General features: G+C 39.0%; 4 protein-coding genes and 3 long non-coding RNA genes across 15 annotated transcripts; 4 read left to right on the forward strand and 3 right to left on the reverse strand.

The window, feature by feature from the left end:
• Nucleotides 1-5,788: 5,788 nt before the first annotated feature.
• UBR2 (ubiquitin protein ligase E3 component n-recognin 2) lies at nucleotides 5,789-57,844 on the forward strand. 3 transcript variants are annotated; one of them, XM_085219323.1, is made up of 48 exons: nucleotides 5,789-5,948; nucleotides 9,922-10,181; nucleotides 11,814-11,892; nucleotides 12,965-13,078; nucleotides 16,070-16,197; nucleotides 16,856-16,994; nucleotides 18,141-18,203; nucleotides 19,344-19,464; nucleotides 21,579-21,686; nucleotides 22,498-22,586; nucleotides 23,267-23,365; nucleotides 23,440-23,538; nucleotides 25,825-25,988; nucleotides 26,078-26,177; nucleotides 27,240-27,368; nucleotides 28,090-28,273; nucleotides 29,321-29,382; nucleotides 30,147-30,257; nucleotides 31,318-31,383; nucleotides 32,463-32,585; nucleotides 32,949-33,012; nucleotides 33,294-33,418; nucleotides 34,501-34,553; nucleotides 35,065-35,167; nucleotides 35,715-35,763; nucleotides 36,103-36,257; nucleotides 36,899-37,001; nucleotides 38,022-38,131; nucleotides 38,357-38,437; nucleotides 39,205-39,386; nucleotides 40,102-40,301; nucleotides 41,143-41,236; nucleotides 42,597-42,758; nucleotides 43,483-43,580; nucleotides 43,796-43,868; nucleotides 44,641-44,789; nucleotides 44,888-44,943; nucleotides 45,382-45,478; nucleotides 48,091-48,158; nucleotides 48,536-48,671; nucleotides 49,276-49,366; nucleotides 49,615-49,745; nucleotides 51,454-51,562; nucleotides 51,777-51,833; nucleotides 53,320-53,397; nucleotides 53,617-53,787; nucleotides 54,457-54,558; nucleotides 56,168-57,844. In XM_085219323.1, the coding sequence occupies exons 1-48, from the start codon at nucleotides 5,871-5,873 to the stop codon at nucleotides 56,307-56,309; spliced, it is 5,355 nt and encodes a 1,784-aa protein (XP_085075449.1). In that variant the 5' UTR covers nucleotides 5,789-5,870; the 3' UTR covers nucleotides 56,310-57,844. The 3 variants fall into 3 exon arrangements, with proteins under 3 accessions (XP_085075449.1, XP_085075451.1, XP_085075450.1); XM_085219325.1 differs by lacking the exon at nucleotides 23,440-23,538; XM_085219324.1 differs by lacking the exon at nucleotides 23,267-23,365.
• A 5,600-nt stretch (nucleotides 57,845-63,444) lies between these two features.
• On the reverse strand, nucleotides 63,445-75,195 carry PRPH2 (peripherin 2). The gene is made up of 3 exons (XM_003203872.5): nucleotides 73,901-75,195; nucleotides 70,984-71,230; nucleotides 63,445-66,352 (listed from the first exon to the last, which is right to left on the reverse strand). The coding sequence occupies exons 1-3, from the start codon at nucleotides 74,479-74,481 to the stop codon at nucleotides 66,116-66,118; spliced, it is 1,065 nt and encodes a 354-aa protein (XP_003203920.1). The 5' UTR covers nucleotides 74,482-75,195; the 3' UTR covers nucleotides 63,445-66,115.
• Nucleotides 75,196-82,420: 7,225 nt separating this feature from the next.
• On the reverse strand, nucleotides 82,421-84,851 carry TBCC (tubulin folding cofactor C). Its single transcript, XM_010706814.4, has one exon. The coding sequence runs from the start codon at nucleotides 84,849-84,851 to the stop codon at nucleotides 83,823-83,825; it is 1,029 nt and encodes a 342-aa protein (XP_010705116.2). The 3' UTR covers nucleotides 82,421-83,822.
• Nucleotides 84,852-84,905: 54 nt separating this feature from the next.
• BICRAL (BICRA like chromatin remodeling complex associated protein) lies at nucleotides 84,906-126,459 on the forward strand. 7 transcript variants are annotated; one of them, XM_085219326.1, is made up of 12 exons: nucleotides 84,906-84,942; nucleotides 107,918-107,966; nucleotides 110,663-110,711; nucleotides 110,790-110,858; nucleotides 114,021-115,721; nucleotides 117,275-117,374; nucleotides 118,110-118,198; nucleotides 119,785-119,846; nucleotides 119,977-120,122; nucleotides 120,282-120,376; nucleotides 122,093-122,195; nucleotides 122,631-126,459. In XM_085219326.1, the coding sequence occupies exons 2-12, from the start codon at nucleotides 107,923-107,925 to the stop codon at nucleotides 123,422-123,424; spliced, it is 3,252 nt and encodes a 1,083-aa protein (XP_085075452.1). In that variant the 5' UTR covers nucleotides 84,906-84,942; nucleotides 107,918-107,922; the 3' UTR covers nucleotides 123,425-126,459. The 7 variants fall into 7 exon arrangements, with proteins under 7 accessions (XP_085075452.1, XP_085075454.1, XP_031408237.2 ...); XM_085219328.1 differs by lacking the exon at nucleotides 84,906-84,942 and adding an exon at nucleotides 94,887-94,983; XM_031552377.2 differs by lacking the exon at nucleotides 84,906-84,942 and adding an exon at nucleotides 95,513-97,615.
• LOC146544898 (uncharacterized) lies at nucleotides 94,096-94,758 on the reverse strand. Its single transcript, XR_014881968.1, has 2 exons — nucleotides 94,621-94,758; nucleotides 94,096-94,384 (listed from the first exon to the last, which is right to left on the reverse strand). It is a non-coding gene; the product is annotated as an uncharacterized LOC146544898 (long non-coding RNA).
• Nucleotides 109,138-109,863, forward strand: LOC146544899 (uncharacterized). Its single transcript, XR_014881969.1, has 2 exons — nucleotides 109,138-109,320; nucleotides 109,738-109,863. It is a non-coding gene; the product is annotated as an uncharacterized LOC146544899 (long non-coding RNA).
• A 24,086-nt stretch (nucleotides 126,460-150,545) lies between the features above and the next one.
• Nucleotides 150,546-157,077, forward strand: LOC146544900 (uncharacterized). The gene is made up of 3 exons (XR_014881751.1): nucleotides 150,546-150,599; nucleotides 151,855-151,933; nucleotides 157,006-157,077. It is a non-coding gene; the product is annotated as an uncharacterized LOC146544900 (long non-coding RNA).
• The last annotated feature ends 131,281 nt before the right edge of the window (nucleotides 157,078-288,358 follow it).

The following is a 288,358-nucleotide window of genomic DNA, read 5'->3' on the forward strand; positions in this document are numbered from 1 at the left end:
CACAGAGAAACAAGAGCGTAGTTCAGCCTGAGCCAAGGACTCTTCCCCCAGCAGCTGGGTATCAGTTAATCTACATCTGTTGAGAACAAGCAATGTCATCGCATGCCAGTGTCCCAGTGTCCAGCTCTTCCTGACACCCAGCAGCTCCACCAAAGTGCTGGGGTTTGGGGCCTTGTGAGAGGAGGAGAAAAATGCCCTAGTTTCTTCTCCCGGAGGACCTCTGCTTCTTGTCCACACCTTGGCCAGGCCTGCTTCTCTACCTTGTCATCCTCTCCCCATGCCCTGTCTGCTGCTTCCGGGAATTTCACGGCACGTTTCTCACCTCCTAATACTTGTCTCGTTCCAAAAATACCTTGAATTTTCCGAGGAGCAGTCACTAAGCGGTTAAAGACTGATTTGAGAAGAAAAAAAAAAGTGAAGTCGGACTGCTCCTCCATCCCCACCGCCCACACCCTTCCGGTTGCAGGCTGGAGCGAGTGGGAGCTGGCAGGGCTTGGAGTGGGAGCTGCAGAAGAGGACTTCTGCACTGCCTGTGCAGTGCATTGCCACCTAGTGCTGCAGTGAGGAAAAGCAAGATCTTGCTTCAGCTCAAGGCTGAGTGTCTTGCCAGGAGGCCACCGAAGTGGTCACGACGCTCCTCTGCTGGTGAGGAAGCGGGCAGCACTTGGGCTCTTACAGCCTGCTCTTAATCCTCATCTCCTCCCTGCTGGCCCACCTACCTCACTGTATCCTGTACCTATTACTACAGATTTAAGTCTCAACTTCATAATGCACTTCCTTACCTGGCAGTTGGTACTAAAATCATGACTACCCTCTTTAATATACAGGTTTTAAGTCTGCTCCCAAGGCAGCACAGCACACAATTATGCTCCATACAGGTTATTACAGCCTCCTTCCTGCAACTTAGTCACTCGCTGCAACATGGGCGGTAAAAATCTCAAGAATAATTGAATCTGTTCAAGACAGAAAAATAGTCAGCCCTTTGAAGGAAGGGCTGTCTATGGAGGAGGTCACAACATAAGACTGCATGTTCACAGGCATCAGAGAATAAGCTTGGGAAAGGGTGTTAGCTACAGCAAAAATTTCAAGTGGTACTTACATCTTCCAATGTGTCAAAGTTGACCACCAATGAGCCACAAACACAGGCTCTTAGCATGAGCTCACAGTCTGTTTGTGTTACTGATGTGTCTAAATATACACTAGCAGCATTCTGAATTCACAGTGAAAACAAGTGAGATGAGGCACATTCTGGTGTGTGTGTGTGTGTGTGTGTATTTCTTCCTTAATTCTTGTGTTAATTTTTCCTCCCTGTATAACTCATTAATTATCATTGATCTTCACTCCCCTGAAACCTCTCTCCTTCAGAGGCTGGCATTTTAACTCACCAGCTTGAGTTCTATACAGTTGACACATTACACTGCAGAAAGCAGCAAAATTATCATGGATTGAATTTGCAGTGTATTTTTTCTAAGAGAGTGCGTGATGAGAATAAATCATGTTGTCATTCTGACATGATACATTAATGAAGATGCACACCCTCTTGCACTACTCTCTTACTGGATGTTAAGTGAGAACCCTTTCGCTGTCTTTTTTCTTTATTTTCACTGTGGAAGAAGCTTTCTCATTCTGCACATCATTTTGCCTAGCAATATTGCTGTTGCCTAATGCAATAAAAATCAGTTATGTAACTGCCTTTACTAGACTTGCACAGAGCATTCACAGGAGGAAAATGGTCACAATATCTTTATATTTCCTCTATGTCTTCTTTTCACTGCTACTATGCTATATATTCTTGTTTTGATATTTTTTACATTTTTTTTTTTCATGTGTAAACTATATACCTGTAATTCTAAGATCATGCAAAGACAAAGAAGGGAAAATAAATAAGCTTATTCTGCTTCGTGACTAAAAGGGCTGATATTATAGCATTATTACTGCAAAAGAACAAAGCATTGCCTGCAGTTTGTCAGATAGTATTTTTAATACTCTAATTCCGAACCAAATTCTTAAAATAACCTGTGTTTGCAGATTACCATGTGCTCTTTTGTTCTGAATAATGTCTTGCTTAGTGAACTATGTCTTATCAATCTACCAAGTACTGGGTGTCATTGTTCACCTCATTCAGAATTCATCTTTTAATTAACGTTATCACAGGCAAAATTCTATTCTGGTCAGCATAATTTGTCATTGAAATCGACAGCACAGAAATAAAAGAATTACTATCTGAATTTATCTGAAGACATTGTAGGAGACAGTGACTACGAATCTACCTCATCCAGCACTGAAGAGGAAGGGATGGAACGATAATGATAATGGCTTTAAAAACCACATTTTTAGTGTAAAAATTACTACTTTGGTTGTCTAGGAAGTAAACTATCCTATCAAAATTACTTTTATTGGAAGTAAACTATCTTATCAACATACTTTTATTGCAAATATCTGAATCTTAGATACATGCTTTATCTGGTAAAAGGGATTGCTGACTTAGGAAAGGTTAAAGAGAAAAATGCTTTTGCGAGGTTGTGTGGTATTAGACACAGGTATGTGATATCAACCCGATTTAGAAAAATGCTGATCATCTGTTTTAATAAGTAAACATTGTGCAGACAGACATAAATGCTTTTAGATTGTCTTGTTTTTTGAAAAAGAATTGTACCAGGAGATGGACTTTTCACAGTGAACAGAACACGTTTTGGAGTTCTTTCAGGACTTACCTTTCCTAATAATTGCCAGAAGACCCCTTTGATGTGGGGAAAAATAAATAGCATTTTGTTTAAGTCTGTACAAAGACATCTGTCCCTGCAGATAGATATGAAATAGTTTTCTATTAACATTCAAATTAATACAGCTATGCTAAACCAACTGCTTTTAAGTGAACATGCCAGCAAGCCAGATACTTTTAATTCTTCCAGCATCCCTTTATCTTATGATTTCATCCATTCCTATGCTCAAATGTTGCAAAGGGCCTTGCAACAGATCCTAAAGATGATCACGTATCATCGGTATTCAGCCAAGAAGCCCATTTCTGTAACCAGAGCTCTCTGGAGCATGCTTCACTGAAGGCTCTTCAAAATAGCTAGACATCAGCTTGGCTGCTGCTGGTAGTTTCTCTTGAGTCTGTGGCAAGAGATGATCTTCTGTGGAAGATCCTGTTTCATAGGTAGATAGCAACCACTAGTCTCCACTGCCATGATTAATACTTACCCAATTATACCTATTTACATTGTTTTTAATGGATACAGCATTTATTAAAAATAATGGAGCTTAATCAAAGTAATTGACCCCCGTCAAAGTGACATTCAAATTCTGTTTTGTGAATTATTTTCCTTTGGTTGATTAGTTTGGTTTGGCTTGGTTTGTTGTATTTATTTTTCCTTTTATTTATTTATTTGTTTGTTTATTTATTCATTTATTTTTGTGGTAAAGACAAACAGATGCTTAAACAGGCAGGTCAAAAGGTAAAAAAGAGAGATGATACCCGCATCTTTCACAACCACCTACTGCATTGCATGAAGTATGTTATGTTGGGAGGAGAAGCACAGAGACATACCAGTTAGAGCAGGGAGATGCTTTGAAGATTTAATATTAGCCTGGCTGAAAAATTACATTCTATAGATTTATTTCCCTCAATTTCTATCTCATAATAGACCTGAGATGAGTTAGGCTTTTTGGCAGAAGATAGAGGTGGTATGTGTCCTCAGCTTTAAGTATCATTCCTGAATTTGAATAATATCTTCTATTAGGAAGTTAATGACAGAGACAAAAAGTTATGAAATGTTCTATCTAGAGGAAGCTGTTACACTCATATTGAAATAATGTCTTTACAGTCTGCTTTCTGTTTGGGCCTCACACATTTCTAGGCAAAATAAGATGCCTTTCACATTATTAAACCCCAGGATTTTCCTGGCATTTTCTACACAACTTGTAGGAGAAACCATTAAATCACAGCTTACTTTCACCTTCTGCCTCCTTGCAAAGATGTGTCATCTTCTGTATTTCTTAGGCATCAACATTACATGAATAAGAAGCAGTGTGGGCTTTGCCGATCTTCTGAGGAATAGATAATTATTTTCTGCATTCTAAGAACAATCATTCAAGAAGTGTCAAACAATTTAAAAAGAAACACAGTAGAAAAATGTACTTTGCACATAGTAAGAGTACAATAGACAAAAGGAAATTAAGCTTATTCCTAGAATGTTAGGAGGTTAAATTAATATTCTAAATCCTTCTATAATTTTCTCATGGCACTGGCTACAAGCCAGTTCTCAGTTCTTGCCATCAGTTTTTTCAACTGTGCATGTTCTCTGCATCTTAAAAGTCACCAGAATTCCCAGAGTACATCAGTAAATGTGATGATTTATAAACCTCTGAGATTTCAGAAATAAGCTCTTACATGGTCTGAATAATGTGTGAGCATGCACTGCTGCCCCTTGATGCAAAGAGCATTAAATATGTTCACGAGGAACCAGACAATGGCATGCAGCCCACCTTCTTTCTTTTATTAATGTATAGCTGTGGATGCATTTGTCACTGTTTGGACAGATAAGAAGATAATGTGCCTCTATTGAGTAACTCAATATTTAAATTATTAGCTGAGAGGAGCGTGAGGAGAAGGAATAAGAATGAAGTGAGATGTAAAAGTGAAAAATCAACTCCTCACATGCATTATGAGAATGTTTAAAAATTGTTAAGGAGTATCAGCTGCTAACCAGAACTCAATTTTAATGCATAGTTTTGTTGTAAATTAGTCCCATTGCCAATGCCGACACGTATGGCCATCTCCAGCTAGTACTTCAGGCAATTATAACTCTGTCTTTCCCTCTCCTGTCTGTTTATTCACCTCCAGTGCATGGTGTACATTCAGGAGCATAAACTGTGGGAAGCAGAGATAAGGGTGATGAGGTATGTAAACAGGTTGCCCAGAGAGGAGATGATGTCCCATTCTTGGAGACACTCAAGGACTCTGGGCAACCTTGATTTGCTGTAGGTGCCCCTGTTCATTGCAGGGGAGTTGGACTGGATGACCTTTCAATGTCCCATCCAACTCCAATGATTCTATTTGTTGGTGTACGTTCCTGTACAGCAGGGCCTCTCTCTGCCTAGGTTTATGGCAAATGTTGGATGGAAGTAATGCCTAGCTTGCAAACGACGCTAAGATCCACGCAGAAATTTGTGGCGTGCAAACAGAAGCTTTGCTCCTGCATTTTGTGCTCAGTGTCAGGCATGTCTGCGGGCTGTGGTGGTCCGGCTGTAGTTACAGCCAGCACACAGACAGGCCTGTGGGTACAAGAGTGGTACAACAGGTTTGTAAGAAGCAGGGAGACTGATGAACTAAAATGAAATAGTCTTGTGCAGGATGTTTGTTGTTTTTGTGACTTTCTGCTAAGATGCAAATGAGAAGCTCTAATGTGAAGCTTCCAAATGTGAAACAGCACTGCTGCTTGGGTGGTGTGCTACGGCCTCAGAGATGGCCCGGAGTGTGGGCTGCAGCCTCAGAGATGGCCCGGAGTGTGGGCTGAAGAACAGGACGTATGGCTTTTGCGGGTTTGAACCCAGTCACATCGCCCTTAAGGCCGTAGCCATCACGTTCACGGCACTTAAGAGACTGGTATTTATTTTCTTGGACAGCTCCGCCCCCCCCCGCCCAACAGAGCCCGGGCCTTGAGCGCCGTCTCCTAGGAGACGAGCAGGCAGGCAGCACGCGGCGGGAAAAGACTACAGCTCCCAGAAGTCCCCGCGGCGCGGCGTGGCGGCGCACGGCGCTGTGACGCTCGGGGCGGAAGCGGGTTCCCTGGCGGAGCGGCCGCCGGGTCCGGTTCCGGGCGTCGCTTCCGTGGCGGCGGCGCGGGGCGGGGCGGGGCGGGGAGAAGATGGCGACGGAGCTCGAGACGGAGGTGCAGGCTATTGACAAGAGCTTGTTGGAGTGCTCGGCCGAAGAGATCGCCGCGGTGAGAAGGGCGAGAAGCGCTCGGGGCGGGGAGGCGGCGCGGCTCTCGGGGTCACGGAGGGGCCGTGCGGGCCGTGCGTGCTCCGGGCGGGGGGCAGCGGGGAAGAGCGGGGCCTTGGCGAGGCGGCGGCGCTCTTGCCCGGCCGCGGCGCGCTGCCGGAGCGCACTACGGGGAGCGGCCGGCTCCGCCCGTTGTCGCGTTTGTTTGGGTGGTCCCCAGCGCCCCGCACCCACCGGGACCGGCGGAAGGAGGCCGGGCTACCTTACCGCGCTGCTCCCGGCCTTCCGAGCGGCCGACGGGCGTTCCGCTGCCTGGCGGCTCCCTGCCGCGTCCCCGGCAGCCGCGTTTACCCGGAGAGCTGCGGTAGGGGGCGGGGGGCCGCTTGGAGCGGGTGCGTTGTGGTACTGAAGCTCTGTCACGGTGTTCTACCCCTGCCCTCCCCGTGACTAAGAGGTAATTGGGGTGAGAGCTTGTGCCAGCCTTCAGGTTCGTAGGATGAGAACCTTGTGGAGCAAATATTAGTAAAATGCAGGCGCTAGATTTTAGGTGCTTGTGTGTTTGAGGAGTTGGATGTATGTGTCAAACGCGTGTCCGTAGGATAAGTCTTGAAAGACCTGAGTTACTTCAGCTGTCGTCCAAAAGGCAAGGTTATAATTCAGATTATTATCGTGGTGAAATTACTTCGCAGGCAAAAGCTATGATTAAGGGGGCGAATGTGCATAGTTAGCTATATTCTAGCCGGTTTAGGTCGAGGGCGAGCCTTTCTTCCCCTCAGTCCCAGAAATACCATCAAACGCTTCATAAAATAGCACAAATCAAGTCCTTGCTGCCTTGCCTGTGTGATCAGCAACTGCTTTTCTGGGTCACATGGGATAAACCCGAGACAAAGGTTCACTAAGTGGATCATTTTTACAAATTCACTGTGAGAACAAGTGCCATCTTAACCGTAGTCAACTCTTTCTCGTTTCTATTCTCCATTACAATCTACAATTCAGAGTTCTAGCAGTGTCAGATTTACTATGTGCTAGCAATTAAATGCTTCTGGTGCTAATTGTGTAAATAAACACTGCGCTTGATTTTTTTAGCTCTGTTTTTCTCCCACCTTTCTTAATGGTGTTACTTTGCTGATAGCGCAATTGTAACAAAAGGAAGACCTTTCCGAAGTAACAGTTATTACACTTTGCAATTCAAACTCTTGTTGAAACATCATGACTATAAACTTTGGAAGAACAACGATCAAAAAAAAATACTGTTATCTGCAGCATTACATTAATCTAAAACACAGGTATTTGTTTAGATATTATTTAGCTATTATACAACTAACGAAATGAAAATAATGAAATCATCCTTTCAAAAGCTAAAAGGTATAAATTGTTTCACAACTTGTATTACAAGTTTTCTTCTCCAGTATCTCTTGCTTAACTATGGACTTAAGAGGAATTCTGGGTGGACCACTAGATATTTGTTTACGTGGTTAGTGCTTCTTGGGTTAGTTGTTAGGACTGTCAAAAGTTGCTGTCCCTCTCTGAGGGGAGAGGAAGTGAGAAATACGCATCACTTCTTAATAACAACTTCTCTTGGAAGAATAGACCGTTCTCTTTACTTATGTGCAACTTCAGGATAGAAGATTGGCAAAGAAAACTTTGATAAATATGAATTGTATTTAATAAAGAATGCTTTCCAAAGTTTTGAGTAATTTTACAGCACTTCAGTGCAGGTAGTGATTTAGAATAGTAGCATAACCTAGATATGCATACGTGTATATTGCATAATAGCATTTTGCATTGCCTTCCTGGAGCTCTTGGAGTGGCACTTGTCTCCATGTGCTAGTAGTCCATACCATCTTCCTTCTGCTACTCTTTTGGCTGGGATCTGATATTCAAAAATGTCCGTGCAGTTATGTCTATAGATCTGGATCCACAGAGTGGAAAATGTGTGATGATATTTAGAATTGCCACACCTAACTTGCAGGCAACTACTCTCAGAATTTTGGGGATGGGAAAGCCGTTTACTCAGGGAACAAGATATTTTTCTGGGCAGGTATTTGTCTGAGCTTGCTTGTGTGTAACTAACTTGCATCATATAGTTTTCTAGTACTACTAAAAGGCGGTAATTAAGCATACTGTGCTGAGAAAAACGCAAGTGTAATTACTAATATATGCTATGGAAAATCATCAAAAATGATCTTGTTGAATAGGAGTCATGGAAGAGGCTAAGTCAGTTGCAGCATGATTGTGTCATTTCCTAACAGTAGTAGATATTTGGCACAAATGATGAAAGAAGAGGATAATAGTCACGAAGGAGGGAAAAAAATCAAATCCTTGGCAATTAAACCTTTTTCTTTTCTCTTTTCTTTTTTTTTTTTCAGTATTGTCTGTACCTTTGTGGTAATGCTGAATCATAGAATCGCTCAGGTTGGAAAAGATCTTAAAGATCATCAAGTCCAACCGCAACCTAGCCATACCTAACTAACAACCCTCCACTAAATCATTGACATTACATGTAAAAAGATGGCTAGAGCTTGTTAGCAATCTTTTCCCATGGACTGGCTTGGAAAAAATCCTGGAAAAAAAATCCTGGCTTTGACCATTAAAGCAAGATCAATACAGACAGATTTAATAGATTGGTTGTGATTTTAAGGACTCAAATTGAAGAAAAGGGAACTGAGAAAAGTATACTAAGAGCTGTATTGACATATGAGTTATTTATTTGAAGTTCTGCATCAGAAAAAAAAGCAGTTTAGTAAATGAAAACATTGCGATATGTTAAAACCAAGGAAGGACATGCAAAACCAGAAAAGAACAACACAACCACCTTAAATGGCCCAGATGCTCTGCTGACTCTTCATATTGTGAACTTTCCACTGTGTTGTCTCAAACGTAACTTCTTAAGAGTGCATCTAAGTAATTCAGAGTTAATCAAGCTATAGCATTTGATTGAGCAAACCATTTATTTTGATATAATTAATTCTTGCTTTTCATGTGCTGTTTCAGGTTGATTCTGAATTCTTTATCTGAAATCGCCTAGGGATATCTGATTGTCGTATTTACAATGAGAAATGGCATGCTAAGGCTGTTTAGATCATGCAAGATTTAATAAGAGCACACTTGCAGGATATATTCTTCCCATTTATTTATTTCAAAAGTCGTGCAGCCTTCATTTCCAATTTAGACCTTCATAAAAATATAATCCACAAGGAGTAATACAAATGATGTCTTTGAGGAATATTTTTTTATTCTTTGTGCATGTGTATGTTCAGGGGGAGAAAAAAGCCAAGAAAGAGCTGTGATGCATAGAGGGACAAAACTAGAGAAAATCATGAATTTCTCAGTGGGTTACAGCACATACAGCAGTGTGGCTTTTAAAATCTGTCAGCACAGATTATTTTTTTTAACTGATTGACTACGAAGAGTCATAGATCATTATGCTAGAAATAGTAATTCACGTGAGTTATTTTGGTCATGGGAGAAACCCAAACTCCTTTATTTTCTTAGTTGCTCTGTTGTTATTAAATGAGAGCTGGACAGTTACCCAGTGCTGCGCTTGCCAGTCTCTTTGGGCTTTTTGTCTCTGCCTGCCTCTTTCCATCTCCAGGCTTCTGCTGTGCCTCTGTGTCCCCAGCTGGCAGCGTCCATCTCAACTCCATGTAAATACAGCCAGCGTGCTCTAAAAGTCACTGCTAACGTGGGATCTTTTCATCGATCATGAAAACGATTAAAAATTTGGTCTCTTAAATCTTATGCTTTTGAAAAGAACACAATATGTCAAAAGGATAAAATATGTGAACTAGTAAACAGATGATGCCTTTCATAATGTCTTTCTCGTGTAATCTTCTAGATTTAACACTTGGGGTTTTGTAATGCCACTTTAGTTTTATAAGTTAGAAATAGAAAAAAGCTTTCTGATGGGTAGAACTGTGGTTTGTATTTTTACTAATGTGTGTATTGTTTACTGTTTCTTTTTATTTTAAAAGAAATGGCTGCAAGCAAATGAGCTTCAGAAGGAAGTATACCAGCATCTGGCCTACTATGTACCAAAAATTTACTGCAGGGGTCCTAACCCTGCCCCACAGAGAGAAGACATGCTGGCACAACACGTGTTGCTGGGACCAATGGAATGGTATCTTTGTGGCGAAGATCCTGCATTTGGTTTTCCAAAGCTGGAGCAAGCAAACAAACCTTCCCATCTCTGTGGTCGCGTTTTTAAAGTGGGAGAACCTACGTATTCTTGCAGGTAGTTCAAATTAGCATTTGGAGCATTTCTGATCTATGAAGAACAGAACAAGGTGATAGAAATTTATTGTCCTAGTGAAAACTTACTACCTTCAGTGTATTTTTAAAGTAAACTTGCAGTTGTTTCTCATGAGAGGTGGGACCAGGCAAAAATAACATACTACAGGTTTGTAAATGGAAAAATAGTATATGTTGTAGACTGTTTTATATACAAAAGAAATGCAAGAATAAAAAAGTAGTTCAGGTGAACTGTCAGTGTGACTTCAGAGCATTAATCAGAAATAAGTGGGCAGGTGCACGTCATGTAATTCAAGAGTATGATGTCAGAAGCGTTTTAAGACCTCTCAACATGAGGTAGATGAGATTTAACGGGGGGTATGTTAGATCTCTTCGATCACAGGGAAAACTCCTTTTTTCTTAGATGTTCTTAGGTGCTTTCTTCACATCCTCAAAAAAGAGTGAAGAAATCTAAGTGGTGAAGTAGAGAGGGGGACTAATATCTATTAGTACTTCTAAAGGAATTTCTATGGTTTCTTTAGAACTTTTTTGTGAAGTGTAATCCCAAAGAATTTAAAAAACAAACAAAAAGACCTCTTAGGTAGCCTTTTAATTCAAGTTAAATTGCACTGAAGTCTAGGAAGTTAGATGTTAATGATTAAATGCTCTTATGGGCTGATGAAAACTACGGGAGTTCTGTTAAGTTGGGGTCAGGAGTAAATACAGAATATTTTTATGTTGCTGCTGTCAAGATGGAGCCTCATCTTTCAATCAAGTACTGGACAAATGTGTAAAACTGGTACTGTTTTCTGTTGTATTTTAGCAATTTTCTTTGATTTACAGCTGATAATGAGCAATAATGAGAATTATACTTTTCTGAGTTTGTGAACATAAGTTATTTCGTGGAATTCTTGTTTTTAAAGTAACTGTCATAATATTCATTCTCTTGGTGGTTGTTTTTACACTGCAAAATCTGAGTCCCTTAATGTTGAGGTGCCTTGAAATCAATTACCTTACATAAATTCATGTATTTTCAGTGCTTCTTAGGGGGAGACTTAAATGTAATGCGTAATTGTATCCTTCATTGTTTTAGCCCCTTGCTTCTATCTAATACAACAGTGCTTGTAGACAGGACTTTATTATGCTCTTCAATTCTCTGATTAAGGAAATTGCATTTTTGGACCTTCTTAGTAAGCTTGTAGGACTAAGCTTAGAAGCAGATCTAGTCTGTTGAGTGCTATCTTTCTTTCCAGCGTTCAGAAAAATAGTGTCTTCTCTGATAGCTGAAGATTCTTAGTGCTCGCGCTCTGTACTTGAGAAAATTTGTTTGGGTTTGAGTTGTGTACCTGTCTGTACTGCATTTGGTAATTCATCTTTTCCCTTGCTTATATACTTGTCTCATTTCTTGAAAAAACAGTGGCTATGTTACTCAAACAACATTTTTGTAACCTCTCCTTTTTGAGAACAGGCACTTTCACTTAGTTTCTTCCCCCACCCTGGAACCTATCCCTTTTGTCTTTGAGTAACATAGATGTAGTCAAAAGGCTCATACTGGTGATACTTAAAAATTACTTGTTGTACAAAATTAAAGGCTAAAAATTTAATGCTGTTTTTTTTTTTCTCCTGCTGTTTTCAGAGACTGTGCAGTTGACCCAACTTGTGTGTTGTGCATGGAGTGCTTTCTTGGAAGTATTCATAGAGAGCACCGATACAGGGTAAGTAATACTGGTGGGATATGTGATATAGTCATTAGTATTTCTGTATGTGTGAGAAACTCTTTATTTATTGCTTAAGAATGTGTGTGTAATTTCAAAAAGTTGGATACACAGAAGTTTTGAATTAAGTCTGTGCAATAATCTTAAAGGAACTTGAGTGTTTTTGTTTGAGTGTAAATTCTGAAGTTATCATTCTAAAATGTTGAGCGATTAAATTTTATGCGTAACAGTTAACTTTACAAATAGGAGTGTGTTATTTTTAATGTGTGCTCTTCAGAGAGTTCTACAGCATTAGTCTTCATTTTCACTTGCTTTGAACTTGATGTTTGACTATTTTTATTTTTAGAAATATTGAAAAACCTCTATATCCAAAGTGTAAGCACATGCTATTTCAGATATGTCTAATTTAGTTGAGACTGTAGGATGTGCCTGTATGTGTAGAATATACTTTTTTGATACACGTAGGTGAATGAAGGATTCTTGCATGGATCATTTATTTGTTGTTATTTAGAGAGCATTAAATTTATTTATTTGAGCTGATACCTGCTTTAAAATCAAACCTTATTAAAACTATGTATGTATAACCATTGCAGTATTCATGTACTGTTTACTATACTCATGAAGGTTTACAACATGAACAACTTAAGAGGTTTTTCTGAGAACTCCTGTTATTATAACTAGCACATCTGCACCTTGCTCTGTAATTGTGCTGTTTGGAACAATAAAGCTTCACTCAGATTAAAAACATGAGAATCCAAAATAGGAAAGGTAGCATTACAGCTAATGAATTCAGAAAAACTACAGGTTGCAACTGTGTTGTCATAAACTGCACATTAATTCTGCACAGCCTTAGAGAATAGAGATCTTTGAACTTTTCAGCGTAGGCAAGTTGATGAAGTTTTCAGTCATCATAGAAACGAGCTTGATTTCAGTGCTTTTTAATGAGGTACTGGAAAAAGCTATCGGATATTGTGATCTTGATTTTGTAGTTTAGCTGTGATCACTTGTGTTAATGCTCCTGTATGTTTATATGCATATTCACATAAACTGTGTTGTTTTTGAATAATTATAGATGACAACATCAGGTGGAGGAGGTTTCTGTGACTGTGGTGATACTGAAGCTTGGAAAGAAGGTCCTTATTGTCAAAAGCATGAACTTAACACTTCAGAGACTGCAGAAGAAGAGGTTGAGATTCTGTGTTTTGAAATACTGTTAACTGTGTGTGTGTGTGTGTGTGTGTGTGTGTGTATGCATGTAGATATAGGAAATCATTCAAATGAGCAGCATGAACTTAGAGATGCTTAGAGTGACATTTTCTACTTGAGGACTTTATTTGTTATATTTTTAGGCTCCTGTGCAGCTTAGGTTCTGTCTTCTTTGTTTTTCTGTCTTATTCTGAAAGGTGAAGGAAATCTTCAATGTGAAAAAATCTGTATGCAATCACATGCTTGAATAAGCCAAATTAAGCTATCTGTGCAACATATGTTCTGATTCTTACGAAGTAAAGTAGAGAGATTTAGTTTTTTTTTTAATCAAAATAACTGACCATTGTGGAAATGCCATAATTGGAACAATAAAGCTTTGCTCAGATTAAAAACGTGAGAATCCAAAATGCCATAAAGGAGTTATTTGATAGAATCTCTAAAAGCTAAAAGTTTAGTATAGAGAAGGTAAATAGGAAGATTGCTATTTCTTATAGCTTAACAAGTTGAACATATTAAATAAAGCTAGCAAAAATAATGTGATATGAATTCCAGTTGTTGAACTTAATGCTTCAAAACACTGGTCTTGCTAAAAATTTGGATTTGTTCAGAAGGCTATTTAGCGTGTTTGAGGAGGAGGAAACGATTGGTAGCTATGTAGAATTACAGACACCATCTTTAGCTTGAGAAATCTTCGTGTCTTAAGTTACTGAAGACCAAAGGAGTATTCTGCCCTTATACTCTTTCCTACCTATCTCTTATTACATCTCAGGAATGATGGCAGCTAGTTGGACTTCTCTTCTGGCCACTTAGAGCTGTTTTTATGTAATATAATTTGTGAAATCTCTTTTGAAGAGTATATAGAAGAGGACTTTCTGTACTAATTTTGCTGATCTCTTGGTTTAAGTGAAACAACTCTAACTGTATTGCAGTGACAACAGCTGTAAAATCTGTACTCACTGTCTCAGTGCTTAGAAATTGCCCTATGGCCTTGCTGCTTGGTCTACACGCAGCTTACATTACAGGATAGCATTAGAAGACTGATGTTCTGAAATCTTGGGTGAACTGCTAGTGCTATGTTTAAAGATACTTACGGTAGTTAAAGAAAGGTGGCAGTATTGTGAATGGTGGAAGAGCTAAGGTACTGAGCAGATTGTGTGTTTCTTCTTGGTAAATAATGGGGTTGAGGTTGCTTATTTAACATCATATGTAGGGGGACAACATTTGTGAGCAGTGTTGTAGCCTGTTTTCTTTTTGCTGGGATATGTGTCTTTTTGAAAGTGCTGGGAATGGAGGCAGTGCAACTGTATAAGGTTTGCCTTTGCTTTTGGTGATTGATTACTCTGCATGCCCTAATAAATTTTAAATGAATCAAAACCCAGAAATGGTAGATATTAACATTTCTGCAAAACTTCCAGCAGTGGAACAGTTTGTCCAGAGAGGAGGTGGATGACCTGTCCCTGGAGACATTCAAGATTAGGTTGGACCAGGCTCTGAGAAACCTGATCTAGCCGTAGGTGTCCCTGTTCATTGCAGGGGAGTTGGACTGGATGACCTTTAAAGGTCTCTTCCAATTCAAATGATGATATGATTTTGTGGTTGCAAGTATTCAAAAAGAATGTTGGATTGTGTGGATGGCTGAAAAAAAACTTTAAAGGTTTGCAGTATAAATACTTTTTTTTTTTTTTTTACAGTATGAATACAATTCACAGTATAGGTAGAATATACAATTCACAGTGCAGGTGAATTCCTGACTATCAAGATAAGTAAGTAATGCAGACTTGTTCAGAAAAGATTATTGTGTATAGTTTGATAAACTTTATGAAGCACAGAATTTGCTTTTATGTATTCCTAGAATGCAAGTTGTGCTACTCTCATAGTGTTAGCAGAATAGAATATTTTAGTGTTCCTTTTCCACATCTGTAAAGAAACAATAGCTGTTTATAGAATCTGAACTTTGAGAGCTGATGGTTGTGTCTTGGTCTGCTTTTATTTATCAGAGAAGAGGTTGTTAATGTCTGTTTATAAGCAAATCCCCTGAAATGGTTTAGAAGGGAATGGTGGTGTTGCTTGTACTAGTTGACTGAGGATTGAAGTTACTACAGCTGTCACGGGGCAGGAAACTATGAGTGACTTCATAGTTCTTCTCTTTTTCTGCTCCAGAAAGAAGTTACTTGGCATTTGTCAGCTGAGGTGGCACTCCCTCCTCTTCATTTCAGTTTCCTTAGCATGTATCTCTCAGTATGCATACAGATTTTGGGATGAGCAGCCCTGCTGGAAGGGATTTGGGGGTTCTGGTTAACAGCAAGTTGAATTGTGAATCAGCAGTGTGTGTGCCCTGGTAGCAAGAGAAGGGCACCCTTGAGAGTGCAGAATGGACACAAATGGATGTGTGTTTTCCATGCAAAAGATGAATAGATGTCTGTGAATAAGACTGACATGTGAGCAGATCCTACTGTAGCTTGTAAGAGACTCATCATAACTCATGATCCTTGCACGTGCTGTTTGTAGAATCTTGGTACGTAGGACTTCTGCCTCTAAAGGCATACTGCATATGAAAGAAAGCAATAAATGCATATTTATTTGTATTTTGCATTTAATTAAGTGGAACAAAGCAGTTATTTCAAATTATGGTTTTTGAATACACTGTGGAAAAAGCAGATTCTAATTCAACTGGTGTTGAAAGAGGGAACGATTAAAGTGAAAATATAGAAGTGTGAAAATTTAATTGAGTGAGCAGAGGCAAGTTAATGTTTGGGCATTGAATATTAGATTATCACTTTGCTGATTTTTCTGTGAAGAGCAGGGAAAAGAAAACAAGCTGACTATTAACTGTTCCTTTCAAGCGGGAAGTTATTTTAGGGAAGACACCATTAAGGATGCTTGCATCATCTTTGGTGCAAAGGCATGCAGATTTTTTAAAATACCTGTTCTGAATACCACTCAATTTCTCAATTCCTGTTTATTTTTTCAGGATCCTCTTGTGCACTTACCAGAAGATATGGTAGCAAGAGCTTATAATATTTTTGCTATCACCTTTAAATATGCGGTAGACATATTAACATGGGAAAAAGAAAATGAATTACCTGGCCTAGAAATGACGTAAGTATAGTGTTTGTCCTTTTCCTTCTAAAGACATGCACATATTTACAATAGAAATATAGATTATTACTTTAATCCTGTTATCTCTTTTCTAAAATTATGTCAGGGATATTTTGTAGACAGTAGACTAAAATAATTGCCTGTGTCTTTAATTAGTGTGATTATACATCCCATTTCTTTCTGTAAAGATGGTGAAATAATTTTTGTGATACGTTTGTTTTCCTCACATTGAAAATAAATATTACTACAGTGAAATTCCTTAGAACAAATGGTAAAATAATTCCAAGCCATTGAAACTTCTAAGATACTATGTGAGAATGTATTGAGCAGGGCTGTACTCTAAGGAAATGTGTTCTCCTTGTAGGAAACTATCAATTCAGAATCAATGAATGTTCAAAAGTGATACTCAGACCTAAGTTTTGTCTTATGATTTTGCTCCTTTTGGACTTAACTTCCACAGGAACATGAAACTTTCCAGCAGAATTGAGATGTTCGGTCCTTGTTAAGTAAAACTGTGTAACAAAGGAAGCCCAGGTTTGAATTGTCAGCTTGGTGAAAAACTTAATTGTTAAACCGGGAGTTGATCTTTTAAATTTGAATTATATAACTTTTATAGTTTTTAACTTTGAGTTATATATATTCACTGCTTGCTTTGAAGTGAGAAGAGTGACACTTACTACTGCATGCTCTTTAATGATGAAGTCCACACCTATGAACAAGTCATTTATACTCTTCAGAAAGCTGTCAACTGCACGCAGAAGGAAGCTATTGGTTTTGCAACAACAGTAGATAGAGATGTAAGTAAATTCCTTTCTAGAACTTATACTTACATTAACATTTATTTTATGACTACACATACTTTGGTTTGTTTCCTCAACGTGTATAGTTAATGTGATTAACATCTGTCAGGCCCTAACTAACTGACCAAGCCAAATTACGTTTGAAATTGAATATATTTTTCAGCATAATTCTAGTAAGTCTCATGAGCATAGATATCAGGGTGTTTGTTAGCCCTTTCTGTCTAGGGCAGGCAGCAGCTTTAACTCATTGCTTACTATACACCAGGGAGTTTACACTGGAAGATCCCCTGTGCTTGCTTCAAACAAGGGAAGGAAGTAACAGCTGTCAACTGAGAGAAAAAAAATCTTTAATTGGTTGCTTTTGTTCCTGTGCTCATGGAACTGTTTGTGGTTTTTAAATTTAATTTTCTTTTTTCATAATTGTTAGATGATAATGGCAGGAAGAAGTAAAGCATTTTATGCAGCACTTAAAAAGAACAATGAGTTCAGAGAAATTACGTGCTGAGTATAATTTTAACTAGTATGTTGATCTCAAGAACACTCTCCCAGCTGCATTTGTCTTCTGGCTCATATGATTATAATTTTTTTTTTTTTTTTAAGAAAGAGCATCTTTTCTTCTGGGTAACTTTCTAGGGACAGCTGCATCTTGTTACTTGTGACATAAGTCTGTTGCTGTGAAAATGTGTCCTTTTATATTGTTTTGATTCCTTATGCCTCTTTTTTGGAGGGAGTGTAACAAGGAGCATCTCTTCCAAAATGGCAGTGGGAGCACTGCTTTTTAAAAAGCATTGGAATATCTAAAATATTTAAACTTTAAGAAAAATACTATGATTGAGTATTTGATATTTCAAGTAAAAAATAATAGCTGTGCCTTAAAATTGCTAATTAATATACACAGAAAATTTTGTTTACATGTAATTGCATATATGGCATAGCTTAATTTTTTTAAAGTACAGTGTGCATTTTGGAAACTCAAATATCTAACTTTATGTAGTACTTTCAGAAAATGAAAATGAGGTGAAAACGAGAGTGGTTATCTTGCACCTGAAACTTTTCCTATGTCTTTTATACTAATGTAAAGCACTGCATTTGAACTTCTTGCTTAGAAACTGGTGGTAATGTTACTTTCTCACAAATTTAAAGGGCCGTAGGTCTGTCCGATATGGAGACTTTCAGTACTGTGATCAGGCAAAATCAGTAATTGTGGTAAGTAGTATCTGCCTATTTTCCTCATCTAGCTGAAAGATGGGTTTTGTACAGAGTTCTGTGGTATTGTTACTATCATGACTCTTTATATAATACAAAATACTGGAAACACTACAATACACATGGGATAGGTTACAAAATGTAGTTTTATGCTATGTTCTTGCTTTTCTGCTGTAGTCTAGCTTGCACCTAAAATCATTTCCCAGTAAGTTACTAGGCAACTTTTGCCTCAGAAAACAATAAGGAACTTAAAATGTAGTTTTGTAGGGTAATATATTAGTTCAGACCAGTGAAGTTAAACTACTTCTCTCCTATAATATCAAATTGTTTGTCTTTTTATGATAGCCCCAACCACTGAAATTGTAACCAAGGGATTGAGTCCAAGTGCAAAACTGCATTTACATTTTTGCATGTATTGGGGAATGTGTGTATATTCATAATACGTATCATAAGATCCTTCCACGTAAGAACAAGGGTTTAAGCAGTGGGGTTCTTCATTATGTGCAACAACTTGCATATAATGCTCCTATTGCTGACAAAGTAATACTGCAACTAGAGTTACTAGACTTAAACTATTTTGAAGATATTTTGGAAACATTAATGTCTCTTTAAAGATTGTTAAGCAATTTATTTAACTTGCCACCTGTGCAGTTAAAGAAAAAATGACTTCTGTGTGTAATGTCTAACTTAAGGTTACTACCACAGATGAGGAGATATTCTTTCTTGTTTCTAATTCTACTTGTTTTTCGTTTTTGAAAACGGTCTGTGGATGATAAGTTTCTTTTTTGGTGGGCTGCTGTGTGAGTTGCGTGTCATGTTGTGAGGAATGAATGTGTGCAGTTGTTCTAGACTGAGACTGTTTATCAGTAAAATGCAGTAGGTCCGTGTGCGTATTGATAAGAGGAAGAAAGTGGAAAATGAACTGGCCTAAATATGTTGCTATTGCATAATATTGTCATTCAAATACTAATAGGATAAACAAAGTTGAGATTTTTTACTTCTTCATTTAGTTGTTAGTCATTGCAATGTGTATTAATATTATAAGTTATTGAAATTAATCATGGGAATGCTGTGTTTCTGTACAATAATGTGTGCTAGCCCTCATTAAAAAAATCTTTTTTTTTTTTTTCTTTTTTTAAGAGAAATACCAGTCGTCAGACAAAGCCATTGAAAGTACAGGTTATGCATTCATCCATTGTTGCCCATCAGAGCTTTGGTCTGAAGCTCCTAACCTGGCTTGGCAGCGTTATTGGATATTCAGGTGGGCAAACTTGAACTTTTTTGAAAAGCTAGAGAATATTTGCTTCAGGAATTCAGCTTTCTTCATAATGTCGCCTTCTTATTTAGATATGCAGTGTGTAAGATAAAGCAATTAATATCTTGTCAGGCTCTATCCACGTACTGTTTTCTGTTTAGTTGTTGTTGAACAGAAGCTGGGAATCATTGTCAAATGCTGCAAGCCGACTAGCTATTTTTCAGTCCCTGGTTCTTTTCAAATGAATGCAGTAAGCTGAAAATAACCCCTCTACTTAGACAGTACAAAATTAATCAGAAATCATTTGATGGTGATGAAAGTGGTTGCCTCAGGTTTGTTGCTGTGTAAGTAGAACAACAGAGAAAGTGTGGGGGACTGCTTTAGGATAAGTATAGAAACCAATGAAGTATTAATCAGCTATTTAGGAAGAGGTTTCTTCAAAGAAACAGTATGCACAGTAAAAAAAGATGCACTTCAGCACTTTTTTGGGGGGACTGTGTTTTTTTTCTGGTGTGTTTCTTCTGTTGTCTTGACGAATTAAAGTTGTGAGGATGCAGAGCATGAGAGGAAATAAATGGAAAATGCATCAAACTACCACAAACTCCCAATGGATATAAATGTAGGCATAGTCCCCAGCCCACCATGTTTTATGAATCTGTGAATGTTAACAAGAACTAACAGCAGAGCACTGTCAACTGTAATGTGATGTGTAAATTCTTCTGTGTAGGTTCACAGATTATGTATTAAACTGATACTTGGAAAACAAAAGGTGAAATTCAAGCATGGGATCTCTCTATCATGCTATTTTTGATAGATAAGTAGTTTGTTTGTATAAGCTTATTTTTAAGATACATAAATCAAACTTCTGAAAAATTATTGTAGAAGTTTGTTCGAGTACTTGGTAGTGTTGATGGCAAATAATATATTTACTGGTGAATAATTCATATAAATAGAGAGACTAAGAGGTATTTAACTTGACAATATTTTTTTCCTTCTGATTTAACCTGTTGACTAGCATTGTATTTCTCATTTTCATTGAGCCCAGTTCTGTGCCATATTTTTTGTGCCAAGTACCAAGGTCACTAATTTTAGTACCGAGTTGCAACAGCAAAAAAGTGACATGATTGCATTAATGAAAGTAAGATACCAAACTGCACATAAAAGCATAGAATTTTTAGTTTGAGTGTGTATGAAGGGAACTCTGCAGAATTTCAGAGTCATTGAATCCACTGTATTTTATTTTTGCCCTTCTGAAACATAATGTTATTCAGTGTATATATTTTGTCTGTGATCTCTGTGTTCACAGCTGCTCAAATTGCCTTTGGATCTTGGCATGCAGTCATAATATAGGTCAAACAGAACTATATTGTGCACGGAGACACAACCTTGCTATAGGGCTTCACAAACTGTATGGAATGTACTATGTAGTGCTTGGTATGGTATGCATGGCACCGAGCCATTGCCAGCTCTACCTGAGAAGCTGAGGTGTCTCAGCAGGGTGCAGAGATGGTGGCTTAATACTTAGAAGCCATACTCTTTTGTTAGTGAGTAAGATTCTTGCAGTCAGCAGCTGGGTTGAGCATATGAGGGTCTGTGTTAAGTTTTGTTGAAGATTCAGTATATGTTGTTTGTTCATATGACAGCAATTATTATTACTTTCCATTTGAAAAAAAAAAAAGCAAACAAAACAATAGAGAAGCTTTACTATAATAGCGGGTAGTAAGTATACAGAAAAAACTGTCATGTCATATATGAACTTTTATTTTTGCTAAGACTCTAAATGAGAAAAATGTGACCCTAAAATTAGCCTGATGTATGAGTATTTATATTCGTAAGCTAGAAGCATTTTTAAGGAGTACACTTTTATTTGATAACTTTGAAACAAATCACTCTGTTTGGTAGCTTTCATAAAGTTCATTTATGTTCCATAAGGCTGGTACTAGACGTGCAAGGTATCAAATATTTGTGTTTCTATCAGCAAAATAGGAACCGTTATCTGGTTGTTGAGGAAATAGGGCCAGGTGTCTTCTGCTGTGTCTTACGAAAACTCTGGTGTATCAAAATAACGACAAGTTTTGTGTTGAAGCTATTACTAACTTCCATCATTTCTCTTCATTAAGATGGCCTTCGTCGAGTACTGTGTCAGGTTGGTTTACAGGAGGGACCGGATGGGGAAAATTCTTCTCTTGTGGATAAGCTGATGTTGTATGATTCTAAACTGTGGAAGGGTGAGATTTATTTTTCAAGTTTTTGGAGAATGCTGAGGAATGTTATGCATGATGTTTTTCCCTTAGCGCATGTGTGATCGTTTTTACTGTAATATGTTAGTGATGTGATTTCCTAGTTTGTTAGGATAACTTCTTTCATGTAAAGAAGATGTAATTTTCACCTTTTACATTTTTACTTCAAGATTAATATTTCTCTACTTCTTGTTTTTCGTAGTTACTCTGTATTGAGAAAATAATTGAATGACTTTTGACTTAAATGACCTAAAGAAAGAAATATAAACATGCTTATGTGTTTCTAAGCTACATGCTGTTAATTCTTAGTGGTATTGATAGTACTTTCTTGAGTGCTGCTCAGACACACATTGAAATTCAGAGCTAGATAAGTTGATTGATTTTTATTTTTATTTTTTTTATTTTTATTTTTTAGTGGAGCTGTTTCAGCTGACAAAATTTATTGTGTTTCCCAGGACTTTACATGTAACTGCTTCCCCTTTGCTCCCCTCAGGCCATCCAAATCCTATTTGTTCTGAAGAGTATTTTCATTCTTGTTTGCCTGACTTGAAGGTTTATGTTCTCATTTAGCAGCTGAGTATTATTTGATAGTATTATTTGAGGCGTAATAAATAATGCCACTTGAAGCATTTCATTTTCTGTGTTCTTCATTTTTTTGCTACCATCTGAGAGACTTGGTCAAAGCAGCTTTTGCTCTGAACTGCAGATATGCTTCATTTTGTAAAAGTTTATATTTCTAATGATTCTGTAGTATGTTGTTAGAAAATAGTGACATATATCATTCGTTTGTTCTTGACAGGAGCTAGAAATGTATATCACCAATTATTCATGAGCAGTCTACTTATGGACTTGAAATACAAGAAGCTTTTCGCTATCCGTTTTGCAAGAGTAAGTATCTTTATTAAGAGTTATTAAATGCCTAAATATTTCAGTGAAGAGTTTAGTTAGCATGTAGAACTTCAAATGAACTGTTGCAAGAATTATTTTTTTGAATGTGGAAAATTGAAATGAAGTGCCAACGTTGTATTTCTGTCTTCAAAATATTAGTTGAAATGGCATCTCATCTGGTGAGAAGATAAACTTTCCAAGTTCCCCAGATCTAAAGTAGTTCACGTGTTCTGTCTTTACCATCAGCTATGCAGGCTCTTCTTGAGAGCTAATTGCATCTCATTGCTGAGGCATAAGCTCTTACAGCACTCCAAAAAAAAATTGTGCTGGAATTCAGTTATGCTGATTGGTATTTCTGCAGTAAGTAGTACTTGAAATGCTTTTAAATCACCAATGCAAAATTCAGCTCACTCTGCTGAAGACAAGTGTGTGTGTGTGTGTGTGTGTGTGTGTGTGTGTGTGTGTGTGTAAGAAATAAAATATTAGCCTTTATTGTGAAAACGAGTGAGTAGTTCTCACTTGTGAGCTGATAAATTATGTTTTTTGTACGAGGTATTAATATAACAATCTGTAAGAGCTACTCTTCCCTTTATCGTGGAATTAAAATTTCCCAGAGCAGACATTTAAATTAAAAAATCAGGTCAGTGTGGATTAGAGGTGAATTTCCCCTTGTTGTTTAGAATTACCGGCAGTTGCAGAGAGATTATATGGAGGATGATCACGAACGAGCAGTGTCGGTGGCTGCTCTGTCTGTCCAACTCTTCACTGTACCTACTCTGGTGAGTAGTGCCTGTCTTTCTTTTAAAAACTGATAGTTGGCACTCCTTGCCTCTTTTTGCCTCCTTCTTAATAGAACTATGAGCGATTGCAGAGTGATTTTATGAAAGATGACCACGACAGAGAGTTCTCAATTGCTGACCTCTCGATACAGATATTCACAGTGCCTTCTCTTGTAAGTACTAAAAGACCAAAAAAGGAAATCTTTGTTTGTTGAAAACCACTTGAGGTTCTTGAATCCAGACCACAGATTTCTGTCGAAATGTGGGGCACTGCTACTGCACGTGAGTCAGTCTGTTTACATACATTACTTTGGGTTTAGAAGTTAAAGAAGTTTAGCGCTGCAGAGATTGAATCTGACTTCCCAGAGTGGGCTGGGTATTTTTTTATTTTATTTTACCTTTTTATTTTAGGATTGTGTTTTGTGTATTCAGTGCTTATTCAGAGACGCACAACATTTGCATTTCTCTTCATAACAATTAGTGGTTTCTGTTTGTAGAAATCTACGTTGTGATTTGCTTATTGCAGTTTCAGAGCGTACCTTTTGGGCACAGTTTTCTAAGTGATCCACTGTGTTTATCTTAATTTTCTAGTCAATCTAACTGCAGGCAATAATTGTCTCATGACATTCTGCACTTCCTTTGATGCTTTTTTCTCAGTCTGTGTCTTCTTTCAGGTTTCCAGTTAATTTTTATTACAGCGCTTCAAGTTATGTTTCACTCTGTTCACTAATACCGCCCATCATTCTTGAGCTGATGCTTCTTTTTTTGGTCCTTTGCTCCAGTCACCAAAAATGTCTTTATTTGCTTGCAGTACACACTAATGTTTGGAGCTGTACTGAAAATAAAAGTTTGATTTTCATAGCCACTTTTTTTAATGTTTCAAAAGTGAATGCTTCTCAATCCTCCCAAATTTTATTGAGCTCCAAAATTCAATATTACAATAGCATTTTATGATACTGTGTGAAGTTGGTTTTTAATCTCATAGAGATGGATGTTATTAATGGGAATCTGAAACCTCAGGATTTTGTTTCCATGGGTCAGGGCAACATTGTGTAACTCTTTTAATTTTGATGCTGGCAGTAAGAATATTGCCACTATTCAGTCTTGCATTTATCCAACTAATTTTATTCAATTTTTTTTTTCATTTGACGGGTGAGGTGATAGAATATGCTTGTGTAAATATTTTATAGGAATTTCAAATGCTTCCTTAGAGGAAGAGAATTGTTGTTTCACTTCTACGTGTTTTTTTTATTTCTAAAGCATGCAAAACAAGGGTAAAGCAAATTGTTATTGACTAATTTTATAGAAAATAGAATAGAGCGATGACCTGAAAGTAAAATAAGAGGGAAGAATTCTTTTTTTCTAGGTTTTGACCCATTTTGCATTCATTCTTAGTTGAATAAATAAGTTGAGGAATGTTAAAACCACCCCCAGTAACATTTTCAAACTTATGTTAAGAATTGGATTTTGAGCTCTCGAGTCACTGAGGTTGCTGGGTTTGAAGGATGATTAGTTGTGTGGACAGTAATTTATTTTTAACGTTAACCACTAGATTTTTCCCTCACAATAGCATTTTAAAATCTATTTGGAGTATCATTAGCAACCATAGAACATGGAAGCTCTAGTCAACAACTGCAGTGTCACTGTGGTAGATCAGAGGAGCCAATCTTCTTGAATATGTAAGGCACCCAGATAACATCGTCATGGGTCCTGAAAACTGCAAGGCTGGTACAATCTACCTTGGAGAGCCAGCAGGATGAGGGAGTTCTGGAAGAGTTTGCAAGTAGGAGGTGGCAGTCACTTCTTAGCACCCCCTACGCTGTTGTTGGGTTGGGTTAAGTTAGGCTGGGTGTGGCAGATTGTCATCTGGCAATGCTGGACTTTGTGATGGGTTTTGATTTGTTTCCTGCAACGCATGGAAATACACAGAGGCCACTGATGGGAATTAAAGGTCATCTCACATAATTTCTATGTGGAAATTGCTCTTTATAGCTCCTTAGAAGTTCAGAAAACTCACTATGTGCCATAGTGCTTGGCCTTTTGTAAACAGAAAAACAAAACAACTGTCACTACCCCAAAGGGCTCATACTTAAATTACATAAGAGACAACAGCTAATTAAAGGGAGGCACAAGTTAATTAAGTTAATTGTAAGAAAGATAATAATATGTTTTTTCATAATTATATGCGTAAGTTAACAGGAGCCTAGTCATAGTCAAATTTCTGTACAGAAGGGGACTGAAGAGAGATCTGAGTTATGATAATTTCTGATTAGGATACATTTTTCTTTTGTGAATATTTGGAAGATTGACTTTTAGTATATTCTTCTGTTTTAATTATCAATGTAACTATTTTGAATAAAATGTCATGGTTTTTTTTTTTTTAAACTTGATGGTGCAATGTGAATTTCTTGTTTAGTTGCCTGTTAATCACAGCAAATTTCTATGTACTTTTGGTATAGGCTCGAATGCTAATAACAGAGGAAAACCTCATGACCACTATCATCAAAACTTTTATGGACCATTTAAGACACCGTGACATCCAAGGCAGGTTTCAGTTTGAACGTTACACTGCTCTGCAGGCTTTCAAATTCAGGCGTGTTCAAAGTCTTATTCTGGATCTCAAGTAAGTACATTAGCTACGTGCTGATTTGATCAATTGAAAGAGAATACAGGATTAAAAGTAACACTTGTATCTGTTTCTAATGTACTCAGGTATGTGTTGATAAGTAAGCCAACTGAGTGGTCAGAAGACTTGAGACACAAGTTTCTAGAGGGTTTTGATGCCTTCTTAGAGTTACTCAAATGTATGCAGGTATGTAAATCTGTGAGTTACAAAACGTGCTATAATCTTAACACAGTGCAAAAAGTTAGCTATCATAATATAGAAACTGAGGGGATTCATTGTACCCTCTGTTTTATAATTTTAGAACAATATAGCTTCTGGAATTGTTTTTTTCCTGAAACGTGTCTGACCCATCTTTTATTTTTTTTTGATTGTTGTTTAGGAGGCAGTAAAAAAAGACGAGTGATTCAAAAGGAAAAATGTAGTTTGGGGCTTATTTTGCAGCTTTATGGGCAAACAAGACATATTCAATTGTATGAGCAAAATCTGCCCCATTTTAACTAATTTTCCATCTTTTTGAAAGATGCAGATACTACTTCAGTGTTAGCAGAGTTGATCCTTGTATTAAAGCATATATCTTCTGAGCCATAGCAGTAGGTGTCTTTGCTGAGATTTTTTTTTAGTCTTTTCACGTACTGTGTTGTCTTAAGAGGAGTATTTTAAAAGCAGCACAGCTTTTGCAAAAGCAGATTTACAGTATGATCAGTAAGGCGTGAATCAGAATTACTCACATTTTTTTCAATACTTCACTAGTACACCCATCTCAGTGTTTTAACTTTGTTAGCCCGTTGACGACAGTCTCTTGAATATACTTTCTCCTATATCATGCTGTTGATTTTCTTATTTCTTATACCAAGATCTGATTAGGTGTGGTGGGTACTCAGTCTTTACTTAGCATTCACCTGCATTTCTCAGTATGTCCTTAAAAAATGCATTTAAAAAGCAAAATAAGTGTTGTAATTAAGATGATTAATGTATGTATGTAAACATCCTTTGAAAAGAAACTTTAAGGTGTTAATAACAGAGCTAATACCTGAAAAATGCCCTGACCCATGTTCTTATTTCCTGCGCTTCCTGTTTCTTTTTCTTGTTGTTTTGATATGTGTAATTCATTTCCAGATGGCCCCAAGTATTTCTTGTTATAGCAGCAATATGTTTGTAAGAATAGGTAACCACTGTACCACAATTAGGCTAACGTGAAGCTATTTAAGTGATAATGTTGTTGAAATGTGCAATGCTTTTTTTTTTAAGGGTATGGATCCAATAACCCGTCAAGTAGGACAACACATCGAAATGGAACCAGAATGGGAAGCAGCATTTACATTGCAAATGAAATTAACACTTGTTATTTCAATGATGCAGGACTGGTGTGCTTTAGATGTAAGTTCCTTCTGAAGTGTTTTCTCTGTGTGAATGTTTAGTAATGGAGGTGGTGGTCATGAGAAGGTAAAAGAAACATCAATGTGTGTAACAAGTTGAACAAAACACGTAATGGCATCGTAAGTCAAAATCTTCTGTGTGTAAGTATGCCTTCTCTACATCAAAAAATTGTGATCATCACAACACTGTTAGGTTATAATTAACAATTATTGAAGAACAGGATGTAGAGAAACATGCCCTGGATCTACCTAATGCTGCAGGACTGTGAGTCAGGTTTCTACTGCGTGTATGTTTCAAGTTCTAGCATTTCAGAACTTCAGCATGGTGAAATGTTGTTGTGGAACAAGTGATCCTAGAATATCTAAATATTCAATCTGGCCTTAATCTGTCACTGTCAGTTAATGTACAAGTTGACTAAACTAGCACGATCATGAAAACCTTCAGGAAGTTCCCATAGTTACAAGAACAAAAGCCTTGCAACTGTTTTTTGCTTGGTGGTTTTTTTTTTTTCTGGTCAGACATCTAAATGTATTTTGTGGTCTATGTCTGCCTCAGTAATTCAGATTAGTATTGAGTTCCTTACCTTGGTTTTGTAGGACAGTTAATACAGATAAAAACCCAAAAGCCTATTTGCACCTGTCAGATGTCTTGTTGTTTACTGTGCTGTTAGTCAGAGCTCCGCTTTTTTCATAATCTTTGTGAACTGCGCTCTTTCTTTTAGGAAAAAGTGTTAATTGAAGCTTACAAGAAATGCCTGGCTGTGCTGATGCAGTGTCATAGTGGCTTTACTGATGGAGAGCAGCCTATTGTTCTCAGTATGTGTGGACATTCAGTTGAGACCATCAGATACTGCGTTTCCCAGGAAAAAGTCAGCATTCATCTCCCAGTTTCACGTTTACTTGCAGGTATAAACTTGCTTAAAAATATTTCAGGAAATTGAAAATGTTGCATAAATATAATTTGCTTTTGTGTGGATATAATGAACCACACAGCAGCTGTTGAGAGCCTAAGTTTCGGTGTATTTTAGCCACTATTTAGCAGTTTGATGGCCTACAGCAAAATGTTCCCAACCATTTGAGAAGTTAGTCTCAGACCTGGAGGAGGTAGTCTCCTGTCTCTGTGTTTGTCACTGGTGGGTGTAGGAAGTTACAGCTGCTTTTGTAGCTTGCGTGGTGCAAAAGAAATGCAACAAAACATGGGCTGCAGTTGTCTGATTGTTTTCAAGTATGTTTAGCTGTCAGATTGAATAGACAAATCAACGGTCTGTTAGTGAACAGATTTATCAGGGATGTGTCACCAGAAAATTAAGCAGTGTATTTTTTCAACTTGTATTAGGGCTAACTTGCTGAACAGTTGTGTTTTGAGGGGAATATTATTTTAATCTGAACATATAGTCATATGATAATAAAATAAATTTACAGATAATTAAGTGAAAAGGTAGTTCTTAAATGACATTTCTATGTAAAATATTATGCAGACCAGAGTCTAATAACTTTTGATTTTTGAATCTATAAGCAAACTCCTTGTAGTCTTAAAGCAAAGCAAACCAGAAAATCCTTATGTATTTTGTAGGAGCTTCATTGTAGCTTCTGGAGTATTTTATAAACCTCTTATGACAGACAGCAAAGATGATATATCTGTCCCTGATAACTTGCCCTGATCAACCAAGGATACTTGGCTGTCACTGAGAGGATGTGACATGGACAAAAGAAAGGCAAAACTCAGTTGTTTTACAAGTTTTATACAGATACACCTTTCCATAAAGTGTAGGGTTTTTAAAGTATTTTTCTTTAGGAAGAAAAATACTTTAGCTCCAGAATAATGATTTTACAGATCTGTAATTATTTCCAGAAAATGGTCTGACAGTATATTAGGTGATCCTTTCTGGCCTTTTGGAATTGCGTTAGATGCTGTATGTGATATGTATGTTTTTGTTTCATTTATTCATGTAGGCTTGCATGTTTTGCTGAGTAAAACTGAAGTGGCATATAAGTTTCCAGAGCTGCTACCCCTGGTATGTAATTAAACATAGCATACTCATTAAATGTAATTAGTGCTGAAGATGAAATTGCTTAAATAAGTGTAGGATATTATTAAATAAAAGAAAGGGCTGTTTGGCCATGCATACTGTTCTCAAAGACTATCCTTGATAGATAAAATTACCTCTTAAGAGATTAATATTTGGATGGAGCATGAGCAATCAGCATTGCTCTCTTAAATAATTCAAGACCCCAATGGAAAGTTTGTATTTTGTTCTTCATTCACTACTTTCTTTTTGTGGTAGAAATTATTTATAGAAACCACTGGCAGGACCTGATTTCCTTCTCCTTGGTGTGGATTCTAATTTTGTTCCTCATTTGTTTTCCTTCCTGCATGTTCTCACTGATCCCTTTCTTTAAATGGAAGGTTAAAAAGAACAAAATAAATTTAAAAAGGAGAAATTGTAACTAGCAAAGGAAGGCTCTTGTCTTTAAGCAGAGGATACAGTTAGTGTTATTGAATTGACCAACTGATGTTTTAAAATACAAAACTTACTGTTTTGAAGGATAAATCTTGTGGGGTACTTCTGTGGGGCAAAGTCTGTGTGAGGCTGGTTAATGTTGATGAGATAGATTGTAAAAAGGCTCATCAAGCCTTTGTAATATGTACTTTGGATTTACTTCTCTTTTGTATTCTCCAAATGTTTAATTATTACAAATATCCTTCTTCCTTCTTTCAGTTCCATTTCCTCTTATATTCTCTTAATATACCAAAATACTGTGTTTTATTTTAACTCAGAGTGAACTTAGCCCACCTATGTTAATAGAACATCCTCTACGATGCTTAGTTCTATGTGCTCAAGTGCATGCAGGGATGTGGAGAAGAAATGGCTTCTCTCTTGTTAATCAGGTAAGTACATAGCAGCTGTGTAATCACTGTTTTCTGATTACTCCCCCAAGATTGATTTCCAAGATTGATTTCAGACCCCCAAATCTCTCATTTGTGTCCATTTTAAATTTCACTTGCATTAGCTTCCATAAGGTTTGTGTGAGGTAGGCACTTAAATCAGTACTTGTATTATTTTAAAAATTGTTTTTAAGCCAATCTTTGATATCTTAGTCAGAAATTGCTTTTTTTTGTTGTTGTTTTAAGTCTGCTATGGTGCTCAGTGAACTTAGTGCTTTGTGTGTAAAGAAGCTACGAAGTATAATGCAGCTAATGCCCCTTTTCCTTTTTCCTGTATGCTGCCCAATGATAGCAACAATTAGACCCATGATCTTTGATAATGCATTCATTACTTTTATATAAAAGTGCCTTGAATATTAAAATATACCCCATTCAGATTATTACCCTTTCTAAGGCAACTAAAATCCTAAGGGCACGTAGAAGCATTAGAACCAACTCTGTGTGTCTTGTGTGTCTTTTGGCCCATAAACCCCCCATCTTCAATAGATAACTGCAGCGTATGCATACTGGGAGATTGAAATTAAGCTGCTCTTTTTGCTGATGCTTCTTGCCTCTTAGTCTTAAAAAAAAAAAAAAGTCTATTATTGTAAGGCGACGTCTTTGTCATTATCTAAAGTAAAGGCAACTCTAGTTGCATACAATTATAACATCTCTCAAGTGTCCGTAGTAACTTACCAGATCTGAAATGTCAGTTTTTGATAGAGGAACGAATCTGTGTTAAATTGCACTGGCTGCCAACATCATGAGGTAAGATGAGTTTAGTTTAGGTACTGAGGCTCCCACGGTCTGGAATTTCATTCTTTTCTGACTATGGCTCACGTTCGGCCGACTGCTTTTGGGTGTTTTATGATATGAAAGGGCATCTGTGTGTGGGTTAGTAGTTTGAGAAAATAGAAGAAGGCATGCCTAACTAACTACTCCGTGTAATTTTCTAGAATAAAAAAGATGTATATGAAATGTGACGTTTGTTAATTATTTTGCTGGTTGTTATTTTTTTTTCCAGATTTATTACTATCATAATGTGAAGTGCAGAAGAGAGATGTTTGACAAGGACATAGTAATGCTTCAGGTAACCATGTGCGCTGGTTTGCATTTTGTGAAGCATCTTCAGGATTCAAGTGCATTTGTTTGTAGCTCTATGAAAAACTTTTGAAATCCTCTTCAGTGATGTAACGAATGTATACATTGCCTCTTCTCTCTTCTTTCTTGCTGTGTTGAAAAATCTCTTCTTGAAGTTCAAATCTGGCAGTCAGCTTAACTCTGACACAGACATCTGTGTTTCTTCTGTGCTGAGTGGGACAAAAGTTAAAATTTGCTGCTTGCTGCCTTCACCTAGAAGGAAAATATTTTCACAAGGCCCTTAGATCTTACCTAGGTGTGGCAATACCCAATACAGTGCATGTATTCTGATTTACTTCTGGGTCCCAACATGCTTCCCTAAGGCTTGACCTATCCCTGATTCTTCATTATCTTCAGCATCTTCTTACTTGAGTTGATACCCTGTGGTTACATCAAAATGATTCTGTCTAAGAGAAGATCTCACTAGCATTAGTAAACTAAGAACAAATAATTGGCTAAATTAGATATGTTGTTTAATGAACAAGTAATGTTTTGGAATGTAGTATTCAGAAATGGAAGTAGGTGTGTGTTTAGCTGGATTAAGACACTTGTATTCTTTCACAGAAAATTTGGGAAGTCTATTTAAGGTCTTTTAGCTCTTGTTTTGAGAACGGGATTTCAAAATCTTTTTGTTTTATAAAATGATGTACTATATAATAAGTGATAATAGATGGTACTTATTATGCCTTCTAAAAGTTGGATCAACAGAAATAGAATAGTAGAGACAAAAACAAATGAAAGTCTTTCTCTGTTTTTTATTTAGATTAGAGATGGAAGGAATAATCCTGAATATTTTGCACTTAAGTGCTATCAAAAATTATTAATAAATCGTAGCACCCTACATACTCAAACCTGTGCTGTTGCACTGTTGGAGTCCTAAAAGAGTAAGTCTAATTAAATCTCCATGCCAAGGATAGAGAGAGATGAATTTAATAAATAATCTTCTGTCAACCTTGCATATGAATATAAAAACATTCGATAGTAACACTGAATCTGTTTTCTGTTTATAATCATTTTCTTCTTTAATAGACAGGTGTGTCTATGATGGATCCAAATCACTTCCTGATGATAATGCTGAGCCGCTTTGAACTTTATCAGATATTTAGTACTCCAGATTATGGCAAAAGATTTAGCACAGAAAATACTAACAAGGTAACTTATATATAGATTGTATAGGAAAATCTGTGAATTTCTTTTCAAGAATATATTGAATGCTGTTGTGCTACATCTGTGCTGTTTCTTGATTAAAAAACAAAGTAATTATTTTGATTTAATTTGGCCAGTTTAAAATATGCATAAACATGATACATGTCAAAATGATAAATGTCAGAAGCTGCTGCATGATTTTCATGTTGTTGAGGAAGTTTAAGGCAGTTGTGACTGCATTACAGCAGAACTTAAATTGGGGAATACTAAGGGTGAAAAAAAGTTTTGAAGCACAGAAAAATATTTTCAGCATATGATTTTTTTTTTAACCTTTAAATGAAACATGTAAATTCTTTTTCTTTAATTCAGGATGTTGTTCAACAAAATAATACTCTTATAGAGGAGATGCTGTACCTTATCATAATGATTGTTGGTAAGCTCAGAATATGTTTAATTCATTTTTTAAGATTCTGTTTAATGGTCTGGAATGTCAAATTCAGTTCTACTTTGAATGCTTTGTAGTTCTTGAAACTAGCTTAGTTTAGCATCGTGAATTTTTCATTAACATAATGAATTTTCGGGTGGGCTAACACAAGATTTCACAGCAGAAACTTATTTTCCAGTCTTTTCCTTTAAATGACAAAAGAAGAACAAATAATGTTTAAAAATACTCTAAAATAAAAAAAAAAAAATACTGTTCTGTTCTGTTTGTAGGAGAAAGATTCAGTCCTGGAATAGGACAGGTAAATGCAACAGATGAAATCAAACGAGAGATCATCCATCAGCTGAGCATCAGGCCAATGGCTCACAGTGAATTAGTAAAGGCATTACCTGAAGATGTGAGTAACTTGAAAAACAAAGCCTTCAGTTTTATAAGGTTAACTGGTGAAAATTAACTTTCTTTCATGAGTTAATGCTGCTTAATGGAAGCAGCGTGATTATGCAGAGTAAAGTTAACGTGAGAACAGATTAACAGTTGTCATAGAGAAGGTAGGAAAACATTGTAGAAGGAGAAACAGTGTATGAAATAGGCAGGAGCCTGAGAGCTTCTTCAGCTTGTCTCTTTAATGCACTTTCTTATCAGGCCATCTGGTCAGCAGTCTCTGCAGTCTGCTTGTAAATCCTAAATAGATGTATGCAGGTGGGTTGTCAGAGCTACCCAGAAATATAAACTTATATTTTAAAGCTTAATAGTAACTCAAAATATATGAAACTAGGCACAGTATAATGACTTGTGAAACCTAAACACTTCATTTACATGGATAGAAGCATTTGAGTTCCTGTATGAGTACTTTTGTAAGGATGGAAAAGTATGATTTTTTTTTTTAGACGATTTTTTGAGTAATCTTTAAATGTGGTTTCAGAGGGAAGTCAATATTAAAACATAATTCTTTTAGAGCGTTAGTACTACTAAAGCTAGAAAGCTAGTAGTTAGTTATGTATTCAGTCTTAAATACATTTTCCCTGTTAACAGCTGTACAGGGAAAGGGAAAGGACTATTAGAAAGAACTTAAAGATGATTTGAACTGATTTTTTTTTTTTAATCTCCTTTTATGATTATCATTTTTCAATGCCTTATCCTTCTATCTTCTTTATCATTTTTAAATGTCTAGAGACTGGAAATAGTGGCTATATATTAAGATACATTGAGTAAGCTAGCTCAGTTTTCTTCTGTTATGTTCTAAGTTTATTTTGACAGGGCAAGAAGAGTACAAATGCAGTATTCTTAAAAGTGCTTTTCACAGACATGGTATTCCTGACCGTGTGTTCTTATTTTGTATTTTAGCATTCTTGGGAGTGTCATGAAAATTACTTCATTCTACATCTATTTTACTCATTCATCTAGTGCTGTATGTTATTTGAATGTATTTAAATCCAGGAACTGCAGTAACACTCTGTTTTGCATTTTGACTCATTATAGGAGAACAGAGAGACGGGAATGGAAAGCGTGATTGAAGAAGTGGCTTGTTTCAAGTACGTTTCCCTTTATTCTAATATTTTAGCTTTTAAAATTAAATATTTAAATTGTTGAGAATGAGAGGGCAGAAGAAACAGGTACTGGTGAGTAATGAAAGCAAAAAAAAGACATTCTCCTGTGAAATTTAACTCGAAAGGAATATTTATCTGTGACAATATAGCAGTCCAGCATGGAAGTCGTATGAGAGATTTCCATGTTCACTGCTGAGAATTAGGCTTGAGTGTCAGTGGAAACTCGGTGCCCAGCTGCGATTTGTCTCATAACAGTCTGTTTTCATGGGAACACAGGTTGATTACTATCAATAATCTTACTTTACTTACTACGAGTAATAAGTGAATCTCTTCCCTGTCCTCCACCTTGGGCTTTCCCAATGGCTTTCCTGAAGTGCATCATTTTTAATGCTCATTTTAGAGTGCTCACTGAGCAATGTTTTTAGCTCTTTTAGTTGACCATTCGTACTCACATGTTAATAACTGGTAAACATAAATTTTACAAATTTCTTGATAGGAAACCTGGATTAACTGGCAGAGGACTGTATGAATTAAAACCAGAATGTACCAAGAACTTCAATCTGTATTTCTATCACTTCTCAAGGGCAGAGCAATCAAAGGTAATTAATTTCAAGCTTCTGTTTTTCATTTTTCTTTTTAATTTTCTTTTTTCCACAAATATTTACTCTATGAGGAAATATTATCAACTGTTACTTTTAAAAAGTTGAATCATTTGAGACTGTTGACAGAATTTGTCTCAGATTTTGCAGTGATTTCTTTATCATTAGATGCTTTATCTTATACAGAGATGCTGAAATCAGTGGGGCTTCAGGAGTTTTGTCTGTGAGTTCCCTTATGACTTGTTAGACTGAAAGTGCTTTAACATCTTTATGGACATTACCATTTTATAATTTGTTTTATGGTTTTTACTACTAAAGAATCCAGACTGGCTTAAGATGAAAGATTAATTTCAAAAATGGAGGCCTTATAAGAGGTTGACATGTAGGATATAATATGTACAAAAAGGACATGGAAGCTTCCTCCTTTTATTTAAGGCAGGGTTAAGGTGGAGAGAAACAGCAACAATATAACTAAGAAAATAGGAGTGCTTTTCTAAGTTTTATATTTCTGAAGGTTTTGAGTAATATTGGCATCATTCTATTTCAGGCTGAAGAAGCACAAAGAAAGCTGAAAAGACAGAACAGAGAAGATACAGGTATTTTTCTTAGAAGAGGGGAGGAAAGAGAAGCATCTGTCAAACTGTGTATTGCCCTGAATAACACGTCTTGGATTAGCCAGATATTGGTGGGGCTGTAGCAGTTTCTCTTCTATCTTTCTGACTGTAGTCAGGAATCTGATCTATGCTAGTTTATTCTTTCAGCTTTCCTTACACACAAGCAGTATTGAATGTTACAGCCTACTATCTGTGTTACTTTTTATCCAGCAGCTGTATACTGTGCATGGTTAAAATGTTAAGCTGTTTGAAAGTCAGATGTTTGATATGGGTGTTGTAAATTTAATATGCTGAAATGTGAAACTCTCATTTCTTTTTCAGCACTTCCACCACCAGTGTTGCCTCCTTTCTGCCCACTTTTTGCAAGTCTGGTTAATATTCTGCAGTCTGATGTCATGCTGTGCATTATGGGAACAATACTACAGTGGGCAGTAGAGCACAATGGCTACGCCTGGTCAGAGTCCATGCTGCAAAGGGTATGCTCCCTTATTTAACACTGTGTGTATGGTAAAGAATGAGTGTGTATTTTAGTCATTTAAATTGGTTTGTTTGTAGATTTAGAAGGCTTACTGGCATATCTGGAGTACTAGAGCATTCTGGCAATTTGTATGTGATGGAAAAAGTGTTTGACTCAGGATTGACTCCACTGAGATTTAAATGTATTCACTTTAAAATGCCATTGAGGCTACTTTCGTGCCAAACACAGTAACTTTATTTTTTTTTTTATTTCAAGGAGGTTGCAGCTTTTCACTGACCTGAAAGTAAAGTTAGTGTTATTTTAAAGTTTTATCATTGAACCGTTAAGGTTGGAAAAGACCTCTGAGTTCATCTCATCCAACCATCAATATATAGAAAGTTGGAATTTGGTTTAATAATTTCAACTTTTGGATGGTTAAATTTTGCATGTGTTTAGAGAGGATTGAAAATGTGCATAAACTTCTGATGAGAGCAGCCAATTTTTAAGACTAAAGCTAAGAAATATGAAAATATGAAAATATTTATGTATTTTTTAATTGTATTGACTTCTTTGACTTTTAATGAACTACCTGAACTATGTAAAGAGATTATGCATGCTTTAAAAGAAAAAAAAGAACTAAACCTGATAATTTTTATCTAGGTTTTGCATTTGATTGGAATGGCACTACAAGAAGAAAAACAGCATCTGGAGAATCTCAGTGAGGAGAATGTTGTAACATTTACCTTCACTCAGAAAATATCAAGTATGCCTTTCTCTTCATAAGTAGAGCGAATTTTAAGTAAATGAAAATGCCAGTCCATCATATTTTTTTCTTCTGTAACAATACTTATTGAAAGAGTATATTTGTTGATCCATAGAAAATCGTTTTCAATATTATAAATACATAAGGATCAGAGGGAATAGTTTCAAGCTACGGCAGGGGATATTCAAGCTGGACATTAGGAAGTATTACTTTTCAGAAAGGGTGGTCAGGCACTGGAATGGACTGCCCAGGGAGGTGGTGGAGTCGCTGACCCTGGGGGTGTTCAAGGAAAGACTGGATGTTGTGTTGAGGGACATGGTTTAGTGGGAGCTACTGGTAATAGGTGAACGGTTGGACTGGATGATCTTTTAGGTGTTTTCCAACCTTGGTGATTCTATGATTCTATAAAAATTCTTAGATTTTGCAGGAAAAGTTGACCAGATTATATATACTTCAAATATGTGTAGCAATGGTAGTACCTTTGGTAGCAGTGATACTTAATCCCTTGTGCAGAAAAATCCAGAATTAGAATAATTCCCGTGAGATCTAATTTTCAGTATCATTGTAGCACTTTTAACAAAGATTGCTGTACATGATCAGACACACTTGCAAAAGTTGTTGCTTTGTTCTTAATAAATTGGAATATATTTGATGCTTCTTTGCATCTTCTGACTAGTGCCTGTAGTTCTATTAAGACATGAAACTGCTAGAATTCTTCAATTGAAAATAGGTGGGAAATACAACGTTGCAAGTTTGACACAGCAGCTTCCAGGGTAATAGACATTGGAGATGTATGTACAATGCATTTGGTCTTGTAAGTAAAGCTTAGTGAATGAGAGTTCTAGGACAATTTCCTCTAACCTTTCAGGATTTAGAGATTAATAATGAAAATGCTTGGGGGAGTGAAAGTTACGTATTAGTTGAAGGAATTCTTTAGTTGTTGAATATATATGCAGGTGTTGGTTTTTTGTTTTCTTTGGTAGCAGCTAGCGTTGAGTTTGTCATTCTGGTTTTTCTCAGGACCAGGAGAGGCACCCAATAACTCCCCTAGTATACTCGCTATGCTAGAAACACTGCAAAATGCGCCTCATCTGGAAGTGCACAAGGACATGATCAGGTGGATTTTGAAGGTACATCTGTTTCATACAATTTATGAAAACCGTGAAATGAAGATTGTTGAAACTTCCTTAATTCTACTGCAATGATTTCCATGTTGTTTTATTGTCTACCTTATATTTTTCTTTTTCTTGGAATCCTAGACAACACGTTATCTGGTCAGCGTTGCAGTTTGCACAATTATGTTCATGTCACAAACTGAGAGATTTTGTTTTGTTGTTGTTTTTGTTTTTGTACAGACTTTTAATACCATTAAGAAACTAAGAGAAAGCTCTTCTACAAGTCCTGTGGCTGAGACCGAAGGAACTGTTATGGAGGAGGTAAAACAAAGCTGTGGCAGATAGCTGATCTGAAACAGGTCCACATTGTGACTAGCAACAGACTGTTTCTGATCACAGTTCTGAATCAAAGGTGGAAAACATCAGTGATTTCAACTTTACTTCTGTCTCACAGCTTGTAGATCAAACAAACCTGTCTGCAAGACCTATTAGGAGAATCTCAGGTCTATTTTTACCTTGCTTTACATACTGTAGCCTGCAAGTCTTAGGCGAGTTTACCAGAACTTCTTATAGCACTGATCACAGCAGTTAGGGGATCCAACTCTTCCTTATTATTTCGGTTTCATTGAAAATTGTTAAAAATGCACTCATTTATTTTACTGTGCAAATCATTCCAGATGAGCTGTGCTGTTTAATTTATCTGGACAGAATGTCTCAGAAACACAGGCCTTAGAGCACTGTAGTGCATTTAAGAATACAACTAGTGCAGAGGGAGAGCAGCACGAGATGCCTGTCACTTCCCTTTTTGTCTTGTGAGTGCTCAAAGGGAAGAGAAATACAAAATGTGGTGAAGGGTTGAGGTGGGGGAGAAGTACTCTTCTGGATCTGCAGTTCTCTCTGGCATTGAATGTGAGCCAAAGCCAAGAGGGCCCTAGAATTTTTTGATAGACTATTTTATCTTTTTATGGGACTCTAATTGCTTAGGGGTTAATATAAGTTCCATGTGGCAGCAGCTAACGTAAGTTGTCCTTTTTAACATTGTTTTTAAATGGCTGATTATTAATACTAATTGAATGATAAAATTTCAGAGTTCACGTGATAAAGACAAAGCTGAGAGGAAGCGAAAAGCTGAGATTGCTAGGCTGCGCAGGGAGAAGATAATGGCCCAGATGTCTGAGATGCAGCGGCACTTCATTAATGAGAACAAAGAACTCTTTCAACAGACTTTGGAGGAGCTGGATACTTCAACTTCTGGAGTGCGTGATAATAGGTAATGAAATCTCATTGGAGTTTTTTTCTTTTTCATTTGTCCTATTGTTACTGTTTTAAAAAGTGCTTTTTTTAAAAAAAGTGTTTTTGGAAAAGTATTTAAAAGGGTTTTTTAAATACCAAGAAAGGAGCAGTAAATTGAGCCCTTTCCTCCTACTTGCTGGCAAGATGATGGATACGTATTTATTCCTGCCATCCTCGCAGTGCTTAACATCAACATGCAAATAATTTTGTTTTGTATTAAGTCATCCAGTAGCTCGTTGATAATGCTGAAAAGACTGACACAGTAAATAGGAAATTGCTGATTATATGCATGTGAGGATCTGAAAGAAAATTTGCTTGTAGCTGGAAATACAAATTGAAGCATGTTAATGATTTTGTGGGGAAGTGGAGTGTTTTCCAGGCAATTAAGTTACAGCGATATTGGAGGGTCACTAATACAGTTTGTGTTGAATTGGAGCAGTTCTCTTACTAATGAGGGGGTGTACTTTTTTTTTTTTTCCTGGAAAAATGTTTTTGCATAACTTTTTCTAGAGACATTAGTGTATATATATATATATATATGTGTGTGTGTGTGTGCCAAAACTATGTTTTGTCAGAGAGCATTTATCATAAACCTAGAATGCCTAGAATGCATGTTAATTGCATTTGAAGCATGGTTGAACTGTGTTTATCTTCCAAATAATGTGCTCACTAATATTCTTTGTGTATTCTAGCCCTGTAATTTCAGATGCAAAACTCACAGCCCTGGGACCAGAGCAAACTAGGGTAGCTGAACGCAGACAGATTGTTATGTGTATATTGTGTCAGGAGGAGCAAGAAGTTAAAGTGGACAGTAGAGCTATGGTGTTGGCAGCATTCATTCAGAGATCAACTGTGTTGTCTAAAAATAGAAACAGAATTATTCCAGACCCTGGTAAGTAGTATTCATAATGATGAATGAATGTCAGATCTCTGTAATGACCACATTTTCTTTTAAAGCAGCCTTCCTAATTGTGTAATTGTGAATGACTTCATTATAAGAAATGGCAAAACTCCTGAGTTTTAAGTGAGGTGGTTACGTGTCCTAAGTAATAACATGAAATAACTGTGAAACATTATCAAAAAGAGTTCTGTCAGCTATTTTTGACAAATTATTTGTAAATATTAAAAACAATAAGCCAAGCTCAGAAATGTTTGTTTTTAAACTGACTCATAATATTATAGGGAAAGAAGTGCTGGTATATCTTTGTGCTTTTGCAGGAGTATGCCTTCTTCTCAGTTAAATCATCTGTAATGCTTCGTAGTGGTGTTGATTTAAAAGAAAAAGGAAAAAGAAAAAGCCTTTGTGAAGCAGCTTACTTTTTTTTTTGATTAATGGCATTATTACAAAGATGCCTGGATTCTGTATATGCAAACACAAAAAAAAATTTCATACTGAATCATGTTGCACTCTGACCCTGAAGATTAACGGTCTTAGTCTCATTATTTAATAAAACTAAACCACCAAAACTGCAGACAAATCTTTGGACTTTGGCCCAGAATCTCTGATATCCAGGTTTGAAGTCTAAGCACAGTACATACACTCAAAACAAAAATTCAAAATGAGCTAAACAGTTTCTGTTGTGGATTAGTAGTGTGCTTCATGCTTCATCAAACGAATTGTTCTTTTGTAATAAAGTTTAGTTATAATGCAAATGCAGTTAAATCTTTTATCTGCGGTGAACTCTTGAGATAAATGTTAATTTCGATGTTCTTTTGTTTCATTTTGAATGCAGAAAAGCATGACCCATTGTTCATGCATCCAGATCTGTCATGTGGAACACACACGGGTAGCTGTGGCCATATTATGCATGCTCATTGTTGGCAAAGGTAAAAAGCTATGTTTCAGTTAAGTCCAAATAGCACAGCACGTACAACATTTAGTTGCAAAACTAATACCCTGTAGTAAATTTAAAAAGCAGTGCCATAAAGCAATGAAAGCAGCTTACTGCTTTAAAAAATATGTATGTTGTTATAAACATTGTAAGCATGTTTAAAATAATTTTCATTTGCTTTCTCATCTCAGTGAAGAAGAATCTGAAGCTGCACATGACAGCTTTCATTCCTTTTGAATATTTATCCATATACATCATGCCCTGTGGCACACACATACCTGAACACTGAAGCTCAGGTTCTTTTTTTTTTTTTACTGCACAGCATTCGACATGTTCCTGCTGCTGCTTGTGCTCTTTATTGAAGTTTTAAATGACAGTGCACCCCTTGCACTTCTAATTCTTCCATAATGTTTCATTTGAACTAGAAGCATACGTCCTAATTTGAGCTTATCTTTGACAAACTGAGCTTTATCCCTTGTTCCTTGTTAAACCTTTTCAGTTATTCTTTTTTTGTGGGAGAGTGTAAGGACAAATGTGCTTTGTATCACCAATTCTATGTGGCAAATATGATCTGGTAAGCCTCTGAATTCTGTTAGGCCCGTGCTTTGGTCCATGGCGTGGCTTCTCAGGTGCCTCATTGCAAATTCTGCCTTACTTGTAAAGGCTGTTAGGGGCTCCTGGAGATTGTGTCCACAGCTGTGTGGTGATTCCCATGCAAGTTTCATTTGTAGTCTTTCATATGTGCTCACTGAAGATGTCTTCAGTTCTTTCTTCAGTTCTTAGTGTGTAGCTGATGTACAGTCCTATGTAGTTTCCATTAACTCCTGAAATGTCCTTTGCTTGTGTTCAGAGACCAATTTTGTGATATTGTAGGGCATACTCTAAACTATCCTAGAGACTTCAGGCAGCAGTTACATGCAGCAAAGAGGTGGATTTGGTTCCTTTCTGTGTAGGGTTCAGAGGTCAAACACCAGTTTTTCTATTTGCCCATGGGTAATGCTCGTGGCATCGTCTGTAATTTTATGGGAAAATGAAGACTTTTTTTTCTTAATCCTTCAACATTTTTTCTAACTTTCTCTCCCACCCTTCTTATAAATGGATATTGGTAAAGTTCAAGCTTAAATGTGATTGTGATTGTCTAACAAACTTCAGAATTTTGTGACTGCCAAAAACTGGGATAGCCTGCAATTAGACTGATCAAATACTTGATTAGTGAAAGGGTGGAGATTTTTCCTTCAAATAATTCTTTCACATGTCTGGGAAAAGGAAAACAAGTGTCTTCATAAGTATTCATGAATTTCTGTATTAAGGAAATTTTTTAATAGCATCTCAAATGTATCTTGCTGTTTTCATAGGTATTTTGATGCTGTCCAAGCAAAAGAGCAACGAAGGCAACAAAGATTACGAGTACACACAAGTTATGATGTAGAAAATGGTGAATTCCTTTGCCCACTTTGTGAATGTTTAAGCAACACTGTTATTCCTCTGCTTCCACCACCAAGAGTTTTGTTTAACAGGTCTGTTTGCTTGTTTATATACACCTTTGCAAGTATAAAAAACAGGAACAAACAACCTCCCAAAAATCACAATCCTCAAAGCCACTTAAGAGTTTCAACGTTCCAGGCAATCCTTAACTCAATTCAGTGCTTTGACTTTAAAATCACCTTCAAAATTAGTTCTCGTTTGTTCTAGATCTGATTTTTGTTTATTTTTTGTTATTAATGAGCCGCAATTTTTTTTTTTTAATGTTGTGGAATCAGCTTGTATGTATGAGATATGAGTATTTGTTAATTTTAAGCAATTTGTGCTACTCAGACTGTTATAAAAGCCAGATACTGGAAGTTGCAGATTTGGTCTCTCACTGCTGTCACTGAGAGCAATTTCTGGGATCTATTAAAAAAAAAATTAAAAACTCCCCAAACCTCCACCTGAACCAAAGGCTATTAATGATCTCAGAAAAAAACAAATTCTCTCTGGGTTACTTTTTTGCCTTTGGAAATGCTTACTGTTCTCTCTTTTGATAATCTCAAGTTGCTTGCTTCTTTGTTTGGTTTGTGGACCTTTCTCAGTTTTTATGTGGTTTGGAATGGTGTGAAAGGCCCATAATGTGTAGGACTTGCAGGAAAAAAAATGTGGATGACTCTCTTGAGGAAACAGAAGATCAGAGATGCCTATGAAATATTAATTTTGAATATAGTTTGTCTTCAAATAACATGTCTTCTTATAATTATTTTTGGACAGGTTAGACTTCTCAGGCCAACCAAACCTCACTCAATGGATCAAAACAATATCTCAGCAAATAAAAGCACTATGTTTACTTCGAGATGAAGACCGTTCAAGTAAGTCTGAAAAACTCTGTATATTTGTATGTGAAAATGTTATGTTGTGCATGCGGAAGGCCTGACGTTGTGGTTCTACCACTGTGGAGCTCAAAGAGTGTGTAGAACAGGCAAGAATAGCTTAGTATTTCAGTTTCTGGTGATGTGTTCCTGCACCTTTTTATAATGTAAAAACTATGTGTAGGTGAATAATATTTTATTACTTCTTGTTATAGATAATTCTGTCAATTCAGAAAAAATGGATCAACTACAACTACCTGAAGGATTTAGACCAGATTACAAACCGAAGTATGTATTTACATCTTAAATCTTTCAAATCTTCTCATGAGATAGTAATATGGAAATAGAATGTGACTTCTCTGCTATTTCAATAATATAGGTGAAAACTATGAATTTTGCTTTATTTGAAAAGTCGATCCTATTATTATGATGATATTGGAATCCAAACCACAAGCAGTAAAAACTGTTGATAGAATTTCGGAAGAAGATGTGATTCGTGAGCATGCAGAGAGGACCTGCAGTTGTATAAATTTCAGTGTGAGGATTGTGGTTTTTTTCCCCCTTTATTACTATTAAATGAATTAAGGATTCATTATTATAGATAGTTCAGCACAACATGTAAAGCATGAAGAAAGTCTGGGAAATTGAGGGTAATTTCAGCTGTTACTGTGTTTGTATTTGACTCTATCACTTCTTCATCTGGGGAGAGAAGGTAATTATTTACATGCTATGGACATGTCTGCAGACTGCACACAAAAATGCAAGACACCCATGTTGTTGCTGATGAATTTTGTCATCACTAACCCACAATTCTTTTAATTTACTCTTAATTATTAGCTTTGAAGACTATGTATTTTTAAGGCAAAGGAATGAGACTGGTTCAAATAAAAAAGTAACGAGGAATGTAGCTAACACAGAAAAGAGGTTTAAAGAATCCAAAGATCCAGAGAGAGATACTGGAGTTCTCACTTTAAAATTTATATAGGATGAATGCTCAACATTAAAAGTATTATGCTGTCAGTAGGGGAAATAATTAATTAGTAATATTATTTTGTTTCAGGAATCCATATTCTGAAAGTATTAAGGAGATGCTGACAACGTTTGGTACAGCAACATACAAAGTGGGCTTGAAGGTTCATCCAAATGAAGAAGATCCACGTGTACCTATAATGTGCTGGGGAAGCTGTGCTTACACAATACAGACCATAGGTACTAATATATTCATTTTGTTCCTTTACAACATGGATTTCAGAATTTAGTTAAATTTACAACATTAAAATGTTCTTGTATTTTCTTGTCTTCCTCAGAACGAATTCTAGCTGATGAAGATAAGCCATTATTTGGCCATTTACCTTGTCGACAGGTAAGGATTAAATAGCAATTTCTTTCTCTATCAGGAGAAAAAGAATTGTGCTTCTTTAATGCAGAATGTCTAAATTTTAAGCTGTAGTTCTTTGATAATTTTCTTTTTCAGGATGTTACTATCTAGTCAATCTATCTAATTATTAAAAAATCTATTTTAGATTTATTTTTAAATATACTGACGAAAATAATGTTTTATTCATTAATGCACAGCAGTTCAGTAAGGCCAAGGTTTCTCTTTGTAGCAGTCAAAATAAGAATACCAAGGAAACTTGCATAATTGTATGAACATCAATGTCTCTGTTGTGTTCTTAAACACTCAGACTGCTCCCTCAAACTTCAGCTGAGGAGCCCAAAAGATTGCTGTAAATCAGAAAGTATTTTTCATATTGAAGAATTTAGTTAACTGTGAAAATATCTCTTTTTTTTGTGTTTAAAGGATGACTGCCTTACATCATTAACAAGATTTGCAGCAGCTCACTGGACAGTCTCATCTCTTTCAGCTGTACAGGGTCACTTTTGTACTCTCTTAGCATGTAAGTTCACCACCTTGTTCTTCTCCTCCTTCCCCCCCGCTAAAGATAGATGCTTACAGACCACGAATCAGTATTTCCACCTGTGTACCTACATATTTCATTGTACTGAGAAAAAAATATCATATCTCTTAGTTTGCAGTTCCAGCATGAATTTCAAGCAAATCATGTGAAGTTGTGTTGATTTTTTTTTCCCAGGATTTCAGTTGCTGCTTCTGGAAGGTTTCAAGAGTGAAAGAGAAAAAAGTGTGGTCTTTCACAGTAGAAAAGTTATATATTGGAATTAAGAAAAATAGGAAGTTAAGTTAAATAATTGTGCTTATTGTAGTATTGAAAAGAAATACAATATTACCTGAGGTCTGTAATGTATCTGTGAGCTTTCCTGTCTTTAAAAAGTAGGTTTTGTGATAAGGCAGGATGTAATACACAATGTCATATATTAGTTGAGAATTTTGATGAAAGCATCCAACATGTTCCAGGCTTGAATCATTTACAAATACAGCTGAAAAGTCTGGAATTCAGCCTACTGTTAAAGTCAGATGAATATGATGCTTTTTTTTTTTTTTGAAGGTTATGGGTGACTGACACTTCTGAAGTTAAACTTCTTTAGATAGTCTAGGAATTTTTTACTGATAAATAACAGTACTAAGAATGAAATAATTAGTTTGAACATCAGTCAGATTCCAGAGTAAAATTTTAGGTTCCATAGTGGAATGTATCTTTTCTAAGGGGTAGAACTCTAGTAAAGCTGAAGGATGAGGAACAATAATTACATGAGAGGACTGCTCTGAAAGGGTATTAAAAGCTGGGATACTTTGAATGTTGGTAGAGCAGAGAGATTTTTTACACGCATGCCCACACTGAAATTACTAGTGAAATCATTGCCACCTACTTCAGCAAATGATGGACAGTTTTGTGAGACAGAGCTTATTTCACATCAGCTTATAATAGCAATGATTGAGCACTTTTCTGTGGGAAGCAGAACAGAATGTTGCCAGCTATTTGACTGGAACTTTGTAGCAAGCAGTTCCACATGGCTTGGTTGTTGTTTTATTTAAATCTGAGATTATATTTCTTTAAAGCTCTATTTCCCTCCAGCAGTCCCTCTGTACAGTTAGATAAGCAACTGTACTACTTGTTTTTATGAAAAACAGTACTTGATATTTTATTTTCCAAGGCAAAGAATAAGGAGGACTGTTCTTTGATCTGTCAGTGTTCTATGAATTAATTGTAAATAAAGATAGCCTATTGAAAAAAAATGTTTTTTGAAAGACCCTTATCTGGTCAGATTTTTCTCAAAGAAGCCTATTCAGAAGTGTGGGTTAGAGTTCCACGGTGTTATGCTTATGAAAGTAAGAACATCCAAAATCTGAGCAGTGCTGAAATATTTGATGGTAGAAATAGTTGTAAAATGTCACAAATATTGATCTGTTAATATTCTGGCCATCAGGGCAACAGTCTTCAACTAAGATATTCTTCAATATCTTCAATATTCTTCAATATTCTTCTATTATTCATAATATATAATATATTTTTTTACTGTAGCAGTGCTTTTATACTTTGCAACTTAATGCTTAAAGCTGCACTGTAGAACTGTTCACTCAGCTGCAGTTTCAGCTCTTACTATACTGTTTTTTATTGATCAGAGTAAGGATGTTTGTGGTTATTCCCAAGTTTTAAATATGTTTTAACATTTTCAAGAAATTTTATTTATGCTTGTTTTTAAATGGAGGTACTTGGAATCTATTAAGTGTGTGGACTTTTGTTATCTGGAGTGCTTTAGCTCACATTTCATGGTTACTGTGAATGGTACTGAGACAGAAGAACTAATTCTTAGCTCTTTCCTAATTAGAGATTAAAAAAAAAAAAAAAAAGAATTAAAGACTTAGCAGTGTTTTTGAGTCTATAAGGCAAATGATTTACATGAAGTGAGTCCAGGGAGTCTTGTAAAGTTAAGCAAACTTCAGAAGCTTCCATTTGAACAGCTGTCTGATGGACAAGGATTAGTGTTTTGATTGAGTCTATCTGTGATCAGAACACGAAATGGCTGTGGCATTTTCTATCCCACTGGGAACACTAGCAGTAAAGAGAGGCACTATCAAGAGTAGTAATGGCAGCATTTAGTTGCAGTTGTTTTGCTTTTGTATCATTTTAATACAGTAGTCAAGTAGGCAAAAGTTTGCAATGAATGACACTATGTCATAGAAGGACTTAAGTTGGAAGGGACCTCAATGATCATAAATCTTCAACCCCCCTGCCACATGCAGAGCCACCAACTTCCACATTCAATACTAGACCAGGCTACCCAGGCCCCATCCAGCCTGGCCTTGAGCACCTCCAGGGACGGGGCATCCACAACCTCTCTGGGCCATTATGTTGTAAACAGTACTAAGGATAGGAGGCAATGTTGTACTGCTTGCTTACAATCTTGTACAATAGTATTGAACAACTCTTGAAATCTCATGCTTCTGGTTAAAAATTACATATTTGTATGTTAAATTCTTTAAGCATGTTAACCAAGGAGATTGATCTCATTTCATAACTGAAATAAGCTGAAATGTTTTTTGTATTTAAGTATTGAATTGGTAAATATATTTTTTCTTTAAAATACTTAGCACTGGTGCCTAATGAAAAAAATGGAAACCTTCCATGCATACTTGATATCGACATGTTTCATTTATTGGTAAGTATTCCTTAATATATATTAACAATGTTGTGTTCCAGTAAGTACTGTGTAAAAACTTCCTTGGAAACTTGAACTCTGGGTGAGAAATCTTTCAAAAAGTTCAGCATTTTCTGCATATTCATCATTACAACATTTATTTATTTATCATTGATTAAGACCATTAAGACATTTTTTCTTGCAATTTACTTCTGTAAATGCAAGTGAGTTAAATGAAGAGAAATGTAAACTTTGGATGTTTTTAATAAGAAAAAAGACAGTCATCGTTCTGTTAAGTAATGGCTGGTTAATGAGCTTCAAAATTAGCCTACTTGCAGCATAAATAGAGAAAATTGGAAGATTTAAAAAGAAAATAATACACCTGCTTTCTTTTCCAGGTCAGCTTGGTGCTCTCTTTCCCTGCCATACATTGTCAGGATTTTTCAGGGATTAGTCTTGGCACTGGAGATCTTCACCTGTTTCATCTTGTCACAATGGCACACATAATACAAATTTTACTTACCTCATCGACAGGTAATGCCACTTTTGTTCAGTTTTTACTGAAATGATGGCTCAAATCTGCACTTAGAAAACACATCAGTTGCTATTGGTAAATGTATGCAGTTTGCTGTGGCAAAATAAAATTGCTGATGCTTTTTTTCCTTCCATTGAAAATACTGGTAACACATGAAAATTCACTCTCCTGTCTTTATTACTTACATTGGAGACTTCTTTGCGGCCTAACTCGTTGTGAATCCTGCTCTCCAGCTAATGTAGTTGTGTCTGGAAGTGTTTATTGCAGAAACTTGGCTTAAATTTTGTCTGATGAATAAGTTGCAGTTAGTGTGTAAGGAATCGGTGCCTCTTCTAGCAAGAGGAACTGGTGTACCAAAAGCAAAAAAACTCCAAGCAATTACCATAAAAACAAAAACGTCAAGCAAGGAAACCAGCACCTCACTGGAATTAACAGCAGCATAGAGTTACAGTATGAGATATGCTGCAGAAAACACGACCATTGTATGATATTCTGGTGAAGAGTTGTCCATTGGAATATTTCACTTAGTTTTAATCTTCTCAAAATTTGCGTTCTTGCTATACAAGCTATAGAGAAAACTTCTTTTATTTCTTTGTTCCTCAGAAGAGAATGGCATGGAGCAAGAGAACACTAGCAGTGAAGAAGAAGTAGCTGTGCTTACGCTGTATAAATCTCTTTGCCAGTGTACAGGAAGGTATGGCAGTCTTTCAGTGTCTGAGTGAACTTGTTAGAATCTGAAATACCTATGCAAAGTTTCCCTTAAGTAAGTGTCCAAGTTATCTTTTTTGAATCTATTGTAGTGTTGATCTTAGTGTTGAAATAAACATTATATTTACTGACTTTAGTTCAAACAAGCATTATTTAATAGGAAATATGACTGAAGACTTGCTCAATATAGCATTGAAACTGCAAAGACATTTTTTTTGTTGTTGTTCTCTTAAGTGCCTTGAAAGAAATTTCCTCAGGATGGCACCTATGGAGGAATCTAAAAGCTGGAATCATGCCTTTTCTGAGATGTTCTGCTTTGTTCTTTCATTACTTAAATGGAGTCCCAGCACCCTCAGAACTTCAAGGTACCTTGTGCTTAACATATTGTATTAAGTCAGCTTTCCAAAAGACACAAATATGTATTGGTAAAGCAAAGTACATATAGGCTCTTTTCTGAAGGGAAAAAAAAAAAAAAAAAACAGCACAAAAAACCTGATGGAATGAATTGCAGGCTTGATACCAGTGCAAAATTATATTTCTATAACTAAAACAAAAAAAACCCAGAACAAGCACTCCAACATTTCAGATTCAGTTTTTAATTTTTTTTTTAATGTGGAGACCAATACTGTTTTGGATTATTTAAAGCAGATATTCATGTTCTTCTGTTAAAGTAAGTGAAATCTTTTCTATTTCAGATTTCTTATTTGTTACTGTTGCCCAGTAGGACCTGCTTTTGTTTGCATTGATATCAACATTTTGAGTTAATAACTTAAGCCTCCAAATAAAAACTGATGATGTATGTCACAACTGATTATAAAACTGAAGGTATTAATCATAGTAATCATAAATAGGGTCACACTTCTTTGGGATTCCCATGTTTAAAACAATGTGTGGTTACTTGGTGCAGAGCTGGTGTCAGAACAGTCATTGTCCTGATGATTTTCATGATTTGTTGCATGTTGTGGATTGTTTCCTTGATGTGAAGCTTCTTGACAAGCTGTAGTAAAATGTAAATTTTCATTTGACAGTTGACATGCTTATGCATTTGGGATTAAAAAAGAAACCTTTATTTCCAAATTTCACTTTCCGGTAAAAAGATTTCTCAGATTCAGTGTGGATCAGAAATGAGCAGTAGTGTTGAGTCTGTTGTAAAGATATTAAGATGAGATACAAAGTACAGCTCTACTTACAGACAGAGGTCCATGATGTTTTATAGAACGGGTTCTAAGAAAGAGGAAGGCTGCACCCCTTTGTCACAGTCCTTGGGTCCAGGTTAGATTAAGTTGCCTTGCAGTTCACTCCCTAAGGGATGTCCTGCCGGTGACTGCAACACCAGGTTATGCTGGTGGCTTTGCTTTCCCTTCTCTTTTCCTCCCACCCTTAGCGCTGCTGCTCCTGCAACTGGCCTGTAATGCTCTTCTCTAGCATTTTGCTTGGCCATGAGAAGGAAGTGAGGGAACAGCATACATCCTCATTTTCTTCACTGCTTTGGAAGTAAGAGAGGCTGTGACGTAAAGAGTACTGGTACTGCTTATCATGCAAGTGGACAGAGCAAAGGTCCAGGGAGTCAAACCAGTAGCATGACGTGCAGTGGATGTGTCCTAAATAATACTGTTTGCAGAATTTGGCATTGCAGTCATTTGAAATGACTAGTTTTGGGATTGTTAGGCACTGATCACATATGACTCGTTTGTGTCATGATCTAGAAAGGGCATAAAGTTACCATTTAACTGACAACGTTAAAAAAAAGACATGCTCACTTGTGGAGACCATTGAGCTCTCTATTGTGGTTCTTGAATGAGCAGGCTTGAAGCCTGCTTTGAGAGGAAATCTGGAAATTTGCTTGTCATTACTGGCAGATTTCTGACATTACTGTCTGCTGCAGTTACCAGTATTCTTTCATACTTCATACCACACCTTGGTTTGGAGGAATACAGATTTTTTTTAGTTTTATTTTTTTCTTTTTTCTAAGATAGCTGTCTCATTTCAAGCTGTATTTCATTTATCGTAGATGTAATTATAAAAGGACTATTATGAGAATTATACTTTTTTCTTTTTTTTTTTTTTTTACAGTGAATGGGACAAACCAGTTTGAACACTTATGTAGCTATCTTTCCTTGCCAAACAACCTCACCTGCCTTTTTCAAGAAAATAGTGAGATTCTGAATGCCTTGGTAGAAAGGTACGCTTCATTTTTATGCTTACATTAATATAGACTTCTACACACAGTTCTATAACTATTCTCCAAGGGGTCCATATATAAAAGTGGAAGTTAATCAGATTTTTAAAAGCATTTATGAAAGAAATGTTTTTGAAAAATCCTTTTGTTTGTTGATTATCGATAAATGTACTATGAAATATCTATGGAAGTCAAAATCTTTTCTGTTTTCTTGCAGTTGGTGTAATAACAGTGAAGTAAAAAGGTATCTGGAAGGCAAGAGGCATGCTATCAGGTAATCGTGGAGAAATTTTAAGCGTACACGACAAACTTTGATGTTGCAGTTTCCTTAGTGTTGTTTTTTCTCCTAAGAGGTGTTTCTAAGAACATAAAAGCAGTCTTGTATTATTTAATGGCAAAGAAATTTTAGAATTTTGAAAGTGAAATAGTCCTTATATTAATAGATTTTGAAGTGAAAATGAAATTTTACAGTTCTATTCAGGCTGATCTGCAGTAGAGAGAGCCCATGGTTTTTCTTCAGTTTTCTGAAGTTTTGTACTTTTGCAATTTAAAAAAGTATGTTGCAAATACATGCATGTAACTTTTATTGAAAAATGCAAAATCTTTAATTATATCTTTAAATAATACACATTTCTCAGTTAAATTAACAACAGGTCACTTAGTAAAAACAATCAATCAAAGACTTCACACACATCTCTGTTTGCTAAGCAATTTAATACTTTCTGAATTCAGAGTATAGTGGGCTTAGGTTGGACTGTTTACTTTATGAAGAATGAGTAAAAATAAAGATCTATTTCACTTAAGTGGTCATCAATTATAATTATAAATCAATATTAGGTTCTCAGTGCTGTCAACATATCCCTGTATTTCATTTGTCTTTGCTCATTGCAAAAACTCACTTTCAGTATTGTGTGTGCAATAAAACTAAGTGACAAAGAATTACAGCTTTATTTATTAAAAACCAAGCTACTAACAGATTCGTAAACAGTAAGAATACTTTTGTTTAATGTGTTTCCTGTTGCATATGATCATTGAGGTTGGGTTATTTTACTCTTGTTCCTTTTGATGATTCTTAACTGCTCTTTCTCAGTTTGTGTCTATCTTGGTGGGTTTTTTTCCCCCTCATCTCATTCAGAAACATTGCTTGTCTCTAATCTGTATTTACATTTCAGGCTCTCGTATGTGTTTTTTGTAGAAGCAAAAAAATGATTAGAATGTACGGTGTCAGCCAGAAAAGCAAATCCAAAAAAAATTGGCCTTGAAAACTTATTTTTGAGGATACAAATATTAGGTATTAAATACATGTCCATGCAGAAAAAAAACATCTAATTATCTTCAGAATGCGGGTCAGGTTATCTAAGCTAGAGAGTCAGACTTTTTTCCATTCTATGTTAGTGATAGCAGAGAAATGCAAAACAAACTGATAAGGGATCAAGGCAAATGTTTTTACACCTGTCATGACCTTATGAGGTGTCACTAAAAGCATATATGATGTGGTTTTCTGACTTTCTGTACGTGTTTATTCTCAGATCTGTTACAAGAATACATCTAAGAAAGCTGGAGGTGGTCTAACTGATATTGTGGGTTCCTTTTTTTATGAGCTGCTACTTAGTGTTTGAATAGCAGAGAGGAGGAAAACTTTAAAAAATTAATTATTAGCAGATGCTATTTAGATTATTTGGGAAAAATATGAATTAGCTTGAAATCACTGTGTATTGCCTCTTAAACCTCCAGTGGCTAATTTGATTGTTTCATTCCAGCTATGCAAGAGAATCCAATAAGTTAATAGACCTTCCGGATGACTACAGCTGCCTCATTAACCAAGCTTCTAATTTCTCGTAAGTTGTATGCAGTTATAGTGAGAACCCCTAAAGTCTTCTGCTGCTTTTGATGAACTGGAAAACATCTAATCTAAAAGTCTCACATAAACTGTTCATGGAATCATGAAGTTAATAGCAGTTACTGATTGTTATCTTTTCCAGAAAAAACCCTTTTGAATATTATGACATAGCGAGCATAAACACAGGATAATTTTATTTCTTTTTGCTTAACAAAAGGTGTCCAAAATCAGGTGGTGACAAAAGCAGAGCTCCGACATTGTGCCTTGTGTGTGGGACCATGCTGTGTTCTCAGAGTTACTGTTGTCAAACTGAGTTAGAAGGAGAAGATGTTGGAGCCTGTACTGCACATACGTACAGCTGTGGTTCTGGAGTGGGCATATTCCTTAGGTAAGGAACTGAGTGCTTCTGCTTATCCTGCTAGGTTAGGCAGTGTGTGTGGACATGAAATGAATGGTTCTATAAATGTGCTTGTAGGGAGAATAGGCTGGATTGTACTCATCTCTGTGTTTGGAGGTCACTTCTTTGAAAAACAGGAAATAGGAATTTCATCTTGAAATAGATTTCTCTGTTTATTTCCACTCAAGTATTAAGAAACAAGGCGAATTCCTTGACTACTACTTTTGTTGTTGCTGAAAACATTAAAATTTGTTTTAGTTGGCTTCCTGCGGAGTTAATTTACAATTCTCTTGGCAGTTGGATAATAATATTGCAGTAATTATCTCTCATGTTGTTACATGCATACAAGGAAAGGTTAGATAATATCTATTTTCACTTCAGCAAAGATTAGTGAGATGTGATATTGCTTTATTTTCTTGTGGTCGTGTGGAGTACTTTACAGATTGTAAATGATATGATATGACTTACCAAGGAATTATAGCAAGAAGAGAATAAGATTGCAATTCTTCTGGAAAAAAAAATGAGTGCCTTTAAAAGTCTACATATGCAGGTTACGTGGAATGAAAGTAGTTGAGAATTGGAAAAATAGCATCTGTGAAAGTATGAGGAATTATATGTCTGAAAATCAACACCTAAAATCTTCTTTGCTTTTCTCTCTAGAGTACGAGAATGTCAGGTGCTCTTTTTAGCTGGAAAAACAAAGGGCTGCTTTTATCCTCCCCCTTACCTTGATGACTATGGAGAGACAGACCAGGGACTTCGGTAAATATTTCTGTAAATAACTTTTAAAGCCAGGAATTCTGAAGTTATGAACAGTTTTGAGGTCTAAAAACTTAAATAATTCTTAGCATCCCTGCAGTTGCCTAGAAAATAGGGCTGCTCTGAAAGTAGTGCTTTCTATTTTATTATGTTGGCCCTCACATCAGAAGAGGCTACTAGTGGTATGGCAGTAGAGGTTGAACCCTCCCAGGAATAATCTATTATATTTTGTTGCCATGCAACAAATGGCAGCAGAGAGGCAGTCTGACAAAATGGCATCTGACATAGAAGAGTGTATGGAGCAAAGGAGTGTCACTCAATTCCTTCACGTGGAAAAAGTGGCATCCACTGACAGTCATCAATGCTTGTTGAATGTTTGTGGAGACCAAACAGTGGATGTGAGCGCAGTGAGGCAGAGGGTGGTGCTTTTCATCAGTGGCAACAGCAATGTGAAAGACAAGCTGCGTTCTGGACAAGGCTGAAGGTGACAGTGTCCTGGACTGCATCATAACAAGTGGTGTCACCATTATGAGCTGGAGTCAAGCTGGGGTGGCAACGTGATTTCTCCATCTTAGAAAAATTTCAAGATGCAGCCTTCAGCAGATAAAGTGATGTGCACTATCTTTTAGGATAGGATGGGGGCAAACCTTCTAGATTTCCTTGAAACCAGACAAATATCAACTCTGACTGCTACACTGCAACACTGACTAAGCTAAAGGCTGGAACTGCTAGAGTCTGGCCAGAGAAGATGACAACCTTTCTCTTGCAGCACAATAACACCAGTCCTCATACCAGTTTGAAGAATGTGGAATTCATCACCAGTCTTGACTGGACTGTCGTACCACACCCACAATGTAATCTTGGTTTGGCGCCTTCTATCTCCCATCTGTTTGGGCTGAGGAAAGATGGACTGTGTGGGCAACAATTTCCTAGCAATGACACCATCATAGCAGCTGTAGAACTGCAGATCACCTTCGCTGGTGCAGATTTTTACAAGTTTACATGCAGGCTCTTGTTCATCGCTGGCAAAAATTGCATAGCTAGTGGTGGTGACTATGTTGAAAAATAATGTTTTGTAGCAGAGAATTTGCTCTATCAAACAGTGTTATTGTGCTCTTTGTAAGTGTTGTTTCCATAGAAACTAATAGGAGGCATTACTTTTGGAGCAACCAAGGTATGTGGATAGACTTTTTTTTTATCTGTGTTATTTTAATCCTAAGTGAAGTTGTTATGAGATGATTTTATTTAATGTGGTAATTTTGTCTTCTGTCTCTGTTTCCTATGAGAATAGTTTGAGGCCTTGATGTTGTTAACATTGCTACTTCTGAAATTTCTCAAGATCACAGAATATGAGCTGGGTCAGCATGGAAAGACTGCTGAAAAAATCTGTATTCAGAGCACTGTTAACTGCACTGATTGCCAAAATCTGGAGGGAAGCCTTGGCTGGGAGAACAGACCAGATAGCTCTGGTTTACTGATTAAAGTACCTGTTGGTTTGTTCTGATGAGGGAATAATGTTAAAGGGTTATCTCAACATTCTGCATTGCACTTGGAGTGTTTGTGCTTGGCTGCTGTGGTTTATCATATCCAATAAGCATTCTCTCTTTTTCAGGCGTGGGAATCCCTTACATCTGTGCAAAGAACGATTTAAAAAGATTCAAAAGCTCTGGCAGCAGCACAGTATCACAGAGGAAATTGGACATGCACAAGAAGCAAATCAGACACTAGTTGGCATCGACTGGCAGCATTTATAATGGTTATCTGCTGAAGACTGGAACTTTATTAAGACTTTTGTAATTCAATAAGCTTTTTCAAAGGAGGGATTAGGAAGAAAAAAAAAAAAGGTCTGAGAAAATGAAATAAACCCAGTCCTTTTATTTAATCTTTGTTTTACATTGTATTTCATAAAGATACCAGTTAACAATAACCAAGTAAACTTTGTATGTAAGCAAGTTTTATTAGTCATATAATTTGCACTGTGCTTCCTTCACAGAAACCTCTTGGGTTATAAACCTGGGCAAACGAACTTGAGTTTCTGATTGAAAAGAATGACTCTTTTTGGAAGTCTATGATATTTCTTACAAACTACCAGAGGAAATAGACTGCTGAAATGGAAACTAGATAGAGCACAATTACAGATTGTGTCTTGCCCCTTGCTAGTAATCTGAGCCGTTTTATTTATTATTCTGCATTTTAATACCTAAGCTGTGTGTACATGCAATGGAATGAAGTAAGGAAGCAAATAATGTAGCAAATGGATGTTTCTGTCTGCATTGGTGGATAATTCATTCTTACACTTGGCATATCTGAAATGATTTTGTCATTTGTACTCTTGCAGCTTTCTTGCTTCCAGTTGTTTTTAACTAAAAGAAAAAAAGAGAAAAAAAAGAACAACAAACCCTAACACTAGCTTTATGAGTAAAATAATTTAATTTAAAGCTTTTTTCCAGAGCATTGCACTCCTTAGAATTATGTAGTTTGTAATTTGAATTTAGCTGGGAAACCCTTTCACGTCAGTTATGTGATTGGTTATTGGTATTCAAGGGTTGACATTTGTGCTTTAGAAGATATTTTAAGATAATAACAATGTGTAAAAATGTCATGAAAGCTGATTTTGTTAATTTGCAAAAGCACAGAGGATATTTTCTTCATTTTTGTTAAGAGTCAACTTTTAAGGTGCAGATCCTACCTACGTTTTGTTGCGGATGAGCTGAATGATTTCTTCTGACTTTGAATGGCCACAATCACACTGCCCACATTTTTGCCTCTGTTCATTTTCTCTGTTGTACCATCAAGTATATTTACTTTTGGCTTGATTTAAAGCTCTGTAAAGATGTTTGCATATAGTATATTTTATAAATATATTCTATAACTGCGCAGATTTGCACTTAATACAAGGGTGCCTGAAGGCAGTGAGTTTTCTAGTTGTATGTAATTAGACCGCCAAGGTGTCTCTAAAAAGTGACATTATACTTTATTGATTTAAAATAAAATCCATTACCCTTATCTCTCCTATCTTTTGACAAATAGTCATAACTTACGTAGTTCCGTTCCTTAATAACCTTACTTTCCTTAATAAATCTTACTTTCTGACTGTATCTTCAGCCCAGACAAGCAGTCCCCTTACTGTCTGCTGTATCTTCAGTTACACTTGGCCTGACTTCGGATTGTTTCTATTTTTACAGATTTAATGCTTCAGATAAATTTTGTATATTCATGGTGTACAGGGCAATTTTCACATTCAAGTAACAGTGTTGAGTGAAGATGCAAAATAAACAAACTTGGCCAATGTTGATTCCCTTTTCTTGAAAACAGCACAGACTGCTCTCAACCCTACTACCTGTCTAATGTCACCCTATACCTGTCCTTGTCACTTCTTGTGCAGAGCCATACGGAAGTATCACATAGAAAAGGGCGTTAATGCTTCATCTCTACTGTCCCCTACATAGGAGAGTTACTATATCAACAGTTTTCTTAGCACGGTACTTAAAGAATGGCATCTTTTTTGGTGACGTTACTGCTTCTTTGCAGAATCTGGCTGCTTCAGCTATTGCCACATCTAAAGATGATATGTAACTGCACTGAAAGATTCCTTTTCCCTGAAAGCGTGTTAAAAAGATAACTGATGACACTGATGGATTTCTCTGTGCAAAGCAAAACACTGATAGCAAGAAGGATTTGCTCTTGGAATCATCAAAGTCTATGAGATTGAATAGGTTGGTAAATTTTTTTACTGTAGAGTACTCCAGTTAGCTTTTTTAAAAAAGTAAGTTTAGGTGTTCTTCACCTGAGACTTCTGCTCTCTTATTTGTTTGCATGTATTAATATTTTTGGTATAATGTTTCAGTATCAGGGGAATAATTCTGTAATAAATTAGGTATAACTTTAATATTTGTAGATTACACAAACAATCTGGGATGTATTGTGTGTCTGAGGGGAAAAAAAAAAAACGCAACAAGAAAAAAATCCCCAAAATCCCCAATCCCCCAAATCATCACAACAGAAAACAAAAGAAAGCTGAAAGCATCAAATGTTTTTGGCATTGTCGTTATATAAATAATATTCAAACTGCTGTTAGAATTTTGCTGAGCTTGTTCCTTCATGCGTGTCACCTTGTTAATCACGAGCTAACAAATGACTGGATGTGCAACATCTGCAATTCCCCAGCTCAAAATGTAAGATGATTATATTATTAGTGTCATATGCTTCAGTCAGCTAAACCTTTCCTGACCTCCACCAAAAAGTCTAATAATCTTTTTAAAGGATTGTAAGTTATATTTTATACAGGGGAGAGTTTGGGTTCACAGCAGTGATGTTTGTTGATTTTTTTTTTTTTTTTTTTTACTCTCATACTTCATAGTAGCACTCTGTACTCTCCCTGTCTGCTGTTGCAGGCTCACACTTTCTTGATGGCAGTACCTGACCAGGATAATGCCTGCTGCCTTCTGACTGTGCCAGCCACTGCTCCCTCCTGCTCCCACTGCTTCATCTGTGATGCTAAAGGAGTTGACTGGCTGAGCCATGGTTCTTATGGATGCTCAGCCTATTTCCAGCTTCAGCTCTTCCCCAGACCCCTACTGCTTCCATCTATATTCATCAAACCAGTCTTCATTCTGGTGCCTGCACAAGTCAGATTTGGGCCTTATTTTCTACTCTAGCATTGGGAATTGACCCATACACCATTGCTATGCTCTTACATACTTAGGACAGTGAATGTCAGTGGCCTGGGTGCACAGGTGTTCAGTTCTGAGCTTGTGCTGCTGTTCTGAAGCCGTGCTGGCTCGTAGGTTCTAGCCTGGCACCTCACTTCACTGCATTTTATTGTGTGCTATCTTTCTTGGTGGTTGTTTAGAAGCTGGATGCTCTGTCTACTGTGAAAGTATCGTCAGCACAAAATCTATTTTTCTTTATGGTGAATTAAAATACCGAAGGAGAGAGCCATCTCAAAACAGATTATACTGTTTTCAAGTTTCCTAGGGCTAGAATATGACACAGGAACAGGCATGGAACATACAGCACCTCTTTTTTTTTTTTTTTTTTTCCTCTTGTGACCGAAGTGCAGATCAATCTCTGATAGCCTGATAGAGCATGGCCTTTTTGGAGCTCAGGCTTCCTGGTCTGGATCTAAGCAAGGCATCGGTATCTGCTGTGCTGTTTCACTGCAGTCAGTCACCTCCCTGCATATCGATACAGGCTATTCTCTTAACTCTTGCTTGCCTACTTTACCTGCCCTTTTGTGCAAGTATCTCTGTATTCATGCTTAACTCATAGTGATTTTAACGTTTATTCTACAAATCTCTGTGCCAAGTATTAAAACTGCTGTGTGCATTAATACTCTGTTTTTCTGCTCTTTTGCCACCCTCTCCTGGCCTGCAAACGTTAAATGCCCAAATCTTTGTGTCTAAGAGAGAGGTTTATCAAATCTCTACCCTTGGAGGAGAAAAAGAGGGAGAGTTTCCGCAGTGCGCCAGGTGTAGGAGCTGAGAAATGACAAGTTCTGATCTTCGTCTCCATGACAGCAGTGATTAAATGTTATTTTCATCAGTTGTGAATGTATGTTCCCACAGTTTCTTGCCAGATAGCATGAGACTGGGGGTGCCAACTTTTCCAGCTTGTCCTCTGCATCAGATCCCTGAATGAAAACTGGTTGTGTGATGAGCGGCAGGCAGGGTGGGATGGCCGAGCTTGGGCTGGGGGTGGCATCTGCACAACCCTTTGTGGGATGCTTTACTGATTTTACAAAATAAGGTCATTTTTTTAATATGTGGAACATATTTCCGTACTTGCAGTACTCTGAACATGAGGGATGCTAAAGAATATTAATAAATCAGAGAAAAGGTTATTTAAAAATAAGGAAGGCAAGGAGGCTGGCAGCTGACATGATGCACTGGTGCCCTCGAGTTAGGGAGAGGCCTGTGTGAGGGTGTGAGGTGTGCTTATAAAGCGCAGTGGGAGCTGGAAGCTCAGACCACTGCCTCAGCTCTGAAACAACGTGCATTGCGTCGGATTTTATTTCTGTAGGGTTTTTTCCTTATTGGGAGGTGAATGCTGTAGCAGTCCACATGCTGCTGGGAGCAAGCAGCAGCGCACCATGTCTGGCTGAAAGGTGAGGGGATCACTGTTCTTTGTGTGTGGGAGATATTTCTAAGAGCAAACATTTTGGCATGGTTAGCATTTCACCTGGTTGGGCAGATGTAGGATAGTAGTTATGTGGATGCTGGAAGGCGTCCCATCCACCTGAGACAGCAAAACCAAGGATGTGGTTGCTCCATAGCAGCAGACGTGCTCAGGGCTCCCAGTGCTGTAGCAGCAGTGGAAGGAAGGAGGGTTGTTTCCTGCCCACAGCCCCAACACACGCCTGTAGGCCTCACAGGTGACACATCTATAACTGCTTGAGCAGTTGAGGGCTGGAGATGGCCAGGAAGGAGGGGACAGAGCCAGTCCATCTCATGGGGCCAGGGCTGTGCTGCAGTAAGGAATGGCAGAAACCTTTGCCTGAGATCCAGGCATGCTTGCAAAACGCTTCCTGGAATGGATTTAATCCATTTTTAACATCACCTAATCACAAGAATAATCTGAAGCACTTAAATAAATTAAATTTTACGTACTTGTTAATTTTAGATTCTGAGGTGAAAACAAAAAATTCTGTTGTAATTTATTTAGAATATGCCTACAGCAACATTACAGAATTTTATTTCTGCTCTGAAGTTTTACAATTAATGACAGATTCATACATGTGAACTTGTTTGTGCTTTGCACCTGTGGTTTTTTATCATCTTCAGTTTGGTTATTTGTGCCAGACAGAGCATGGGCATCAATGGGAAAATTCATCTCATTTGCAAAAGCATTTGCCTGAGGCAGAGCTGCGCTCTTCTCTTTGAAAACGGCTTGACCTGGGCAGGCTGAAAGCAGTTTGTAGCAAGGAAGCTTTGCATTTGGGGGCTGCTTGCTAGGGACAGGTTGGCAGGTGAATGAGTTACCCTGGCTGCACACAGCTGTGTTATGCCTGTGAGGGAGTTTGTGATCTCTCCAGCTCAGTTCGCTGGGAGGGAGAGCAGTTTGAAGGCCTTGGGTTCTCTATTATTGCACATTTCAAAGTGATTTCAGAAAGATTTGAAGTCTTTCAAGAAGAGAAAAACTTCATTTTCATCCTAACAAGGCAGCCTGGCCTAGCTTGCTGTTGGGAAGTAGTGCTTCCTGGTGCTGTACCTCATAGGCCTGTCCCTCCTCTCTGAACCTCAGCACTGTGCCCTGGGAGTGCGATGTCAGATGCCAGGCGAAGAGGTGCGAGTGTAACCAGATGCTGGCTTGTAGACCTGCTGTTTGATCCCTGAATTGCTGAGTTTTCCTGGGCCTTTGATCCTCAAGCTTGCCTTTGCTGTGAAAAAAATGGCCCTGAGAACAAAGAGTGCGCCAGGGTTTGGAAATGAACCTCGTAATGAGCTTAGTTGGTGACTGGTGGCAGGAACATGCTGTTGGTGAGGTGGGGCTGGTTCTGCACCATGTGGTGCCAAAGGCTTCATAGGGCCTGCCAGGCCTGGTGCTCTGGCACCGTGTGCAGCCTGGGGCTGCGAAATGGCTGTCATATTTGAGTCAGTCACCCAGCAGCATAGATCTCATATCATCACACAAACAAAGAATTTTAACGTGTGCAAAGCTTCAGATTTCATAGAGATAGCTGCATTCATGTTCCCATAAATAAATGCATTTGCCTAAGCCTTCGTCTCCCGCAGAGGGTTGTTACCACATGACACCATTCTATTTTTCTGTCCTTATCTCTTAATTAACTAATCTCTAATAATGCTCTTTACTTTTTTTTTTTTTTTCTTGAATAAGCATTTGTGATCCGTCCCCATTTTTCACTGATCATGGGACAAGTAGTACTTTTTCCTTTTTAACCTGAACATACATACGTACCAGGTGAAAATAAATAGTTTTGCTGGAATTCCCATTTTTTTATATCAGCCTTCCTTGCCTACTGGTGAGGGATACCCAGAGCCCAGTGCAGCAGCCTCATGCTCCCCGCTAAGCCACGTGCATGTCTTTGGCTGGTATTACAAAATGTCCAAGCTCATGTAATGCATGGAGGCTAATCTCATCAGTTGTATTAAGGCTACTTAGGAATTAATAGCTTTAAGGAAGCTGTTTATATTTTCTCCTTTAAAGCGTTTAATGAATGTTCTGTATTGGTTCAAACAAATGTTTTTCATGTGCAGGCATATATTTTAAATTAAGGATATTTCTTAACAATTTGCACTTCAAGGCCTTGGGCTGGCTCTCAGATCTGGGAACTGAGATTTAAGCCAGTAATCCATATGGAAGCCCCTAAAAAGAAATGTCCCAGTTTGTATAAATTAAGCACACATCCTTCTGAAGTTTATTTGAGAATCAGGGCAGTGCCCAGGAAGTTCTCAGGTTGCTTCATCTGGCTACATCGGCTTCAGGTGCAAATTTCAAACTGTAGCAGTGCTTACTTCAGAATTTCTGCTGTGAGTTAGCACTGAGGGGGGAAAAAGGGCTTATAAACCCAGCTGAGATGATTGTCAAAGATCCTGAAGATGCTGAGCACTTCTACGTGTGCTGTGAAGATGATATAATTCTGGCACACTGGAAAAGGGGACGCTGAACTGGTCTGGCAAATTCTCCTTCTAGTAAAAGGAAAGCAAATTAGCAATCTGTACATCCTGAGCTTGGCTTGGCACAAGACACAAGGAAGTTTTGCTTTCTCTAAGCCATTTTATAAAGGTGAAAACTTCCCTATAAGAACACATAAAATGGGTCAGAAAATGACCATGGAAGCAAAAAGTCAGCAGTAATGCAAATTAAATAAATCTGTATTAAATTGTATGTATTTTTAAACATTTTCTTTAAAGAGGTTTTTTACTTGCAACAGAACTTTAATACCTAAGCTCACATTTGTGTGCAGCAGAGATATCTTCATCTAGAACAGCATTTGCCATGTCACAATATATTAAAGATTGAATCAATGATATATTACATATAATATTTTACAAAACAACCATATTACAATTCTGTAATAATCATGAGATGTTACAAAGATCTTCATTAAACAGGAGGCTTTATTTTAGACAGCGTGAGCATACATACTATTGGATCTTACTTGCAAGAAACCCCAATTCCAGTATTATTCTTCATAAACCTGCCTCAGATGGTCTCTACCCAACGTATGCAGTGACAGCATTGCTCTTGGAATTGGCTTCTCCAAGGTGGTGTTGAAGTAATAATTTGACAATTTGTCTCCCTAGCAACAAACTGAATAGAATAGAGACCACAAACAACTGCAGAGTCTTGTCTAAAGGAACATCCTACACCAAATTTCTAAGACAGCAGTAGATCTAGATCTCTTTGAAAAACCTGATGTCTGGCCAAGAAACCTGTGTGGATCACAGCACACTGAAGCTTCACAAGGAAAAACTGTAATCCTTGTAATGCAGCCCCTAATCATAATATGTTTCCTCCAAAAAGCTCTTCGGCAAATGGGGCTACGTCACATGCCATTTGAAGCCTTGTTCTTCTCTCACGGGCCAGCTGAGACGAACAGCTGGTTGTATGGATTTCTCACTGAGAAGAAAGCATCTGCTCTGTTCTACCCAATTCTGCTGTGCAGTTTCCCTCAGCAAAGCAATCAACGATAGGCTGTGGTGAATAGCAAGTTGGCTTTTAACTTGTCCCCTCTTTCCGGTTGCTCTTGTTTGTACTTCAGAGTTGGCTTTGCTTTTTTCCTTCTTTATTGTAACTAAAGGTCAAAGCTGTCATCAGCTTTAAAAAAAAAATGAAAGGGTGCCATAAATACCTGTCAAAATCAAGCCTTGTGTGCAGGTGGCCTGAAACAGTTTGGCCACTGGGATATAGACTGGCTTGATGCACGGACACATTCCTACCTGTCCTGTCATGGACTGGTCTGCCCATCTAGGAGGAGCTGCTTATCACTCTGAACAAAAGCCAGAGGAGCTGTGGTTCTGCAGTGCTGCTGGAATGAGAGCACAAGCGACTGAGAATGAAAACCAAGGAGCTGTGCAGTGATCAGGCAGCTATGAACATGGCTCGTTTGGAGAATGGCCACCAGCCAGATGGACAGGACCTGCTGATAAAACTCCATGAGGTGCACCATAGAAGAGTAGAAGTTTTGCACAGCAGAGCAAAACCTAAGTGTGGATCTGTCTCTTAGCTGATGGTGGTATGTGGAACAGGAAGATTAGTGTTTGTTCTCTCTGGTTTCTTTCCCTTTAGCTGAACTTATCTGGCAGCTGTAGGAAGACTCAAGATGATGCTCTGCTCCTTCACTGGAGGATGCATACTACAGCAAGCTTACCATGGTTTATTGCAACTTTATGTATTAAAAAAGGGGTCCTCCAGCCATGACCAATGTTTGGAGATGGGCAGCACATGCAAAATGTGCCTTCTCTTTGACTTGTAAGATACAGTGAAGGGTATTTGGTCACTGATGAAGAAAAATAAGTGTTGCAAAGTTTGCAAGCTGGGGACAGATTTAAACTTATATTTCTCCAGCCTCAAAGTTTGAGGCGTGGTGTACTTACCAATGAATGGAATCCATTTGCTAGGACACTGGAAAACATTCAAAGTGTTTGTTCTAAGTATCCTTTCTTTTTTTTTTTTTCCTTTTTTTCCTTTTTTTCTTTTTTTTTTTCTTTTTAATTTTAAATTTAAAAGTAGTTGGGCTTGAATACCATGGATAAAGCTATGAGATTATGTATTTATAAACATCCAGAATAGCCATGACTGGCACATGCTCATAGCACTGATTCCACCCACTACAAGAGGAATCTTCTAAACTTCTGCTTGTTTGAATACAAGGTGAAGCATAAGTCTACAGTGCGTTCATTCAGGATATACTGACTGAAAAAAAACCCAAGAACAAAACCCATAAATCTTACCTTGGTGTTCTTTTCATGCTTGCTCTGTTCTTTAAGTTACAATTTTTGTTTTGTTCTATTAAGTACATCATAAAAATACAGCAGAAAATACCATTGCTTAGCACATCAACAAAAAAACACATTATATGAGAGGCTTGTCAAAACACTAAGTTATTATATACAGTTCTGGAAATTATTCTTCCTTTAATACGTTACTCTCCAGAAAACCAAGACATTTGTCTTTCTAGGTTAACGTACGTTAAGTATGATGGTAAGCCAACTTGAGAAAAAATACTAACATTTCAGATTCCACTTTTAATTTCAAAATAAGATGGAATGGATCAGTGTGATGCCAACAATTATTATGATTTCTTTTTAATGCTAGCAGTCCCTGGTAAGGGAACGTGTGAGTATTGAAAGTCCTAGTGGAGTCATTTTCCCCCAGAAGTAATGAATATGGTGTACTCACTGAGTGGATAAATGCATTATCCCAAGGTGCACTATGCTGTATCCTTCCATATATATGTATAATAATAATAATAAAAAAAAATAGCATGTGTAGAAATGTGTATTCTGATGGTTGATACATAGCTTTTAAAAAGTAGGTATTCACAATCCTCAGTTTTTTCATTCCTCTTTGATCAGAGTTCACATTGTTTAGAAGCTCAACTGACTGTTGTGATGGCTGGAGTCTTCCCAGCTTCTTCTCCTTCAGCCCCTTCGGCACCTGCTTCCACCTGATTGAACTTACCAATCTTTTTCAAACTCTCCAATGCAGACTTCAGAGTGTCTTTCAGGCTGTTCTCTAGAATCCACCCTTCACTTTCACACTCAGGGTCTTCAGGATTTGTGATGCTTTCCAGAGAGGTGTGCAAAAGACGCAAGCCAACCATCACGGACATCTGCCCCATGCAATGGAAAAGAGAGGGACAGTCAGGAAAAGCTTCCTATCCCTGTTTGTGTCTTTGCTGACCTCTGCTATCAGCAGAACAGTGCTCACCCTGCTAAAGCTGCCAGTTTCCTAACACTGTTGAGAGTAATCTGATACCAGGTATGTGGTGCTTATGAGAAAAAGTGTGAAATATGGCTGTGAAATCTGTGAAATATGGAAAGAAAGTGCCAAAAAGAGCCAGCTTGATGAAATGGCTGAGAAAGTGGTCAGGATGCAGCAACATTCTCTATGTAAAGATGAAGATGGAGAACACTTACAAACTGTGTCAGGTAGCCAGTCTGGGATTCTGACCCATTACATAGCTAATTGTAAAATTCACATCTGGCTTTTGAAAAGGACAGGTCAAGCCTGTGCTTCTGTGGACTATTCCTTAACCTTCTCATCCTGGTTGTGCTGTCTGTGTATGATCAGCATCTCCAAACTCGTGGAAGACAAAAGCAACTATCAGCATTTTCAGATGTTTATGTTTTTCTGCCTTCACTCAGAAGGCCATAAAGGGAAAGACTTCAGCCAAACAAACAAACTTCATCAAGTACTTCAATATCCAAAAGCAATGTCTCATCCTGTCTAACATAGGAATGCAACCTCCTTGATTCCTTGGTCCTCAAAAAAGGTTCTCATAACTCTGAATCTGGAGACAGTCCTACTTTGTTCTGAATCTACTTAATACTACAATGGTGTAAATCAGTTGAAGCACCCTTCTATAAAGAGCACAAGAAGTGATAAATTACATCATACTAGTCGTAGGATTTTAAGTGTCTGGAATCTTCCTTTCACTCTGAGCCCCATTTTTCCTGCTGTCAGTAATGGGATTAATAACTTTCATATCAATGGTTGTTGCAGGTAAAGATTAATATATTAATAGGACTGGACTTCAAAGGTGGTCTCTGTTTTGTTCTCTACCTGTGCTTCCTCACTGTATGTCAGCAGTAGTTTTCTCTTGTGACTGATTTACAAAGTCCCACTACTTGGCAGTGTAATTAATCATACTCTCAGGCTTCCTGGAGAGAAATTAGTCCTAAATATGGTCTTGCTTTAAAAAAGAAACTGCAGCAGACCTGCCTTCAAATGAGATTCTATGACATTTTCTCTCAGTTTAAGACTTCCTTTTCTTAAACGTCATACTCAGAAATATTTTGAGTCCCCAGGCTTAAGAGGCTTGCTAAAAACAGTCCTAAGTGCTTCAACTTGTCACCTCTGATCTGAAACTGCCTTCTCTGCTGGATGAGAAGAGGGTCCAGGAAGTTAGAAACAACTATCTGCTAAACCCTTTTCCCACATTCAGTTTTACTGAAGTAATGTATGTTGTAAATTATTTATTCTGAACCTCCAATGCAGATAGCTTTTCAATAGCCCCATCTCTTTCCATTTTTGAGCCCTGGCCAGGACACTTAGAGCAGCATGCAATGCTCATTCTCAGAGAAATTATGAATGGCAGCTGGACTTCTCTGTTAAATCAGAAATGTATGTTAATGCCTCATCATGCTTCAGCTTTGTAGAGATACTTCGAATTGGCCTAAGTTTATAGAAATACTTCAAGGGATTACGGCAGGCTGAAGAAATGGACGGATGTGAACCTCAGCAAGTTTGAAGTTCAAGTGCAAACTCCTGAACCTGGGAAGGAACAATCCCAGGCATCAGTACAGGCTGGCAATCTGCCCTTTGGAAAGCAGCTCTGCATAAAAAGACCTTGGAGTCCTGCTGGACACTGAGTTGAACATTGGTCAGCAATGTGCCCTTGTGGCAAGGAAGGCTAATGGTATCATGGGCTGCTTTAGGAAAGTGTTGTCAACGTGTCGATGGAAGTGATTTTTTCCCCTCTCCTCAGCACTGGTAAGGCCTTGCCTGGAGTTCTGAGTCCAATTCTGGGCTTCCCCATGCAGGGGAGACATGGACTGGAGAGAGTCCAGTGTAGAGCCATAAAGATGACTGAGGGACTGGAGCACCTCTCCTGTGAGGAAGGGCTGAGAGAACTGGGCCTGCTCAGCCTGAAGTGAAGGTTCAGCAGGATCTTATCCATGTCTATAAATACCTGAAGGGAGGGTGCAAAGATGGAGCCTGGCTCTTTTCACTGGTGCTCAGTGACAGGACAAGTGGCAACGGGCACAAATTGAAACATCAGGAAAAGCTATTTTAACATGAGGGTGACTAAGCATGGGCATAGACAGAGAGGCTGTGGAGTCTCAATCTTTGGAGATTTTCAGAAGCCACCTGGGCAAGGTCACGGTCAACCCGATCTAGGGGGCCCTGCTTGAGTAGGAGGCTTGGAACAGATGACCTTCAGAGGTTCCTGCTAACCCCACTCAGTTTGTGATGCTCTGAGTTGTAGATCTGTGCTTAATCACAATTAAGAAGAGAAGGGCATCGCAAAGCTAGCCCAGTTTTGCAGAGTTTGATGATTTACCCTGGCTAATAGACAAACTGCCTGGAGAACCAGCCTTCCCATCCTTGCTTTTGAAATGCACTCTTCAACCCCCTCGTTTCCTCTTTCTGGCTGAGGAAGTAACTAAGATGGCTGAGCTTGCTCTGCTTGACCTTCTGCAGCCAAGCCCATCTGTTTGCCAGGTTTTAGCTTGAGGCGGCTTAGCCAGGGCACAGTGTGATCTTTTTTTGTCACCCTCATGACTGACTGTCACTCCAGGGAATCCTACAGCTTTGCTAGTAAAAGCAGCATGTGGATAATTATACACTTCCAGAAAATATGACAGGCTGCACTTTTTTTTTTCAAATAGAGGTCTTAATACTTCATAGTAGGTTTGTATAGAAACTTGACGCCCAAGCAGCCTGCCCAGTGGTGCTCTGGCATCTCACCATGCCAGCAACATCCATGAGGATATCTCTCTGGGGCCCTGCCACACTTCCCACCCCCTGGTCCTCCTGGCCCCACTAGCAGGGTCCCTCAGGCCTGTCCCCTCTGTGTCACACCCTCGTGAGGCTGAAGCCCAACCTTTGCCAAGAGCCCTGGGTCTCTGCTGCACTGTAACTCGGCACAAAACCATTTCCTACCCTGATTGCAATTTAAAGAAAGTGATTGTGTTCCATGAGAGGTGTCTGCTTCCTGCTTTGCTTCCTCCCTTCAAAGTTCCCCTAGACAGCAGAGGAAGTTTGAGACCCGGATATGGCTCCGTTATTATGGAATATCAGGCAAGTCATAAATACCCAGGACAATTAATAGAACCCAGGCCGGTGAGTGCAGGCGAGAGTTCCCTAAAGCTTTGCCTGGAGAGTCCTCTGATTACCTGAAAAAAATCTCACCTTTTATTTCAAAAAAGATGAAGGAAAATAGAAGAGAAGATCAAATTCCTCACTATTCCACAGGTTGAAAACACTGCCAGGGTATAATTTGAAAAGTTAGAAATAAAATGCACTATTTTTATTGCTGCTATTAACATTATTACCATCACTGCTCTCCCAGAAAGCAGCAGTTATATTACAGGCTCCTGCTCATGAATTTTTCACAGCATTTTTGTGCAGTTCAACACCTGAGTTTTGGGTCTCTTGATTTTCATGTACAGCAGAGCTGCCCTCTCAAGGACTCAGCCTTAGAGTCTGTGCTGAGACACATACTGCAGCCTTCTCTCTGCTTTCTGACTGGAGTAACGGTGCTACAGGTAGATAGCACATTTCTCAGACACGCAGAGTGCTTGTTCTTACAACAAAACACGAAGTAACTATGTGATGGTTTTCTTATCCCTCACAGGATATTAGGGGAGGTGTTTGCTTGGAAGGCTGTAGACCAACACCTGCATCACAACGCAGTGCTTCTTTGTTCATTTGTGTTCATGTGCATTTTGGAAAAGCCAGCCCAACATTCGAGACAGGCGATGTCATTGGGCAGCAGCTCCCAGCACTCAGTCCCTGCCCCCATGCCCCTTCCAGCTCACACAGCCTTCACATTAGCTCTGATTAAACACCTCAGTGAGAAAATTGTCTGCCTCTGAAGGGCAGATGGATGTGTTTTTCTCACTTCAAATGAACAATATGTTAACAACAAAGCTGCATTTCAGGTGATGTTGTCCATGTCAGCACCAGTTTGCACACACACTGAGGTTTCTGATAGCAGACTAAACCAAAACTGATCTGCCTGCTTTGCCTAAGTTCCATTTTGTGATCAAAAAATTGATAAAGCTGATGGAGAACCTTAAAGCTAACACTGATCTGAAGCTAGACACTGCACATGGCTCCAGGTTTTATTTTTATCATCACATAAAACACCTAATTCTACTTTATACCCCACAACTTTCTGCCATCTCTCTCTGGTACACTGCTCTGAGCACTTTCTATTCCCCATTAGGGTGTGACACAGGTAGAAGTAACGCACCTGGAGAACTGAGCTCTCACACTCTCTACCCAGTGCTTTGCATCAGGCACAAAGCTGGTCTGCTTGTTCCCCTGGTTATGGGGACATTCGAGACCCTGATTGGACTTGCTTTGGAGTGGGGTCTGTCACCTCAGCCCTTCCTGGGCTTTCCATCTCAAGCCTGGAACCTTCTGTGATTTCCTGGCCATAGAATGGTAGTGGATGATTGATATATTTTAAGCAAATTTTTAGGGGTGAGCGTTACCATGCTGACAGATTACCTCAAAAAGCCAGACAAGGAGGACGACGGCACCCATGGAGCTCATCATGCTGCTGTAGTAGTGCAGGAGGGCTTCCCGGCAGCCACGGCCCCAGAGGTTCAGCTCCTCCGTCTGGTAGTCGTAGCTGTAGTGAGCTGAGTTGTTGGTGACCTGGTACTGGATGCAGGGCCTTGGGGAGCTGGGGTTGCAGCAGCTGAAGGGGACACCATCAACCAGGTACCGTCCATCCACGTTGCTTTTGATTCGACTGCATGCAGGCAAGGGCAGAAGGAAGCATCAATACACACTTGTACATGTAAAAATACACTGAAGTGAACTCGAATGAGAAAAGGAAGTAAGGGTAATGAAGATTTTCCACCATGCTTCCTGGATGTGCAATTTCTCCGCATCTCCTGTTTACTCAGCACCATTCCCCTCAAGTGGTTTTGGTCAAGGCTACACTGACTCTATATTTAACTCTTTGGTATAGATACATGCCCTCTCAGGTAGCACCTTCAAAGAATTTAAATTTTTAAGAAAAATAGAGAGAAAATTCATGAAAGGCATTCAGAAAAAGAGTGATTACAGCATAGCTAGGGTGGAAAGACCACTGGAGGTGATCTTGGAAAAGGACCCACAACAACCCACCATGTCCAGCTAGACCACTGGTCCAGCAAATCTTGTCTGTGATGTAGCTCTAGGAAGGGACTATGCATTTATTCCTGGCTACAGAAGATAGCCAGTATTGAAAACATGAAATGTACTTCAGCTACAAGGTGCTGAATTCATGAAGTCTTTGCAAGAGCTTCCCAACTGTAATTCGAGACCGTGGTTGCTCCCAATAAATAGCCTTTAGTCTGGTGCCTTCTTGAGCTGTTTAGATGTGAGATGTTCAGACTGAGAGTAGTTCCACCAAGACTACAGGAGAAAACTATAAGAGCACTGCAACTCTAATAAATATCATTTCACTAAGAAAATGGAACAGAATGAATGGAGAGCCCCAGTGATCTAGAAAGGTGAAAAAGATTTGAGAGTTGCTTGTAGCTTTCAATATGAATTTTTTAAAGTTGTGTTGTAGAGAGAGATGATGACAAAAGGCCAGTAAGGCAAAATACCACTTTGCAGTCATGACCTAAATACATTTAAATGCCAAATGCAGGTTTTATCTCCAGATATAAAGCATGCTTTGAGTTGGGTCTAATTCCCACTGATGTCTGACTGCTCCACCAGTTTCAGAGAGATTGGATCAGGCCTTCACTCTATGAATAATATGAAAATTGCTTTGCAGAGAATAGACTTTCCGGTAATTAAGGGGAACGCTGCTACTGACCTGAAAGGTGCCAGAACACCCCCACCAGGAACGTGAGCAGAGATCGTGCCTCACCGTGTAGTTCAAGCCCTGATTTCCCTCATTAACAACCACTTGTGGATTGATTTTTAATGCTCTATTTCCTTTTTCAGCAGCACAAAGAAATTGCCACTTCTCTCAGTCCCAAATAAGACATAATTTATTAAGGGCAGTATAACCTCGTTTTCCCTCTGTGCTTTGTCCTTCCACTGCTGCTGGATTAAGATACAGCTCTCAAATCTCCGTATAATGCTGGCAAGGTGAACTTATTACACTTTTAAGAAGTTATTTATACCCGTGGGCATACCATCACAACGCAAATACTCCTTTATTAAATAGTGAATGTATCTGTTCTAACCCTGCAGTGCAATAGGTTATCCCTGGGGGAGTTTTCACTATATTGTCCTGGTTGAGAATTGTAAAAATAAGCAGACCACCCAGTTTGGCAAAGCAATATGCAGAGGCACACAAATGAAATCGCATTTACACAGTCAAGCAGGGATCCCATGAGGTATATAAAGCTTTTTTCAAGATTACTTCAGACATTTTTAACATATGCAGGATATCTCAAAAGCAGAAGGTCCCTCTGTGTAACAACAAAGTGCTCACTTAATGAGTGACATTCCCAAAGAATTCATCTCTTCATTTCAAAAGTTCGTTGGCTCTCATGTTTATTTTTTACTTGTGCTTATATACCTAAACTTATTTTGAGATTAATACCTCTTTTTACACTGACATTAGTGCCACTATGGTGTTTCTGCTCAACAATATGTTCTGCTTTGCAAAGAGGAAGATAGCGATATTTTCATATCAGGTTTAAAAAATTAAGCACTAGTATAGATTTTGAATTTGTTTGTATGAGAGAGAGAACATAAAATGCATCTGACTACAGAATGATAGAGTATCTTGAGTTGGAAGGGATAAGGATCATTGAGTCCAACTCCTATAAGAGATAATATGTAAAGCAGGGAACGTTAACAGATGCTGACTGCTCTGAATTGTCTCGGAGCTGAAGCAATCAGCTTCAGTGAAGTGAGTGAATTTTAAAATAAAGTTCTAAATCTAAAGGATATAAAACACATGGGTTATTACAAAAGTGTTAGTGCTTCTGCTTGTTTCCTAAAGATTAATTACCAATATCTAAGGTGGAATTCTAAAAGTGGTGCTGACCGTGTCTATCTAGAAGCCTCTGAACAGGAACGTAGGTCTCACAGAAATCTCCTTTTCATACAATGGGGTTCTGCTACTTCGCTGTTAGTCACACACGATTTTGGGAATAGGCTCAATGTAATGAGCTATAAAGATGTAAAAGATACAGAAGAATATTTTGGAAGTTTGTTCACGTTGCACCATGTAAGAGGAGGAACGTATTTCTCTGCTTTATGTTTTACATTCTGTATAATGTTAGAGGAATTTGGCAGATGAGAAACTAATCTAGTAGAATATTTGACATCCCTAAGCAAGTGCCGATTAAAAAAAGCATTTTATACAAAAAGTATCCAGTCAGCATCTGTTTTGGTGTATGCTTCTCTAACATAGCATTGACCAAATAATGATACTATGCAATACAAACCCTGCTGAATCACTTACTCTTTCACTTCTTTGGAGCTGAAGTCCAGGTATCTGTTGCTGATCCACTGAATTTCAAACCAATCTTTGAAGCCATTGTTCCCACAGCACTTGAACTCGATTTGGAGCATGTCAATTGTCTTCTTCATGAAGCATCTTCCAGGGGTGTCTGTGTCCCGGTAGAACTTCATGCTGTTCTTCAGCCCCTGAGCCAGCGTGCTCTCCAGGGAGCCCCGCATGAGAAAGCAAATCAGAGCGACAAAGAAGAGGAGTATGTTGAAGAGGAAACACAGTGCCAGGTAAGGTTTCAGCAAAGGTTTCCACTTGGCAAATTTAGCGGGATCCAGAGAATCGTAACAAATTTTGCCAGCAAAACCATTGAAGGCGCAGGATAATATACCCATCAATATCAAAGAATTGGGCACAAAATGGCTTTCAGAATTGTCCATCACTTCGCTTCGCTTCCGGAGCTCAATTTTGAGGAACAACCCCATGCTAAAAACAATGATTCCAGCAAACACTGAAAACCAGTTCATGAGCCATAGTCCCTGGGCTAGTTTTACCCGTTTCTTCTGGTTGAATTTGACTTTCAGCAGTGCCATCGTCGCAAGATGTGAGACGCTGAAAGCTTTTGCAGCCTGAACCCCTCTTCTCCGTGTAAGCGATTCGAGAAAGAACCATTCAGGCGTTTAGAAAAGCTCCGGCCGACGCAGCCCAAAGTGAAGTGCTGCACTGTCCTTCCATCTTGAGCTCCCCACGCCTGGGTTCAAGCAAGTAGATATTCAAAGATCCAAATTCACAAATTCACATTAGTAAGAATAATGGGCAATTAGCACCTGCAACTATTTCTGGTGGTTCCTTCCAAGCAAAGGAGAGACAGTCTCAAGGTTTCAAATGATTTGATCTGGATCTGCAAGACGTCATTCTAATACCTTTAATCATTTGATCCAATTTGGAGAAATGTCTGTCAACAGATGAGTGGAAATAATCCCTCATTTTACTGTTTAGTAGATTTGGGCTTTCTTATGATAGGCTGCTTGGCAGAATGTGAAAACTCAGCGACATAAAAAGATCTTTGTTACTGGCAAAATATGGATGCTTTGAGGAAAAGGGAAGAAGGCGTGGAGATAAAAGCAGCTGCATGAATAAGTGCAGTTCCTCTGTGTGACCCCAATTTATTCATACCAACACCTTTGCAGTCCTCAGCCTCCCTTGTTTACCCCAGATGACATCCAGTGGCTTATGCATTCTGAAAGCAGCTAAGCATGTCGTTTATAGTGACCTAAAAAACCCACACCTGGCATTTTCTATTTACTTTCAGGCTCTGTACAAATTCCAGGCTTTAATGAGAGGGAAGGTGAAAGGAAAAGTTAAGAGAAACACAATAAATAACCCTATACCCTGCTCGGAGAAGCTTTGCAGCAGGGAAAAATGGACTCAAGCAAGGAAAAACCTGACCCTGTTAGGCTGGAAGCAGGAGAGGTGGGCGAGGGTGCAGATGCTGGGGCAGAGAGGGTGAAGGGGCAGCTCCAGGGCTTGGTGAGGGCACCTACTACCAGCACAGGGTCTGCCTGGGAGGAAGGGGAGCAGAAGAGTGCAGTGCTCCAAAAAAAGTATTTTTTGTAGCCTGCTGCTACATGGGACCATGTGCATTACTTGGTTGCTGCCTTAGATCCTGGGAGGTTGCTCAAGTGGTGATGAAGAACATAAAGCTGCAGATTTTTCTGATGTTCCTCCCCATCTAGGTGGGAGAGCAGATGGTAATAGTGGTTTTCTTAGAGCAGGCTGTTTGCATTGCCACTGCCCTTGCAGGCGAGGGGTGAGTGTGCCAGGGGGGTGGAGGAAGGAAAATGCCCATCGGGGCCATTCTCTACTTGCTGTATGGCTTTTTCTTGGGAGGGCCTGTTAAGCACTTCTGTGCAGTAAGCTGTAGCTCTGAAATAACATCTCTCCTGGCTTTTTGGCATTGGCCTCTTCTCCTGAGTGGCCAGCTATAGGACAAGAGGGAATGGCTTTAAGTTGTTCCAGGGAATGTTCAGGTTGAATATTAGGAAAAGTTTCTTCTCCAAAAGAGTAGTCAGACACTGGCTCAGGCTGCCCAGGAGGTGGGTGGAGTCACTGTCCCTGGAGGCATTCAAGAAATGTGGAGATGTAATACTTAGGGACATGGTTTAATGGGCAATACTGGTGGTAGGTGGATGGTAGGACTAGATGATCTTAGAAATCTTTTCCATCCAAAGTAATTCTATCCCATACCTATGCAGTGCACGCTGCTACATTTCACTAGGTTCTTTAGGGCTCAGGACAAGGTACCGTGGAGGCTGCATTTATCTGACAGCCTGAAGTCAATCCTACGTACATGAAACTAATTTTTTTTTTTCCTTTCCTGTCAGTGCTGACAAAGTAAAACTGTGATAAGTGAAAAATAATTTTTTATCAGGTCTGTGAATCACAGGGATATATGGTGAAATACATTCTGCAGTGCAATTGATAAGACGAGAAATAGTAAACTTGCCCACGGCAGCTGTAAGCCTGGTGTCACTGCGGCTACCGAGAAGTTCTCAGCATTCAGGAGCATAGATAAAGCTGAACAACTACTACCTTACATTTCACTACATTCAGGTGCCCTCAATAAATCTGAGGTAATTCAATTTTATACACTGTGCTGTTTGCTATTAATTCAGGAGTGGTAAAATAGAACATGTAGTGTATGTGCTACAGTTGGAAAGATTAGTGCAGTGGAAAGGTGATACAGGAGTGAAATGGCAAAAGGGACAAAAGGGAAAGAATGCTCACTAATCTCTGAAGATCTAGGCTCGAGGGGAAAAACTCCACAAGGGAGGGATCTCCAACCAGAGAACCTTCCCCAATGGCAGTCAGCCCTTAAATGAGGTCTAAGAGAGGTGCAGCCAGGTTCCACCCTTTCCAGTCACATACCTGAACTGCCTTCAGTAGTTCAGGCCATGACTCAACAGTTCCCATACAATATGCTTCAAGGCTCATTGGTACCTTCAGATTTACTCTCTTAGTCCTCTCTTTACATAAAGGCAACAGAAGAAATTGTAATAAGCCACTCCCAAATGGTTAATGCTTTCTGGGAGATGTTCCCCTATTCACCTGATGCTCAGGACCTCAATGACTTCATGTGACTTCTTTACAGTTATCACAGGGAGTTATCAAAACAATAATGATTTGGAAATTTGCTGTTTATTTAAGTAGTGTCAAGATTTCAATACCAGTTAGAGGCTCAGGGTAGTCAAAACTTCCTATTTATCAAATCACCATCCTTGCAAGTTTTAAAAGGGATTGGTACCAGTAAATTTTGTGCTATGCTCCCTTCAAAAAATGAAGCTAACAATTAAGAAGTGGGGAAATTATGTTTCCAGCTCATTCCAGATGGAGGTAACAAACAACATGTGAGCTTCAGCAAAGTGATGAGCTGAGGGCTGGCTCTAGCACAGCAACTTAGAAAAGGGGAAAGTGATGGGGGGGATCATTGAGAAGTGTTTTATGGGGTGGGCATTACAGCAAAGAAAGCTATTTTTACCTGCTCTCTGCTCTTATTGAAAACCTTTATCTTGGTTCAGACTGATCATTAATTGTGTGGATTTCCTGCCTGATAGTTCACCTGGAAAAATCTTGAAAATGATCCAAAGCAGACTAAAGCTAATTGCACAAGGATGTGCAAGCTAATGGTGTCCTCAGAGGCTGCATATCAGACTCAAGTGTGTAATTCATTTGCTGTTCTAGAGGGAAAAAAATGTTAGAATAAAATGTTCAAATGATTATTGATCTGCTAGGAATCTCCACAAAAGTGGTCAAATTCAAAATATTGTTACAAAGTTTTGATTTCTGTAGGTAACAATACAATATTGGTACTTTTGCAAAAAGCTATGCCTGTTAACATAAGCATAACCCAGAAAAATTACCAGTCAGGGAGACTGGAAAACGTACTACAGATCATTAAATCCAGTATCTGCTATATAGATGCTGCCCAGCCCTGTTCCTACCATGCTCCTGACAAAGTCTTTATGAATAAGGTTGTTAAAAAACAAATTCCCTTTATACAGGTGCAATCTGTGTCTAAATTATGGAAGTGCTTTTAGTTGGTTTAAAAATGAAACAAAACAAAAAAAACCTCCTGGCTTAATCTGTTTCTTTCAGTTCTGTGATGCAAAATGGGTGGCTTTCTTGTCTCTTAATTAATTGTTGTCTTTCTTCTTTTTCCATGATGGCATGACCACAGGGGTGAAGGCATCTGTTTTAAATGTCATAGGAGGTCACTGTGTGGAGATAAGAAATATATTTATGTGCTGTAGTTGGTGGTTTTGCTTGAATTTGTAATCGTGCAATGTGTGTGTAAGGCAAATGTTGAGTCACGGCCTGAACCACTGATTGATCACCTCAGGAAAGGACTGGGTCAGTCCTGGGAGCACAGGTGAAGGCAATTCAGCTATGTGACTGGAAAGGGTGGAGCCTGGCTGCATCTCTTAGACCTCGTTTAAGGGCTGACTGCCACTGGGATGGATCTCTGGTTGGAGATTCTTCCCTGTGAAATTTTTCCTGTGAGCCTATATCTTTAGAGACAGGTGAGTGCTTTGCCTTTGTAATGACTTTCTATCTTTGCTAGTCTCTTTGTTATTGTATCTCTTGTATTGACCTTCCACCCTGCTGATCTTTCTGATTGTTGCAGCGTTGAAGGACAGCCCTAAGAAGCAAGGTGCTGCGATGTTGTATCATGTTATATAAATAACAGGCAGAGAAAAAGCCTGGTTTGCTTTTCCTCCTGTGCATACAAGCAAATGGGTAGCCTGCTGTATGCATGCCACACAAAGTGCCCTTGGGTCTTGAGGCTGGGAACGAAGGTATGTGGCTGAATCCAGTGTTGTGGCTGCTGTACGTCTCAAAGGGCAATGTGATGTACCAGGTGTACTGTGGATCTTCAGTACAGATTTACTCTGGATGGTTCCTGGCACTTCACCCATCCTTTATCCCCAGCGTGGGTAGCATGTTGGAAAGCCTGGTCTGTCTTTGAACCATGAGGTGCTCATTATGAGTGTTTACTTGTATTACTGTAATGCTTAAAGCATAGGGTTGACTGCTAAAGAATGAGTCATAAATCAATATTTGTACTTGTAGAAACAGGAGGGAAATATGTTGGAAAGTGGAAGAAGCTTACAAAAGACTCACAGTAGTCACTGCTGGAAAACATCTCAGCAAAACAGATGGAACCTGAAGTCAATCAGACAAATTGGATCAGGTTGTGAATACAAATGTTGAAATTCCACAAGCGGCACAGATTTTTTCCTTGCAGGTGATGAAACTGGCTTTTCAGTACAGTACAGACCATAAGCTTTCTTGTGTGGATCAGAGGGCCCTACCCAGAAAAAGAAAAAATGCCACAGTTGCAAGTGGGGAGGGTCAGATGGGGAGAAGGAAGTAAGAGGGGAGAGCTGAGCAACGAAGTGTTGATAGCCAAGAGAGGGACAGAAATGCAGTGGCTGCATACTCAGGATAGGATGTCCAGATGCACTGCTGGCCTCACTGGAAACAGCAGCAAAGCTCTCAGTCGCTTCCCTAGGGTCAAGCTTTTCCACCATTTGTCTGTGCTATATCCCAAAATGCCAACAAATATGAACACTCATAGATCTGTGCAGTGCTGAAGAACTGTCTTTTAAGCTATTTTATTTAGTTCATGAACACATGAGATTTAAAAAGCTGAGCAAGGTTGCTGTGGTGAACCACAGTAACTCTTGCTTTGCAGATGTCTGAAGGACAAGCCAACCAAATCTCTGCAAGAATGTTTGCTCTTGCAACTCTCTGTGGAAAATTGTTCCGTGCTTCAGTACTTTGTACTGCTCAGAAATTTTATGCTTTTCCACCAGTCAGCCCTCTGTTCAGAGCCAATTTACATCTAGCTTTATTGTGCTGTTTATTATCCTCTTGATGTATTCATAACCACGGCCCCAGCAGGCATTTGTTTTTCAGCCTATGAAGCCTAGCAGAAGTAATTTTGTGCGCGTGTGGTTCTAAAGAAGTGCCTTGTTTATTCTGGTGGCAATAAAACACAAACCAAAACTACAGATCTTGAGAAAATGTTGCTCTGGTCTCACATTATGAACAGTACAGGTGCTAAGATAGAAAGATACAAATGCTGCTGCTGTTTGTCCTGACTGCAGGCAGCAATCAGCTCTTGGTATTCCTGCTCACCTGGTGGGACAACCTCCTCTGAGATCCATCTTCTCCCTTGTATCAGGTCTTAGGCCCCGTGCCTTCCTTCTGGGCAAAGCAGCATGAAATCAGTTTGCTTTCAAAGCAGATGTACTGCTTTTACACTCCCCATAGCAAGATTGTGAGCCTGACTTCATTGCAATCTGCTCAGCCACAAAAACAGCTCTGCTCAACCCAAGGCTGAGCAATATCTCCTTAACACAACTGCTTTTTCCCCCACAGGCCTTGGGAGATTCTTGCAAGCTCTAATAGGTAAGACGTTAAGCAATGCTGGCTCCTGGCCTAGGAGAGGCTGTCAGGCAATTTTCTTTGTGTCAGCATTGCTTACTGTACTGAAGCAAGGAGCAGCGTGCCACTCTCTTTCCCTGCAAGCTGCGATTAGCAGGGACACAAAGCAGCTCTGACCGGCCGGCACTGAGCGTCTCCTTGACCCAGGAGCACACCTGGGTGGCACAGCTCCCGACAGCTGCTGCCCCAGCACTGCCTGGCCCTGCCTCTGGGTACTGCAAGAGCAGGCTTCAAGAGGAAAACACAGCAGCTGAGTCCCTTACCGCTCTCACCCTTGCCCAGACGGCTCCAGATATATTTCCTCACACAGCTTGAATGCGACCATGCACGAGCTGCTTCACCACAGAGACAAGATTGCATAGAATTCCTGACTCGGTAAAACCAGGCACTCTCACTGAGTGCATTTCATCACTAACGTACTGAAGATATCCTCAGTCCTCTGGAGTAAACCACCCCAGGCTTACCTGAAAATTGCAGGAAGTAATTTTTCCGATGACTTTTGGCAGTTGAGGCAAAAGGTAAGCGCAACCAAGCTACAAGCATTGTAGATTCATCTCTTAGTCACTCAGTGTTTAGTATTTGCTCAATAAATAGTTCCAGTGAAAGTCTAGATAACCCCACATTCTAGACCTGCCAAAGTATCCCCCAGATACTATTTCCAAAATGTTAAACTAGAGTCTATCATTGCTAAAAGAAATTGTTTCCAACGTAGAAAGAAGAAATTGATTTACTGACAGACTAAACATTTTAAAGAGGATTACTACACGTGTAACTTTCCTATCAATATTTTTCTGTGTACTACTTCCATGCTTTTAAATACTTCTGTTAAAAAAAAAAAAAAAAAAAAACAACTACATGAACAGAATGAACATATCCATACATCTGAGTTACCCTTCCCACTACATTTGACTGGAAGATGGATTTCTTATCAAATGATGAACTGCACTTTTGGGACCTCAGTTCTACTCTCTCTTGCCTTGTTGAATTTGTCCTCTTTTACCTACAGATGTGATGTCTTTGGAATACTGGCATCCATTATGCTGGTCAGCGAACAGGGGCTCTGCACTGCTGCTGCCAGGATGAAGGCTTTCTTCTGGGACAGCAGTGGTGCCCTGCTGGTGCCTGTGCCATCTGTGACTCCTCTTCCTCAAATATTTTTAATGTTTAAGTCACTCCCTACATAGTGATGCCCAGATATTTGTTTCTTCCATTAAAAAGACTTCCAAAAGTTGCTATTTCATTACTCACGCAGCCTCTGAATATGCCAACAAAACTCTTCTAGCACTTGTGTTCATGTAACGTGTTACTGTTAATGCACTTTGGTTTTCAAAGTTTTTTATATTCCTGTGAAAATTATTCTGTTAAGAATTCTACCTTCTAAAAGGTGCAGAGACGTTTAACTACCTGGGTGCATATTTTATGGTACACAGAACCATGAACACATATTAAAAAACTTGGCTGACCAAATATCCTCATGCCTGAAATTGGATTTGCTCATCTTTTGTCATACCAGAGACCAAGATCCAGTTAGCAAACTTGTATTACTGAAGTAGTGATAAACATTTAAGGGAAAGTAACTGCCAGGAGCAATTTGCTGTAAAGTTACATTGCTGAAGGACATTGAGTAATTTTGATTTGACAGAAGTACTTTGCAAAGAAGTACATGGTACTGTCCAGCAGCACATAGAGCAAATTAATGCTTATAGCCTTTGGCTAGCAGAACAAAAGTGTCTGTGTGGGCTTTTGCTTCATTTATTTTTTTTAACAGGCCAAACATCTTGCTATCATGCCCTGAAAGTGGGTCTGTCACTACCAGCATATTTGGGGAAATAATATTATCTAATCAGGCTGTGTACATCAATGTGTTGAAATTAAGATATGTCGGAGTTGCATCTAATCATCTCCCTTTAACAGGTATTAAAACCAGCATATGTTAAAGCAACAGTATCGGTGTTCTCTCTGAATGATTTTATGATGCTGTCAATGCATGGTGAAGGAACAACTCAACTCAAAACAAGCTACTGAAATGCAAAATCCAGTTTTCATTCAAAAAAAAAGTGTACATCAACAGAAGTAAACAATGGTGAAGTTGTAAAAATAATAAAAAAAAGCACCCTTTTTTTAAATCCCTTTTTAAATTAAATGTGCTGAAAAAACATGTTAAGTTTCTCTGTTGCTCCAAAGCAGTTAAGAACTCAAAATACTCCTCATAACAGTAACGTGGCTTCGGTGGATTAGTCAGTATTAGAGGCACATACAATGATAGGGCAGCATAAATATTAGGCAGAGTTCTTAAATACAACTTTTGAGCTGCTATTTAAGCAAGGTAATATTTCATTATTTCAACATTTCATACTGTTAAGTGGTCATTATAAAAAGAAACCTCCATCATAATGTAGTTTTTTTTCTGGTATTGAACAAGAGTGAATTAACAGGACTTTAGAGGTAACTGTGCACCAAGGGCCTTTATGCAAGATGTTATTCTGGAACCCAAATACTGTGCTCTGTTATCACATTTTATGAAGTCCCTCTGTCAGCACTGCACCTGATAGGCAGTGGCAGTGCTGTGAGCTATGATCACAGCAAAGCTCACTGGCTGCCAGCAGAAAAAACAACCATTGGGACATGCCTGAACACTGCTGCCCTGAAACTTGTGATGTCTGTCAGCAAACAACGTATGGCCCGAGAGGTACACAAGTCTAATCTTATTCAGGTTCTTGCTGTTTACAGAAGCAGCTTCCTTTCGCATATTTTGAGAATGCCGTTGTTCAGTATTTATCTACCTTCTAGAGGCAGATTTCAATCATTAATACAGTAGGAGAACGTTACGTTTTCATTAACCTTTTTTTCCTTGAAATAGAAGTCTGACTAACAGCTGTCACCCACACAGCAGAACCTGGGTCCCAGATGCATTGCGGCCCAGGATTCACCTGACATACAGTACTCATGTACAAACTCCCTCTTTAAACTTCTGTTTGCTGCTTCAGTGAATATCTCCCTCCTCCATATCCGTCACAGCAGTGTGTAATTGCTTCACTGCAGAAACGGGACAGATTTGGCATTCCCTCTTTTCAGTTGACTACAGCTTGCACTAGCAGGGAGCTCGGATTCTGCCTGGCTGAGTGACAGCAGCACAGCAGCTCCAATCAAGGACTGCTGCCACATGAATACCGGTGCCCCCAGCCCCATCTTAATTAAAGAAATTCAGCAATGAGGTACTGTAGCAGTTGGCCAACCCAGCAATACATACAGCAGCAAATTTAGTAATAGTAAACTACATCCGAGTGGTATTTTAAAGGAGAGCAGCCAGCCACAGGCTGTAACTCCCCACTGAAGCACCACCCGCAATCATTTTATGGCCCGTAGAGGTGAAGCCCTCCCGCCCGCGGATCAGCACGTTGCTGGCAGGCTCCATCGCTCGCCGTCAGTCCCAGAAGCTGACACGCTCTCGCTCGGGGATGAGGCTCCAATTGGGCGAGGGCCTGTCGCTCGCCAGCCAGTCAAAGTCATCCACCAGGTTCCAGTTGTTGCTGTTTCTATCCAGCCCGGATGACTCGAAGTCCGCCTCGATGCCCGGATAGCTCCACGCGTAGGGCGCGAAAGACACCTCGCTGCAGTCCTCGATGACGGCCCTGCTGGTCACCTGCACGTAGAAGCGGCTGCCGCGGGTGCGGTGCGTGCGGAGCTGCTGGCAGGCCACCACCAGCTGGCATTCGCTGCAGCCGTCCACCAGCACGGAGGTGGAGACGGGCCCGCACAGCACGATGCAGCCGCGGCACTCGCGCACCCGCAGCGTGTTGGGGTTGCCGCGGAGCCGCACCCGGCAGCCGCGCAGCTCCTCCAGCACCACGTCGCGCTGCAGCAGCTCGGTCGGGCCCAGCTCCAGCTCCCGGCCCTCGATGCGGCCGAAGCCGCACAGCGGAGGCCCGCCCGGCTCTCCCTCGGCGCTGCCCGGGGCCGGCGGCTCGGCGGGCTCCTCGGGCTCGGCGGGGCGCGGCTCGGCGCCCGGGGCCGCTTCTTTCTTCAGGCTGCGGAAGGCGAACTTCTTCTTGGGCCGCAGCTGTTGCCGCCGGGCCGCCAGGTCGGCCTGCAGCCGGGACACGGCCTCCTGGCCCTGCCGCACCTCGTAGGGCGCCAGGAAGCGCACGCTCTCGGTCAGCAGCTTCTGCAGCCCCTGCAGCCGCGCCGCCGCCTCCTCGGGCCGCTCCGCCGCCAGCAGCGCCTCCACCGCCTCCCGCTCCCGCCCGAAGGCGGCGGCGAAGAACTCGCTGCCCTCCTCCCGCACCGTCTGCGCCTCCTTCAGCTCCCGCTGCCGCGCCACGCCGCGCTGCCGCTCCGCCTCCCGCCGCTGCAGCCGCTCGGGCAGCACCGCGGCCGCGGCGCCGCCGGCCTCCGACCCCAGGGCCGCCACGAAGGCGGCCGGCGCCCTTCGCTCCTCACCCGCCGCCTCCATCTTGCGCTCCGTCCCGCCCGCTGCGCGGCGGCCGGCGGGAGGGGCGGAGCCTGCGCGGGTTTAAAGGGGCGGCGCCGCGCGGCGGGATGGGGTGAGTGCCGGCGCCAGGCGCTGCGGGGTGCGGCCTCGGCTTCCCAAACGGGCGGCGGGTGCCGCTGCCCGCTCTCCTCCCGCCGCCGTGCGCGCGGCAGCGCCCGCTCCTCCCCTCTGCCGGCCGCACGCTCGGCCCCTCAGGGCGGCCGAAGCCTTTCCCGCAGGCGGCGGAGCCGCGGGGGAGGGGCGGGCGGAGGGAGGACCGTGGCCGCCTCGAGTGCGCGCTTCGGGCCGGAGCGCCTTCCGGAGGGACTCGGGCTCGGGGCGCGGGCCTGCGCGTCGCTTCGTGCGATGGCTTCGGGACGCCGCGGTCGCGCCGCTTTGTACGCTTCCCCGTGGCCTTCCCTCCCGCAGCGGAGTGGCCGCGGATGCGGTGGCGGTACGGCAGATGCGCTGCCGAGCGGCTGCCGCGCTCTGGCCGTGGTGCGCGCGCTGCGCTTTGTTCCAGGAGGGCGCTCGGGTCTGAGGGACTGTGAGAGCGGCGCCCGTGGGTTGCTGTGTCCTTGCGGTGCAGCTGTGTGAGAGGTACGCAGACGGCTCTACAGGGACGTGGCAGTGGCCAGGAGGGCCGTGTGTGTGTGCGTGTGTGTAAATTCTGTGAGAGCTGCCCTAGGTAGATGTGCAGTGAGGACTGGCATTGCATCTGGCTGCGGAGCGCAACAGTGACCGTGCTCGTTCTGATGTGCTGCTTGAGAGCGGCACCCTGCTTCAGGGAGCGGTGATTTCTACAAAGAAAGTGAACACCAAGCACGTGTACACACATGAATATAAGTGCAACTCCCCTCCAGGACTATAGCTATCACATGCCTTCCTCCTGCGTTCCAAAACTGCCTATAATAAATCAGTATGCAACCTGAACTATCTGCTCATACCAAAGCATAATAAACCCAGAGTAGATATTCCAACTGTGCTGTTAGAAATTACGCCAAAATACATAGTACTCTTTTTTTTTTTTTTTTTTTCTTCTACAATGAGAAATCAAGGGATGCCAAGGATTGAGGGCCCTGGAGCGTGTCCAGAGAAGGGCAACAAAGCTGTGAAGGATCGGGAACACAAGTTTTATGGAGAGTGGATGCAGGAATTAGGTGCGTTCAGTCTGGAGAAGTGGAGCTCAGGGCGGATCTTATTGCTCTCCACAACTGCCTGAAAGCAGGGGGTGATGAGGTGGGAGTCGACCTCTTCTCCCAGGTAACTGTAATAGGACGAGAGGGAACTGTCTCAAGTTGCTCTAGGGAATGTTCACTTTGGGCTTTAGGAAGAATTTCTGCTCAGAAATAACAGTGAGGCACTAGAATGGACTGCCTAAGGAGGTGGTGAAGTCACTGTCCCTGGAGTGCTCAAGAAAAGTGGAGATGTGGCACTGAGAGATGTGGTCAGTGGGCATGGTGGGGATGGGTTGGTGGATGGACCAGATGATCTTAGTGGTCTTTCCCAACCCTAATGGTTCTGTGATTGTCTGGTAGCAGCAGCACTTTGGAACAGGTTGGTGGAGCCTGCAAGGTGATTTGTATTGCTCTGTTGGAATGGATGCACAATGAACCAGAGATGGTCTATTCCATTGAAATATGGGTGGGTAACATAGTGTTTAATGCATTATAGCACCTGACTGTCTCCATGCTGCAAAAATAATGCGTCCAGAATTTTGCTTCTGAAGAATGAGGTTTTAAATCTTAAAAATAAAAAGTTCCTATGTTATAGAAAAGGAGAATGCTCTGTTGTGAAAACGACAAGGATATCTTGAGGCATTCTCACTTGATTTGTTTCTACCGGTGTATTTAGATAATACAGTTATAAAGTCTTCAGCATTTTTGCTAACAGTCAGATCTACTCCTGCAGTACCTGCAGTCATATCAATGTGCGATTGATTCACTGTAAGAAGGAAATAATCCATCTTTCTGTCTTGTTTTGTAAGAAAGGTTTCTAAGTTTCATAACAGGCCTTCTTACTCTCACCAGTGTAGGTAATACCAGTAGGAGCAGTGATGTAATTTCATATCCCATATGTGAGGCTACTCACAGGAATGTGGGCTTCTGTTTTTTTCAGTATGTGCAAACACTACTATTATTCCTAAACAGATGCGACCAGGTGGATGACCTGCAGTGCTTTATATTTGAAAAGATTACAAGCAAATGCTAATATAGGCCCTTCCAAAAGAAAAAACAAACAGTCTATATGCTGTGATACAATGATTAATTATATTCAAGCACCCAAAGTGTGGTAGGGTATGGTAAATTGATTTATTACTTTTTTCTCAAGGTGATTGAAGTTTTACATTAACAAGGCCCAGATACACTTGTGAATAGGAGCTTCTGGGAGAGACTGGAGTCTTTTCACATTGCTAACGCATACAAATAGTTTTTGGGTTACAAGTACAATAACCACAGATACAAAGAGGTGGAGTTTATGACCATAATAAAAAATTAAAAAGAGAGTAATAAAATTCTTCCAACCATCTCATCTTGATACTCCAAAATTACTTTCCACATTTGCAATTTGAGGTTTTGGTATAATTGATATTGGTATGTGTATGTATGTATTTGTGGTAATGCAAAGACTGATAATTTTCTTCCTGACTTTGCTGGAAGTAATGATGTTTTAAAGCTGTTTAATGTGCTCCAATATAATCCATAGAAAACAGAAGACTTAAAATTTCCCAAGCTGTAACCTGCCTTATAGCTGCTGCTTGTTGGTAAGCTGCAGCAAGCAGTTTAGCTGCTAGAGAATTTTGGATAAAAGTTAGGTACGCAGTTCTGCCTACATTATAATTCATTCTTTTAATTTTTTTTTCTTGACATCCTTTAGTTTCTCTTTGCTTTGAAAGTAGATAATACTCATTTCAGTAATATCTTTTCCTGTTGCTTGCTCTATATACTGTTATTTGTCTTAGGTGAAGTTGCAGGTTGCATGTGCTTACATGGATCTAGTGCTGTAGAACTCCAAAAAATGAGCTATAGAACTCATGCTTCTCGGCTTAAATTTGTATCACATGGTTACTGCCCTCCCAGCCTACCTACCTGGAAATACTGTACTGATTAAAACTAATTATTACTGATCTATACTGACTCAACAGAATTAACTCATGGTCTCCTTGAAATGAAGTATACTGCATAGTTAGAGTGAAGATTCAAGATCCTGTCTCAGTTGAGCATTATTTTAATAAGAGAGGTAAATAAACACAAGAGCAACAGGAGCAACTGAGTGTCTGTTAAGAATACATGCAAGGGATTCTTAATCTTGAGGTTCCTGAGCTTGTGAAAGTTAACAATTTCATAGTTGTGGTCTTGAGATGTAGGTTTGCACCTTCTCAGAGGAAGGAAGCAAACACAGCAATTCCTTATCATCATTACATACCTCCAACACTGACACTTTTTATTTCAAAGGGTTTAATACATGTACACTGCACCATAAAACACAGAAAGTGCTGCTTCATCTTTTAGCTGTGTTTTTAAGAAAGGCAGCAGCCTCTGTCTTTTGCAAGGGGTTCTTATCAGATAGATGCGATCTGTGAATGCCTGTTAGATTGAGCTTCTCCAGAAGAGATTAGCAGGTGAATGTAATTACTTCTGGCTGCAGAGTAGGTGCTTCAGTGACTTGCTCAACCATAGTATGCTACTGCCAGTTATAGTAAGATCTTTTCTAACTCTTCTGGCACTGTCATCAGACACTAAAGAAAGATGTAAGCTATATTATGATTCGTTTAAGATACTGTTGACTGTACATTTTTTATGGTGGGCTGGGGCTTCAGTAAAAGGGGCTGTCAAGCTTCTGTACTTCTTTGTGTTCTCTTGAAAAAATTTACAAAGTCCTTAATCATGGCTGGTACACTGATTGCTTTTTAAAAAGCTTTTATTTGGACTAAAATGATATTCTTTAAATATTTGGCCATATGGAAAAGCAAGACAATGTAAAATATTGTGTATTTTTAAAATCACTAATTAGAGAGTTAGAACAACAGCTATAAAACTTGGTGCATCTTAATTGCAGTGAGTAATGTGAAAGCTTTGAAATATAATCCTCGGGAACACGTAAGATACTAATTATATTCTGACCAGTCAAGGTGCACTTGTTTTGAAACAAGTCTGAGCTGGTCACTTCAGAGAACCTGGCATTCCCCGTACCAGAGGTGGAAAAACAAATTCATTTCTACAGAAATGAGTTATCCTCCAAAAGCCAAGATGGACTTCAAAGCATAACACATTATGACGAGAGACACTGGAAGATTAATAAAGCAAGGCCCAAATACTTAAGCAAAAGCTCGAGAAGTGTACTTAGGTTTAGTCTAAGCCTAGTGTCTAATTGGTATTTAGGACCCCAGCTTGCTAACTGACCTAAGTTAAATTCTGAAGACCCGAGTATGTAAATCACAGATCCTGTCTCATTGTGCCCAGAAGAATCAGAATCATAGAAGGATACTGTGAGAAACAGTACTGAAAGCTTTGCTGAAATTCAAAAACATTACATCCACTGGCTTCCCCTGGTCAACAAAGTGGGTAACTTTGTAATTAAGGGAGATTAATTTCATTAAATAGGACCCTCCCTTGTGTACTTGTGTTGACCACGACTGCATTGTCTTTCAGACGTTTTTTAGTAATTCCCGGAATAACCTTTTCGATGATTTTGCCAGGCACTGAAGTGAGACTGATAGGCCTGTAATTATCAAGATCTTCTTTCTTGCTCTTGAAAACTGGGACAGTGTTTGCTAGCTTCCAGTCAACTTGGACCTCTCCAGATTACCAAAACCACTGAAAAACAATTGAGAAAGGTCTTGCAATGACACCAGCCAGTTCTTGGAGTACTATGGGATGAATCCCTTTGTGCCACATATATACACACAGCTAGAGTAGCAAATCCTGCACAAGTTCAGGGCTGGCTGGGAGTTTATCATTACTGCAGTCTCAGTCTTCCAGCTGAGGGCTCTGGGGCTTCCAGATCAGTGTTGAAGACATGCGAAGGCAGCATTAAATGCCTCTGCTTTTTCTGTGCTCCTGTTTGTGAGGTGACCATCCTCATCAAGTAACAGAGCACTATTATCTCTGATCCTCCTTTTTTCTTAATGTATTTGAAATAATAACGTATTTGTATTTTGTCATTCCTCACATTTACTGTGCCATTTTAACTGAGCTCTGGCCACACAAATTTTCTCCATGCAATGATGAACAGCATCTCTGTAGTTCTCCCACATTGCCTGAACTCATTTCCAGGGCCATGCATTTTCTTTTTCTGCCCAAGCTCCAGAAGATCTTTGCTCAGCCAAGCCAACCTTCTGCCCCACTTGCATATCTTCCAACATTTTGAAATTACCTGTTTCTGTGCTCTTAACAGGTTGTGCTGTTTATATAACATATGTATTTATTCTTAAATCACCCACAATACTTCAGTTCTATTAGCAATGGCCTTTTTGCTAGCTTCTTTGCCTTACTGCTATTTTTAATTGGTACTATTTTTTTTTTAATCTTGTGTCAGCTTGTAAATATACTTTCATGTATTTTTGTATCCGTATTCACCTGTCGTTCTCCTATTTGTCTATTCAAAACTAGCTATGAACAGCTCCAAATTTTCTGCCACTGTTTCATAGTCTATATTTCTTCTGTAAATTTTGGCGTTGTTGAAGAATATTTCTCCAGATATTGTTGTAAATCTCTGTCTCTTCAGAGGTGTTTTTCCTCAGTACAATCCAGTAGCTGATTCTCTTAAGGTTATTCTAACTTGGGAGTGAGCGTTATTAATCTTTCAGACTCAATTATCCATTTTACGGTAGTCTAAACTGAAGAATATGAGACTCTATTTAAATAACCTCGAGCATGATAAAGTTATTCTTTATCTGTTTTAGTAGTAATATTCCTGTGCCATTTGTTTAAATGAGTGGTCCAATCGCCACATTTCTGTTTCTATGGATCAATTTTCATGCTATGAATCTGCCTCTCATGAAGGCAGAACTCTCCAGAATCTCATCTGACATCCATTGCAGAACAGCCCTGTTGGCCTTTACACAACCTCTGGTCACATAAACCTAACCTGCTTTTCCTCTGGTATAGGTGTGAATCTCTTGTTCTCAGTTATGTCCTCTTACTACCCACATCCTAACCAATCACCCCTCAAGATAAGTATTGGTTAGATAGTCCCACGTTGATAACTGATACTGGTGTTGTGCAGCTTTTATATGTTACATTATGCAGCTGTGACCCTCATTTTGTAGGTAATGTTTTGTATAAGGCATAATGTCAGCCTGAAATTCAAAATATTTAGGAAAATTTGATTGTTGGGTCACCTGAATGTTGGTGGTAACTATTCAAAATTTGGCAGTTCATATGGTTACTTAAGAACTGTTTTGTTTTTTTTTTAATGTAGCATGTTGCATTTCTATTCTGTTAAGTTCTGTGTTTCCACTGTATTTGAGTGCCCCACTTTTCAAGTGCTGTGACCTCTACTTCTCTATTGCTTGTACCTTTTAACGATGACCTATTTGTTTCTGTGCCATCGAGCTCAGAGTTATTTATGCTTATCTAAATTAGTAATTCTTAAAAGCAGTATGTAGTTGAAGTGTTGTGTTTGGTGATGAACTGACACAACCACCATGTTAAGGGATGGAAGGATAAAGGAGTATGGGAGGAAGGAGTGCCATAAATAGAGCTGAAGTAGTATGGGATCTACAGTCAGAAAAAGGAAGCAAGACTGCACTGTAGTAAATGGCATTCCTTTCCATCCGATATAGCTCAGAGAAGATGCAGTGCGTTGAGGTTACAAAGCAGCTATTCATGCAAGAATCTTAGGATGACTGTGGAATTCATTCATTTAATGCTTAGTCCTTAAATTCTTTCACATGAATCTGCTGCTTCGTGATCTTCTTTTGGGGTAATAACGTAGGATTGCACAAGAATAAGAATGCTTGTGATACATAGCTAGAGAAATGGGCTTTTGACTTTGGAGAAGCCTGAAGGCAGAATGAATGGCAGTGGTTTGTATCCCTTTATTTTCTTCATCTCTGTATCAAAGCCTACTTTTCTCTTCTACACAATCTGTCATTTCAAGGCTCTGTATCTCAGCTCACTCCAAACGTGATTTGGTGTCTTTGCACACCTATGAGAGTTGCAGTTGTTAAATAGCATGGTCACAGTTTGACAGCTGATGTCAAAATATATCCAAGTATTATGTTGTGTGATGGGTGCACATGATGTTCCTGGTAGCGGTACTTAAGAATCACTACGCCAACGTCTGTCTTCCATAGATTTCTCCTATTCCTTTTTGACACTGGTCTTTTTTCTCATGCGTATTTTCCCTTTCTCCTCCTGAAGCTGCTACATGAAAATGAATGAGAAAATGAATGAATGTGATTGAGGAAACTATGGAGAGACAGAATGCGCCGCACATAATTTGGAGAATAGGGCTGGTTGAGAAGGACAGCTCTGGGCAGGTGACCTTGGGGTACAGGAATTTTGACACATTGGGGTCTTCAGTTCTAATGCAGTAAGGCAGTGAGAAGAGGGGGGAGCTCCTGGGGCAATGAGACTCCGTTCAGAAACATCATGTGATCCTCTTAAAAAAAGCATGCGTACCTCATCACAAAAGGCAGTAAGTACTGCTTTACAGATGTGGCTTGGAAAATTCTGTAAGACACCAGCAAGCGAGTACGGTACAGCTGAAGACTGATTGCAAACTCCTTAGTATTGAAGGTAACATTAATTTTGCTTTAAGGGCGTATACTTCATTGTGACCAATAAAGTCACATCCAATGCTTGTCTTTTATCTTTTTTTTTTAGTAACTGTTTCTGAACAGATATAGTAAATATAGAAATACATGCAGATTTGCTTCTGCAGAGAATACAGATGGCTCTCATGGGTTCTGCTTTGGTTTTGTCCACTCAGTTGTAATGTAAAGGGTTTTCACCCTTATGCTGGCTGACTTGTGTAGATCCTGAGAACTTTTACAGCTTCAAGCGTCTCATTGTGTAGATGTTAGCTACACATTTTTGTACTGTCCCTGCTCGGTAAGATTATTGCCAGCACTACTCTGAAATGTCACTCGAGGAAAATAAGTGTAAATTACGTTAGTCTTCAGCAATTTACATAGGCTTCTGTGTGTTCCCTGTGACAAGGCAATCAATTCAAAACCATTTGTCTTCCTTCCTCCTTCTCCTTCTTTGTATTGCTTATTTCCTGTTTGTGGTTTCTGCAGGACTGGGAGGATGGCAGTACACTGATCAGATATTCTGTTTCAGAGTGGTGTCCCTCTGAAGCTAAGTTCTATCCTGTGAACCAGATCAGAAGAACAATTGTGGCACCTCTCCAGTTCAAAGGCTCTTACTTTCACGAAATTCTCTGAAGTCAGTGAGACCGATTGGGTTTTCATTCAGAGCAGTTTTAGCCACTGGAAGATTTGCTGGAGTTAGAGACCTTGAAGTTTGGCCTTTCTGATTATCTAATGCTCGTGTCAGAAGTAAGAGCAGTTAGGGTGCTGAGCTCTTCGACATGTAGTGTCAATTCCCATATTGTGGACCACTCACAATCCTTGCACGTGCAGCTCGTATATTGGCTGATGCACCAGGCAGTGCTATATGCTGCTGCATACTGTCTGGGCTGCATGAAGGACCTGCTGGATGCATGCTAGGCCGAGCCTTCCCATGCAGGCAGCAGTCAGACTTTTTGCTGTGGGCATGCAAGTAAACAAGAAATGTGGATGCACCTTGGCTACAGCTTGTGTTTAGGACCAGGCTTAACCTTTATTTCCTGTATTATAACATGAATTGCTATTGCTTACAAATAATATAACCAGACCTTAATTTAAAAACAATTTTAATATGCTTTTCAACAGAAAAAAAAACAACTGCCCAACCATTTCTTGGAGAAGTTCCGCTCAGTGCACTGCCCACATCCATTTTTGTGCCATTGTGTTTAAAAACTAAAAGCACATTTTTTGAGCTGTAAGGCTATTTAAGAAGAATGTTACTAAATAAAGTCTTCAAATCCTTCCCCTAAGGACTTTTAATGAAGCTCTATTTTTTAGGAAGAAAAAAAAAGGGCCACTTCTCTGTAAGTCCCTGGGAATTAAGATTACCGGTAGGAAGAGGGTCTTGGGAAAGATTTCTTATCATAAGCTTATATATTTCTTCATGCTAAGAATGTTTTTAAATAGAGAAAAAACAAAAACGTAGGCTTGTAAGATCATCTGAATAAAGATTTTTTCATTGCATTTTTAATGAATACAGTGAATATTTAAAGTTGAGCGAGCTTTGTACAATCAAAAATCTTTAAACAAAACGATGTGATTAATGTCTGTAAGTGAAGTAGACTGCAGAGCTGTAGCAGCGGGGGTCAGAGCCGTGAGCTGTAACTCCAAACTCCCATTTGGAAGTTACCCGAAACTTTGTCGAGCTGCCGGAGCCGGCGTCCTTTGTTCCAAGCGTGGGTGGTGACAGAAGGACACACCTGAGTACTGCTGCAGCCTGTAACGGGGGCAGATCCTGGTTTTTCCAAGGTGACCCCGCCTTTTATTTTGGGGTGGTCTCTGCCCCCGGCAGCGCTGCTACAAACTCAGTACAGACATCACCCAAGTTCTCAACATCCACGCTGGGTTCAGGGGGAACTTTTTTTTTTCCCGCCCCCAATTTTCCGTGCCCCCAAAACACCCCCCAACTCGCAACCGAAAGCAAGCAGCCCGGGCTCGTACACACTACCAGACCTACGGGTTTCTTGAGGGGGTGGAGGGGAGAAAGCCGGCGAAAGTTTTTAAAGGGCCTGCCGTGCGGCGGGCCGAGCGGCGGAGCAGTCACCATGCCCGCCCGGCGGCTGCGTGTGCCGCCGCGCCGGTGCGGCATTGTCTGGCGGCGGAGCGGAGCGGCGGCCCGGGCCGGGCGGCGCGGCGCGGTGTGCGCGGCTGTGCTCGGCGCGGCTCCGCTCTCCTCGCGCTCTCTTTCTCTTTCCCCCTCTCTCGCTCCCCCCTCCCTCGCTCGCTCTCTCGCTCTCCCTCTCTCTCTCTTACACTGCCAGCCCCTGATGTGATGGCGAAGAAACCCCGTTGACAAGGCACTGCTTTTTCATGACGGTGAGTTTCCCTTTGAGTGTATTATAATTTTGTGATAAAAATTTCAAGGAAAAAAAAAACACACAACCTCCTTCCTCCCTTCCTTCGGGGAGGGAAAAGAGAGGGGGGAAATCTATCTCCAGACAGACAGAAAAGAAAGAGGAGCAAATTAACAGCCAGGAGTTGCCAAAACCAGGATATTAGGTTTCAGCCCAGAGAGCTATTGGCTCTGGGGCTATGTATATAAATATATATCGGGAGAGAGCGAGCAGAGGGGCCGGGAGGAAGAAGAGGGATGCGTGGTGCGGCTGTTGTTCGGGCAGATGTGGATTCACATGGAAATGAACCATATATCTGTTTTCGGCGAGGCTGGCGGCGGCGGCTGCCGAGGGCACTTAGGAAAAAAAAAAAAAAAAGTTGTTTCTTAAAATAAAGGCGCGGGGGGAGGTTGAGGGAGATAAGGTTTCAGGTCCAGGCTGATAGCTGCGGAGAGGGGAGAGGTTTGGGGTGGGTTTTTTTTTTTTTTCTTGCTGATGCCATGCAAATGCAGGAGAGGAGGGAAGAAAAATCTCTTTTAATGACTCATTGATTGAGCCGGTTTAAAATTAGTTGTTGTTGTTGTCTTTTTTTTTTTTTTTTTTATTTTCCGCCCCCTTGATGGCCATCGAGAGAGGGATGGAAAAGGAGAGGAGGGAGAGTGTGTGTGTGTGTGTGTGAGAGAGAGAGAGTGAGGGAGAGAGGGGATGGAGAGAGTGTGTGAGGGAGAAAGAAAAATAATCTTTTCAAATCTCCTCCCTCTTTTTTTCCCCCCTCGTTTCTTTGCTTTTCTCTAAAGCTCTGTGGTCTGTGAAACACTCGTTCTTCCTCCTGCTCGGGAAAATGGAGACGTGCCGTCTCGCTGCCGGCCGCGGCGCCGAGAAGAATTTTTCTCTCCTTTTTTCCCTTTTTCCCTCCCGGCTCGATGCGTCCCTCTGCCCGGCCGCTCGCCGCCACCCTAATCCCGTCACTTCTCGCAGCTCGTGGCTCAGCTTTGCGCCTTCTGGGGATTTATTTTTCGCTCTTTTCCTCGCTTTCGGTGCCGCCACTAGATTCGATTCGATTCGTTCGGTGCTTGCTTTGCCGTTTCCTCCAAGCCGCTCGGTGCCTGCCGCTGCCAGCCGCGATGGACACGGCGCTTTTTGGGGGTGCGCGGAGCCCCGGGCGGTAGGTCCTGCTGGGGCTGCCCTCCGCGGTGTCGTCTTTTTAAAATTTATTATTATTTTTTATTTTTTATTTTTATTTTTTTTTCAGGGAGAGAATATTGCACTGTGCCTTTTAAAATCTAACAATAAACCGTCTATTTCTGGAGCCAGCCGCTCTTTTTTTTTCCCTTCTGGGCAGATGCGTTTATTTGTGCGATCGGGACTGTTTTCCTTAGGACCAGTAGTGCTTTTGTAAATACTTTGTGCTCGTGGATAAAACAACGTTTGGCGGACGTAGAGGGGAGCGGGGCGATGGGTGCAGCAATGCCTCTGTTCCTCATGCGCTCCTGCTATCAGCTGCAGGGTTCTCTCACGGATAATAAAGCCATAACGCATTAATATAAAAGCGGGGCAGAGCCGTATGGCGAACGTTTAAACGTATTCGGAATTACTATTAAATATTTAACAGCGGGAGAAGGAAGGAGGTGCTGAGGCCTGTTCTGTTTCCCAGCTCCCTGCACAGCTCCGGGCTCCCTAACGCCGAGCTGAAGGGCAGAGGGCTGCCGGAGCTGCGGCCGGGCACCGCTGCCAGCCTGTGCCGAGCGACTGTGCCTGCGAGGGAGAGTAGGGCAGAGCCGGGAAGATGGCGCTGTCTGGCTTCCTGCCAGCGTTTGTTGCGCAGTTTCGCAGTGATTCTCCTCCCCCACGGGCGCCATTTTAAGGCCCTCGCTGCTGTCGCTGAGCCGGTTGGGGCGTTGCCGCCGCGCCTGTGTCGGCCGTCTGTGTAGGAAGCGTTGTCTTCCCGGGCAGACAGAAGTGCCCCTACGTATCCCAGCCGCGAGTTTTCTGCTGTGCTTGAGAAAGCGGTATACGAGGTTCCCTCTGTGCGCTGTGGGAAGAGAGGCGAGGGATTGTTGGCTGTTGTGTGCTCGGGGGGCACAAAGGAGGGCTCCTGCAGGCAGCTCCTTTCTCCTTTGTCACCCGTGTCTCTCATCTCAGAGGTCTCTGCTCCAAAGATACCCCTTAGCTGCCTTTTGTACCTATCAAACGCGTGTTTCTTGGCACGAGGTGTGTTCAGGGCTTACAAGGAAGAAGGATTCGAAAGAACGTTCCCTTCTGTTGAGACAGAAATTATGGGATACAATTAAAGGGGCAACTCACCTTTGTTAGGTACTTAATTGCAGCATGTGAGGCGAAGTAATCATTGGTAAAGCACCTTTAATACTTGTAAAAATGTTTGCAACAATTCAAGTGCAAGTAGCTTTGGTGCGTGGGTAAACAACTCACTTCCTTGATAACAGTGTGTTTCGTTTTTGTCTGGCCTTACACCTAAATCATCCAAAGTTGTTATTATTCCTTTTTTTCAAATGTCCTGACTATGTAATATGGTTGGTGCTCGTGGTTTAACAGCAACATCTGCATACAGGAATAGCAAGGATGCTACCAGACCAACTCATGCTGAGCCCACTAAGGTGGGTGGAATGCTCGATTCTTAAATGCTTTTCTAAACATGATTTTAAAAGGACTCCCCACGGCTCTTGCTCATTTCTGAGGAAGTGGGAGTTTTTTTTTCATTTGAGGTTAAATCCTTCACGTGTTGGTCATGGAGGGTTTTACGTTGCATTTCTAGTGAAATGCACGTTGTTATTGCTTGAAATGCTCTGGAAAAAAGTTACCTGTGTATAAACTCCCTTCTGAAGTCTTGGGGACAGCTTTGTTAATGTCTCAGTTTTTTAGTGATCCACCTGCCAAAACTCTTAATAAATTACTTTAAAATGTAAGTGTGGAGTGTAGTATTCTCTCATTATTTCAGAAATCTTTAATACATGACACTGACCTTTCCTTGAAGCAATTACTTTGTATCTTTGCTAACAACCTTGGGAATAAGACAGAAGTTATTCTATTTTATTTTTTTTTTTAGTGCAAATATATTTTTATGCAGTAAAGCACTAAAGATTTGCTGATTTTTGTCTGGTTTTCATAATTTTTTTTTAAACTAATGAGGAAATCTGATAAAATGAGTATTTTCCCAGTGTGAAAGAGATCTTGTGTACGCATACTGCGCCAACGTGCTTCCATTAAAGTTAAACATATGCTTGAGTTGAAATCTTTGTCAGCTAGAAATTAGATGTATCTAAAATGAATAGGTGAAGTATATTTCTGCATACCTACTATGTTTCTTTGTCCAGATCTGAGATGAAAAGCTTTGTTTTGTTTTAAGTAGTGCTTTGTGTCCTCACCTTGCTGTGTTGATTGAGGAGTGCAGGAGCTCATGGCATTGATAGTCTGGTCCAGTTGTGCACGGTGGCTTGTTCACCAGTATGCTGCCGATACATACTGGATGTGTTTTCACTGTGTGTGGTTGCAGTATGAGTACTTGCACAATATGATATTAGAATGTTCTTGAGTTGAAAATGGAAAAGGAAGCATGTTTGTGGTCTTAGGTGTGGTCACTGCTGTGTAGTTGTACTTTTTACAGAAGCGGTTGTGCTCTATCTTACTAATTACGTGACCTTTACAGAAGTTAGTTTTTCCTGTTCTCCGACCCTGCCAGTGTCTTTTTTTTTTTTTTTTCTTCCCCCCCCCCAGTATAGTTTATATATTTAGTTATATTATGCGGTGGGGGGGAGAGGGAAAAATACAAGCAGAAGAACCAAGCCAGCTCTACTAGTATAAGCTGCATTTCCTTCAAAAACCCTTTTGTGCCCACAAAACTTAGAAATGTAGGTAAGTGCATAGTCCTGAGTTGAAGATCTTGGTAGGTGTGAGCATGTTGTTATTCTGCTTGGGCATTGCCTGCTACATAAGTCTTCAGAGTTTTGCTAGTGTAACTCCATGTCAATTTCAGGAAAAATCCTGCATAACTGCAGTTATGTTTTATGCATGATGTGGTTCTGATGGTCACTGATTGTGTCTTTTCATGCTGTGTTAGACTTACAGTAAGTCTAATGGGTAGTGTTTTTTAATGTAGATGTAGCAGTGGAGAGCAAAACTGACATCCCTCTCTAAGTAATAGATATAGTCCAGGTATAATTGCTTTTCTGATGCTGTAATTCATTCTGTCCAGACAGCTGGGATAATTTATTATAGTAGCTCTGTTTGTTGGAAATGTCCAAATAATTTTGTCAGGACTGTATCTCTGATAAAAGCAGATTTTATTCGCGATTGCAGTGGCGGGCGTCACGCAAGCAGGAGCGTGCCTATGGACACAACATGGCAGTCTTTATACCCTGTTTTCTCCCTCTTGCCTCCCCCATTCCCCTGTTTCCCCACTGGCTGGGTACTCCAAGTTCACAATCTTATCAGAAGGTTTACATTTGTTATTTACTTGTTAATTTATTTGTTATCTGGTGTCAATCCTGTCATCCTGTTATTTCCAAGATGTCTAGGTGCTCTTCTTGTCCTATTGGTACGGTGATTTTCTTCAAAGCCTTTGTTAAACAAAGAGCACTGGGGGGGAGAGGGGGTAGGAATGATGCCAGGCCTTCCGATGTCTCTTCAGGTGCTTCCTTGGGCATGCCATGGCTTGTTCTCTGGTTTGATCTCGTGCAGGATATTCTTGCACTGTGTATGACAAAATAAATATATATACACCTATATACGGAGTGTGCATTCCTGGGAAGGTTCATCTAGACGATAAGTGATGTAAATTATCAGAGATCTTTCCCAAGTTAAGTAGAAGGACTCCTAAAAACTATGAGAGTGGAGATCATGAAATAAAAAAAAAATATTATCCAATTCTAATGCAGAAACAACATTTGATTCCCACATGTTGGAACAGACTCCACTTCTGGTTGCAGAGTTTTTTTTTGTGGTGACATAATCTGCACAGAACAAGCATGGAGATTGTATACAGAAACAAGCATGCTTTGTTTTCTTACAGTAGAGGAAAATCTGCAAAATTCATAAACTGTACTGCAACCTGCAACTGCTTGAATTGGAAAGCTGAAATCAGCAGTGTTGGTAAAGCCCTTGTATAAATTTGGGAGTGTGAACACTGTGACCTTAACTGATATTTTTTTCAAGAAAATCTCATAATTAAATAAAGATTCACAAGTTCATTTTCTAATGTTCTTTTACCTGTTTTTTCATTGTGGAAAAACTATCTGCTGTGTCTCTGTTTTAATGGAGAATGGTTGAAAAATATTTGTTGAGAAAAAAATAAAAAGTAACTATTAACCAGCACATATGGACTGTCAGTTTTATTCTTTTAACTTCTTTACTTGTAGAAGTTTTAAAATATTGCAGAGCTTCTTCTGATCTTCCTTTTGACTGAGGGAGTGTTCACCAAAAGGGAAAGAAAGAACGGGCAAATCTCCGTCAAAACTTGATACAAAAGCATTTCTGTTGTTAGTAGTATTATGGAAGGGTGGAGATGGGTATTCATTAATGCACTCCAAATTAAGTCAACTTCACTGATTGTTGTGGTAGGGGCTGATGTGTTGCCTTCTCTTGGGTGGAACTCAATGTTTCTGTGAATTTCAACTGGGTGTGGAATTTTAAGTCCTGATATTGAAGCTTGAGTTTGTTGAGATATTGTCTACCAGAAAATCTTGTTAGATTGGTAGATAGGTGACAGAATCTCCTTTAGCTTTGACAAGAACGAGACTGGCAATGTGATCAGTGTGGCCTTTGGGACAGTGTTATGAAGTGCTCTGCTAGGTTTGTTACAGGTGTCAATTTATCATATTCAAATTTCAGTTAATTTCCCAAACCTATTAACTGAAAGGAATAGAAAGCTCTGCTCAGCTTTCAATTATGGGCAGTAATGCAATGTCAACTGGTACTATCTTGGTTGTATCACACCTGTGTTAAGATATACCATAGTTTTTTGTTTTTAAAATTAATATGGTCTAGAATGGCATTGGAAAGTATTAATTTGCAGTTAATTAATAAATTGAGGAATGATTGATTCCTGATGTCGTTTCAAAATATTTTAGGAGTGTTGAGATTCCTGAAGAACTGTGCATGATGGAGAGCTTAGAAGATAGAGCCCAGAACAGGCAGTGGTATGGTGATAGGGAGGTCTCTGCAGGGGAAGTGGGTTGAGCTGGGTGTTCAACCCTGTGAATCCAATGGGGTCAGTGAGCATCCTGTGCTCTAGGTTATGAGTTATTTTGGATTTTCTCTGTGGGATTTTGAGAATGAAAGCTCTCAGATTAAAATATTGTCAGGATATGGTGTTGCCATGAAAAGCTTGTAGGAAAATATTGTATTGAATAAATAAAGAATTCAATTCTGAACTTGTGTATCCAAGGGAAACGAGATTTTAGAGATCTGTGCTGAGGATTCACAAATAAAGTGCTTGACTGTGGCTGCATTAACTTTCCCTATCATACGTGCTATTAATAACTGAAGTGAACATTTCTATTTTTTATAAATAAAATATCACTGTAGTGTTTGGAAGCTTCGTACCTTAAGGTGCTTGCCAAACTCAAATTGAGACTAATTTTTTATGGTATGTTTATGGGAAATGAAATTTAAGGGATGAATGAACAGCTTATTGTAGGCTGTCTGAGCTCTAGAGTATGTTTTTTATTTGCCCTTCTTTATATGGAACTGGTGTGTAACTATTATATGTAGCCTACCCATCTTTTCAGGTGTTCATCACCTACCAAATCTCAGAAACTGTGAGGATGTATACTTTTGTACAGGTTACGTATTTCATATGAGGTAGTGTGTGTGCATTGTGATTGCTGCTTTTTATCTAAGTCCAGAGTAGTTCCCATTTTTGTGGTGTAGTTTTGCCACAAAGAGAGGTTTTGCATTGTTCTTCTGAATGTTTGAAATTGCAGATTTCCTCCCATACTGTCACATACAGAAAGCCGTTGAGAGTACTGATACTTTAAATTCAGAATTCCACAGCTAATTTCAAGCATTGTAAGTTCATCTTAAAAGATGAAGATTTTCAATACAGAAAAAGATATTCAGTGCAGAAAATAATTCACACTTGCAAAATGCATTATGTTGTTGGGTTAGGATCCCAAATTTCTTCCTTTGTGAACTCTTTCAAGTATAGCTTTTGGTAGATTTTGCAACTGCGCAATAGTTGCTTTTCATGGATTACTCTGGAAGAGAAAATGTGAGAAATATTTACATCATAGAATACGAGCACAGCTTGGTTTGTAGGAGAGTAGCTGAGCCCTTTTATTTTGCAAAGTACACTTCAAAAGTTCATTTTTCTTTCTTCTTTTTTGTTCTAGAATGACAACTTTTTAATAGTTGTCTTCTGTGTTTTTGCCTGAGTAAAATTAGGGAGTTTTTAATTTGCAATCACTTAAAAAGAAATATTTACACTCTTTTATTGACTGATGTGTCATCGTTCTGGTGCACATAATTTTTACACTGACTGAGGGGAAGTGGAAGTACCTCAGAATACGTGTTGTTTTTCATCTTCTGAGTAGAAGTCAACGTCTTGAAAATGAAGAGACGGATGTGATAAACAGCTTTTAAACTGGTTAATGTGTTTGCTTAGTTAAGAAAATGTGCTAAACAATCTGAAACTATTCAATTTGCAAGGAACAAGGCTGTATTAACTAGCTGAGGGTTTGGTTTGTGTTGTTATACTACTGTGCTGCAGAGAACATAGGTGAGGTTCTGCAGCCCCGGTTTTCTTCAGTGTGCACAGGGGCTGCTCTGTCAGGAGTCTGCATGACAACCAGCAGTAGGTTCGAGGTGGTAGTCTCAGCACCACAGCAAGCTGAAGTGAATACTGAATAGATGGTGCACATTACCTGATACGTGGTGAAATGGCATCGTTTTTGTTTTCCTAGTTTAGAAGCATGCTGAGAAAAAACACTGGCACCATGCTTGGCAGTTGTGGTGAAAGTTTGAGTCAGGGAAGGACTTAAACTCTGGGTGTTTTGTCCCTGCAAATGATGTAGAATCAGTCTTAATGCTGCCGAGATCTTCTTCGTGTGACTTTTTTCCACTGTAATTACTGAAGTCATTGCCTTGTTTAAAACATTGATTTCCAAGTGCTACTGCTGAGTCTCAGATTCATGGGTCCGTGTGCTGCCAGTCAGGAGCTGTTACTGTGTAGTTGCATGGAAGTTGTGAGTTTACATATAAATGCATTTACTTACCAAGCTTTAGTGTTGTTCTTACCACATTTTTGAAAACTACTGCTATACACATTGCCTTTCTGTAGTAGCCACTATTGAGTTTTTATAAGATCCAAAAATAATATTTTACTGATTCATATGTGAAGTTTCGTATGAAGTTTGTAATGAAATTATAAAGGGACACTTGAGAGGTTACCTGGTCCAGTTCCCTGCTCTAGCTTTGAAGTCAGATTCATGTGAGTTTTGAAGATAGGCAAAGACAGTCATTCCACAGCTGTTGTGCTTGAACCTTCTCGTTCATTAACTTTTTTCCTCATTTCCAGTTGAGCTTTCCATGTTGCAGGCATTGGCTCTTGCCAAAGGTAACAGGAAGACTGCAGTTAGTGCCTGCTTTAGCCTCCTGATGTCCAGACTAAGGAAACATGCTCCCCTCAGACTTCGCTAGTGCTGTGCTCTAGGTGCTTCCCAATGTTGTTTGCTCACTGCTGGACTGCTGAGTTTGTCTTAGAGTGAGTTCAAAACTGAACACAGTATTTCAGATTGGGCCTCACAAGTGCTCTTGTTGCTCTGTGGCAAGTCAAAACCAGGCCAAGAAGCTCATTCAAGCTGAAACAGATCAGTGTATTTTATCAGATCAATTTTATGTGCTAGTTGAAAGCTTGGGGCTGATGGGGGGAAGTTGGACCTGAGGGCTCGGTGTTGGTCTGTTCTGCAGTTACCTTGGACTGTTGGAAGGAAGATGGAGGCTTTCAGGCCGCTGAATTACAGTGCCTCAAAGGATTGGCCTGCATAGCTGGTAGTTCCTTGCCACCTTAATGGTTTTTGCTTTCTCTAATAATTTGTTTGGGAGTGTGCAATAAAGGGCAGCCTGGTGATTTTCCAGCAGTTAGTAGGGATTAGCTACAAATAGGCAGGTTGTCTTCTCCAGGCGCCATGAGGCATGTTTCAGGGAGTATCAATTGGGTAGTGACTTAATTAGGTGGGATTTGCACTTGGTAAGTCAGTTGGAAGCACTGGCAGGGCTCAGTTTGAAAAACTGAGTGTTTCAATTAAAATACGCTGTTGAACTGTATTGATGATAATGATCTATGTTAGGGTACTGTGTGGCAGCTGCCTATGAGGCTGTGCAGACGTTTCCCCCAGCTGTCTGTCTGACTGGGGCACCCTGCTAGGCCCTGCCAGGTCTCATGCCCCCGCCCATGGCCTAAGGACCCAGCCAGCTGACCCAAAGCCAGAAATAAGCCTGTGCCAGTGGTCTCCACACGTTTCAATCACTCCCAATATATGTATGTTTATTTATAAATTATATGCATGGACTGCTGAGGTTCTAATGTTTTCCTCTAATGTGTCCCTTGGGTTGCACACATGGAGCTTGGCAGGCTGCTGGTCTGGGCAGCTCTCATCCTCTAGTTCTCACTCACTGTGTTATATTTTCATGCTGTCTTGGTAGTGTGGGTTGTACACATTTCATACATCAGTAATTTTGTCCACTGTGTTAACAAATACTGGTGAGGACTAGTTACACACTAAATTTATGTAGCTTGGGTATAAAAAGACAAAAAGGATAGCTGGAAAGAAAAAGCAGTAAGCTTTTCTACTGTTTACGCTGTAAAAAGCACATTAAGGAAATTTCATAGGATAGGCTGTTACAATTTTACATGATAATTTTTGTCAAGATCGTGTGCGTTGTCCCTTTTCTAAAGAAAGACCAAAGGGATGGCTGTACAATTATTTAACTTGATTGTGCACCTGTTCTGTTGCTGTCCTGAAATTAGCAGAACACAAATGATCATTGAAAATTGGCGTCAGTTAAAAGGAATTAGATGTGCAGTTACGTGGTTCAGGTAGACCTTGGGTACACATCGTGAAATGCAAACAGAATTTATTCTAAATAGGAAGTGAGCTCATGTGGCTTGGTTATGAACTTGACTTTTCCCTCACAGACCACATACCTGTGAGTGGTGTTCCAACTGCATGTTGGTCCTGCGGTATTTCACAGACACGCTACCATCCTGCATCACATCAGTGCGGTGTTACACAACCCTTGCTGGGGGGATGTTGAGGTGGTAGTGATGGTTGGTTTTTTTTTGTTTATTTGTGGTTTTCAAGGTGTTGAGAACGCAGCAAGCTCTTCAACTGAATGCTGCTGTAAGGATTCTGCTGAGTGATGGCAAGAATTTTGTTAGAGCATGATAGGTGTGCTTCTGGGAGGACTGGTAGCTAATCATGGAGTTTACAAAAATGTATCTGTTTCCTTCATTTTTGTCTATATTGTCTTGTAGACTGGTAGGAACTTACTGTAAGTTGGGTAGATTTTTCTTGTGTATTGAGTGAGGAAAAACATAGAAATACACTTTTCTAATCAGGTGAGCTGTATGCTTAGCAGTAGGGCTGAATAGTAGAAAGTATGTATTACTGTTAAGATTTTTTCTCCTTATCATTTTCTTGTAATTTTTTTTTTCCTCTTGCAATTTTTATAAATGTGAGTTTTTAAGAGTTTGGTCAACTTAGCAAATACATCTCATTTGTGCTAGTAGTTATAATACCCATTGGAATAGTGGTTGAACAAAGTTCTGTGTGGTTACTTGGAATTTCCCACAATGGTAAGCCTTTATTGTATGGTTGCATAGAATGTTTGGTTTGGTGAAATGAAGGAGTTTTACTGATTTCAAGTAGCAGTGTTAGTGTTACCATAGTGATATGGAATGGGATTTTTAAAAGTAGGCGTGCAGTGTGGAAAAAAAAAAAATCCTGTTTTTATTTTTTATTTTTTCTCCTTCTCCCTTCGTTTAGCTAGGAGTCTTTGGAACCTGCTTTTGAGAGCTGAATATGCTGCATAAGGAAATAATAGCTTCCTGTAAGAAGTGTTAACAGTGCTATTAAAGCAGAATGCTAATCACTTACTGATTTGTTCTTGCTAATGCACATCTGCATTTAAATTCAGCCACATTATAAAATGTCTTATAGTTTGCTTAGCATTCAGTTGCAAGACCAGCATTTATGCTGCTGGTTTGCAGCAGCAAGCAGATGTGCTACTGAATCATGGGCAAGAGTATTTTTCTTAAAATGCAGAGTCAGCTCATGATTGCTGATTTTTTGTCTAATGTTTCAAGTCGTTGGCTGTAGGCACGGTCTGCTTTCCTGTTCTGTTGGAGCAGAGATAGTGAGGCATCCTTGCAGTAACCAATCCTCTGCTGCATGTTGTCAGTCAATAAGCGTGGGGCTGCACAGCATAAGGGCTGGGGTATTTTCTGTTAGTATGAGCTAGAAGCTAGCTTCAAAATCACTGAGGAATAGAAAGAGATTACAGAATTGGGGCAGTTGAGGTGGAAAGGACTCTGGGAATGCCTTGTCCAATGTCCTGCTGGCAGGAGTGCCAGCCAAGGCAGGCTGCACAGGGCTGCATCATCAGGGTTGTATTTGTTCTGAGACAAATACTCCACAGCCTCATTGGGCAGTCTGCACCACTGTTTGACAGCCTCACAGGAAAATAATTTTTTCTTAAGTTTAAACAGAAACATGTTGTATCCCTTGCCTCTTTTGCTGGATACCACTGACGAAAATTTGGCTGTCTTCCTTATGTCCTTCCATCAGGCATTTCTACCCACTGCTAAGATCGCCCCCGAGCCTTCTGTTCTTTTGATGGAACAGTCCCAGTGCTTTCAGCCTCCTGTGAGACAGGTCCCTTCATTTCAATCACTGTGAACAGTCATGAGAGCCCACAGAATGATGTGTGTAGAGCTGGTCGGGGGTTATGTTTTGACATAAGAGATTGGCTTCAATCTATTTTAATCTAACTAGAATTATAAATTTCAGTGTTAAATATGGTGGCAAAGTTTTAAGGGGAGCTGAGAAAAACACAGGCATGGCAGGAATCAGTTTGATTTGATTATATGATATTGTGTGGATGATGTTGGATAACTGAATGGAATGCCAAGGTATAAAGAGGTATAGGAGATGCTATCATCAGTTGATTAGCTGGGATCTCTGCAGGGAGTAAGGGAAGATAAAGAGATTGTGAGAGTTACCGACAGGAAGTGGAGAAGATGTTACAGTCTTTGAGATTTGGAGAGTTACAGTAAATGGGAGAGCCAGGGTCATGCAGATGGAAGCTTCAAAGGAGCAGCAATCAGGAAAAAATGAGGGAGCGTATCTGTTACAGGTTACTAATCTGATTAATCAGTGAGTACAAGAGTTGGTGACTGGGATGCTGTGAGACTAAAAATGCTCTATGCCACAGTGGATGCCTATGTTCAGTTTGACTCATGCAAATGAATTGCCCACCTGTTTTTAAAGGGATTCTTAGAACTCTGTACTATTAATTGCAAGTTTGTGTAAGTACACTCTTGAGTGCTGTTAAGGAGAAACGGAAATTGGGTGTATTGTGACTAGCAATAGCTGAGCATTATTAAAAAAAAAAAAAGTAACAACTGCAATAAAATGAAAAATCCCAAAATAATGGTATTGCATGGAGTTTTGTAGATCATGACGTGTGACTGAATTTGATTTTGAAAGAAACTTATTGAGTTTGTGTAGATCTCTGTAGAATATGCTTGTCAATACTTAACAACTCTGGCAACAATAAATGTCTGTCAACTCCCATAAACTCTTTGATAAAAACCATTGAGATATTGTAAAATATTTTTGGTGTTGAAAGTAATATGTTCTCTGGTGTGTGCTGAATATCTATCCTCTGCCTTTTCCTTCTAGTTGTCATGGATGATGACGATGATGAATCCTGTCTCCTTGATCTTATTGGGTAAGTTTTGCCTGTGTAATTCTTCAGGAAGGTTGGGTATCATATCAATACTAAGTGACTTGCAAATAAGATGAGTAGCTATGCTATGTTGAAATGAAATGAAGCTGTGCTTCCCTTCATGGAGGTGTATGTATAATATGACCTTCAGTCCCACTTCATGCTAGATGACACTCCACTTGTTGGGGTTATTCTCAAGAGCAGCTAAGGAATGAATGGGCGTGGAAGCTGAAGTCTCTTTTCAGTTAATGGTAATGCAGGGTCATTGCAGAAGCACACTAGTAGGGATGTTGTTACAGACTTCATTGCAGAGAACTGTTTTTTAGGGGTTTTAAAAAAAAAAAAAGCTTTTTGAGTGGTGGAGCTGGAAACTTTCTTGACAGTCTTTGTATTTTAAAGAGAAAAGTAAGATTATGTAATTTTCTTAAAGAAAAACAAACAAAATCCTTAATTTCTACTAGTAACTTGTGTTTGCATAAAAATACTAGAAGTGCTACCTGGTACTGTAATGTATCCACAACAAACAAGGATTTGTTACCGTTTTGCTCAAAAAGTGCTGATTTTAATCAAGTTGGGTATTTTGCTTTTTTTTGAAATATAAATTACAGATTTATTTGCAGTAAGATCTTCCATATAAGTATCTCATAATACAATAGCTAGATTACTGCAATGCAAGATTTTTGTCAGTTGTATAAATGGCAGGTTAACTTTGCTTGGCTGACATTCACATCAAGTATTTGAGAACAGGTAATGTGCTGTAATACATTTAAAACATGAGAGGAAACATCTCATATGTGGTACTTTTGTTCAAACTCTATGAAATATTAGTATGGCATTGGTTATGTAGCAGGTATTAAAATGTGGCATCTATTTCATACAAGTTTTTTTTTTTTTAATACTGTGTTACATGTAGTAGATAAATAGGTTTTCCACATTTCTTATGCATTGAAGACTTCCTGCAAAACCAGTGAGAACTTGAGAAAAAACAAAATGCTATCGCAATGGCTTCTGTAATTTAGGGATTACTCTGTGGATGCTACAACAAAATGTTGGCTGGAGTGGATCACAGTTACGTTCTGTGTCGTGTACTCTGCGAGATTATTGACTGTAGCTGAAATGAAAAATGAAAAGTCATCCTGCTTTAATATGAAGATGGTAATTGGCTGCATTGGATAATTAAGTACTGAGCCGTGAGTGTGAATCATGAGGATCCTGGTACAAATTCACACGTGGTCCAGAAAATGAAGTGCTCTCTGTCTATATGAGCGTTTGAAAAATTACAGCATTTTTCCTGGTGCTCGCAGCAATTACTGTTGTAAGCATCTAGAAGAATGGACAGCAGCATCTTTGGTTTTTGGTAAGTGCCTTCTAAAATTCCTTTGTTATTAAAGCCATTATTGAAGGTGATGAAATATTCTGCCTTTTTAATTGTGTGTTTCATGACTTAAATCCAGTGAGCGAAGTTACTATTAAATGGCTTGATAATGTATCAGTAAAATAAGTGTGACAGACCTTGTGATCTCATACAGTGATCTTTCTCCTGAATTCTTGGAACTTCTACTATGAAAATGATTTTTTTGCTTGCAACGTATGTAGCTACTTGTGTGTTGTAAATGTAATTGTACCACAAAGTCTCTGACAAATGCTGCCTTTTTAACACCTACTTGATAAACACATGAATGCAGTATTTTTTTCCCAAATAAGAGATGTGTTTCTGTGCTTTTAGAAGACTGTTAAGCCTGATATATTAACTTGTTTCCTTTTTATTTTCTAGGATGATGGAGAGAGGAGAGATGGTTTGAATTAACTTCTTTTTTCAACAAGGATCTCCTGTTTCTCAATTTTATTTATTTTTTATTATTATTGTTTTTTAATTAATAAAGATGTTTTGAAGTTAAAAGACTCCATGTCACTTTGCTCTTTAGGCTAATGGACATGTTGGGAAATGATTTGTAATAATTTATAATAAAATAATCACTAGTAGCACATTCTTAATGCTTTTTATGAGGTCTACATGTGCAGTTATATTTAGGTATTTTAAAATTATTTGAATTTCCAACACTTGTTCTGTCAGACCATGTTTTAAATCTGAGTTCTGTTCAGTGGTAGTGCCAGGTTTGTGAAATGCACTGAAATTGTGTTTTGTAACACTTATTCCGTTATCTGTATGGTTGATTTCACTTGGTGCAGCTTTTTACTCTGGCAGAAAAACACAAGCTTTTTCTTAATGTGTCAGAAAACACATTTGAAGATTTGACCTGGTGAAAAAAACCTTGACTTAAACAGTAGCTGAGCAGGTATAATAATTAATCTCAGTAGAGGAGATGGTGGCTGTTTTAGTTCTCATGTTACTTGGTTGCAGTATTTTCTTTAGGTTTTGTAGATTGTGAAATGTTGTGTTTTGAGAGAAGGAAAGTAATGCCCTCATGAAAAGAACGGTGTAACTCAGATTTTGTGATTAACGTGGTCAATTGTTTGAAATGTCTTTGTGCAATGACAGTAAATCTGATCAGTATCTGCAAATCATTCTGATAAAGAAACAAGGAGCCTCAAATGGTATACTTTGAAGTTTACACTGGGGTCAGTGAAACAAACCTGATGTGTGTGAGTTAAGTGTGTCTGACTCAGTTAAATTCACCTCATTAGCAGAAAGAGTTACCTAAGTAGTAACTTTTTGCTTTTTTTTTTTTTTTTTTAAGGGACCCGCAGGCACTGAATTATTTTCTGCATGGACCTAGTAGTAAATCTGTAAGTAGCACTTCCTGTGTGTGAGACATACAAAACCTTTACTGTCTTGTTTCTAAACATGATTTTGTTTTTTACCAGAGCAACGAAGACTTGACAAATGCAGAATATTCTGTAGCCAACTCAAATTCCATTTTCGCCAACTCCAGTGTAAGTAGTCAGGAGAGAAATCTTGCTTTTGAACCTGCATGCTTTTGTTGCAGCTTTATTTTGCTCTTAAAAAAGTGAATTAAGTGAATTTGGGCTTTGACCTTTTTCACGTGAAAATTTTGAATGTTCTCATAGAACCACCTCATGCTGCTCAAGTATTTCTATTGGGTTTTCAGTAGTGACTGAATCAAAAGACATTAGCACTACTGGGCCGTTTTTTTGCAAATTTTCAAAAGCCACTTGCTGAGCAGTGAAAATGTTCTCCACTGTCACTATTCAGTGAATTGGGCATGTAAGTTTATTGATTGTAGATGTGGTAGATCTGTTCTACGTCTGATGTATTATTTCTACATCAAAATGTATTATTTATACATTTTCCGTGAATTGTAGGATATTTTTGTACCTTATTTCTAGGTAAAATCTGAGCTAGCAATTATGAAGTTTAATTCATGTTATTTTTTTGTTCTTTACACTGAGTAGCTAGCTGGAGATGTTTTCTTCCTGTAATTTCAGTGTTAGGGAATTCACTTGAAATTCATTAGGTGTTGTAAGTAGTCATAGAATTATATCTCCTAGAATGGCGTGGATTGGAGATGACCTTAAAGATCACCAAGTTCCAACCCCCCAGTATTCTTTTTCTGCTAGGAGTGCTGCTGCACTGGATCAAGCGATGTTGTGGGCTTCATGTACCTTGAGATACGGCCAAGGCTGATCTGATCTAGTGTTGGCAGTAGACTTCCTTTGAATGGGAGGCTGGACTAGGTGGTTTCCTTCTAACCCATATTTCTTTTATTTCATTAGTTGATTATTGTTGTTGCTGTTTCTTTGTTTTATTATGACTTACTCATCCCCACTTTCAGCTTTTTTAACATACACAGTATGATTTTCTTGTTAATTGCTCTTTCTGTTATGCTGTGGCATCCTAAGAAAGATGAGGCTGTGGGGGAAAAAAGATAATATATGACCTATATGTGCCATAGCGTAGACTTTCTAGTTGTTCTTTGCTGACATTTTTCTGATAGGCACGAAAAGATGGGCAGAAGTTGGGGTAATTCTTGGTGTATTTCAGAAGCTGAGATTTTTGGTAGTAATTATGAGTGGGATTTGTATTCTGGTTACCTCTTGTGCCTTTGCAAGGCACTTTTTCGTCCATCCTCACAATCAAGTCATTTTTCACTCAACTCAGCACATGGTTTCTACCCAAGGAGGGGAGAAAAGATGGTGTTGGTATTCCATACAAATCCCACTGGTGGTTGGCTTCAAAGGCCCTGCATGTAACTTAAGGCACCTGAAAAGTTGAATATTTCTGACTTCCTGTTGTCACTAAAATTCTTGCATATACTGAAGATTCTGGTTTTGTATGCATTCAGAATTGCTACGATGAAGTAGGATTGACTGTGTTGATGCCCATGTAACGCCTTTCAGTTGCAGAATTTACAAATTCGGTGTCAAGGGTTCAGTGCCCCAGCTGGTAAGCATGCACAGCCAGCACCTAACACAAACAAGATGAAATTCATGGTGACTTTATGGAGAGAAGGCAGTGTCTGCATTTTTTTTTTTTTTTTTTTTTTTCCCTCAGAGTGAATGATTGCTTAACTTCTCCACTGATTACGGGTTTGTTTCCTGGCTGTCATCAGTTTCTGTTACATCTCTCATGGGAGAGTTGCACAGTCATTGCCTGGGTTGTATCCAATGACTTCTGTCACTTTCCTGCTAGGTACAGTGGAATAGTTTGAGAGCAGAATATGTGTGGGGCCAGTGAGAGTAAGGCTGTCATTGATACAGATTTATAAAATTGCAGAGGCACTGATTTCTTGTTGAAAACAGCATAATGCTGTGTGTGGCTGTTCAGAATCATGGCAGCAGTGATAGAGATGTTAAGTTGGAAGGTACACGTTTCCAGTTTGCGTAGGTAAAATTGTGTTTGGATGTTAACCAGTCCTGGGAGCAGGGAGTGAATCTCAATTTTCTTCATTTCAGAGGGAAAGTTTCAAGCTCTTTGTCTTGATTGCATACAATATTATTATTTATTATTACAATTACTGTTATTATTATTAGTTGTTGTATTGTTAGTATTAATGGTAACAGTATTAATTGGAGACAATTTACAGATGCTGTAAGGAATTCTGCCCAGGAACATGGGGGTCCTGAGTTCCAGTAGAGCCCTGTATAATGACTACTTTTTGCTCTGCCTGATGGTAGTTAGGTACAGTGGAGACATCAAGACATTTAAGTACTGGTTTAATTCTTTTAATAAACATATATGTTAATAAAATTATGTGTTTATATGTATATAAGGATATATAAATATTTTATTGACTTCTAATACAGTCAATATTTTACAATTGGAAGTTTCATAAAATATACAGGCTGTTTCAGAAGCAGGTTGGGTTAAAATTCTGAATTAAATATGCTTAAATATTTAGGGTGGGGACATGGTTGCATAATTACAGCTTATGGTGTCTTCACTTGTTTATATGAGGTGAAAACAAATGTCTCTGATATTTAAGGAGTGAAAGCTCAGAATACGAATGTAACCGATAGTTTCTCCACCCACATTATGCAGTCCTGATCTAAGAAGAAATTGGATGTTTTTTCAAAAGTTGAGATGTGATTTTGGAATTTAGAAAGGTGTACTCTTATCTAACTTACAAAAATTGCAAGTATTTAATAGCTGTTTAAATTTGTCGTTCCTACCCTCCCTTAAGAACCTGACATTTGTGTTGCTAAGAGATTCTGGGCATATTATGGTGGGTTTTTTTCTTCTTTCTTTTTCTTTTCTTTTTTTTTTTTTTTTTAGGGAATATTTGACAGTAGACCAAAGTAAAGTAGCCTAGTTGGATCTGATTTACAGTATTTACAGATGTACATTAGAAGCATTTTTAATTCAACATGCTAGTTAATGTTTGCTGTAGTTTTAGTGGCAGTACTTCTCTGTAATCTTTTCTGAAGACATAAAACGCAGAGTCTGTAGCATTGTTTTTCTTACTCTTTTATTTCTAAAACTCTTCAAGACAAAGACTTAACTCAGTTCCTTAATGTTGTGAAATGGCTGCTAATTTGCACTGTGTGATCATAGTATGGCAGTTTGGGTGAAAAAGCTTAATGGGGAAACAGTTGAGAATTTCTGAAAAGGATTTATTTTATCATATTTCATTTCAGAACACTGATCCTAAGTCGTCTGTAAAAGGTGTAAGCAGTCAGCTTGGAGAGGGGCCTAGTGATGGACTGCAGCTGTCCAGTAGCCTTCAGTTTCTTGAAGATGAACTTGTGTCTTCTCCTTTACCTGATCTTAGTGAGGATCAACCTTTTGATATTCTTCAGAAGTCCTTGCAGGAGGCCAATATTACTGAACAAACTTTGGCAGAAGAGGCATATTTGGATGCCAGTGTAGGTTCTAGTCAACAGTTTGCACAAGCTCAGCTTCATCCTTCTTCATCAGCATCCTTTACTCAGGCTTCTAATGTTTCTAATTACTCAGGTCAGACGTTGCAACCTGTAGGAGTTACTCAAGTGGTACAGCAACCTGTTGGAGCATCTTTTGCAAGCAATACAGTCGGCGTGCAACATGGCTTTATGCAACATGTCGGAATTAGTGTTCCCAGCCAGCATTTGTCTAATAGCAACCAGATTAGTGGTTCTGGGCAGATACAGCTAATTGGTTCATTTAGTAATCAGCCTTCCATGATGACCATTAATAACCTCGATGGATCTCAGATAATACTGAAGGGTAATGGTCAGCAGACACCTGCGAACATGAGCAGTAGCCTCTTGGTTCATAGACAAACTCCAAATGGTAACTCACTGTTTGGGAACTCAAATACAAGTCCTGTAGCACAACCTGTAACAGTTCCGTTTAACAGCACAAATTTTCAGACATCTGTACCTGTCCATAATATCATAATTCAAAGGGGTTTAGCGCCAAACTCTAACAAAGTACCCATTAATATCCAACCAAAGCCTGTCCAGATGGGTCAGCAGTCTGCTTACAATGTGAATAACTTGGGAATACAGCAACATCACGTACAGCAAGGGATTCCGTTTGCTTCTGCAAGCTCACCTCAGAGTTCAGTAGTTGGTCCTCATATGTCGGTTAACATCGTTAATCAACAAAATACAAGGAAATCAGTCACACCTCAGACAGTTAGTAATGCTGGAGGTAGTATTGTTATCCATTCTCCTATGGGCCAGCCTCATGCACCTCAAAATCAGTTTCTCATACCTACAAGTTTGTCTGTTAATTCAAACTCAGTTCATCACGTCCAGGCCATAAATGGACAGCTTCTTCAGACGCAGCCTTCCCAGTTGGTTCCTAGCCAAGTGTCTGCTGAGCATGTAATGCTCAACAGGAACTCTACAAACATGCTGAGAGCCAACCAGTCGTATTCTGGACAGATGCTGAATAATCAGAACACAGCTGTTCAACTTGTTTCTGGCCAGACCTTCACAGCTCCTGGAAACCAAGTTATAGTAAATCACGGAACTTCACAAATTGTTGGTGGACAGGTGCCACTGCAGCAGGCATCACCGACAGTGTTGCATTTGTCACCCAGTCAAGCTAATGCTTCTCAAGGTAGATCGAGTTTTACGACAATGTCACCTGGCCAGTCTACAGTCTCAAATATGTCAACTTCTAATCGATTCGCTGTTGTAAGTTCTTCTGGTTCAGTACATCCTAGCTTAGGACCTTCAGTTCAGTCTGTTGCATCTGGAGGAAACTTTACCGGAGATCAGCTCACACAGAGCAGGACTCAAGTTCCCGTCAGTTCATCACATCGTCTTCCAGCATCCTCTTCCAAATCCATCAGCACCTTTAGTCACACGTCAGTTGGAGTAACACAGCAACAGTTCGCCTTCAGTCAGGTAAGCAAACTGCTTCGGAATACAGCTGAAGAAATGATTCTTAACTGTGCTAAAATCTTGTTAACAAAGTATTAAAATTGTTAATATGGAGGAAGTAGACTTTGTTAGGCTGTAGTACAACAAATGCTGTGTAACTGCTGAAAATCACTGTAACCCAGATGCGTCATTTCACTCAGTATTTTCTGAAGTTTGTCACTGACTGGCCTGTCGCTTTTGTTAATTCAGAAGTTTTTAGTGGTGATTAATAGTGGTATTTTCTCAACTGCTTACCATTTATGTTTTTGGCATTTTGCGTGCTTATAGTTTTTTTTGATTTGGAGCTGTTAGAAGCCTTCAAATTTGATGCAAAGAAAAGTCCTTAGGAGGAAATACTTTCTAAAGCAGTTTGTAAAAGTTCAGCTTGTAAAAAATATTTCTGAGAAGAGCTCTGTTAAGTAATAATTTTAAAAGTTCTGAAAGAGCCTTTAGGATGAGAAGTGTCCAGTTGATGCAGTTGTAGTTTATATTCAGCTTAAGTTTATCTGCTTTCATAAATGAGTTTCCGAAGCACGTCAGTATTGAACTCATTAGCATCTAATATCATTAGCAACTAACAGTTATCTCAGCTCTGCTTTTTATTGCTTTGTTTTAGTCTAGTTTGTTTTTTTCTCTGTAGTCATTATAAAATACTGATAGCTATCATCTCAGAATGGAATTGCACCAGTTACTGTTGTTTTTTCTCTTTTCCCAAAGGTCTCATGGTTTTTGTTAACCAAGACCAAAACAGACAATGTAATATTGTGGCTTTATTTAGAAAATAAAGGCAAACATGTAGGACCAAATTTTCACTCTTCACCAAAACTGCTAGCACAGATTGTAATGTTTTGTTTGCAGATGAGTAATTTGAAGACTGACTTTCTCTTCATATGTCTCTATTTTTGTATTTGTAGGATGCATGTTGAGACCAGTGAGTTTTCAGCAGTTACAAAAGCATAGAATTCCTTATTGCTGTAAAAGAATATATTTTTCAGGTAAAATTTTGGAAATTTTACCTGAAAAAATTTCCAAAAAAATTTTGGAAACTCAAAAAGTGGCCAGTGTGGTCTTAACTATAGGGAACAGATTCTACTGCTTCCCAGAATCTCCTTAGCTTGTTTGTACTTAAGTCTTAAATGTTGTATAGTATCATAAGGTCAGTATCATTCAGTTGCTGAACGCCGGGGAGTTTGTTCTATTGAGTGTTTTTCTTGAGACTGTTTTGCAGCTTTGAGACTCTCAAAAGCTGAGCTACCTGAAGGCTGCTTTTAGATTGAGTCAGGGTGAATCACAGGGCATCCAGAATGTACCCTCTGTGTATTTGTATTGTTTGTGGAGTTTCCATTCCTTGCTGATTTACTGTACGCAATTCTTGAACTCAGTGGAAGAAGTCAAGGTGAGACTTCACCAGTGATGAGCTTGAGGCTGAAGGAGGATGCATAGGGCTGCATTTACCTATTCTTGCTCTTTTCCTCTTTGTTAAAGCTTTCAGTAAATACTTCGGCTTTTTATTTTTATTTTTAATGCATGTGCCACAGAAGAAAGGTATGACCCAGACATCACCAGTTTCTGCGTCAAAGGCTCAAGATAATTTGAGACAACATCAACTATCAAGTCTTCTGAGCAACACCCTATCAGGTCAACCATGGTCTTTTTAAAATCATTCTGTTGTCAGGTTGTTTTTTTGTTTTTTTTTTTTTTTTCAGCAATAGATTTTTTTTCCACAGTGTCAGACTTGCATTGCTGGCTCCTGTTGATAGAGATGATCGGAATGTTCTTTTTAGGCGACTGCAAACAAAATTTTTCAGTGTTCAGTGTGTGCTTTTTGGAAAGGTGAATCTGGTCTGTAGAGAGCTAGTTTTTCCCTCTGTAAAATCCAATGGGACTGAACTGTCTTTTATTCTTTCTTGCAACTTGGAGAAATACAGATATCAGCTACAGAATTCTCTGAAATGTTTGTATCTTCTCTTGTGATAGTATGAATAAGTTTATATGAAAATGTTAGTTACAGAAAAGTTCAATGAAGTTAGGTAATTGAAGAATATGGAAAAGTTTGATAAAATGTACTGTGTTTTTTTTTCCCAGTAAATTTTTGGGACATTGTACTTACGGTACTTGAAATTCTTGGTGTGTTGCAGTGGTATGATAGGAAATTCTTATATTTAAGGCTTTCTGTAGTTTGCAGCACAGAGTATCAGTCCTGTTCCATTTTTAGATGCCAGTTTGTCCCCAGGGTAGTTTTATCAGTGTTTTTAAACTTGTGAGGCGTCTTTCACCTAAAAGCCAAAAACTCAAGTAGAATGATTGGGATAGGTACATTGAATGGTTCTCTTCTTGCTTAGGATGACAGTCTTTTTAATGTATTTTTTATAGGGCAGGACTCTGGAGGAAAAATCATACAGCAGTCTCTTGGAACATCACAAGAAAAAGGAGTAGGATCATCTTCAGTTCAGTGCATACAGGTAGAGAAGACTTTCACTTATATGTTTCCCTTTAAGTTTCAGTGAAGTTGACATAGCAAACATTGAGTATTTTGCCAGTTGATATTCTGAAAATGCTGTTTTGAGATGTCCTTGCTTAGTGGAGTTTGTTGCTTCCTGAAGATAATTTGATATGACATCACAGTTCTTTCATTTACTTGAAGATGAGTTAGGCAATACTGTTACTTCTTGTAAACTTAGCTATTGTGTACGTGGTTGGGTGGGGATGGTTTATGAGAAAGAGCAGGAAAATTCCATCTAGCCTTTGATTCTTAATGCATTGTCTTCTTTCCTCAGCATATGTTTGTTTCCTACCAAAAGTTTACCTATGTGTGTGAGAATTATGTACAAAAAATTTAACAGTGTTTCCAGGGTTTGGGGCTGGAAGGGGATGCCAGTTTTTATAGAATACAAGTAAGTTGTGAAGGAGGGTACAGTTGTTACATTCCCAGATTGAGCAATTGAGGATAGGAGATAAGGGCTTGAATTAGGCTGGGAGGTGCAAGTTTAGTTGTGGATGGAGCTAAATTACAAAACCACAGGAAAAAAAAAAAAGGGGAAGGACCTGATTTACAATTTCTGTTCACTGCTGTAACTGTGCTGACTAAAGTACATTTGTACAGAGTATGAAGTAGTGCACAGTTATGAGTTCAGCTTGGTTTTTTAAGTATTGGTCAGATTTGCTTTCTCATGTGAAGGTGAATGCTTTCTGTGCAATGAAGGTACCAAGTACTGTTGCAGTGTGCCTGCTTCATGCCATTCCTGCTTTGGCAAGGCGGATGTTCTGTACTTACAAGAGCTTTCACCCAATCTGTTTTTAAATCAAAAGTAGCTTTTTCGTCTATGACTGACTTTGTTAGACCAGTTGGGTAGTGTCTTGGGGAAAAAAAAATAGTTTGTATTAAACAAAAGCCCTTGGATTCACAATAACTTATTCAGGAGAAGATTTGGGTTGAGTAATGCCTCTTGTATAATCAGAATTTGAGTCTCTATCACCTTAGAGAACCACATATTTTAGGACAGCATTCTGCTGCAAAATGATTTCATAAATCATTAGTAAGGTAAGGAATGCAGAAGACACAGATCTGATGGTTATACGTGTATTGTTAACACTGAAAAAATTTCTAGGACAGCTTTCAGCCCACAGCTAAACACCATGGCTTTTGAAAATTTACATATGCAACCTTAGGCTACTTCCCTGGCAAATACTTTAATCCGTCAGTATCAGGCAAGATGACATGGGGAAGACAGTTCCTGAGAGCAGCTTTATTTTCAAAAGAAAAGAAACCTTTTCACCTGCTAAATTTGATAACCAGCCTTTTTCCTGGTGAAGAATGTATAAGCACTGCAGTTGAATTTACCTGTAAACAAGATTGTGATCTAAGAGAACTGACTTCCATATTTCATTGTTAATGTGCCTTATGAAAACATGAGGTGGTTAAATGTGTTCATACTTGCTTGGTGATTGCACTTAGTATTGGTACACGTAGCTGGCAAAAATTAATGCTGAAATGTGAGCTTTGCAAAGGAAGGGATGTGCTATAATTTGTCTCTTACTTTGGACTTAGGTGGATGGTCATTTAGTTGGACAGAAACGACCTGCTGCTAAACAGTTAACTAAAGGAGCTTTGTAAGTCATTGGCTTCTTTTGTAATTTTATTATAGATATTTTCTCCAACTTTCATCTTCCTTTAGTTTTTGATAGTGTATAAACTTTGGTTAGATTATGTGCTAATTATAGATACCAATTTCCATTGCAGTATGCTACAGCAGCTACAGAAGGATCAGATGCAAGCTGTGACACCAGATAAAAGTCAGTTCAGATCATTAAATGATGCAGTTCAGAGACTCCTTTCATATCATGTGTGCCAGGGGTCGCTGCCGACTGAGGAGGACTTAAGAAAAGGTAATTTCCATCTTTTAAATTGGCATTGGGGTTGTAATTAATGTATTGATGTAATGTATTGTATCTTTGTGCTCTTCAGAGTAATTAGAAAGGGAACGTTTTAAAGTTTGTGCAGGTTACTGAAGTACAGTGTTTGAAAGTATGTTTTTGTCTTTCTAGTGGACAGTGAATTTGAATCTGTAGCTACACAGCTGTTGAAGAGGACACAAGCTATGCTGAACAAATACAGATGTTTACTTATAGAAGATGCAATGGTAAGGAGCATAATGCAGATAGAAGAAATGTTTATATGATGTGATTGAGTTTGTAAAAATAATACAGGAAGGTGAGAGGTGGCATTACAGTTAATCCTCTTTAATGATGTATCATTATGTGTATGTATATAAAGAAGTATATATACACACACTTGAAGTTTACTATTGTACCAGCAATCTCAGTGACCAATTGGATTTTTCAGTGTAGACTTGTATCTTAAAATCAGTGATTTACGTTGAGTTCATTTAACATACTGCCTAAGGCTGCTGTTCATATGTAAATTCAGTAGATGCTAAGGGCACATTAACTTCTGCTGTTTGTTTGTACTTTGCACTTGCTCTGAACAGGCTGTGCTTCCAGTGGACAACTATATAAAGAGCCTGGTCCCATCCAATTATCTAATGGGTGGGAGTCATTTATCACCAGTGATAAGGTTCTCTCTGTCTTCCCTTCTCCAGACTGAGCAGTCCCAGGTCTCTCAGCCTTTCCTGATCAGGGAGATGCTCCAGGCCCCTAATTATCTTTGCAGCCCTCTGCTGGGCTGTCACTAGAAGTTCTGCTCAGAACTGGACACAGTACTCCAAATATGGTCTCACCAGAGTAAAGTAAAGGGGGAGGAGAACCTTGCTTGACCTTCTGGCCATGTCAATCAACCCAGGATACCATTGGCCTTCTTGGCCACAAGAGCACACTGGTGGCTCATTTTAATCTAGGAAATAATTACTTCTCCTTAGAAACTGGGTGGAGTTTCCAATTTTTGTCAGAAATGCTACTAATTGAAATGCTTTCACAGTCCCAGGTTTGAGGTAAAAAATCCAATATGCAGAGTTTCTTGAAGAATGTATTTTGGAAGTATGAGGGAATCACTGTGGCTTCAGACACAATAGTTTTCAAGTCTGAAAACATTCAAAATTTGAGTATAAAAGACATTCAAATCATTCTAGTTAGGGACAGGAATGCATAGTAAGACAGGATTGCATAATAGAAGTGTCACAACTAACATGGCTTCAGAATCTGACAGTCCTGTTTAAAAGATAGTTACCATCCGTATATATTTGCAAGTAATTGCAGATGTGGAAGAGAGATAGAGGTGCAAATCTGTTCTTCTAGCACCTGCAATATTGTATGATATATCCTGTTCAGTCATTTTGGAATGAAGTTACCCAGAAGAATGTTTAAGTTTGGAGCTTACCTTTGGAGTTACCTGTGTTGTGACTTAATGGCCAGTGAGCTTTTTTTTCTGTGATGGATGCATCCACTGGCATGAAAGCATGGACTGCAAAATGCAACTCAGCATAAACTGCTTGAAAATACCAGTACTACTGGGAGAGAAGTGCAGAAGAGAAACAAGATCGTGGGGTGGTCCCAATTGCAGGATTTTTGCTGTTTTTTTTTTTTTTCCTTCTGAAAATTACTGCGTGTCATGTTTTCTAAGAAAAGCAGTGGTAAATGTATTCCGTTGTGAAAAGTTGTAATACTTACAACTAATATAGTGATTCCAGTTGTTAAATTTAATAAAATGTGAATAATACTTTTATTGTTGAATTTCAAAAGTTGTGGTCATTGCAAGGATCATTGAAGATGCTATGGAATTATGGATGATTTTCACACATATATGTAAGCCACTGAAAAGAAACTAAACTATAAGAGTTTTAATTTAGTACAGACATGTGAGTGACTTCAGAGGTGGTTTGTTTTTTTTCCTTTTCCTGCAGCGGATAAATCCATCTGCAGAAATGGTTATGATTGATAGGATGTTTAACCAGGAAGAAAGAGCATCCCTGACCCGGGAGAAGCGTCTTGCACTAGTGGATCCTGGTGAGTGATGGTTAACTTCTGAATCTTAAGCATGTTTGCATAGCATCATCACTTAAAAAATATCTCTTATCTACAGTGAGACACTGATTGTTAGCTGTTTTAAAAACTATTCAGAAGAAGTATGATAGTGCAATTTGGAGGATTGAAATAGTAGTCTTTCCAATAGCGTATTAGAATATTTAGAATACTTACAGTGCTTTTAGTATGGTTTTGCTGCACACACTGTCTGCATACTATGCTGCTTAATTTTGGTGATAAGTTCCTACTCTTAAGCATATGCATATTTCTTAAAGATGTGAATTGCTAGACTGCAGATGTTACCCGAATTTGAATACTAAGAAAAACCTGAACAATTTTTTGTAAACATATGCTAAGTAGTTAAACATGATTTTAGTAAACGTAGCTAAGATAAAATGTTGCTGTTTAATTTTTCAGATGGTTATCAGGCTGATTTTTGTTGTTCTGCCAAACAATTTGATAAAACAGCTGATGAAGCACAGACCAGCAAAAGTGACCATCAGTCTAGCAAAACATTACCTTCTCAAAGTCAGACTACCAAAACCCAAGCCAGAGACCGACCAAAATTCAGCTCAGCAGAGTCCACAAATCACAGTAAACTTCCTCTAGTGCCTAACAACGTTTTGACATCACAAGAAGGAACTACTAAGAAATCGGAAAGCCTCACTAAAGCTTTAAAGTTTGAGAAAGCTAATTGTTCTTCTGGGAGCCAATACAAGGCCCTTTCTGAAGAAAAGATGGCTGGTAAAGTTCTTACCAAGTCAGCTGAGAATTCTTTGAGTTCTGAAGACTTGTCAAAGACTGTATCAAGAGGCAGTCATGGAACACACAATAAAATATCAAGGAATACAGTCCAATCTTTCTCAAAGGTAACATGTAATAATTCCTTCAAAGACAAAACTCTGAGGAGCCCTCCAAAGAATGAGGTTTTACATCCTGATAACATGAAAGGCTCCAGTGAACCCCAGCAAGACTTACTGCTGAGTAAGAGTTTAGAAACGACATTTAAGAATATCTTGGAACTTAAAAAAACTGGGAGACCGACACAAAATGAGGCATCGAGTAGTGGCTCTGTTGACTTAGAATTTCCTAATTTTTCACCTCTTGCTTCACAGGAAAACTGCTTGGAAAAATTTATTCCAGACCACAGTGAAGGTGTAGAAACTGACTCTATTTTAGAAGCAGCTGTAAATAGTATCTTAGAGTGTTAATAGTTACAATACCCTGGAAAAGTTATGTTTCTCTTAGCAGAAGCAAATGTGAATGACACCACAAGTACAGCCTGACATACATTTAAGGTTAACCTTTCTAAACTAGATTCTGTTCTGTGTTTGAGAGCAATACTCATTGTGGTTACAGTGAGATAGCCAAGTAAAGTTAATCCTTGTTAGAATGCAGTCTGTTAGGGCCTTACTATTTCAAGTATTATTATGATAGTGCTTTTGATAATTGTGCAGTCCTGCAGCATAACGAGGTTGCAGGTCATTAGGCCCTATGTAATATGGTAATATACTGACAATCACAGTCATTTGAAAGGATATATTTATTAAGAAAACATTTTTTAAAAAGCGATGGAAGCAACAATTCTCCCCTACCCTTTTCCACAAATCATCAGATTTTTAAGTTGTTCTGGAAAACCCACTTTACCTCTATTCAGAAGTGATAATTTGCTTTGTAATGGAATCTGTGTTCTAGGAGTCTTAAGTTGGAAGGATGTCATCACTGTGTTAACAAGGTTTCATAAGTTGAACTTAAAGTGCTTTTCTATTGCTTTTTGAGCAGAAACTAGTTCTTGATATATTTGTAGTGGGTAAGTTTAGTCTGTGAGATGATATTATATGGTCCTAGTCACAGTGGCATGATATGAAGTAATAAATGCTTGACTAAGGAAGGTAGATTGGAAGCCACTAAATGGCTTCTTGTGTACAGGTCGAGGCTATGATAGAGCCATGAATTTATATATATATTACATATATATTAACTCTTCTTCAAGAGCTATTGCATTTTATAATTGGATGTAGTCAGCCTTGAGTCTTTCTGAAGTGGTATAATTTTTTTATTTTTTTCTTTGATTTTTAATTTTTTTTATTTTTAGACCAGGTGTCAAAAGCACTTTTATTTGAAAACTGTTAAGATATTTGTACTTATATTTTAAGAGGACATTAGCCTTACTCAGAAAAAATTTTAAGGCCAGTGTTTATTTTTTATTATGTTTTTTTTTTGCTTTTTGCTATCAGAGAATGTTGAAGCATCCACTGTAGCAGTCATAATTATCAAGATATGTACAAACCAAAGTTGATCAGCAATCCCATTGTTAAAACATATCTAAAAGTTTGTAATTATTAATTCATATTGTAGAGCCAAGTGAAACTATTGCACGGTTTGCATTTGGCTTGCTGTCATGTTGGTAAGATAGAATCTTATTATTTTATTTATTTATTTTAAGCTATGATGTCTTTTTTTTTTTTTTTTTTGCTGCCCATGCTGCTTTTTCATAGTTTACTTTGGTCATGAGTGCTTTTGTGCACATAAATACGCTGACATTAGTGTTGTGCAGGTAGTACATATGTCTGCTCAGGAGGATACAGCTTTTGTGATTTCTAAGGTATGCTTATCTTCTCCCCCAGACCTCCCCTCCAGTTTCTTAGAAATTACCAATCATTTTCCAGACTTAATGATTACAGTCTTCATAACCTCGAGGCTCATTGTGACAAACTGTGGTTGTCAGTTAGATTGCCAGGAAGGAAAACAAAAGGTAGAGTTTTGTTGTCATGTAATTCAGTCCATCTGAATAGCGTAGAAGAAAGCAGAATTATGTCCTTGTGACAGTGAAAGATTACAGTGCAACTCAGTATTGAGCTACAATCCACTGTCTGACCGCTAAAGGAAACCAAATCTCGAAAGCAACATGAGAAAGATGAACTTGTTTAAAATTCATTTTCCCTTTGAAGTGGATGGAAATACTGTTGGTTTTTTTCTTTTTTTTTGTATGTTACTAGTTGCCATTTAAAAAAATTGTGCCAATTTTAAAGTACATGTTTGTTAAACCCAACATTCCCGAGTGTTGTATAAAATATTCAAAGTAATAACAAGCATTGCCAGTTTTAAATTTTTTGCTAAGTGTCCATAGAATAGACTCTCAGGCAGTGATTTGTTCTATTACGGGTGAAACTGATGATACAGTCTTCACCTATTGCCTTTTTAGATTTAACAGTACGCTCATGGCTGTGTATTCTGATGCGTATATACTTGATGATTTTGGAAATTTAACTGTTCTAAACTATTTGAGAAGAAAAACAGTAAGTTACACAGCTGTGTGCTAACTAGTTAATTCTTTTATAGAGGAAAAAAAAAGTTGCACATTTGTTGATACATTTGCTTTTTGTGCCACCTCAAAATGGATCCAGCATCTGTACAGCAAATAGGCAATTGATGTATACCAGGCTGTGTGTGTTCTGTTGGATCTTATTTTGGGATGGAGGATAATGACGTTAAAAATGACAAATTGCAAAAAGTAATGATTGTTGATCTGGTCAGACACATTTCCCTGAACTGCCTATGAGAGGAGCCCATTGAGCGATCCTAGCAAGGTAAATGTTAGATTGATCATGTTCTGTTGTTCACTCCTTGGAATTCAGTTCTAAAGGAATTCTGGTACGTTATGAAGCAAGAAATGAAAGAATTGTACTTTTGTTGCTTTTTTTTTTTTTTAAGAAGAAGTCTAGATTAATCATATGGACTCGAATCCAGCAAAGTATTGTGAATGCGCATGACTTTAAACATGTTTTCATTATTTTGCTGGATCAGCATTGTGTTCTCAATGTTATTTAATACTGCCTAATATTAAAACAAATTTTAAACTGGCAATTAAGAAAAAGATGTTCATTTTGAAGATTTTAGTATAATTTATCTGTTAGATTAGGGAGGCCTTACAGACTGACTTCACTTAAAGAGGATGTGTCACTTATTGTCAGTGTGGTATGGACTTTATTTGCTTAAATACCTTCATTTGTAAAGTATGTCTCACTTGAAATTGCTTTGTATACATTTTGTAAAAATATTTATAAAATGTTTTGTAAAAAAAAAAAAAAAGTATAACAAATTGCAGTTTATTTTGTTATGTTGGATAAATACTGTTAAAAGACACAAGTCAGTAAATATATTGTTAATCCATGGATAGGAAATGTTTAGTTGGAGATTACAAATTGAAACAACCATTGCAATACAGCCAAAGATTTGGGAAAAATGCGTATCTGTGATTGTCTTGATTTAACTAAGTTGAATATTTACATTTCCAAAAGAGGATTGCTCTCAGTTTTTAGTAATATGGTTGCAAAATATTCCTACTTCCGTGCTTTTAACAATTTCTATATTATATAATATTATATAGGCCAATTCTTCATACTCTATGAAACCTTTGAAGATACGGTACTGAGGCTTGGTTCTTCTGGCATAACATAACATACAGCATTACATACAATAATACTCATACCAGAATAACAGGATTGACAGTGATCCTGCTATGTTGTTGTTGTAAATCTTACCATGATGAGGTTGCTGAGAGACGTTCTCCTTCTCCTGTCTGTTTTCACAAAATAGAGGCATCATCTTCCTGATACCTCGGGGAGATAGTAGAAAAAGAGTTTGTGTTTGTCAACCAGCCATCTCATCCATGTTAGCAGTATTTCCCATTTCTTTCTTCTGGCTGTGAGAAGAAGATAGTTTAATTGCTGATGATGTAATGCTTCTTTGTACTTCTAGAGGGGTAATGACTTCTTACTGTGATTGAATTTTTCAGAAAATGTGCTGAGATTCTGATCTAGTAAAGCTCTTATGCTTGGAACTTCAACACTTTATATTTGGAGGCTATGAAAATGAAGGATTGGTGAAGTACACCACCTCTCATCGTGGATTAGGGCCTGCCAGTTGCAAGGTAGAAGTCTTTATGGTTAGTATTCAGTTATTTTGTCAACAAGACAAAATAAACTTGCATTTTGAAAGCTTCTCACATGGATTCAGTCAGTAACAAAATGAATAAAATCAACTATATGTTATTTTAATCTCTATTTGGGTTAGGGTGGCTAAATGTGTTGTATTTTTTTTCTTTCTCTTTGGCATATCCACATAAAATTACGGGGCAAGCCTTTTGGGCTGTGAGACATTGGATGTACAGTTTACTATGAAGCTCACGGTCACTTCAGATTATCTTTTTGTTACAAGAGCATGGGAATGTTTCAGTTGCCTTTTAATAATGGTTTTGGGGTGTGGGGATAAGCGACTTGTGTTTATTCCTTCCTTCAAGGCAGAATTTCTGAAGGTTCTTGAGCACGTGAGATAACGCATATCTTATTTAAGAAGTTTTAATAGAAGTATCCATAATAACTATTTGCAACAGATGAACAAGCAAATTTGAGCAATCTTGCTGTACTAGGGCAGAAAAAGATGAAGGACATACAGTGGGAAGAAAATTATAAAATCATCCTATTGTAATGCCAAGCATATTTCAGAGGGGGCTGGGGTGGCATACAACGTGTTGGGGAGAAATGTTTTACAAACAGAGAAGCTAGTTCAGAATGTAAGGCCCTTCTCTAGTATACTCTTGGTGTAATGTGTAGCCAGCTTTTGTTAAGGTGTGTGCCATCATCTGCAGCTTACCAGGTCTCTGGAATGTTCTCCTCTGCCTTTTGTACTGCACTACTCTATTTTTCCCTTTTTTTTTTTTTTTAACGAATCTGTAGAAAAATGAAATGTTCCCATTTGAGGTAAATTCTAACTATGTTAAATGAATGGAATGACAGCGATTTTGGAATTTGGTGCTTTGAAGGGGAAGCAAAGTTAGTCCATGCACGTGCATCTAAATGGCTTTTAGTACTTCAGCTAACTTTTATGTCTGCAGAGCTTTTCACTGCATGATGCAGTCATGCCGGGGGCCAAATTTTCAGAACTGTGCTGAACTCTTGGCTGTATGAGTTGCTATGCATTTGTCAGTATTACAGCTTGTCCAGATAATGGTCTTTCATTCCAGTTAATTTCCTAAGACAGTTTTGTCCTCACACAACTCAACTGTCTCTGGAGAGATGCAGTGCAGGCCTCTGACATTACCTTTTTAGAAAATCTAGTGCTTAGGACCTTATCCACACTCTGTTGAAATGGGTGGAAGAAAGCTTTTCAGTTAAGGACTATGATGATATTTCTTTTCTTAAACAAATCCACTAAATTTTTTTTTTTTTCCTTCCATGGGAAGTTATGCAAGGACTTCCAGACTCTGCAGTGGTTAACATCTCAGCACCTGGGTAGACACTATCATATAGTTAATGGAGTTAGAGTGGTGATCAAAAGAAATGTTTGTATTAAGTAGATTGCTTTTTTTATCTCTAGATATCACTACTTTTAATAATTACTGCACTGTTCTAAAATAGAAAACCTTACTCTCTCAATCAGTCCAATTTGGCATCAGTGATTGTTTTGAACTGAAGGGGCTAGTATTCTAAATATGGGTATTTTGTTGCTTTCTTAATTTGCAGCTTTGAACTATTGGGTCAGCACTGACAAAACAGATATTTGTATGTGTTATGTTTCTCTCTTGAGTTAAGTTTTGTAGGCCATATAATTAATATTGCCGTTACTGAATTTGAATCATTTATTTTTAATTCAGTTCGAAGCTGACTGCACTTCAGACTAGAACTTCTTCTAAAGTCTAATTTCAAAATGCATTAATACACAGAAGCTAAATGTATGTATTTTAATTATCTAACAGACCTTTTTTTCCCCTCTTTTTTTAAGCCTACTTGGGACAATGCATGTGTTGTGCATATCCTTTATGCCAGGAGCAGAATGATTGGAAAACTGCTGTAGTTCTTTTCAGCTAAATATTGCCAGGTATACCTAATGCTGATAAATGGCAAACAGAATAAAAGTGTGGTTAATATCACAAAGGTTAACAAATGTCACCTTCCTTTCAAGGTGTAATTAATTAGGAAGTAGGGGATTTGGAAAGCTCTATTTAACAGGGGCAAATAATAAGTCTGCATCTGCAAAAGGCTAGATACAGAGTGCTTGGGAATGAGGGACTCTGTGCACAAAAAAACCTGTATGCATAAATTTCAGGTGAAGCTGAAGGAGAGCAGGCTCCAGAGTTTGTGAAACACAGGCAGGTAGGAAAGATGGATTTTGTGGGCAGCTCTGGAATGTAAATGGTTAAATGTGGTGTTTTTTGTTTTGTTTTTTTTGTTTTTTAAACATGGGATGTTTTTTTATCCTCTGGAACTTGCACAGGATTGTATCCACTGCTGTATTGGGTCGTGGAGTTAACACATCATCTAAAATTATTGGTCACAGCATATTTTTCCTCCTTATATTTCTATGAAAATACCTGAATTCCATAGGTAAAAAATGAATTTAATAATGTAATGAGTATTGTACTTGAATGTAGGCTTGCATGTTGTAACTGTTTCAAGTATGGACCCAACATAATCAGAAAGGCAGTTGTGCCTGATCTGCAAGGTCTGGTGTTAAATTCAGCAGGAAGGTTACTAAGAACTGTGAGTAGACTAAAATACTGAGGTGTTTTCATCGTAGTGAGTGGTGATTGTTATTGGCAACATACTTCTTATAAGAGATAAGAAAGATGTGGAAGCTACTTGCTACTGTGCTGTTTTTTATTGGGTTTTAGTTGTTTTGTTTTTTTTTTCCCCCTCTGTGAGGTTGCGTTTTCCTTACTGATGGAAAAGAGGACACCCATACAGTGAAAGGTAAATTGTGGGTTTTCAATGAAGACGTCTACGACCTAGTGACACTTGTAATAACTAGTGTTCAACTTTTCAGAATGTATTATTTTACTCTTCCCTGATTATGGGGGAAATTTGATTCTTTGACAGCCAGTCTGAGAGGTAACTCTTAACTGTTTCCCCAGGGAGTTGAAGAACTGTTCTTGAATTACACTATATTTAATTTGTGGAAGCCTGAAGAGGAGACCCTGATTTGTTGTTTTATCCTTTGGCAGTCAAATCTCAAACTACAAAATAAAAAAGGGTTCTCAAGTACCAGTAGCTTAAAGTTATTTTTACCAGTTCTTGTAGTAGTGTTCTGTCAGAGATTAGGTTTTTTTTGTTTTTTTTTGTTTTTTTCAGAGCCATTGTGATCAAGCATGGTCATACAAACAGTTGTAACTATTTGTCTGTACTCCCATTTTCCTTATGTGTGTTAATGGGAGAATTCATCTGGAATTTGTAGAAAGGCTAGCTCAGAAAGAAGGTGAAGGTGTGTTTAGCATCTACCCCAAATAAGGTCAAGGTATGTTCTTTCTTACCTGTCTAGCTTAGTAGAATAAATATTAACATAGATGTTGGGAATGATTTTTGCAGACAGTGAAAACTTGGGAATTTTGCTTATGTACTTATTTGTCTGCCATGCTTATTTCAGAATGAAAGTTGCTAATTGCAGTTTTATTATGACAGTTCCATCTCTTGTCGTCTTCTGATCTTAGGGTCCAGACACTGCAAGGATGCAAGTCTGAAGGTTGGAATTAACGCTGTCAGAAAAGGGGAGATCAGGTTAAAGGAACCTCAACATGTTATAGGCAAAAGGAAGTTGCATTTGTCTGCAATCCAAAGACAGCTATTGACTTGAAATGCTGGGTTTGTGTGTGTTTGGGGGGGAAGTAAAGAAGCAGTAGACATAAGTGTTTAAAGGTCAGTTGTTGTTCTTAGAGCAGTTGAAGAAGGATTTTTGTTTGCTTCTTGTGGGAAGAAAAAAGATCTAAAAAAGATGGCAGTAACTTTGAGCTGTTGAGTTGACTGAGTCACCTGTGAAAGCTTAAAAAAAGAAAAAAAGGGGGCTGGGAGCCGGAAAGCAGAGAATACTCAGCTGTCTGTGTGTCCATTCAAGGAGTAGTTCAGAAATGTCAGGTTCTGTGCAAATAAACAGTAGGTTTCAATTGTCTGCTGCTAATTATCACCCAAATTTGATTTGCATGCTCTTCAAAGGGACTCATATCTTTCCGTTTAGTTACTCGTTTCTCTGCGATGAATCTTTAATTCAAGCCAAATGTGGGTCAATTTCCAGCTGAAAAAAGTATGCTTGGAATGTGTTTATCCATGGTCATTCCAGTCTCTCTTTTTAGTTCAATATACGTGTTGATTCATGGCCTCGGTGGGGAGGTGAATTTGTGTCAATCTGTGAATTGGCTTTGCTTGTTTGGCAAGTTTGTGAAGGGTTTGGTCAGTTGTAGAGGGGCTTAAATAATTGTATGTAACGGAAATTTTCTGGTGCACTTCAGAATAATGAGATAAGTCTTAAAATTTTATGGGTAATAACAAAATCTCACTGTAGGTACATTTTTTTCCCCAGCTATTGTATCCCTTTATGCAAACATAGGTTAATTGGTCTTTTGCTCACACTTTTTTTTCCAACTTTGATAGCTTTCATATCTTGGTAGGCAGATCATTTGCTACTCTATCTGCAGTGATGCAGTCTTCAGTCCCTGAGGACACAGAAATACTAGTTGCACGCTTGTCCTCCCATCAGAAGTACCTACAGTAACTACAGAACATAGGCCTATAATGAGAAAATGTGGCAATTTAAGAGTGATTGTTTAGCACTATGTTGGACATCTTGCAGTGCTGAATTGTCTGGGAATGGGCCATGGACTCTCTAGGAGTCCCTGTGTGAGCAAGGCTGGGACCAGATGGACCCCGGTGTCTCTTCCATCTTCACCCAGCCTGTAATGCTGTGCCCGTTAATGCTTTAGGAGGATTTGTGAGGACTGATATATTTAATTGTGCAGGGCTAAATATGACTTCAATTTCTCTGGCTGCACTTTTGTATCGAGCTTTTGTTGGTCACACAGGAGTTGGATATGTGAGAACAATGCATTACTTTCTGTCCTTTTTGATCTGGGAAGAGAATGTGTCATAGGGAGGTTAGAAGATTTAAGTTAACATTCATATGCTTAGTATATGCTTAGGAGAAAACAAAGGAAAACAAAACAAATCAACACCACAACAGAATTTCAGAAATCTGTATGACTATCTTGGTAAGGGAGCTTATCTTTCATTCTTACTCCCTCACTGGTTAAATGCAGAGAACAAGTTAGTGCTACACTGTGTGCCCCATGCAGTTTTTCATAGTGTGCTCCTGTACTCACCACGTTTTGATCATTTGGACCTGATGCCAATTCCAGTTACATGACCACCTGCTCTTCTTCCAGGGATCCCTGTCTTAGTGCACAGAATGGTGTGGGTACCTTGCCTGTCAGCTTCCCCTGACCTTGCTGCTGTTGTTTGAGAAGTTATGCCCTGACTCTATCAGGTGTTCCTTTTATGTTCCAAGTGTATGCTTATGGTATCAGTTCTTCTTAGGTTTTTGATAGCTGATCCAGAATAGTCTGATCTGAGCCTAAGGTTCTTTGTGCAGCACGGCAGTACAGTAGGTGTCATCTTTAGCAGAGCTGTCTCTTGAGTGTGCACCATAAGATGCTGCTTATCGTACCTCTCTGCTGGAGGGTCAGTGGTATGCTGTAGCTCCTAACTGCAGGCAGCCCCTCGTAAAGTGCTGTACCAAGTGAGTGCACTTGATCTTAGTAGGCTTTGTCTGCTTCCACTGTGAAAGATATTTGATGTCCACTGTCATCTGTGGTCTCTGATCCATCACTAATATACTGCTGGCATCTCCCTGGAGAACAGGCTTGACCTCACCCTCAGCCCATGGCAATGTGGTGCTGGCAGCTGCTGTCTGCACAGATTGCAGGGTCGCGTTCAGATGCTTGAGCCTCTGCTTTTTCTGCACCTTGAAATCGGTCTGTGATACAATTCATTATTTAGTGCTGTAATCGACCCAGCCAAAGAGCAATCTGCCATCCAGCTGGCAAGGCACTTAGCAGCCACAGCGGGGAAATTAGTAAATCCAACCCACAAACTGCAGCCTACTGAGATGGGAGCGAAACCTGGCTAGCTCTGCTAATTGCTATCAGCTATTTACAGTTGCTTGTTGCATTGGTACAGATTCTTGCAAAAACTTTATTTGGTGCTGCACACTGTATCCTGTTCTGCATGTAGGGATGCACAGACCTGCAGTGGCAGTATTCTGACAGATAAGGAACACCTGGTTGCATTCAGATCTGGCTTTGCTTTCAGCCAGGTAAGTGGGCTTATGCTGAAAGCGCTGGTGCCTCCAGGTAACACATTTTGGGAGTGTTTTTTTTTTTTTTGTTGTTTGTTTGTTTTAAGCTTCACCAAAGAAGTAAGAAGGCACTAGAGTACAGGTAGATGCTAACATTTAGTCTGCAGACCCATTTTTTTTGTAAACAGCATGTATAAATGTATAGAAATGTTGTGGAGCCTCCTTCTCTGAGGATACTCAGGATCCATCTGGGTGCTTTCCTACTCAACCCACTGTAGGGAACCTCCTTTTAGTAGGTGATTCCTAGAGGTCTCTTCCAACTCCTATAATTCTAGATTCTGTAACCAGGCACAATAGCACTGAAAAGTGTGAACTTTTCCCAGCAGTCTTAATGGAGTGCCAGCTTTGAAAAGTTAATTTAGCTGCTGCTTGCTATGCATTTAATACCAAGCTAATACTCTGGGTTAGTTCAGCTGTGTGGTACTTTGCTTGGTGTCAGGGTGAGTATTGGTTCGGACACCACAAAGAAAACATCTCTAAGGTAAATAGTAGTGTCATCAAAGAGGAAAAAACCTGAGTCTGTGGAAACAGACTGGATCAAGATAATGATACTGTGATTCTATATAAATTAATTTGAACAAAGTGCATGGCAAAAAGACAAGGAGTTGAGAGATATGAAATTAAAAAAATATATGTTTGCTTAGTTTTACAAAGGAATCAAATAAAGGGGAACTTGACGGCATTATGGCTGACACAGAATCAGATACTACCTTTAAACTTGGAATACATGAGAAAAAGGGCAAATAATGAAACAAAGCAAAACTTCAAGTGAAGCCAACAAACCTTTTATTAAGATTATAACTGTTCCAGAGTAATAACAGTGTAGTAATCACCATCTTGTGCAGCAGCAATGGCGTTTGGTGGTACAAGGTTTGGAAGCCTGCAGCATGTTGGGGTTAAAACCAATTCACCTTGAATGGGGACAGTCTCCACAGTCTGTCACCAAAAAGAATTGTAAGTGCAAATTTCAAGGTAGAGATCTGAGTGATGCTTTTCTTTAGTGGTCTCTAGGATGCTTCTCTGAATCTCCCGTAAATTTAACGATGCACTATACTTAAAATGCAAGCCCAAGATTCTAACTGTGCATACTCGACCATCTGGGACAGGAAGCTTTTCTCAAAAATTCAAGAGCTGTGGGGCTGGGAAAAAGGGCATTTCTCGGGATTTTTCCAGATGGGTGGAGGCCGTGGGTCCCTCACCACTTTCTGGTTCCTCCACGAGGTGAGGGAAGCAACTCATGCTGCGGCCTATGCCCACTCCCCTGCTCACAGCAGGCCTCTTGCTGCTTGCTCCTCTGGGAAGCCATGATGTGTTTCATGGTGGTGGTCCACCTTCAGGGCCTCTGCAAGGAGTGCCTGCGTGGCCATGCCTCCTCTGCCGCCAGGGGAAGAGCAAGTTTTCACTGGTACTCGGTGTCTGCATGGGGCTCTGGCCTTACCACCAACGTCTCGTTTTGCTGTTTGAGGTGAGATCTGGAAGGAGTGTTTATCAGGTCTGTGCTTTCAGTCCGTGCGGCTCCTAGAAACAGAGCCTTGTGTAACGTGCAACCCCCTCTCCTTGTCTTCAGCTCTGTTACTCAACTGAGTCTTCTTTTTCCTTTGTTCTCTGCACTCAGTGAAGCATAAAATAGAAAATATTGGTCAGTCTTAAAATCCAGTTCAGTTCATTTCTGTTAACAGATGTGTAGTTTTTTTGTTTGATTGATTTTAATGCCTGTGTAGACACAGCGCTGCTTCTGTTTTAGGGGGTCATCTGGTGGCAGCTATGTGAATTATTCTTTAAGGCATTAAAGTGTGCTTACAGTGGTATTAGGATAGTTCCTAAGCTGTACAGTGTGAAAGCAGGCTCTTATGATAAAAAGCCGTGGGAACTAGATGTTTTTAGGTGACATACAGTATGCAAAGGAGCAGAACTGGAGATTATGTCAGTAAATTGCTTGGAAACAGGTGGGAAAGGGTATTCAGGAGCGACTTTGTCTTCAGTACATTACCTCCTGTGCCTATGCCACTCTTAGTCTAAGGCTGCAGTTATGTCCTTATATATAGTGACATTTTGCTTCCCTTTAGCCACAGTGTGCTCTGTGAGCTGGTTGTTTCGTCTGGCTACCTGAAATGAAAGATGTGTGAGTTGCAGTGTGTGGTAGGAAGAAGTGGGAGGTGAGGAAGGTGCAGTCTTGATAAATGATACTGCCAGTGGAGAAAACGTCCACCAACCTGCTCTTAACCTGCCTTTATGTGTATAAAGGAGTGTACTCTACAGTGTCCCAAAGCTTTTATTTTCTAGGGGTGGGAACAGATAGGGTTTGGTTGGTTTAGTCAAGATATATTTTTTTCTTTATTGGTATTATTTATATAGGCTTCCCAAAGGAAACAGGCAACAATATTATTTTTGCCAAAAATCTTACTTGTGATAATGCAATATTAGCGTTAACAGACATTGTTCTGCTTCAGTAGTATGGAAATTTAGTAGCAGTGTGCTACATGTGAGGATAGATCAGCTCTTTCAGAAGTGCCATCTGTAACATTTGATGAGATTGGGACAGCGGTTATCCTTAAGCTGCCAGCTGTTTGCTGTATAGGTGGGATGGAGTGTTGCAAGTTCTCCAGCAACAGCAGTGTTGGAGGCAAAAGCAGTGGGTTACTGCAGAGAAAACTCTGTGTTTCCTGTGGAGCTGGGCTGGAGTGATGACCAGCCTTGGAGTCTCTCCTTGGCCAAGTGGTTCCTTGCTGGTGCTTCCCATGGGTTGCTGCCTAAAGAGACATTGTGTTTCCTGCTGTAGTAGTGGTCCTGCCATCATCCCTGTCACTGTGGAAATCAGATTTAAGTGAGGCAATAACATGCCTATAGGAAGAGTCAAACTTGTGTAGTTCAGCTCTTATGCTGAGGCCAAACACTTCTCAAGATAAGACTGCTTGGTTCACCAAACACACAGCTGATGACACATGCGTTTATGTTTCCTGGCAAACCAAGTTAAACAGGGACTAAGTTGGGCAGACATTATAGGAGGTAGTATTTTGCTATAACGTAACTATGAGCAGCTTATTCTCCTTTCTACTTATGGCATCACTATGCATCACTCTCCCAAGAGAAGAGTATTCTAAGGAAAAAATTACAACATACAGAGTCTTGAGAATGCAGTAACTGCAATAGGGGACAGTAGCTAAAATGAAATATTTAAGCACATGTACATCTGTCTCTTTTTTAGAAAAATTATGGTTGTTTTTACCTCAGATTTTAAACTGTTAAATTAATTCCTGAAAACTCAGTCACTCAGCTCGGTGTGCCTAAATTCAAGCTGCCTTTCAGTAACATCAGGTTCTGTGCAAATAAACAGTAGGTTTCAATTGTCTGCTGCTAATTATCGCCCAAATTTGATTTGCATGCTCTTCAAAGGGACTCATATCTTTCCGTTTAGTTATTTGTTTCACTGCAATGAATCTTTAATTCAAGCCAAATGTGGGTCAATTTCCAGCTGAAGGAAAAAAAAAAAAAAAAAAAAAGCTTGGAATGTGTTTATCCATGGTCATTCCAGTCTCTCTTTTTAGTTTAATATACGTGTTGATTCATGGCCTCGGTGGGGAGGTGAATTTGTGTCAATCTGTGAATTGGCTTTGCTTGTTTGGCAAGTTTGTGAAGGGTTTGGTCAGTTGTAGAGGGGCTTAAATAATTGTATGTAATGGAAATTTTCTGGTGGGCTTTAGTGTGAGCAATGCAAGTCCTGAAATTACACAGGCACAAAAAATCTCATTATGCTCAAATCCCCATCCTACCTATAAAAAGATATCTGTGCAAGGATAAAGTAGGGAAATGGAATAACACAATCTAGATTTTTTTTCTACTTCATTGATTCTGAATTAATGAATGCATATATTGTATTTTTCTGCAGTCTTCTCGGCTGCAATTGTGACCTTGTCCAGAGCCATAAAATTTCATTCATGGAACTGAAGGAATTTTGGACATTTTCCCTTTTAAATTAATAGAAAGCACCAAATGCATGACACAGGGCTATGGCAGAAAAAAAATAAATCCCTGTAATAAATACCACATGTGATCAAGATTTATGAAGCACACAATAAAGACTAATTTAAAAAGAGAAATCCCTCTATTCTCTTTCATGTGGCTGAAGGCATCATTTCTGGCTGTCTTTATAGAAGACTTATTCAAGGATTTAACACCCCCTTCTGTTTTTCTTCTCCTGGAAGCTTGGAGGAGGATAGTTTATTAACTTACTATTCTTTAGATTCACATGTGACCTCTGTTTTCTTTTTAACATGGAGTAGTTGGTAGGCATTTGGGATATTTTTCTCTTGAAAGATATCTTTCTCAAGATACTTCAGCAGTATGATGTGGCATTTCCTGTGTTTATGTCCTAATAAGAATATATTTTTATTGTGATTGTGTGTTGTGTTTTTTATTGTGATCTCAACAGGGTCTGATACAGGGAATTCATCTTTGCCAAATAGAAACTTTTTTTTGTTGAGTTCTGTGTTTCTGGATTCAAGTTCTATGTAATTGGTTAATCTCCGTAATCTTTTTACAGTTTATTTTCAGTCCTGCCAAGTCCAACCCATGTATCCTCCCCAACAATGCAGGTGGAATATATGTTGGTAAAATGTGCTGGATGCAGTATATGGGACACATCAGGATGTATATGATAAAAGTTTCAGGGCTGGAATATCTCAGCATTTGCTGACAAAACCAAGGGGGTTTTACTCATTTAAAAAAAGGATGAATAATACATTTAAAACATATTCTAGCCTATTGCAATTGAAATGACCGAAAATCCTAAGGGAGGCACATTCAGATTCGTAGGTGTATTCCATTTAAATTTCATTTATTTTTCTTAAGATTTTGTTTTGATGTACATAGGCACCTCTTTTTCCTTTTTTTTTTTTTTTTAATATTTGTGGCTATTTTGCGCAGCTGGTGAATAGAACTGCAATATTATTTCTAAAAGATACAGTTTGCAATTCGAGGTTTTAAGTGACCACATCTAAATGAGTTATGAGTTTAGTACTTACTAAGTGTGCCATTGCTAAGCCTTTTCAAGAATATAGCCATTTGAGCAGTCATTGTATTGTATATTTTCATATTATTCCTCCACAACCTTGAATTTTCCTTAATGCTTGCTGCTCGTAGTATAGTGTAGAAGGAAGCTTTCCTGCTCTGTAATCTCTCATTCAGTCTTTCTGTCAGTCTGTTTCCCTAGATAGCTTTTGTGACCCTCTTCTCTTAGAACGCTTTTTAACCGGAGTGGTCTTTTGATCTCTAGCTTTGTTGCACTGACCAGGAGCCTCCTGCTGGCTTGTTTGTGAAGAAGGTACTTAGCTGGAAATACCTTGATGCATTCTTGGTAATTGAACACGTAGCCTCCTATTTACATGGATCAGTTCCATCATAGAAAAGATTTGAATAAATCTCCAGACCCACCTAATTGGCATCCATACTACATTGTATTACTCATAAATTGATAGGCAGCCTGTGTGTCAGAGCTGGTTCTGCCAGGCTCTCACACTAAAACTATCTGTAACTTTAGTTGCCTTTACATGTGTAGGAATTTACTTAAGCTTCAGTACACATAATTTGTGTATTTCTGCTGAAATACTGTTGTCCCAGAAAGTCTGTTGGAGCACAGTGAAGTATTGCTTCAGTTTCTTGCCCAGTCCTAAAGGCAATTGTTTGTTTATGTTATTATGGCCAAAAGAGGAGTACCAAAAAAGCAAATGAAGAGAGAAGATTTTAAATGGGCTTTCCAAAGAATACAATTCTATATAGCTCTGTCCTGAATTGAAGTGCAGACAAATGAATTGACCTCCATAAGCTTTTATGGGGCATGACAGAAATAAGCTCTGTGTAGAGCAAAGAAAGACATTTAATCCACTAAAATTTCTCAAGGGCATCCTACCTATCCTTCACATGACGAGGGTTTGGGGGCTGATGTGATTCCCCTCCCCCCATCCTCTACTCTTGCCCCCCTCCCCCCCAAAAAAAAAGAACCAAAATAACTCAAATCCACTAAAAACAACAACAAACAGCCAAAAAAACTTCTCTGCTTTCACACTTACATAACTTTATTAATTTCATCAGAATGAGATCAGCAAATTATATGAATCAAAGCACAGAGCAGTTCCATAAGCTCTTTGTAAGGGCTCAAAGACCAGTGATATCCAGGGCATTTAAAGGAAAGTCTTTGACAAAATATCTGCCTTCCTCCTCGCCCATTGATATAAAGAAAAATGAGCCTTTTCTGTCCAGAGGAGAAACCTCGTCACAGATATCTATGCCTTTGACACCTCGAGGCTGTATTATGTCATTGCCACACACACACACAGGGCTGTGCATTGACACCACTGGAAACTAGAGCTTGTGCATAACATGGAGCCTCATGCCAAGAATGCTTCAGATCAGCTCTCCCTTGCTAATAAGCTCCTGGGTAGAATTTGAAGTGGGAGTTTTAACTAAAAAGCCCTAAATGGTTACCCAGGAGACTGCTTCTCTTCCTCTAACACAGCACTTGTAACTGAAGTCAGCCAGAGACACTTGACCTTGGCTTTGGAATTTACTTCCTAAATCCATCCACCTGGGCTGGGACCCGTCAGAAGTTAGAGCAGGCTGTGAGCTCTGTTTGTCAGCCTGAGGCACTGGCAGGAGATGGTCTGAGAGACTGGGGTTTGCTTTTGGCTGAGGATGATGGTGGAGCCATGTAGTTTTTTATCCTGGTGAGTACTGCTATGTTTTTACTTTATTTTATTTTTTTCCCCTCTCCATGCCAGGAAGAACAGTAAATTGTTTTTGAAATGATACCATAGCTACAGTTTCTACTTGCCATCCTGAGGCTTGAACTGAGGCATCACCACTGTATTTTAATTGATGACGTTTCTGACTGCACTGAAGTCAGTGGGATTACATTCATTTGGAAGATATATTCCCCTGAGCAAAACATTTCTGATCAGATAAGAATCTGTTAAGAAATTCTTTGCAAAAATGGATGGGATCAGGAAACTCTGTTAACATAGCTTCTCTTTAAAACTCTGAGATCAATAAGGAACCATTTTATAGCAGAAAAGTCAGCTGGAAAGAACATGACCAAGAGAAGCCTGAGCAAAAGGGAAGGCAGAATCTATGTTGATGTTTGTCATGCAATCTGTTTTATTCACAGCTCATTAAATGAAGTGGGAAGCTGCAAAAAGATAGGATGTGTTTGACCTTGTTTTCTGCTGGAAAGAGGCAGGACATGCAGTGTTAGTTCTGCAGTGGGGTGCACACTGGTTGCATTCTGCACCAACTTGGTCAGTGTAGCTTGTGCAAGGTACCATGATGTGGTCTCAGAGGGATGCATCGAGGAATTTGAAGCTGGAAAGCTGGACCTGGGATATTTTGGCATCTGAGTAATTCAGTGTTCTCTGCTGTCTGCCTGAAGAAAGTGCCTGTAAAAATACTTGGGGTTTGTAACAATGAACAGGAAGAAATGGTGGCAAACAAATTAGCCATGTTTAGCAATATAAATAATAATTCAAACAGTATGTAGCTGTTTTAAGTGGGAGAATTAGGAGAAGTCCATTAATATGGTGAAAGAGAGATTGTTTCTCTGTTTAACCTGGTGAGGGAGGATAAATGCACTCAAAAGCTGAGAGTGTAGATAAATCTCAAGGCCAAAGCATTTTATTCATCAGTGGTTCATCCCTAAATTATTTGGCTATAGGCCACAGTTCCTATCTGATAAGACAAAATGTAAAGCTGGGAGTAATTTCTTTGCTGGACTATACAAGCCAGATCTTTCTGGTTTTGCATGTATAGATGTTTTGTCCTTCTGTTTCTATTCCCTATTGTTTTGATCCTAAGCTCAGTTTCTACACTGTGATAGAGATACTAAACCCTAATGGACTCCACGGGCATGCCACACAGACCCCAAAAACACCAAGTGCTGCCTAGCACAGTCCCTTATAAAGAAAATACATCAAGTGCTCCAACAGCCCAACTTTCATTTTCTTTCAGCCTCCCAATTGCAGAGATGGAGCTGTTGTTTGAATCTGGAAATCTGTCTCTCCTTCTTCAGGTCCTTAAATATGAATGAATCCCACGCTCTTTGTCAGGACAGGAATTTTTCTTCAGAGGTAAGCCATCTCACAGGCTAGTGTTTTTTTTCTAAACCTTGTTCATTGCTAGTGAAGAGCACCCTAGGAAAATGAGCATCTTAGCTCTATTTGCAAATCTGATTTATGTATGATGGGACAAAGTTAGACTGACAGTGAGCATTTCGTTGATGTGAAATTTTACACCCTATCTAGACACAGTATATACTTGGTTTATGATCCTTCTGGGCATGCTTGTTAGTTATTGTTGAGGTCAATCAAAGTGTAATTGTAACATAGGGAAAGACAGTCCCAGGGCTACAAAGATTTGTTTCCAACAGCTGCTATTCATTATTCATTAAACTCTACTCTCTGTTTTTAAAATTAATAACCCTTGGGCTTCTAACAAGGCATCAGAGTTTTAGAACGTAGATTTAAAAATCAAAGATGCACTAGTTTCTTTCTTAGATAAGCGAGAGCACAAAGTACTTTAATCTAGTTGACTGTAGAACTTAGTGTTTCTGCTAGTGGAAAACCAGATGTGAATTAATTAACCTGAAGTTTACAGACACTGCATGCTGCATGGGAGAGAACCAGCCAGCGTGCAATAAACCCCAACCTTATGGAAGTCAAGGGGACTGCTCAAATCTGCAGTTATATAAAATTTCATAAAAATTAATGTGAAGTACAGTATTGCAAGTCAACAGTGAGGGAATATCACATTAAACGGAGTTTATTCAAATTGGAACTTGTACCTCCATTAAATCGGAGATTTTCCAACATGCATTCACCATTTCTTCTCCAGAGTATATCACAGTCTGTGACTCGGGATCATTGTAGGAGTGCGTTCTATGAATCCCATTCTTTGTCCTCATTGAATGCCACTCTCATGATGGTGCATGGAAGGGCTCTCAGGACAGCACTGGGGCATGACTGAGGGCCCAGCAGGGACTGATCACTGCCTCGTGCTAGCTCTGCATTCCTGGTCCTGTGCTGCTCTGTGTGTTGTCACTGAGTGGGGGATATATCTTTTAGTTCTGTGAATCACAGAAAGAAAACAGCAATGTCTATGGGTGGCCCAATTGAGTAACATTTGTAATTTTTGAGTGGCAGTGTTTTACCTACTGCAAAAATCCTTCACTCTGCAATTGTTAGCAACAGTTGCTCTAATGGCTTTCAGAAAAAGGCAGTGAAATGTACAGCTATCAGTGATTTTAAGGGATGAAAATAAGTAGTTATTATGAATTTTGATAAATTTTCAATAGTGAGCACCTTAAAATGTCCATATGTTTCTTCTTGAGTTGCAAATCCATGTCTACGGAAATCTGTTATTTCAGAGGACACTGATCTAGGTCAGGCAATCTAGTAATATTTTTTTCATTTTCATCACTTTGCCATCACAAAAATCACTGTGGCTAAAATATGTGCTTGATACTGTTCTGAGGCTGGATGTCTCTGTGCAGGCCATCTATTTGCTTTTCAAATGAAATATGGTTGTATTGACTGTTACATACTGTCATAAGCCCGGTGACTATGGTAGTTGAGCATGAAGTTAATTAAAACAGAATCACAGAATCACCAAGATTGGAAAAGACCTTCAAAATCATCCAGTCCAACCATCCACCTATCATCAATAGTACTCAACTAAACCACGTCCCTCAACACAAAATCCAAATGTTCCTTGAACACCACCAGGGTCGGTGACTCCACCACCTCCCTGGGCAGCCCATACCAGTGCCTGACCACTCTTTCAGAAAAGTAGTATTTCCTAACGTCCAGCCTAAATCTCCCCTGGTGCAGCTTGGAGCCATTCCATCTAGTTCTATCATTAGTTACATGAGAGAAGAGGCTGACTCCCAGCTCACTACAACCTCCCTTCAGGTAGTTATGGAGTGCAATAAGGTCTCCCCTGAGCATCCTCTTCTCCATAGTGAACAATCCCAGCTCCTTCAGCCACTCCTCATAAGGCCTGTGCTCCAGACCCTCATCAGCTTTGTCTCCCTTCTTTGAACCCGCTCCAGGGCCTCAACGTCTTCCTTGCAGTGAGGGGCCCAAAACTGAACACAGTACTGGAGGTGTGACCTCACCAGAGCTGAGTACAGGGGAACAATCACTTCCCTGTTCCTGCTGCCAACACCGTTTCTGATGCAAGCCAGGATGCCATTGGCCTTCTTGGTCTGGGCACACTGCTGGCTCATGTTCAGCCCAGCATCAATCAATACCCCCAGGTCCATTTCCTCTAGGCAGTCTTCCAGCCCCTCCACCCCAAGCCTGCCAAGTGTTGCCTGGGGTTGTTGTGGCCAAAGCGCAGGACCTGGCATTTGGCCTTGTTGAACCTCATCCCATTGGCTTCAGCACATCTATCCAGCCTGTCCAGATCCCTCTGTAGGGCCTTGCTACCGCAGGCAGATTGACACTTCCAGCCAACTTGGTGTCATCAGTAAACTTACTGAGGGTGCACTCAATGCCCTCATCCAGGTCATCAATAAAGATATTGAAGAGGACAGGCCCCAACACCGACCCCTGGAGAACACCACTTGTGACCAGTTGCCAGCTGATTTAGCTCCATTCACCACCATTCTCTGGATCCTGCCTTCCAGCCAGTTCCTTATCCAGCCAAGAGTGTACCTATCCAAGCTATGGGCTGCCAACTTCTGCAAGAGAATATTGTGGGAGACAGTGTCAAAGGCCTTGCTGAAGTCTAGATATAGACTACATCAACAGCCTTTCCCTCGTCTACCAGACGGGTCACTAGATCATAGAAGGAGATCAGACTGGTCAAGCAGGACCTGCCCTTGGTGAACCCATGATGGCTAGGCCTGATCCCCCGTTTGTCCCATACATGCCACGTGATCTCCCTCAAGACAATCCGCTCCATGACCTTCCCTGGCACCGAGGTCAGGATAACAGGCCTGTAGTTCCGAGATCCTCCTTACAACACTTCTTGTAGATGGGAGTCACATTGGCAAGCCTCCAGTCTTCTGGGACCTCACCAATCAACAAAGAGCACTGATAGATAATGGCGAGTGGCTCAGCTATCACCTCAGCACTCTCGGTGAATGAAAACTGGTCTTAGCGGGTTAACACAGTCATCTCTTTCCTCTCTGAATCAGTCTCTCATATTATTTTCTTTCCTGTGTAAATTCCACTACTTATTCACATGGGATACTTTAAACCACTGGTAAATGTTACATTTATGGCATATTTCTGTGCAAACATCAGGATATCCATTGCACATGAGGCATGTTTCCTCGTCTCTGCTGGCCTTGTTGGACAGCTTATCTGCTGTTCTCCGTAAGTATGACCTTTCATCTTTAGTTACTTTTAAGACACTAGAAAACCAACTATCTACTCAATTTCCTTGTAGCTTAGGGGTAAGGTTAAAATATCATGTAGCTACCGTATGTTTGATATTATACAGCCACGACTGATAAGCAAATATTTTCTTTTTAAATACATACTACGTTTTGCAAGAATACATAACAAGTTCTCCCATTCCTATTCTTTGTCCTAGAGAAGACCTAGTGTTCTTAAGTATAAAAAATTGCCGTTGGTGTTTATCTTACTAAATCTGTTCACATCAATTGGTTCTGCCTACCCCTTATTTCAAAGCAAAATTATGGGGAAAGGTCGTATAGATTGCCCTTCTTTTCAGTTCTTGGCTTAAGGGTGTCCTGTTTGTAATTAAGGAACAATTTCTGCAGTGAAAGAATTTTTTCTTTCTTTTTTCTCTTCCTCTTTTCTTCACGTAATATTTGGAAAAGCACATGGAAGCCAGAGGACAGTTAATGCAATTGGATAATTTGTTACTACAGAGGCAATCTGTTTTATTTTTTGAGAAAATCTGAAGTGGCTTCTGTATTGTGCATTCAAATTCAAACATGTACACCAACAGCATGGAACTTGGAAATGGATTGCCAAATATGAAGGTTTTGATTGCAAGGCCATCTGGCATTATGAAAAATGCTCTTGAATGCTTAAAAGAAACCTAAACCACATTGCTCAGTAGGTGCTGACTCCAATGAAATTGAACCATCTTGGTCCAGGTTGACCGTTGGAGAGACTGTGGGAAAGTCAACTGCTTCTGTGCTGATGAAGTGGCTGTGGCTGAGAATCGTGCTTTTAAGGGGAAAAAATGCTGAGTGGAATGTCAGTTTGAAGCAAAATATTTTAGAATGGTAACACTTCTTAAAATTCTTGCAGCATTCATGCAAAATGTACGTTTTTAGAAGACTGAGAAGAGGTAATGAAAACATTGTTGCTCCAATTTGGTCCTAAAGAAATAAACTCTGAGGAGAGAGAAAAATCTATTTGCCATCAGGATGGTCTGAAAGCATTTGGGCAATACAGAAAAATGTGCCTCTTGATAATATGAAGACTGTTGTTACTTGGATTGATCTTCTGAAGTCAGAGTTTTCAGGATTCTGTGAAACTGTTTGTTTGTCTGCTTTTCTTACAGTCCGTGCACTATTTGCTTACAAGCTTCAGGGCTTGGATGGAACCAAAGGGATTAGTAATGGGATGTAAAGGCTTTTCTATCTAGGTCAGACTGGATTTAGCACTGCCTAAAAATGACACCACTTTTTTAGTATTCTGTATCAAATGTACAGTGGCTAGATTCGTAGCAGTCTGGGTCATCTAAGGACAGAGTGCAGCTAAAGTTGAGAAAACAGTAATGTTGAGGCAGCAGTTTCAGACTGCTAAGCAGAGAGGAACAGAACTGACTATTCCCACGCAGATCTTTATTTGTATGTATTTCTTTTTCCTCTTTGAGGTGGAAGACTTTATTCTTAGATGATGCATGTCATGCATTTATGAGCTAGGAAAGCATGTGTCAGGTAAGGCATAAATCTGATGAATTGTTTCTAGTTTGAATTCTGGAGTCTGAATTGAGTTCTCACTAGTCTGGATCAAGATTCTGTTTCTGCAGTTGTCAGAAGGTTCAAAAGGTTTGTCACTTGGACTTAAAAAAAAAAAAAAAAGAATTTATTTTGTGTAAGAGAGAGCCTTAATTAAAAAAAAATCATTACATTATTTAAAAAAAAATAGGATGAAGAAGTGTAAATAGGTCATTACAAAAGTGTGGATATGGAGTTATGATCATTTTGTGCTACTCTGCTTGCTCATTCTCTGCAGGTGGAATTGGGGGAGAGATAAGAATGTAAAAGTGTGAGAACTCATGGATTGAGATAAAGAGAGTTTACTAGGTAAAGTGAAAGCTGTGTGTACAAGAAAAGAAAACAAGGAATTCACCACTTCCTATTGGCAGGCAGATGTTAGACAACTTCTCAGAAAGCAGAGCTTGTCACATGTACTGGTTTCTTGGGAAAAACAAATGCCATCTGTCTGAAAGTTCCCTTTCCTCCTCCTTTCTCCCAGCTTTCATTGCTGAGCAAGGCATGATCTATTATGAAATATCCCTTTGGAGTCAGCTGTCCTGGCTGTATCCCCTCCCACCTCCTTGTGCATCCCCAGCTCCTCACAGGCAGAGCAGCATGAGAAGCTGGAACATCCTAGAGAAGAGCTGCTGCTCTGCAGTAATTGAAAGGTTGGTGCGTTATCAGCATTGTTTTCATAAAAAAGAAATCCAAAACACAACATCATACTGGCCTCAGTGAAGGAAATTGACTCTATCCCAGTGAAAACTCTGACATGTCTTTAATGTGGGGACTAATTCCCACAGAAAATACCAGATTGGGTGGAGTGGGTGGCAAGGAGGCTCCCTGGACTTCCCATCACGTGAAACTGACCACATGGGAAGCACACAGCCAGCACATGGCCAGCAGGGAGAGGAAAGGAAAATGGATACAATGAGGTGCTAGTCTTCCCTTTCCCACTCCCAAAGACATCGATGTGGTCAGAAAAGAGAATGGGAAAGAGAAAGAAACTTTTCTTTGCCACCATGGAGCTTCCTATGCAGCAGCTCAGCAACTTGTAACCCCAGTCTCTTCATCACTAAATTGGGTGACCTGGGTCTTGCATCTGGGAACAGATTCAAGCTGAAGTGCTCTGGTGACAGAGAACAGTCAGGATCAGAGGGCTGAGGATTTAAATTATCATGTCTGACTCCTATGTATGAAACCAGCTGTGTGTCTGCCATACATGTTGCTGTAGGATGTTTTCTGAAATAGCCAAGACCCCAGTTTGAGGCCTTTGTTTTGTATTGGTGAAGCCTTTCAGCTATGCAACGAACAGACTGCTAAGATTTCTAAATTCAGCAAAGCATGGGATCTTTTCTGTGATTGAGTCCCATGTCACGTGACAATTTGTTTCAGTTACTTGTTACAGGCATGCTGAGCTGTGTTGGTAGAATATTCCTTTTCAGGCAGATAAAAAGTCGTTAATCTTCATTCTTTCCATGATAAATTGTGTGTTAATGAAGGTAGAACTTCCTTTGATATGAAATTGGGTTAAAAGAAGAATTCTGCTGATGAGACTTTGGAGATAGTAAAACATAGCAAATTAGAATACAGAGGAAATGATGGATCCTTAAGAGGAATTTTTGTGTAGATAATGACAAATTCTGTACAGCTCTACTAACATTTGTAACAGTTGAGTTGAGCTGAGATCTAAGGAATGCATTTACAAGTTACTGACATAAATAATTGTTGAATAATCTGTGCAGAATTTTGAGCACAAGATTTCACTACAAGCATGCCTTCTCCATTCCCACAAAGGAGTCTGTCTCTATATAGCCAGCCTTGCCTTATTTCACAAAAAGAGCCTGCAAATAAATACAGATCTAAAAGGTAGAAGGGATAATTCACCCAAAATGCTGTCTGAGGAGTTCACTTTGGTCCTCTCCCCTGTTTCATGTGCAATATTTCAAGAAATAGCCCTTACATACATTGTTGAGCATGTCCTGGTTTTGACTCACTGCTGCATCATTCCAATTTTATATTGATGACACCACGGGAGTCAGCTCCAAGATTTTTATCTCCCTGTCTCATTGAGTCATTTTTTTAAGCATTTAGTCATCTTATTAGCTGAGTGCCTTTTGATCCTGTGGATAAAGTTGGCAGTCCTGGCAAGGGTAGAGCATGTCTTGCTGTTGTGTATCTGCTGTGTGTTCAGAAGCTCAGCTTGGTGCTACACGGAAAGCATTTTGATACTTGCAGATTTGTTGCGTATGTTCTAGTGTAAACCTCACTGAGATAAATTAGGCCTTGACTCAGAGAAGCACTTGTAATGGATAAACTTTAGATTTGGTATTTAAGTCCTATGTGTTGCATTTTACTTTAAACAAAAAAAGTCAGCCATGTGTAACTTCACTGCAGAGCCACTGTTGTTCTGTGAGGAGCTGGCACTCTGACAGGTGAGACAGATTCTATATTGCCTAAAAACCAGAACCTTCTGTTTGACTAACAAAGAAATAGACATGTTGACTGCACTCCACCTCCATCTGTCCACCTGTCTTTCTCTACTGGGAGTAGCACAGGGAGCAGTCCAAACTGGGAGTTGGTGAGTCTGGCCTTTCAGACAACCAAACAAGCTGGGAAGGGAACATGAAGGTTTCCACAATAGCACTGCATACGTAAGATGTAGGAGCCAATTTTCTGTATGCTGTAAGTATAACTGTCAATGGAGGAGATGAACTTTTAAAAATGAAACACTGGTTTTCAACACACGAAGTCTGGATTCTATTTCTGGACCTTGGGAAACCTTGAAGGGTGCTGGGCAAGTCACTATCAGAATGCTCTGTGTTAGTTCTTCAGCTGTATTACAGGTGCTGCTGTAAAGAAGAGGTGGTGATACATCCACCTTGTTTGCCAAGCTCTTGCATTCTTGGTCTGTGCTAGATCTCTAGATCTACACTAGTGATGTTGTTTGTGTCTCACTAACCAACAGTGTTATGGGCTCTGGCTTGTGACTCAGTTCTGATCCATGAAAGCTTTGTTACCTGGTTAAGGACCTTCAGTAATAATTATTCCCTTTTTACAGTTCACCTTTTGTCCCAATCAGGCTGCACATTTTTGAGTTGTTTTCATTTCTCTCACTGATTTGGGATGTTTTAAGGGGGGGAGCCCTGTCCTTCTCAATCATTTTGTCAAATGCTGAACATCAAGACCCGTGTTTGAATTATCGGTTGCATATGGATTATGTTACCTGTCTCTGTTCTGATCTGTTTCTGTTTTCCATATGATGCAGCTGGTGTTGGGTTTTTTTTTATCATACAATAGCTATAATCTTGAAGGACCAACATTAATTTCCTCTGGAGCCTTATGAAAAATATTAAGGGTGCGCCTGACTTGTGGTGACAGAGCTTTTCAGCATACTCTGAGAAAGAACTGCTTCTGGGCACACGTGGCAGCCAGATATAGCTTACATGCACAGCAGAGTACATATAGTACTAGTTCATTAACTTTCCTTTCACAAAGCTGCTGACCAGGTACTTCACTAGCACTTCTAATGTACCATCTCAGGTCTGAGGTCAGGTATTAGCAATACCCAGCTGCATGTCAGTCTGAGTTTCCATCAGATCTCTAACAATAATGATTAGGTTAAAACTTAATATCTTTAGACTCTTATAAACCCTTGATCTCATATGTTACATCAAACATTCATGAAGGGGAAATCAGAATAAATTAGTCAATGTAAAATGTATCTGGGAGCCTAAAATAATCCCATAATTCCTAGTGTTATAATGTGATTCAAAAAGCAGTGATGAAATTCAGCAACAAGGTCCTTACATGCCAAGGTTGAGATAAGATCTGTGGATTCTTTCCTCTGAGATCTAAATAAAGAATGTGAAAGTAATTTGAAAAACTCTAGAACGTGGTCCTTTGTGTGAAAGGATTAGGAGTCCACAGATTAATATGATGTTCCTCAATCAAAACAGCTGGGTACCAACAGAATGTAAGTGATCCTGGAGCAGCTGCTTGTAGAGCAGAGCTATGGATGGTGTCCTGGGCTCAGTCCCATGAAGTCCTCTTTCATCCCATAGGATCCTAGGGAAAAGGATATGCAATCATTTCTTGTTTTTGATGGAGTAGACAGTGAATGCAAGGGACTTTCTATGCTTTTCTTTAGAAAGGAATTTTGGTCTGGACATATGATCTTCTAATTTGGAAAATTTTTATATTTTCCAGGGTGCTTGCCATAACTCAGGAAGAGTTTGGACTCGTAGCAAAAATGGGTGGGTGGAAAAGCTGTTTTCTGTTTGCTTTTTGTTTTCTTTCCCCTCTAGTTTGGGGCTTTGACACACAGTGTTTCTTTATGTTGTTTGAGACTTTGCCACTAAAACCTTGGGAAGAAAGTAACCTTCTTCTGTACTATGAGCCTGGTATTGTTCGGGATACCCTGCTGGGCTTCTGAAGAGAACTGATGACAGATACCCTATGACAGACATAATAAAGTTCTGGAGTCTAAACAACAAGTATATGAGCAAAAGCTGCAGTGACTTTTGTATGTCTTCACAGTTAACTCCCAGTTTCAAAACAGGCTATGTAAATATAGCATTTTTAATACTTCTTGGGAGAATTGCCTACATGGAATGATTGAGGAGAAATGTGCAAGATAATTTCTAACTCTGAAAATATGTAGCAGTGCAATTTATGGAGAAGCAATGCAGAGCAGGGATACAGAGATCTGGAGTTGTAAAGCTTGTAAGTTGGATCAACCACCAGGGATCTGCTTTTACCATAGTGAGAAGACCCCTAGTTTTCTCTGTACGGATGTGAGATGCCTACACTTAATCTGAAAGAGTCCAGCCCCTTAGACAATTACAATCAGACTGTTAAAGTTATATGCCTGGCTGAATCATCAACTTTATTTTGTAATAATAAAAGGACAGTGAGAACTTCTAGTAAAATAGTTAAATTATGTGCTATTCCCAACCTACAATTCCTATGGATTATGGGCAAAATCACAGCCAACTCACAGCATGGTTCCCATATGGACAGCTTTGGTTTAAAAATCACTGCTTTGAAATAAACGCAAGAGGCTCAGTCAAGTGAGCTCTAATTCAGCTTGGCCGGATGGCAGAGAGTTATTCGTGTATGTAAACATTTCAAGTATTGAGGGGCCTGAGGGAATGTCGTGCTCTGACCTCACCTAACATAAGAGCAAACATGGGGATGGGCAAGTAGATGCAATCGTGACAATGAAGGAGCAGAAGCAGGGAAACAGTAGGGCTTTAATGCGGTTAACTCAGGCTTAGGCTAATCAGGAGCTTTGTGAGGTACTGAGACACAGCCTTGAGGCACAGGGGTTGTCAGGACTCCCTGTAGCAAAGGGAAATGTGTTGCTAGGTCTACTTAGACTAGTACACCTCATCAAATCTAACTACAAAACTGGTCACTAAGCACACATTAAAATGCTTGTCAGAATCTTATTCTTCTGTTTTCCTATTTTTAGCTTGTGAGTAACCAAATATACTTGCATGCTTACAGGTTCTACAAGGGTTAATTCATTGGAACTACCTTGGAGATAGAAATATTTGGAAGCTCTGGAATTCCTGCATCTCCAAGTGTGAGTGGTTGTTATCTGTTTGTGTCTGACTGTCTTTGATATCTTCAGATAGAAGGTGATGGTGACACCCCAAGCCATTTCATGCCAGCCATATATCACTCTTCTGGCACCAGACCTTCTCTGACATCTGACCTGAGTATTATCAGTTGCAATACTTCCAATTGCCTGCAAAAATGAGCTTTTTGTTTCATGGAGTACCATTTCCTGCAGTTCCTGGCATTCTATGGGCCAAAAATCTCACTAGGCAGGGCACTCCCCTTAAGAATCTATGAAATGCCTCCCTCTCTACAGAAGAGACCCTCTTCACTCATGTGTAGCTTGCACCTTTGGGGTTAGCTCAGCCTTGCTCGGGGGCCAGGATGGATAGCCCTCAGCAAATGAATGTCTCATTTTGTTTTTATTACTACATCAGCTCCCTCTCTGAGGTGAGACTCAGAATTGGTGAACATCTATGAATAGCTGGGAGCACCTGAAAGTTCTGCCCATAGCCAAGAGAAAGCTTTCATTGCTCAGAGTAGCACTGGAGCCATGAAAATGGCTTTCTCTGCATTCGTTTTGCAAAAATATTGAAACCCTTCACCTTAAAAATTCATGATGTAGAATCTCATGTGATCAATCAACAATCTTTGCTGTTAGAGCTTGGCCTGTATGAGTCAGTATGTTCTCATGACTAAGGATGCCGCAACAGTTTTTCTTGAAACTTGTGCAAAGATCTCTACAGCACCAAACTTTGAGGAAAAAACGCAATATGGGAGTTCCCTTCCTCACAGTGACAGTGGTAGCTGAAAAGTTCATTTTGCCAATGTGATTCCCAGTTAAATGCAAACAGCAGTGGAATGTGGAGCTTGTGACTCCTGACTTTAGAACATACAACAGTTGATTATTTCTTTCAATACATTTCCAAAACATAACATCTACTCAACCTCATTCAGAGAGGCTCGCAACACAACCTTTGCCCATTGGTACTACCTGGACCATTGGAATTTTTGCCCTACATTTTAAAATGAATTATTTGCTATGTTTTTGTTTTTTTTTTTCCTTTTTAAAATTGCAGATGTATTCTTTTTTTTCGTTCATATTCAGAAGTATGAAGTCATAAGGAAAAAGCTTTGTTTTTTTTCTCCAGCCCCCATTATTTAATACGAGTAATTTTGTCCATCAGAGAACAACCCTTCCACTGAAGATTAGTAAGTGAGATCTGACTTTGCTTTTAAGGCATATTTCATCTAATATTGAGACCATATTTATCTGCTTGTCTATAGCTAGAGCTCATAAAGAAGATAGATTAAGCCTTTCGTGCTGACGGAGTACTTTGGAAATTTGGGTCTTGAGGTTTATATTTTTAATATTACCATTCTATGGAAGTAAATAAGTACTTACGACAATTTTACAGGATAAAACAGCAAGGATGGGGATGAGAGAGGTCCAGATCTCAGCCTGACAGCAGCATTCTCTTGAATGTGAAACTGTGGTGGGCAGTTTCAGTGCGGTGATTTGTTTGATCCCCTATAAAATCCTCTATACCAGCATGCAGCTACCACCCACTTATATTTATTATGCACTTTTATTTTTTGCTTGGTAATATTTTTCTCGTGTTTATTTTAAAAGGTCTACATTTTGTGGTGACAGTCTCCCATTTTGCAAATTAACTGCTAGCAGATGTTGCTGCGTGGTGTGAAGCACACACAGCAGCCTCAGCCGCCAGGCTCTGCACACTGGCTAAGAAAAGCTTTGTGTTTTTCAAGCAAGTTTCACGAGTGTCTGTAAAGTGCTTATGTAGAATCTTATTCAGAAAATAAATTACTGTTGTTTTTATAGCTTTTAGATGTTTTTAGTGTTTGGAATTACTGCTGAAATCTAACAAGTCCGTACCACAGTTTAAGAAATGAAATATCATTTGAGCAGTGTTATTTAGGAAAGGATTAGCTGGATACAGGCAAATGCAGGTAAGTTACACTCTACAGCCTGCAGCTGCCTTGTATTTTCTGCTGTAAAGATCCCTGCTACTGTTGCATGCATCTCTGCTAAATCTTAGCTTTTGGAGCTAAAGTCTTCAGAGGGAACTGTGTGCTTTTAGTGGGCTGTTTTTTGAAGCTATTTCTGAACGTGAGATTGAGTAATGTAGATTTGTGTTTTTTCTCTTTGGAACAAGATATTGCAGATTGGCTTGTTCTGTTGCCAGGATGTCTCTATTTTTTTTTTTTTTTTGTTCTTTTTTTTTTTTTTTTTTCCTTTTTCATCTGTGCCTTCTTAGTTTTAGTTTTGGATAAAGCATGCACTTCTAAGAAGCTGTAGTTGCATGTGTTGCAAAGAGAACTCATTAGGTAGGCAGCAAACCCATTCAGAATATGTGTACATCATGCTGCCACTGCTCACCCAGATAACTGTAGGTGAGGTGTAAGCACTCTCCATTCTCCACACTTCTCGTGGGCAGGACAAAAGTGTAGGGAGGAAAAAGTGTTCTATGGTGCAGCAAGTAATTCAGCCTAGACATGAAAAGACACATATAGGTGCATGTAGGTATGAATAACCTCGCATGAAGTGCAACTCAGTGTAGTCTCACAGTCTAAACTGTTGCTGAGGCACTCAGAAAGAAGCGTGGCTGACACAGCTGTGGCTCCATCATGTAAAGGTTTTGAAATCTGTTTATGAGAGAGTCTGTTAGGAAAGACTTAGGTACAGTCGATTCTGCACTGGAGAGGTGAATGGTCTTGGAAATCCTTAAAGTTCCCTTTTAAATCTGCTGTTCTTGCACGGTAGCCTCCCTCAAAGAAATTGAAGAAACATCTTTTTGCCCCGTTAGAAACAGAACTACAGAAAAGCTATCCACTAGATGTCACTGGTACTTCACTGATATAAGACTGAAAGAGCCGTGTCTGGTAGTCTTAGAGGTGATGCACAGGATAGCAGTATCACTGTGCTAGCTCTGCTCAGCCCCACTCCTGTGTCAGGCCTTCCCTGCCTCTCCACGGAGATCACCAGTGGGCCAAGGCATGGGGCTGGCCTTGGGTTTGCACACTGTGGCTGATAGCTTAGGATCACAGAATGCTCCAATTTGGAACGGACCCATAAGAATCATTGCATCCAACTCCTGGCTCCACCCAAGAATCAGACTGTATTTCTGAGGGTGTGTTCAAATGCTCCTTGATCTCTGGCAGCTCAGGGCCATGCTCGCTGCCCTCTGATGCAGAATCTTTCCCTAACTCCCACTTGGTCCTGCTCTGATACAGCTTCCTTTGAGTTCTATTGCTGTCACCAGATAGCAGGCATCAGCACCCACCACTCCACTCCCCCAAAAGCTTAGGACTCCCTCCAAACCCATCTTATCTATTAGTGTTCTCAAGTGCCTGTGGATGGGTGAAGTCAGGCTATCATGATTTGCAGTATGGAAGCACATTAGGGCAAATGCTACTATTTCTGTGAAAGGCATTACAGTGATAGTCATTTTACTAGGGTTGCCAGGGGGGTTATTTTCTTCCAAATACGACAGCTAATTTTGTGTTTTATTCCCTGTAAGATGAAACTCCATGCTGAGGAAGAATATGGAAGTCCTTGCATATTTTCCCTTTAAAAAATACCTTTTTTTCCCCGATGCATTCAATACTGATATATTCAATACTTTTTCTAAGGAGATGTTATCATGAAGGTGGCAGATAAACAGAAGCTGGTCCTTGGCAGTGTTTTTAATGTGTAAGTTGGACAAATTATATCTGCTTTATTTCATAGAGATTTCTCCAGTTAAATCACCTGTAGTTGGCCTATAGTTGACCCTTTGTTGACTTATTTAATCATCTGCCTAGTTTTCAGAACAAGTTATGAGCATTCAGACTTAAATCACTCCCTGAAAAGGTCCTGTCATTAGGCAATAAGGCTCATACCTGATAATCTGCCCGTCACATATTATGAACACAGATGACAATCACTTACCTCTTTTATGTCATGATATAAGGTTGAAATTGCCTAAAGTGAGGAAGAAAGCCATTATTTAATCAATGGAATTGCGTCAATTGAGTAAAATTTGTCTCTAGTGTAAACAAATGGAATGTCTTTGCGCTCTGTGAAAACAAGACTAAATTACTTGCAGATCTTGCAGATTGAAAAACAGAGGAAGTAGACTTGTAGGCTGACACATTCAGGGGTTTGGAGTAAGCATTTAAAATAATTACCCAGATTACACTGGATTACTTAATATATTTTTTACATCGTGTGTATGCAGTTTCATCTCTGAAACAATATAAGCAATATATGATTTTTTAATCATATTTTGTTATTTGAGAAATGCCTTAGTACATTTTTATTATTTTATTTATTTATCCATGTTTATTACCAATAAATATACTAGTTAAATTAAAAATAAGGAATAAAATATTTCTAACATTTGAAGGTGAGTTTAAAAGCAGTCATCAGTATGACCCAGGACAGAGTAATTTAGGTGTATATACATTTTAGAGCCCCTATGTGAGAGAATGCTCTTTTATTAAAAGAAGAAGTTATTCTGAGTTTCCTCTTTGTAGTCTCATATAAACAACAGAGCACAATAAGCAACTATCTTTTCTAGACTCATACATTTACTCAAGTAACCAGTTTTAAGTATGATGTACGCTCAATATTTGGTGGTTACTTCTGAACAATCTGTACATGGAATCAACAGTAGCTTCATGAGCCACTGAGATTTCAGTCTGCAGCATTTTATATATCCATAAGTTCTCCATAGGTCCAATGGAAGACAATTTGAGCATGTTAAATATATGTTTCTAATTCATAAATATCAGACTTGCTTGTTTTCCAAATTATATTGTTCGCCTCTTTTTTTTTTTTTTTTTTTTTTTACACCCTGGATTTAAGTGACCAACCAGAAGAGAATCAATAATGTACTTGACCTACTATCTCTAGAATGCAAAATATGTCTATGGAAGTCCTTTAGACTGTTTCAGAAACTGGGATTGCTCTGTAGAAAACTTTCTGGGAAGAAGCTAATCTGGAAACCAGATAAATCATCAGATTTCATAAAAGCTCTTGTGACCTTTTGGAGACTGTGGAATAGGCAGTAAACTTTGGGTTTTATCTTGTAGATCTTGGTTCAAGAGACTTCCAGAATTGCTGCTTAATCAACAAATGCCTGAAGAACCAGGCTGAAAGACAGGTAATGTATGGCTGGTTCTTAAGTGCCCACCACCCTATGGTGAAGACCTTGTTCCTCACCCCCAGCTGCCCCTCCCCTGACAGGCTCCATACCATCCCCTCAGGCCCTGTCGCTGTCATAGGGAGCAAAGCTCAGCGCTGCCCTCCGTTCCCTGTGAGGAGCTGCAGGATACTCCTCAGCATCCTCTGCTCTGCGCTGAACACACCAAGAGGGACCTCAGCCACTTCCCACAAGCCTTGCCCTCCAGGTCCTTCACCATCTTCACAAAGAAAGGAATAAATAAATAATTTATAGTAATGAAGATCAGTATGCACCTTAAATATAATTCCTCCTGCACACAGCCACAGAGTTGTTCAAAATGTATTCTTGACTTGACATAAATTCTCTTTTGTCATTGTTAGACTGTTTCCCCTCCCAGGCTGTAACAAAAGTTACAGCTCAGACAAGAGGCCACCTTCAATGGGATATGTTTTCCTTTTTAAGTTGGCGGTATAAAGTAAGGGGTCCTTTCTGCAGGCAAATTCTACGGAAAGGTGGCATGGTTTGTCCAGCTGACAGCAGAATGGAAGGTGGTGGGTGTGGAGAGGCTCGGAGTAGGAAGGTCTACAGATCCCAAGGGGCAGTTGATATTCTTCTGGCTATAGAGAAAGCAGGAAGGGGACTGCCAGCTCCTATTTCAATAAGGTGATGCCCTTTGGAACGCTCTTGGCAGTTGGCTTCATTTACAGGTCAGTTTACCAATAAGGTTTACTTCCCATAACTGGGAGGATGCTTTGGGAATCTGCACATGTTTATTCAGAAATGACTGACATAATGCTAGTTTTCCATAAAATAGCCAATAATAATTTCTAATAGCCAATAATCAGTGACATCTCTCTGTTTGTCTGATTTTCATCTGATTCCTACCACTTCTAATTTAATGGTCTGATATCTTGTTTCTCTCCTTTTGTGATTTAAGATAATTTGTTACCTTTTAACTGAATTAAAAAAAATGCTCTGCATTGTTGCAGTCTGCACAGGAAAGCATACTTAAGCAGTCAGGTAGAGAAATCTGCACCTTGAGAGAGTATCATGTTGTATGCAGACTTCTGTGAGATTAGCTTTTGAAGAACCCCTTTGTTTTTATTCCGAATTTGATCCATTCCTGGGAATTTCATTTTCTTCTCCAGATCATTATGTTTGCATGTTTTCTTATCAAAGGAGGAATAAGTTCAGGGCATGAGCATCTAAATCAGTTTTCACATAATTTATTCAGAGTCACATGGTACCACTGAAGGGAAAGGTGTTGTTTATCTTTTTACTGTTTTATAGTGACATCTAGTCTTTTCAACATGGTTTTCATCTTTAGAGCTCTGAGATGAGTAAGGTACCAGTATCAAAACAACTAAGGATCCATAAGGCCATCTTCATTACATGCATATTTTATTAGTTTAAAATGATGACTAAGGGAGAGTAGAGAGGTAAAACAGAAAAACCATAACATTTGAATTCACTAAGAACAAGGGGAGAGTCATCAGAATCTGCTTTGCAACTCCAGATGAATCCCTTACCCATTGTGCTGAAGCACAAGCTCCGGCTTTTTTAAAAATCACTACCAAGAGGGCAAAATGTTGCTTTCATTTCTTTTCCTTCAAACTTTCGCTTTCTGATTAATCCTCTTGATTCTGTATGAATAAATGGGTCCTCATGTTCATCCGCAAACACTTTATGACGTGCTTCATCCACCAAATAGATGCTGTTTAATTTCTTCTGATCTCTTTCACTGATGAACCTCTTCATTTTCTGTACTATTGCAGACACAATTCAGCATTCTTCACTTTATGTCCCGGTTCCTTCTTAAAGTAGAATAGAGATGATGATTTATTACTTGTATGATGCTAGGCCTAAAAGACCTTTTGTGGGCTCTTAGTTGTTCTAGGAGCTGTATGAAGCCAAGGCAATATGTGTGTGTACTGTGTACTTTTTAACTAATTATTCTAGAAATGCAAAGGTGCATCTTAACTGTGGACCAAGTTTTCTACTGTTCTGTGCAGAGTAACTATCTAATTCTGTACAAAGACTGAAAAATCAGGCCAGTTTCATTTAACAGTAGATGCTGTCCTTGACACTTCAGTAATTAGAACTAATTAAATGAGAGCTTGCCTACTAGAGAGATTGCATTTCAGAAGACAACTTGATAATTAATTTTTCCTAAGAAGGACACTATGTCTTTGTTATTTCCTTTGTAGGAAATTCTTATTCATCAAAGCCTGATATGATGCTTATGTAAGTTCAGGTTTCATGGGAGAATAAAAGACTGGACACTGGGATATCACAAGAAGATTTAGTAGGACCATAATACAGCTTCGTTCAATTTAACAAATATTTGTTTCTTCAGGTCTAGCTTTCTAAGACGTAATTCATTTTTAGTCTAACCTGTTTCTAGCAGTCCTTGCTTGAATATCATTGTCCAGGTATTTGGAAGCACTTTCTGCTTATAATCTGTATGCTGATAAATAAATACCAGAAGACAGCAGAGCTCCTGGAGAGCCATCATGCTTATATAGCTGCTGTGTCCCTGGGTGTCTGCCACTGCCTCCAGGGAGTGAGATGCAATGAAACAGTAGACGCTCCTTTGAAGGATTCTCACTGAGCTGTTGACAAGTTCTTCATGGGCTGTGGACAATATACCACTATGCACTTGTATCGCACCACAGGGTCTCCCATTGACGCTTATCCTTTTCGTTTGGCCTCTGACCTCTGCTGCTTGCCACTTAGTGAAACAGCAGTTCAGAAAAGAAAGCAGAAGTCAGGCCAAAGGAGCTTTGCGTATGTATCTTGCATATCCCAGCTTGCACTTCTTGCTGTTTTTCAAATTACTAATGATTAGTACAGATCATACGTATTCTTTCCATCTGAAATAAAATCTATTCTCAAGAATAAATGGATAAAATAGAGTTAAGTTTTTCTGCTACCCAGATTTCTGAATTTTCATTCTGACATCATTACTTTCTCTTTTTATTTTTTTTATCGAAAGTAATCCAGAACCAACACTAGGGAATTAAAAAATGTAGAAACGCGAATTTACAGGTTCAATCCCTTAGCAGTTTCTGTCTTTCACATGTTAGTGATCTGTACTTGGGCTTACTGAACTGAAATTGAAATGTCACGTCTAAGCAGGGTTTAAACAGTCCCTGCAAGAATGATTTTTGAATGTGAGCATCTCATTCATTTGAGTAATTAAAACATTATCTTACAGTTGATCATTACTAATCTTTTAAATCTGGTATAGAAATGATTGTGTTACTCCAGATGGATGAATGTGGTGTTCCTCAGCACTTAGAATGATACCAATGATGAGTGGGCTCCTAGTTTGTTAATTGAATAACTCGATTATAGAAATGCAGCAAAGCCTCTTGTGGTCAGGATTCTGTTGTGTCAAGGCATTATTAAAAACAAGCAAATAAACCCAGAATGAATAATCATCTCTCTTGACATTTGAGTTGGGAAATAACCCAACAACCTTCTTCTGTGTCTGCTCATAGAGGTTGGATGGAACATCCCACCTTTTACTTCCCTCTTTCCAATGATTTTGGAAGAGATCATCAAATGAAAGGGTAGAGTTACAGGAAGCAGGGAGATGGTGGTTTAATTAGAGATCTAAAGGGTATTTTTTTCCCCCAGTATGTAGTATTGATATAGCTAAGATGTACAATGATTATAGTCAGACAAAAAACTGATTTATAGGTCTACTCTTCTACACTTAGAAAGGGAGAGATGGGACCCTTGGCTTTAAGAATTAGGAGCTTTCCCCCTTTGTTGACAGATAAACTGAAAATCACAGAATCACAAAATGGCCAAGGTTGGAAGGGACCTCAAGGATCATGAATCTCCAACCCCCCTGCCACATGCAGGGCCACCAACCTCCACATTTAATACTAGACCAGGCTGCCCAGGGCCCCATCCAATCTGGCCTTGAAAAGATTGAGTAAAAATAATATTGCATAGAACATATAGGAAATCTGGAAAGGCAAAACAAATTTAATATTGTCAGTGCTCGTTTACAAAACAGGAAAAACTGAAAATATGCTTAAGAGTTTTAGTGCCAGGATTTGTATTTTAAACTCCATATAGAGTTTTGAGTGTTTTGCCTATTATTTGCACATCAGTTTAGCAAAAAGAAAGTGTATTGACAGTGCTTAGTTGACAAAGCTAAGATGTAGAACTTTGACTGGCAAATGCCAAATTCAGTTTTAGAGATGTTTATTTATAGAATCATAGAATTCTTAGAGCTGGAAGGGACCTTTAAAGATCATCTAGTCCAACTCCCTTGCAATGAGCAGGAACATGCACAGCTTTATCGGGTTGCTCATGGCCTGATCCAGCCTTGCCTTAGAAGTCTCCAGGGACAGGACATCAACCGTTTCTCTGGGCAACCTGTTCCAGTGCCTCACCACTTTCACTTGGAAAAGATTTTTTCCTTATATCTAACCTAAATATAGCTTCTTTCAGCTTGAAGCCATTTCCCCTTCTTCTATCACCACAGATTCTGCTAAAAAGTCTGTCCCTGTCTGTCCTGTAGCTCCCTTTTAGGTATTGAAAGGCTGCTATCAGGTCTTTAGTTTATAACAGAGGTTGTAGAACTTTAACTAGTGCTCCTGAAATCAGAGTATTACTTGAATAACTGTTTTCTTTCATTCAGAAAAGAAAATAAGACTATTAGGTGCTTGGAAATGTTCTTGCTTTAAAAAGCAATTTCTTATCTGAAGCTGGAGAGATGTCTGATCTATCATTATTACTATTTTTTTTTAAATATTTGCTTTTGATAGGAGCATTACAAAAAGTGACAATCCAAATAAATGTTTCTCAGTGATGATTAAACACCACGGCACTCATGGTGATAGGAAGCTGCTGGATATCCTAACCATTTAGGTTAATGTGGTAATCACATTAACTTCACTTGCTCTTTTGTTTCATTGGGAAGATAGAAATAGTGAATTGCTGAGTGCTTAATCCTTTTCCATGCCTCTCAGTGAAATAAGAAGATGATCTTTGCTTAAGTCAGGTAGAAAAAGATCAGATCGCAAAGGTGACCAGCTGTAGCTTCATTCACACTGGTGCTCACTGCAGCCAAGCGTTTGCAGGACTGGGGCCAGTGTTTGTAACTTCAACCTACTGCGTACCTGTTTTTTATTTCTTGATTCTTAACAGGTGTTCTCTTCCTGCCCAGTGCTCTGCAGACTGTGAAAGCAATTGAAAGTCTTATGGTTAGACACTGAATACATCATGAAGATTAATTTGATAAATGATTAATTCTGGCTTCATGCTTGAAATTTAAGTCAATTGTCTGGATGAAATGTGTAAATCCCCATATAACAGACATTTATCTCTTTCCAGACTTTTCAGTGCTCTGTGCAAGATGAAAGCAAGCAAGTGGATAATCTTTTCTGGAGATGATTCCATATTTTTACTCCGCTAGGAATAATTTCCTGAGGTGTGGTGTTCAGCTGTGCACACACAGTGTAAACAATATGGGATGCAAGTACTTGGTGAGTGTTTCCACTGGGAAGCCATGCATGGTGAGGATCAGATAGACATCCTAATTAGAGAATGGAATCTTCTTTTCCCAGCATTCCCATCAAGGTTCTACAGGTCCCATTTCTGTGCTTGGAGTTTTGGCCCTGACAGGAATGGGAGTATTTAGTGATAGCCTGCCGGAAATGTTCTGTGTATGCTTTAGTGAGTATGTATTCTTCTGGGTATATACTTCTCTCTCCTGACCCCAACTTCTCTCTTTTTACCTTTTCAGGATGGGCCGTATTTTTTCAAAGTTTAGTGCTTGCTTATGTTTTCATTGTTCCCTAAGTGACACAACTGAAGTATTACAGGCTGGTCATCAAAGCACTTTTAAAAAGGGAATTGTCAGAAATTCATGTGCATGAGCTGTATGTCTCTGCAAAGCAATTTTCATAGATCATCAGAGCAAAATATGATTTGCTTCGACAGTAGTCCCATCATAAGCTTTTACCTTCAAGAATTCAACCTCTTACTTTTACAACCTATTAAAAATCCCTTTGGAGATTTTAAACAGAATGTTAGGATGCTGGTTAACAGTGTATAAACCTGAGTGCTGACCTACCCATGTGCTAATAATAAGTCATGAGTCTGCTTTTTAAGAAACTCTGTCACAAATGGTGGTTGAAAAAATAAATGAAGAACTGAATTCCTACAGATAAGACCATCCAGATGGGACTGCTGGGGGATAGGTTAATGAGTTGGCCCTGCAGCCTTGACAGTGTTCCTTCAAAAAAGGAGCACATGTTGTTCAGACAAGCCTATGGCCTCTTTTTTCCAAAGGTGAAATTTACCGTGGAGCAAAGGGCCAGTGAAAGGTCTCTGCCTCGGGCTCACATGAGGCTTGACTGTTAGGTAAGGTTTGTGCTAGCAAACTTCATTTTTAGGGGGTACATTAGCTCTTTCGGTGAGTTTCTGAATAGCAACCAAGCCTATGTGTGAAAGTTTTCACAAGGATTGGATGACATTGATTTCTAGCTTTGTTTCTTTTGTTGTAGCACTATAGTAATTAGTTCCACTTTTCCATGATACTAATCAGTTCAGTATTTTCTGTAAGGACTTTCTCTACTGCAGAAATTATTTCCATTTGCATGGAATGTTGGATTTAGTTAAAATAGGAAATGATGTTTCTGGCCAGTGGACACGATAGGTATGAGGTACCCATATTTTTTTGGGGGAGATGTGACTGACGTGTAATAAAATAAAAACAACAGCAATCTATAGTTATTAACTGTACTGCAATAGCATCTTAATTTCCAGGAGTATGTGGTGACTGTTGCTTTATACCCAGAGCAAAACCATAACATGGATGACAACTGAACTCCTTGGTCCTGGGATTTGCTTCCTCTTTTGGCTGATGGACAATTTACGGGGTTAGTTCCTTGATTTCCAGTGTCTCAAGAGTGCATTAGAGTTTCACAGCAGGAGATTTGTAAAAGGGAAGGGGATGGTGTACAGGGAATTAAAAAGTCTGTAAAACTAGAGGCGCTCTCTCCTGTGAGGAGTGATCTTGTCTAAATCAATAAACGTCCATGGTCTGTGTTTTTCAGCTGTGATTATTAGGACTGTGTGTTCAGTCAGTGCATTCTGAGCAGAGCCAAAGTTGGCTTAATAGCACCAAAAATGTATTTACAGCTATTTGTCCAAATTCTGAATAACTGTTCCTTTTGTTTCCTTTTGTTTTCTGTCCTTTGCTGTTCCTAAACTATAATGCAAACAGATTTTGGCTCTGAAACCAATGAAGCTAGGCATGGTTAACTCCAGGCATATGACCACTCCAGTTAACATTTGTAAGACTTTCCACAGGCTTAAAGGTAAGCACATACTTAAGTGGTTTGCTAACTCTGTCTTATTTTTCATTTAAGTATTTAAGAAAACATTATATTTTAATGACTGTGCCATGTGAAATAAAAGATATTCCTGAATAAAGAACATAATTGTCTGTCATTCATTTTGCATTATCCTTTATTCAACAATACATGGTCTCTTGCTGGACTGTTTGCCTTAAATCAAAAACCAGTGAAAGAGCATCAAGAACAAGTTGCACTCTGATACAACGAGTAGTTAAAGTCAATCACAGAGCAAAAATTTTAAAAGTGCAAAATGTGTTTTACAGAAGTACTATTTGAACACTTGAAAAAGTGGAATATAGGTAAAGAATAAGGAAGCAGGAAATAAATGGCCACATGTATGTTTCTACTGCAGCAGGGTATCTTTTACAGCAGCATAACTGGAGGCAGCTAAGTCTTACCCTGCAAAGTCCTACATGCATTGTAGGTTTCTACCACGCAGTAGCTCAGTGGAGTCATCTCTCTTCCATTCAGCAGTGACTTACTTTACCTACTCTGACCTCTTAGAAGGATGGTAGTGCTAATTTTCTGCTAAATGAGGTAGGTAGCTTTTAATAACATAAAATTAAGCAATTTTAAGAAACTGCCATGGCAAAAACAGATTGGTTGTAAAGGGAAAACCCATCTTCATTTACACTGTTTACTTAAATCAGTTGTAGTTCTAGGGCAGCAGCTAAGAAAATTAAATTCATAGGTATTAGATAAAAGAAGCAATTACAGCTGACTTCTTAAAAGTAAGAACATGAAACAGAAAACCAGCTAGCTTGTTATGAGCAGGACATGTTGTTTATGAGCTGCTCAGTTACATTTTCTGCTGATCCATCTGCTGGTGGAAATCCTTTGCCATCCCTTAAAGACTAAAGTATCATTCTGAAGATAGAGGCAGGATTCAAGTAGTACCATTCTCCCCAGATATCTTCTGATGAGGTGTCAGCTTCCTTTTGGCAGAGTCCATAGGAAAGATAAGGGACTGTGGTTACAGGCACAAAGGGCTTTTATGACAAGGTGAGAAAGAGAAAGTTTCAGATTAGCAGGAATTTGTATCTTTATTGTGCTTTTAACTTCAGTTTCAAATCTTAAAACAGATTTTCACTGGTGCGTGAACTCAGTGAACTCATGTCCTATTGCATTTTAATTTCATCATGCTGACTCTCTGACTTCAAAGCCTGCTCCTGGTCTAGAGAGAAGTTCACAATCCACTTCATTTGGCTACAGCAACATGTACAGTTTGTTGTGTGCAGTAACAAAAGAGAGAGAACTCGTGAAAAAAAACAAACGAAGAATAATAAAAAAAGCTACTACACATTTTGAAAGATGTGCTGTATTTGTACCTGGATAATGAATAATCTTAGCTAGGTCTTACTGTTAAGGTAAGGAACACTAATTTTTAAGGGAGCAAATAGAAGCCTCAGAGGTGGATATTTGACTGAAAGAAAAAATAATCAGATCACTAAAGCAAGCATAGAAAGCCTACAGGAGGTATTTCCTCTCTCTTACTCTCTTCCATAATTGTCTTCTCCTGTTTTGTTCCTTCAGTAAGTTTTTAGATTTGCAATTCTCTTTCCTGCAAATTCAACTTTGGGAGTTTTAAAATTGTGACCTGTATCGAAATTCACTCCAAGTCTGAGGGATAGATCACATTTCATATAATTGTTAGGACTGTCTGTCAGTTCAGATGGAAATCTAATAAGTGCAGCACTATCTCATCACTTAAGAATCACGCTCAAGCAGTTTGTGTGGCCATCCTTTGAGATAAAACTCACTGATGTGTGAATTCAATTATTTCACAGATGTAAAACTTTCCAAATCACTCCCAAGTTCCTGTGGTGTAGATGTACCCATATATTCTGTGTTGCTTCAGAGAATGTCGACTGTACTTTGACTGTGGAAAATGAGAAAAAAGAAATAAGATTTGTTTCACTGGAAAAAGATATATAGGGTGGATCTGATGAAAATTCAGGAGGGTAGATTTCAAATTCCCTTGCTATGGGTTATTGAAAGAATCCACATTGCTTGCAGAAATTGTATGATTACTATGTAGTACTGTGTAAGAATGTCAATGCAGAATTCAACAAAGAATATTAAGGAGAGAACTTCATTTTGGCCTGAACATCCCTCAGGAATGGTAACAAACTCAGGCTACTGTGATCTTCACTAGAAACTGGATGGGTCAAAGAACACAGCCTGATTCAGGCAATATGCAATTGCAAAAATCATTCTTATCTGCATTTGCACTTACAGCATTTACTGTGCAGTAGCAATGATTTGTCCATTAGTGGGACAACAGCTACAATGGGGCAAGTAGTAGCCAATACTGAGCATATCTGAACTCTCTTTCTGGATATGTGTTTCCAGATCAGTCCTTAGAACCATTTCCATGAGAATCTGCAAAGGTGAAGTACTGATCCAGTGCTGAAAATGCCATGAGAACTGCTGAGCACTCAAAAGTTTGGCAGGACAGTGTATTTAGAAACATAAAAATAGGAATAGTGCCTAAATGTGGGGCTTACTTCAGAAGTCTTTACTTGGGCAAAGAAAAGATCAACTCCTTGGGAATTCTGCATGATGTGAAGGCTTGCTGATAGGCCTCTGTCTATTTTTTTGTTTGTTTACTCAAAAGCAATTTGTTTATTTCTGCTATATCTTACTGTATATCATTATTATTCAATGGTAGGTGATTATATAAACAGTCCTATGGTGGTATAAATCAAGTGTCTGGCTCTGTGTTTTCACTTGCATTATCTGAATTTCTCGAACTTGCTTTTTTTTAATGTACTACGTGCAAGCCTCTCCTCTCATATCTGCAAAAGGAGATTTATTTGGCAGTAAAAATGTCCACTTAAATTGAAAGTTCCGTTATTTACTTTATAGAAGTGAGTAGCCTTCAATAAATCAGTCTTTTTTCTCTTTTCTATTATTATTTATTGTTTACATTACATTAAAAGGCATGTCTTCCTACTGTAAAACCTTCCATCTTTAATCCACCAAAGTGGGGAAAACGTGATGTTGAAATACAGTTGAAGCAAAGCAGCAGCTGAATTCTCTGCATTTATTCTGCACTGATGGGTGAGGGGCTGCTCTGTGTAGTCATTCAGCATCAGAAATTGCCATTGTTTGCTTGCTTTCTGAGGAGAGAATTACTTCTTTAAAGAGATGCTCAGTGCCCAGAAGAAGAGGACAGCAGTCTCTGAGAGAGACATACTGCTGCTGCTGTTCAAGGTGGAATGGCAGCAAGCAGACTGCGTGCTGCAGTAAAAGTCCTGCATAAACCTCTGAGACAGCTCAGAATACCACGTGCAAGAATTCAGGTGCCCATCTGTAACCCCGAACACCTACATGTTTTAAAAGCATGACTCAAGAGTCTTCTGGGAGGAGTATTTAGGCCCTTGGTCACAGCTGTATACCCTGAACTTCGCAGCGCTCTGCTTTGGTGCAGGGATGAGCAATCACATGTGCTCTGTAAGGAACTGTTGCTCTTTGGTAATGTTTCTTCAGGTTAAGCATTACAATCTCTCATCATTGGTGTATATGATGTGAAGAGCCTCTTTCTCCATCATTTCATATTCTCTTGTTAGTGGGATGTAAATTATATCGATTTTGTGTGCTTATTAATTTCTACATTGGAGAAGGTGACTCTGCTTACAGAGTTTGTTATCCAGTTTAAGTGCATTCTTACTTAACTTTGTTGATGTCTCAGGTGAGACTGCTCCATGGTCTTTGGGAGATGTTTCGCCTCTTTGTCTTTGCTTGTTTACTGCTTGTATTGCTGAAAATCCAATCCAAGCAGCCTGGTGATTAAAGGAGCTCAACTAAATACCATCTAAAGAAAAACAGGACAATGCTGTACAAATGTTTGCAAAATGTACTACTCTGGTGGCATGCTGTGATGCACACGTGTCACGTGGCAAGAATCAGTCTGCCTCTTCAGCTTTCCATTCTGTTGAAACTGCTTTAAACCCAGATGTTATTTCTGTCTTTATTTTTGGCAGCAGGGAGAGCAAGTTTAAGTTCTGAAAGGCAGGCAATGAGGGATAGAGAACTGCCTGGTGAAGGGGTCAGAAAGGACAGGCTAGAGCCTGAGAGCAGCCAGGACTGTTAATGCATTCCTCTTCCCTTTCCTCACAGGGCAGATGAAGGGAAAATCCTTCATGAAGCCCAGAGATCCCTTCCCCATACTTTCATCTCACCCTCCCTGTAAGCTTCATATCAAAGCCAGCCTCTTCCTGCTGGAGGACAACTGGATGTGATTCCTTTTAGAGGCTGTCAGTGCTTCTCCCATACCTGCTCTGTGGAGATGCTGTTGAGTGACATGAAACACTTTTTCTCTGGACAGGATTAGTGAAACTTCTTTTCCACACTGCCCTGCTTCCCCTTCTGCTTCCATTAGCCCTACTATGTGGCCAAAGCTTGGCAGTTGGATACCATAATAGAAGTGGATCATTTCTTCTGTGTTTGCTTCTGAATGAGGAGCTTTGTTATTAGAAGAAATTACACTTGACCCATTTTTTGGGACAAGATCAGGAATTGTTGTGCCTATGTATATTTATCTATGCTTCTCTATTTACAACGTGGAATCACAGGGGCTGTCCTGTACTTTGTCCAGTCTGTGGTCCTTCCACATGAATTCTCTGGCTGCAATCTCATTGGGCATTCTGTAAGTGAGGAGAAGAAAACGGTGTCTAGCCTCTCCCAGTGGCCAGTGCCATGGATGAGTTCTAATAGGTGAAAACTTTCACCTCTCTGTAAAGACATATGATAAAATCTTGCAAATGGGACTCTCAAAATTAGGAATTTAATCCTGCATGCTCACTTTCACTCCCTGAATAAGTGTAAGATGGACAGACAACTGTGTTCTAGGGACTGGTGGGTGATTAGTCCAGCAATTTGATGGAGTGAATCAAGAAATCAGTACTAACTTGCCTCCCCTATGCCCCAGTTGATGTGTGGTTATTCTGCCCATCTCTCAAGGTTACCTTGACCAGTGTGTACTCGCCATTGTTATTTGGCTACATTGGGTTACTAAAGCAAGCCTTATCTTTCACTTTACTACTTTCCCCTCACCCCAAAGTTGCTGTGACTTTTTGAATGAATGTCTTGCCTGTGGTTCTGTTAATTTATGCTGACTAAAGCATCATGCTTGCCAGACCTTCAGAGACCTTGTCTTGCATTTAAATGTATACTGCTCTTATTGCCAGAACACAGATGTAAATATGCATGAAAAAATACGTTTATTATATGACTACATAAAATAACTAGAAGCAGCACAATTTTTTTCATTGAATATGTAGTTGGGTTAGGATGTATTCAGCCAAGTATGTATTTATTCAGTATGAAGTATGTATATTGGAATCAAAGTTGGGTTTACTTATGCTTGGGTTGAATCTGGCCCTGCAAATTTGCAATATTATGTTACTACATTACAATATGCTGTCGTGTTCTAGCCTTTGAATTTATTAAGCAGGATGTAATATGCCAAATATTTACAAATTACTCATTGTTTTGGTACTGGATGTTGGCAGTGTTATCATTAACATAGTAAGCCAAATGATCCTTGCATTAGATTTTCCATGCTATTTTCCAAGCAGATGTCAATGAAAGAAACGAATCCCACTTTATCTCAGATTTTTGCACTTTCAGACGGTTATTCAATCTATGAATTATGGGACAGTCTATATCCACATTTTCCCAAGAGAATCCTTCTGAAAGAATGTGGCCTCTTTGCTCTTGTAGGTGAGAGGAAAGTTTTCTTCCAACTTGATGGAAGTTCTGCTTCCATATGCTGCCAACTCTATTAATCTTTTCTCCAAGAGAAAATAACTATTCTGTCCTTTTCCACCTTTAACTTGTCCTGTTTAGGTTTATCTCTTGTGAAGAGGACTCATTTCTCCTCTAAAGAGGCAGTCTTTTCTTGTAACAGCCACTCAAGCACTACGATCTTACCATGGCTTGACCTTTTTGGAACCACTGAAATGTGAAAAAGGGCACTTGGATCCCATGGTGATGAGCAGATTTAAAAGCACTTTGGTAGATCAAAAAGGCTGAGTTGCTGAGTTTTGTGGCTTCTGTTTGGATTTTTTGTTTCATTTAACCTGTAGTGTCAACACAGCGAAAACTCTGCAAGGCAAACCAGACAGAAAAAGGCAGTTAGGAAATGACCTGAAACTGTTGTTGGCACCACACTTTAAAAGCGAGCTTTTTTTATTGTCTGCAAAGCAGCCACTGTAGATCACTATCCTTGTGTTATTAACTGGCGCAGTGCTGAAGATTCCTCTGACAGTGGTATTTCACATAGAAAAAAAATCCAAGAAAACTCTCACTTTAGGCCCGAGGTTTTGATCTTATTTATAGCAGGAATTTTTTCCTCTTCTGGTTTTGAAGCCAGAGAAAAATTGTATCACAGGTCTTGACTCTTTCATCAGACATTTTGAATCAACTATAAGGCATGTACAAAGGACTTCAGAAGTGCTTCAGAGAATCCTGATTATTTTCCTAACACATTTACTATTTTTTAAACCAGCATCACTAAGAAAAGAAAAAATCAGTATCTTCATTGCTGACAGAAAAACTGCATAATTCCTTGATTCTGGGAAGAGGAAAAGAGGGAAAAAAAATAATACAAGTGAATTGCTTGTCTGCTATGCAACAGTTATGTTATTAGAAGAAAAAAAGGAATGAGAAAGACAAAGGTATTACAAATCCACAAAAGAAACAACATTTAGAATGCCCTCCCTTGACCTTTATTATCAAGGCACAAAGTATATGTTTCTCAATGTCCAATTCTTGTTAAACTTAATCTATACACTGTCTACCATATTCCCTCCAGGGAATGCAATGCCAAACGAACACAAGGTGTTCTCACACTAAAATGTTCTATCAGGGTTGCTGTGGGCTGCAGAGGATATTAAGTCAGCCAGTCCCCTTGCTGCTCTACCCTGGAAAAGAGGCCAAAGTTCAACAGTTTCATTAATTCATTCAGGAAGAGAGGAAAGTAAAAACAAACCAAGTATTCGTTTTCATTGATTGTCCAGGCTTCATTGATTGTCCAGACAACCAACTCACTTGGTCATCTTTCCCTTTTTCCCTCTATTCCCCTTCCCAAAATCAAGTAATTGTGCACCTCTATTGTCTGAAATAAAGACACTGATGATATTTAAATCACTGCATCATGTTCCAGCGTATGCTGAATGAAGCTTAATATTAGTCTTAAACTGCCTTTGCATCATTAATCTAATTTTATCAGACTGATGATAAATGTTAAGCATGGGCTATTTATTGTGCTTCCTTATCCTCTGAAACCAGATTCATTTTCTTTTCCTAATAGTGAGTGAACAAAGAATATGTTTCAAGCATGCTGGCTATGGAACAGCTCCTTCTCTCTCTGAAAATGCAACTTCACGTAGCACACAGCAATTAAACATTTGGGAAATCTGAGAAACCCTGCGGTCACAGGAGATGCAATCCTACATTGACTGCAAAACTCCTTGCCAGATTAAATAAAAATAGCTATTAATTTCACCATGTTAGGAGCTAAAGAGTGCATACTGGAGCCAAACTCAAAAGCCATCCATTAGTACAGGCTTTCCACCAAATGTAAATGCAATCATGCTGTCAAATAGTGAAAACAGAGGCAGCCATCTTAATAAAAAACATCGCTGTTGTACTTTTACAATCCAAAGAAAAGCTTAGTCTGAGGCTGATGGGTACAAATTTGAGAACTTCACTGGGTGCTCAGGAATCCTATTCATTGCGTAGTTCACCCTTACAAAGGGATGAAACTTAAAGTGAGAAAGCTGAAGAAAGGGAAGAATGGCTGGACCAGAAATATGGAGGATAGGAATGGATTACCTTGGTTAACTTGGTAGTTCAGGAGTTCATGAGAAGTTTGTGACTGCGGTTCATTGTTTTTCTTCTGCACAGCAATTTCCCCTGTCCTCTTCTGCCTCTTTCATGTTATTTATTTTCAAGTAACACTGACCTTATGCATTGAAAAATAGGAGTTTCCTCCTCAAAGAAGGACCATGTGAAAAAGATTTTTCTTGTGTATGAATTAACGTTTTAGAAATATATTTTCTTACAGGTTTCTGTGACTCATGCATAGAACTGTATTTTGTAGTTTAGGTATGTGCTTCAAAAAGTACTTAAGTGTCTCGAAAACAGTTCCCCACCTTTCAGTACGATCTGAATTAATCTTTATGTCAGATCTGAAAATAGAGCTTAAACTCGTAAATCACTTGGGTGCTCTTCAAAGTTATGGTAAATCTTGAATGCAATTTCTTTCCTCTGTGTTGTTTATAATGATAATCTAATGTTTGGCTGCAGAACAACAGGGAGTTGTGAGATGACCAAGCTCATTTCCTGCATCTTTTTGTTTTCATAACAAGTCTTTATTTAGCATTAACAAGCACTGCGGACTATCTGTTGATTAGATTCTGCATGTTTCCCGCCACTTGCATGAACAGAGAAATGTAACCTTAAAATCAGAGCCAATATAAATATTTTTTTCACAGAGTGATGTATCAACTAGCATTTTGCTTCAGAAAATTCACACTTGAAAAAACTCTCTTACTTTCCTCCATTTTCAGCCTGTCTTGAGAAATCATTTTGAGTGTAACTGCATAGCTGATACCTGGTTACAGATAATCCTTGAATGTTAGATGCTACAAAGAAGACAGGATTAACCTAGACATAACCACCACAGTTCTGGTGTGGAAACTAGAAGCCTACCTTTGGCATTTTATCTCTTGACACTTAAGGAAATGAAAATGAAAAGAACTTTCTTCTTGAACAATGCAATTCATCTTCCTGCACAAAAAGCTGCATCTTGCCAGCAAATCAGTTGTTTAAATTTAATTCAAAAGTACACGGAAATAATTCATTATAAAATAATCAACACTGACCTATTGACATTTAAACAAAAATAGGAGCTATGGGCAGAAGATTGATAGAAACACATTATTTTCCAAGTCATTCATACTCAAGTCTTTAGTTTCGTGTCTTGTTGTTCTGGTATTGTGCTTTGAGGTCCAGGCACTGCTGAGGAAGCTGTAGATTTAGCACTGTAGGAAATTGCAGAATCATCATCAGAAAAAAATGATTAAAATTTTGGAAGGGGGATTGGGATGATGTATTCTTAGGACTAGGAGAAAATCTGTCCCAGGATAACCTGTGTGCACTGCATACTTGCCTGGAAAGTGTCTGCGAGTTCCCACCTTGTATTTTTTTTTTTTCACTTTCTGTATATTAATTGCTATGCAGAAAACTTAGAAAAACCTTTAAATTACATTCAAAATAAATAATAATTCTCCCTCCCTCCACCTCCCATAATTCCTGGCTGTAATTGCAAATTTGTGAGACTAACTATGTAGGGCCAATCCTTTCCTCTTAGGTATTGTAGCACAAATCTGGACAGATATCAGCTGAATGAAGAAAATCTCAACAGCTAGTCCAGAAGGACAGTGTGGATATTCTGGAGAGTCTAAATTAGAAAATGTGGTTGATGGTAATATCAAAGCCAAAAGAAAATAGAATTGGAGTCTAAGAGAGAAGTTTGCACTATTGGCATAGTTTAGGGGAAGAGGCTAGCTGAGATAGTCAAGGCTGAAGATTGTCGCCATGGGATATGCCCCTGAGAGGTTCAGCCAAAGGACTTGAACACTGGAAGGTTTTCAGGTTTTTTCTCAACCAGTGTAAGATTAATTTATAGTTCTTGGGCAGGGGGGAAGCTGGGGGATGGGGTCAAATTGGTGGCAAGCTGCCAAAATCTGCTTAACTTCTTTATCAAAAGAAAAATAAACTTTCATCTGCTTTTCTGATGTCTTTGTGTGTGAAAATGGGTGTGTTACAAACTGAATGCAAAAGCTGCTCCACAGCAACGAATTTCAAATTCTTAAAGTTTACGAGACATTGTTAAACCTGTAGTTATGGTGGTATGTTAGCAATTGCTGAGTTTCACTAGTTTTGCTTGAGTTGACTTAAAAAATAATGAAAAATCTCAGTGAACTGTTGGTGCTGTTGGTTTCCAGTGGTCAGTGTTCAATTGCTGCCTGCATTTCTCTGCTGATTGTTTTGATTTGCTTCTCAAAGGCCAGCATATAATTCACTCAGTCTGGTCTCTGAATCTGATTACAGTTTTTATAGTGCCATCTCACAGTTTCAGTCTTTATAGTGTTTTTTGATTGGTGTAAGACCATTGCAGCTTAGTTTTCTATTGTGATTTTTCAGTGAGATGTGCCAGGTTTGAAAGACCTATTTTTTCCCCTCCTCTTTCTATCTGATTGTTCTGAAAACGCAATTCTTCAAGAATGCCAAAGCTCCCAAAATATTCAAACTTGTTCCTTGGTATCCATATTAATCATGAGCATAATAAATTCCCTAGTTATTAAATTTCCCTGACACTTCTCTCGATTTTATTGTTTTTTTTTTTTTTTTGTTTTTTTGTTTTTTTTTGCACAACTCTTTTAAATAAACCCCTATTTTTTTTTATGTTTAGCTTTGCCAGACTTTAACTGTTAGGTTTAAAGTTTATCTGCGTGAAGAGGAGTGCGTTTGTTTGGGCAAAAGTACACCAACACAGTGTAACATTTTTTCAGAGTAATGCAAAGGTAAAAAAAAAAAACCACACCAAAAAAAACCCTCAAAGTTTTCATTTATATTTTAAGTGCAAAATGGAAGAAAAAAAAAAAAAAAAAAAAAGAAAGTATTTGTAGCTACACACTTTGAATTTGAATTAGATACCTGAGAAATCTGAGAAAGTCAGAGAGTTGAGAGTTGGGTCATAAATATGTCTTTCTTAGATCCACCTGAGAAATCTTCTCACATGATGAAATTATCAATTTTTTTTCTGTTTTGGAAATCCGAATTTAAATTTATTTTGGGATACATTTGATCTTGTGAATAAATCGGATAAAGCATTGATATTGCTTAGATGTTGAAAATTTCAGATTTGCCCAGCTATTACAAAGATAATTTCCTTATTGGTGCTATGTTCTAAAATGCTTTTGGGTACCCTGTTATGAAGCTGTTACATATTTCACTGAAAATGTCAAAAAGTCAATTCCCTACTTCCTTTTTTGGACAGCTTAAAGTAAACATGATTAAAACCAACCAACCAAACAAAAATCCATTGTCATACGTAGAATGGGAAGAGAAAGTGAAGACAACTTTGTTGAGTATGCAGTGAAGTTCAATGTTGAAGGTGGCCTACAGCCATGCAATTGGAGATCATGCCATGAAATGAACGCGCTGAAAAGGCTGAATAAAAACACTTCAATTGTACAGGTAAGGATTTTCTTAAATGTTACTTCATCCAATTCCATCTTTGGAAATTTTACTTAATTTATTGCCAATTAACACAACATTTTGATTACTGATATAGGTATTAGGTAGCAAAAACAAACAAACAAAAATATAGATGCACTTAAGGAAGCATCTTTTCTCCTCTTTCTCCAGACATGGCTTTAGTCTGGCATTTTTTCTCTTCCTTCCTGCTCTTAGGCCCATAAGCCTTGCAGACCTCTCAGAGAGGTGGAGGGCCCACAGTGAGCTGGGGGCATCAGCCTAAGAGCTTTCTGCTGTTCCTCACTTGTTTTCCTCTGCCTTAGGGTGGGTTACCCATTGCTTCATCCCTCAGGACAGGCAGTGCTCGGGATCAGCTGTAAAACAGTGGGCCATCTCCACAGGTGCAGATTGTTACAAGTGTGGCATGCAGGCCCTCGTTTGCTGTTGGTGAAAATGCATAGCTAATGATGGTGACTGTGTTGAAAAAGAGTGTTTTGTAGCTAAGAATTTTCTCTACCATACAGCTCTTTGTATCCGTTGTAGTTTCTATGGAGATAAATAAAAGGCATTACTTTTGGAGCAATCTACGCAGATGGGCTCATTATTTGAAACTGGATCAAGCTTAACCAAGGTGTTTTTGTGCATCAGCACCTTGTGTCACGAGGACAGGCTGAGGCACCTTGTGTCACGAGGACAGGCTGAGACACCTCATGCTCAGGTGAGTGCTAATGAAGCTTGTTTTGATGTAGTGTTTTTGAAAAATCTACAGACAGTTTCTCATGAAAGATCATCTGAAGGCATTTCATTGTAAGAACTGAAGTTGTGGCTTGGTGATTGGAATCCTTCTCGGCACCAACAATCTCTTGAATTGGCATGAGTGAGTGAGAGCAGTGTGAATCGCAGAGAACACATTCAGGTTTGGTGCATTAGGTACAGAGCTAATTAACTAATAGCTTTTATATTAAGCTACTTCATGAAATTTCACTTTATTAGCTGCTTGATGAAGATAAGGACTGCACGAACAGAGGTGAATGTTATATTCAGCAACTTATTTTGTTATGTTAGTTTTAAAAATGGTTTGAAAGAAAATGGTATTCCATTTTGTATTTGAACTGCAATCAACTCTCTTTGTGCAAAACAACAATTGATAGGAATGAGTTATTCCAGCAAGAAATAAAGATAGAATATGTTATTTAAAAAACCATACTTGTCAGATAAAAGGGAGAATAATTTATTAGGATTATATGTTACTGTACCTATGGAAAAAAATACATTAAGAATATAAACAGTGCAGAGAAAAGTATTGAGTGAAAAAATACCGTTAAAAGAGCACATCTGTTTCAAATTCTTATTTGGGAGAAAAAAAATCCCCACATATGTTTTTATTTTAAATTTGCATGTGTGTTGTTATTCTTGTGTTAATTATTAGGTAAATAAAATTATTGAGAATACATTTTTCAGTGAAGTCTGGTTAGGAATATTTGTACACATTATGAGAGAGATAATTTGAAATCTAATTGAAGCTTTGTGAGGAACCAATTTCCTACTGATCCCTTAATTTAATATACCTGCCTTTTGTGTACTAATATAACCAAAAATGCTTATTTATTTTGGAAATGAAATAATTTTAGCACTCAGTTTGCATTTTTTACATGCCTTGCTGGTGTACAGCATAGCACAGAAGTATGTCACAGGCTTTGCTCTACCCTAGCAAATACAACTGTAGTGAGAACTGAGTTGTGGAGGAAAAGACATTTGGTTTTGTTTAAGAGAGTACGCATATCCAGCCACATTCAGTTTAGATAGCTATTTTTGATACACTCTTGTAAAGTTAATAATCTATCTACTGAGAATATGGAGGGAGCTCACACCCAACCCAGCCGTTTGGATATCAGCAGGAGTGAAATCAGTGGTAAAAACCCCATCAGCTTTCTTCAGTGGATTTTATCTCACAACCATTGTATGGACCTCCCAGTTTCAGTCTGCTTTTTTTATTATTATTATTATTTATTTTATTTTATTTTATGTGGTGAAAAGATATTTGTTTTATTTTTGGTCGCACGGCCCTGATATTGTGTAAGCATCTAGATCCAGCTCTTTCTGCTTTTGTCACCAAAGGGTCACTCAAGGGGGACGGGGCAATTTTATCTAACCAGGTTAGAATCAAGCTAGTACTTCTGAAATTATCCCCATGCAGTGGGTGATGTGAGCCCACCTGATGTGAACTGGGAGAGCCCATACGTGAGAAGGGCTTTTACATTGTGTTGCGGGGGCTAGAAACATATTGGGTTCTGGGCTTCAGATGAAAATAAGTTTATGGACTCATTATGCTCCTTTCTCCACCACAGAAAAGTCAGTGATTCAAAATTGTTGCCTCTGCCACTTCACTGGTCCAAAAAATAGTTATAAAGAAGAGCAATAGAGTCATTAGAGAACTCTATTAAAACCATGGCTGTGTCTCCAGCTGCTGTAGGAAAAGAAAAAGGCTTCTGGACTAAAGTTTTCTCTCCAAGATTTTTGTCCTCTGCAGAGACGAAGGAGGCTAAAAATGAAATCCCTGTCTGTAGCTGTTGCCAAATAGGCAGGGCTTCAGTGTTTGGAGAGCCCCTCTTGGGAGACTGGGAATGGTTTGATGTAGAAAGATTTATGGGCACTTAAAACTTATAATGAAACTGTTATCATTGCTCTCTCTCCTCTTTCTAAATCATATAAAATCAGGTGGTATGCGCTCACAGTAGTATTAATAACTGTCAAGTCAGGTATAAAGCAAAAATATTCCTGACTTGTGTAGAAATTAGAGCTGAAGCTGAAGACTGCTGGTGGAGAAGTGTTTTTTGTGTTGTCTCCAACAGTAAGGTGCTGCTCTTGCAAATCCCTCTCTGTAAGAAGACTTCTTGCCAAGTCTCATTAACTTCAGCAGGAGCTTCACGAGCACTTGGGGATTCTGCCATTCCCAGCGATTTATGTGACTGAGGCCTGGCTGGAGAAAGAGCATTTGTGCTGGAGGGTGAGGAGGGGAGGGGGGACAGAAAGGTGGTAATGCTATCAGAGTCAGAAGAGGTCTCTGGGACTTAAAATCCAGCTGAAATACCTTCTCTGTTCTCCCCTCCCTCCAACCCAGTGAGATAGGTGTTGTTGGAAAACCTGTCGTTAGGGCAAGTTCCTTCTTTCACCCTCAGCAATGAGAGTTTTGTTGATGTGGTGATGTCTGAGTGGTTGTAATTAATAATAATTAAAAAAATGTTGTCTACAAGTTTGATTGAAAACAGGAGTGTATGTGATGTTGTGCATTCAAAGTTAATACACCATCCAGTTGCACAGTATAATACAAATTTGTTTTGAATGATTTTGGGTTACTCTCAGAGACTTGCTGTTTAAACTTCTTTTTTTTTTCCTCCCCTCCTCCGGTGGCTAAACACTTTTTCTCTCTTTTTCTTAAATCTCACTCTGTGCTCCACATGTATGAGCTCTCCTTTTGTAAACTTGTTAATTTTTATGTTTGGTGTAAATGGGAAGCATGGAATTCAGGGCAATCAGCTTGAATCCATGGGAAAATGTCTCTAAAATTAATTTATGGTGGATGAGATCAATGCTGAAAAGGCCGACTTGAATTATCTCATTACGTTTGGAGAATGAAACTGAAGGTTTGACAGCACCAAAGGGAGGAGGGCACAACCAGCCCCAGCTCTTGGCAATTGGCACTCACAGCTTTGTCCACGCAGCACTTTAATGATTGGTAATATGCTGCTCTTTGGCAACTCCTAAACAAAATCCTGAACTAATTTTGCACCCAGGGGGGAGTACAAATCATTGGTGCGATGCTGTTGATGGTGTTTATTTTTCAAGAGTTTTAGTAGTATAAAGATGTGGTTCTGAAACACAGGAGGGGGGGAGGGGGAGCGGGAGCAGGAAAAAGTTACTTAATGGAAGAAATAAGGTTGCCAGGGCAGGGAAAGGGGGTGCTTCTTACTGCTGTGCCCAAGGCAGAGTGGAGATTCTGAGGGCTAAAGGCTGGGTACTGCTTAACCTGTGGGTAGCATGTGTTCATGGCAGGGAGCCCTCCTTTCACATACAGAGTGACTGCTTAGTGCTTGGGGACTCTGGCTGGTAACAAAAGGGCATCAACATTCTCATTTCTCTTTGCCGTTTGAATCATCTTTAAGCTTTTAAGATGGCATAATTTCTCTTTCTATGCTGTTACTGAATCAGATCAAGTACAAAATAGAATAGATTTTGTTGTGTTTTTTTTTTTGTCACCTTTAATGTCAAAATAGTTTTCAAACACATTATTTGTGAGAACTGTCATGAGCAGAAGCAATAACTGCTGCCCCTTCTCACCTGACTAATGAAGTGAGTTCACACACAATTTCATTTGACTTGAATTTGAAAATTTGCTTAGCTACAAAAATGTTAAGGATTTCCATTTCTGAAGGATGACTATATGAACGGATCTCCTCGCTCATACTTACTATAGTGATATATATATATACACATTTTTAGTATTGCTACTTTTGTTGGGGGTGTAAAAAAATGTAAGAGCTCCTGAAAATATTTTTCCATTTTCAGCAAAGAGAATTGTGTTTCTGGATTAGAGAATGCTGTTTCTGTGTGCCTTTACACGTGATCTGTGCACTCTGGATCCATCATAAGAAAAATCAAGGCTTTGGCATCTAATTAAGAATGATGGAAACCTACCTCCTTTGTCATCAAAATTCAGTTTGGAGAAAGGAAATTTTCTTTAAAAAATAAAGTCTATTTTTATGCTCAGCCAAATGTCAAAAACAAAGGCATGCATAACTGCTAGCACTTTGTCACGTTTCAGACAGTGATTCCATATAGTTCTGTTGGCCATGCAAATGGCATTTCCATATGCAAACACGGGGATTTGTACAGCCACTTTGGCATTTACAAGCATCCAACGTGCTCATGTTGATGGCTGTGCTATGGTACATAGACTTTGGCCATGGAAATGCTGTCAGTAAAGTGCAAAACCATAGATATATGCATAAGCACATTCCCTGCTTATTAGCAACCTGCTATAAAGCCCTGCTGACATACCTATTGGTTGTGTGTAATCATTGTGCGCATTTTTAACTATCACATTAAGATTCTCAGTTTCTTGTAAAATCAGTCACTACAATATTTTCTTTTTTTATTAATACCTGTGCGTATGAGGTGTCTGACAGAGTTATTATCCACTTTGGTGATGAAAAACTCCTGCTGAGGTCCGGGAGAACAGGATTGCAAAGACCAGCATGATGTCTGTCTTATAAAGCGCTCATTCTTCTGACTGACCATCTGTGTGTGAAAAAGAACTGCTATTACGCAGCAGTAGTTTTGTTGAGTTTGGCCTTGATTTCTTTTTTCCAGATTCTGCCCAGCAAAGAGGAGGGGAAAGGAGGGAAAGGAGAATTTCATTGGGGAGTGAAGGAGGTGGGGTGGAGGGAAGGAGGGCTGAAAGCTTAAAAGCAGAGTGACTAGTAGAAGAGTACAGTAAAGTCAGTGAATAATTTTACTGTCCTGGTCTAGCTGCTTGGGAATGTGCCATGTAAAACAATAACAACTTCCAAGTGAGAAAGGCAGAGGGGGAGGGGAAAGCAAGGGTGCAGACTGGGGACAGACTGGAGGCAAGAAAGGATTGGATCCTTGAGCATGGCCATTGCCAGTTCTTTTTTTTTCGTCATTAAATATTTGACACTGAGTCAATTCTTAGGATATAAAATCTGTGCTAGTCTGTTGCCTTTGCTTGACAAACAGGTACATTACAGGTAGGTAGACGGCTTCAGGTTTTACCCAGATAAATCATTATTGCTTCTTTTGAGCCTTGTGTACCTCACTTCTTTTAAAATTGCTGAATGACACAAGCAGAGATCTACAGGCAGGTCTCCAGGAAGGATGCAGCTTGGCTTGGGTCTTTTCTAAGTTTCTTTCTGTCTGCCTACTGAAGTGTTATCCAGGATTTGTTGAAGGGTTCGTAGGTTGATAGCCAGGACTAAATGCACATCTGGGATTATGGCTTCTCGGTCAGCGTGCTGAACTGCTAGGAAAAATTAAGGTAACTGTGCATGTAATTACTGGGTGCCTTGGCAAGAAGTGTGCTGCTTTGGGACACCTTGGATAAACCTACCTACAGAGCTGTTCCTGCCAGACTATTTTCCATGCCTGTTTAGCCCCAGCGATGTGTTGCAAGAGCACTGATCTTCAAGAGCACTATGCCATGAAAGACAGAGGAGGCTTTCAGGGCACGATGGCCCAGAACAGAGAGGCTGTCAGCCTGCTGCTGGAGAAGACTTCCTGTCCTGATGGAGATGGTGTGTGGGGCTTGGGCAGCGGCCACCCGCAGCCTGGGTTTGGGCTCACATGAATACAATTTTTGTGGTATCTTGCAGACATCTGGTTTGGAGCAAATTGATGCTGTGACTGAATGTGGCCCACAGTTCTTTGTTTAATTAGAAGTCAAACTCCAATAAGTCCGATCTACCATCTGGTAGGAAGATGCACTGTGTGTGTGCCTGTGCACATGTGTGGCGTGCCCCTCCTCTTCCCCAGCCTCAGCACACCGGGACAGGGACACCAAGCTGCTGCTGCAGCCGCTGCGGGTTTTGTGCTTAAGCCTTTCTTTCATCAGTGGCTGCACAGACCCCATGAGACAAGTTCCTCTGGAACACTGCAGCAAACATGAATTTCAGCTGCCAGTTTGACTGGTGGGTTTTTCTAGAGGGTGTGAAATTGCAGCAGGCTTGCAGTGGAGGAGGAGGGGCAGGGCTGAAAACCTGAGAACACTGTTGGGGATATTGGACAATTTCAAGCATTTGAGCCACTAGTGAGAGGCAAGCCCCAGATCGACACTGAACTGGTCTGGAGAAATAAAACCTAAACAAATAAACCAAAAAGCCAACCAAGAACAACAAAATGTGGAGAGTAGGAAGGGAAAGGGAAGAGGAAAGGCTGAGCTTTCTGCATGAGGTCTTTTCTTAAAGAGCTAACATGTGCCATAGCATCTGCTGAGACCCAGCAAGGAGTTACTGAAGAGAAACCTTTTGCTTTCCTAACTCACAACCCATGTCAGTTAAGAGGTATTTTATGCTTTCATGAGAATAGATGTGGCAAGCCTCCAAGAAATGGGTGAAAATCATGTAGAAAACACTTCCCTATTTAATAAGAATATTGCAATGATGTAATAGAAGGGAAGGTAATCACAGGAGGGGAAAGTTACTGTCACAAATCCATTCTATGTTATTTAAATTATTCCTGATCTAAAAATGGGATAAGTAGTGAAAAGACAAGGTTTACTAATGATACAAAACTATTCAGGAAACTCTAAAATCAAATCAACCATGGGGACTTTTTGGCACTATTATAATGGCAAATAGCTGAATCTCTTTTCTAAGGTTATTTTCTAATTTCAGTAAAAGGAGAGTGAAGAAACTATTCCATGTCTTGCAGAAAATCGCTATTCCCGCTGTGGGTGGAAGCACATCGGGTGTCATCATGGCCTGTTGTAACGTCACCTAAAAAAACATTCAACTAGAACACCAGGAGTAGGTTGGAAGAGAATAGATTTAAATCAAAGTACAGAGCATCATGCCATGGCGTAGTCACACCTTGTCTTTGTGCAACTCTGGAAACCTCTCTATTGAAAAATTCTAAAGGTTATAAGAAAGCATGAAGAGATGGATCACTAGGATTCTGTGGAATGTTTCCTATGTGACAAAAAACTTGTTTGACTCCCTGCACTGGAAAAGAGTGACTGCAGGTGAAAGATGATCATTGCCTCTGAAAATAGTGAAGGTGAATGAGGAAAGGTAGAGAAGGTGAATGGATTTCTCAACATAGTATTTTTCACTCAACAAGAACTATGAACACTCAGTTCTCAGACAGCTGATTTTATACAAGCAAAAGGATGTACAATGAAGCCATAGACTTTATTGCCTTTAGACGTTGTCCTGGACAACAGCATAAGCAGGTTCAGAAAAGGATTAGATGAGTTCAAGGGGATGAGTTCACAAGTAGCTGTTAAACATGGTGGTGCAGATGCAACTTCTCATTCAAGATGTCTATAAGCTGCTACCTTGCTTGTAGCTGGATGAGTGTAGCAGAGAAAGAATTACTTTGCGCACATCACTTTTTGTATAGCTGTTATTAGACTGGACTACACAGACCTTCAACAGTGCTAAGATTTATGAATCCTCATTTTTTCTTGCTTGCTAGCATAAGAAATGAAAGAATACTTGTCAGCCTGGTGTAAATTGCACAGTGCGAATGGGGGAAGCTGTTACTGGAGAGCTTCATGAGGAGGTGAGCACTACACGGTGTGCTGGGAGAAGAGTGCTCATGGCCAGGGTGCCCATGCTCCTCTCCAAGCAGAGGGGATGATGGGCAGTACTAAAAGGCAACGTGCTCTTCATTTAGCACAGATCATCTGTCTTAGTCTCAAAGGTGATTGAAAACACATTTTTACAACAGAGAAAACGAATGGCCACAGTTAAATTGGTAGATGGGAATCTGCTCTGGGAAAGTGAACAAAGGCTGATCAGAGGGTCGTGTTCTTGCTGATAGTGTGGTTGCTGATGTTTTTTCCATATCAGTGTCAAAGAGGGAAACCAGCAGCTCATACACCAATGAGAGGCCTATCTGTTATGAATGTCAGCACTTTGTAAACTACTTCACTCTACTCCCTGTCTCTTCCCTTCACTTCAAAGTCTGTGCCTTAATAAATAGTTTGGATGGAGAGACATTCTCTGCAAGATAGAAATGTGCCATGTAGATGTACGAGTCTGATAAAAATGAATAAGAAAGACTGAATGAGAGAAGGAAAATGAAAAAGTATACATGTTCTTATCCAGGCTTAAAAGCTGATATCAAGAAATAGTTCACCAAAACACAATAAGAAATCAATTTGAGTAGACTCTGACTTTAAGTGAAACTTAGTGAATTGTGCTTGGGTTCTGAAATACTTAATTCATTTTAGATATTTTTTTTTCTTTTTTTTTTGGTTTCACTTCTTATTTCTGTCTCAAAGTGAAAGGCAGGAAATCTCTCAAGAGAGGCAGTTCTGGAGATTTCCAGCTCATTTTGGGGCTCTAGAGATTCAGATAATTTGGGTAAACCTGTGAACTTTTGGATGTTTATCTGAACTGAACCTGAACTCTAAATCTTCTAAGGATTGCCCAGCTAAGTCAAAGGGAGGAAGGCCTATAATGATAATTTTAATGCTCTTTTCTCATTCAGCCATGAATATGACTCTCCTCAGTCTCCTGGGAATTTCTCTGTGCTGCATTAAAAGAAGAAAGGGCTAAGTAGTGTGTATCACATATGCACGATTAAACACTGTATGCACCATTGCAGTTTCAGCTGCTATACATTCTAGTTACTAGTTGCTGCCTTTGGAGGAAGATTTAGCTAGAAAACAGATGACTGTTTCCACCTGACATTGCTTCTTATGATATTTTGTCTTGTCAGATGAAGAAAACACTAAACAAAATTACTATTCTTTAGGAAGCAAAACAATAAAAAGAAAAGGATGCTCATTAACACTATATGAGGCATGTGCTCATTTCATTCAGTACAATTTTTGTAAAATGAGTATGGTAACTTTTTCCTTGTCTGACCTTATAACTACAGCATCTGTGTGTTTGATATTTATCTGTGGAGATCTCTGGGAAACAGGGAGAAGTTTGTAATCTATGTTCTGTAGAAAATAATTTTGAAGCACCAAAGATGATATCATAGCCTTCCTGATGTCAAAAGCAAGGTACTAGCTGATTTTTTTTGCGGCAAAGTTTTACTATTAGTAGTTAACATATGAAATCCATATCTGAGCTAGAAATGAAGTAAAGATTTTCATCCACTTTGTCAATCTGTCTACATTTACCTTTGTTGTCTGCTATGATTATCACTGGTTTAAATTTGTACTCGTGTTAAATGTGAAGCAGCCATGATACCTTCCCTGATGTTCTCCAGTTTGTTGTATTTTCAGTTCTTTTGAGACTGTATCAGGGATGGCAGTGGTCTTATACTCAGTAATGCAGTGTGTAGTGAAAACGGGCGTCCATGTTCTGTTGTCCTTCCAGATTCATGAAAAGCCATTTCTTTAGCCAAACTTCCTCTGGTGATTCTGCAGATCAGTGGTTTGGTAACAAGTTAGAAGAGGCAGTGCCCTTCATTCTGAGATAGGTAAGTATGGTGCCCCTTATTCCTCTCGCCTGTGTTCAAACAGCAACTTAAATGCCACTGTTAGGAGCCTTCAGTAATTCCTCCAGTCTGTAGGAGGGTTGGTAATCACACAGCAAGGAAGGTCTCACTCTTTGGTGGTGCCTGAAACTATGAAGAATAAATCTTAAATTTACTTCCTGAATGCTATTCTAAATTGTACCCTTAATTTTTATGAAATTGTGATGACTACGTTATCACAGCAGCAGTCATTTGTGCCTTTTGAGCTACCTGGCACAGCAGAAAATTTGAAATAGTTCAGATTGATTTCAGAGGAACTTGGGAACCATAAGCTTGCTCTGAACTCCTGTTCTCAGTGTTCTGCAGAGGCACACTGCTCTCATTGGCTTCACGCTATGGGAGCAGCTGCTTGTTGGGAACTCTTCAAAATGTTGAGATGGCTGTTATGTTCCTCAATCACATGAAATGTCTGTAGCAGAGTTCAGACTGGGCTCATTCCCAGATTTTTGACAGAGAATCATTTGGAGTTAGTTCTTGTTTGAAATTATAAATTATGTGGGATTTGGTAATTTTGCAAGATTTCCGGATATTTTAAATTTGGCTAGATTTCTGTTTTTCTGTATGTGTGGATCCGTGCAGACGTGATGCCTATAGACACGAAACTGCAAGAGCTGTAGTTTAAGGAGTGAATTTTCATCATTGTGAATGTAGATCTGCAGTTTGGAATGCTTATCTTAGACATCTTCACGTTGCTCTCAGTTTTTCTAAAATACTGCCTCAGAGAGAGTGTGCTCTGTACATCATTAAGCTTCTTGGAACATTTTTTATTTTTATTTTTCCCCTACCAATGAAACCAATGGAATTAAGCAGTGAATGGGAGAAAGATATTAATAAATACATCTTTCAGAGATAATGGCTCAGAAGGAATGTCCATACCAGTAGCATGGAAGAATGCCTCCTAGATGTACTTACCTAGGTATGTGCAACTGTGTTTACATAGCAAATCTCAAAGACGATTAGCTGCTATACACAAGGTCCAAGGAGAGCTGAACCATGGGAACTATACTTATTTGAGGAATATAACAGAGTGAACATTTTACAGTCAAATATTATTTGAGGCCTTTTCTGCAAATTGAATACTTAGCGTTGTCTTGAGATATAACTACAAAACTGATTCAAATATTCACTGTCTTTAAGTGTTTTTATTTTGTCTAAATATGCATCTTTCCTCTTCTTTTGTCTCCATACAGATAATATTTGTTTTGCTGTCCAAAGAAGGTTTGTGACTTTCTTTTAAAGTGAAAATATTGGGTGTATGTTTAAAAAAAATTGAATACTTGCAAAACATTATTGAGATGCAGTCTTATGATATCACTAATTCCAAGAATGTTTCATGGAGAAGTCTCACTGAATGCAGGTCACCATCTGATGCTGCTTTATCTTAGAGAGAAAGAGGAACTGAATAATAAAATGGGATTATCAGTGGAAATGAAAACATTCAAAGGTGTGAAGCCTAAAAACAAACAGTCTCTCTCTCACACTCTCAGGAGAGGACCTTTCAAACGGGGCTTCAGATAAAGAAAGATTTCCCCTGGAGGTGCAAGTAAGAGAAATAGTTAGGCTAGCTGAGCTTTAGATCAGCTAACTTAGACCTCACTGTGGTTTGGGTCTGACCTTGAGCTACCAGCTCAGTATGCCAGAGAATGGGACTATACGTGATGTTTGTGGAGCTCAGATTCTTCCTTTTCTGAATCTGAGTGGAAAGAGAGTCAGGGCACTGACTCTTGATGTTACCAAACTATTGGTGAGCTAGAATCCAGATCCAGATGAGGATCTATATAGCGTAGTTTGCATCCTGTTAGTCCCTTGAGCACTACTAAACAACACCACTTTTGCTTTTGCATATTGCCCTTACAAATCTGTGAGTCATGCTACTCTGTCTGCTCATAGCCCAAGGACTTCTGATGATGTAGTCTGAGAATGGTGATTTCAGTCTTATGTTTTGTTCTGCCATGAGTTGTCATGGAAATGAGCTTGAGATTGCAGATCTAATGTGAAATGAAGACGAGCAGGAAGTGACACTGTGGGGCCACAAGCCTTATGTGAGCCTGTTGCCTGAGATCAGCTGAGGTCTAGCTGCCTTGGTACTTGCTATCTCATCTTTCAGCACATCAGGAGATCTTATTAGGATTTGTTCCAATTAAGGATTGTTTATTACTTAAGTAAAGAGTTTAGTGCCTAATTTCCTGTGTGCTTTTAGAACTAAAGAATGTGGAATTCATATTTACTGACTGGAGTCTTTTAATGGCAGAAAAAGCAATGAAATATACAAAAAACCTAATATATATAGGGCAAAATGCCAGAAATACTGAGAAAAATAACTGCCCTCCTTTTTAGTACAGGACAGAGTGGATATCCAGAGATGAGAATAAAAACAGGGCATAATTAGGGTGATGTTTTGTTGTTAAACTGTTGGAATAACTGATAATTTGCAGTCTAGGGACTTCTCAAGTTGCGAGTTGTATCTTTACCTTGGTGTTTTGTTTGTCAGTGGTCCTCATTTCTTTCACAGTCTGTATGGTCCAAAATTGTACAGGATTTTGTGGATTGGAAGAAACACCTCTTTGTGCACAAATTTATTAGAAAGGGTGGTACACTCTCAGAACAGCCTGTATTATTATTTCCTAGACAGTGATACTGCCAAGCGTGTAGGAAGCTAAATTCTTCCTGTACAAGGATTTCCCATAATTTGTACATTAATTTCCACTATGCTGAACAAAATCACTTCCTGTCATGGGGTGGTCTTTGTTTTCTCTCTGGGTGTATGAAAAGACTAATAACTCTATGGATAGTGCAGTTGCTCAGGACTGTCCTTTTCCAGAACTCTGGACCATGTGGCGTTCAGGATTGCACTGGGAATTCCCCCTCCCTCTCTTCCCCACTGTATATGAGTCCTGCCCACGATTTATAGGAGAATGGGAGTCTTGACATTCAGAACACAGAAATGTCTATTGCTTATTTCCCAGTAGAACTTTTGACTTAGAAGATTTAGATGCTTTTTCTTATTAAATTGAGTGAGTACTTCAGCGTTTTCAACTCAAAGCCCATCAACATATCTTCATGTTTTGTCAAGGGGCCCATCTGCCAATTCTCAGTGGAAGTGCTGTTAGCAGCACTGGTAATCCAGCATGGTGGTCTAAGAAAAGGATAGGAGCCAGACATTTGTGTTCAGGCTCCAGTTTTCTCTTGTGTTTGGCTACAGTTACTGAAACCAAGGCTTTAAAAAAAAAAAAAACAAAAAAAAAACTACAAAAAACCTCTGTATCTGGTTTGTGATAAATAAGCTTTTCACCCCCAAATCAGAAAACTCCCTGCCCCATTCCACTTCTGAAGATATTTCTTAGCTTTATGCCTGTTTCTTGATCTGTTAACTTTCAATGGTGCTGTATTTATTGAAGCAGACTTGGCTGTTAGGTAGATGTTTGCAGTGCAGTGGTTAAATATGAGAAACTAAATGTGTGGATGGCAGATTAAGTAGTTAATTTTGGTCTGTAATTGCAAGCAGAGAGTAGAGTAGGAGAACTTGTACAAAACCAGATCATGTATTTCAGATTTGAATCTCTGCCATTAAATCTCTGTCTCTGTTACTCATATGCGACCTCAGACACCATACCCTGCTCTGGCTTCCAGCTCTCCCCACTGTCACTACAGTGGCATTTGCCTGTTTCTGAGGTGAGAGAGTGAGCTGGAAGTGTGCTGCGTGGCATCCTGCAGCTCCATTCCTGATACAAAACACACTTCCCACCTTCAGGACACTCCTGTAAGTCTTCTGCTTCTTAGCATTCGTGTTTCCCCTGCCCCCGCATGACTGTTCTCCCTTTCCTTTAAGAGAAGTTTTATGTTCGCGTTATTAATTTTGACCCGATTATTGTTTCTGAGACCAATAATTGGGAAAAGTCAGCTATTGCTTAACAGCTTTAGTGGTAAATCAGTTCCAGCAGCTCTTTGCTGCTACTCGCAAGAACCCATGTGCTTCTCAGCTAGAAGCTCTCATCTCTCTCTCCCCTCCTCTCCCTCTCTGAGATCTTTTGCTGGATCCATATGTTGCTGAGGATGTAAGTGCTTCAGATGAGTGGTTCAATACACAGTTATGATCCAAATTTTTGGCGTCAGCTTTTTATTGCAAGTTGTTGTCTGGCTTGAGGCATGAGAGAGAGTGGGAGCAGAGAGGGCTCTCTATCATATGTGAAACAAGGAGACGGCAGGCAGCTACTGCAGCAACTATACAACAGCATTTTTTTGGAGCATGAAAATGGGGTCTGGAGCAATCCTTTGGTCCCTAATCTCCTCCTAATTGATAGCTGTTGCTAGATCTGGGGATTTTTGCAGGGACAGTTTTGCTTGGAGAAAGGGTCAGAGTTTCAACCACAATAAACATTGCAGATCAAGTAAGTAGTATGTAAAGTGTTTTGGTCTAGCATGAGGCACATAATCCAAATGTCTGTTCAAAAATAAGGTCTAGGTACCAGGGATCATATTCTATACTGTCTTCAGTTTAGTTATCATGTAGCCTAAAGAGGTAATGAAAATGTAAGTAGATGTGTTTCTATGAGTACATACAGAGTAAGTGTCCTGATACACAGCAATTTGTTTTGTACTTTGTATTAGGCATGAGTTGATCCTTGCACACAATATTGATAAATGCAAATAAATTTCCAAACTAAACAAGTAATAACTGTAGGAGATTGTAAATGGCAGAGATGCGGGATAATATCCTTTGACTAGCTCTTTGAAAACATGGAGTTGCAGAGAAAAATGAACAAAAAAATGAATTAAAAGAAGAAAAGGACAGTGCTTGGGCTTTGTTCTGAGGTGATGCCCTCCAGGAACCTCGCAGTATCAGACATTATTAGCATATGCACAATTCTACACACAACTCTCCCAAACAAAGTGCTGGTAGTCTGTAAGAAAGCCAGAATAGAGATTCCCTGGGATATTAGGGCAGCAAAAGCATCCGACCAATTTAATAGAGAACCAGGTCTGATTCAGCCAAAGTTATTAATTTCTAGTCCAATGTTAACCCTGCTATGCATAACTTGGCCATTTGGGATTAAGTATGTCTCCCATGCTCTAGGTTCCGCAGGGCTTATAAAATGAATAATAAGGACCGGAGCAGACTGCTGAGTGAGCAGAGGAAAAGAGCACAGTCATTCCCTGGGGAGGTGGCTAAGGGCTGGGCTGTAACATGCTGAAGCAGCTGGATGGAAGCTTTTCAGGGGCAGTGCTAGAGACTGGAGGTCCCGATGGGATGCAGGTGCCAGATGTGTGTGTTTTGTCTTATTCTGGAGTACTCATATAACCTCACAAACTGTGCAGGGAGCAGAAGCGTCTGAAGGCTGGAGGACCCACTTAGAAGTCAGGAGAGAGGTGGACTGCATGGTCTCATGTATTGTGCCTCTGAAAGAGATCTTTGTGGTCTGTTAAATTTTGGATGAGTTTTGGACCTTCCTGATAATAGTCAGGGAACAAAATGAGTGTACAGAGTCTTCTGAAGGAGAAAAGGATGGAAGTATTCCATGGAGATGTATTAAAGTAAATCCAGAAGTGAACTGATGACTTTACAACTCTAAGCAAAGTATTCCAGATCATTTGTCTTGTGCAATGGGATCATGCATGAAATATGAAAATGTGTACATGACCTTCTTTTAAACTGCTGTGATTTATTACTGCCAGAATGACGGGAGAATGAAGAAGAGCTTATGAAGAAATCAACATTGTATGGGATTGCAAAATGATGCTAGGTCTGATGAATCCTCTTTGAAACCCTTTAACCACAAGAAGCCTGCTGCTTTGCTCAGATGTTGCAGAGTGGATATCTCATCCACTCCGATTCTAAAAGGCTTTAGCTCTCTGCATGATTTTCATGAAAGTGGAATTTGCCTAATTTGCCTTTTTTTTAGTATTAATGTTTTGTGCAATTTTCTGAATGCAGTTGGGTTTAGTTGCCATTAACTTTAATCGATGAGAAATTGAATAAGTGTTTTTATGTCCTTTGGCAGCATAAAACAATCACTTTTTTTTTTTTTTTTTTTTTTTCCCTCCAGATAATCTGGCAGCCTTTCTTTGCCCTGCACTGCTAAAAATGTTTTTGTTTAGAAACTACTCTGCTTTAATTAATACTTCTCTTTCATATTTATGATTTTACATACATTTCTTCCATTTTCCTTAGCATTCTCAGCACCTTTTTTCTGCAACTGCTGTCTTCGGATTATAGTTAGCAGACAGGGGAATAATGTAGAGAAACAAAACATTAGATTTCTTTTTCTTCAGAAGACTCTGTTGATCTGCTGAAGTAAAAAAAAGCACTTTGAGCTGAAAAAGAAAAAGGGATCATGTCTCCTTCAAATTATAATACAATTACTTGTGTTTGGGACAGGACCATAACACGACTTCTGGTTTTCATTACTTATCAGTGTTTCCTGTAGTATAGGAATAAATTTATCTATTATTTATAACCAGATTTTTCTTATTTTTGTGAGCTTTCATGAATAACTTGTTCAGCAAGTAGCGTGCCTGAGACCTTGAGATGCCTTGAGTAGTCATTTTTTTCCAAAAGTACCAAGTTCTCCGGCCTGTGGAGTGATTCAGACCAGAGCCCCAAAATCACAGGTTACCTTTGCAAATCTTTAATGGACTTGGACTTTACTAGAGTTTTTGATCTATCTGAGAATCAGCTTTTACAAGTCAGGGCAATGATCTACGCAAACTCAGCCCTTGCCTTCTCTTTCCTGGTGCCATTGAAATATGGGAGGCTTTACTGGAATTGGCTTGGGAGTTCCAGTGTCTTAGCTCTGCTGAATCTCTCATGGCAAACTTACTGCTCTGTCGCTACAGAGTTCTCCACTCCAGGGATGTGAGAGTGAGAGGGTGCTTCCCCATGGCCCACATGATGTCTGCTTACAATAATGTTCCTACCAGAGATGCTGGCTGAAAGCCCTTGTGCATGAAACTGTCTTCAGTAGCATGCCTCCCTTCTTACCAGGAGGGGAGGCGGATGACTTTGTTTGTTTCCCTGAAGCTTGTGGCCATAGGGCTCATGCTGATCAGACTTTCCCTTGCTTCTGGTTAAATGTAGTCAAGATTATGTGGGACAGGGCTGTGTCCTTGAGGGAGTGCTGTAGGAATTATGTCAGTTGCAGATGCATCTCGGTTTGTGGTAAACCTGGCTATATGTAGGCTTGACTCACCACTGCTTTGTGGTTATGTATGACAGAGAGGAATTTCTTTTTCTCAGATTTGTTTTTTTTTTTTTTTTTTTTAATTAGAAAAACTGTGTTCAGGCAAGGTTGGTCATTTCAGTCAGTTTTCAATGTTTTGATGACAAAAACACATCCTGTGATATTTATTGCCATGTGTTATTGTTATTAACATCATTTACAGTCAGACCCTTAAGTTTGTTTTGTTTTTATTTTCGGAAGAAAAATTTTGCCTTAAGCCTTTGTTTGAAAGCAAAATTTTTTTTTTTTTTTTCTTTGAATCTGATTTGGAAGAGTGCTGTCTTTCAGCAAAGACATAATCAGCTCAGGGGGTACTTTGCTCAACTGTCAAAGCTTTGGGACTTACCTTGGATTAGATGAGTTGCTTGAAAGGTAGCATTTTGATTCCTCTGCCTCTGCTCCCACACTTTGTTTCACTTTGGAGCATTCTAAATATTAATGTTCATAGTCACATTCTTGTTTTATTCAGCTCTTCCTAGCTGTATTGATGTTAGCAAGGACTGCAGTGCAGTAACAGTGGATCTCCAGAACAGAATGACTGGGACTGAGGTGCAGATGTCCACAACAAGCACAGTTCTGGGGCTTTACCTTGGATTGTCTGTAACTGGTTGGAGAGCAGTGCGTGTGCTACTGGGGTGGATATTATCATTTAATTTTTCTACCCAGTCCGTGAGCCTCAAGGCTGTGTTTGAAACGCAAACCAAAGCATAGTAAGTGGGATGATGAGGACACTTGCTTCAAAAGCTTGTTCCTAATTTGAAACAGAAAGCTAGCATAGTCAGACTGACTTTATTTCTGTGATTCCTGACACATTGTCCTCTACAGTGAATATTCCTCATGCAGTTAAATCTTCAGGAAAATAGCGGTGCTGTCATGCAAAATTAAGTGCCATTGGTCTTCCCACAGTCAAAAATAAAACAAAACAAAAAACTGAGAAAACAATATAGTATTGGTAGAAGCACTGTGCGATGTGCATCTAAATATGTGGGAATAATTGTCCCTCCTGTGCTTCAGATCATTAATAAGTCATCTGGAGCAAGTATCTAGTGTGCATTTTTCTTTGGCTCAAAAAGTAATTTTCACATGTTCAGCGTCCATCAGCAGTAAGCTTTTTTGAAGTCCTGTGCCACCTACAGTATCAGCAACTCTTTGTACCCAGTCTGGATGATCATCTGCTTACATTTCATCATGACTTCTACACAAACACTACTTCTGCCCTTTTCTGCTTTATCACCTACCTTCTGAGACAAAGCCACAGATGATAATACTGTAATGTATTTATTAACCATAGCCCAACTTAAATTTGAGAGTGAGAGGTGTCCTGTTATATTCAGAATTGCCTTTATCCATCAATCACCAGCGTAAGTAGAGCTTCAAATCCAAAGTATGTAATGCAAATTAGCCATATTTTTCAGTGTCCGTATGTTTATAAGAACAATATGGTCTAGCATGCCTTGATGTTTCAAGTGCACGAAATACATACAACAAACAACCATTAACGAGTTTTAAACCTATGATGCTTACTCAGTCCACTCAGTGCTCTTGAATGTGAGCCAACATTAATTCAAGCCCAGTTGATCCTAATAAGTAACTAAGACCCCATTTCATAAACATGCAATTCTAGCTTGTTATTTCTGGCACTGCCATTAAGTGAAAGTCTCTACCCTCAGAACGACAGAATTAAGGGATTAGAGTTAAACTGAAAATTGTGAATAATTCAGAATTTCTTCCATCTCCTTCTCCCTACTGAAGGCAGCTCTAGAGGGAGTTAATAACTGCTCTCAGCCATGTGCCTTTTGTTCTGTGAGTTGTGCACAGAAGTGAGACCTGCCAGAGCAATGGGGTTTGCTCATATGAGCAGAGTCTACAGGATAAGATGTGATATCTGATACTTTTTGTAATACTAGCAGATTCACTGGAACCAGGCTGCACTAGGACAATGTCTGCACTAAAAGCTACTACTTACACCTGTGTATTGTCCCATTGCATCCTTCTTTTAAAAAAAAAAAATCTATGGCATTTCAAAAGAATCTTTTTTTTTTTTTTTTTTTAATGTAACATTCAGTTGGTGTCATTTCTTACCATCATCCTTCAGGTAGCCTGGAATATGTGTTTGATTTTGCAGAAAGATATTTTATGAAGATCATGTGGGAAAATTTGCAGCATGTTTTCAGGTGATACATTTTATTGTGTAAAATCCTGTGATGTAGGAGTTCAAATCAAAACAACGTGACTGAAAAATGATGTCTTTCTCAATGCAGACATTTCTTACCCAGTCTTTTTCTCTACTGTGCCACTAGATTTCTCATGCAGTGTTGCAATCTGTAGAATTAAGAACAGTAGGATATAAGTTTAGGACAGTGCATTTATGTACTGTACAGGGCCCTGTCATCGGTTCCTGTGGTTCTGTAAGTTTCTGGGCATTATGATGATATGGAAGAGGCAGGAACTCCTGGAGTGAGATCTGCTTGCTTGCAGTCAGTGTTGCTCTCTGAATCTGCTTTGCTCAATCTCTGAGCCTTCTTTCTAAGGCTGCAGTACTCATCTAACACTGCTGTACTGGTGCAGTATTGTGACAAAATAAAAAAGAGAGATCTAGTCAATTAAAAGTCAGGCTACTAATAGGCTTGCTGCCTTGTTTAGTCAGCGTTGGTGACTGAAATTTTTCACTTATTTTCCTCAAGTGATTGCTGATGTGGCTATTGTTCTGGACTTTCTTATTTCTTCGTGTGCAATTATTATTTTTATCAAAGCATGTGGGAGAGTACTGTGCTTGCAGCTGTCTGAAGAAAAGGCCGAGTCAGTTTATAAGAGAAATCAGGTGTATTGCTGTTAAGTTTTGGGTCAGTAGCAGGGCACCAAGTGATTTGGCTTTCTTGAAAAGCAGACTGAGGCTTTTGATTTCCGAACAGAGCAGAGGAATGCTTGCAACCCGCAGAGACTGGAGTCTCTCCAGGCCTATCTAACATAATGAGAGAATTCTTTGTGAAAAGCATAAAAGGATGACATTTTAGCAGTGAGTGAAATATTTGATTACTTTTTCCATAACTTAAAATAATTGGAATGTTCTTTTGCAATCCCGTTCCCGGTGAGGACTAGGAATGTGTAACCTCACCATATATCTACCTCAGAGACATCTCCAGGGAAGCCTGTGGTGATACATAAAAAGGGCTGAAAACTCTTTTTGTTTTTTTTTAAGCCTCGGGGAAAAGCTACACGTGTGTTCATCTGGGAAAACTTCCAGAAGATGAATTCTGAGTCACAGCCACAAGTCTGAGGAGAGGAAAGCCAGCATGGGGGACAAAGGGTGAGAGCAGAGTGCCAGTGCCAGCTTCCTCGTGGCTGCTCTCAGAAGCTTTCCTGGTGGTTCCTCTCTGCTTTGGACACGAAGATCTCTATCTTGTGAGTGGCAGGTGAAGTTCTGCTGTGGCAGCTCAGTCCCTGACTCCTGGCTTTCTTGGCTCCGGGTTGATGCTAATGTATTTTGACTGTGAAGAGTGGGCAAAACAGAAAGGGGTTAGGAATGCTCTTGAGTGCTGTGTTAGGATTTCTTACATGTTGTACAGAGACACTGAGCAGCTCTGTTACAGATTAGCATCATCCTGATGCGTACCATAGGCAACTGCAGCAGAAAAGGACAGCATTGGCCTCATGAAAATGGCAGCTGGGCAGTCAGGAGGAATTTCATGCATAGAGAAGCCATTTCCATGAAGAGCTGCAATGGCATATAAAAAGAAATAGAGAGGGATTGGATGACACCCATTTGAACAACTTCAGATTGCAATAGACCCAATCTTTCTGTTTCCAGCAGCACTGCATCCCTGCTAGCAAAGTGCTATGTGTGGTTGCTCACTCAGAACAGAACTTCTGTTGCTCGGCATAGGTGTTTTGTCAATCTACTTACAGATAGTAATTTTGTGTTTTAGACTGTGTAAACACCAGAAGATATTTTTCCAAAGAGTAGTTGCAACTAGACTTTATTGACATAACATTTCACAGGGGTACAGAATACCCTGCACGGCTATAAAGAGTATAAAGCCATTTAAAGCTAGTTTCATTGACAAGTTGAACTATATTTTCTAGTATGATACAAAGGAGCTAGTTTTAGGAGGCAGAAAGGCTGAGAAGGGATGGTAGCAGTTTTATGTTGATAGAAGATGAGGCAGGCTACACCATCCATGTTTGCCCGACTAATTATTTGCTTCAGTATTTATAAATGAGAATAGGAAACAGATGGTAGAAATGGAGATGCCTGTCACATTTTTGTAACAGAGAAAGGAGGAAGATTGAGAGGAAATCAGAATCCTACCAAAAAAGGGGAACAGGAAATTAAAATATCAGACAACGGATAAAACTGTGAGACCACACACAAATATAAAGAGACTTCTCATAGGTTCTCTAGAGCTTTATAAATTTAAGTCTTTTCTATTTTTGCCATCGAGAGATCAGAATAAAGATTAAAAAAAAAGAATAGGAACAAATAGGCCAAAACACATGCCCTCAACCCAGTCTGTTAGAGCAGAGTACATTGAAAATTTCTTCAGAAGTGTGTCTGAGTAGTTCAGAGAGATGCTGCCGTAATATCTAGTGAGATGACACAAGGTAGAGAAGATGGGGAGTTCCTGATTTGTTTTTTGAGTCTATTGGTATCTGCATTCTTGTTCTTGGTGCTAAGAATTCTCTCTTCACTCTGTAAAGACTGTGCTATGACAGGCAAAGTTCTTGCAGACCAGGATTAACAGGGATATCTGCGTTACGTTTGCAGCTGTTCTGAGCACCAGTTGTTTTTGGTCTGACCTTACATTTGGCTGTGTGGAGGCTAACTCCACCAGAAGTGCAAGAAGTGGGAGAGGTAAGGAAAGGGAGTACCGCTGGGAAGGAGCAACTTTAGAGTAAAATGCTATACCTAGGATGTCAGTTGTTAGAAGTAGGAAAATAAATGAGTAAAAGGACAGGAAGCTTTCACATTGAACAGATTTGGTGGAAATGTGCCAAGTGTGTTAACTGAAGGTCAGTGATCCTAAATCTGTATGGGAGTCTGATAATCTCCCTGCAGCCTGCATGAAACAGCATACTCTCCATGCACGGCACTAGAAGACAGCCTAAAAAGCCAAGTGGCTTTTTGTGGAAATCTATTTCTGCCGCATCATTATTTGAACAGGATGAGTTCGTAAGGAGGTTCTGAGTCCAAACAGGGTTAGCAGTCTCCTCTTGGAATTGCTTCTGGTTTTAAATATCCTTGGGAGCACAGGGAGATATCTGCTTTGCCCAGTGCCCTTCCCTCAGGGAAGGGTTTACTGCTGCTCTAATCATTTTTTCACATCTCCTCATCTTTATCTGCCCATTGCTTATGTCTCCTCGTCATTGCTGAATAAGGACTGTCTGCTGACCTTTCCTTCAACAGCAAATTCTGAGCCAAGTTGCTGCTCTGCAGAGATATGGCTGTTTTTCTTTCTTTCAGTCTGTCTTGCTTGTGGTAGAGTTTTGTATGTCTCGCTTTGATTTTGGATAAGTGCCTCACAAGCTATGGACTCTGAATATCTGCCTTATTTGGGAAAAATGTAGGATCTTCAGTTGGTTTGACCTACCAGTTGGCTCTCCTTTGACCGTTTCTGCTTTGCCAATCTTCATGTTTTCTTCTCTTTCGCATGTTCACTGATCCCTCTTCCTTCCTCAATAAATAGAGACAAATTTAGTAGCTGGTGTTAATTGCACCTGAGTCCTTCTGTTGATATTTAATGTTCATTCCAGGAAAAAAGACATGCAAGTTCATACTCACACCAGGTCAGCAGATGCTGCTGCAAAGGGTTGTATTGGAGTGTATAAAATAGCTTACTTTAATTGTGAATTTGTACAGGTCTGCAGCATAAAAATATTTCCCATTGAATTCTTGCCTATAATGTCAAATTCCAACCTTTTTGATTAGTCTCTGTAGACTTTCCATAAGACATAATGTATTGCTCTTCTGACTCCAACAGTAATGTTTTCAGGTTAGTGTAGGTGAATATATCTACAGATTTGGAGGAAAAGTAGGTCCCTTTGATAGATCACTTAGATCAAGATTAAGCCTTGTGGATCAAATGAAGACCACAGTCCTATGGAGAAATGACTTTGCAATCAGCTGTTTTTCCATTTAAGAAGTGGGAAACCACTAAACAATACGTGGAGCAAAACATGGCGTGGTGGAGTCCTTGGCCAATGACAATAAGATGCCTACCAGAAAGATGGGTTTTGTGTATTGTCTTTTAAATGGAGAAGTGTTGAAAGGACAGGAGAAATGAGAACTCAAATCAGAGGTGCAGCAGTTCAAGGACAATCAGAGTGTCAGATGGATCCTTTCATTTATTTGAATTTTTGAAATGAGACCTTTCCATAATTTATTGGATTTGTATGGCATTCACTGTAAGCAGATAATGTAGGAACAGCAAATACATTTGGTTTTAGCTGGATACTGAAAGGACAAACACTGAGATCTTTAGAAGGTTCTTCGCCTAGCAAATGGACAACTTGGAAAGCTGGAGTTTCCAAAATACCAGATACAGCCTTGTCTATAGTGGTTCATTTACTGACCATGTGAAGAAACGAGAGACTGTCAGGTGTGGCATGTAACTTGGAGTCAATGTTATTACTGATCACTGAATGAGATCGAACTCGTACTTGAAGGCAAAGAATGAAGAAGTACTTTGTGCAGTATTCATCTGTCTTTCACCTGACCTTGCTTTCATTTAAGATAGGTCTAAATTCTTTCCAGAGGCTACTCCAAAGATGAATTGCATTTGGTCCATTGACTTTGTGACTTAAAGTTTGAAAAAAAGCAGTGTTACAGAAATGTTGCCTGTGATTGACAAGAAGGGAAAAAAAAATCCAATTCCTTGTCCCAGAATATTAATCTTTGTGGGTTTTACCTTATGATTTATTTTTTCAAGGATCTGACAGAAGCTGGTTTGTCCTCAGTAATGGCCAGCCTGGAAAAAATCTTAAAAATATTTACTTCCCTTTCTCTCCACTTAACTGGAAACTGAAAGGAGAAATAACCTCCTGTCTGTGCTGTCCTGCCATTCTTCCTGCCTGTCCCCCTGCACTGCACTCCCACTGGGTTTCTGATATTCAGAGTTGTCACCGTGATGGATAGGAGTCAGTGCTGTACGGTTCTGTCCTGTAGAAGAAATGCACTGAAGGACAGGGATGGACGATCAGCGTCAGCACAATGTCCAGTGAACTGAACTGATGTCTTTTTAAGAATGAGGCGTATCCATACTCTTATAATGTGCCTTTCATAACGCTTCCATCACCTGTGGGGCTCTCAGCCCCAACCTCTGCACTGCTGCTCCCTTTGCCTCACTCCACATCCTACCACACAGTCGCTGCTATCTGTGTGGTCTCTGAAATTCACACGGCTTGGTGGCAACCAGTAGGGAGGGAAAATAATGTGTTTTATTTATTTAGAGTCAAGCGCAGTTTAAACTCCATTCTAAATAAATAAAAACTCTTAGCCAGATTTATATAAATAAAAAAGCAGATTTTCCCCTCTCTTTTGGCTGCTGTTGAACAGCCTCAGTTTCAAGACCACACAAGGAGTTGTGTCAACATCTCTAAAATGTGTGGTGGAGGCAAAGGTAGGAGGGATAGGAAGGACCTTGATAACTTGCTTTGGGATTCCAATGCATTGAAGCACCTTCCTTGTGTACATAAAGGAGGAGCCTTCACACTGCAGTGGGTTAAAATATTAAATGAAAGCTGGGAGAATTGTATATTTTTGATGGAGGAATAGTTCTGTAAAAGAGAATTTTCTCTTCAGATTGTTCATCTACTCTTTACCAAGACATGTAGATGGATGGTGGAGTTAGCTGGCACAACTGAACAATACTATTTCTTTCTTTCTTAGAGGCAATAGAGCACCCATAAAAAACAGTGATTTGAAGAAAAAGCTTTTACTGAAAGGAGGCTGATCCCATTTGTCCTCTGCAGACTGAGTTTGCATTGTGCAAAAGTTCCCAGTTTCCATCAAATGGTGCTCCCACACGGGTGCTGACAGCTCTGTGTCTCCTGTTATAACCATCACTTAGGGGAACTCCAAGAGCAGTTTCATTTTCTAGGGAATGAAATGTATTAGTTATGTCTGCATGAGGTTTCATATCTCTCCTCACTTTCAGACCTGCCAAGCTCTCAGGAAGGGTGACAAACAGCTTCCCCGTGGAGCACCTGGGTTTTGTTACTTCAGCTGAGATGATAACAAGCTCTAAAGCAGAGGTCGTCTCTAAGCAGATTCTCCTTGGGGCAGCGTTTGCCCCTCTGCTCGTGGGTGAGGATGGGCTTGAGGACATGGTTCTGCTGGCTGTAGGATTAGACAGGGAGCAAAAAGGGTCCTACTATTGATTATTATCTTGTGACTGGTCAAAGGCTGCTACAATTATGGCCAAAAATTCAAAGAAATGCGCTTGCAAAGCAAAGCCATGCTAGCAGTTCATTACCTCTTTCATATTCTGAACCTCCCTGGGCTTGTGGACAAAATGACCAACAGATGCTAGTCACATTGAGGAAGAAATACAAAGAATAATTTTTTAAACGTGTCCCTTTATAGCTTACTATACCCAGTTTATATATAAGTTTTAAGTTATGTGTGGTTATATATCCCACAATACTTCTGAGCCATCTTGTGAATTGGTGTTTTACTAACAGAACTTTTCCAACTTAAAGATGCGCTGCGGTCACAACCTGTCATGGGCAATGGTGTCAGAATGGCACAAACTCCTAAACTTTTTTGTGTAGTACATCTCAAGGCTGGATTGCTGTATGGTGCAATTTGCAGCACCTTCTTAAAATAAATAAATAAATAAATCATGCTTTCTGCTATGAAAATAGAGTGTCAGTGGCAATGGACTTCATGTGCAATAAACAGCTTTTTGTGGTTATTAAACACCACAGCTTTGCCTTACTATGTAACCAGCCATAAAAGTCATTATACATTGTATGCTGAGTTGCCATGAATGATATTACTTACTTTTTGCAGCATTCTGTGTAACTGCACCAAAGAGACTATTCATTTACACAACAGAGGAAAAAAAAATGGTTAACTTGATTTTAAGCTCACCCTAGTAATGTGAGTTGTTTAAGGCCCTGAAAATAATTTAACACCAGATATATTTTCAAAAAATGATAGCTGAACTATTAGCACTGAATCAGAAAGCAGATGGTTCTGCACTTCTTGTATTGCTGACTATGAAATGTCACACTCCCTGGTAAGAATGGACTACAGGAGACAGTTTTTCATGCAAATTTATAGAAGAGAGACACAAAATAATGAATACTAGCAAATCTGGATCTCGGGATTTTGGGTGACATGAATTTTTAACTCCATTTTAATTATCTTATTAGAATTCAGTGTAAATATTAGTTCTGAAACAATGCAGTTGTTCCAAGAAAAAAGAAAAAAAAAAAAAAAAAGGCTATGGGAGGTTATGTTTAAAGAGAATAAACAAAGTAATCTGTTTAATTGTACTCAGGTTAATATGACACTGATTCTGCACAAAAATAAAGAAAATCTTACACATACAGCTAGGCAAAGGCCATAAAGTAATTGTTGCCAATGAAGACAGTTTTATTTAAAACTGTGCTTGTCAGATAAGTAGATTGAATTTCACATTTTGTAGATAAAGCTAAATGTGCTCACAAACTGCTCACAGTCTTCTTCAACAAATGAGGTTGAGGCAATTAGTAGGAGACAAAGACAAAATCACTCACTCCGTGTTGCAAGGATTTAAAGTGTTGTGCAAAAGCTCTGAACAGGTTGTTGTCATCTCAAGGGTAGAAACATATTTTTGGTTTCTGTTTTCAGGAAAGCCGCTAGGCTAATTGTTAGCACAGTACTATTCATTTGACCCTTTTCCTCTTTATTTGGAAGTAAATATGAAGTTATTGTTAGAATAATAGCCTGACGTAATTAAGCTTTATGCTGGGAGGACCTTTTTGCTGACCAGGTGGGATTGTTTGATAAGATATGTTTGGAAGAACAGACATTTTATCACTGTCAAATGCAAGCACTAAGGTCTATGTTTAGACCTTTGTGTGGAAGACTTCTTAATGCTAGAAATCAGTGATCCTAAGAATTTTGAAGTTTGTGGTAGTTACCCAAGTTAATGGGAGCTTTTAGGCTGTTTTGAGGAGAATGGATACAGCATTGGATGAGCAGGTGGAAAAAAACTTTCTAGGATTGGAAAGGTAATTACTATCACGGATAGGAGAGCTGAACTCTTAATAAGAAAAGCAAGTTAACTTTGTGTGTCTGTTAGGAAAGAGGATAACAAAACAAAACAAAAAAAGAATGTAATTCCAGGGATGCTATGAGATCTTTCTATACTTGCTTGAAAATCTGGTGCTTGGGAGCCAAACAGAGCAAGGAGGCTGATGGGAGAATTTCAAGGCTACAGTTAGTTTACAAGGGGAAAAGACTTTTGTCAAGATTTTTTACTTAGCCGGAAAGTCAAACCAAGACCCAGTGAATAGAAGGTGAAGCCACATCCACATTCATTTGACAATATATATGTATTTGTGTGTGTGTTTGTGTGATTTGTTTGGGAGGCTTGCAGCAGTGTAACTTCTCCACTACAGTAGTGCCTGGGTAAAAATCTTAACCACTTACAAGAGCAAATGAATTCTCTTATTTAGCAGTTTAAATTCCTTCTGCTTTGGCTTGTACAATACTTTCGTGCCTGAAGTGCAGAAGTATCCATAATGACTAGTATGGGGTACATAGCTATATCTCCAGACTATGTTCAGTGATCTCACTACTGTAACAGACAGTAGAAGCCAGCCCTCTAAAATTTAACGTCAATCCTAAAATAATTTTAAAAGGTATTTAGATATAGCTGCTCCTCTTATGCACTGCTTGTAACCTGAGAGCATCCATGTGGATAAAAACAAAGACTTGTCTTTTCTAAATTGAAGACGTTCTGCTTGTACCGCTGAAGAAACAAACTAAAATACAGGGCAACCAGATGTTTAAAAATGTCAAAAGCCCCCTTTTTTGGAAAGATATCTATGTTAAATAAACATTAAAATGCTATTTTTTTCTGTGTAACTATTCATTTTAAATGGTACCCCAGGAGTTTGTCCAAGGGTCTCCAGATCACTTAGGAGAAAGTACAGTATATTTTCGCTCCACATTCTTTGACTTGCTACAAAGGACTAATTCTTCCCATTAATGAAATAAATGTTGCAGATGAATCGACATATTATTTTAAAAGACTGATTCATTCAAGCAAGTCCGAGATGAGTAGACAATTTTAAGAGGCCATTACTGTTGGAAAAAGAAGACCTTGATGGAGCAAGGTACTATTCATCCCCATTCATTCACCAAGTGGAATTTATTCATTTGGGCTTTCTCTGTCCACAGTGGCACTGCCATGACAATAGGAAGTATGGAGTTGCTGGGTTTTTTATTGGTAATGGGGCAAAAGCCACCTGTTCTGGCATGATAGCAATGATCATCCACAATAGATAGCTGCAGGTCTGGGGGTCCTTGCTAGGCATACTGGGCAGACTGTTTTTCTTTCAAGACTGTATTTTGCTCTTTGGGACATTGTTCTGACATGGCCTGCATTTTAATTCAGTTTGCAACAGTTTATGAGAGCATGAGTATTGAAGTTTTTATCTTCCAGTTCCTTGGATTAATGTGTATGTACATCAATAATGGTGAAGGTGGGTTTCTGGTTACCTGAAACCCTCTCTAGAGCATATTGATGTCTGGCTGCAATTTCTCTTCTTTAAAACTTTTGGTAACTAATGTGATAGCCTCTGTGTTTCCAGACAGGAAATAACACTCACTGTCAGCTGTTTTGTATGTGGTGATCAAAGGTGTGTTCCTGCCCTCGATACCTGAGGATATGAAAAGGGGTTACACTGAAAAGCTTCTCATCTCTCAAGAGACGCGTCTACCTCTAGTGATGGCTTGAAAACTATAAAATATGAGTTGAAGATGCAGAAATTCCTTTTGCCTCCTTGGGAAGCAAGACTTGAAGCTCTCAGCTGGTGCCCATCAGTTCAGTGTCAGAGAGTTGTAAAGTGATAAGGAATGTTGCACATGGAAGTGTAACCTGGATATAGCAGAACCAGCTTTAATTCACCTCCCGATGTACCACAGTCAGCCCTCCCAAGGCTCAGTTAGATCCTTGGCAGAGCATAAAGGTCGATTAGCATATGCAAGGTTCCATGGTGTTATGTCTAAACTACTTTTCCTCATGGGTCAGCTTGTCTGGAACCTTGCTCAGCTATCTATATTTTATGTTGCGCTATATGCAAAAGACAAATGTCACAACTTCACAACTTGACAGAAGTGTACTCCATCCCTATTATAGAGTTAACATCCATGGTCTCTTGGTTCAGCTCAGTGAGAATAATTTCAAGACGTAGAACTAAATTGCTTTGCTACTGCATGAGCTTTTACGTTATTTAGCTGTGCGAGTGGACATCTGTGCAGGACTGGTTAAACCTCTGAAGCCAAACTGATCATTACTCAATTGGGAAATGATAGTCCTCAGACTATGTAGATAGGTGGCTTTTTTTCTTTCTTTCTGTTTATGGCTGGGGAACTTTTGGAGGTTGTTTTATTTTCAGTCACTTGGAGCTCAAATATGAGCTGTCAACCCACAGAGCAGTGTAATATTACAGATAGTTGGACGTTGCTCACGATTCCCAAAGGCTAAATCACCTCTGGTTAAAATATCAGTTTTCATTGTTAAGGAAATTTGATTTTTCTAAAGAGAGATGTCAGGAATACATGGAAGAAGCTGGCTTATCATTCATGTTTTTGTAGTAGCTTAGTGATAAAAACAGGCTGCATTTGCAGTACATGTGGATAACTTCTTATAATGTATTGTTCACAGATCCCAGGAAAGAAATCTCAGCATTATGCCAATGCAAGTGTTTTGTTATCACTTCTCTTGGGAAAGAAGTATGCAAGGAAAATCATTCATTTGCTGTTTTAAGAGGAATATCTTTACCTTCCAAGAATTACATCTCACAGATGGGTCTGATTACAACCATACAACCTTTCTGATGCTGCAAAATAGGAAGGCTGCTCCAAAAGTAATGCTCCCTGTTTCATTATTTTGGCCTACAACTTCAGAGGCGAATGTTGGTGTTATGGCAGTAGAGGCTTAACCTTCTCACCAGTATTCCATTATGTGTTGTTGCTGTGTTACAGATAGTAGTAGAAGAGTGTGGAATTCAATTCCTGTGTGACAGATACTAGTAGAAGAGTGTGGAATTCAATTCCTCCATATGGGAAAAATGGCACCCACTGACATTAATTGATGCTTGCTGAATGTTTCTGGAGCCCAAACAGTGGATGTGAGCTTGCTGGTGTGTTTCACCAGTGGTGACAGCAACAGTGGTTCACCCCCATTGGTGTAGACTGTTCCGAGAGCGTCATGAAGGTTGTTGTTCATTGCTGGTGAAAATGCAGTTATGGTAGTGAGAGCGCTGAAAAATTGTGTTTTGTAGCTGAGAATTTCCTCTATTAAATAGTGCTATTGTGCTTTTTGCATCTGCTGTAGTTCCCATCGAAATAAAAAGGAGGCATTACTTTCAGAGCAATCTATGTATTTGCTTTACTTCTTAAAGAGAAAACAAAATGCGGTGTAGCTGAAAGACAAAAGATATGAAACATATGCGGTGTTTTTTTTGCATAGAAAGACTCTTGCTGGATATGTCTGTAGATATATGTTAAGAGAGCAACCATTGAGGCCCTTTCAGCAAAGAAATTATTCATTTTTGGGGGCTAAATAAGGCAATCAATTTACTCCAGCTGGGCTCTGTCTACAAATTACTCCAGAATTTTTTGTGCCAATGCCTTGTTTGTTTTTTTTTTCCCCTCAAACACTTCCAAGAGCCAGGAGGGTAGTTGCTGGAATGTGATTAAGGCTCTAATAGGAAAAGAATAAATTAACCTGAAATGGATTCTCCCTGCTCCTGCTCTGCATACAGAATGCATGAAGGAGACCATAGCACAGTATCGATATTGCTTCCCCATTGTTGTGTATGTCAGGATCTCTCCTTGTCTATTTAACAAGTTCTTTGTGACCTCCAACAACATCACTGTAAATTAAGCCTACTCCTTGTAGAGTCTTCTGGAAGGTGCAAACAGATGTATTCCCTCAGTTCCTCTTTATATCAGAAGGAAGTAAGGTTGTAAGGTGCTTTGCAGGAGCTATTTAAGAATAGTGTCCTGAATTTTGGATTGATTTCAGCATGTTGTTTTCATATACTTTCCCACACAGTTAAAGAATCAGTTATATGCTTGACGTCACTCTTTTTAACAGTACTGAACTTGCATTGTTCCTGTATAGCCTACATGCAAAAGAGGGAGCGTCAGCCTTGACATCACTGCTGTATCAGTGGAAGGAAATCAGAAGCTGAGCGCTCCCTTGCATTTCTTGGTTCAGATGACGTACTGCAAGGTGAAGTTTCAAGTTCCAAACTGTTTTCCTATGATCAATGAGGAAAGAAAGCTTGTGGTGAAAGAACTGAGAGTGGAGAAATGGCAGTTTATCAGCCTTGGTCTGTTGTAATGGAGTATGTATACTTGTATGTTATAGGTTTCTAGTTTTCCCATTTTGCTCTAAAAGCTGTATTCAAGTAGAGGAAAACTTTCCTCCATTATCAGTGAATCTGCTTATTGACATCCTGTTAGAGGCCTATTAAAATAGTCTTCAAAAAGGAGTAAATGAAAGATAGTAGTGAAAAATAAAGTATGACCAGGGGGCAAAGATCTGTCAAGAACACTTTTTCTTTCTTTGTTATTGAGACATGGCCAGATGTTTGTTCATAACAAAATGCCTGAGTTGAAAATTTTGAAAGCCCTGATCAGGACAACTGTATTTAATTGCTGTTAAGAGTGTAGCCATGTCCAAGCCCCAGCCTGGGTTGGTCATCCTAAACTTCTGTTTGTGGAGATCCTAGGAGTGGAGCAGAAGTGTATATGTTTTTGCTGAGATAGGGCTGTCAGTGCAGAAAAACACTGAACATCTGCTTTGGCTGAGCCCTGTGGTTTAACTAGATTAAAGCTCCATATTAAAATGATCATCAGTCAATCCGAATGCTTCCTTGGTCTGAGAAACATAACATCACGCTCAGCATTGCAGTTTCCAAAGAGGCTGTTGTGTTGCGGTAAATAAACAAACAAACAAACAAACAAACAGTGAAATATTTCTCAATTGTGGTTTGTTTGGCATGTATAGCATCACAGACTAATGTTTAGCCTAGGATCAGACAACTTTGAGTTTGCTGTCCTAAATGATTTTAAATTTAACTAATTGTTCTGGGCACCTCTCAGCTATTAAACTCTAGTTAGCAAAATGAAATGTAATTAATGTTTGTCTAGTTTTTGGAGTGTTTCCAAGAAAGCTGTAGCACGGACCACAAATTTGTGTTGTTTCAATGGCGTAGAAATCATTTTCCTTTAATTTCAACCCCTGGATAACCATTAAAGATTGCCAGGCTGCAGGTCTGATGAATTATAGGCATATGAGTTGCCAGGAAAGTTCTGTTTTATTAATATGAAGAAAGCCATTATTACAAAAAGAACACTCAACCCTGCCAAACAAACCAAGATAACTCTCTTCTGTTGGCATTTGTCTGTGTTGTCGTGTTGTCATGTATGCATAAATAAGACTTTTCCATAGACAAGTTAATAATAATTGAATAGATGTGTCTTAGATTACAATTTGCGAGATCTCTTGCTGTAGAAAATTGAGTTACCTGAATTAAATGCCTTATTGCATTTATTAATAAATCTAATTAGTTTGGTTTTGGTTTTGTTGAAGGAAAACAATGAAGATACAGATGTTTATTTTCTTCCACATAGAACATGCAACAACATAATTTCTGAAGTCTATTTAATTTTGTTCATCCAGAAAATATATTCAGTGTTGTGGAAACACAGAATTAATGAAAAAAATTCTATAAAGCAGTGTATATCAAGATGATGCTCTCTTTCAGGAATGCCCGTTGCATGTTGAGGAAACATCTGGTGCAGCTTGGATGTTTTTTTTTTTGTCACTGATTTTAATAGCTAAATGTGCAAAAGTGGCTACTGCAAATATTTCAGGAGTTTTTTTGGTAAAAGTTACAGATATGAATTGAAAGGCTAGATTCAAGGGACAGATTCTGGCTTTTTGGAGCCCAAAGCACATTATGTCATAGGGATTCTGTGTACTCCTCCAGCCCCCCTTCCTATTCCTTTCTTCACGCACTCATGGAACTGCAGTGGAAAGAAGACTTTCCCCTTGGGGAAACATCAGTGATCCCTTTTTCTTTACATACAGGGAATTTCTTGGAAAGCACACAGCTATTCTCCCCCATCCTTTGAAGGCTCTCATGATCTGGGATGATAAGAAAGATATTAAGGTGTTTGTATGTTAGCCTCTTCTATCTGGAACTGTTCCCCCAGAGTCACATTTACAGGCAACACCACAGTTCTTAAATTTCTGAAAAAGAAAACTCTTCTCTGTAAGGGGAAAAAGCCAATGGCAGAACAAAACAATGAAACAACAAGATTAAATTATTCTTATTTTCTAATCTGAGATTCTTTGTTTTTGTTGATTGTTGACTATGTTTGATTACTGATGTTTCCACATAACCTAGCTCCAATTCTCACTGCAACTTTTGCTCTCTTCCAAAGAAAGAAATATTGTTAGAGCAATAAGTGACTTTTTGACAATTGCATTCTCTATTATTTAGAGCAAAATTTTACTCTATCAGGTATCTTCAAAAGTCATTGTATGTTCATGGCAACTATTGCATTGGAAAGCTGGGTATTCGTCTGGTCAAGGGCTGTCTCTTGGTCATATGGTTAGGATTACAGTCATAATATTCAGGTTACTGACAGTGATCTTCAGATGCATTAGAGATTGGAAATAGCTGGTGTAGACTTGCAGTAAATACTAGTTGCCAAAAGTAGCTTCATCATGAGACAAAAGCAATGAGCAATGAGCAAACTGCTGAAATGAAGACAGTGCAATGATAGGAAAAAATGATACACAGATGTTTTTGCTAGTAGTTCTAATGAGAGCTTAGACATATCAGATAAAAAGAGATATGCCATATGTACAGTACTACAAAGAAATGAACAGTGCTGGCTGTGAAAAACATGTCAGCATCAAGACAGGAATTTGCCCAATGGTTGACTAGCAGCAGTAGTTCATGCACTAGAAACTACAGCTTTAAATGAAAAGCTGTATCTTCTCTGGAGATATTCAAGTCTCGCTTGGACACCTACCTGTGCAACCTGGTGTAGGGAACCTGCTTTGGCAGGGGGGTTGGTCTCGATGATCTCTAGAGGTCCCTTCCAACCCCTACAATTCTGTGATTCTGTTAAATGGATCCAGTACCTGAAAGGAACTTATATGCAGGTGGGGGACCAGTTTTTTTACATGATCTAACAGTGACAGGACAAGAAGTAATGGCATTGAACAGAAAGAGTGGAGATTTAAGTTAGATGTTTGGGAGAAATTCTTTACATAGAGGGCGGAGCCCGGAGCAGTTGTGGTGCCCCATCCCTGCAGGTGCTCAGGGCCAGGTTGGATGGGGCCCTGGGAGTGGGCAGATCTGCCCATAAAAGGGAGTTGGGGCTGGGCGGGCTTTATGGTCACCTCTTCCAAACCATTCTGTGATTCTGTGAGATCCTGTATTGGAACTGTTAGGCCAAGGTCTGAACCAGTGATTGAGCACCTGGGAAAGAAGCATAGCCGGCCCTGGGAACACAGGTGGAAACAATTCACAGGGGTGGAGTCAGGCCCAATTCTCCCTCACCTCATTTAGGGGCTGGCCTGGGATGGAAGGTGTTCTCCTTGGAGGTCTTCTCTCTGGAGTTTTTGGTGAGCCTTGGTCCTCAGAAGGAGGTAAGCAATTTTTTCTTTATTTATTGGATTGCGACCTTTACCTTTCCTAGGTAACTTAAGACTGGTTTAAAGCAGCTGTATCTGCTACTGCCTTTCCCTATGGATACGCGGTAAAGCTATGAGTTCTTCAGGAAGTGTCAGATGCAAAGGTAAATGATTTTCAGACAAAAACGTCAGAGAGAGAACAGACTACAAAATCACAAGATGTAATGGCTAAAGTGGTGGAAAGTTGAGAGAAAGCAAATTGTGAAAAGATAGGTAGAACCCTATTAAAGCAAGCAGTTGGACATGGTCCAGTCTGAAGATTGCTGTTGTCCATGAGAATGCTATCAGGCTGAGCAGAATGGGAGTGCTTGCCTTGTGATATCTTCTCTGTGTTGTCACACCTTGTTCAGTGTTTACTGATGACTGAAGATTTCTAGAAAGCGTGCAGTTATCATCATTGGTAACTCTGATACGTAGCTTATCATAAAAATCCTCTTAAGCAATTTCTTGTTTTTCCTCGAGTGTTGCTGCACATGACATCATTTGTGAACTTCAGTTGGTCACAGTAACACCTTATAAAATAGTTTTAACAAGACAGAAATGCTAAAATGAAGTTTGGATTTGGTTTCAGAGATCAACCCTTTAGGAGACTACAGTAAATTCTACCCTAGGTTGTTGCCTAGTTCTCTGAGTAAGTTTAGTTTTCCATGGGTAACGTTTTTTCTTTGTGCAATTTAATTGCTTTACAAGAAAAGACTAGGATAGTGCTATATAACTATAGTAGCTTTGCCTAGCTTTTGGAAAATGTATGGTTTTATAGTTAAGCAACATGGATGCTCTAATGTGTCACATATTTGGGTTTGTTAAATCCATTAGCAAGCAATAAAAGCTCTGCTATTCAATCTTTCTTGTTATTTATATATTATTTTGATCCCACCCTTTCACCCTCAGCTTTGATTTTTCTTTCACTTTTGTCAGTTAATTTATAACCACGAAATACTGTACCACTCCTGCTTCACAGCTCAGCAGACAGGTGATTGAGAATTGCCATGTTGGGCTATGGCTGCTCAACCTCTACTGCCTGTACCTGTTTCATAACTGAGCCTGGGTTTCTCCATCACACCTTTAAAGTTTTTCTGAATGAATTCCATCTAGAATTCCTGTCTCTGAAGATGGACGTAAGTACTACAGGTTTCCTGTAGTTCTCTGTTTTAAGCAATTTAAGTGCAACTGTCTTTCACAATATCCTTCTTTGACCCTTTATACTTATATGCTCTCTAGCCCAATGTAATCTGTCAAATGCTAGCAGAATCTGGCAATCCCAACTGATTCAATAAAATACCAGTGTATTTTCCAGGCCCAAATCTAAGTGTTTTTTTAATGAAATAATAAAGAGAAGGCTGAAACTGAATAGATCGCGTACACAGTCCAAAAGTACATGTAGGAAAACCAATGCTCCTTAACTGAAAGTCTGCATAATTCCCTCTCTCTAGGCTCTGACTAATCCTGGACAGGATTGCACAACAAACCCTCACATGTAGTGTTTTTAATTTTATGAGTTCAGAGCATGTGTATCCTCTCTTAAAAGGCAAGAAAGGGAAAGGACATCAGCCTGTTAGTCACCGTGGCGGTTAGAATATGTGCTAGTTGTGGCTGAGAGAGTAACCTGTGAAGCTTGCTCCCTGTGGACATGCTAGCCACTGGGCTGGTTATGGGGAAAGGCACTCTTTGGCACAGCCTATTGTATTAAGGGTAAACTTATTTTGAATCCTCCCTGAAATGAAGCAGGCATCTAGCAAAATCTCTTTTGTTCTGAGCAATTGCAGATGCCATTAGCATTGATACTGAGGAGAAAAAGAGAAATACCAGTCATGGGTATGTTATTGAATCTAAAATTTTACAAAGAAAAGGTATAAGATCAAATTTGATTCAGATAAAATGTGTATCTGAATAAGCACATCACAAGTTTCTCTAAGCCTGAAGTAGATAAAATTTCTACACAAAGCAAAATACAGATGGAGAAATACTGTTTCATGTTTAACTCAGTTACTGTCTGTGAGACAGTAGTTTATAGATGTACTCAGTGTGCTGATGTTGTCAACACAGTACTCATTCAGAAAAGGCTGTAGACAACGAGTGAAATGAATGTTTTACAACTAGGGTTTTCTCAGTGTACGTTGGTTAAAAATTTGTTGAGGGTAAGATTTGCTTTTTTTTTTTTTTTTTCCTTCAGGACAGAGTATCTTTTACTAGATCAAAACCATGTCTTTCATCTCAAAAGAATGCACTCAGGAAAAACAGGGAACTCCAATTAATGAAGTGTTTGAACACCTCTGTCAGGCAAAAGAAAAACTCCCAGCAGAGTTTGAAGTGATCCAGGGAATGTCCCTAGGAGGACTTCCTTTCTTATGGAAGTGGATTCATAAAAAGCCTGTGTGTGTGGCTCAGAACTAGTAGACCACGTAGCCAAACTGTGGAGAATAATTATGATTCCACTGTCTATGGAAATAGACTCACACATAAACTTATTCTTTAATGATGAGTGGTGGTGGGGGATGTCTTTGCCTTGCTTAGAACTGTACGGAAGAGCTGAACTGGGTCTTCTAGGCATTCCTGTGTGCCACCTCAGTGTTCCTCCGAGGAGCCGAGGCCTGTTGGGGCAAATTGCCTCACTGGGCATCAGTTCAGGAGTGCTGCTGGAGCAGAGCCTAAGGCTGAGCCCCACTGCACTCGGCTGTAGAGAAGTGCTGGGTTTTGCTGCTGAATTTCTGCTGGCCTTGCGGAAATGTCACCTCATGTCCCCTTCCAGTGCACTCAGTGGGACTCGCAGCCCAGGACGTGAGAGAACCCAACTCCCCCTTGGAGCCAATTCAGGCTTTGGGGCTGTTGGTTTTCAGGTTACAGAGAGTTCAATTAGAGTTTACTGCAGGCTGCTGACAAATTGGCAGCTGTTATCTTGATGATCTGTTTGTGAGTATCCTACTGAGAGTTTAATTTTATTTCATTTGCCTGTTGGTATTTGCTGTCCCAGGCGCAGGGCATCATATTGCATGCTGTGTGTACGATGTTATGGCTACTCATCAAGTGTGTAAATAGAGATAATTTGCATCTCTCAAATCTCTAGCTATGAGGACTCATTTTTAATGCTATGCATCCCTCAGTATCTGAAGCCCTTGCTTCTGTATTCAAATCTCAAATTTTATCTAAAAGTAGTACTGGAATTGATTAACTATAAAAATCTGTTTTTGCTATTGAAAGCACTGTCCCTAAAGACAGCAGATAAATGATTGCCAGTGGCTGATTCAGGCAACACCACAGCCTTCTTGGTCTTTGTAGTTACTATTATCAAAGCTATAATTTAGTTATCAAGACTGGTAGTTTCTTCTCACAGAAAAATCTTTATTACAAGGTTGACTTGCCTAACACCTTTCTATTAGTAACAGAAACAAATAGGAGTTGATTGTTCAGCTGCTGTCATTTAAAAAGACTAAATCAACCTGCCACAAAAAAAATAATTCCCCCTGGTAACTTTATCCATTTGCCCTTGGTGGTGACACTGTGGATACCACCCTGGTTGAACTATATATTAGTTCCTGAAGCAGCACTTTGAAATATATAGGTCTGTACAACGTTGTAATTGAAAAAAATTGAATAGCCATGCATGGTTCAGTAATCTGAAAAGAAAGCAGAGGTTCAGTTCTAATTGCTTTCCACAGTTTAATGCTATTTTGCTGTATTTTCCAAATGGGTATATTCTGCTCTTCTAGATTTATCTATTATACTATTTGGCAGTGCTGGCTCTATACTGGTAGCATGGAGTTTAAATTTTTTTTTAAAAGGACACATGGAGTTTTTATTTTATGTTTGGGCCACGTTTTTAAAAGCCTTTTCTAATCAAATGTAGCAGTCTGGGTGCTCACTCTTCCATTGAGGAGGGCCCTTAGAATGGGTTGGTAACCTGTGTGTTGAGTTAAGGGCCGAAGTTTAATTTTATCCATTAAATTAGTCTTTCTTCTATTATGTTTGGAAGGGAATCGAGTCTCTAATTTTCTTTGGTTTGAGGGAATGTTAAAAGCTGATGTGAAATACGTGCTTTTAAAAATGAATATACTTTTTTAACAACCTTTCGCATTGACTTTTATTTTAAATGCAGTACTTCTAGTTATTTTTCCAGTTATTAAACACTTTACACTGACTATCTATGGACAGGAGCTATTGAAATCTAAGGACGAATGGCTCTGAACAGTGATGGTTTAAAATGGAACTTCAGCTTCAACTTAAAATTGCTTTTCTTTTGAAACTTTTGATGTTATTTTGATGTCACGTTTCACTTTTAGAACATTCCTCACATAAATCCTACATATGGCTGTACTTGAGACTACTTTGTTTAAAAAAAAAATAAAAAATAAAAAATCACTACAATAAAAAACTGTTTATATAAAAATCTGATATAGTTTTAATAGCTATGAAAACCACAGTCTAAATTACCATGGTTGTTTTCAAAGAAAATTATATCACTGCTGATTGGGATGATAATAAAAGTTAGTGTACATGTATTTCAAAAATATATATTTCAAGCCTTTTTTTCAGACTAAGTAGAGAATTCTTCTGATTGGTGGGTTTTTGCATCTGGTTGGTTTAAAGTTTCTGTGTTGTTTTTATAGTGATATGGGTGAAATAAAGAGTCACGCAGGGATATAAAGCAGGCTACACCAATAAGGTCAAATTGTTAAGAAGCTTAGGAAAAACACTTGCAACGTTTTGAAAGTCTGTAGATGTATATACAGGAAGAGCATGAATATAAATACAATTATATGTTTCATGCGTGCCAAAATGTATACTAGTAAATATTACAGTGCTTTTGGGAGGCTTACTGGAAACACAGTCCAAGATGAGGGAAGTGTATGGGAATAAGTATATTGTCAGACAATCATGACGTGAATTGCGCAATGGAATAAAGTGAACAGCAGCTTCTCACTTATGGTGAGAAGAAATGATGAAGGAAAAATTGCTGACAGTTAAAAGAAAGATGAGATTGAAGCTGTTTGGATGTTACTTGGTGGAACTGCAAAATGTTGTTTGTTCTTAAACAAGAGCAGGCATTAGAAAACCAGTAGGAGATGTGGTTTCACTCTGGAATTTCTAGATGTTGGAGTCTATTTTGTAGATAAGTCAGACTCCAGGTGGTTCAAATATAATTCTTGAAGTATCCTTACATTCAGTGTATTTGTATACCAGTGAAACTTCCTTTTCTTGTTTGAGAATAAAAGAGAAAATAGTCCTGATATGCAAACTAATTTCTGATTGTCTATTAGTACCTTGACCATAGGATGTAATGCTATTTTATGAGAGATGTCTTACTTTTCGATCAAGGCAACCCACTGTAATTCTGATAAGTTCTTCAAGCAGTTTGGAACTCAGATCTTGGCTAACCAATGCTCAGGGGCAGTCAGCATTTTGCAGAGGGTGGTATATTGTTCACTAAATGTTGTTTTATTGTAGATGAGGAAACACTGGATTGGAACTCAATAATAAAACTTAGAATGAAAGAGTTAACTCCTACAGCTTCATTGCTACTGGTCTGTTGCAGGGACATTATTAACAATGGCTTGTTATTTTAGCTACAAGTATTAAGTACAAAAGAACTTTATGAAGGTCCCAGACACAGACTGGCATTTAGACTGACTGTCCTTTTCCAAAGCAGCTCTTGTATTAAATGAACCCACTATTAAAACATGGTAGTTTTAATTAAATGTTTATGGTCTCTAATCAGGAAAATGGCACTAGCTTGCTAGCCAAGGAAAATATGGTAATTCCAAACGGTGCCTGGTTATTAGTACTGGATTATCTGTTGGAGTATTTGATCAAAGGCATGGAGAGTTTGGTGTTATTCTACAGTAGGGCTAGCCTAAGATGTTCAGAAGTGTGTGTATGCAGGGGTTTATAGCAATTATAGCTCTGAGTACCTGAAATCCTTTAGGATGCATTGTACTGGCCTAGCTCTTCCTTGTGTGGTATGACTGCCCCACTGTAGAAATGCTTGAACTAGCATAATTTATGGCATACGGGAAAGCGAATAAGTATGTAAAATGCATTTGCCTAACAGTATTCAACTACGTGTTACTCTGAAGGTGTACCTTGGTCATCTATCTCACCAGATGGGCTAATTCTTTCTTTTATATTATTGCCTTATTATTATTATATTATTATCTCTAGAAGGTGATGGAGCTGTTTGTGCTGGAAGTCCCCATGTTGCATGCTCATCTAATACCAGAGTCCTTGCTTCCACTGCTCCACTGATAGCTGCTGCTGAGTTCAGGGGGATGAGGATGAAGTCCTACATGACAAATAGGAAAAAGATAGTAGTTCTAGACTTCTGATCTTTAAAGGAAAGCAGTTACCTTAAGTATGCGTTATTATTTCTACAATAAAAATCCAAACCAAAATAAGCAAAAATGCCCCAGAAAATGTTGGTGGTGGTGAAAGGGGGATTGAATTACCCAGAAAGCATGTGGTAGCTTTTCATTGATTAGATTATACTGTTTGAAATTCCTCAGTATTTTTCCCTTTCTAGACTAATTACCACATTATGTATTTAATGGGTCTCTTTATTTTAACTCATTTGCTTTCAGGTCCAGATTTAAATTTTCATTGTGTTCTGATTCTCCACAATCATATCCTGCCGTTATGCATTTTACCTGTCTCTACAGATGCTTACTTGACAGAAAGTTTCCATTGACCCAGAGTATGGATGTCATAAATAGCCTTTATGGTTCTTACATGGACTACTTGCAAACTGGAATTGATTTAAAGGTCAAAAACCGTTTCTGTTTCAGTGTCTGAACTGCCCCATCAAAGTGATATTGTGACAAGTGTGTGCAAATCTTTTCAAGGGACCGGTCTGCATTTTAAAAGATTTGTTACGTTGGGTTTTTGATGATTCCCAAAGAGACATTTCAATTTATGGATACAAACAAGTTTCCTCCTCTTACAATAGTGTCAGTGGTAACTCTAGAGTAAGGATGTTTCTGTTAATTGAGTTACAATAAAGATTGAGATCCACAGTATTTAAGCTGCGTTCTGAGTTCTGGCTCGATGTTGATCAAAATAGCAGTTATGAAACCAATAGCATTATTGGTATAATCAGCAAAAGGGTGAATAAGTACAGAATGCGCAAGTAACTGGAGCATCCCTGGGTCTTAGAACATCAGTATGACTGATCAGAACCAGCTAAGCAGAAATAACTCCAGACATTTTTTGCATGTAGTGGATGACATGGAAGATGTAGCAGCTATATGTCCTGTCTGTCTCAAAGTCGGAGTAGGGAATGATGTCTCAAAGGTGATGGTGCTTATTTACAAGGTTAGCATGGTCAGGGTTTGGAAGAAAACATGAGCATACTCAGCAGCTTTTGCTATCCTGTTGTTTAGCCACTCTACTTATGAAGGTAAATCTGCCCCTCACCATTTAAAATACGTATCCCAAGAATAATTATTAGCTACTGCATCTTCATTGTCTGCATTAAATCCCAATGAAGACACCATGATAGCAACTTCTATTGCCATCTAGGTAAGACCTATATTGGACCTCCTCTCTGTGACTTTTCTAACAGTAAAATCATACTTAGCCGATGTGTAAAGAGTAAAATACTACTTTTTCTGTGAAGAAGGCAAAGGGTCAGTGTGAATAACCTCTGTGTCTCTCCATTCACTGGAGAGTAGAGAGAGATAATTTGTCTGTCTACAGCATCATTGGTGAACTGAGCACCTGAATTAAGCATCAGGGACTTGAATAGAGAATTGTTTCCACCTTTTCTATGTGCATTCTTAAAAACAGAGCTTCTTTTGGAATGCAGTAGGTCAGTTTGACTCATTTTTTTTTTTTATTTAGTTAGGCAACTTCTTGGCAAAATGTCATCAAGTGGGACCTGTCTCATTAACAGATTATTCACATTCTTCTGTAAAGTCCAGATGTGGTTTGTGTGGATCTAGGAATGGACTTTATGTGTGAACTTGAGGGATGTTTCTATCAAATTCTTGTCACAACATCACAGAATGGCTGGGGACAGCAGGGACCTCTGGAGGCTGTCTGATCCAACCCCTGCTCAAGCAGGTGTACTGGTTTCATGCAGTTTGCTCAGGCTCGTGTTCAGGTGGCTTTTGAAGATCTCCAAGGCAGAGATCCCAGAGCTTCTGGGCAGCCTGTGCTGGTGCTTTGTCACCCTCACAGCACAGAACTGCTTCCTGATGCTTGGAGGGAACCTTCTGTGTTCCAGTTTGTGCCCATTGCCTCTTGGCCTGGCACTGAGCACCACTGGAAGGAGCCTGGATCTATTCTCTTTATAGACAGTGATGTGATTCCCCTGAGTTTTCCATTCTCCAGACTGATGAGCAGTCTCAACACCAAAATCTGTCACCACTGGAGAAGGAGCTATTTCGTTTTTTCTTATAGTTTTTTCTGACAACTTGAGGAGCTGTACACACAAGCTTTCCTGTCTTTTTGGTCTGCTCTTACACCTCTGTACAACCGTACTGCTCTTAGCTGATGGCCTGTACCCTGAAAACTTCTAATCTTCTGCCCATCCATTCTCACAAAAGATTCAGGGTTGGCCTTAGAGATGGACAGCATGTTTTCATGTGCCTTTATATATCTTAAGCTGCCAGTCTTAATCTTGTAACTGTTTAGTGTTCCTTCTTCAAATTTAAAAATACTTTGTTGTAATTACAGTGGTATAGAGGAAATATGTGAGCAAGTAAACAGGCAAAGCATTGTAATTTATGTGCTGAAGCATGGCTGTCATCCATCCAATTCACCTGCTCTAACAGCTCTGGTCGTTCTCAGCTATCACATATGGCTCTTGCTGCTTTGCTAGCAGTGTTGATCTCCCCTCATAATGTTCTTATTCTGTTGCTGTTTTGGTAGGCTCCTAGCATTTTCTTGAAGAAGGAACACATACATGAGAGGAGGAACAATGAACTGAAGAGTTTAAAAATAAGATTCACTGCTACCTCCCCCAGCATTCATTGCTGTAAGTGAAGATTTAGTGCTAATGTGTACAACAATTGCAGTGCAAGGCTGTCAGTTCTCATTACTGAGAAACTGAGCAAGTGGATAGCATTACTTCTTCAAACAGTCTTCTGAAATCAGGCTGTCGAGCAGAACAAGGCACTAGTGCAGCCACAGACTTTCACATGGTTTGAATTGAAGCAGTTGTCTTCCCTATACTCTCCCAGCGGCACCAAGCAGCGCCAAGAGTTGATGCACTATCACCAGGGAGGTACTGAGCTGAAATGCAGAGTAATCAGGTTTCATCATTATCTGTGAAAGTGTAGGACTGAATACAAGTTTGAAGTGAAATATTCAGTTAAGAATAAGCCTCACAAGAAGTAAAATATAAAGAAGCTTATAGCATGCACTGGAAATTGTTGCTTTTGACTGAAGCCTTGTCAGCTGTAAGAGTGCAGTGGGTACAGAAATCCATTGTTGGGTTGTAGTCCTAACTTATGTATGAAAGTGTAATGGGAGATGCTGGGATCCTGTCTTCTGGATGTAGGAGAGGCCTTGCAGGGGTATCTAGATACTCTGGAGAATTGGACAGTCAACAACAGCATAATGTGCAACATAGGAAAATGCTGGGTACTGCACCTGGGACCGAGTAGTGTCTTCAGTAATGTGCCTTAACTTTTGATTAACCCTGCCTGTCATTGTCAGGCAGTTGGACTTTGTGGTCTTTGAAGACCCTTTCCATCTGAACTGTTCTGTTCTATTTCTTTATTTACACTGTTCACATGACCCAGCTTTTTTTTGTGTTAAGTTGGAATCACAGTTCCTAAAATATGGTTTGCATGACAAGACTGTTTATGACTAGTTCTTATGATGTGTGGACATTTTCTTTCTGTGAGACTACTGTAGTCAGTGGCACTGATCTCTCTGCTGTTTTCTCTTGGTCTTTTGCTTAGGGGTCGCGCAGAGCCTGGAACATTTCAAAAGGAAGTTTAACACTATGAATCTATAATTCATCATCAAAATAAATGAGAAAAAAACCTCTGCGTATAAAACGTCACATTAGTTTTAATGCTAGCTTTCCTGTTTCCATTAGCTTCTTCTTTCCCAGCTTGGAAAAGAGCGGTATCTTTTCCAGTGCCAGTTGCAAGAGGTGCTGGGTATAGAATTTGACCATGCATGAGTTTAGAAAAACTCAGATACTTTTATGTAGAAATTGGTCTTTCTTTAAGTGAAAATAAGAAGAAAGCTGAAAACGGAATAAGAAATCATTCTGTTCTAAAATTATGAAGACTTCTTTACTAAGCCATGATAAAAATAAGCTAACACCCTCCAAAAGCCCCAGTCGATGAAGAAATCCCTTTTCATCATAGAGGAATTACTCTTGTGATGTGCGATGTTGCAGTTTCTTTCCATAATGATTCACTTCTGTATGTATCTACAGGTGTCTGGGAGATTATGGTGTAGAATACAGTTCTACATTCATTACTGAAGTCCAGAACTTGTTTCTTTGTGTGCTGCCTCCTCTGAATTGTCACTTTCAATCAATAATGCTGTGAGCAAATTGCTTCAAGCACATATTCATCCTTCAAAAAGATGCACATTTTTATTTTGACAAACAAATTAGAACCAGAGTAGTTCAATCTGATCTATGTATTTATTCATTTTCAGCAGGTCAGATTGTAACAGCAACAACAAAATAAACGTAAAATTATTAGAGAGGCACTTCAGTGAAAGTAAAGGAAAATCAGAAGACTGGGAAATTGATTTTATAAATCCATTATGGTACACATGTGTTCTTGCACATGAATTTTAGTTTATTTTTAAATATAAAAAAAGAGGGGAATAAGGGTAACTTTTCTTTTGTCTATCTTCTAATTTACTGCTATGCAATTTACAGCAGATAGGCAGTGCCACTGTAGGCACTAGAGACAACAACTTGAAACAGAGAATAAAAATTCTCAGTTCATTAGATTTGTTCTTCTGTGATTAAAAACATCTTAACAGCAGACATCTGTTGGATGACTTACATGGTTCCTTATTGTCTTGGTATGTGAGAAAATACTGCAGGCTGTATTGCTCAGCCTTGTTAGACACTGGTACTTTGTGGATGCACAGGAAATTAAGCATATGCTCTCTGGTGGAGTTGTAATAATGTGGAAGTTTGGTGTAATCTGCTGAAATGAAAGAGTGCTGTTCCTTGTGCCATACCGTATGGAAAGGGAAAGGAGGGATGATAGAATCCCTCTTTCCTTCCCTGATTTCATGCAATGTATCTGATTGGCTGTGAATCAAGTTTGACAGAAAAAATGTGTGTGTGATAAGCAGCATGTTAACATCAAAATTTTGCAACTACTCTTTGAAGCTTTATACTATGGCTGTTTCATAAAGAGCAGCATTGCAGAGCAGAGCACTGCATTCCCTGTTTTTCACGAAAAAAGTTGGATTATTATTATTTTTTTTTCTTCAGTAATCATTCTTCCTTTGGGCTTGCTCAAATGGGGTGTCTCTTTCCTTAGTATGAGTAGGTTTCTTCTCATGAGCACAGCTGACCACATGTTTTGAAGGGTGACTGCTTTGAAGTCAAAATAGCACTGTGGGCTGCCAACATGCAGCGTAATCAAGACTATGCTTTCAAAGCAAGAGAGACCTTAATTGTTATATCAAGGTGTTTCAGAGATATCCAGGACCCGTTCTGTGTTTTTTAAGTAAATATGCAGAAATACTCATAAAAAAGCCACTAAGGACTTAGTATTTGTTTACTTACATATGGTTCACTGAAAGTTTTTCTTCAACAAAGATGTCACTGCAGGTAAAAAGCTTTACGGGCCAGGGTTTCTAAATGTTGAACCTTATGTGAATAAAAGTATGCTGAAACTTATGGTAGAGAATATTTAAATCTTCATGTTTCAGAACGTAAAACGGCCTCTCTGGAGGTTTAGGATGAAACTTATACTGAATCTAAATAATTATGACTTCCTGCTAAAATATTGTGGTATTTTCCATCAAATTCAGGTCAAGGATGAGCTATGTAGTAGCAGTGGGCCACCATTTTAATATGTTGCAGTGATTGCTGTGGAATAGTATTTTTTTATACTTCCACAAGGGTGTAAAACTACCATAATCTTGCTGACAAACTATTAGCAGCAGTGAGTGTAGAGTCCATTTTTTATAGTGAGCACCAAATTAGCAAAGAGGTAAAATTCAGTAATGGGGATCTGTACTGTTCCGAGATGTGGAAAACAACTGAGATAAGCCTCTGGATCTCTGGTCTTGCATCAAGTTAATGTGGTCATCAGCCAGGAAACATCAAGGTGAGAGTACTTTCTGGGCAGTTATCAGTCTGCCTCTTCATGACTGCTGATCATTGCTGTGGAAATGTTCATCAGAACTAAGTAAGGATCAGATAAGTGGTGGCTTCTCCTTTCTTGCTATTTTCAAGTTCACACTGGAAATGTCTGGAATATGTGTTGTTAAATCAGAGTGCAATGGATTCAATAGATTCAATACCAGAGCAACCAAGGTAATTCTGTGCAGTGTGGTATGTATTCACTGGAAAGAAATAAAGTCAAACTAGACAATTTTTTTGTTGTTGTTGCAGTTTAAGAGTAGAGATGGCAAAAGACTAAGGTAATATCCTGCCTAGTGGTTTTGTCTGACTCCAAAGAGTTAATTTTCTACATGCATTTCAGCTGGATTCTCTCTGTTAGCTATATCTGAACTGAGTGATAGAGAAATTCCTTGGAGCTAAACTGTGAGTGTAACGTGAAGAAAAATCAACACATGCTATGAGAAATCAGGGATGTCTTTTTAAAGTGTTTACCTTTTGTATGTTGTATGACTGAGGGTTTTCCTTCCTGGGACAATATGAGGAATATTGGTGGCATATACAAAAGACTCAGTGAGGAGAAAGTAAGGATGGCTGAGAAATTCTTCCTCTGTGAAGTGATGAAGGCAACTGATACCTAACAAGCATAGGGACATGTTTTTAGCTGATAGAGACTGGAAATGCCTTCAGGCTATATTATACTAAATTGTATGAATTGAAAGGTGCTTATTTTTGCTGAGAGTTGGAGCTTTTCCTTTTCCAAAACCTTCTAAATAGGTGATAGGTAACTAGCCTGCAACTTCTGCAAATTGTGGAAGTATTTTCTCCCACAAGATTTTTTTATTTTTTTTATTTTTATATTTTTTTTTAGTTTTTCCTGGGGTCTGATTAAGCAGGTGAAGTACTTTGTATGTGTTATAAATAGCATATTTTTCCTAAAAAGTGGATCTTTGGTACCTGATGTCAGAATTATTAACTTTTTTTCTTTAAACATACAGCCAAAGCAGCTTTTTCTGGCTACTTTCTTACGAATAAATATTCCAGACTAAGTGGATCAAAATAAAACCACAATCTGCAGTTGCTTCTTTCAAGAAATACCAGATTGGGATAGTCAGTTTTGCTCTCCTGGGTTTTCTGTCTCTCTTCTGATTAGACACTATCCAGCATTTAACCAAGAAGTCTAGGAAAAGCTTACACTTGTTTTTGGACCTTGGTCAAATCTGTCTGTGTTCTGATAAGGAAGATTTAAAGCAGCAGGTATGTATGTGAATTGCACATTTTCAAGCAAAGTTGCAGGGGCAGACGTAACAGTAACACGGCACGGAGCCCGTGCTTTCTTATGCAGGAGATCCCTAAGTCTCTTCTTTTGATCTAAGGAATTCAGCAGGCATCACATAGCAAGTATTTGGTAAAACCAGGAATTGTTTCCACTTTGGTCTGCCATGAAAATACTTATTCTGTCTGTACTGGTTCACTGAGTGTGGTTTTTTTTGTTTTGTTTCGTTTTTTGTTTTCTTGTTTTTTTTTTTTAGGAGGGGTGCTCAAAATGAGGAGGAAGTATAGACTAATTCTGAACTTGGTTGTCTCAGTATGTTAATTTTCGTTATGGAACTAGAAAGTTCTACCTCTTTTTGGTTCTGTGGTGTTTTTTGTTTTTTTTTTTTTAACTCCCTGAAGTGGGGAACACCCTTCCTACCGTTTTGCTGTGTCTTCTGACCATTAATAATACTGCTGACTTCTTTGCCTTGCAGTGAACCAGTACCACAAAGAGATTGTCACATCAGATTATGGGAGTTTGCTTCGTTTCCAGGCAGCTCTGTTTAATATACATCTGCTATGTAATACATGCAAAAAACTAAAATGATTTTCAGTTGCGTTAGTCTTTATTGGATGTGACCTCTGGTCCAGGAGGTGAAGGGAGAGTGGAAAATGAAAGCTGATTTGGTATTAGCCCACTATTCATATTAGAAAAAGTAAATGCTTTTGCGGTTTTCCTTACAGAGGTGTCTTTATTCATTTGACATGCCTTTAATAACTAATTCTAGTTGTCTGGTTGCCAAGATGGATTTCCTACAGGCAGACTTAAAAGTGATTTTGTTCTCTTTGAATGTATGGCTTCAAATGATCCCAGAACAGCAAACATTAAACTTCCTCCTAGACCTTGAGCTTTTCTGAAGCACTATAATAATATAAAAGGATAAGAATATTAGAAAAAATAAATAAATGAATTAAGCACGCATCATATGATATAAGCAGGACAATAAAACTCCTTGTTTTTCTCTGCTAGTTGATATCTCCTTTCTAATGTTGGACATATGCTGTGGATTTCTCACTATAGCCATCTTATGGATTTTGATATCATCGTTCAGAGACTCCTGGGGATGAGAATGTTTTGTACGTTTCATCTGAAAGTGAGGAGTCAGCAGACCTCCAAACCTTTTCACAAATGTCTTTGTCCACATGTTTTTCTGACGTTATCACAGTTTTAAATATGTATCAGATATGTGCTAGCTTGCACAGTACAAATCTGCTTAAAGAATTGTCATTTTAAGAGCAGAGCAGTTGTTTTGAAATGTAATTAAATATTTTGAAAAGTTTCAAATAAATATTGTATTACTCTTTAAAGAACTCTGATTTTCATGCCATACAAGTAATATCCATTTAATTTGCTACCAAATTGCTGTACTGGAAAGTTTTTTCTTGATAAGGGTCTATCCAACATTACATCACTTAGTACATCATGTGTGACACACATGTCTATGCTTAACCTTTACAGCTAAGATATTTGAGTCTGCTTTAATCAAATGTTATGCTACTAAATGGGTGTTATTCTTTAAAGCTTCCTTGCTGAGGAAACAGATCTGAGTTTTCTTATGTCCACTTGCTGGACCTTGCTATCAAATTTAATGGAATCATAATTTATGACAAATTGGCACATGCTGGAGACCAAAACTGAAATTTGGTTGCCTCTGTTCCTTTAACCCTTATTTCTCTTGCAAACATCCCAATGCTCTTGTTACTAAGCAGGTATTTACTGAAAGATGCATGTTGATGTTCAAGAAATGTGTAGATGTGACACTTAGCACAGTGGTGATGGGTTGATGATTGGACATGATATTAGAGGTCTTTTCCAACCTCAATCTTTCCATGATTCTGTGTTTACATTCTTGGGAAAGCAGCAGGTCCTTGCAGGAGACAGAGTGGAGAGATGCTGAAGTTGTTCAAATGCTAAGAAGTCTTCTGTCCGTTGCAGAGGTTTCTGGTTGTCCCTATGTTGCCTTTTCACAGCTGTTAAGACTGGCATCCACTTCAAGCAGCCCTTTCAATACTGCTGTGTACAAAGTCATTGAGGTTGAATTTCACACCTCTTGGGGTAACTGAGAGGAGGATTTGCCCGGTTACTAAAGAACGTGAGGCTAATAGTAGAAGAGCCCATGCAAAAAATGTTGCTTTCAGCTCCGACAAGCTAAAACGTAGCTAAAATGGTCCCACGAGAGCCCTTCTTCGTGGATCTACTGATTAAACTGATAAATACTTTTCCATATATACCACACAGCATTTTATACTATCTTCTGGGAAACTTAGGAACGGTTTCTTTAGTAAATGTGATATTGGTACCATGCGAAGAGTCTTGCGACTGCCCTTCAGAACAGAAGGAAATCATACCCTGGGTAAAGAAAAGCTCTCCTTTCTCTGTGTCCCTAGGTCAGCTGTGCAACTGTATAAGAAATATAGCAAAAACTATCCCAAAAAGCATGACATTTCCATAAAATTTCTTCTAGCATTCTCAGTACAGTTCTAAAGCTCTAGTGTACTGAAAACTCAAGTCTAGAACTTGAATGTGGAGGTAGCAGTGTGCTGGAAGGGCATCAAAAAAGCCCCTTGATGAGCTACTGTAGAGCAACGTGGTGCAGAGCTTAACAAAAGCATGATCTCCTCTGTTGGAAATCTACTTCAGGTCCTTATGTGGAAGAATAGGGCCACTGATATCAATCTCATTTCACTTTCTTCAAAAAGGCTTCTTAAAAGTTTTAAAAGTTATGTACTTAGGTATATTGTGGAGTTTCAGCCCTGTTAGTGAAGTCCGCAGTGTTGTCTTATGCGGTTTCTTAAAGTAAATGTCCAAGGCCCTTCCTCAAGGATTCCCACATTTAGAGCCGCTTCTACTCTGTCCTAATTAGCATACAGACATCAGGAAGGCCAGTTCAACTCCACTGTGAAATAAACGGAGGCATCAACTTACTTGTCTGGATCCTAGAAAAATCCTCGTGTCAAAGATAGTAGTAAATAGTTATCTATCCTGAACTGTTCTACCAGTAAACAAGGAAGGCAGTGCATGGATAAATTACCAAATTAGATTCTCTTGACTAAAGTTTAACTGTTTAAATAGATGCAGATTTTAAACAGCTTTGTAATAACACATCTTTCGCCAGCTACTGTGTTTGAAAACACTGCATGTTAATTGAGAATACTGCTACCTATGAGCCTGCATGAAGCTAGAGGAATTATTGGAGGGTGGGGTTTGGGGGCTCGGCTGGTTTATTGCTTGACTAATCAAAGTGTTTCAGTGCCATTAATTACACTCAGTGGCTATGCTTGTGTGTAAGTTAAAGACTTAAAAATGATCTGATTTGAAGTTCTTTTCTATTTCATTTTGTAGGTAGTGTAAGTGATTTTGTGTCATGAGAAAATGTATACAACACTGATAAATCCATAAAGTATTTGACCTTTAATCAATCCTAATATTTTCAATCCACAGAGCCTTCTTAAATGGCTGTAACCTTGGCCCTTTCACTCCCATTCATCACAATTACTGTTAGAGTTGTCTGATGCAATGCATAAAGCATTGCATGTTGACATCCAATATTTTATCATTAATAATAATAAAAAAAAATTGTTAGAAACGTTCCAAGTACTTTTGCTGTTCTGATATTCTCCAGTGCAGTGCCCAGGAGAAGAAAAGGGACAGTTTTGATTTATGTCAGTGCTGGCAGATATTGTTAATTGATGTTTACTGTTGGCGGAATGTAGGCATAGTTGATTCTCTAAACAACTTGATGCTACATTAATTTTCAGTGATTGTTAACTTTTTCATAATGAGAACAGTGTTTGTAAAATATTAAGGTAGTGTACGGTTTACATTTTATATGAGAGTTTTAGAATCCCCCAAATAGTAATAGGCATTCATTGAGAGCTTCTGGCCAACCCTTGTAGACCTTGCTTGTGCTAGAATACATGAGCTAGGGCTAGCAGGATGGTTACAAGAGATCTACTGTTTTCTTCCATCTCCCAAGGTTTTTATTATTGTCTTGATCAAGGGACACTGCCACGATGGATAGAAGTGTTAACAAAATTTATCCGTAGGGGGGCTGTTTTCCATAGATGACTAAATGATAAAATATTGGATGCAGGGAATGCTGAACTGCTTGTGGAGAAACTTGCAGTTCTGCTGCGCATGGGGGCATTTCTTTTACCTTTCTTGGGCCTTTTCTCTCTGTGCGCTTTGTCAGTGGAAATTTCAACACTTTTTTTCTTGGGCAGTCTCCTTACATACATTCTTTTGACAAGTATAAAGAATAACACATTTGGATTGAGATAAGTATGATAATATTTCTGAAATTCTCTCTTGTGTAACATAAGCTTTCACATTCACCTATGATTCATAACTCCCTTGAGGCTGTAGGTGCTGCCCAGGTTTTTTTCCTGAAAGAGAACTTCCATTGTCTTTGCATTCTGAATGAAATATGACCTGTCCTATATGAAAATAACACTCAGATATGATATCTCACTGCTATTTGTCCTACAACTGCTATTTGAGACCTACAACAAGCTCCCCACATCTCTCTCATACAGTACCAAAATACTCTTTAATTAAAGAGTGTTATATATAAAGTTACACAAATAAATATATATATTTCAGAATAAGTATCATGCAACAAAGAAAGGTCAGAAGTGCAAAGCAATGGCAGTATTAATGTACATGTGAGCTCCATCTAAGCTGGAAGGGGCTTTATGTTCTTTTCCTTCATCTTGTAGATTTTTCCTAGCATAGTTTTTATAGGTCTTAACAATTTATTAGCAGGAATTATACTTTCACAGAAATCACGAAAAAATGACATGGGAAAATGATCTAAGTCCTCTCTCCCTCCCAGCTATAGTTCTCTGTTTTTATAGCAATTATGCCAAGCCAAACAAAAATGATTAAAACTGAGCAGTAATGTGTAAGAATTAGCATGATATGTCTCTGGAATACTGGATGGAAGAACACGATTTCATTTTTACTGCAGTTACCCTATAGACTCTCTGTCTGTGCTGTTTGTGTTGATGGAAATTTCACAGGAATGTCATGGAAAGATTCGCAGACTTTCTGGCCAGGTTGATCACTAGCTGCTCTGACATCCTACCTCTGTTGACAGGGATGATATTAACTGCAATATAAAATCTCAGCCCTGTTCCGGTGTGCTCACATCATTTGAGTACAGGAAATACAGATTGTGACTGTGTGAGGGCAACACACAGATTAGAGTGCCAGACCTCCAGTTTTGCATAAAACAGATTCTGAGAGATCACTGTATGTGTAGCAGCAGACAAATTTGGATCATTCTATTGTCTTTAATGAATCTAGAGAATGGTAATGGAGCTAATAGCCTTTTTTTTTTTTTCTTCTGAGAAATAAGAACTGTAGGAGCTACTCAGTTCTGCTGAATACTGAGTATCCTTTACTCCCAGAAGAAAACTGCTGATCACCAGAACTCACGTTTTCAACCATTCTTGCAGTAGACTTGAACTTGAAGAGTCCCAAAGAACAATCATACCTGTTGTTTATGCACTAAAACTTCACTGTGCATATTTAGTGTATTTTTAATAGGTTTTATCAGCTAGTATGTGCAGTTTGTCCCAATTTGGTATAAAATGGAGGAAAGGTTTTTGTCTGGTAAGGTTTTCCTTGACAGAAGCTTTGGAAAGAACCTCTCTTAATAGTATTTCCAGGTATGAGGCTGGCAGATAATGTTGGATTGTGGAAGCAGTTTCATATTTACCAGTATGTGGGTAAAAAATGATCTGGTGGATGTTAAGAAAAATTTATTCTCAGAAAGAATAGTAAAGCAATGGAATAGGCTGCTCAGGGAGGTGGTGGAGTCACCTTCCCTGGGGGTATTCAATAACTGTGGAGATGTGGCACTGAGGGACATGGCTAGTGGGCATGGGGTGATGTGTTGGTGGTTGGACTACATGATCTTAAATGTATTTTCCAGCCTTAACGATTCTATGAAGTTGTTTTCTGTACAGTGCCTAATTGCAGGGCCAGTCTGTGACTCCATTTGTGATTCCAAGTGGAAACACCAGAAGGATTCCTTCCTATGGTGCCATCATACAGTTTGAAGAGGCCTGGACCTTGAATACTTATCAGAAGATCTGATATGTTCTCAAGTACTGTGTATTGACATCTTCCCTGCTCTCTTAGGCTCTGCAGATATATAGGTGCTGTAAGAAATCTGGTGCTCTTGGTTGCTGTACTTCGTGCTATTAGTCCTATATTTTAGGGCAAAAGTATTGCTTGTATTTATGAATAAGAATTACTATTGCATAGCTCTTGATTAATTAAATTTGAGTTAAATTTGCTGCTGCAGCTGCTTTTTGCTGATTTATGTAAGAAATGCAGTGCTGGTGAGACTGATGTCTTGTTGTAGATCTCTGTTCATTAATTTTACTGTACATTGAACATATTACATATAAAGGAATTGATCTGTGGGAAAAATAGCACGGTGTTTATTTGGAAAGTAAGTAGTCTGGACTCACTGATGGGCAGGGTGTAAGCAGGATGGGGAACAAGGAAATGTATACCGCTTTCTGATACAGTCCTCCATGCAGGGAGATTTTAGATTGGAGTATCTGAGCATCTGTACATGGCAGCTGTCTCTCCTGCATCTTGTCTTCCTATAAATCCTCCCTCCTCATCCTCTTGTACAGAGCAGCTGTTCAAACTGCTTGTTAAGTATGGGCAAGAAGTCATAAGTTTGCTCGGACGAATGTTTGGGATGTTAATAAGAATGTTGCCTGGGCAAATAGAGCGAGATTCATCCTTCAGGCTCAACTCTCTTCTTCACTGCTTATGTTTCCTTAATGCTCACTGGCAATGTCCTTTCTCTTCCCGTTCCCTGCCTCCTGTTTCCTTTCATACCCAACACTCATTAGAAAAAGCCAAACCATATACAGACACTGAAACTGTTTATCTTGGTAGAGGAAGCGTTATCTATGCTGTTCAGCTTTTTGCCTGAAGTCTTTAGTGTCTTCTTTTTCCTTGAGTCTGGTTGCTTAGCCACTTGACATTTTTATCCAGATACTGAACTGAAGCAACCTTCTTCTGCAGCCTCTTTCTCTCCCAGTCTGAGTTTTTGTGAGTTCTTTTTTTATTTCCTCTTATTTGGGGGAAGAACTGAAGCTGATTTAGGAGGTCAGTGGCCATAGACAGTTTATGCCTAGCTGCTCAGCAAATATATTTTCAGGCCAAACTATGGTTTCAGGTCAGAGTGGGAGACTTGGTAGTGTGGTAACAGTAGTTTCTGAAGATGAGCTGAATTTCACCTATTTCTTCATGAATTTTCCATGTGTTTATATTGAATTTTCTAGTTGTACTACTTCAGATTCTAAGCTGAACGAATTCCCAAGGATAGGGCCAAAGGAAATGCATGTTGCTTTTCTGGTGCCTTGAGAGTTCAAAAGGTTTTAGAAGGATCTAGGGAAATATGATTCTAACTGTGCATTCCAGTTTGGGAGTTTAGGGTCATCCTTGCCCAACTTTGTGCAAAACGAAGGAAGAAGTGTATGTCACCCAGCAGGGGATGAAATCTTCTATCTGAAAATATTTATGTGTATGTTGTGGTATATGAAGCTCTCCCCTGAAAAATCCTATAAATCTACTCAGTAATGACCCTTGAAAAACTCAGGAACCCTATAGTAAAATACATATATGAGCAAGTTTTTATGCTGTAGAGCTGCTGAATTTGCTCTGTGATCTTGATGCGTTCCTGTGGATCTGCCTCACAACAGCAGGCAAACCAGAGTCGTGTGGGTAGTACTGCGTTGCATACGAAAGTAGCAAAACTAAAATAAGAAGATACAGCTCTTTGCTAGGAATTAGTAATAAAATGAACTTGTATCCAAGTTTCTGTGAGGAGTTTCCTTCCAACAGATGAGACTGCAGAGGCATTGCGGTTGTTCATGTCTACACGTATGGCAGCTTTATCGCTGAAAAATCAACAGCTCAGAAACAAAAATCAAAATAAATAAGTTTTCTTTCACTTGAGTTCTGTAAACCATTCACAGCTGTTATTTCAGCTGTCATGCGGGAATATTATGCGAAAGAAGAGGAATCTTCGTGGGCTAAAGTTCAGTTCCTCCTTATCCCTCCACCAGTGGCTTGCGGCAGTGCCTTGTGCATATGTGGAGGGGCCTGTGTTCCCCCGCTGAGTTCATGGAGCTGCAGGAAGCCTGGGCTTGTATGGATACGTATCTTATATGTGTTTTGTGCTGCTGCTAAGAGAGCCTGAAGCTGGACTCTGCTTGCAGACCTTTGGACAAACACAGCATGGCAGCTGATATGCTTTACTTTCAAGGCTTGTTTTCTCTGGATGACATGATGTAGGACGGTGCTATGTTCCTGGGGAGTGCAGGCAATCTGGAGACACCAGTTCATTTCCTTCTCTTAACCATGACAGATTCAGAGCAGCACAGTCTATCACACAGGGGTTTCTCCAGGTATAGGGGCTGTGATTCCCTCTTGGTTTGTGTGTTTACATACCTTTCTCATTCCTTGTGGTAGTGACTGTTATCTTAGGAGACTTGATATTCCAGAAAAAACTGAGCGTAAAAAATCATGTGGCATACTGAGTTCCCCTCCAGCCCCTGCCAGAATTATGAGAATTCAAAACACGCACTTCCCATGAGCAGCAGAACTTTACAGCCCTGTGGCTGTCCCTGATATAAATGCATGAAGCTGTGGCTGAACCTTATGAGGCACTTCTCTCTATCTAGAAGTTTCCTCTACCGCACTGCCTGCTTTTGCAAAAGCCACAGAAATTTAAAGCTCATGGATGTGAACCTCTGGGTGGGACTCATCTCCAGATGTGCAGAGCTGAGTGTGCATGCACACTATTTAAACTGGTGTATCCACAAAGAACTGGGTGTTTACCTGTGAGCTGTAAGTGAGATCAGCTGTTGACAGCAGAGTTGCAACAGGTCTGATTCGTGACCTCACTCACATCTGAATGTGATCAATACAGTATCACTGGTTGCAAGAATGGAACATAAAATGTATACTCCCAGCCTTTATTCCAATTATGGATAAATTGGCCAGAGAGCTATAGTGGTGTTAGGAAGAGATTTGATAGGATTGTATGAACTTATGCGTTTAAAACTGTTTTTTTAGGATGCTAGAAATTGTGTAATGAATCCCTTTTATTTGTTTTGCTTCTGATGCATTCAGGACTGTTTTGACCTTACATTCCAGATTTTCTCATTGCCACATGAGATAAAATTTACATTCCTCTGAAGCAATAAAGACAAAACCCCAAACCTGCTCTTGCTTCCAGAAGCTGAAGATGTGAAAAAACTGCCAAACAGTTAATCCTTGTAGTAAAATACAGCTGGCAATGCTGTAGCTTTTCTCCTGTACCAGGGCATATAGTGCATGTTCCTGCTTAGAAAGTGAATATTCAGCTTCCAGAGAGTGCACTCACGCTTCCCTTATAAACCAGCAACCACACGGAAGAGGCAGATTGAGTGAATCTGCTAATTAGTAAATATACCCAGGGCTGTTCATTCCCTACCTCCTGTTTTGACAAAGATATGCAAGCTATTTTGCCAGCAGATACCACTATATGTATCCAAACTGCAAATGAGAGAAAAAATATTTCTCTACTCATAAATGACAGACTGATTTAGGAATGCTGTCTGGAGCATATGTGCACATCTTCAGTTCTTTAGTCAACATCTATTATGAGGTGGTTTCACTTGGGTACCAATCAAAGAATAACTTTTCACCCTCCTGTTCTTGTTTCATCAGATAGATATTTTTTAATGCGTTGCCTGCTCGTGGCCCCTAAAACAATTTAAAGCCTTTAACTGTCTGAATTGAACTACTGTGTCCTTTCTTGTCAAAAAGAGCTTCTAGATTTATTTCTGTGCACAACGTCACCATAAAATGCTACTTTCTTTTCTCTGTTCTGCAGGCAATGACCTATAATAATCAAGTTTCATTGTCATTTCAACCTTTGTTCTAAAACATTATGATGTGTAGAAAATTGATTAACTGGAATTTAGTATATACAACAAAAGGAAACTTTGTTGAAACCCAGAGGGCCATTTCTGTTCAGTTGATAAATGTATGAGTTTCTTTGGTTTCCTGAATTACCAGGTAAAGGGCAACATTTTCCAGATCTAACTAATTTCACTGAAACATATGAAAGACAAATACCAGAAGTCAAATCTAACATATTCTTCCCAGGGGCCTTAACAAAAAAACCCACCCCAAATTCTTTATTTTGAAAAGCTAAAGTGAGAGTGCAAAATTAAATGGCTGATTCATGTGAGATATGTGAACTGAACAACACATCAAGCTGTTGTACCAGCTGAAATGGCCTGGGTTTCCTCAGCACTATTACAGAAAAGAAACGAGGTGAAAAGAATACATCACTGTGTTATTCCAGCCAGGCGAGCCGTCAACGTATCTCAGGCTCACAGCAAACCAGACCCACTGCAGCGAGCTCTCCATGTAAGGCTGAGGCATTTAGCCCGAGACAAATCTTTCTTCCTCTGTCCCCTCAAGGCATGGAGGAGCTGGGTCCTGGACACAGGGTCCCTGAGAGAAGGGGGATGCTCAGCACTGGTGGCCTTGTGAAGGCCTCGCTCATGGTGGCAGCCCTCCTGCTATGCAGTCAGATATCATCCCCCTGTTAGGCTCTTTCCTCCTGCTGCTAATCACCTGGTGAGGAACAGCCAGATTCCACCTTCTCTCCCAAAGGAATTTCTTAGCCTTACAGACTTGTGGACATACGCAGAGAGGCTTGGCAGGCTTGGTGCTAAATGTTGCTGCCTTTGTGCTTGGGTAGTAGCAAGTAAGAGCAATCATAACCAATAGACATGTTATTTATCAATTCCTCGACATGATTGTGTCATGTTTTTTAGTGAAGACAAACACAGTAAAAAGTATAGCGTATGTTGGTTCTTTTTTGCTCAACAGCAAGTTTAACGTGAGTCAACATGTGCCCAGGCACCCAGGTAGGTCAGTGGTGCCCTGGGGTGCATCAAGCATGGCACTGCTAGGCAGTTGAGGGAAGGGAATGCCCCACTCTGCTTTGATATAGCCCCCTCTTGGGTGCCACAGTACAAAAAGGACTTAAAACTATTAGAGAGCATCCAAAGGAGGACTGCAGACATGGTGAAAGGGCTAGGGGCGAAGAGCTATGGGGAGCTGCTGAGAACCCTGGTTTGCTCAGCCCAGAGCTGAGGGGAGGCCTCATGCTGGCTGCAGCTTCTCACAGGGAGCGGAGGGCTGCACTGAGCTCTGCTTTCTGTGACAGCAACAGGGCCCGAGGGAATGGCATGGAGCTGTGTCAGGGGAGAGGCAGCTGGGGGTTAGAGACAGAATCTGCACCAGAGGTCAGTGGGCATAGCCCCAAGCTTCTGGAGTTCAAGGAACATTTGGACAGCGCTCTCAGACATAGGGTTTGGTTTTTGGATGGTGTTGTGTGAAGCCAGAGGTTGGACTTCATAATCCTTATGGGTTCCTTCCAATTGATTATATGACTTTCTGAGAAACAATAATTTAAGCAAATGTAAATGCTCTCAGCTGGGCAAATAAGAATCCTTAACTTAATCTTCTGTAGGAAATGTCAGCCACCACCTCTCAAGGCATGAAAGCCCTCCCCCTTTGCCAGTGTCTGTCGCATTTATTTCAGTCCAGCCAAAATAGCTCCTAGGGGATGTTTTAAGATAGTTTTAAGTCCTTTTTGTACTGTGGCACCCAAGAGGGGGCTATATCATGCTTCTTCATGGGAAGAAGCAATGATGTCTCAGTCATGTTGTCTCCTGGACAACACTTGAACCCTGGGCATATTTTGTTTTGTGCCGGAGTTGAATTTGATATGATAAGTCTGGAAAAATACAGTCCTGACAGTCTATATACACAACCAGGATTTCAGTCCACATGGGTAATGAGAACCAAGGACCCAGCCACTTTTTTCATGGCTTTGTCAATTTAAAGTGCATTTTTAAATGAACAGTAGGGTTATTTGGGTCTATTAATTACAGTAATTGTTTCCTGCGTGCAAATCACATGTATGAGATATGAAAGGCACGTGTGTGTACAAGGGAACGCTGGCGTGTGTGTGAGACCAGAGCAGTTCCCCTTTGAAGATTTTTTTTGTCCCTAGAGATGGAGCTTGTAATGAGCAACAACATTTACAGTGAAGACTTCAATGCTCCTTGTTGCCCTATCGTTGCCTTGCCTTTCACATGGAGATTAAAGCCAGTGGTTGAAGCTGCTCCTCCTTTTCCCATGTGGTCGATATAAATTCTACATCAAATGGAAAGGAGGAAGGGCAGGTTTGGCTGTCAGCAAAAAATGAAGGAGAGGTCTGACAGCAGCAGGAGCAGGGGCTCAGTCCTCGTTAATCTGGAGGGCGCCAGAATAGTAAAAATAGAATGTGAGGAAGATGCCTACTGTGCCCTTTAAACAGAGAGCCCGTGACTGGCATAACAAGAGGAGCAGCACTGATAAATACATGGGGAAAAATGCTTTTTGTAAGGCTTGCCTACTGGTGGATGTGATGGGAAACTCATGCAGGTTTTGATAGGTTATATAAAACTTTGAATGCTGTGGTTTGTGTGTTATGGCAGTACAATAATAATTCTGTACTTAAGTTTCTAATCTGTTTTCTGTTACAAGTCTCTGCCTTTTAACTTTCATAAGAAAGCCTTCTTTCTGCCCGATTATTATATTTTTTTCTTAGCACAAAGTGATGCCAGAAAAAAATTGTTTAGGGAAAGTTTGGGATTAATCTGGATTTTTGCAGAGTGTTATTTCCCCTTTTATGTCTCCTTTAGCTGCAGTGCCTCATCTCAACAGTGGCCCAGCTCCTGTTCTCCCTTGTCCTTCTCCTCTGGAACAGCCCAGTTTGGAGGGGAGAGGAGAGGGATGGAAAAATGCTCAGCAATGCATCCTAAGAGAGAGCAGCCAGGCAGTGTGACTTTATTGAATTAGAAAAGAGCTTTGCTGGGAAGAGAGGCAGATCTCCTGAGTAGCTAAGAGCAGATACTGAGCACTTGAGCCATGTACGTGGTTTGTGCGTTGAAGTCAGGGTGTTGTCGTAAATCACCCCTCAAAGATACTAGGGTTCATAGATTGTCATTCTCTCAGCTTGGTTCTACAAAAATTTGCGTATTCTCAGTACTGTTTTTTAATTCAGTCCTGAGTCCTGTTCACTGCTCCTTCCTGCAGCAGACAAGCAGCAGTGACTCTGTTCTGGAAAATTCCCAAAAGCGTAAAGGCAAGAGGTGCACAGAGATGGTGCAGGGTTTCTCCCCATCCTTGGTTTGGGATGGTTCCTGTGCATGAATGCAGCCAAACTCATTTTCAGTGCAGCTGGAACAATAAACGCTCAAAAACCAGAATATTAGCTACTCTAATCAGTGTTTTCTTTCTTCTCAGAGGAAATTTTTATAGGTAAGAATATCACTTCTTTTACCCCTTCTCACCTCATCTAAAGTATGGAAAGGCTTCAAGGTTCAAAGACAAAGCTGTGAAATAAAACTCTCTTTGTTAGCTGAGCCAGAAATTTGAGACACTAGAGAAGATTATTAGAAAAGGGTTAGGTCAGGGTACACTTTGGTTCTATTCAAACATGGAAAATGGAGAGGCTAAGGTCCTATTGCACACAGAACCCAGGCTGTACATCAGAGAAGGTTTACGTTAGCAGTGAGACCCAATTAAGAGGAAAACACATTTTCTCTGTCAGAAACCCTCTTGCTGCCTAATATTGTTTATTATCAGTTAAACTATTTCAGGTTTTGCTGATTTTTAACAGCACGGCTTATCGCGTTTGAGTCTCTACTATTTTTGATGAATACTCTTTTAGCACCAGGTGGCATCATATCATGTGAGCACTACATTCTCAAATTGGTCAAATGAAAGTGGCTTAGTTTCAGAGCTGGTGGCCTTCTCAGATAATTGAGCAGCTGTGCAAAACATTTTGTTAAAAGGTGAAGTTTGTGGTTCTGCCCAACGTTCATTGAGGGACATCAATGGGAAGAAAAGTTGTTCTCGCCTGGGCTTAGTCACCCATCAGAAAGCTGTTAGAGCATGATTTGAGCTGTTTTCTGAGATGTGAGTATTCTGCAGAAGTCAATGTAAGTTAGGGGTACCTTCGCAGATGCATAAAAGGGCAAAGTTATGAGCTCATTAAGCTCTGGGTATTGGAAGAGGCAAGGCAGAAAGATATTAATCTGGTAGGGAATCTCCAATTAGTTTTATTAGGTGTTCTGGATGAAAGTGGAAAAATAAAAAAGACTATTTCTAAAAATTTCATTTATTTTGAAATACTGCATATTATGAAGTATTTTTGTGATGATTAAGTAATAAACCTAAGTCTTAGAGGTAATTAAAATGAAATAGTAAAATTAATTCTTTTAAACGAATAATCTTCAACAAACGTTTGAAAATGAAAGTGTATGAATAGTGTCTTTGTAAGTGAACTGCATCAGCCTGGTGGCTTGCTACATTTTGTATTTGCTTTACTAAGTAAGAAAAAAAACATACTTCAGTATGAGTTGTTTTATATTTAGGCATGATTAAAGGCTCTTACAGTATCAATGGCATATTAATGGGAAATTATATCTTGAGTTTAAAATGGATTGATTATTCTTTTTCAAGAGAACACCACTGCACAGACAACGCTGCATAGAAATAACATGTCAGTAATATCACACTACTGTACAGATTTTAAAGATAAATTTCCATCTGGCAAGCAGACATTCAGGAAGGAACTGTGGCTTTCTCACAGATCAAGTTTGTAAGGGATAAAATATAGCTTGAAGCTTCATTTCTGCTTCTCACTGTTGGCAAATGTAAATACGCTTTAGATGTATCTCAAAGAAATTGAGCACAAACAACTGATATGCAAAAAATTAGTTTTCTCAGCTTGTCCCACTGGAGGTTTAAGTCTACTCACATGGTCATCCCAGAGAACAAGAGCCAAACAGAAAACCAAAAGGAATTCAAAAAATGACTACTACAAAGCAAGAAGAGAAAACTCTGTTAATGCTTTACTGAAAACTTCAGTGTGCTCAAAAAACATCAGTTAATTTAACCCCCGTGAGGTAAGATAAATAATGAAAACCACATTTATGAACCAGAAGGCATAAATAGTGCCTATCAAATGATGCTGTTGCTGACTTCAGTGGTCTTTGGAGAAGGTCCCCTCTGGTTTATGCAGAGATGGGACTGGTGGGCGTTGTGGGGTGGATGAGCCTGGCTCTTTTTTTTGTTCTTTTGCCACAGTAGTAACCCAGCATTATAGGAGGTAAGATAATGGAATGCTAGTTAGGTGGTCAGAGTAAAGCAGTGTGTAAACCTGAGCTTCACTGTTTGCCTAATGTACATGCCAAAGACAGACATGAATAATGATATTCTCTGTTACTGTAGTAGCATTTGTCCTAAATTATTCAAGGATAGTTTACAAATGATACACTGCATAGTTTGAAAAGGAAGAAAAATACATTTACATCAGACAAAAAACATATGGCATTTTTGGAAAACTTGCTGTAATCTGGAATTGTCTTTGCTTCCAAGATTGAAGTTTAAGAGTAACTGCTACTTGTAAATGATGTAAATATTAAACCTAGGAGCAACAGATAAGACTGATTTAAAGATGCAGTTTCAAACAGAAGTGATAGCTATATTTACCTCATAGTGAGCTGGAATGAAGAGTCAATCCCTGAATTTCCTATAGGAAAAAAAATCAAATATTTATATTAAAATATGTTCAATGGTATTAAACTTTTTCATTTCAAATTCAGGTGAAATCAGTATGCTAGTGTAAATATTATGTAGAACATTTTGGTCTTATTCTCTCTAGGAAAACCTGTTTGTCATTGATCTTATAACGTGTCAGCTTTATGGATTAGAGAATAGATTTGACTGGCACTTACATGCTTACCCACAAGGAAATAGGCAACTACTGATTCATAAGCACCAATGTCTTCTCTTTGAAGACCACCTGAAAAATTTCTGATTAAGCATGATTAAGGTTTCTTATGGGATCTCGTGAGATCTGATGGTTTAAGAAAATAGGTTTTGAAATCGTTACCGCTAATAAGTGTTACATGAATGTTTTTAGGGAAGAGTATACCTTATGGATATTTCCTTATTTTCATTCAGCATTGCCTCTCCAGTGGCCAATGTAGATTTGTTCTTCATTTTGGAGAAAGATGATTTATATGCTGATTATCTCAGATCATTTTGGTTCACCAAAATGAAGGCTGTTTTAAAAGGGAACATTACTGTAACTCTACCTGATAAGTGTGGATGACAGCTGGCAGCAGTTCATAGTTGGAACTAGTGTTTTAACCATTTTTTCTCTTCTTTTCCTAAATCAGTGATCAAGTATTACCATTAATAGTGTTTACGTAGAAGCACCTACTTCTAAGAGAAACAGACTTGCAGTGTGGAGCTTGGAGATGAGGCACCTGTTAGTTATTTGCTCAATCAGTGGCAAATTGGGATCTGAATTCAAAATCCCCTTTTCAGCTGTGAGAGTTCTTTAGGAAATGGGATTACACTGAATTTAGAAATGTTGACTGTTTGAACCAGCGCAAAACTAAAATAGATGTGTCAGTCTGTGGCAGTGGAATTGCTCAGTGCTTGGCTCTGGGGAAACAGGATCTTATGCTTCTGGATCACGGGCTGGAGTCCACTGCAGGTCTGCCTCTGAAAATAGCTGCTCTCTGATAGCTTATTGCCTGTTGATGTGGAATGAAGTCTGTGCCTTCAGTGACAGCTCTTCATCGTAAAACTTACCTGTGCCATGGGAATTAACTGACACTTAAAGGTCAAATCTAAAATTGGGCTCAGCATCTGTTCTCACAGTACCTTCGGCATTGGGAACAAATTTAATGGGGATGACCTTATTTAGATCCCTTAGACTTGAGGCATCCCTTAATCTATCACATGCAGGTGCTCAGTTTCACATAGGAAGGGGAGGCTTGAAGCGGTGCTGGAGAGCATTTGGCGAGGGCACACAGCAGCTCGCGTGCAGGCAGCCTTTGGCTGAAGGGCAATGATAGTGTGTGAGGCTGTCTGTAGGGAGCCAGATGGGGAGGGAGGCCGACATCTGCAGAATGGCTTGGATGCAGTTCAGACATTTGCTCAAATGGAAAAAGGGATTTAGTTAGGGACACTCAAGACAGAAAATTTATCTCTGGCTGAGCGTTGGGCTTCAAAATGAAGGGGCAGAGGAACAGTCAGGGCTTTCTTCCTTTGTGTCAAACAAGGTAGGGCTGGCTCTGTCAGGAAGGTGAGGCGGAGCAGGTAGGTCAGCAGATCCAGTTACATGTCAGTGCAGACAGGGACCAGGCTTGGGTATAGGGTATAGCTCTTAAATCAAATGTGCTTGTTCTCTGTGCTGGGAGCTGGAAGTACTCAATGGATCTGAAAACGTGTTCACCTATTTAGAAATTTGAACCTACATGAACTTGCCTAATTTTTGCTAGCTGAATTCTGATGTTTTGCCCTAGAGATCCTTATTTATTTATTCATTTATTTTTGTAGCCATTTACTGAATCACTGCAGGGTATAAATTCTAGAAAAAAATAAGAGCTTGAAACATCAGTATTTGCCAGATTACGTGATTTTTTTAGTACATATATATTTAGATCCCAAGATTTCTTGTAGTTCTGCATTGTTAACTGTTAAGTTTGTAAGTCTAAGTCACACTTGAAAGCTGGGAAGGAATACATTTATTAGTGTGGTAGAATGTGCAGTACAAATAGCGATCTGGTTTTCATACAGTGGCTGTGCTTTCAGAGTTGTTTTCTGCAGGTCTTTGGGTACAAGGGAGGTGATAGAATCAGCATGAATATGCGAGTGAAAACTACATGTAGTGTAGAAATGAAGATAATTTGCAACACATTCAGATAAAGCAAGATCTCCAAGTTTTTGTTTCTTTGCTACCTCTCCAGTGTTGTATTTTGGGGTTTTAATGAGTGTCTAATGATACATGTTCTAATTGCAGTAGGCCTTATTCAAAATGTGCAGTAGGGCAGTATTAATGTTAGTACTTTATGCAAAACCAAATACCAAGTGGTGCTCAGCATGAGGCTTTAGCACTGTAATTGGGCAGCACACAGAAGACTACTTTACTTTCTTCTTTTCTGTAACTGTGGTCTAGTCTGGGTCCCCGAGGTACCAGGCTTGTAAATGTCTCTGCACCAAACTTGGTGGTGAAATTGCTGGGATTGCTGCTGGCAGACATTTAATTTTCTTAGCTTTTACCAGAACTAGTGGTTACTTATTTGGAAATCTCAGGCATGGGAAGTTATTTGATTTAGGGGGCAGTCCTTGCAATATGTGATTACTGTTCGATATCCCTTGGCTCCTTAGGAAATATCATAATTAATACCATTTTCTTGATTAGCTGATTCATAATTAAATTTAGCGTACAGCATATGTTTATTTCATTTGATTTAATTTTGTAATAAATCTTTTAGATTATGTATCACATGTCAATTAGCTTTGAAAAATAGAAACAGATGCAATTTATGTTTTTCGAAAAGAAAAAGGGTTAAACTCACTATGGGCTTCAACCCATGACAGGTTGAGGAATATCTTTTATGTCAATGGAAGAAGAACAATCTGAGCCCTCGCAAAATTATACCCGACCCATGCGTGGAGGGTGGTGATGGTGAAAGTGGAAAGGTAGGGAGGAAGAGGGGGGGGATCTTGAGCAAAGAAAGGATTTAATTATATTGGAATTAACTCTGGATCACTCAACTGGACTGAAACAAAATTAATTATAAAACATTTATTTTGAAGAAGCTGAGCCAGAAAAAGCACAATGCTGCCAAATAGTATTTAATAATTGTATTCAAAATTAGAAAAAGAAGCCTTTGGGACTCTCAGTAGATCACTGAAACCAATTGCTCTTTTGATGAAGTATGTGTCTTTCTCAGATTAAATTACAAGTGCTGTCTCATGTTCTCATGAGATTCTGTAAACCCATATTACATTATTTTAGTAAGGGCAAAACAAAAATAATTAATTGGTGATCACAGACTTTCTAAGAGGGGGCAGAGGAGAGTTTTAACGAGCAGTTACTCAACTGTCTGCTCCACACTGCTTTTCCCCAACCTGAGCCTCACACTTTCTACGGTACTGGGAGAAACTACTTTTCTTGAACAATTTCATATTTCCTGGCCCTGCTTATGTCTTGTAAGTGATGACGTGTCTTAGAAAATAGAGCAACAGAAAGAGAATGACGGTTGAGTGAGTTGGGAAAAACACAAAGAAACCTTTTCAAAGAGAGAATGGATGTGTTTACCTTTTGCTTTGGCTTCAACCATGTCTAGACACAGCTTTACATGCTTAATGGTAACTGCAGAGCCCAGGGGAGAGCCACCTTGCTCATTAATGCCCAACACTAATGCCTCCTAGAGCTGTTTTCTCCAATGAGGTCTTACACGGTGCCACCAAAACTGCCAGAATCAAGTTTGGCAGGGTCTGGCAGGGGTCATTTTGGCTTCTCAAGAACAGAATTTTACAGGCTACTGATTTGTTCTGCGAAATACCTCTAGATCTGGGACAGGATGTTCACAGACAATACAACCCCCATTCCATGGGTACATATTCACTGTCAACAAATTTTAAGCCATTCTTTGGTGTTTATATTGATTTGATGACTGAAGCTTTCTGAGATGTTTTGCGTGGTGAATTGAAATGCAGTTGCAAATAGAAAAAATGTTAATTGGATTAGACAGCTCTGTGTTAGATTTCAGGTGCCCCACAGCTGTGAGCCTTTTTTCTTTTCAACACTGTTTTAGTCAAGAAGTGGAATTAACAGTAGGTTTATCTTAACATTTCTGATTTTTCTGGCTTTGCTTGCCCAGTTTGAGACTCCCACTGGGAGATAATTGAAGTCCCTCCTGGGAGAGTTTCTGCAGCAAAACTGTTTGCTTTTCTAGTTTTCTTTCTGATGGGCCTCTTAAGAATTGACAGAGATGTGGCTGGATGTGTTGATCAAGTTTTAAAAGGGCTTTAGGTGATGAAGGCAGATCAAATAGCTGATTTGGAATGATACCTGGTGCACTGTTTTTGGTCAAAATCAAGTATTGCTTTGTTAGATTTTTAGATGTCGGATTTGTACATTTTTGTTTATTATTTTTTAATTAAATTGATAGTCTGATTTCCATGTTTTGTATTCAGTAAAACATTTCTTGATAACATTTGCTGTGTAGGGTATGCAGCTTGTGGAATAGTTTGGAGGATGGAAAGATTAATCTGGCACTTCCAGGCTGGTGCCTTTTACATTTGTCATGGGAACTATCCTCACAGGGACTGTTGTCCAAGATGTTTCCTCTGCATAGAGTTTTACAGTGACTACTCCATATTTTGGCAAAGAAAAGACAGTGATAACTCTCCTGACTTTGGCTCTACATACAAATGCTAAATATCTGTCTGAAGTTGAGACTGGGGACTCTCATTAAATTTGGAGGGATTTGGGAGGTTTTCATTGGTACTGGATCTGTCTATCATGGCAATTTATGGTCTTAGAAGCCTTTGTGATAATAACTGCAAAACAAGGTGAAAATGAGTGAAAATAAAAATTCAGGGCGCAGGCTGATAATTGCTGATTAACACCTCATCTGTGAGCACTTCAGTCAGTGTTCTTGGCTCTATTCTTGTCTAACAGTTTATCTGGGAAAGGCCATAGAGTATACCGGAAGCAGATAAATTCTTTCCCTTAATCCATAATAATTTTTGTTGCAAATTAAATTCTGTAAATCAGAAAAATATGACAGAAATACAAAACTGAGAATTGAAGATGGAGAATCTTAAAAAAACAGATGAGCTGTGTCTTGATCCTAGATCTTGCTTTTTAGAGGAGCAACAGTGCTTCTCTATGGGTAGAGGATCAGGTCTCCTGTTCAACTTCTGGCCATTGAACCAACACGATTTGGATAACATTTCAAGGATATTTTTAAAATCAAGTAGTTATTAAAAAATAACTACCTGGGGAGCCCAGCCATTCTTGCACATATCAGGCTATCCCAGCTCTTAGGCTCAGACACAAAGCAGATCCCAAGTGACTTCCTCCAGGGAGCATGGGGCTTGGCTACTGCCCGTTCCTGCCACCTCATGATCGTCCCAGCCCTGCTCCTCCAGGGTACTGCTGTGTAGTATATATAGCAATCAGTACAAGTAAATCTATTACCATGGCCATTATAACAGCAATAAAATAGCTATAGAGAGAAAGTAACACCACATCACTGAGGAATTGCCTTTGAACACGTTCTCAAAGATATAATTAAAACCACCAAGAGCTTATTCCAAAGCCAAAGTTTTTAAGTGATGGGTCTGGAATCATGCCTATTGCAGGAAGGTTAATTACACCATAAATTAAACTTTTTTTTTTTTTAGCCAAACATTATGACCTTTAATAAAATTGTTTTTACAACTAGCTGTCAATAAATCATCCAAGAAAGCTAGTGAGAAATGTTCTGTGAGCACTTCACTTCTGCAAATTTCATTAGCTTCAGTTTATTTGGTTTTGTGAGCTATGATGGTTTTTAAATCTCAAATTAAAAGGTCTGAACCATAAAAACTAATTTGAAAACATTAGCATCTCAGTCTTTGAAAATGAGCCTCTTTAATTGCAGAAATTAGTCAAGATTGTATAGTGATCAGGAGGTCATTAAAAAAAAATAGTGCATAGGCAGTGCTTGGTTCAGCTACAGCAGGTCCGGAAAAGCTCTTTTGAGTATATCCTTAATGACAGAAAAAAAATATCTCTGGTCAGATTGATTTTAAAGCCTTTTAATCTAGTGATTTGATTTCTCAGACATCGGTTTTCCGGCCTTCCTTATTCTCTTGTACACATCAGGCCTTTTGAATTTGGACATGTGCAGGAAGTTATATTGCATCTTGTAGTATTGTGTATGTAGTAATGAAGTATAGGGTAACGTCAATAGGCTTTATTTCGGGAACTCTTTTTATTTTGCATTCTTAAGGCTCCTGTACTACTTCATGATAATTACAAATATTTGGAGGAAATATACTATAATGCTTGATTTGTGACTTTGAGATGGACATATTTTAAAACTAGGCATTTTTATTAGAATGGTACCAGAAAATGAAGCTGTTAGCTTTCTACTCCTCTGTCTCATAAAGCTCTCCTAAGTTGTGGAGTAGGTTTATTTTGTGCTTTAGAAAAATCTACAAAGCCTTCAAATATGAATCCAGTGAGACGAGATATCAGTTCTTACTTTTATGTTCTCATTTCTTTTTGGAATGTAGGTTTCCTCACATTTCTGTTTTACTCCCCATAATTCTTGCACTCACTGCTCATCTGACTTTCTATAGCTCATTTATCTGGGATATAGATCATAAAAATCAGATATACCTTACTGAGCAGTGCATAGCTTCCATGCATTTTTGTTTATACAGTTGCTGACATCTCACACAAACAGTTCCATTTTGCCCTATGGTTTACAACCAGAAGGTCCCCTGGAGTTCATCTGTAAAGTGTGATTACTCCCTCTCTCATGTCTAGTTTCAAGGACTCTAAACTTTTAGAATTGTAGAATGGATCATTTAGGCTGGAAAAGACCCACAGGGTCACCAAGTTCAATGATCAACCACACTGAGTCCCATCACTAGAGCATGTCCCTTAAGTGCCACAGCCACACATTTCTTGAATACCTCCAACACTTCCCTGGTCAGCCCATTTCAGTACTTGGCCACCCTCTCTGTGAGGAAATTCTTAATATCTAGTCTAAACCCCCACTGGTTTAACTTGAGACTGTAAGCAAATGTTTAATCAAAAGGTGAAGGAGAACACAAGACTTCCTAGCCCATATTTTTTACTAGCAAATTTTAAAAACTACCGCTTTTCTTGTACTCTCCTTCTGTTTTTCTTCCAGACCACTTATATGACTTGCCTTTACAAAGCATGTTCCCCTAGGCTGGTTGCACGTTACAGCTTTGCTATGTCTGAAAGAATCAACATTATGTTTACGTTTCTCATATGTGTATTTAGTGAGATTGGTGTCATAGCTATCCTGATGATCTTTAATGTTTTTAGACTGAATTTCGATTAACATGTTTTCTGTTTATTTGTTATTATTATTTTTTCCCCAGGCGTTTGATTATACAACTTGTAACTGCCATTTAAATGCTTTGGTAAAATAATTCGAAAAACAAGAAAATCCTAAAACCAACCCAAAAATAGGATACCTAGTTGTCAACTCTGAAACTTACCATGAGAAAAACAGATTAGTTCTAAGGAAGATGTAGGCTACTGATGAAAGCAGAAGAAATCCGAATGTATAAATATCATTTACCTGAACTCCATGAAACATACACACATACGCGTGCCTGCATGTGCACACACAATGATAACGCTGATCTGGACATTTTCCTTCTGGCTTCATTAATCAACTAGCCAGTTACTCTGAAATATTTCACTTCAGCTTCACAGATCTGTTTTATGTATATACATTTTTCAGCTCTTATTTTGTTTGAGGTTTTTAAATATTACTTGGCTTGCCCTTCCATTATTCTTGAGTGGTTGGAAAAAAAAAGTAGATTAGAGACCCCCATGGACTGATCTAACACAAGCAGGCAGATGTTTTTCCCTTTTCTTGGGTCACGTAGTGCATTCAGTTTAAAAACAGTAATTCTGAAAAAAAAAACTCTTGAGACAAAATACTAATCTCATGTAATAGTAGGCATCTCTTTCTACAACCATTAATCGAATGTGGAAACCATAAGCACTTCAGATGAATAGCTCCTATTTAGTTCCTATTAATTAACAGTTTGAATTTATATAACATTTTCCATATGAAATATTCGTCTTAAATATCAGAATCGCCTTGATGAGCAGTGTATGGTTTTCAAAGTTCTCTGTCTAGCAGTCTGTTAATCTCTTTTTGAAGTTATTTTTTTCTAAATTTTAAATAATGAAGATTTGACTCTTCCAAAGATACCACATAGAAAAATACTCTTCAGATTTATTTTTTTTTCTATACAGATTTAGCAGGTAATCCTAAAAAGTGAGTATTCCCTGCATTCAGGGAAACTGTCAGTGAGAAAATGGTGTCAGTCCATATTACCCTTGCTCTTTCTTATGACCTGCCTGATAGAATTTTCTACAAAACTCATTTCCATTTAATTTTTTATCCTTTAGTATCAGTGGGACTACTCTGTCCATTATAATTCTTTGTTTTTTTTTTTTCCTCATTCAGTGGCATTGACTTGCAACAAAAAACTCAATTCCTCGTAGAGACAGTATAAAAATTAATTGTATTAATTGTTGATTAACTAGAAGGCAGCATCTACTATGTGCATGAAGCTTGAGGGAGATGAAATGCAAGGACTTCCAGGAGCAATGTACATGTCCAAGTTTTTGTGTATCAGTTTGAGTTTAAGATTTCACCTGAGGCCTGGTTCCAGGGCAGGGGAAACCCAGCACTTTTAATGAGTAAGTGATTCCTGATAGCTGCAGGCTCATTGCAATTGCACTCTTATAAGAAGTTTCCTTCTGAACTTTCTGAATTGATGCTTTTTTATTACATTTTTACCCAAGAGGAAAGTTTTTTAACTGCTGAGTTAGTACCTATTACTTCATACATGCTCTGTTATTTGCCCTCCAACCTAAAGTGAAAGTAGGAGTCCTGTAGACTGCTAAAGAGTTGCTGAATTGTGGGAGCGCTCAGGGTAAAGCCAAGATACCAAACACCTGTTTTTCACTAAACTTGAGGATGTTGGGTAGGTCAAGAGGGGAGCTGCGGGTTAGCTCATTTCACTGTAAAGCAATGAAAGCCATAAAATATTATGAGCAAAAAGCCACCTGTTCCTGAATTAGTACTTGCTGTCTAACTTTGTGGTTTAAATTGAAAGTTCAGTACCTAGGCAGACTGTTTTCCTTTTACTCAGACACAGCCTGTCAACTGGTACGTTGCCTTCACAATCAGCTCCATCTTAAAGCTCTTTGAAAAACATAAAAGCAGGTGCACACATGCATCCCTTCCTTTCCCAAGCACAGCACTATCAGTAATACTAATTTTCTGTAAACAAAACTTAAAAATCAGATGAGTGTCAGAAACTAAATCTGATACCAAAGTACTAGGGAGGATTTTCAGAAAGATAGATCCATCACAGTGAATGGCTGAGGCAGCGCTCCTTGATTTGCTTCAGGTGCAGTATTTTACAAATGCTTTCCAAGCAGTAGCTCCACTTTAGTAGCCTCATAACCTTTCTCTGTTGGGTAGAAAAACTGATGGTCTCAGTCTGTACTGTCAGGTGTCAGTATGGAAAAACATCAGTATTTGAATAATTTGAAATTTTGTGTTTGAGCTTGGAGCATTTTTTATATTCTTTTGCTTTTTTTCATTTTTTTTTTTCCCTGACAACATATTGATTTGTACAGATTCAAAATGTAAATGTGGACAAAAATGTGCCTATCTTACAGAAGAGCCGCATATATGATGAGAAGTGTTCTGCAGTACAAAGAGGCAGGATGCCATCATCCCTTACTACATTGGCCAAAAGACAGCTCAATGAAGGCAATAAGAACAGCCTAAAGGGGGTTTATTGTGGCTGGTAATTCCTGAAATGCCTGCAGAGGAGGGGATACTATAAACAGATTTACTCTGTCTTGTTCTAAAGATGATGTCAGTGTGGTTGATTCTCAGGGACTTAAGGACTAAATGCTCTGCACGTCTTCTTAAAAAAAATTTCTTTTACTGCATATCCTGAAACTTTTGTTCTTCCAGAAATGCTGATAACCATCTCAAATGATCGAATCATTGTAGAATTTCCTGAGTTGGAAGGATCATCCAAGTCCAACTCCTGGATCCATGCTAGATTACCCAAAATTCAAATCCTGTATCTGAGAGTATTGTCCCAACTCCAGCAAGCTTGGTGCCATGTCCACTTCCACTGCTTTCGGGGAAGAATCTTTTCCTAACATCCAACTTGACCCTCCCCTGGCACAGCTCCATGCCATTCCTTCAGGCCCTGCTGCTGTCACAGAGAGCAGAACTCAGCGCTGCCCTTCCACTCCCTCTGAGGAGCTGTAGGTTGCCATGAGGCCTCCCCTCAGTCTGATCTTCTCTAGATTTGCCCCATCCCAGGTACAGAAGCCAGCACTTGCTATTTTATACTGTGTGCATTTGGTGACTGCCCAGCCCTCTAGTCTGTCAAGAGCTCTCTGCAAGGTCTCTCTACTGTTGAAGGACTCAACAACTCATTCTAATTCACTATCAGCTGCAAGCTTAGTATGCATTTGAGTCTTGTGTCCAGATCATTCATGAATATGCTGAAGAGAACTGGCCCTAGAATGGAGCCCTGTGGAGTCCCACTAGGAACAGGTCTCCAGCCTGGTGTAACCTCATTTGAGCCAAACTTGTCAGTGAATTTTCACCCCCTGTATTATGTATTTATCTAGCTGTACACAGAACATATTGTCCAGAAGGATACTGTGAGAAGATATTGAGAGTTTTACTGAAGCTCAAAAATATTACATCATCTTTCCCTTTGTTAATTAGGTGAATAACATTGTCATAAAAGGAAATTAAGTTAGTTAAACAGGACTTTTTGCAGAGAGAGAAAGGGAGAGGAGGTACTGGGACAATGATTCAGATCTTACAGAGCTGAGGGAAACCATTTCTATACATACTTCTCTTCATAGATATGGCTTGTAATGTCACTGTGAAAAGAAGGTTGGGTCAAGGTCCTTTTTAATGCCCTCGTGAAAAAGATGCGTCCTACAACTGGGACTTAGTGGTTGTGGGAGGTTTGGGAATCTCTGCTTTTTAGTTCCACAAGAAAGTTTGTGCCAGTGAAATGATGTTCTCATCACTCATCTTCTGGTAGACTTGGACTTTTCTTATCAGGAAACATGAAAGAGGAGCTTTATCTTTAGTATGAAAAACAAAAAACCCTCCATGTTTTTGAAATATGATATATTGGGTTTAAGGAATAGCCATATGAAGTTCAAGCTTGCAGTACATCATCTTTACTGTTAACATATATTTGCCACGCAATATGACATGCATAAGAGAACCTAAGCTTGGCTATGTTTCACTGGTTTGATATTTTCACATTTCCCTGTGTTTTTAATCTTTTTTATAATATTTCTTCAGAGAATGCTCAAAGTTTCAGTCTCACTTTGATTCCTCTTATTTTGTTATTTCTGTGTTATTTAAACGGCAGGATCAAATAAGACAATAACCAGGTTAGCTTTTCAATCAAAAGAAATGAAAAGAAATAGAATGGTTAGAAAAATGGAAAGGATTGTAGTTCTCTGTAAGAACTATGCATAGATATTAACTGATGGATTTTAATGCCTATATTTTAAATTTGGCTTATGACTTTTGTTGGAAAAGCCTTAGAAAAACCTCAACAACCATCCCCTCCCCCCAAAATCACAATAAGATTATAAGATTAATGAAGTGGCTATTTGATTTAGTATTTGTACAGGCTGATATTTACCAAAAGCAAAAACCTCTTATTCTTCTCTGCATACTTCAGATCCACTTCCTCGGTTTCTGAGATAGGGCTGTCAACCATTTCCAAAGCCCTGTGGTAGCACATGATTTATAATTCTTTTGATAATCTTTTCTCTAATAAACATAAATAATCATGAACTCATTTGATATTAGCATGGATGCTGTAAATATCTCCAGGGTATTCCATCACTTAGTAGAAATAGTTAGTCATAAATCTAACTAAGACTGAAGCAGCAACATAACTGTGGATGAAAACTTGGAGGAATCCCATCCTGTGTTATGAAAATGAGTGCTGCCATGTACTCTAATGTGAAATAGAGCAGGAGAGTGGCAAGTGAGACCATGAAGGAGATGAAGGACTGACACTGAGCTCAGAGAAGGTTCCCCATGGTATCGTGGAGACTTGCCAGGGCTCCAGGCAGTGTTCAAGGTGGAAACCCCCCTGCCTACCAAGTGGCAAAATAGAAACACTGCTCTTTAAAACTATTGAAACTATATTGACATATTTCTCTGTAGCTGCATCAAAAATAAAGCCTGTTTGCAGTTGCTGAGAGGCAGTTTCAGATTTGCTGTTGATTGATTTTGAGTGAGTTTTTTTCCTTTACATTTTGTTTTTTGCTTCTTGAAGGGCCAGGTGTTTACATTTAGACTAGGGTAGCAGGAAGGCTTAATAAACTTCACTTTCCTGTTTTCTATAAACGGGCTATTACTTTTGCAATTATTGTATATGATCTCTGCACTGCAAAAGTATAAAATGTCAAATTCTAGGCATCTACTCAAATCGAAGGAACATGGCAGCTTTTTAATGAGTCCAAATATTGGTCTGTGTGATTGCTTTATTTTTGTGATTTAGGTCATTTACATCCTATTAGAACACAAACAACAGCAATCATTTAAATATTTCTGTAGGTCTTTAACTGTGGTTTAATGTTTTTTTCCTGAACAGCTTCTTCTAATATCTTTAATTTGCAATATTTTTGCTGGTGCCAATTGTTCTACTCAAGTTTTGTGATGAACGTAAACCGTAGTGGTTTGTTCACTACACTAGATGCCTACAGATTTCTTTTTCTCTGTAGCTCTGCTGTATGATTTTATGTGAAATTGATTCTGTACAACTGTAACTAATAGCATTTTCCTGGAAACCGTCAGAACATCTTGTACCAATGTTTACAATAAATATGTAAGAAGAAACTGATATCTATCTCAGGGTTTCCAGGAACATGTAAATTAATACAATGTCAGCCTCTGACTATCTTCCAAAGGGAAAGTTTGGGTTTTCTTTTGTTTATATGGAAGCTTGTCATGTTCTTTGAATTCCCTTAATATTTTTTTCAAACTTCAGAGCCTTTTTTAACATCGTCCATCCATCAGACATGCTGGTCTTACGTTCTGCCTGGGAAATGTTAATTGAACAATTCTGAGCTCAACTCCCCTCCTTCGAATTCTTTGTGAAAATACAGCTGTTAATAACGTTTATTTGGCTTCAATTTAGATATGAAAAAAATCCATTTCAGGAGGTTACTGAAAAAAGGTTTAGACTTAATATGTGTTCCCCACATATTAAGAGCAATGGCATGTGCTGTAAAGAATAAAAACCACAACACACGGACATCAGTCCTCATGGGCTAATGGAAATCTAGACCTGATTAAAAACCCATTTCATGACTTTTTTATTGCAGGGGTGGGTTTGATAGCTGTCAGTGTACAGGAAAATAGCACATCTGGAATCTTACTGTGTACTTGTGCTGGCTGGTATAACTCAACCTGTATGTCAGATTTTTTTTATTTTAATAGCCAAGATTTATTTGGTTTCTATTAATTTTTTAAAAGTCTTTGGTAAGTATGCTTATTAAGTACTAAATTTTTACCCTTCACAAATTAAAAGCTATATTTTAGTAGTGAGCAGCTTCCTTTAAAGAAAAGTAAGGAAGTCAGAAATACGCATTAGTAATGTGGAGAGTAAAGTTATTTGGTTACAAACGCACCCCAGTGGGTTCCCAGGGATGACTATTTTGCAATTTGTTTAATGAAAGTTGCATTTTTCTTGTGGCATTTATATCTAGTTATGGGAAATCTAAAATGAGATATTGAACAAGTAGCAAACTCTCAGACGCACAATAATATCAGGAGTTTATTTTCCCATTAGGACAGTGTATATGCTTAGGAAGTTGTAAATATAGTTTAAAAACATTCAGATTTGCTTGTAAAATATGAAACTTCAATAAAGAAGAGACTTGTTTCCTAAGCAGAGCTTTGGAGAAAAAAGAACAGAGCTACAGAGATCAAGAATTTCGATGCTGTTTTTGGTATCAGATCTAACTGAAATTTTAATTCAGTATACATATTTTGTAATCATTCTTGAGTTAAAAGCAAGGACAGAGCAATAAAAGTAATTTGACACTTCCCACATCCTTAGATTTACTGTCTAGTTAAACTTTTAATAATGCTGTTTCAGAGCTTCTCTAATTACTCTGAAGATATATATATTTTCACATATACGATCTAAAATCAACAATGGCCTGCATGTTGCCTGTCTTAATTGGTCCTAAAAATGCCCAAAGATTGAACTACACATATAAGCTAGTAGCGTTCTGGATAATTTACTCTATAAAACCATTTAAGCTCTGTCCTACTTGGCAAAGCCACAACGTTGTACAGTTCTTGCAGGTTAAAGTTACCAGCTGAAGTTGTAAGTCTTCAATGGGAAAATAGCCAGAAGGGGATACATTCTAATCACATTCTATTATCTTCAAGATAGCAGTGTTTTAAAAGCAAATTACGTACTGTTTATTAGATTTATATACAGTACATGCGGACATACATTTAAGTGTAATTCCAGTGTTAAAATGGCTAGCTATAAAAGTCATAACAAAAGACCTCAGAACGTCACTACAAAGTACCCAGAAAAGTTCAGCCAATTCATTTAGCTGACATGAAAAGAAAGAAAAATACCCTTTTTTTGGGTGAAGCCACCTACAGGAACAATCATCCATCAAGTAGTCATAACCTTGACATAGCAAAATGTCCACCAATTTTAACTGGATGAAAACCAAGTTAAATGCTTGCATGTGAGATATTTGGGCATTTTGTGCAGCGCTATATTACTTGTCCCCAAATATGCCAGTGTTTTCAATTTCTTAAAGGCTTTAGAGCAGAGTGTAGTTCCAGCTTCTCGGGTAATTATTCATGTTTTACAAAATGTATGGTGTGCACTTCTTAGTATCGTAGGAAAAATTATGCATGAGGATTAAACAATACTTCTCAAAATAAATGAGAAACACATACATTATGAAAAAATAACCTAGATTTTGAGTTTCTTACCAAGGAGAAATTTTTAGAAGTAGGATTTTATTTTATTATGCTGTGGTCAGTGGAATTGAGAGAGATTCTGTTGTTTGTTTTGTTCTGAGATGCTGGTCAACCTTTGCTCTGATTTGTACTGGTCTCCAACCTGGGCTTTTTCTCTGCTTTCTTTTCTTCCTTTACTGATTCCTTTTAAGAGGTCTAAAGCTAGAAAATGTTGATAAACAAAGGCTGTTTTACCAGACAAGATCTTCCATGTGGTCACTCTTTAACCCCTTAATCAAACTGAGCAAGGTATAAAGTTACTGGCAGGGTTTGGAGACTTTGAAATTATTGGAAGATATCTTTTTTTTTTTTTCTTTTTTCTTTTTCCCCATGTGCAGCAATGAACTTCTCTGCTAATTTTAGCCAAGTAATACAAACCTGTATAAAATTTTGCAGTTCAGTTGAAGTGTCAACCCAGAGTCAGCACTTCATGTATAATCTCAAAATAAGATGAAGATAAAATAGGTTGTACACAGTAGGAGATATGTTCCACAGTTTTTTCTACAGGCACAGGTCTGTGTCAATGAACTAAGGAGTGTGGTTTTGCGAGACACTCTCTACCAAAATCTTACAAACTTACAAGCAGGAGGAGAACTGATTTTTTACATGGACTGATAATGTTAGGACAAGGGGGAAGGAGTTTAAACTAAAAGAGTGGAGATTTAGGTTAGATATTTGGAAGAAATTCTTCACTCGGAGAGTGCTGGGGCAGTGGCACAGCTGCCTAGAGAAGCTGTGGTGCCCCATCTCTGGAGGTGCTCAAAGGCCAGGTTGGATGGGGCCCTGGGCAGCTGAGCTGGGGGGGGGAGGCTCTGCCCATGGCTAGAGTTTGGAACTAGATGATCTTTAAGATCCTTTCCAACCTAAGCCGTTCTGTGATTCTATGAAAATCCTGCTGGTGTGCTCTGCTTCCTATATAGCCAAAAGGCTGTGTGGGCTGTTTTCCTTCATAACTTTGCTGGGTCAAAGCAAAGAGCCAGTTCTGCTTCACAGATCATGGCAAGCAGCTGTCATCAAGGTCACCCTGCTGGGCTTATCTAGTATAGGTCAGCAATACCTGGCCCGTGAGAATTGATGCTGATGCAGGAAGAGAGGCGGTACATAATCTTACATAAGCAGACTGTTAAAGGTGTGAAAATATCACCACAGGAAGGCAGATCTCATGTAGATTCCTGGGCTTTGAGAGGGGAATGGGCCTAAAGATAACCTCTTAGCCATCTCTTTCAGCCATTTTCACATCAAGCTTACAGACTTGGATTCCACCAAAGCTTATATTTTTTTGACATTTGGTTTTCCTATTCAGACTTCAAGTGACAAGGAATATACTGTGTCCTCAAGTAGACTATTTTACTTCTAATTTACCTCCTGAGTAAAAATGCATGTTATTTTCAGTCAGATGTTGTCTGTTCTCGCTTGGACTTTTTCATATCCCTGTCTACAAACTTAAAGTAGTTGGGGTGATTTCTAAGATGAGAAATATTTTTGGCACGGATGAGCTTATAAACGATGATCAAGTCAAGCATTCAAATTATCTTATATAGTTTTGAATCTCTATAGCCTTTCAGGAAAAGACTGTGGCTGGAGGTTTTCCAGCCACAGAACAATTCCTCTAACCTGTTTTTGAATTGTTCCCAGTTTCTGAACACCCCTTTTAAGTACAAGTCTGCTAGAGACCTCAAGCTCAAAAGTACAGCAACTTTGTCCCGTGCTTTTTTAGTACTCCTTGTAATTTACCTTGCAATGCTAAGATGCCTCAGAGTACAAAATAATTTTCCTTTAAAAAACTGGGATCTTTATAAGCCTTACAGAGCTCTCTTTCAGGACAGCAATTCTCACCATTACAACTGTCACATCATATTTGCTGCTGTCACTGTTTTCTGTTAAAATGATGAAGCAGTGCAATGCCTGCAATTGTTAACGACATCCTTGGTTCAAAATGTCTTATGGTTACTACCAGACCCTAAAATAGAAGTAAACTGAGGAGGACTGAAGCTTTGGCAACCCTGAAAAGCAAGAGCAGAAAATTGCTGCCTAGTGACAGTAATATGAAAGAGGAGATGAGGATGACAAATGCGAGCCTGTGAGAGGCATCTCAAGACATAGCCATAAAGAGCTCTTGGATAGAGAAGGAATTTTCTTGTGCCCCATTATGGAAAGTTTGGTTGCATAGGCCAGAACGACAGGACTTGCTTGGTAAGATACAGAAAGAACACTTTCAGCCACCCAGCTGAAGCAGATTTTCTGCTTCCAAAAATGGCATAATGGCATAACAAGCAATGTTTGTGGTACTGGTAGCTCTGCCACAATCTGACAGTCATATAGCATTGACCTGTTGATGTTACCTTAGATAGTGTTTGAAAGATAAAATTTTATTTTTGAATGTTCTTTTTCTGACATTCACAGTAGCTCTGATTGTTGTACACCTTTATTAACACTTATATTCTGTAGAAGCTTCTTCACATTTGTTCTTTGTGGAGAAAGATTTGTTGTCTGCTTGCAGGAAGGAAGCTTTCAAGCCTTGGACCTTAGAAGACAGGAAATATGATCTGGCATTACGTGCCTTAAGGGTTTTAACCCAGCCTGAACTGCAGGTCTCTATGGATGAAGGACTATCCTTTGTGAATGGGCCGTGTCTGCCAATGGAGTCCAGTGACATTGCTGACCAAGAGAATAAAAGCAGTCTTTTGCTCCTGTTAGATTTCAAAACACTGAACTGAACTCAAGTTGAAGATGATTTTTATAACTTACTATTTTGTTCTCCGTGGTTGCTAGTCCTGTTTATTACTTTCTTTAGCTTATTTTCCCTTTGCTTTCTTAATTGTTTCCTCAAATTCCACACACCTTTGGCTTCCCCACTCAGCTGGAAATATGCATCTAAATGTCAGTAGAAAAGAATAAGTGAATTCAAAAAGGGTCTTACAAGATTCTGTTGCTGCTAAGGTGAATCATCTATAATATACCAAAACCACAGAGATGCCCCCATCTAAACTAAAGCCAGTTTAACTAATGTGCTGATGGGAACGTTCTCTGCTTGTAAGCAAGTTCACAGATTTCCTGCCAGAAGGGGGTAATTATACAAAGGCCTCTAATAAGTTTTAGAGTTTGTTGCATGGAGTAGAGGTTTGAAAGCTGAGACAAACGATAGACTTTCTTCCAGAAATACAGTCTTGTGACATTCAAAGCTGGAAAACATTAACCCTAGTTTATAAGTGGGGAACCAAAGTGTGGATATGATTATCTAGTTTGCCAAATATTTCAGAGACAGTATGGAAGACAGCTTATGTGTGACAACGCTTCCAAGGACAAATGATACCTCTAATGTGTGTAGAGTTGCTTAGCTCCTAGTTGCCTAGAGAATACTACACTTCCATACTTACTGGCTTTAAAAAAACACCTAATCAAAATGGTAGCCTTTTTTTTCTGTAAATACAAACACCAAATGGAAGGAAAAGTTTAGCTGATCCTGGCAGTTTTAATAGCTATATCAATGTCAAGCATTATTTTTCTTTATTCCACTCATATTCAAGAAAAGCATAGATTTACTACTTCTTTCCTTAATGGAACAAGTCACTGAAATATTTCAAATGATGGTGCTTTTCTAAGCAACCTAGAATAATTAACTGCACTAAAATGCTTCCTGGCTTGTGTTACCACAAAAATTGTAAAAACAGTTTTACAAGTTGTTGCATTTTATTGCAAAGCAAACACATTAAAAATATTTAATGAGCATTACTTCTTGCATCTTGTTAATTTATATAATTTGGTCCTATGATAGAAACAAGAATTGTTTGTTTGGAGTGGCTTAAGATGTTTCTTAGTATTTATGGTCATGCTGTACTTGTAATGTGAGCCTAGATAGGAACTCGTGGTTGTAACAGTTCTATGATATCAAGGGAAGTTAACTTTGCGTTTGCTTAAGAATGTGGGAAATAAATCATTTGTGATGGAGTAGAATGCAACAAGTTTAGCCTATTTGATCATAAACTGGAATTTGACATTTCAGTGCTTTGCAGTCCTCACATCCTGAGCCTAAGGGAACTTAAGTCTCCACAGTATACTTTGGGTTCAGCGTGGAAGCCCCAGGCAACTGGTGAAGAGGTGGCCACATGCCAGTAACTGCTGTGTCGCACCAACGGGTTCAAAGGCCCTCCTAGGTAAACAGCCCAGAATGTAAGGGCATGACATAGATGACCCAAGAGATCATCTCCCTTCTCATTTCCAGGCTGGATGGTTCAGGCCAGTGCTGATTCCAATTACAGCTTGAGCACAGCTGCCAAATTCCAATGGCACCCACATCTTAGGCAGGGCTTTACCGCCTCTCTTCCTGTATCACCAGGCTGATAGGGAATATGTGCAACTGATTTGGCAGATATATAGATTCAAGAATAACTTGGCTTCATCTGCATGTATTGTTGGCAATTTTTCAAACCTTTCCACTTGTGTGGATCTCAAAACCAGTCTCGCTTCATTTGTAAGTGCTTGCCTAAGTCATGCATGATGGGTTGTAATAAAGTTATTTCTCCAATAAGTTTAGAACTGTTGGACAACCTTGTGCTGCACCTAATCGTGCTTCCTGACAGCCACTGAGGAGTAACTCATAATTTGCATATGCTTGCCTTGTCGCAGTTTCCAGACTTTCAGCTGAACTGATTCTATACAGTCATATTGTGTTACAATGTGGCTTTTTTATTAGTCTTTCATATTGTACTTTTTATCATCAATAGTTTATTTTTGTCAGTTGTCTTTGATTATGCTGTTCTTATATATCTTGGATAGAAGTGACATTTACAGGCTCAATAGATGGGGCTTTATAAACAGTGCTGGAAGTTTTCTACTTTAAAATTTCCAGAGTTTAAAAATGCACTAAACAAAAAAACTGTACTTTTATTTTTTAAATTTCTGCTCTAATACAGTAGAAAAAATGGTGAAATAGGAGAGACAGGAAATGTTTAGTGCCAGGAGAAATGTGAAGATGAGGTATGAAAGAAACTGGGACAACATTTCCTTTTCTTTTAGCCGCTCTGCATAAGGCCTATAACCAGGTGTATACACTACAGTAATTTCCTTTCCATATCTTAGTGAAAAACGCCAAACCTAAATTTTAGGCTGGCTTTCTGCATGGTGCCATTTTCCCTGTTGTTCTCGGTTTTTCTTTACTGTCCTCAGCATCACTGATGACAGCTTGTATTTATTATGATCAGTCTGGTTTCTTCCAGCACAAAGGGCAAGGCAGGGCCCAGTTTGGGCTGGAGTATCAGGAAGAAACAGTACATATGAAGCTAAGTTTAATCATGTCAAAATAATATCTGGTAGCCTAGGGAAAAATGCTGCCTCTTCAGTGAGGTTAAATAAGTCTGCAGGTGATATTACTGGAGCAGTAACACACCCTCCAACTCACTGAATGCAGCTTTGATAGGGCTATGATGTGCCAGCTGGATAGGATCCTGATAGAAATGTCTATAAACCTTTTTATTAAACATGATTCAGCTTGTCTTTACTTCCCTTTCCCCTTTGCTAGCTTTGCTGAATTGCAATTTCTATCTTCTTTTTTATATGGTAGGGAAAATAACTCAGATGAAAGCTTTCATTCTTTGCCTTATGAACCTCTTTCCTCTGACCCCCTAATGGGAAATTGTTCCTGGAAAGTTTGGACAGTTCCTCTATTTTCCTTAATACTTTCAAACACAAAACCACTGCTTCAGAAGATATATTTGTGCTGCCATATACTGGTTGGTGATTTTTTTATTTTATGACTTTTGCCTGTCTCTTTCCCCTCTCTTCAAGGGTATTTTCACAGTTTGTGGAAATATGGTCACATTTCTGTGGTGCAGCAGAATGGGAGGCAGCACATCTAAATCTTATTACCAGCTTGGCCATAATTTTCCTGTGTGAAAACGGGCAAGTTATTTATTTATGCATGGGTGCAATGATGTTAATCACTCACTTCATGGGGCAAGAGGAGCCAATCTATAGCACTGTCAGAGGGATTGAGCAGCTCAGGTGAGACTCTCAAAGCAGGTCTTTGTTCTGTGTTTGGGGACTTCTGGGCAACTCAGGGCTCCTTGCTGGGACAGACCAAGTGGTTTATTGCTGCTGATATCACCCAGATACCCTGGGATTCAGTGGTAAAGTAGCCCAGAGATTTTCAGCTCTTCAGCAGGTCCTTGGCTGAGTTGTCTCTGTGGTCCACCCTTTCGAAATGTTGATACGAGATGTGGGATTAGAGAGGCTAAATATCCCTATTATGAGAAAATAAATGGTAATGAAAATACACTGAGCTGTCGTGAGAGAAACAGACTCTCAGCAAAGAGGACTGGGAGAGAGCAGGTGGTCCATTCCCTGCCAGATGCAAGTTTATTCCTGCATGTTTGTCTAAGCTATGCTTTAAAAAGTCCCAGTGATGGACCAAGCTGGCACCGAAGTGCAAATATTAGGGTTGATTCAACTCATAATGTGCTTTTCAGCCATCTTCTGGTTCCCCAAAATAAACAAACTGCAGGGGTTAAGGAGTGCATTCCTCCTCACACGTGTCAAAAATCTCTGACTTGCTGTTTGCTCAGTTCCCCGTGTCCTATAAATTCTGCAAACTGCTCCGCTTGGATACATACTGCCTTATTTTTCCACTTATTGCACGGCTTGGCAATGTTAGAAGAGACATATTTTTTTCACCTCTTCCTTCTTCTTGACTTATTCTTAAGCATTTTATCTAAACAAGACTGTAAACCATAAGCATTAATTGCAACCTTTCATGGTTTCTTTGGTAGTGAACATCGCTCATACCACACCTTAAAAAGGACATACAAACCCACTCCTTTGAGAACAATCCATCTTTGTGGAGCATGCAATAAAATGGCCCACGCTTGGGACTGACAGGCGTTGAGAATAGGTATAGCAAAAACCTCACTTGGTGCACTGAAGTGTAGTTCTACTGAGGTGTAATTTCATGGTTCTGCCTTGTTGATCTTTAAAATCACAATTAGTAAGAACTTGCTGAGAATCTTTAATTTCATAAATTCTCTGTGCTCCTTCCTAACTTTGTGGCAAAAAGAGTTATATGAGCGTTGATTTCTTTCAAGAGCAGCTTTACCTATTTTGTGGTACTACTTGTGAATTCTTATCTGTCCCACCTGGAGATGTCTCCCTTAATGCTGAACTACAATGAAGAATAAAGTTTTCAGAAGTGTATAAACAAGTTCAAAGGTCTTAAAATCACATCAGTCTGTAGGGTGTAGCTGGTTTATCAGAGTTACCAAAACAATGCTGCTAATTGCACACAATATGCAATTACATACATCTATCTTCTTCAAAGTGGAATTGAATCAGCTTCCAGAATTCAGCTGTTCTTGGTATAGGCATGTAACACAGAATGGACTGGAAAAAGCTTGCCAGGCCTTTCTTCTCTTCCTCAGTGTACAGGAAACTGCATAATGAAATGGAGCAATATAATGTGAAATTGGGGCTGAGTGATATGGGTTTCAAGGAAAAAATGTAGTAATGAAGGTGTAGTACTTCTGCAGAAAATCACCTTATCTCTTTATGCAAGATTTCTGAGACAGGCGTTGTAGGTTTTCATAGCTGAAAAGAAACATGATATTGTCCGTGGCCTTTGTGGACCAGAGAGCAGGTACGGCATGCTCACATTCTATCGATTTTCCAGATCCAAGAACACTAACATTTTTCACATGCAGTCACACCGGTGTTTACATTATTTGGAGATTTGAGGTCCGTTTTGATGCTTTATGAAGCCTGACGTTGCTTGAATAAACAAATTCTTAATAATTGATTAAAAAGCTTGGTTGTACCACTTAATCTGTCTGTGCAGAGAGGGGCTTTTTTCCTCTGGGAAAGGAATAACGCAGCATTTAGTTAATCAAGTTTTAAAAGCTGTGAATTTAAGCTCTTTGGGATATATACATTACCAATTGCAGGAAGTTGGGAAATAAAAGGAACTTTTCAAATAAAAAGATGTCAATTTAATAGCTAAGGAGCTGGAAACAGATGTTTCACGCAAAGCATAGGAGTTGTGTCATTCCTTTAGGTTTTCAAAGTCACTTCTTGTCAGATGCATTGGTTAAGAGAGAAAATTAATGAGCTGTGTTAAGTTTTATTACACAATCTTCTGATGTGGGAAAGCTTCCCTCCAGGAACAGCTCTGTGCATGGCTTAACTGATTTAGGCATGCCTGCTGCAGTACTCACCAGAATGTGTTGGAGATCAAAGTACGGGGAGTTATTCAGGTTTTATGGCAAGGTAATTAAAAAAATATGGGGATTATTACATATAAATCATACTTGCATAGATTTGCTGGCAAAATAAAATCAAATAAACACATTTAAAAAATGAGAGCAGGAAAACGTTCATTCACTTTCTTTACTGTTACAGATGCAAAGCTGTACCCTGAAGTCTACACAGATGACCTCTTCCTTTCACAGAATTTGGCCCAGTTTTGTTTTTGTGGTGTTTTCATTTAACTAAAAAAAAAAAAAAAAAAGTCATACCGAACCCTCTTATGTTGTGATAATGTGAAGATTGGAATTTTGCACTGGGTACAGTAAATGGAGTGGTGGTCTTAGAGGGCATATCGATTTCCCTTGGTTTCTGAGAGGATTTCACCTGAAAGTTGATTCTCACAGAAGTAGACTTGTATGCCTGAGCATTTATCTCATCAGTACAAAGTTAGTAAAATACAAAAAAGACACAGGAGCTGAAACTGAGTAAAGTGCAGATTTGGACCCAAGCATCTGAAAAAGGGGGTGAAAAATCCCTAGAAAATTGCAAGAATTTATTTTCTCATGCATGCAGAATGTTTGAGGTGAACATCTATGAGCTCAGGAAAGGATTGTAGCTTGTGCTTTCTGCACATAAGGGAGAAATGGATGCATGTACTATGCTCCAAATAAGGCCTCAGAGATTCCAAACTAGAAAGAAGGAGAGATGATCCAGTTGTAAACGCTGTAGTCCAGACTGTGAAATGCAGAAAGCATTTCTCTCTGGGTGGGAGAGAAATGAAGAGTGTCGTGAAACTTCTGTTTAATCAGAGGAGAGCTTCCACATTTCTGTCACATAAATATGCAGAAAGGATAAGCTTATAGCCTCAGCTGTACTGAAGGCAGTGACACCATAGGAAGATAGAATGCACATGCCTGTATAAACATATACACAGTTGCCAAAATGTATAGCACTGTCAAGATTGAGCTTTCTGTTTCCAAGGATGTTCATGTGCCCTCTTTTGTCTAATTAGGTTTATGACTCTACGTGTATGAGTATGTGCAAGAGACATAAAATACAAGCACTGTTACTTTTGATGTGAGATAATATTTATTTTCTTGTACCATCTACAGGTCCCTGAGAGAATATATGTAAAGTTCATACTGTAAACTACATGGCTGAAGCACTGGCAACAGAATAAGCAGAACATGCTTGGCTGTCATTTTAGCAATCTTTTCTGCAGAGGTCCTAATATGCACGGAAGAGAGGCTATTGACTGGTACCTCTGCATGTATAAAGAGTTCAGTTCAGATAGTGAAAGCCTACGTGAAGTATCAGGTGAAAATTCCCTCGTGCTCTGTTTTTTCAGGCAGTGAAATAACTTTCTGCAGAAACTGAGGAAGCCATTCCAGAATGTCAAATTGTTTAAATGTACTTGACTTGTCAATCTTGTCCTTACATTAGTAATCAAGACTGTGGGTCTCTTCCATTGCTAACAGTTTTCAAAGACGCAGTAGATGTTGCATGCAATTATGATAATGAAGATGTATTAAATATATATTATCTGAAGCTAGAAGATGGAGGCCAGACCTGAAAGTGTAACAAAATTGTTGTTTTTGCATGCTCTCTGATTATGCGCTGCTATTGATCACATGTATATAGTCTTGAAAAGAAGGACAAGAAAACTCACTGAGATTTTGAAACAACAATAATATCAAGCCCTTTGTAAGATTTAATATAAAATCCTAACTGTAAAGAATTTGGTGATGCATCTGGTTCTTGTTTGGTGTACTTCTACTGCCACAGTTGATATAGTGTTTGCAGTGCACACATAAAGCAGATACCCTAGATTCCTCTCTAAAAGAGTTAAATATTTTTATAGCCTTGTGCTATCTGTCCTGCCTGTTTGTTTGTTTTTCCCACAATTTCTACAGGTTGTATTTGGTTTATGTAAGTTACTCTTAATAGCTTTCACTAGGATTTGCTGTAGTACAGTGGATGATGTAGTTAGTTATAAAGAAGGCTATGAAGATGCTTCTGAGAAATTTCTAAGTATGAGGGGAGTCTGTTCTTCTTGGTAATTACTGAAGTCTATGGGAAAAGTAAGCCTCAAACCAGGTAGTGAGAGACATACTGTTTTTGTTCTCAGGTGCTAATGATTGCGTATTTCACTACAGCAGAATAAAAATCACTCTCCTACATAATTCAGCTCCCAAACTAGAATTAAAGTAGTATCTAAGTTTTCCTGAAGTCTGACCCTTCTGAGTTCAATTTCAGCCGTACTTTTTGTATACTGGAAAACATCACTGAGCTGAAGGTTTTGTGGGTTTTGCTGCGGAAGTGCTGCATACAGAAGCACATGCATACATGTACAAGATGTACTAGGCATTCACCACCTGGACCTGGGCCACCTGGACCTCCAAGGTCAGGCTGACCCCTGCCTTCAGGATGCTTAGAGCAATAGTTAATATTTAAATCCTCACGTTTAGGTGGAAGCTTTGTGGTTTTTACTGGCTTACATGGGGCTTATCTTAATGGCTGCAAATTAGTGAACCGGGGACAACATCGTTCTTTCATATCTTGGTTTGTTGGTGCATGTCTGCTCTCCAGTTGTATCCTGAAGTGCTGCATTTCATAATTAGTGATTGCTACCAGTCCTGCTTGTGGTGGTTACATTTCTCCACTTCCCAGTTTTTCCTGCTACTTTGTGTGGAAAAAAAGAGGCAGTGTGGTGGAGACATCCTCTGCGAACTTCTCTGCTCTGCTGGAGGGACTGAGGAAGTGCAGGATGAGGCTGGACAGGCAATCTGTTGATAATTCATGGCTCAACGCTCTCTTGTCTCCTGGAAGAAAAATGCCGGAAGTCTTATAATCATAGAATCCTTAGAGGTGGAAGGGACCTGTAAAGGTCATCTAGTCCGACACCCCTGCACTGAACAGGGATATGCACAGCTTGATCAGGTTGCCCAGGGCCTGATCCAGCCTCCCCTTGGAAGTCTCCAGGGATGGGGCACCAACCACATCTCTGGGCAACCTGTTCCAGTGCCTCACTGCCCTCACTGTAAAAGACTTCTTCCTTATGCCCAACCTAAATTCATCCTCTTTAAGCTTGAACCCATTTTCCCTTGCTCTATCACCACAGACCCTGCCCAGAGTATGAGTTCCTTGTTCCTCTGAGCACCTCGGCACCATGCAGCAATCCCTGATTGTCTGTGTGCAATCCCTGAAGCCCTGGGGGCTGCAAGCTGAGGTGTCTGTGTGCTGGGGGAACCCCGGTAGAAGTGAACATAAGGACTTCCTCCCAATATCAGCGTGAACCCTTTTCACAGTTGTGTTAAGGTCAATAACTAGACAAGGCTGACTCTTAATCAGTTAGCATTTCTCCCTTTGTAAAATGGCTTCATCCCTGCAAAATGCCTTGAAAGTCTTAACTAGAAGCTGCTATAAGAATTGGAACTTTATTGTTGTTATTAGCTTACTATGGAACTAGAACAAAAATTTATCCCAGACTTTTTCTCATGCGTGTTTAGGCCTAGCAGGCAGTCTGCATGGATCCAGATCCAGGCAGATTCATGGGCACTGTGTTTCCCAAGGCATAAATCATTTTAGAGACTCACTAGGTTTAGCTCAGACATAGTCATCTTCTCTGTTTGGAAGAGAAGATAGCCACAGTTGCTAAACCCCATCTGTGGACATAATTTTGTTTGTGCATTAATCTCACCAGATCACCAGAGGTGGTTCTATTAAACAAGCAATGGCTTCTCAGTAACAGTGACTAAGAGCTGTGAAGGAGAGACAGGACCTTATAAAAACTGTTAACTCTGGTTCTAAAAGGATCAGACACAGTTGGGAGCCTGCTCTGAACAATGGGGATGATTTTGTGATGAGGTACATGGCTTGGGCAATCTGATTACAGACCATCAGATTCTCACACCTCCCTGGTGTCTGGATTTGCTCTTTGCCTGTTTTTAGTTTGATTTTGCTTTCAGCTATTTACACTAATGAGATTTTGATAGTTTCATGTACAAAGCCAAGTGATAGAATGATTTTGTTTAAATGGAGCTACATTAATTTGTGTGAAGCAAGGGCTTACCTTTCTGACAAAGATCTCTCTAATCTGTTGAACATTTTATGTTAGTGGTTATTGATTTTCTGATGAGCGTAATGATTAGGTAATTATCTATAAGTCCTTTCTTTTCCGTCTGTGCTCTGTTTCATATATGGTTTTATGGATTAAATAATGGCATACACTTATGTAGCAGCACTGTACACCTGTACAAGATCTTTCTCACCTGTACATTAGATACACCTCATATTCTAGCATGGTACCAGTTAAACTGGCATGCACCAAGGAACTTGCTGACCAATCTCTGGTAGAGGTGTCCAAATGAGTGCCTAACATTGTGCACCGAGGTTTTCAGGACAAATTCAATTACACTAATAAAGTTGCTGTAGGAATAAGGAAAACCTTTTTACATTTTTGAGCAAATAATGCTCAATGCAAGTACTTTTCAGTGGTATTTTTGTTGTTATTGAGTGATATTATAGCTGTAGCTGGAATTTCTGGTATTTCTGTGCAAAGGCACAGTGCATCTTCTCTCCTACATGTCATGATGTGCTCAAGAGTTAGAATACAACAAAGTCTATGAAAACCAGAGTGAAAAAAAATGTTGAAAGTTGATCCTAAAACTTTTAGTGGCATTACTTAGTTTCTCAATCAAATTGTAAACAAACATGCTTATTTACTTCCCTTTCTTGCAATACCCTTCCCAGATATCCCTTTCTCTGTGTTGTTAAAGAGTAGTTTTCATTCAGTTTGCACATAATCATTTACCTTTAGCGTATACATTTACAAAACAGTAATGCAGTGTGAGTTTAAAGTCAAATTCTTACCAAAGATGGAGTAAATCAACACACTGAATGTCCAAAAAGCCACCACAAGGTCTACTTCAAAAACCTGAAGCTGCTCAGTTAGGAGGAATTTCAGTTCTTTGCGATTACCCCTACTCTAGTAATCCTACTGCAAGAGGGCACACACATCTTTTTGTCTTTGCATGCAATGGGCACTGTGGCAGAATGAAAATCAGAAGCAGAGCTAGTTGCCCTTCTAGGAACTCCTCAATCTATTGTAAGATTATTTTCTTGGCGTTTAAATTGGTGTAAGATGGAACAAGTAATAAAAAAGAATAAAAACCAACTCAATTGTCACTAACTTCCAGAGCAGAAATTATAGTTGAAACCTCCTCAATACACTTCAAAAGAGCTTGTGTTATTTTCTGTACTTGTTCTTGTATTCACTGTACGTAAGCGACTACTTTTCAGCTTTGAACTAATTATCATTCCTAAGCATTTTCCAGACTACAGCCCCTTTACGGCCTAGCTTCTGTGCTCAGTAAGTTGCAGTGTTATGAAGTAGCTCTATAGAAGAAAAAGTGGAAAAAAAAGAGGCAAAATACTTAACAGTGCATTGAGGCTATGATTAGAAGAGTGATAAATAGTTACAGTAAAATGACTAATTCTTCAGCTTTTTCTTTAAAATAAAGTGCAGCATTTGTTCATTGTGGAAAGGTGAGGGTCGACCTCTTTTCCCATGTAATTAGCAATAGAACGAGAGGGAATGGCCTCAAGTTGCACCAGGGAAGGTTCAGGTTGAATGTAAAGAAAGATTTCTTCTCTGAAAGGGTGGTCTGGCACTGGCACAGGCTGCCAAGGCAGGTGGTGGAGTCACCATCTTTGGAAGTGTTCAAGAAACTTGTAAATGTTGTATTAAGAGACATGGGTTAGTGGGACATGTTGGGGGTAGGTTGGACGAGGTGACCTTGGAGGTATTTTCTAACTTTGCTGATCCTACAATTCTATGCATATCCTGGCCTCTGCCTTTGTACACATGCTCACTACGTATTCTGATTTTGGCAGAAAGCAGATACTGAAGTCTTTTTTGCTTTGCTTTTGCTACAAACAAGTTTTTTGGCCTCCACGTGACAGATCAACTATTTCTCCGCTGTCGCTCTCCAAAGTTTTTATAACATCAGCCTTAAAAATCTCATTTCTTTGGCAAATTTCTCCAGGATAAAGTCTGCCATAAAGTGGGAGAAAAATGCCTTTGGGCTTACGAATTCTTCCTTGCTGTTATTTTGAGAAGTGTCTGTGTTCATTGTTTCTCTGAAATCTGAACTTTTCCCACTTGGAGACGGTTGACTCCCTGAGAATCTCGTGGGAACGGCATTAGCTGCTGATCTCCTCACAGGAGGATGGGGTGCACAGAGAGCCAGGCCACATTGATCCAGGCCGTGGGGCGTGTTTAGTGAAAAATCTATAGGACTCAGCTTAGGGTGTCAGCTGTCAGTCTGCCGAGCATCTGTCAGAGGAGTATTTGCTTCACTGCCGTTGAATGTGAGTAATGCTTTCACAATATGGCAGTGCGACGCTATAGATTACAGTTGTAATGGAGCACATCCTGAACAGCTGAGCCTGCTCTCTCTCGCTCATTCAATAGCAAGAGTTGCCTCGCTAAAAGAGCTTGGGGGATTATGTACTCCAAACAGCTGTCTATAGCACCGTGGATTTATTTGGGCTAAATGAGAACTTGCTTTCTTTAGCTAAATCAAACTTTATCAGACAGTTTTACTGTTGGCAGTTAAAATAAAATGTGTTTGCTGAACAGTAAACACCTTGTTACTGTTAGGAAGGATTATATAAACAAAAGGCATACACAATGAAGTCTTATGCCAACTGACTTACTGTCAAAATAATATACTGCTGCTAGCGGAATTGTGCTCACTTGAAGGAAATTATAGGCCTAAAAACACATCTTGAGTGACAAAGAAACCATTTTTCCACAAATAATCTTTTAAAAGTTTAATACGCTGTGCCTCATCGAAGTGGTTTCAGAGACCCAGGATGCTGTGTCCTGATAAAGGAAGTTTAGGAACAACTGAGTGAAATGCCTGAAATCTTCACAGTTTTACTGTATTTGCATAATGCTCTGGCTCAAGGAGATTCAGCACTTTCCTCTCTATGACATATGTGAAAATGATTTTATTGTCCAACAAAAACTATAAACTCTCTCTTTTAAAATAGGATATGCCCTCCTTCCTTCAATTATTACACTACATAATCTATGCAGCTATAGAATAGATTTACATTTCATAAACCAGCTGCTTTTCAGTCCACAGTAAACTGAAAATAAGACAGCTTTTCTGTTTTATAATCACAACAGGGAAGGAAGACAGGTCCCAAGGCCAGTAGAATCACTGAAAGGAGTATCACTGACTACAAAGAGTTTTGGGTTATTCTTCAGAAAGTTTGAAAATGAGTTTATTTTCTTTGTGTTAAAAACAGAAGTCCCACTTCAGGAAAGCATAGAGTTGATGTTATTTAAACTTTCTCACTCCATATTGAATTCTACCGTGCAAAATAATTTGAATTTCTTCTAACTAACTAACCTTTAGAACAATAAAATCCAGCTGAAATGACCAGAAAATGTCTTATCTTTGCAGAACTTGTTATAAGACCTCAGTGCAGACTGGAAAGATGAATGGAACCTTGAAGGAGCTGTAGACAGAATCTGCAATAGTGAGTTCTGTTATAAAGAGCTATTTGAGGAAAAAAAAAAGATTGATCTGTAAATTCTTGAGGACAGCTCTGTAATCTACATAAATATGTGTCATTGAAAAATCTGTTAAACATAGTTTAGTGCTATTAGGTTTGTTCGTTACTAGGAAAATATCTTCCTCTAGGTGGAGAGTCTACTGGAAGCTTAAAAAGGGGAACTTTAATGGTGCCTTATGAATTGTCCTTTGACCAGAACTGACTGTAGCTGAAGTTAAGATGAAGTATTCTACACATCTCTCTACTGAATGTGGATTACTTTCTTAATGTTACACTTGATCTTTGAAATGCTCCTTTTCCAGATTCTCATTTTAAAACTCATGTGACATGATTCTGTGGACAAATACACCAATTTTATTGCAATTACTTTTTGCAGTTCTTTAGTTTAGTTTTAGTTTTTTAGTTTGAGGACTCAGTAATAATCTCTCTATGCTCCACGTCATGGTATAGTTTGCAGAGCAGTAAAATGTAGGCAGATTCCTTAAATCCAACTTCTTACAAAATAGTCAGGAATGAGAAGACTACTTCTAATTTATCTTTCAGTAACAGACAGGGAAAAATACCTGGCTAATAAATATCACTGCTGTAAATTTAAGGACAAGGCTGTCATTTGGTTGTGCTAACCTGACAGGGTCATTCAGATTTCTTTTCATAGGAAATCAAGGATAAATTGACTTTGTGAGTATTTGCTGTTGGTCTTCTTTAAGAGGGTGTATAATTTATGCTGCTGCACAGGTACTCTATGTTGGCTAATTAATTAGGGTCAAACCTGTGACAGGTTCAAGCTGTTGACCTTTGACATAAACCTGAAGGATTAAGAAAGATGATCACCTATTTTAATTATTTTCTGAATTCAGTTTTAAAAACATGCAACTATGGACAGGGTACTTTACAGATAACACGATACTTTAGTGTTTTGTTCCTCCTTCAAACCAGGCATTAAAAGACTTACTGCTCAAAAAAGGGACTGTCATTTATGAAACTCGTTGCAAATTTGGTAGTACAGCATACTTCTTTTTTGCATATATTAAATTCCTGCCTACAGTGTGTGATAGCAGAACAGAGTTGTGACAGAGAGAGGTACATAATAAAAATCAGTTCTCCCATGCACTAACAAGATCCAGAGAGAAGCAATTACCATTTCCTGAGCAAGCAGGTCTCTAAGCAGCAGGTCAAGTGAAGCAGTTTCCTTCAGATTTACTTTTTTTTCTGTCCATTTAATTTCTTGGTTGCAAAAACCCTTGACACTTTGAGGGAAGAGATAAAATGTGTCTCATATATTTGGAGCTGCTCACTTCCCAAGTATCTGGTTTGTTCATGCATTCTCTTTGTCCAGGTGCTACTGCTCTGTAGAATGTTTAATTGCAGAATTCTGCTTGCCCTCCTGTTTGGGCCGTTGCACTGACCTACCTACTGACTATCGCTGTATCTCTAGGAACGTAGTTATCTCTGTGACCTGTGATCTTTGTCAAATGTGTTTGACATTTGGGAAAGATTTCAGAAGTTAGAAGGAGAAAAACTGTGTGATTGCACAGGCTCATTTCCTCAGGGAAGAGTAATACACAATAATATATATGTATTTGCAATGATTTATCTGGTAACATATGTACCAAAGCTGTAGGTAATTTGAGATTTTGTGGTACATATAAATGCTGTGTTCTGCGAGTAGCAAAGTGAACTGAAGTTAGAAAGTTGAAACACGAAGGAGCTCAGAATGTTCTTACCTTGGATCTGCTGCCAGAAACATAAAGTATGTTACCTTCAAAAATATGACCCCTGTCTTCCAGATGATGTGTGCTTGGCCTTTAAACAGAGATCAAGCTCTTTGCTTTTCAAAAAAATAAATGGACACCTATACTCTGTCTACTATCTCTCAATTACTCTCCTTGGGAATTAGACACGGAGCCTAAAAGCCCTAAGCAAGAATAACCAGTATCTCTAGATAGCTGCTTTTCTGGATTTTCCTAGACTGCATTCACCTTAATTTATGCTAATTTTAAATTATCTCTGGGGCAGTTATTAGATTCTCAGGCATCTCTCACTGCTGTTCTAGAGTCCTAGTTGTTCTTCTTGGTCACCATTAAAGTAAACACCAGTGGTTCTATTTTTAATTGACGTACTGGTGGTTTGCAGCTGCTATGTGTTTCTACCTCTGACAAACATGCGCATCTTTAGTACTGTTCACTGGACTGTGCTTTTGATTGAAGAGGGCCTGATTCACTTACTGCTGCAGCCACTGACGTAGTGCAGTCCCTCATAACAGCTCTGGAGTCCTCTTGCAGTGTCTTTTTCCATGTTTTAAAATTCAGGTGGTATAGATAGCTAGCACTTCATCAGATGGTGATGAATCAAATGCTTAATGCATTATTGCTCCATCTGCAAAAAACAGTGCCTTGACTTTGTTAAATTAGCATTTGGCATTCATTTCCTAGGTTGTACGGTCAATAATTGCTCATAATTTGGGTCCCTGAAACTAGAATATCCTTTGGATTCAGTGTGGAGCATAATGAGGTACAGGAAAAAAACTGGTCTAGTTCAGTTCTTTGGTTTTTAAGAAAGGGGGAATGGCTTTATACTAAAAAAGGGGAGATTTGGATTAGATGTTAGGAAGAAATTATTTAATCAGAGGGCGGTAAGGCTCTGGCACAGTTGCCCAGAGAAGCTGTGAGTGCCCCATTCTTGCAGGCACTCAAGGCCAGGTTGGATGGGGCTCTGGGCAGCTGAGCTGCTGGGGGACATCCCTGCCTATGGCAGGGGATGGAACTGGATGGGCTTTAAGGTTCCTTCCAACCCAAACCACTCTGTGATTTATAGTATCTGCTTCTCGGAGGAGACTTTAGGAAGAAAGTGCTGAACTGCACACAGTCAAAGGTCTCCTGGGGAAGGGAGGTAGTTAGAAATCACCAGACAAAACATTTAAATCAGAAGGCTATTTCAGGAAGACACACTATGTGAAGTACATGTACTTTCTGATCTGCAGGCAAATTAATTTGTATCAAAGGCAGGTTATATGCTTTGAATTGTTAAAAGCTCTGTAGCTCTTTAAGTAACTGCCAGTCGGAATATGGTTTTGCATGTTTTCGGTAACACACATTAGTTCTGACCCTCCTCCAACTGAAATCAATGGGAATTTGGCCAACTACATCCAACTACAAAGGAAACAACACTGGGACATGTAGGCTTGATGCAGATGACTGATTATTGAAAAATATGTATTTGTATGCGTGAGAAATAGGACAAAATAAGAACCAGGAACATAATCCCCATTCAATTTAAATAAGTGTTTGGAATTTTATTTTATTTTTTTTTTTTAGACTGTTCCAGAGCAGATTTAAAACTGCACAGAAAGCTGCCCTATTCCATTTCCTCCCTTTTCAAGATGGCAGTAGTTTCAGAAAATCAGATTGACCTGTGAGATTACTGGCACTGTGGAAACCAAGAGCACATCAGCATGATTAGGAACTTTCTCATGATTACTGAAACATTGGAGTTTTCCCTTGATTTGGCCTCAGATGTAAACTTTGATCCTGAGCCTAAAATGTGCCCTGCTGTTATGTAGTTACCTCTAACCTGAACCACATACTGAAATGTATGCTCTGGGATCTCCAGAGAGCTCTCCAAGCTATGCTATAGCATAGAAAGTCTTTAAGATTGACTTAACTAGGCACTGAGAGATAGAGTGCCCTTTGTCTCCCTGCTCACGAAATCAAAGGAAATAACCCAGGGAAAATGTACAGTTAGCATAGTGAGGGAGAATGCCTGAACATGAGCACTGGACATCTATGTGCAATAGAGAACTGAATAGAGCTGAATCCAAAGAGACTTCTGAAGGTATGGGGAGAATTCTACTGACAGATGCATGGCTATGTACAAGACATGGCCATTTTTTGTTTTTCCCTCTCTGCATTCCTAATTCTAAAATGTACCATTTTATCTAAAATGTTTTTGATAATAATGCTGTGGATTTTCCTTTATGCAACTTTTGGTGGTGTCAACAGCAAAAGATGATCTTTTGGGGTATGTTTCTGTTTGCAGTGTTTATAAAAATTGGACTACCTGCATCTGCAAAAATGAATAAATAGATCAGGAAGCATTCCATTTACTTTCCAGTTTTGACTTTCTACTAATATGCTTTTTCTCGCTGCCCGTGTCCCTCAAACTATCACAGACACCCCAAGAACACCCTTCCATAACAAAGAGCCTGCACTGTATTTAAAATCCTCAAAATAAATAGAAAATAACTCTTTTTTTTTTCCACCCCAAAGCACTCGCATTTGTTTCTTCAAAATTAGGACTCAGCAAATAGTTGGAATACATCTGTACTCAGAGGAATCCACATCAGATCATAAATTTGTTCATGTTAAATACAAACATATGAATGCACTCTTACATCCAGGAACTATAGAGGGGTTTAGAATTTGCACACTTCAGTCTGTGTAATGCCAGGGCAATGTTTCACTCATCTATGTAAATAGAAAGCAGGCCTGTTGCATTAAAGGCATAAGTATCCTTATGCTCTGCATAAACATCAGAGGATTCAATTTTGGGAAGGAATCACATAATTTGTCATATCTTTTATTGTGATTGACTTCAGTGACGGGCATATACAAACATGATTTTCCACTCAGTGTACCATTTTGTCTCTTGGTGTGCATTTGCTGCCAGGGTAGCGGAAAAAAGATTAACTTAGGATATGTAAAAAAAAGCAGGACGTATTTCCCCATCACAGGAGTAGTTTCTAGCTTGGCTATGCGGCATGCACCATAAGGGTAGTGGGAGCGTGTCTGCCCCTCATTATTTCCCCGTCTCCGTAAAAACAAAACAAAACCAAAACCAAGCAACTGACAAGCTTTCTTCTTAAAGTTTATCGTTTGTAGGGTAAATGTGAAAACAGTTGACACAAAAGCCCAATAATCTAGTCTTTGCTAAGACAGTTAACCGTAAGTTTATACTTTTTCAGTGTTGGCAGTTGTAATGAGAGCAGAGGATTTTGGCTTGTGTGGGGTGGCAGCACTGGCGGCGTGGGAGGTGCCCTTGGAAGACCTCTCTCATGCCTCCTGGGGCTGCAGGAGGAGGTCGAGAGATTTGCTGTAGAGCCCTGACCTCAAGCTCTATACATTGAGGCTATTAATGTTATGCCACATATTTAAGAAATATTTGTCATGAAATGTCATTTATAACTTTCTCACCCCTGGAATGTCATTCTTTTTCTTCCCCTGGCAAAGCTGGACCAAAAAAAATAATAATAATAAAAAAAAAAAAAAAAGAAGTCTAAGGAAACCTAATTGTACATGTACGCCAGATGGAAGTTTTGCTAAGCCATTCACTTATTATGAGTTGTCTCCCTTGGGGCTATTATTTATCATCTTTTACAAAACAGATAAAGAGGATTTCCTGCTTCAAAAAAACCACAGAACTTAGGGCCCAATGCTAAAAAATCTCATATGAGGACTCCCATTGAAGTCAGTGAAATTCCTTATATGGGAAAGCATCTGCAAGATCAGCTATTAGGAACAGAAATGAGTGTATTGTAGATAAGTGTAATACTGGGGAAAGGCAACAAGATGAAGAGAAACTAGAACATAGGGTGCTGTAATGTGAATATCTAGATGAACCACCTTCAGAAAACAAATTATTTTCTTTAATTCAACAGTGTATCTACATATGGTGAACAAAACATTGATTTTATCAGCCTTGTTAAAATGATTTTGGAGAAATTACTGCAGGAGAAAATAAAATCTAATCTTATCAAGCTAAGTTTTTATTATTTTCTTCAACATGCAGATACAATATTTCCAGTACAGGTTTTTCTTAGTTTCATATGAAAGAGAAAGTTTTGAATCTGAAAAAAGGGATTTTTTTGAATCAGTAAATGAAAAGAGGGAAGAGATGTGTAATGCCCTTAGAGTCAGAGGGTATCTCTGCTAGTGTTAAAGAGCTGTGCATATAGTGAGTGTGAGGAGGAGGGAGTTGAGCCTCTTTTGAAGGCTCAGACATCAGTCAGTTGCATAGGTAGGATACAAATGCGGGATTCAATCACGCAGAAGTCTTGTACTTCCAATCTGATGAATTTTAATCATCAACCACATAGATCTCTTTTTCATAGTTCTTATTTGTTCTTCAATTTCTTCTCAGGGGTGTATGATCTCTGTTCAAGGTTGCTTCAAGATTTTCTTAGGTGAACTGGATTTACCTGGCTGGGCTGGATAATGCTGTGGCTCAACAAGTTGGAGTTATTTTGCTATGAAACAGAGTAACTCTAACTGGAACCCTGAAAGACAGTTGCTTGTGGGAAACCTTTCTATATTTTTTAAATGCTGCATGCTCCTAGCCCTCACAGCCTTCAAAGCAGCGGTAGCCTGTTGTAGCTCTATGATGTGCTACGCATACATGACTGGCAAGCCCTATATGGAGAAATACCTTGTGTATAGGTGGAAAAAAGGATAATCTTTCAGCTATGGAACCCCTTCCTTAAGTGAGCAACGTAAGTGAAGCTTAGAGCAATTATATTAGATGTGATGTTTGTTCTTTTTCAAACTCCAACAGGGAATTTTGTGCTCAAAAGTGTGCCCATTCATTCAAAAATATCAGTCAGTCTGACAAAATCTCTTAGTAACCTTGCTGTCTCTTGGAAGAACAGCCATCATCCTTAAGCATGTCTTGGACTGTAGTTCATCATAATAATCATTGCAAACTGTTTATACAACCAGCCCTTTTTTGGCTCTTGAACAGTTGCTTTATAATACTACATTTGACATTTGTAATTCTTGAGTTTGTGAGATTTGCAAACGTATGATCTGGGAACTGCGTGTACACGCTTTGTGCTTGCTATTCTGCATTCACTTTTCCAAGGTCTGTGATTGATCATAATTTTGCTTTTTTAGGTGTATGATTTTTGTGTTTATAGAGTATCTCTGTTTCTCAGCTTCCTATGTTTTCACTTCAGTTCCTTTATCAAGCCAACTTCTGATGCTAGCCCAAGAAATATGCTCTGCAGATCTTTGCAGGAAACAAATTTCTTTGTGAACTTACAGGAATTGAAATGCAGCAATAATTCCCCTGAAATGTAGGGGCATTCTATGTTCCCTCTTTTTTTATTTTTTTGGACCCTATTTAGAAATGGAAAATTAAAACACCTGAATTCAAGCAATATTAAATGTGTCCTTACTTCTGTCTCAGTTTCTTCTGTCAAACTAATGCTGTACAATCATGTTCTAAATATAATAGTAAGTGGTAGGATTGTTGGTTTGTTAAAATGCACGTTAAATTATCTGTTCTAACTGGTGAAGTAAATGATACTGAAGAAATTTTTGCAAGTTATTATTCTGAGAAATCCATGCCTCTATTAATTGTTGCACTATCAGAAATCACTTTGTTTATTCCTTAGTACAAATTTTGTGGGTAACTTTCTTGTGTATGGCACATAATATTTTTTATCATTCTTCTATGTAACCTCAAGCTTTTAAGTTATAGGTGACTATTTTTTAAAGAATTCAGTAAATATGAAGATAACGCCGAAAAGGGTGTGACAGTTAAGAAAATCCTTTGTATGACAGAGTGCATTCATCTCAACAGTTCTAGCTCTGTAGATTCTTCCTAAGAAATTGAATTTACATTTATTCGAAAAGCACCAGATGACAAAAATTCTGCATTTAACTCTTACGAACTTTTTCATGGAGTGCAGATGAAACTGTTGTGTATTGTGTTACCCTTTTTTCTCAGACTTCTTTTGGAATGGTCTGTTCCAAAAGCACATATATATTTTGAATTTATACACTTATAGACAAATTTCATCATATACATATGCGTACGTCAGCTCATGCAGATGCTTGTACTGCATGAAAGAAAGTCTGGGTAGTTAAAAATTCACAAGAGATAGGTTTGTTCCTATGTGTTACATTAAATTAAACATCATGCCTGTGGTCTCCTTCACTTCTATTTTTCCATTTTGGACAGTTCTGTTATCTAAAGTAGGTCTGTTGTCAGCACTATCAAAAAATGAAATCTAGGGTTTTAACTTAAAATATGACGGGATATTGCCTGGAATGATTTTTTCATATAGATAGTGTTATCGGAGTCCTTCCTTGGCAAGAAGTTTAATATGAAGACAGTTCTCAGATGTTTTCGGCAGCTTACTTTGTGATATCTCTGGAAGCAGAGCTCCATTGTTCTTTTAAAGAATTGCCCCTTCCCAAATTCAGCATTTGGGAAACTCACACTTGACCGTGAAAGCTCCTTCGATGACTATAAGCAATTCTGTAATTCTATTAAAGAATTAGTCACGTACTATAAAGACAAGAGAACATAATCCACATGTAGAGGATCAATGTGTCATTCATTTCTGTTGCATGCTGCAGCTTGGGTAAGCTTGAAGAAGAGTGTGTGGGCATCCCTAGATCAACATATTTGTTAACTGTGGTGGGAGTACCCACTACCTCAAGCACTCCATACATGGAGACAGATTAAGCCTTTCACAACCTATAAAGAATGCCTGAAAAGAATGCCCTATGGAAGAGTTATGTTGTACATTTCAGTGGCTTTCCATTTTTATCTTATTTTATTTTTCAGAGACCAAAACTCATAGAGCAGTGTTGAAGTCCAGTGTTGAGAGGGCATTATATTGGGGAAGCCAGCAGTAAATCTGTAGCTTCACTTCTAACAGCTGGTTTGGGAAGAACCAGCCAATTGGAACAGAAGAGGAGGAATGTGGGACAAGGGAGCAAAAGGGAGATTGTAATAATACTCCTAATTAAAATGCTGCATTCTAGTTGCTGGGGATAACAGTGCTGCAGATTTCTGGAAGAAATTTGATTCCAAGAAGTGCAAGAGGCCTTGAGTGAAAATTCTTTCATAAGAAGGAAGTGTGAGAGAGAACTATAAAGGAAATATTCTGTTTATTTTGGCCATCATTCTAAAAAAACTGGAGTAAAAGCAAAAACAAATGAAAGAAAGAATATTGATAAATGATGCGTGAAACGTACCTCAAATTTTGGACACTGGAAAGCCTAATTATGAATGCGTGTCATATATTCATGTGTTGTCCCAGAACTAATCAATATTTTGCACTTTATTAGGAATAGAAACATGCGTTGTCTCTTTCAAACATACGGTAGTTAACTGATTAATTGGGTGGTTTGTGCAGTAGTATGACCAGTTGTTATTAATGTTTCAATAATTTTTTAGCATTAAAAGTAAACAGGCCTTTTTTTTTCTTTTCTTTTGGCTGGGCTGAGTAGGAAAGTACAAGGCCAATAAACCTAGATCTTGTTTCATATCCTGAATTTTGTTTTGAATCTGTAATAACTCTAAATGTGTTGCTGTAGGTCTATGTAACATCTTGCAAGATACAAAACCAGGTAGTAATTTTTCATCACGTAAAAGCTCTTTCCCTATTGTATTTTGCTTTGTTAGCTACTCTCCTACCAGATGTACCCATAGCTTAAGAGGTACTTCTTGTGGAACCTTGAGATGTGGCTTTTGAAGACGCTGATATATATTTTTGGAGTAGACATCTTTTCCTTCAGGATTGATGTCAAAGAAGCAACTCGAGATGCTCACTGTTTGCAAGACAAAGGCCTCCAAGGAATGTCCCCATCAACCTCAAAGGGCTTTGTGCTGTGCAGTGCGCAAAACTTGGGGCATTATAGAATGCATATTGCCGAGTGTGGTCTAGGAGATTCAATGCCTATTCAAGGCCTATTCAATATTTGGAAAGCGTGTGTGTTCTTCACAACAAAGAATTTTGAGGAAGCTGGAGAACTGCTAGCAGCTCTGAGCAGCGCATGTGTCACCGTTTGTTCCCATCCCATCATTGTCGGTTCTTGTTGTCAGATGCTGCCTTCTGAGTAGCTCTGGGAAGCCTGAGCCCTGCACATTTGTTTTGGGCCTGAGGATGTTGCTAGGCTGAGGAATGTCATTGTATAGTTTTCATTGTCGGCTGTCACACCGCATATGTTTTGGGACTGATCTGAAGTTTTGTTTGACATCATGACTTTTATAAGAATCAAAAGCCCCAAATCCCTCAGATGAAATCCATATGGCTTTGTTCACAGGCTGAAATAAAATCATGCTCACAGCCTTTACTGCAACGGAGGGATATTTGGTGGGAGTGGTGTTTTGCTCAATAAAAGTATAGCGTTCAAATGCTGGAAATGTGGATATTATTAAGTACCTGCTCTGTGAGAATAACTCAAACGCAGTTTTATTCCCGGCCCCTTTCGTTAGATTATATGTGCAAGAGTCAGGTCTGAGACTGACATGAAGAATGATCTCCACAGCCTGGCAGGGACCCAACTTCACTTGAATTCTGTTTTAGACATTATTGGGTTTTGTCTGCATTTTGGCTCCTTCCAGCCCAGTGCTGAACATTTGGCATAATGTGTGGTAAGGGTTATTATGATGCACAGAGGTGAGGTAATTCACATGATTTCTGCAGTGTAGGCAAGTTTGCTTGGCTGCTGGAGCGGCTGAAGCAGGAAGCGCCCCAGTGTGCTGAGATCCTGATTACCACGGGTCAGGCCTGTGATCACCATGACATCATAAAACACAACTAGGGGCTGATTTATTTAAGAACTATCATGTCACTTGTTTGTCAAGAAGAAAACAGAAGATGGAAAAGGTGAGGGGAGTATAGGCTTCTGTAGTACATCACTTACCTTGAGAATAAAATACTAAGAAGTTCTTTGCCAGTGATGCATCAAGAAATGTCACTTATGAGCCTGAGATACACGATGGCATGCTTCTCCTCCTTTCCAAACAAAGAAAATGTTAACAGCAAGCCTAGTAAGAGGAGCTGTAGCATGATAAGGCTCTGGCCAAATATTGAGGCCTTCTTAGCTATTTCTCCAGGCAAATAGAAAACCAATATGCAATATTGGCCTAGGCTTAAGAACAATTACAGTCCTTTCAGAGATAGTACAGCACTGAATAAGTAAACCTTATCCTGCATGTCCTCTGGCTGTGGTAAAGGGATGCTTCCACTGTCCTCTATGGACTTGTGTGCCCCTCCCTCCATTCCTTGTGCAGGATGTGCTCTGTAGTACTTAACTAGACTGCTGGAGAATGTACACTGAACACTGACTAAGGGGCATGTGTACAATTTTAAGCTGAACAGTTCTGTAGTATCTTGTTAGAGAAATATATTCCTTTATCATTCTGTGCAAAAATCCTGAGTGCTTCCTAAAGATCAACTCATCAGTCACAAAAAAAAAAAAAAAAAAAAGAGTCAAGGTAATTAATGACCTGTATTCTGTTAAAACAATGGAAATTACCATTTGTTTGAACTTGTAGCATGAATAAGGGAAGATATTTATAAATGGATGATGCCAATCTCAATGCTGATAAATTACATCTCACTTTTTCCATACAGCCACTTGTAAAAACATTTCTGGTATAGCTAACATTCAACTTTACAACCATTTTCCTGACTTGATACACTGGATTTCAACTCCAGCTCTTTAGTGTAGCACATGAAAAAGTATTGCTGGCTCTTATGCTAAAGAGTAGTCAGCATTTGGTTTGATGTGCTATTGACTAAGTTATTTTTGTAGTTCCAGCACTTCCTTTATTTGGCTGTTTCAAACACTTTTTGAAATGTGAAGTAGTGCTTTGCAGGCAGGTGGTTGTGTTATGAAGGGTAAATTAGACCCAGGCAGCTTCACTGATTTCCCTGATGACCTCTAGTATAGGGCTACGAATGCCAAAAAGAGAACTCTACATTCTATGCTCTGGTCAGGAGATTATGCCTCTAGACGTTTGAAGGAGAAAATACTAATACACTTTAGCTCATTACTGGTGGAGATGAAACTTCAGAGCATTCAAGGTCGTGAGTTATTTAGTGGCAGATCTTCAGGCCCTGAGTGATTAATTAATGCTATCAGTATTTTATCAGTAAAATTAATTTGCTATCAGTAGTGTTTTATGAGCTATATAGATACCAACTTGCCCAGTGCTGTTTTTATTTCTTCTTTCCTACTCTAGGCTTGGAGTAGGTTCCTGCATCCAAGGTAAGTAAATCTGAAAGCTAGGTCTGACCCTGGGTTTTTACAGAAACTATAAGTAAGCACATGGGAACGCCAGAGTTAGTATTATTGTAACAAGTAACTGTTGTTCTCTGGATGGTTTTGATTATTTGCTGATAATCCAAAAAATAACATTTCTATCTATTCACTTAAGGCTTTGTAGTGGTAGCTAAACTACCTGCTAATTTAAGTAAGTAATTCAACTGAAATTAATATGTATGTGCATCCTAATCTGAGAGATTTCCCAAACAGAGAGTTTCAGCTGGGCTGATACGCATGTCTGAATTTCAGTGTGATTTTGGGGAGAAGGATGTTGAGGAGTAAGTAGAGCAAATATATGAGTCTTCTCAAATGGGATCTATAAACCACTCTTGAATTCACCTGCGAAAGATGTTTTTTTTTCATATTTTAGTTAAGATCCTGCTTTAGGATGTTAGGTGCTTGCGAAGAACACAATTTTTATTTGTAGATAATTTCATTAAATTAAAGGCAGTGGAGCAGAGCAACAAAATTTTTGTTTATTTTGTACAAATAGCCTAGATACTCTGGAAATTTATAGAAGGCTTCTGATGATGATTGTGAATTCATCTTTTGACTCTGTTATCCATAGGGATGCTGGGGACTATTTTCCTGCCCATATTGCAAGCAGCAGAGACAGGTGGAGACCATTACGGAGGTGCTAGAATCTGTTCGCTTTTGTTACTCATGATGACGACCTGAGCCAGGGAAGGAAACAAATGCATGGGGTGCAGATTTCCCTTTGTATGCCCTGAAAGCATATGCTTTTTAGGTGCAAGAAAGGAGACTGGTTCACCTAGATCCCTTTCTCTCTCTAACATTGTGTTTTCTTTATTTAAAAAAAAATGGTTGGTTCAGTAAAAATGTAGCTTGTTACTTTTGCTGCAGAAATGAACAGGAGAGCTGTGACTTTTGTACAACATTTTGCAAAACTCTCTTAACTGCTCAGGACAGTTCCCAGATCTGCATCAAGGGGAAGGTCTGGCTGGAGGGAGGAGTAGACACCCCCAGCTCTAATTGAAGTCAGTGGGAACTCCAGATGCTTTATTTTACAAATCAGAACCTACCAGTCCCTAGTGTTATCTCTTTTTGATTTGAGAAACATTTAGGCCTTGTCAAAATTGTTTCATTAAGAGAGGAGAAGAAAAGAGGTATAATTCAAACATTCCCCCTGCTGCAGTCCTGTATTTTTATGAGATCATATGGGAAGGCATGTGTTTCTACATGCAAAATACAGCAGCAGGTACTTATCATTCCCCTCTCCTTTCCTTGGAGGCATAGGGATGCTCAGGCACTAGTCTACCCTTGAGCAAATATTGCCATGCTGAGTGATGCAGTCAGGTATTTTTATTTCTTTAAATAAAATAGACTCTTGGACTGTATATTTCCAGATTGGGAAAAGTGTAAGGGCCAGACAGAGAGAGGCTCAGTTAGAAATTTGTCCTCTATAATTGCATGGTTTTAGTTTGTCTGTACATGTTTAATGGACAGATTATAAGAGGCCTCCTTAAATCAGTATGAATGAATTATGTTTGAATGTTAATTAGTTATTGCTGCAAAATCACCTTGAAAGCCAATTACTTTGTTATTCAATTTTAGCAGTTCCTGTGACAGTCTGTGTATAAATCAGCATATTTTTCTTAGAATTTCACCCTTTGTTTCAGGGTTTAGTTGTATGCTAATGCAGCCTGAGAATTACTCCCTGGAAATTAATTAGGTAAGGATTTTTGTGTCAGATATGAAAGCTCTAAAAGTCCTTGTGTCAATTACTGATGTCCCTTCTTTAGCCACGCCTAATTTAAAACTTGGGTTATAGTACTTTAGTCTGGTAACTTCATAAGTTTGCAGCACCACAGTGTCACATTCAATAAAGATGAATTCCAGAAGGCCAAGAGCTGGCCAGCTCACTTCTATGGTGACTTTAGTTGGTGGTGACTCTTGGCTGTCAGAAATCAGGAGCCCAGAAATACAAGAGGTCTTTTTCAATCTTAATCAATGCTGTGTGCAAACCCTGTTTATTTAAATAATAACAGATAGTTTAATGTTCATCATTCAAAGTGAACTTTTTATAACTTTTTCCTCCAGGTTCGTGCTTGTTTTCTGACCCCTCTGCTCAAATAAACTTCAGGGTTTGTTGCTCTTTACATACCAGCAGTTTAAGTTCGAAAGCCACACTTACTGACCTGAGATCAGATAAATACTCTCCTGGGAAGTTTTAAGTTATTTGCTGACACACAGTTGGATTAGGAAGGATAAAATTTGGTACAAAAGCAGACAAAGAAGAGATGTGCCTCTCTACTATACATCTTTGACCCTTGGTCTTTGCCCTGGATTAAGAAAGAAGTTGGGAGAGCATTTTTGCAGGGTGTGTGAAAATGGTCTATCAGCTTTCTTCTGATGAAGAAGACTAAAACCTCTACTTCAGCTCTGTGAGCATTGAGACCCCTGTTTAAGTCTTGCTGAAACTGCCAGAGAAACTATAATGAACTTCTGCAGGAATTGAATTGAGTCCAGGGAGCAAGACTTTGGGATAGGACTTTTAATTTATTTATGTATTTATTTATTTATATGTTGATTGTCTTGAAGAATCTCGTGTGTCTGGGATTATTCTGACTTGAGAGGAGGGGGCTCAAGGGAGACCTTTTTTTAACACTTTACGACTGACTGAAAGGAGGTTGTGGTGAGGTAAGGCTCAGCCTCTTCTGGGTAACAGCAACAGGATGAGAAAGAGTGGCTGCAAGTTGTTCCAGGGGAGGTTCAAGTTAGGTACCAAGAAGAATTTCTTTTCAGAAAGAGTGGTGTGGTACTGGAACAGGCTGCCCAAGGAGGTGCTGGGGTCACTGACCCTGGAGGTATTCAGGAAATGTGGAGAGGGTGTTCAAGAAATGAGGTGTGGTGCTTAGGGAGGTGGTTTAGTGGGCAGAATTGGTGGTAGGTAGACGGCTGGACTAGGTGACTAGAGGTCTTTTCCAACCTTGTGATTTTATGAGTCTAAGCCTTATAACACAATGAAATGAGAGGCAATGACAGAAGAACTAAGAAAATTAAGTCTTTATGCAGTACATTTCAGAAGGAATCTGGGTGTGGCAGGGGATGAAGTGCACTGCACAAAAGAGGTTTTCTCTCGTCAGAAAAGTGTTCTGGAATGGATAGAGAACACTATAGTTTAAATTCATGTGTTTTAACATATTTCTTCTCTCTGCCTCCTCCCACTCTTTATTCTTTCACGTTTTCTTGGAGAAGCTTTTTACTGATGTGTATTAAAGCAATAATATTTTATACTCCTAGGGATACTTGCCTGTTTTACGTCTCTGGATGAATGTTAAAAAGCTGCTTTACTGCCTTTTCTTTCTTGTTGTATATATGTGACTGCCAGATTTATCAATTCTAGCTCTCCCTTTGCTGGAAAATGAATTTGCTTCAAATTATAGCTGTTTGAATGAGACCAGTGCATGAATGAAAGTTATTACTGTATGCCTTCAATAGGGCCAAACCTCTGATCTCAATTTCAGTTTTGTAAATGAAGAGTTGACTCTAATAACTTCAGTCCAACCACTTTGGATTTATCCCAGGGGAGCAGAAATCAGAATCTGGACTTTCATGTTTAGTCTGGGCAGAATTTTGAAATTTTTGTGGATGAAAAAAACTGAAAATGTATGTTATTATGTTGTTCCTTTTCCATATTCCACTTCACATCATAGGACTGACCCAGTATCCTGGGACGTTTCAGCCCACACTCTTCTTAAACTTTACCCACTTAATTTGATGATTATAGCTTTTTTGTGTAGGAACTCTACAGCTAAGGTTAAACAATCATTTTTATTTGAAACCATTCTCTTCAGTACTGTCCTGGGAAATGTGACTGAAATCTACTCCACCATTTTTTGAGTTAGAACATGGGAAGTAAGTGATTTTCCCATTTTCAGTTTATCCAGCCTTTTCTTGCCAGGAGTTTGCAAGAAATAGAAAGTCTGCAAATCTGGCGTGGACATCTGAGGAATAATTTTGAACATATTAAGCCTTTGCTAATAATAGTTCTGAATGAACTGCAAGAGCAGAAACTGCTGGGTTAATGTACATTAAATATAATAACTAATGGGATGCAAGACATTCAGAAAGATTAAAAAAAAATAAATACTGAAAGTCATCGTGCAACCACAGGAAGAAGCTCTCTTCAGCAATGAGGATGATAAATGTGGCAACTATGCTCAAGCTTGTGGATTTTTTGCCTAGATCTGTCAGTCCACAAATGCATGTCTTAAAAGATAGTCTAAAAATTAAATGAAAAAATAAACCTTAATTATATGGATGTAAAGAGGAATTTAACACGAATGTGTGAAGTTATGGTTTTGGAACAGACATAGCTGAAGCCAGTCCTATGTCTATATGATCACGTAGATCTACAGGGATGGAGCTTGGGGTACCTGGATCTATGCATAGGGAAGTCTTGAAGCATGTCTCCAACTATGGGATTCACTCATGTTTACCAGAACTTGTGTTGCTCTCCTGTATGACACACGCCCAGTTACATTTTTTTTCCCTACAGTTTGGTTTTCCATACCTAAAATAAGTTGGCTACCCCAAGTCTTTTTGCTCAGATCAGTACATTTTAAAGTGAGCATCAAAATGACGCTCTGTAGATGTTCTGAACTTTGGGTTGTTTTATGACTTCCCGCTTCTTAAGTTAATAGTTCAGAGGCAGAGGGAAATAAAACCATGTGCATGCACACACAAAACCTCCAACACTGCAGTTATTTTGATATGTACTTTAATTTTTTGAAGCAATGTTAAACTTTGTTCATGACTGTAACTATCTGAAATCAAACTAAGACAAGACAGGAGTATTAGTGATAATGTTTCTACCAGAGGATTTTTTAATATCTCTTACTCATGCACTTGTAACAAAAAGAGTATATGTGAATCTTCTACAGAACTTTTTTTCTTGAAATGCT

This window comes from Meleagris gallopavo, chromosome 2 (assembly GCF_905368555.1).
Source record: "Meleagris gallopavo chromosome 2, MGAL_WU_HG_1.1, whole genome shotgun sequence".
Lineage (NCBI taxonomy): Eukaryota > Metazoa > Chordata > Aves > Galliformes > Phasianidae > Meleagris > Meleagris gallopavo.

Excerpts from the sequence above, each read along its gene's own strand:
- UBR2 (XM_085219323.1), top strand. The coding sequence starts at position 5,871 with ATGGCGACGGAGCTCGAGACGGAGGTGCAGGCTATTGACAAGAGCTTG. Across the intron at positions 22,587-23,266 it reads TCGCTATCCGTTTTGCAAGA|AATTACCGGCAGTTGCAGAG; the intron begins GTAAGTATCTTT and ends CTTGTTGTTTAG. Across the intron at positions 51,563-51,776 it reads CTGAATGCCTTGGTAGAAAG|TTGGTGTAATAACAGTGAAG; the intron begins GTACGCTTCATT and ends GTTTTCTTGCAG.
- PRPH2 (XM_003203872.5), bottom strand. The coding sequence starts at position 74,481 with ATGGCACTGCTGAAAGTCAAATTCAACCAGAAGAAACGGGTAAAACTA. Across the intron at positions 71,231-73,900 it reads AGCTCCAAAGAAGTGAAAGA|TCGAATCAAAAGCAACGTGG; the intron begins GTAAGTGATTCA and ends GCCTGCATGCAG. Across the intron at positions 66,353-70,983 it reads TCCTTGTCTGGCTTTTTGAG|ATGTCCGTGATGGTTGGCTT; the intron begins GTAATCTGTCAG and ends TGCATGGGGCAG.
- TBCC (XM_010706814.4), bottom strand. The coding sequence starts at position 84,851 with ATGGAGGCGGCGGGTGAGGAGCGAAGGGCGCCGGCCGCCTTCGTGGCG.
- BICRAL (XM_085219327.1), top strand. The coding sequence starts at position 106,037 with ATGCTGCATAAGGAAATAATAGCTTCCT. Across the intron at positions 119,847-119,976 it reads CAGTTAACTAAAGGAGCTTT|TATGCTACAGCAGCTACAGA; the intron begins GTAAGTCATTGG and ends TTTCCATTGCAG. Across the intron at positions 120,377-122,092 it reads TACTTATAGAAGATGCAATG|CGGATAAATCCATCTGCAGA; the intron begins GTAAGGAGCATA and ends CTTTTCCTGCAG.